This window comes from Pan paniscus, chromosome 4, assembly GCF_029289425.2.
Source record: "Pan paniscus chromosome 4, NHGRI_mPanPan1-v2.0_pri, whole genome shotgun sequence".
Taxonomy (NCBI): domain Eukaryota; kingdom Metazoa; phylum Chordata; class Mammalia; order Primates; family Hominidae; genus Pan; species Pan paniscus.
In genome coordinates, this window is record NC_073253.2 from 130,126,496 (window position 1) to 130,412,363 (window position 285,868).

Here is a 285,868-nt window from a genome sequence, read left to right on the forward strand (position 1 = left end):
TTTTTGAGGCTGGGCGCAGTGACTCACACCTGTATCCCAGCAATTTGGGAGGCCGAGGTGGGCAGATCACTTGAGGTCAGGAGTTCAAGACTAGCCTGGTCAACATGGTGAAACCCTGTCTCTACTAAAAATACAAAAATTAGTCGGCATGTTGGTGGGTGGCTGTAATCCCAGCTACTCAGGAGGCTGAGGCAGAAGAATCTGAGCCAAGATAACACCATTGCACTCCAGCCTGGGCGACAGAGTGAGACTATCTCAAAAATAAATAAATAAATAAATAAATAAATAAATAGTATTTTTGAGCCTTCAAGATACAGTTCCTGAATATTCTAATTTAAATTGTTATAATTGGATTACCTAATATTCTTTTCAAGACTCCTGATGTATTAACTTCATGTTATTGTCACTTTTCAAAAAAGGAATTTTTTTCAGGAGTTAAATAAAGTCAGTCTTTTATATCCAAGGGTTTCAAACCCACAGATTAAACCAACCACAGATCAAAAATAGAAAAAAAAAAAAAAAAAAAGGAAAAAAAATGTAAAAATTTAAAAATACAGTTTAACAGCTGTAAAACAGTTTTACTATAACATTTACATTGTGTTAGGTATTTTAAGTAATTTAAAGGTTACAGTATACAGGCGGTTAAAGTATACAGGAGGATGTGCATAGGTTATATGCATATAGCAAGCCATTTCATATAAGAGGCTTGAACATCCATGGATTTTGGTATAGAGGAGGGGTTTAAGGGGTGTCCTGCAATCAGTCCCCCTCTCATACCAAAGGATGACTGTATATTTCTTAAATGAAGAGACTTTCATTCTTTAAATATTATTGACTTACAGTTTAAAAATAAATAAATAAAAGCATACTATAGTTGTAAAAACAAATAATTTTAATAGTATATTCAGTGGCTGAAGTGATAGGGAGTATTAATCATTATTTCTTCAGTATAAAGTTATTCTTCCTGAAAAAGTAAGATATACCTGGGAAATATTCTTGGATCCTTCACACATCCACTTAATTTCTTGAAGGAAGAAAACAGACGAAAGACATGTAACAACAGAAACAAATAAACCACTTACTGTAAAATTCCAGGAATTGTGGGCTCATTCCCTCCCTCTAGTTTATTTATTTGCTCATCTTTATCACCTAATGGTAGTTTGTTTTCTTTGGTAGAGTATATGGCAGTCCCACATCGATGATAATTGGTGCTCCCTTCATCCAACTGGATCACTTTGAGATTCAGTTTTACATAATTTTAGCATTTTGTTTGTATATCAGTTGTGATGAGCCACTGATAAAATTTTGTTCTAAAATGAAACATATTACTTTGTTAGTACATTTTTTAGTGTCACACTGACTTTTAAAATTTGAATGATGTATAGACTTTGTTTTTTTAACGCAATGAGTATTTGCTCATGTTTTCTAAATTCCTTATAAAATAAAATTAATTCGAATTCAATCTGTACTTTCTTAAAATTATCTTTCCTTGAATGCTTTTTCTTTCTTCTGTTTCTCTAATTTTGTTTATGTTGGTGAGAGAAGTATTATACTCTCTATTTTTATTTAAAAAATTCTAGCAACTTATTACCCAAAATATTTATAATTCTGTTCCAAAAATGTCTTCCTGAAGAAGGCTCTTAAGTCTTTTATGTTCATTGTATTTAGCATAAGAGAAACATAGGTGAAATAATAGGTTCATTTACCAGTTGGGGTTTTGCCACAGTGACACTCTTACAAAATGGATATGTAGGCTGGGTGCGGTGGCTCATGCCTGTAATCCCAGCACTTTGGGAGGCCGAGGCAGGCAGATCACCTGGGGTCAGGAGTTCAGGACCAGTCTGACCAACACGGAGAGACCCAGTCTCTACTAAAAATACAAAATTAGCCAGGTGTGGTGGCACATGCCTGTAATCCCAGCTACTCGGGAGGCTGAGGCAGGCGAATCGCTTGAACCCGGGAGGCAGAGGTTGCAGTGAGCCAAGATGGCGCCATTGCACTCCAGCCTGGGCAACAAGAGCGAAACTCCGTCTCAAAAAAAAAAAAAAAAAAAAGGATATGTAGAATGAAAGAATAATAGCTAAGTTCTCCCTCACACTTTTTGGACACTTTACTGTTTGATATATTTCTTTTTTTTTTTTTTTTTTTTTTTGAGACAGAGTCTTGCTCTGTTGCCAGGCTGGATTTGCAGTGGCGTGATCTCGGCACACTGCAACCTCTGCCTCCCGGGTTCAAGCCATTCTCCTGCCTCAGCCTCCCAAGTAGCTGGGACTACAGGCGTGAGCCACCACACCCAGTTAATTTTTTTGTATTTTTAGTAGAGACGGGGTTTCACCATGTTGGCCAGGATGGTCTCGATTTCTTGACCTTGTGATCCACCCACCTTGGCCTCCCAAAGTGCTGGGATTACAGGCAGGAGCCACCACGCCCGGCCACTATTTGATATATTTCATGTCTCATTGGCTTTGTTGGTGTACGCAGTGCACATGTGACTGCTAATCTTTTGTTTTGTTTTGTTTTTGAGACAGAGTCTTGCTCTGTTGCCCAGGCTGGAGTGCAGTGGCACAATCTCAGCTCATTGCAACCTCCGCCTCCCAGGTTCAAGCAGTTCTCCTGCCTCAGCCTCCTGAGTAGCTGGGACTACAGGCACATGCCACAACACCCGTCTAATTTTTTGTATTTTTAGTAGAGATGGGGTTTCACCATGTTAGCCAGGATGGTCTCGATCTCCTGACCTCGTTATCTGCCCACCTCGGCCTCCCAAAGCGCTGGGATTACAGGGATGAGCCCACTGCCCCCGGCCTAATCTTTCTTTTGAGTCAGGCAGTTCCTATGTATAGAATTGGGTTTGTTTGTTTTAAAGGAGAACCAGCTATTGAATACTTAGGATTTATAAATCCCATTCAGCTAGCTGTGAAATCAGCTTCAAAGTAACAGCAGAATCTTAAGAAGCACAAATTAGAAAGGAAAACCGCCAAAGTTGTAACTCAGTTGTTTCTGACCTCTTTTTACTATTGGTGCCATGCTTTGATTTATAAAGCCATCAGCCAAAGTCCTTTAGTGACAGATTAGCATATTGTTTAAAATAGGAGGTTGTGGGGAAATTGTTGTCTAAATGAAGTCTAGTATAAATAGCTACACTTTATTTAGTAAAATGTGCCATTTTGCTGCTTTATAGATCATGCTAAGTTTTTTTTTTTTTTTTTTTTTGAGACAAAGTCTTGCTCTTTTGCCCAGGCTAGAGTGTAGTGGTGCAGTCTCGGTTCACTGCAACCTCCGCCTCCCAGGTTCAAGTGATTGTCCTGCTGTGGCCTCCGAGTAGCTGGGGTTACAGGTGCTCACCACCATGCCTGGTGAATTTGTATTTTGAATTTGAATACAAATTTTGAATTTGTATTTTTATGGTAGAGACGGGGTTTCACCATGTTGGCCAGGCTGGTCTCGAACTCCTGACCTCAGGTGATCCACCTGCCTCGGCCTCCCAAAGCGCTGGAATTATAGGCGTGAGCCACGGCGCCCGGCCAGATCATGCTAAGTTCTTAAAGCAGGCAAGAGTTCTGAGTGGCTAGCCCAATGTGGGCCATTCAAATACTCTTCCAGTCAGATTTGAGTCTAGAGCTGTCAGTTCTTCACATTTTGGTACATAGTTTTACCTACGAATGGGAATCTACTGACATTTTCTCATGCCTTCTGCTTCTGGCATACTGAAGCTTATCTTTTAAAACGGTACGTGTATGTATGTATATTTATGTGTGTTAAGTATCAGGAGTGAGAGAGTAAATGTATGTAGAGGGGTGAGGGAGAGTCTTAACTATTTAGTTTGGGTGTAACCATCAGAAAGCAAACTTACTGAAGTGAGATGCTTAACTTGGAGTATAGCAATGTCTTACATACTGGTTAATGAAACATCTGCTCTACTCTTAGGTCAGCTCTCTGGAGCTAAAGACAGCTACGTTTCCCTTACCAGGTAAAAATTCCCTGATATGTTGACTGTTAACAGATATTTGAAGGCCTTCTAAAAATATATATAAATTTATTATTTTTCTCAGGCAGGGGTCCAAGTAGGAATGCAAAGAGAAAGTGTAAAGGTATTCTTCACAAAGTCCCCACAGTATTGACTTTCCCCTTTAAAAGTGCCTTATGGTTTAGCTGCTATGTGTGTGTGAGTGCATACTGTCAAGTTACATGACTGGTGAGGAATTTACTTTTGATTATTTGTCTTGAACTTGTTCTCTTCCAAATATGGCAACAACTTACAGGAGTTCATGATTTTTTTCAAACTCAAGCCTTAAAGAAGAAATTCTAACTTTGCATTAACCATGTTCTTTTGGGAAGAAAAAAAAATAAGTATGAAGTAAAAAGGGAAGTTTAACCTTTTGGGGGAATTGGAACTCAACATTACTCTCACATGTTAGGATTACTTTAAAAGATAGAATTTCAGAATTTAAAAAACTAATCATTTTTAATATATAGAAATACCTAGTTGCCCATGTTTTGAATATTAGTCTCTCTTCACAACTTTGCATACTGTGTAATAAGGGATATGTGGGACGATTCAGTGTGAAAAACATGTTCTTTCTACAGAAAAAGCTTTTCATTTGAACTTGGTAGTGATTGGATTTTTAGCAGCCTGGCAACTTCAGGCACTTCTGTAGCAGCTTTGGATGTTAAAGTGTCCTTGGCCTTTATCCCTGAAATCCTAGGAGGCTCTCAAGTGCCTTCCAGCCATTCCCAGAAACCTTGAAGGCAGCATCTTTTCTCTGTGCCTTTGCCTAAGGGAGTCTTCCTGGAGCTGATACTCCCAAAAGTATACTGTTAACTTTGGAAAAGAGTCCTCCCTATCCCCAAACCAGCCCTCAGCCTGTGTCTGTGGCACAGGATTTGGAAAGCTTGGCAGGGCTGGATGCTTGGGAGCTTCAAAGAGAGCATAAATTCCTCTTGTAACTTTTTATTGGTTTAATTTTGCTCCTGAAAATGTGTCTGGGGTCAGGCACGGTGGCTCATGCCTGTAATCCCAGCACTTTGGGAGGCCGAGGAGGGTGGATCACCTGAGGTCAGGAGTTTGAGACCAGCCTGGCCAACATGGTGCAACTCTGTCTCTATCAAAACTAGAAGGCCAGGCACGGTAGCTCACTCCTGTAACTCTAGCACTTTGGGAGGCTGAGGCAGGCAGATCACAAGGTTAGGAGTTCGAGATCAGCCTGGCCAATATAGTGAAGCCTGTCTCTACTAAAAATAAAAAAAATTAGCCGGTGTAGTGGCATGTGCCTGTAGTCCCAGCTACTCGGGAGGCTGAGGCAGGAGAATCACTTGAACCTGGGAGGCAGAGGTTGCAGTGAGCCAAGATTGCGGCACTGCACTTCAGCCTGGGTGACAGAGCTAAACTCCATCTCAAAAAAAAAAAAATTAGCCAGCGTGGTGGTGTGCTCCTGTAATCCCAGCTACTCAGGAGGCTGAGGCATGAGAATTGCTCGAGCCCAGGAGGCAGAGGTTGCAGTGAGCCAAGATCACGCCAGTGCACTCCGGCCTGGACAACAGAGCAAGACTGTCTTAAAAAAAAGTATATCTGGGGGTGGTAATCATTCTATGATACACATTTAAGTTTGAGAAATACTGGTAATCTTCACTGTTGCTCTTGGATTTTGACTGCCTGTGAACTAAAGCTGTGGTCTCCAAAGTGGGGTACGTGACAGTAATTTATTGAAAAGCAGGAAGAGGCCGGATGCGTTGGCTCACACTTGTAATCCCAACACTTTGGGAGGCCGAAGTGGGTGGATCACTTGAGGTCAGGAGTGTCAGCCTGGCCAACATGGTGAAACCCAGTCTGTACTAAAAAAATACAAAAATTAGTAGGGCATGGTGGCATACGCCTATAATCCCAGCTACTTGGGAGGCTGAGGCAGGAGAATTGCATGAATCCAGGAGGTGGAGGTTACAGTGAGCCCAGATCGTGCCAATGCACTCCAGCTTCGGTGACAGAGTAACTCCATCTCAAAAAGAAAAGCAGGAAGAAAATTTTGAAGCTTCTGTGTTTTTTTTTTTTTTCTTTATTTTACTTTTAGAGACAGGGTCTTGCTCTGTTGCCCAGGCTGGAGTGCAGTGGCATGATCATAGCTCACAGTAGTCTCAAAACTCCTAATGCTCAAGTGATCCTCCCACTTCAGCCTCCTGAATAGGTAAGTAGGACTATACAGGTGTGTGCCACCATGCCTGGCTAATTTTTTATTTTTTGTAGCAGTGAGGTCTCGCTATGTTGCCCAGGCTAATCTTAGACTCCTGGCCTCAGGCAATCCTCCTTCCTCTACTGGGATTACAGGCATGAGCCACCGCACCTGGATTTTTTTTTCTTTCTTTATTTTTTTAAGTTGTAGAATATTTATAAAAAACTCACAACCCATATGTGTTAAGTAAATATTTTTAAATGAAAGATATATTTTTCTAAATAAAAATAACTTAGTGAGAAGACTATACTCATTTATTTATTTTTTACATCCTGATGTCTGGCTGGTCATTGAGAAGCTTTTTTTTTTTTTTTTTTTTTTGAGACAGAGTTTTGCTCTTACTGCCCAGGCTGGTGTGCAATGGCGTGATCTCAGCTTACTGCAAGCTCCGCCTCCCGGATTCTAGTGATTCTGCCTCAGCCTCCCAAGTAGCTGGGATTACAAGTGCCTGCCACCACACCTGGCTAAATTTTTGTAATTTTAGTAGAGACAAGGTTTTACCATGTTGGTCAGGCTGGTCTCGAACTCCTGACCTCAGATGATCCAACTGCCTTGCTCTCCCAAAGTGCTGGGATTACAGGCGTGAGCCACTGGGCCCGCCTGGCCTTATTTTTCTTTCTAAATCTCATCCTTTCTTTAAAATTTTACTTTGTGTAAGGTTATTGTTTTTGTTTTTGTTTTTGCTTTTTTTGAGATGGAGTCTCACTCTGTCATGCAGGCTGGAGTGCAGTGGCGCAATCTTGGCTCACCGCAACCTCCGCCTCTCGGGTTCAAGTGATCCTCCTGCCTCATCCTCCTGAGTAGCTGGGATTACAGGCACGTGCCACCATGCCTGGCTTATTTTTATATTTTTAGTAGAGACAGGGATTCACCATATTGGTCAGGCTGGTCTCGAACTCCTGACCTTGTGATCCGCCCACCTCGGCCTCCCAAAGTGCTGGGATTGCGGGCATGAGCCACCCCTCCCAGCCTCTTAAGTTTTTTATAATATGTTGCTATATAATATATTGTTACTGTATTGGTATAACAGTTCATATACATAATCAAGTATGTATATTGGGAGGGTACTTGAGCAACCTTGGGCTTGCTTAAATGCTTTATCTGTTTTTTCTTTTTTTTTGAGATGGAGTTTCACTCTTGTTGCCCAGGTTGGAGTGCAATGCCGCGATCTCAGCTCACTGCAACCTCCGCCTCCCAGGTTCAAGTGATTTTCCTGTCTCAGCCTCCCAAGTAGCTGGGACTATAGGCATGCGCCACCATGCCCGGCTAATTTTGTATTTTTGGTAGAGATGGGGGTCTCTCCATGTTGGTCAGGCTGGTCTAGAACTCCCGACCTCAGGTGATCCACCCGCCTTGACCTCCCAAAGTGCTGGGACTATAGGCGTGAGCCACTGTGCCTGGCCCCTTTATCTGTTTTTTCATATATAAAATTCAGATATAATATGTACATCTTAGGATTGTTACGAGGATGAGGTGAAATAATACATTTAAAGCATAAATATGCTTAAAGCACGTAAAAATAGTGCCTGGCATATGGTAAGCATTCAATAAATGTTGGCTGGCACTATTATTATAATGGGTGAATAGGGGTAGATTTTCTTATGCTCTCTGCTATACACTGAATGTTTGTACCCTCCCCCTACCCCCAAATTCATGATGTTGAAACCTAATTCCCAATTTGATAGTATTTGGAGGCCTTTGGGAGGTGATTATGTCATGAGGGCTAGTGGGATCAGTGCCCTTATAAAAGAGACCCCAGTGAACTCCCTTGCCCCTTCTGCCATGTGAAAACATAGCAAAAAAAAAAAAAAAAAAAAAGACAGCTGTCTGTGAACCAGAAAGTTGGCTCTCTACCAGACACCAAATTGGCCAGTACTTTGACCTTGGACTTTCCAGCTTCCAGAGATAAAATTTTGTCTTTTGTAAGCCATTCAGTCCGTTATTTTGTTATAGCAGCCAAAACAAACCAAGACCCTATCTTTCTTTTTATTATTGATATAAAGCTATATATTTAGCAGGGACAGTCAGCTGTTACTGGTAAGTTAAAATGTACAAAGCAAGATTCATTTTTTTCCTGTGTATATGAAAGTATCTAAGAACACTTGGGTTGGGTGTGGTTGCTCACACCTGTAATCCTAGCACTTTGCGAGGCAGTGGTGGGAGGATTGCTTGAGCCCAGGAGTTCAAGACCAGTCTGATCAATACAGGGAGACCCCGTCTGTATTTAAAAACAAAACAAAACAAAAACACTTGTACCCTCAATTGAAAGGTCTTTAGAGGCAGCCAAATTCCAGATATAGACAAATATTCCTTTTATTCACGTTTATATAATCACCATTTATCATTCAAAAGCCAAATTCACTGGTGATTTGCCTATGTGATATGGCCTACCTTGGGCCAGGCTGAAGCTTTTGGAGAAACTATGAAAAATGTTATATTGAGTTCAAATTGTATTTCAAGGATGTATACTTTTGAAGAAAAAATGTTGGGAGATAAGTGGAATAGTGTGATGTTTAAAAGTGCACTCCAGGCCGGATGCGGTGGCTCACGCCTGTAATCCCAGCACTTTGTGGGGCTGAGGCAGGCAGATCACCTGAGGTCAGTTTGAGACCAGCCTGGCCAACATGATGAAACGCCGTCTCTACCAAAAAACTACAAAAATTAGCCAGGCATGTCGGCAGGCACCTGTAATCCCAGCTACTCGGGAGGCTGAGAGGAGAATCAGTGAGCCGAGATCACGCCACCACATTCCAGCCTAAGTGAAAGAGCAAGACTTTATCTCAAACAAACAAATAAAAGTGTACTCCAGGCACAGTGGCTCATCCCTATAATTTCAGCACTTTGAGAGGCTCAGGTGGGGGGATCACTTGAGGCCAGGAGTTTGAGACTAGCCTTGGCAACATGGCATGACCTCGTCTCTACAAAAAAAAAAAAATTGTCTAAGTATGGTCTTGTTGCAGATGAAGTACTTACTGATAAATACCTATGCCCTTGAAAAAGCCTCTGCATTTGACAGTACATTATATATGTATTGTGTGTACTATAGCACCTCATTAAGACCAATCTGGCCAGGTACAGTGGCTCAAACCTGTAATCCCAGCACTTTGGGAGGCTAAGGCAGGAGGATCACTTGAGCCCAGGACTTCAAGACCAGCTTGGGCAACATGAGGAAACCCTGTCTCTACAAAACATACAAAAATTGGCCCGGCACACATCCATAGTCCCAGATACTTGGGAGGCTGAGGTTGGAGGATCTCCTGAGCCTGGGGAGGTTGAGGCTGCAGTGAGCCATGATCACACCACTGCATTCCAGCCTGGCAACAGAGCAAGACCCTGTCTCAAAAAAAAAAAAAAAACCAATCTGAGTTAATTTTCTAAAAACATCAGACCCACCATTCTTGTTGCACTTAACACCAAATTCCAATGATATGTTTGATTGTCCATTTCAATGATTTCAGTGGAATATGAGCGCCCTGAGATCACAGTCCATGTCCTATATTTTGTATCTTCAGTTTTGCATTTAATAAATACTTGTTGAATTGTTTATGGTCACACAGCTAGTAAGTGGCAGACCTGGCATTTAAATCCGTATCTATCTTCATTCCAAAGCCTGCCTGTCTGGTAACAATAAATACTATATAGAAGATGTGGTTTGTGGTACATACATGGTATTTTAGTTTTTTTCAGTTTGGCCTGCTTATATCAAGCAGCATTATTAGAATATGTCAATACTGCTTTTATTTTTCGTACTCTGCAGCTGAAGGGACTGGAAGGAGGATGCTGTTATTGTAGATGCTAACGCAAGTGTTAAATTTAAGGAGTAACTTTACCTTTTTTTTTTTTTGAGACAGAGTCTCACTGTCACCCAAGCTGGAGTGCAATGGCGCAGTCTCAGCTCACTTCAACCTCCACCTCCCAGGTTCAAGCAGTTCTCGTGTCTGCCTCCTAAGTAGCTGGGATTACAGGTGCGTGCCACCATGCCTGGCTAATTTTTTTTTTTTTTTGTATTTTTAGTAGAGACAGGGTTTCACCATGTTGGTCAAGCTGGTCTCAAACTCCTGACCTCAAGTGATCTGCCTGCCTCAGGCTCCCAAAGTGCTAGGATTGCAGGCATGAGCTACCACACCTAGCCTAGAGTAACTTAACCTTAAGAACAGGTAAGTGGCTGGGTGCGGTGGCTCACGCCTGTAATCCCAGAAACTTGGGAGGCCAAGGTGGGCGGATCATGAGGTCAGGAGATCGAGACCATCCTGGCCGAAATGGTGAAACTCCATCTCTACTAAAATACAAAGCACTAGCCTGGCGTGGTGGTGTGCACCTGTAGTCCCAGCTACTCGGGAGGCTGCGGCAGGGGAATCGCTTGAACCCGGGAGGCGGAGGTTGCAGTGAGTCAAGATCGTGCCACCCCACTACAGCCTGGCGACAGAGCAAGACTGCATCTCAAAAAAAAAAAAAAAAGAACAGGGAAGTGATGTGGCCTTAGCAGCACCCTATTTATTTATTCATTCATTTGTATATTTTTTGAGTCCAGGTCTTGCTCTGTTGTTCAGGCTGGAGTACAGTGTCATGGTCATGGCTCACTGTAGCCCCAAACTCTTGGGCTCAAGTGGTCCTCCCACCTTAGCCTCTCAAAATTCTGGGATTTCACACGTGAACCACCGTGCCTGGTTTATTATATTTTGGGGACAGAGTCTCACTCTGTCATTCAATCTGAAGTACAGTGATGTGATTACAGCTCACTGCAGCCTCAACCTCATGGGCTCAAACAATCTTCCCACCTCAGCATCCTAAGTAGTTGGGACCACAGGCGTGTGCCACCATGCCTGGCATTTTTTTTTTTTTTTTTTTCTGGTATTGGCAGGGTCTCCCTATGTTGTTGCCTAGGCTGATCTCCCACTCCTGGGCTCAAGCAGTCCTCCTGTTTCGGCCTCCCAAAGTGCTGGGATTATAGGCATAAGCCATTGCACCTGTCTGGGAAGCTCATCTGAGCCTTGGTATCCAGAGTTTTTATTGGAGCTAATTATGTAGACATGATTAATTAGCCATATGGCTGATCAGTTTTCAGTCCCTCAGGAGGTGGAGCTGATACCATGTGACCCAGCTCTTTCACACTAAATCACATTGTTAGACTATCTTGCATGACCCATGGCCCCAGGCAAACAAAAACACTATGAAGCATGACATTCCAAGGGTTTAGGGATTACTTCCAAGAAGCCAGCAGTAAAGGCCAGACTGTTCTTTGGCAAGGTTAAATTTTTTACACCTGCCCCTCTACATCGTAGAAGGGCCCGTTTCCTCATTTTTTTTGGATTATGTTATTTCTTCAATTCTCTCTTAGCTTTTCATCAGAGGTAAAAATAACGTTTGTAGTTTCCAGTTACTACACCTAGATTATGGTGTAGTAAGAAAAATCTCAGTGATTTCTTTTTTTTAAATTTTTCTGGGCTAGGTGTAGTGGCTCACGCCTGTCATCCCAGCACTTTGGGAGGCTGAAGTGGGCAGATCACCTGAGACCAGGAGTTCGAGACCAGGCTGGTCAACATGGTGAAACCCCCTCTCTACTAAAAATACAAAAAGCCAGGTGTGGTGGCTCGTGCCTGTAGTCCTAGCTACTTGGGAGGCTGAGATATGAGAATCACTTGAACCCGGGAGGTGGAGGTTGCAGGGAGCCAAAATCTCGCCACTGCACTCCAGCCTGGGTGACAGAATGAGACTGTCTCAAAAAAAAAAAAAAAAAGTTTATTTCTCATCTATGCTAAATTATCCTCATGTGTTGTAAGAGGAGAAGCTTTACTTCACATCTGTCTAACCCCAGAATCCAGGATCCAGACTGATGGCAACTCTAACATCACAGTCCTAATGGCAGAGAAGAATCTTAGAGAATCTTCCATTTGTCACTTTCATTGACTAGTGCAAGTCACATGGCTATGCCTGACTTTGGGGGAGGGGATGGCTGAAGAAGTACAGAGGAGCTGCATAGTGGAGATTAGTTATAATATTTATAATATATCCAAAAAAGAGCTTCTAGAGGCCTGAACTAAATGAGCACCTTATAGAGGCAAGTGGAATCACATGACTTTGTGCAATGTGAGTGTAAAAAACTAGGACAGTGGGTAGACATTAGTAGGAGGCTGATTGCTTTAATATGAAGTCAAATTTTAGAAGTTTATAGAATTTTAGAATTTTATAAGAGGAGCTGCCTAGAGTGGTAGCAAATTCCTATATAAAAAATGAATTGGTCACTATTTCTCTCATAGTGACTATTGTGAAGATAGTTTAGATTTTCTTGAAGCACTATTTTGCATGGTTATAACATTTGTCTGCTCCATTGAATCTAAAATAAGTTGGCTGCACACGGTGGCTCCTGCCTGTAATCCCAGCACTTTGGGAGGCCGAGGTGGGAGGATCACCTGAGGTCAGGAGTTCAAGACCAGCCTGGCCAACATGGTGAAACCCTGTCCCTACTAAAAATACAAAAATTAGCCGGGCATGGTAGCACATGCCTATAGTCCCAGCTACTCAGGAGGCTGAGGCAGGAGAATTGCTTGAACCCGGGAAGTGGAGGTTGCAGTGAGCCAAGATTGGGCCATAATCCAGTGACCCAGCCTGGGTGAAAGAGTGAGACTCCGTCTGAAAAAAAAGAAAAAAAGAAAGCTAAAGTCAACATATAGCATAAATGAGTAGATGTGTCAGAGGGTGAGTAAACCTGGAATGTCTCCTCTTCCTTGATCAAATACCCACTAGCTAGTGGTTCACCAAATGGCTGGTGCTATTTTACTAAGGTCATCAGCTGACGTAAGTGTGCAGTTTCATCTTGGTGGCTAGATCTCCCTCTAAAGAGAGCTGGCTGGAGATTTCTTGCTGATATTTCCTGGCTCATGGTGCTTCTGTGAAATATCTCCAGACTAAAGTGGCATTTAAAGCCCACTTCCAACCCTTCCTGGAGCATTCAGTGGGCAAAGGTTCCACCATTATAAATGTACTTGCTTTTGTCTTCCCTGTAGCCACCACAGCTTCTACTCCACCAATTCATGTCTGGCACTTTCAAATCCAAACTCGAAACTCAAATCCTTTGCAAGTCTTCCTCAGTTATTCCCTTTAGCTGTAATGATGAATATTTGTCCCCATAATTTTTTTTTTTTTGAGACAGTCTCACTGTTGCCCAGACTGGAGTGCAGTGGCCAATCTTGGCTCACCGCAACCTCCACCTCTGGGGTTCAAGTGATCCTCGTGCCTTAGCCTCCCGAGTAGCTGGGATTACAGATGTGCACCATCACACCTGGCTGATTTTTCTATTTTTAGCAGATACGAGGTTTCGTCATGTTGGCCAGGCTGTTCTGGAACTTCTGGCCTCAAGTAATCCACCTGCCTCGGCCTCCCAAAGTCCTGGGATTGCAGGCATGACCCAGGATTGCATGCCTGGCCTTATTCCCATGAATTCTTATTCAAGATTTTATTGGAATTATTTGGTTATTTTCAAGAACAATATAACTTTTATGAGCTTAAAATATTTTATGGAAAATGGTTAATATTTGAAAATAGAATAGTATAATGAACATCTAAATAGTGGTGAATATTTTCTTTTTTCTTTTTATCTTTTGAGACAGGGTCTCGCTTGGTCATCCAGGCTGGAGTGCAGTGGCGTGGCTCACTGTAATCCCTGCCTTCCAGGCTCAAGCGATCCTCCCGCCTCAGCCTACCAAGTAGCTAAGCTGAGTTATTTTTGAGACAGTCTCATTCTGTCACCCAGACTGGAGTGCAGTGGCACGATCTCAACTGACTGCAACCTCCGCCTCCCAGGTTCAAGCGATTCTCTTGCCTCAGCCTCCCGAGTAACTGGGATTTAGCGACATGCACCACCATGCGTAATTTTTTGTATTTTTAGTAGAGACAGGGTTTCACCATGTTGGCCAGGCTGGTCTTGAACTCCTGATTTCAGGGGATCCACCCGCCTTGGCTTCCCAAAGTGCTGGGATTATAGGCATGAGTCACTGTGCCTGGCCACTGATGGATATTTAAATAGTCCTATTACCTTATTTAATTTCACAGCTCTACAAGGAAGACATTGTCTTAATTTCATACATGTGGAAACTTTTGGTGGAGCAATGACTTGCCCAAAATACCATGGGAGGCAAGTGGCAGAAAGGCATTCAAACTCAGGGCTGTCTGACTTCCTTTGTTATTCTGGCTACCCCTCCATTGGGCCTGCAAATTACTTGACTTTTTTAGAATGAAAATTTCTTTTTCTTAAATGTTTTTATGTACAAATGCCATTTCAGACAAGAGTTTAGAGTTACAGATTTGGAATAGTGATTATATGGTATGGGAGTGCTCCACCTCAAGAGCAAAAAAACCTTGCTTAGAAAAAAAACTTGTTTTTAGATAGGCTACTTAATATGCCTTAAAATCTGTGTACATATTTTAACTTTTCTATATTGGTATTTTCCTTTTACATATAAATAACACTAGCATGATTAATCCTGTTTTTTAGCATTTTATTTTTTTGAGACAGGGTCTCACTCTGTTGCCCAGGCTGGAGTGCAGTGGCACAAACACAGCTTAAGGAAGCCTCAGTCTCCTTCCTCCTATCTCAGTCCTTCCTTCTATCTCAGCCTCCCTAGCAGCTGGCACTACAAGTACTCATCACCACACCCAGCTAATTGTTTTATTTTTTGTAGAGACAGAATCTCTCTATATTGTCCAGGCTGGTCTCAAACTCCTGGCCTCCTGCTTTGGCCTCCCAAAGTCCTGGGATTACAGGTGTGAATCACTCCACCTAGTTGGAATGATGTTTAGAATCATGTTATGAATCTCCGTCTGCCAAAAAAATCCTAGCTTCCCAACCAGGGAATTCCACCTGAGCTTTGTGTCCAGAGTTTTTTTTTGTTGTTGTTTGTTTGTTTGAGATGGAGTCTCGTTCTGTCCCAGGCTGGAGTGCAGTGGTGTGATCTCGGCTCACAGCAACCTCCACCTCCCGGGTTCAAGCGATCCTCCTGCCTCAGCCTTCCGAGTAGCTGGGATTACAGGTGCGCACCACCATGCCCAACTAATTTTCGTATTTTTAGTAGAGAAGGGGTTTCACCATGTTAGCCAGGCTTGTTTCGAACTCCTGACCTCGTGATCTGCCCGCCTTGGCCTCCCAAAGTGCTGGGATTACAGGCGTGAGCCACCGCACCCAGGCTGTCCAGAGTTTTTATTGGTGTAGGTTTGATCAACTGTTCACATGGCTTATCTGTCTCCAGTCCCTCAGTAGTTTGAATGAATGGGCTTGCTTGTTTCGTGTGTTGTGTCCTGGCTTGTGTGTTTGTCCAGAAAAGTTGTTTCTCCTCCTTTCTTTCCTACTGGCAGGGCAGTACCTGGCTCAGGGCTGTGCTTATGGTAGAACTCAGTTCTATGAATTGCCCATCCTCAAATAGCGTTCATTACATGGGGGAAAAGGGCAAGCATCCTCCTCTAGCCTCTTCCCACTGCTTAATAAAGTGTCTCCCTTTCAGTAGCTGCCCTAATTCTGGATCCTCTCCATTCTGACATCTGGAAATTCACAGGAGGAAGGAGTGAGGAAATGAATCCCTTCTAAGTGGGTTTGTGTGAGGTGACTGATATGTCAGATATCTCACAAGAAAAACATAATAGCGGTAGTTTGTTGTTCCATCCTTTCCTGTGATTATGGAATAATGAATGTGACGATTCCTGGGGCGTGGTGGCTCACGCCTGTAATCCGCGTGGATCATCAGGATGTCCCATAAAATAAAGCTTTTCATTATCACATGATCCTGGGCATGAAGAGTCCCAACTCCCCTGACTTTCATTTATTTGTCCTGTATCTAAGAAATGGGGTCAGCAGGAGTTCCAGCATCTCAGAATTGTGGTGAAAACCAATACAAGTAAGGAAGTTATTAATTCCCCATTTGGTGGGTTCCTCAACCCCAGCCACTGGGGACGGTCCACGCCGGATCACCAGCCCCTTAGGCCTAAGGCCACGACGCGCAAGCGCAGCCTGCCAGCCTGGCTCCCTCCCAAAGCTTGCGAGCAGGTTGGCGGCGGGAGATCGGGTCTCGCGATGCGAGTGTGCGTGTGCGTGCGCGGCCCTCGCGAGCTCGCGCACGCCGCCTCTAACACTACAGGGTGGTAGCGGCCTCTTCGTACTGCGTCCGGGGCAGGACCGTGCGCGGCGGCCGCGGCGGGTGCTGGGAGCCAGCGCCTGCCTCGCCGCCGCCCTCGCTGCCTGCCACTCCGTCTTGGCCCGTTGTCCGCACCGTGCAGAGGCGGCGGGCTGGGGAGGGAGCGGCGCCAGCGCGAGGTTCCCAGCCGCTGGGAAGCCCCTAGACGCGCCGAGGGGCCGGGCTACGAGCGGCTGAGGTAGGTAGGGGCGCGCGGGCTGGTCAGCCGGCCGGGAGCGGGGTAGGGCGGCGGCGAGAACGGGCGCCTCGCTGACCGGGGAGAAGAGGCCTCCTGCCAAGGGGCCCTAGTGTAGCCGGAGTGAGAGGAGGGGCCCCGGACGTAGCCTGCTCTTCCCCGGTGTGGAGCCATTATGGGGGGACATTCCTCCTGCGGCGGGGGGAGGGAGCCCCCTTTCTTTTCTTTGAGAGGTCAGAATCCGCAGTCCGCCCTTCCCCTTTAAATAAAAGCCTGCCGGCTCGAGATCGGCGTCGCGATGGAGTGCCCGTGGACTTCTACGCTTGCGGAACTCCGAGTGGACGGACAGCGGCTTATGAATTTTGCTTTTTAGAGGGTACACAACCCTTTCTCTAGGGTGGCGTGCATCTTCTGCAAACTTGTTATTGCCAATACGCTAATAGTCGCTTTCAGCACACAACAGGTAATACATTCTAAACGCCTCATGTCAAAATAAGGAGAGTCCTTATTTGTGCACCGTGGGGCACAGTTAAGGAGTAGGAAGAAGACAAAGGAGGCCGTTATTTATGTGCCGTTCTATTATCAAAACTTTCCGTGGTGGGGCAGGGTGCGTGGCTATTGGCCTCTGCTGAATGGACTTTCAGAGTGATTGAGGTGAGTTGCAAATCTTCATTTAGAATTATGAAACGTATATGATTATACATAATAGTCAAATAAGCTGAAATAAATCTCTGAGAATTACGTGATCTTTGATCTTTGGAGAACAGAACTTGGGTTTCTTGAAAGGAAGCTTTCTCCATGTTTAGAAAGCTTCAGGGATGCTTTGTGAAGTTACTAAAAATAGTTACATTTCTTTATGTTGGCAGTAATGACTGCCACATTCAAGAGAAGAGAAAGGAATTGTTCTATAAAGAACGGCTCATTTTAGGGGTTAAACTTTAGGAGTTAAACACAATAAAACAACTTCAAGGATGGTAAGTTTTAGCTTATGCTTTAAGTATTCGAATTTAGTCACAGTCCAAATATATAGAAGCTCTTAGTTGACTCCTGTACATTCAGGGAACTATTTATTGGTTGTTTTTGTTTGTTTGTTTGTTTTTGAAACGGAGTCTCACTCTGTCCCCCAGGCTGGAGTACAGTGGCGCGATCTCGGCTCACTGCAACCTCTGCCTCCCGGGTTCAAGCAATTCTCCTGCCTCAGCCTCCCAAGTAGCTGGGATTATAGGCATGCGCCACCACACCGGGCTGATTTTTGTATTTTTAGTAAAGATGGTGTTTAACCATGTTGACCAGGCTGGTCTCGAACTGCTGACCTCGTGATCCACCCGTCTCAACCTCCCAAAGTGCTGGGATTACAGGCGTGAGCCACTGCACCCGGCTTCAGTAACTATTTAAAAAGATGATCTTTAACCTTTGATAGTCTGCACAACCTGTTCTATAACTCTTGGCTTCTATTCAGTCCACGCCGTCTGGAAATGTAGTATTCATTCTATTTTTTTTTTTTTCCTGAGATGGAGTCTGTTTCCTAGGCTGGAGTACAGTGGCACGAACTCGGCTCACTGCAGCCTCCGCCTTTGGGTTCAAGCGATTCTCCTGCCTCAGCCTCTGGAGTAGCTGGAGTTACAGGCACCCGCCACCATGCCCGACTAATTTTTTGGATTTTTAGAGAGAGGGTTTCGCTGTGTTATCCAGGCCAGGCTACTCTGGAACTCCCGACCTCAACTGATCTGCCCACCTGGGCTTCCAAAAGTTCTGGGATTACAGGCGTGAGCCACCGCGCCGGACCATTCTGACTCTAAAGAAATGTGGCTTGGGACCGGTCGCAGTGGCTGTGGCCTGTAATCCCAGCACTTAGGGAAGCCAAGGCAGGCGGATCACGAGGTCAGGAGATCGAGACCATCCTGGCTAACACGGTGAAACCCGTCTCTACTAAAAATACGAAAAATTAGCCAGGCGTGGTGGCTGGCGCCTGTAGTCCCAGCTACTCGGGAGGCTGAGGCAGGAGAATGGCGAGAACCTGGGAGGCGTAGCTTGCAGTGAGCCAAGATCGGGCCACTGTTCTCCAGCCTGGGCGACAGAGCAAGACTCCATATCAAAACAAAACAAAACAAAACAAAAAAAACAAATGTCGCTTGCATACTTTCAATGAAAGAGTCTTTCCGCCCGGCGCGGTGGCTCACGCCTGTAATCCCAGCACTTTGGGAGGCCAAGGCAGGCGAATCACCTGAACTCGGGAGTTTGAGACCAGCCTGGCCAACATGGTGAAACCTCGTTTCTACTAAAAAAAAAAAGTATAAAAATTAGCCTAGCATACGTGCCTGTAATCCCAGCTACTCAGGAGGCTGAGGCAGGAGAATTGCTTGAACCCAGGAGGTGGAGGTTGCAGTGAGCCAAGATCGCGCCATTGCACTCCAGCCTGGGCAAGAGCAAAACTCCGTCTCAAAAAAAAAAAAAAAAAAAAAAGCCGGGCGTGGTGCCTCACGCCTGTAATCCCAACACTTTGGGAGCCGTGGCAGGCGGATCACCTGAGGTCAGGAGTTCGAGACCAGCCTGACCAACATGGTGAAACCTCGTCTCTACTGAAAATAAAAAAATTGGGCGTGGTGGCATGTGCCTGTAATCCCAGCTACTCAGGAGGCTGAGGCAGGAGAATCGCTTGAACCCGGGAGGCAGAGGTTGCGGTGAGTCAAGATTGCACCATTGCACTCCAGCCTGGGCAACAAGAGTGAAACTCCGTCTCAAAAAAAAAAAAAAAAAAAAAAAAAGAGGCTGGGCGCGGTGGCTCACGCCTGTAATCCCAGTACTTTGGGAGGCCGAGCGGGTGGATCACGAGGTCAGGAGTTCAACACCAGCCTGGCCAACATAATGAAACCCCATCTCTACTAAATATACAAAAATTAGCTGGGCGTGGTGGCACATGCCTGTAATCCCAGCTACTTCGGAGGCTGAGGCAGGAGAATCGCTTAAACCCGGGTTCCAGAGGTTGCAGTGAGCCAAGATCAAGTCACTGCACTCCAGCCTGGGCAACAGAGCTAGACTTCGTCTCAAAAAAAAAAAAAGGGAGTGTTTCAACAATAGTTAGCCCGGAAGTGGGAGGAGGAAGGCATTATGGAGTGCAGGGTTAAGCTCACATGCAAATACTTTTTATATAAACATAAATATGCTGCATGTAAATATATAGTGATGGTTATGCACACAAGCATCTAATAGTGCTGATTCCCAACTTAATAAAGTTGAAGTCTGAAAATAGGAAAGGATTGGTTTTAGTTCTGTTTGCGTTTTTAAAGTTAATTATTTACGAATAATTCTCATATTAAATTCCTTGTCCAGCTTGTTTATTAATTATTAAGTAGAATACTGTACTGATTTCTTGGCAGTAGCAGGGAAGGAATATATAGAACATACAGAAGCCCTGCACTTCAGAAATGTTTAAGTCAGTGTCTTTTTTTTTTTTTTTTTTTTAAGACAGAGTCTCACTCTGTTGCCCAGCCTGGAGTGCAGAGATGTGATCTTGGCTCACTGCAACCTCTCTCCCGGGTTCAAGCAATTCTGCTGCCTCAGCCTTCTGAGTAGCTGGGATTACAAGTGCATGCCTCCATGCCCAGCTAATTTTTGTATTTTTTGTAGTGACGGGGTTTCTCCCTGTTGGCCAGGCTGGTCTCGAACTCCTGACCTCAAGTGATCCACCCGCCTCAGCCTCCCAAAGTGCTGGGAGTACAGGCGTGAGCTACCACACCTGGCCAAGTCAGTGTCTCATTATCTTTCCATTGGAATAAATAGCTTTACTCTTGTCAATTTGTGCTTAGAATAGTGTTTTGCATGGAGTTGGCCCTCAATAAATGTGAGTTATGTCAGAACTAAATTTACATAATACAAACTAAAGGCATAAATTCTGGAGAATATTGAAGGAATGGAGAAATGGAGATATGTGGTTTTTTGTTTGTTTTCTTTGAGACGGAGTTTGCTCTTGTTGCCCAGGCTGGAGTGCAGTGGCATGATCTCGGCTCACTGCAACCTCCTCCTCCCAGGTTCAAGCGATTCTCCTGCCTCAGCGTCCTGAGTAGCTGGGATTACAGGCATGTACCACCACGCCCAACTAAATTTTATTTTTAGTAGAGACGGGGTTTCTCCATGTTGGTCAGGCTGGTCTCAAACTCCCGACCTCAGGTGATCCACCCGCCTTGGCCTCCCAAAGTGCTGGGATTACAGGCGTGAACCACCATGCCTGGCCAAGATGCATGCTTTTTAAAAATTGCAAGTGTTTTTTTTTTTTTTGAGTTGGAGTTTCGCTCTTGTCTCCCAGGCTGGAGTGCAATGGTGCAATCTTGGCTCATTGCAGCCTCCACCTTCTGGGTTCAAGCGACACTCCTGCCTCAGCCTCCCGAGTAGCTGGGATTACAGGCGTGCACCACTACGCCAGGCTAATTTTTTTTTGTATTTTTAGTAGAGACGGGGTTTTACCATTTTGGCCAGGCTAGTCTCAAACTCCTGACCTCAGGTGATCTGCCTGCCTCAGCCTCCTGAAGTGCTGGGATTAGAGGCATGAGTCACCATGCCCAGCCGCACGACTAATTTTTTAATGGTATGTTTTTTTCAGTGTGGATTGATATCTGAGTCAAGGATAGTGGCATTTTGCCTCTAAAAGCCTAACATAATGTAAGCTGAGACTGTATATCCTGAGTTCTCTGATAGATTATGAATGTTCATATATATATATATATACACACACACACACTACACACACACACATATTTTATACATACAGAAATACATATATATATATATATTTATTTATTTTGTTACCCTCCTGGTAAGTCACAGAACTTTTTTTTTTCCCCCACAAAATTTTTGTAAATTTTTGTATTTTTAGTAGAAACAGGGTTTTGCCATTTTGGCCAAGCTGGTCTTGAACTCCTGACCTTAGGTGATTTTCCCGCCTTGGCCTCTCACAGTGCTGGGATTGTAGGCGTGAGCCATCGTGGCCGTCCTGGTTGTCTTTACTAATTCTGGCATTTGCTTTTCTTCCATTTGGAAACCAAATCTATTTGACTTTGCAGTAAGAAAGAATTTGTGGATATTTGGTGAGGAAGAGGCTAAAAGGGTGAATAAAAACTTAAGTGAGAATATTTTAAGTTGGGTCTGTGTTTTCATTTTAGTATAATCAAGTGATTTCATGGTGAAGGGTGGATTCCGCGCCCCCCACCCCCCAGGGAATATTTGGCAATGTCTGGAGAAATTTTTCATTGTCAAATATTTAGGGGAAGGGAGAGAGGTGTTGCTACTGACATCTAGTGGGTAGAGGCCAGGGATGCTGCTAAACATTGTACAATGCAGTGGACAAACCACAACAAAATTATCTGACCCAAATGACAGTGCTGCTATTGAAAAACCATGGTATGCTACATTGTAAATTGTTGGTTCTGAAGTTGAATTATCAAAAGTCATATTTGGCTTAACCATTTCCTAATGTGTGACCCTGGCAGAATGCTTAAAGTCTGTAAAATAGGGCTAATAATATTGTATGTTCCTTATAGGCTTGTACTGAGGATTAAATCAGATAATGTGCAAAGAACCAAGCTTATTGCCTGGCACATAACAAAATCCTAAAAAATTGCTAACTTTCAGCCAATACTATATTTGGAACTCATCTTGAGAGTCTCATTTTTCTCATCTGAAATTAGAATTTGAGCTAGTGAAATGATAATTAATAATCTAGTCCTTTTTGTTTTGAGACAGAGTCTTGCTCTGTCACTCAGGCTGGAGTGCAGTGGCACGATCTCAGCTCACTGCAACCTCTGCCTCCCGAGTTCAACCAATTCTCCTGCCTCAGCTTCCTGAGTAGCTGGGACTACAGGCACGTGCCATCACACCCAGCTAATTTTTTGTATTTTTAGTAGAGACGGTGTTTCACTGTGTTAGCCAGGATGGTCTCAATCTCCTGACTTTGTGATCCGCCTGCCTTGGCCTCCCAAAGTGCTGGGATCACAGGCGTGAGCCACTGCGCCTGGCCAATAATCTAGTTCTTGTATCTGTAGGGAATGAGTGAAAAAATTATTCCACTTAATATTTGTGTTTAGCCCAGTCTTGTTTTATGTTCTCAAGTCTAAAAAGCTTTTGCCATAAACAAGTAGCTTCTCACTGTAGATATTTTTCCATCAAATTGAGACTTTAAGCCAGCTTGCCAATTGCTCTGTTGATTCTCAGCAAATGTTTCCTAATTTAACAGAATTTGATTCTGTGACTTCATGCTCATTTCTTTTTGCCTTTACAAACTAAAGTAAGTTGACAGTGGTTTTCGCTAACCTTATTACCTGTTTGCAGCCTCTAGGAGTAACTGTTTTCATAACTGAGGTTTTGGTGCACTCTCACATGTATGAAGGGTGCACACAAATATCTCCTAACAACTTGAGGCTGGACCTTAATATACATTTGTGACTCTTTATAAATCCGAATTGGAACCCCTGTCTTTATCTCTTTTACCTCATCACAACATAATACTGTAGTCTCTATAAAACTGTCATTTCCAGCCAGGCACGATGGCTCACGCCTATAATCCCAGTACTTTGGGAGGCCAAGGAAGGCGGATCACCTGAGGTTGGGAGTTCAAGACCAGCCTGACCAACATGGAGAAACCTCATTTCTATTAAAAATACAGTCCGGGCACGGTGGCTCACACCTGTAATCCCAGCACTCTGGGAGACCGAGGCAGGCAGATCACGAGGTCAGGAGATCAAGACCATCCTGGCTAACACGGTGAAACCCCATCTCTACTAAAAATACAAAATATTCGCCGGGCGTGGTGGCGGGTGCCTGTAGTCCCAGCTACTTGGGAGGCTGAGGCAGGAGAATGGTGTGAACCCGGGAGGCAGAGGTTGCAGTGAGCCGAGATCGCGCTACTGCACTCCAGCCTGGGTGACAGAGCAAGACTCAGTCTCAAAAAAAAATTAAAAATAAAATGAAAATACAAAATAAAAATAAAAAATTAGCCAGGCGTGGTGGCACATGCCTGTAATCCCAGCTACTCGGGAGGCTGAGGCAGGAGAATCGCTTGAACCCAGGAGGCGGAGGTTGCGGTGAGCCAAGATTGTGCCATTGCACTCCAACCTGGGCAACAAGTGCGAAACTCCACCTAAAAAAAAAGCAAAAAACTTGTCATTTCCTCTGTCTAAATGATATGGCTATTTACAGCTAGTTTGTTGTGGTAGTGGTTTTAATAAGTCCTTTATATAAAAAAAAAAATCACAGGGATGTCCTTACAGACAAAATAGAGACTTTGGACCTTCTTCTTCTTCTTTTTTTTTTTTTTTCTATTTCAAGAGCAGGAATCTTGCTATGCTGCCCAGGCTTGTTTCAAACTCCTGGGCTCAAGTGATCCTCCCACCTCAGCCTCCCTTATAGCTGATGCCAGCATGCCTGGCTGGACTGTTCTTTAATAAGTCACAGGGCTTGTGGTGTAAGGGAAGATGATCCACACTATATTTATGATCAAGGGAGAAAGCAATGTTGTACATTCAACTTTTTGTCTTGATAAATATACCTTACAAATAGGAGGTATTGGCTGGGTGCGGTGGCTCACGCCTGTAATCCCAACACTGTGGAAGGCCGAGGCGGGCAGATCACAAGGTCAGGAGTTCGAGACCAGCCTGACCAACATGGTGAAACCCTGTCTCTACAAAAGTACAAAAATTAGCCGAACATGGTGGCAGGCACCTGTAGTCCCAGCTATTCAGGAGGCTGAGGCAGGAGAATCACTTGAACCCAGGAGGCGGAAGTTGCAGTGAGCTGAGATCGAGTCACTGCACTCCAGCCTGGGTGACAGAGCAAGACTCCATCTCAAAAAAAATTTTTTTAAAAAAGGAGATACTTTATTATGGTTGTTATCCATATTTTTGTAGTATAAGTCTTAAGCATTTGTATAATGTTCACTCATTTTAGCTAATGGAAACCTTTGTTTACCTTTTGTATTGGTACTGCCTTCTGTTGGAATGGAGGATGTTTGAAGGGAGTCAGTACCTGGGGGCCAAGAGATTGTATTCTTTACACTTGATCTTAGCCAAAAGGCCAAGAAGCAGTAGAGATTGTGTTCATTGCTTGGCACATGCTGTCTTTTGTGAAGTGTAACATATACTCAGGGTTCTGTATAAATAATAAATTACAATAACGATGGAGTGTCCATCTTGTGGAAACTGTTGTCAGGCCAGAAGTATGCATGTGAGAAATACAATAAAAGGCCAACAGGAGGCATTCTAAGAACATCAGGCAAACTGAAAAAAAGAATTGTGTTAATAAGAGTTCTTGGCTTTACTATTATTCTTTTGAGGTTTAGTAATCTAGAAGAGAAAAGCCCACAGAATAGAACATTTGTTTTTGACTTACACACTTTTCTGGTTCCTAATTGGAGAACATTATAGCTATGAAATCAGTATTATAATAGAGTTATCTTGTATGATGTTTGTCCCATGATTAAATTGAGAAGAAGTGTCCTTGAATCTGCTGATGTGTGTTTGTTTATAAGTGGTCTGGAGTCCTGCCTGTCAGCCTAATTTTATGTAGCCTGCTTAGTTGTTGGAAGACAGACTGTTTTCTCACTGAATGCTGCATACAGGTATGTATTTGTGTATGTATATTTATATATATTTGTCTTTTATTTTTGGTAGAAAATGATGCATCCTGTTGCCAGCAGTAATCCAGCTTTCTGTGGGCCTGGCAAGCCTTCCTGCCTCAATGAAGATGCCATGAGAGCTGCTGATCAGTTTGACATATATTCCTCCCAGCAAAGCAAATACAGCCACACAGTCAACCACAAACCAATGGTTTGTCAGAGGCAAGACCCATTAAATGAAACACACTTGCAGAATACAAGTGGCAGAAGCATAGAAATAAAAGATGAACTAAAGAAAAAGAAGAATCTCAACCGATCTGGTAAGCGTGGCCGGCCTTCGGGAACCACCAAATCAGCAGGATACCGGACCAGCACAGGCAGACCCCTGGGAACCACCAAAGCAGCTGGATTTAAGACAAGTCCAGGCAGACCTTTGGGGACAACTAAAGCTGCGGGATACAAAGTCAGCCCAGGCAGACCTCCAGGTAGCATTAAAGCTCTATCCCGTCTTGCCGATCTTGGTTATGGCTGTGGCACTGCTGCTTTTCCTTACCCTATGATGCATGGCAGAGCAGTTCATGGGGTAGAGGAAACTAGCAGTGAAGTCAAACCACCCAATGAGTGAATGAGGCAGGAAAAGAGGGCCAGGTTTAGAAGGAAGATTGTGAATAATCCCAAAGCTTCTTGGTTTTATTTTGATATACATAATTGTATGGCCTGGGCTTTCCAAATTTGTTTTCCTGTTTGGTTTTTTTCCTGCTTTTGCTCAAAAACTGCCATATGCTGACAGATGCACTCAGGGCATGAGCAGCGGCATTGTGTTTGTACATAGGTTCAAGTGTAACACCTAACTAAATCATTTTTCCTTTTCCTTCAGAGTTATGGTCATGTCTCATGTTTCATTACTACTTTGGGGCTGTTCTAAATAGATGCTTTATGTGATAAACAACTGAAACCATTATACCTATTAGTTTGTGAAATAAGCCTACAGTATAATAAAGACACTAATGTATTTTTAACTGATGGAGCAAAAAAGCAAACTAATGAATCAGGATTACTTGAGGTAATGGCTGTGTGAGTTTTTGTAACATTTATTTTCACAAGATGGGACACAGATATTTGTGTGCTTTGGCATTTACATCCACTTCAAATGTTAAAAAACTTATTTTTAATGTTCTAGGTTTAAGCAGCTTGTAATTTATTGATCTACATGGCATTAATTGATTTAACCATTATACCTGAAATAATTCTTTAGTGTTTGCCTTTGAGCAGTGATAGGTTGGGTATTTTTTAATTGCCTAAGAGCATATATACCAAACACTACAAACAATTCATATTTACAGAAAATTTAAACTATTTTATAAAAACTGCACATTACATTTTTGGTGAAATATAGTGCATTCTGAGGATAGCATATTTCATATAATAGAAAAAGAAACATTCTCTAGGTTTGCATGTAGCTATAGTCACTATATTTTGCCTTTCATATAGAAAGTTTTAAAGTATTATGTTTAAAAACATTTATTGGCTGGGTGTGGTGGCTCACACCCAGCACTTTGGGAGGCCGAGGCAGGCGGATCACTTGAGGTCAGCAGTTCAAGACTAGCCTGGCCAACATGGTGAAACCCCATCTCTACTAAAAATATAAAAGTTAGCCAGGCGTGGTGGCGGGCGCCTGTAATCCAAGCTACTTGGGAGGCTGAGGCAGGAGAATTGCTTAAACCCAGGAGGCAGAGGTTGCAGTGAGCCAAGATTGTGCCACTGCACTCCAGCCTGGGTGACAGAGTAAGACTCCGTCTCAAATAAATAAATAAATAAATAAATAAAACCATTTATTGATGTTGCTCATTTATTTGGAACGTTTTTAGTTTTTCTCAGAAATTGTCCCATTGCATTAGCACTTACTGTGTTTTCAGGTTTATATCTACCAAAGGACACAAATTGAATGGTAGACTGTAAAACTGGTATAAACAGAATGCAGTTTCCTGACCATCAGAACCCAAATATTAAGAAGCATATAGGAATCCATCTATGCATGAAACATGTAAAAAATATGTTGGTTAGTTTAATTAAAAATCTTATTGTGGGTCCAGTGAGACCATCTCATCCAAAAGATTTTTTTTCCCCCAGTGATGTTTGCTTTAGAAGCAAGATAGAAAGGAAAAAAAGTATTAGGTAGATATGTATAGTAGGGACAGAGGGAAATCTTTCTTCTTTCCTTTCTGAAAGTAATACTTCTTGTTACACATTTTATTTATTGAGTTTGTTCTAAATAAAATATTATAAACTTCAGACTTGAAAAAATTCCACTTAACTTTAAAGTTACAATGTTTGTATTTGGGATTTTAAATGCCTTTGAGATTAAAATGTAGAATTGCAGGACCCAAAAACTTTTAAAATAATTAAAATTTTAAAAGAGCACATGTTGTGTTTTTTGGGCTTGCTATTAATGCAAACTCTGATTGCAAATGGATGTCATGTTTCATACCTTTTTTATCAGGAAAAAAGCAGCAAGCCTTCAGGTGTTCCAGTGATGCCTGACACAATGAGCTGGACTTTATGCTGCTCTTTACAGTAAGAGGTGTTGCATTGTATGTGGGGACTATGTGCACTGGCATCTAAGACAGTGACCTCAACAATATTAGCTTTGCACAAACCATAGAGAACGATGTTGGATGGTTACATAATCAGTTATAACATTCTGGCAGCTAAATTGCTACAAGAGCTTTTTCTTGCAAAAGCTTAAAATACAAGATTTTTAATAATTTACTCAGAACAGTATAACTTCTGACACACACAAATGCTTGCCTCTTTATTCATATGTTCATTACCTACTCTGTACATGTATCTGTCATTTAGCTGTTTCTCAAGATGATGTTCAGCAGTTGGCTGCTTAGAAATCTTTTTCAAGCCAGTTTCTAAAGATATTTGTTTAATGTTCTACCATAGAATAATGCACACCATTGTCAAAGATTTGATTATTGTGTTTTATAGTAAGTCCATTTGACATTTATTTCCCTTTCAGTTTATTTTCCTTCCTTATTTTGTTATACGTACCCTTCCCTTTCTCCCCTGCCTTTCGTACATTCATTCCTCTTCCTCTACCCTCCAGCACATCTACTTACTGGTGCTGTGCTGTGTGTCAGAAGATAAAACAGGTGTATTATTGTATAAGAAATTTTGTATACATGTTTATGAAATGGTGAGATCAACTAAAGGAGGCATGTTCATAACAGTGTTTATTATCAGCAGCTATGTCCCAGGAAAAAAAAATGGGAGGGGCAAATGGCTACAGTTGTAAATGGATAACATCATTTAGAAAGCCGAATTTACTGTTCATCTGAGCGGTTACCTGGAGTATTATATCTATGCACTGGTGAGCATCTCCTGATTCCACTTACTTTTCTCCCTGTGAACAGTTTACCGGTGCCATGCTGAAGAGAAAGACATCTAAGTGATAACATGAATGAAGTCTTAAAATTTAAAGTATTTTTACTGCTATATAAACTAAAGACTACATTGTGCATATTTTGTTAACACTGTCTCTTGTTATGATAAACACTGAAATAGCATGTTAAACAGTTGCCTATACTTTAATATAATCAGTTGGGGAAAACTGGCCTTTTCTCCCCCACTGTATGATTGTTTCTTGAAAGGTAAATTGCTAATTTTATACAGTGTAATTCTGTTCTTCACAAAATAGGTTTCATTATTCTATATTTAAACTGTTGGTCAGAAAATGATCTGCAATTCAAGTAAGTCTGCATTACTTTTTTCTTTAAAAAGTACTTTAACATGCCTTATTTATTATATTAGCAAATAAGGAGCTAATAACAGATGAAATTTTCATTTTTTGACAGATATAACCTTGCATAAGTAGTATTTAGGGTGATTTTGATACTATATTTAGAGTTTTGCATTGGATATTAAAAAATATATTGGCACAATGTATTGGAAGAAAATGAGTAGTATCTGGTTTAATTTTTAATATTTAGGGACATTTTAAAAAATCAATGTTTTAATTAGACTAAAAATTCTTTATATTTTTTATTTACTTTTTAAAGAAACATCTGTCAAAGTAATATTGATTCCAAACTGATGTTTGTGTGAATTTACATGTCTATTTTCATGAACTAAGAATAGAGTTTCTTTGAGTTGAGGAGAAAAAAATATATATGTGGGTCCATTTATTAGGTTAAAGTTGACCCATTCAGTGTAAAAATAACCATAGTGTGTGAGCTAAAGAAAAAAAAAAGTAAATTTCTCCTTTATATTCTAAGAAGCTTTAAAAGAACAATTCAGGGGATATTGATAACTGCTACTCTGTCGGTCATTGTCTCTATATGCAGTAAAATTTTATGGTCCCTTTATAGGAATATAAAGAATTCAAAACAGTTTTTCAAAAGATTTTTTTCCTTGGACATAAAAAATTTTGATGCTATTCTATTTTTGTTTTTATTACAGCTTAACTGTATGCTGTTAAACTCTAGGATGTATCTGAATCTTTCCTTTCTTCCCCCTTCCTCCAAATATATAAATCTATGCTCTCACATGTAATGTATTTAATTTTTGGAAAATTTAATGCTATATAGTAAATCAAGTGTGTGATTTAAAGTAATCAGATCACTTTGATTCTTTTAAGTTTTCAGAATTTCTTTTTTCCACAGGTAATTTTGGAGAAAATAATTACCAATTAACTGATAATAAGCACGCTGTCCTCTGCTGTAAAAAGTCTGAATAGATACTGTGTATGTTTTTATGTCCATGAACTTGAGCTACTCGTGTGCAATTATGTGTATGGGAATGGAGTAGTGTTCATGATTTGTATCTACATCATCATATGGATGTATATTTATTAATAAAGTCATTACTTTAAAACCAACTATGTTTACTATGTTTTTTAGTGTGGTACTTTTCAGGTACTTAAGTGTTAAATGGTAAACCTTTTTCATGACTGTAGATCTTGTGTTTTTCTTAGAATTTTTCTTTTTTTTTTCTTTTTTAAGACAGGGTCTCACTCTGTCACCCAGGCTGGAGTTCAGTGGCGTGATCATAGCTCACAGCAGCCTTAACCTTCTCGGCTCAAGCAGTCCTCCTACCTTCCCACCTCAGCCTCCCGAGTAGTTGGGACTACAGGTACCTGCCACCATGCCCAGCTAATTTTTTATTTTTTTTGGAGACGGAGTCTCACTCTGTCTCCTAGGCTGGAGTGCAGTGGCGCGATCTCCGCTCACTGCAAACTCCGCCTCCCAGGTTCACGCCATTCTCCTGCCTCAGCCTCCTGAGTAGCTTGGATTACAGGCGCCCGCCACCACGCCTTAATTTTTTAATTTTTGTAGAGATGGGGTACCCTATGTTGCCCAGGCTGGTCTCAAACTCCTGGTCTCTGGCCAGGCGTGGTGGCTCATCCTTGTAATCGCAGTACTTTGGGAGGCCAAGGCGGGTGGATCACGAGGTCAGGAGTTTGAGACCAGCCTGGCCAAGATGGTGAAACCCCATCTCTACTAAAAATACAAAAATTAGCTGAGCGTGGTGGCAGTTGCCTGTAATCCCAGCTACTTGGGAGGCTAAGGCACAGAATTGGTTGAACCCCGGAGGCAGAGGTTGCAGCAAGCCGAGATCACGCCACCGCACTCCAGCCTGCACGCAAACAAACTTAAAAAAAGATAAATCAGAATACAGCTGGAAATAAAAAAAGATGCATTAGACAAATAGTTCTACTAAAAGGCTAATATTTAAATTTAAACATTGATCCTTTTGGTTTTTTTTAAAAATTAGATATTAAACATGGCTCATTTTTAAATTTATTTTGAGATACAGTCTCTGTCACCCAGGCCAAAGAACAGTGGCACAATCATAGCTCACTGCAGCCTTGAACTTCTGGGCTCAAGTGATCCTCCCACCTCAGTCTCCAAAGTAGCTGGGACTACACCCAGCTTATTTTTTTTTTTAAGTTTTTTTTGTAGAGACAGGGTTTTGCTATGTTGCCCAGGCTGGACTTGAACTCTTGGCCTAAGACAATCGTCCTGCCTCAGCCTCCCATAGTGCTAGGATTACAGAAGCAACAGCTCATTTTGTTATTTATTTTTTGAGACAGTGTCTTGCTCTGTCACCCAGGCTGAAGTGCAATGGCAGGACCTTAGGTCACTGCAACCTCCAAATCCTGGGCTCAAACGATCCTCCCAACTCAGCCTCCTAAGTAGCTGGGACTACAGTCATGTGCTACCATGCCTGGCTAGTTTTTTTTTTTTTTTTTTTTTTTTTTTTTATCGTGTGCATGTGTATTTATATAGAGATGTGGCCTCACCAAGTTGCCCACACCTGTCTTGAACTCCTGGGTTCTTAGGTATCCTCCTGACTCGGTCCCCCAAAGGCCTGGGATTACAGGCGTGAGCCACTACACCTACCCTGCCTAGATTGTTAAAAGTCCTTTCACTCATAAATGGTCATGTGCTATTGATTAGGTGGGCTATTCCTGAAAAGATATACACCATCATAGTTACGGACAGTTTGCTTGGGCTCACAGGATTACTTATTGTTTATTAAATATATTTTAGTCCAATTTTTTCTAGTTCTTCATAGTTTCTGTAATATTTATTTGTCCATTGTAATTATATTTCCCCATATTCTCAAGCAGATCATTTGAAAAAGCTAACCAATTGAAGATCTGTAGGTTGAAGAGAAGGCAGTCTCCATTTATCACCTAGAATTTAATTTTAGACAGGGTCTCACTCTGTTGCCTAGGCTGGAGTACAGTGGTGTGATCACAGCTCACTGCAGCCTCAACCCTCTGGGCTCAGGCAATTCTCCCACCCCATCCTCTTGGGTAGCTGGGACTGCAGGTACACACCACTATGCCTGGCTAATGTTTCAAATATATATACGTGTGTGTATATATGTGTGTGTGTGTGTGTGTGTGTGTGTGTGTGTATATATATATATATGTATTTGTTTGTTTGAGATGGAGTCTCGCTCTGTCGCCCAGGCTAGAGTGCAGTGGCGCGATCTCAACCCTCTGCAACCTCCGCCTCCTAGGTTCAAACGATTATCCTGCCTCAGCCTCCCAAGTAGCTGGGATTACAGGTGCCTGCCACTGTTCCTGGCTAATTTTTGTATTATTAGTAGAGACGGTTTCACCGTGTTGGCCAGGCTGGCCTTGAACTCCTGACCTCATGAGCCACCACGCCTGGCCTATGTTTTATATTGTTTTGGAGAGACAGGTTTTGCCACGTTGCCCAGACTGGTCTTGAACTCCTGGACTCAAGCTATCTGTGCGCCTTGGCCTCTCAAAGTGCTGGGATTACAAGCATGAGCCACCATGCCTGGCCTAGTAGTAGTGTTTTTGTACTGGATTTGAGACAAATGTGGCCATGGAAGCTGATACATTTCATTTTATCTGCAGCCATTCTGTTGTGAGAACTTTGGGGCTTTGAAGTAGCTTCTTAGGGAAGTGACAGAAAAAAATCAGTCTTAAAATTTTCTGTCATTTGTCTTTCTTGTGAACTCTCTTAAAATTTTTTTTTCTCTGGAGATTTTTAGTCCATTCTGTTAGGTGTTTATTTCCATATGGGCTTGGCATGTTTTTAAGTACAGAATCTGCCCATTTTGTCTTTAATCTGCCTGGTGCTGGTTTGTGATCACTTAAGAAGCTGGTTTGTCACTGGCTAGGCACAGTGGCTCACGCCTGTAATCCCAGCACTCTGGGAGGCTGAGGCGGGTGGATCACGAGGTCAGGAAATCGCGACCATCCTGGTTAACAAGGTGAAACCCTGTCTCTACTAAAAATACAAAAAATTAGCCAGGCGTGGTGGTGGACGCTGGTAGTCCCAACTACTCAGGAGGCTGAGGCAGGAGAATGGCATGAACCCGGGAGGCGGAGCTTGCAGTGAGCCGAGATCGCGCCACTGCACTCCAGCCTGGGTGACAGAGCGAGACTCCGTCTCAAAAAAAAAAAAAAAAAAAAAAAAAAAAAAAAAAAAAGCTTGTTTGTGATTTACTGTCTATCGTTTGTTTCTTTCCTTGGGCTAGCTTTTGTAGAGTGGCAGTCACCCTATAAGTTGCTGCCTTATAGCTGCATGTGACCTACAGGTCCCACAGATACGTAAGTTCTTTTTCCTTGTCCTCTTTGCATTGTTTTTACTTAACTTATTTCTTGGTAATTTTGTTAATTTGCCTCAAATCACTTTCAGTTATCATAAAGGAAAAATTTTTTTGGACAGCTGTATAACTTTATTTGATATTTTGATGATTAGCAGTTCTCATCCACATTGACTGTGGATTTTTGAAAATGATAGGTACATAGGTAACCTAAGCATAGAGCTTGTTTGGTGAATCTTCATCCTCATTACGTTTTCTGGACAACCATATACAGATACGGTATGGGACATTCCTTATTCCTTTGGCCGAGACAGCTTTGTTGAGCCTGGTATCAATGCACACATCTGGAATTCCCATCTCCTCCAGATGTCTTGAGTGTCTGAGGGGCATGCTGCTTGAAGCCCACTCCATGCATGCACTTGTGAATGTTGATGGTATATTCTCAAGTCACCACCTCGATTGCAGAACAGCCCTTCTCACCACCCTTCTTTGTGGGAGCTATTCTGCCGGGCCCAAGTTGGAAAAGCAAGGAAAATATTTTTAAGTATTTTTGAATTTTTCTAATTTTATATTTATGTAACCCTTGGTTGCTACTAATGCTGTTTTTCATGTTATGGGAAATTTTAATCTTTATTAGATTAACATTGTGTTTCTGAATATCTTAAGTCTTCCATTTCACCTGCCTATTTATATCCTGTGTAACAGTTAGTCCTTACAGTAATTATAGTTGTAACAAAGAGACCCCAAAATTGCTGGATGTGGTGGTGCATGCCTGTAGTCCTAGCTACTTGGGAAGCTGAGGTGGGAGGACTCCTTGAGTCCAGGAGTTTGAGGCTTCAATGAGCTGGGATCATACCACTGCACTCCAGCCTGGACAACAGAGCAAGACCCCTTTTTTTTTTTTTTTTTTTGAGACAGAGTCTCACTCTGTCACCCAGGCTGGAGTGCAGTGGCGCAATCTCGGCTCACTGCAACCTCCGCCTCCCGGGTTCAAGTGATTCTCCTGCCTCAGCCTCCCGAGTACCTGGGACTACAGGCACCTGCCACCACACCCAGCTAATTTTTGTATTTTTAGTAGAGATGGGGTTTTGCTATGTTAGCCAGGCTGGTCTCAAACTCCTGACCTCAAGTGATCCACCTGCCTCAGCCTCCCTAAGTGCTGAGATTACAGGCATGAGCCACCGCGCCCAGCTGACCCCTTCTCTTAATTAAAAAAATGCTGTGGCTCTGATAAAATTAGCATATTTCTCATATATCTGTCCTATGCTTTCCATGCAGAATTTCAAGGACCTAAGCTCACAGTGATGTTGCCAATTTCAAAACATGGCTTCTGGCCGGGCGCTTCAGCCTGGGCAACAGAACGAGACTCTGTCTCAAAAAAACAAAAACAAAAACAAACAAACAAACAAAAAATGGCTTCTAAGATTAGTTGCCTTCATTTTACCCAGTCTGATGAGAGGAGTTATGGAAGTCCAAGCCCTATTAGGCAAATAAGGTGAAGCTACGTATAGCTGCAAGAGGTGTTGGGAAGCATAGTCCCTATTTGAACAACCAGGTCCAGTTATTAATGTGGAGGGAGAAAATGGATTTTAATGGCAATCTCTACCACATATCTGTAGGTAAAGGTTTGTAGGTGGAGACTGGGGTGGAATGAAGAAGCACACATACCTACAGATTACATGAAACCAAATTGAGGTTTTTGAAACTAAATTGTTACTAGTTACCTTTAAAAAATTGTTAATTCGCCAAAGATTTGAATATCGTATTTGAGCCAAGCACTATTCTGGGTACACTAGATTACTTCCTGGTTTATAGTCTAGTGAAAGGTCTGGACAAGTGAAGAGTTTATACAATATGAAAGGCCAGGTGCTTGTGGCTCACACCTGTAATTCCATCACTTTGGGAGGCCAAGGCAGGCAGACTGCTTGATCCCAAGAGTTCGAGACCAGCCTGGGTGACATGGCAAAACCCTATCTCAACAAAAATCAGCCAGGCCTGGTGGCTTGTGCCTGTAGTCTCAGTTACTCAAGAGGCTGAGATGGGAGGATTCCCTGACCCTGGGAGGTTGAGGCTGCAGTGAGCCCAGCTGTGATTGCACCAGTGCACTCCAGCCGGGGTAACAGAATAAGATTCTGTCTCAAAAAACATATACATGATGACTACTACTATTTCTGGAGTAAATGGGGGTGGGTGAGAGTGGGGGTTCCAACAATAACCAAAAAGAAATAACATTTAAGCTAAGAGGAGAGATTTGTATGTGGAGAGAAGAGACTGTTAAAGAAAGGAAACACAGGCAAAAGCCTGGAAAGCATGAATGACCTTTCAGCAAGTAAATGTGTATGGTAGGTGGTGGCAATGAACACGCGCTGGGAAGGGGAGATGAAACAGACTAGATCATAGAAGGGCCCTGAAAAGCAGTCTAAAGAGTTTCTGATTTCTTCTGAGGACAAATGACAAGCCATTGGAAAAATTTAAATAAGGTCATGACTTGCTCTTATTTATAGCTTAGGTTGGCTTGGAGGAGCAGAGGTCAGAGTCAGGCACAGTAGTAAAGTCTCATTTGGATGAGCTACTCAGATTAGGTTTGGGACAGTGAGGAAGAAAGAAGTGGACAAATTGTGAACTGAGATATATAGAAGTAATAAAACTTGGTGCCAGGAATAAACAAAAGAGGAGTCTAAGATGACGCCCAGTTTCTGACTTGAGTGGCAACATAGTATTAACTAGTCTATGGAGCAGTGTGTGTGCCTGCATGCATGTGCACAGAAGGTGAGGGGAGGTGGTTAGGAGTGTATCCAAGCCAAATATGACAGGTTAAGATGACCCCTGCCTATATAAAGACATGATATTTTTTCTAGTTTAGCCCAAAATCTGCCCTTTATAGGTGAAAGTGGACATTATTTTTATATCTGATGGAGGGTATGGGGCAAAAAGGAACTACTCTTATACATAGAGATACTGATATATTTTAAGTAGAAACCCATTTTAGTTAGTAATTTATTTATTTATTTATTTTTATTTTTTTTGAGACGGGAGTCTGGCTCTGTCGCCCAGGCTGGAGTGCAGTGGCGCCATCTCGGCTTGCTGCAAGCTCCGCCTTGCGGGTTCACGCCATTCTCTTGCCTCAGCCTCCCAAGTAGCTAGGACCACAGGCACCGGCCAACACGCCCAGCTAATTTTTTGTATTTTTAGTAGAGACGGGGTTTCACCGTGTTAGCCAGGATGGTCTCAATCTCCTGACCTTGTGATCCGCCGCCTCGGCCTCCCAAAGTGCTGGGATTACAGGCGTGAGCCACCGTGCCCGGCCTAATTAGTAATAATTTTCTATGTTTTCAGTTGACTTAACAATTCAACAAACCTTAATAGTTTCTGAGCATCTGCTCTACAATGTGGCAGCTCCGGTATCAAACAAGACGTAAGTCAGTATCCTCAAGGAACTCGTATTAGAAAACAAATGCCAGTCGGGCGCGGTGGCTCACGCCTGTAATCCCAGCATTATGGGAGGCCAAGGCGGGCGGATCACGAGGTCAGGAGATCGAGACCATCCTGGCTAACACGGTGAAACACCGTCTCTACTAGAAAATACAAAAAATTAGCTGGGCATGGTGGTGGGCGCCTGTAGTCCCAGCTACTCAGGGGGGCTGAGGCAGGAGAATGGCGTGAACCCAGGAGGCACAGCTTGCAGCGAGTGGAGATCGCACCACTGCACTCCAGCCTGGGCGACAGAGCGAGACTCCATCTCAAAAAAAAAAAAAAAGGAAGAAAGAGGAAACAAACGTCTTAAGATGTGTAAAACTTAAACCATGTAATGTCAATTTTTATTCATTCTGATATTTTAAACATGTTTTATATCATAAATTAGCTAATGATTTTAGTGCATAGCAAGTGAAACTACAGTCCATCCGCCTATTCCTAAGCGTTAGGTGAATTTTTAGACGATTTCACCAAAAAAGCTGGTTATTGTGTTTATTCTCTTTAAGCTCAGAAGTATCAGATTAAAAAATCATTCATAAATAGGCCAGGTGCGGTGGCTCATGTCTGTAATCCCAGCACTTTGGGAGGCTGAGGCGGGCGGATCACAAGGTCAAGAGATTGAGACCATTCTGGCCAACATGGTGAAACCCTGTCTCTACTAAAAATACAAAAATTAGCTGGGTGTGGTGGTGCTTGCCTGTAGTCCCAGCTACTCAGGAGGCTGAGGCAGGAGAATTGCTTGAACCTGGGAGGCAGAGGTTGCAGTGAGCCGAGATCGTGCCACTGCACTCCAGCCTGGCGACAGAGTGAGACTCTGTCTCAAAAGTCATTCATAAATGATGATGATGGTGGCTTTTATTTTCATTTTTATTTTTTTGAGACTGGGTCTCACTTTGTCACCTAGGCTGGAGTGCTGTGGTGCGATCTCGGCTCACTGCAACCTCCACCTCCTGAGCTCAAGCAATCTATCCACCTCAACCTCCTGAGTAGCTGGGACTACAGGTACACAACACCACACCTGGCTATTTTTTGTATATTTTGGAGAGACAGGGGTTTCGCCTCATTGCCCAGGATGGTGTCGAACTCCTGGACTCAAGTGATCTGCCTGGGTCCCCCAAAGTACTGGGATTACAGGCATGAACCACCTTGACCAGCTGATAGTGACTTTTAAATCATGTTGGGAGCTACTTAAATGGCTGGTGTGCTTCCTCTGTCACATAATAAAAACAAGTAACTGTTGGGCGCAGTGGCTCACGCCTGTAATCCCAGCACTTTGGGAAGCCGAGGTGGGAGGATCACTTGAGGTCAGGAATTCAACACCAGCCTGGCCAACATGGTGAAGCCCCTTCTCTACTAAAAATACAAAAAAATTAGCCAGGCATTGTGGCATGTGTCTGTAATCCCAGCTACTCAAGAGGCTGAGGCAGGAGAATTGTTTAAACCCGGGAGGTGGAGGTTGCAGTGAGCTGAGATTGCGCCACTGCACTCCAGCCTGGGCAACAGAGCAAGACTCCATCTCAAAAATAAAAAATAAAAATAAAAACAAATAACTGCAAAGTACTATTACATCCTCATTATGCCAGGTGCAGAATGAATGATGACTGAAGCAGATTATGATTTTTTCAGAGTAACTCACTGTAGGGCTGTCAGAAAAATGCCAAAAAGAGGGCTTTTTTTTTAAGTTGTGTTAAAAAAATTTGTTTTGGAAACTTCAAACATATACAAAAAGCAAAAATAGAGTATAATGACCTTCTATGTGTCCATCACCAAGCTTTAGCAATTAAAAAGTTAAGACCTTTCATGAGTATACCTGCTTTTGAAATAAAAGCCAGAAAAAAATTTAAAAAAAATTCAAAACCTATCTGTTTGCATGTATAGCCCCACCCACTCCTTGTCCCCCTCAGTTATTTTGAAGCAAATTCTCCAAGTCATATTTTATCCTAAAATATTTTAGTACATATATCTAAAAATAAAGCCTTATTTTTTTTTTTTTTTTGAGTTGGAGTCTCACTCTGTTACCCAGGCTGGAGTGCAATGGCATGATCTCAGCTCACTGCAACCTCTGTCTCCTGGGTCCAAGCAATTCTCCTGCCTCAGCCTCCCGAGTAGCTGGGATTACAGGTGCCAGTCACCACCCCTGGCTAATTTTTGTATTTTTAGTAGAGACAGGGTTTCACCATGTTGGCCAGGCTGGTCTCGAACTCCTGACCTCGTGATCTGCCTGCCTCAGCCTTCCAAAGTGTTGGGATTACAGGCGTGAGCCACCGCACCTGGCCTAAAGACTTTTTTCAAAGCATAAGCACAGTACCACTATTACAATTTAAAAAATCAACAATGTTCATAAGTATCAAGCATCTAGTGTTAAAATTGTCCTAACTGTTCCAGCATTTTAAAAATGTTTTTTAGTTGTTATTTATTTTTATTTTTATTTATTTATTTATCTTTTGAGAGGGAATCTCGCTCTGTTGCCCGGGCTGGCGTGCAGCGGCAGATCTCCACTTACGGCAACTTCCGCCTCCCGGGTTCAAGTGATTCTCCTGCCTCAGCCTCCCAAGTAGCTGGGACTACTGGGGTGAGCCACCACGCCCAGCTGATTTTTGTATTTTTAGTAGAGGCAGGGGTTTCACCATGTTCGCCAGGATGGTTTCGAACTCTTGACCTCATGATCTGCCCACCTCGGCCTCCCAAAGTGCTGGGATTACAGGTGTGAGCCACGGCGCCTGGCTATTTCTTTTTATTGAAGTATAATTTACATATCATAAATTTTACCCATTGTTAATTGTGTGTGTGTGTGTGTGTGTCTATCCAATTAATCTAGCACAATTTGGTGGAAAGACTATCCTTTCCATTTTTTTTTTTTTTTTGAGACGGAGTCTCGCACTGTCACCTGGGCTGGTGTGCAGTGGTGCGATCTCGGCTTGCTGCAACCTCTGCTTCCCAGGTTCATGCCATTCTTCTGCCTCAGGCTCCCAAATAGCTAGGATTACAGGCGCCCACCACCACACCCGGCTAATTTTTTGTATTTTTAGTAGAGATGGGGTTTCACTGTGTTAGCCAGGCTGGTCTCAAACTCCTGACCTCGTGATCTGCCTGCCTCGGCCTCCCAAAGTGATGGGATTACAGGCGTGAGCCACTGCACCGGCTATCCTTTCCATCTGGAATTGCTTTGTCATGTTTACTGAAGATCAGTTGACTGTAGATGTGTAGGTGTATATCTGGGCTAACTTGTCTAATTTGGTGATCTGTCTGCTGATACCTATGCCGATACCACAGTCTTGATTACTGTAGTTTAATTAAAGTTTTGAAATCACGTAATGTAAGTCTTCCTACTTTTTCAAAATCATTTTGGTTGTTTCATATAGATTTTAGGATCAGTTTGTCAATTTCTACAAATCTCTAGGATTTTTTTAGGAGTTGTATCTATAGATCAATTTGGACAGAATTGCCATCATAACAATATTGTCTTTCAATCCAGAACATAGTATGTCTCTCCATTGATTTTCATCTGTCTTGATTTCTTTCAGCAGTGTTTTTTATGTTTTAGTGTATAAAACTTAACTTCTTTTGTTGAATTGAGTCTTAGATATTTTATTATTTTTGATGCTACTGTGAATAGAATTATTTTTTTGATTTTTGGTAGCATATATAAATATAGTCTATTTTCTGCATATTGACCTTCTATCTGGCAACCTTCCAAAACTCACTTATTATCTCTGGTAGTTTTTTGTTGTTGTTTTTGTTAATTTTTAAATTATTAAAAAATTTTTTTGGCCGGGTGCAGTGACTCATGCCTGTAATCCTAGCACTTTGGGAGGCCAAGGCGGGTGGATCACCTGAGGTCGGGAGTTTGAGACCAGCCTGACCAATATGGAGAAACCCTGTCTCTACTAAAAATACAAAATCAGGCAGGCGTGCTGGCGCATGCCTGTAGTCCCAGCTACTCGGGAGGCTGAGGCAGGAGAATAGCTTGCACCCGGGAGGCAGAGGTTGCGGTGAGCCGAGGTTGCGCCATTGCACTCTAGCCTGGGCAACAAGAGTGAAACTCTGTCTCGAGGAAAAAGAAAAGAGAAAAAAAAATTGCCAGTACATAGTAGGTGTATATATTTATGGAATAAATGAGTTTCTTTTTGTTTTTGTTTTTTGAGACAGAGTCTTGCTCTGTTGCCGAGACTGGAGTGCAGTGGCAGGATCTCGGCTTACTGCAACTTCCACCCAACCGGGATTTTTTTTTTTTTTTTTTTTTAAGAATCGGAGTCTCACTCTGTTGCCCAGCCTAGAGTGCAGTGGCCTGATCTTGGCTCACTATAACCTCTGCCTCCCGGGTTCACGCAATTCTCCTGCTTCAGCCTCCCGTGTAGCAGGGACTACAGGCACATGCCGCCATGCCTGTCTAATTTCTATTGTATTTTAGTAGAGACAGGGTTTCATCATGTTGCCCAGGCTGGTCTCGTGAGCTCAGGCAATTCACCAGCCTCAGCATCCCAAAGTGCTAGGATTACAGGACTGAGTCACCGCACCCGGCCACCCCCTGGGTTTTAAGTGATTCTCCTGCCTCATCCTTCTGGGTAGCAGGGATTACAAGCATGGGCCACCATGCCCAGCTAATTATTGTATTTTTTAGTAGAGATGGGGTTTCACCATGTTGGTCAGGCTGGTCTCGAACTCCTGGCCTCAAGTGATCTGCTCACCTTGGCCTCCTAAACTGCTGGGATTACAGGCCTGAGCCACCGCGCCTGGCCCAGAGATGTTTGGATACAGGCATGCAATGTGAAATAAGCATATCAGGGAGATTGGAGTATCCATCCGCTCGAGAATTTATCCTTGATTTACAAGTAATCCAATTACATTCTCTTTTTTTTTTTTTTTTTTTGAGATGGAATTTCGCTCTTGTTACCCAGGCTGGAGTGCAATGGCGTGATCTCGGCTCACCACAACCTCCGCCTTCCGGTTTCAAGCGATTCTCCTGCCTCAGCCTCCTGAGTAGCTGGGATTACAGGCATGCAGCCACTATGCCCAGCTAATTTTGTATTTTTAGTAGAGACGGGGTTTTTCCATGTTGGTCAGGCTGGTCTTGAATTCCCGACCTCAGGTGATCAGTCCGCCTCGGCCTCCCAAAGTGCTGGGATTACAGGCATGAGCCACTGCGCCCGGCCGACTAGTTTTAAAAAAATTTTGTTAGCAGTGTGAACTCATAGATGTTAACATATGCAGTGTATTTCAGTCTATTGAAATTTTTCATTTTTATGCTCAAATCATCCCATCTTTGGCAAGTAGGAGCCAGTTTGGTTCCTCAGTCATTCTAAATGACCGTAGTGCCCTGGTATTCTTTTATTTATTTATTTATTTACTTATATATTTAAGTTTTGCATTTTGATATAAGATGTCCCAGACTCACAGAAAGGCCTTTTGAGATAGCAAGACAAATTTGGCGGATTTAATTTCAGCCAAAGGAAGAGAATAATGTCAGCTTTTCTTTCCTCACCCCCAGAAATTTGATAGAAACCACGACAATTGTGAAGGCAGTTTTCTCACTGAAAAGAAGTGCACATTGGTGGTGAGACAGTTAAATAAGGATTCTAACCTGTGGACTGCATTTGTTGTCATTAGAGGGGGTATATACAGTATTTATTCAAAGACGCTCAAGCCTGTAATCCCAGCCCTTTGGGAGGCCGAGGCGGGAGGACTGCTTGAGCCTAGGAGTTTGAAATCAATCTGGGTCAAACAGTGAGACCTCATCTCTAGAAAAAAATTTAAAAATGGGGTGGGAAGATCGCTTGAGCCCAAGGGGTTGCGGCTGCAATGAGCCATAACTGAGCAATTGCACCTGGGTGACAGCGAGACTGTGCCTAAAAAAAAAAAAAAATTGAAAGACAATTCTAACATCCAATTCTAACATCTGTAAGCGTATCTGTCCCAAACACAGAGCTAAAGTAAAAACACAGGAAGGGGCCGGGCGCAGTGGCTCATGCCTGTCATCCCAACACTTTGGGAGGCCAAGGCGGGTGGATCACCTGAGGTCAGGAGTTTGAGACCAGTCTGACCAACATGGTGAAACCCCGTCTCTACTAAAAATATAAAATTAGTCGGGCATGGTGGCGCATGCCTGTAATCCCAGCTACTTGGGAGGCTGAGATAGGAGAATAGCTTGAACCCGGGGAGGTGGAGATTGCAGTGAGCCGAGATCGCGCCATTGCACTCCAGCCTGGGCAACAAGAGCGAAACTCTTGTCTCAAAAAATAAAAAAATCAAACAAACACACATACAGGAAAGGAAAGGAGATAATAAAAAGGAAGGAGTAGTAACCACAAGGCATCCATGTTGGAGTATCCAGATCAGCTTCCTTTTCATTAGTCATAAATCCTCTTGGTGCTCTGTCCTGTTGGCTTTTCATGCACCTTCAAATCATGTATGGGGGTATGAGAAAGATAGTTTAAAAAGGAAAGGTTTGTTGTTCCACCGTTAGGGGTGAGGGAGGTACTTAGCGAAATGATGACTAGTAATAAGCTCTAGAACTGTGGGCTCTTTTATCCATGTCCATTGTTTCATATTCTTCTGGACCCACAAGATGGCACTTGAGGATCTACAACAGCAAAACCATACCAACGTATTTAGAATAAAAGAATCATCCACAGGGACAGATTAATGATGCATCTTTCTGGCCTAACAGTGTCTTTTTGATGGGCATAGAGATAAGGGGACTATGGCCACGCCATCAGAATTGTATTATTCAATTAATAATGCCTACCACTTTGAAATGCTTCCTGTGCCCCAGGGCACTGTGCTCATCACTTTACATCTCATTTCATCTATAAGACTCTATATAACGTCATCTCCACTTTACAGCTGAAGAAACTTAACTTTAAGTTACATAACCTGCTGACTGTGAACTATCACATGTGCTGAAGCTGGGATTCACCAAGCGGCCGAAAAGCCCAGGTTCCCCTTACCATTGCTATGTTAACCAATAGACTGATGTATTTTAAATCAGTTTCTATTTTTTCAACCTCATAAGTTTGAAAAGCTGCACTCTGCACTGATTTAGCACTGGTGACTGCTTAAAGCTTGCCTTAATTCCATTTTAGCAGGCCCCCCGCCAAAATACCCCAATTAGTGGTGTCATCCTCTCTATTCCAAGAATTTTCTCTTAAGACTCCCGCTCTGTGCGTTTGCTTGGGAATGCAGAGCCCTGTTCCTCATCTCCCCATCTATGCTTTCTTCATTCTAAGCCCTTTCCTATCTACTTAATGCTCGAGGTGGCTCCACCTCCACCATGAGCCAGAGCCAATGATGCTTACAGCCCCAACCATGCTTAAAAAGAGATTGCCCTGCAAGGTAAATCAGTTAAAACCAACCTCTCCTGCCCTGAGTGGATAGGTAGGGTTAGGGTTGCCAGATGTCACGAAGTTACAGGATGCTCAGTTTTAAGGTATATCCCTTATACTATAAGGGTTATAGTAAAAAATATTCATTATGTGAAATTCAAATATAACTGGGTATCAGGTATTCTATGTGGCAACCCTAGGTAGGGGAGCACAGGTTAGGCAAGAGATTAGAAGATTTGCAGCCTCCGAAGTTTCTGCACCTCGATGGGACACTAGAACAGGAAGGCTCCTGGGCCTTTCTGACTCTGGGAATGAAGCGTGGAAAACCCTCCTTAGGCGGGCGCAGTGCTTCAAGTAGCCAAGCTCTGACTTCCGAGGGAAGAAAGGAGGCCATGGGCCTCTGCCAGAGCCCTGCTCTGCACTCTGGGGTCAGCAGAGTTCAAAACGACCTGCAACGTCTGGCGCTTAGCTCCTAAAGAGGTCTCCAGTCCAGCGCCGACGGCCAGCGGCTAGAGGCCGTCCGCCCGACTCCAAGATGGCGCCCGCCACAGCTGCCAGGTGTTAAGATGGCGGCGCGGGGCCGCGCCCGCGCTCCCAGGCTCTCCTCCCCCAGCCTTCCTCCGCCTGGCAGCACGACTCGCGTAGCCGTGCGCCGATTGCCTTTCGGTCTGGGCAGTGGTCCCGGCTGCCTGTCGACGACCGCCCCGCGTCATGCGGCTCCTTGGCTGGTGGCAAGTATTGCTGTGGGTGCTGGGACTTCCCGTCCGCGGCGTGGAGGGTGAGTGTGGGCCGGGGGCGGTGCATGAGATGATGGGGCGAGCTGAGGTCCACCCGGGCGACGCTCTGGACCTGCGCGAAGGCTGGCGGTGCGCGCACTCGCCCCTTCTTGGCGTCTTCCCGGGCGCGTCTCCCCGACTTCTCTCCCCGCGCACCGCCCGCTGGTGGCCCGCGAAAGGGGGCCGGTGGGCTGAGGGCCGGTGGACGGGAGCCCGGGGGTGGTTGGGCCGCGTTCAGGCCGCCCTCAGCCCGTGGCTGGTAGCCAGGAGGGACAGTGCAGTAAGCGCTGCTGAGGCATACCCTCTGGTGATAAGCAATTTATTATTAATAACATTATATCAAATACCTACATTGTTGTGGCCGTATTAGGAGCCAGGAACTGTGCATCGTGCTTTATTTACATCATTATCCCATTTAATGCTCCCACAAACCCTGTCAGATCGGTTCCGTTTAGTGTCTCCATTTCACAGATGAAGATGCTCAGGCCCCGCCTAAGTTTGCGCTTCTGATACGTGGCAGAAGCCTGTCTCTCTGACGCCAAAGCCCAGTCTGGAGTCCACGCTGCTGGACCACTGTCTTAAGGAGGCCAGTCTTGCTCAGCTCCCTGCATGAAAAACAGACGAGAAACACGGGAGACTCCCGGTTACCCCCAACTTGCCGGTAGGGAAGGCAGCCACTCTAGAGGCATGGCGAGGGTGGAGAGTGGAGGCCTTACTTTCATGCTCCTTCACCCCACTCCTCATAGTCCTGTTAAAGTCCAGACCCTCGGTCTCGCTTGTCATTTAGACCTTAACAGGAATAGGCAGGTCTTTCTTTTCCCTGGGGTGTCCTGGATGGAGGCAGGACAGCAGAGAGTTGTGGAGAAGGGTGAGTCATAGTAACACAATTACCATGAATGAAAGCACTCACTGTGTACCAGATGCTGTGCTCAGTGCTTTACGAGCATCATCTTTTGGAATCTTTACTGTTTTGTTTTTGTTTTTTTAAGGGATGAGGGCTTGCTCTGTTGCCCAGGCGGGAGTGCAGTGGCCCATCATGGCTCGCTGCAGCCTTGAACTCCTGGGCTTAAGTGATCCTCCCACCTGTTTCCCAAAGTGCTGGGATTACAGATGTGAGCCACTGCTCCCGGTTTATGTAATTTTTATTTTTATTTTTTTTTGAGATGGAGTCTCGCTCTGTTGCCCAGGCTGGAGTGCAGTGGCGCGATCTTGGCTCACTGCAACCTCTGACTCCCGGGTTCAAGCGATTCTCGTGCCTCAGCCTCCTGAGTAGCTGGGATTACAGGTGCCTGCCACCACACTGGGCTAATTTTTGTATTTTTAGTAGAGATGATGGTCCACCATGTTGGCCACGCTGGTCTGGAACTCCTGACCTCAGGTGATCCACCCACCTCGGCCTCCCAGAGTGCTGGGAATACAGGCTTGAGCCACCGTGCCTGGCCTTAGTAATTTTTAAATGCATATGCAGTAGATGTTATCATGCTCATTTTATAGAAGTAACTTAAGACTCAGAGCCAATAAGTCCTTTGACAAGGTCATACAACCAGAAGTTGAGGAGCCTTGATTCAAGCCCATGTCTGCCTGACTTCAGAGCCCAACCTCTGCATTTTCACTATACTTAACTGCTAGCCTCACAGAGGGGATGGCATGGGTTGGATATCTTCTGTTTCAGCCCCTCCACCCTGCTCTGTGCCCTGTGTGGCTGTCCTGTGTGGAATAAATACCAACTGTCCTACCGTCTTGCTTCCATTGTGTTGGAATGAGGGGAGAGTGAGGTCAGGGTATTGATTCTCTCCGCTCCCTCCCTGAGAAGTTATTGCAGGCTGGCTTTGCCCCCGGTGGAAAGCATTGAATTCTAGAAAGCTGCCCTCTGTGTTACCCTTGATGTTTCAAGGTTCTGTGACTACTTCTCTCTCCAGACTCTTAAGGTCTATGAGTGGTAACTGGCTCCTCCTCTACTGTTACTGGCCTTGGAATTCCTTACCATTGCTTTTCATTTCTCTACACCCAGCCTACACATTAGTGGTCCCTTCATTAAACTCTCCTCAACTTGCCCAAGTTAAATGTGCTGTTTCCTGGCAGAACCCTGGCCGATTCAGGGTTCAGCTTGGGTCTTTGGTCATCATGGCCAGGCCATGAATGGGGTGAAGACAGAAGAAACTTCACCAGCTGATTTCTTCTCAGAGTAGCTGAAAATCTAAGGTTTTTTTTTTTTTTTTCCTGCAGAGGATGCCCCTGGCAGATTATGCTGGCCTCAGGTGCTGAGGCCTTGAGAGACTAAGCAACCTGGAGGTAGCAATGCTATCCAGGTGTCTAGGAATGGAAGCAAACTCCTGGCTTCAATACCCCTATGCCACTCTTCCCTAGGCAGTCAGCTAGCAAATTCTTACTGAGCACTCATCATATGCTAAACACTGTGCTGAGCACTGGGGATCCAGTGGTGAGTTAGAGCAGCAGGCCTTTGGGGAAGGCAGCCACTAAATAACTACAAATTACTAAGAAAATTGCAAGACTGAGAAATGCATCAAGGAGAGTCCCAGGGCGTTTTTGGGAACTGTAATGGGAGACCTCCCACCCTGGTCTGAGGGTCAGGGAATGTGTCCTTACAGAGGTGACATTTAGGGTGAGATCTGAATGAGGAGGATGAAGGATTTGGCAGGAGGAAGCTTCCCAGCAGAGAAACAGCCCTCGGGAAGGCTCTAAGGCAGGTGGGGATAGGAGGAGTGTAAATGATCAGGGACTAGAGGGATCTGATGGCCACAGGTGAGAGTGCAGACAGAGGCCACATTGGGGCCTGGTAGCTCTGCTACAGAATGCAGATGCATTCACAGGGTAGGGGAAGCCACTGAGAGTTTTAGCAGGGGAGTGACATGATCAGATATGCCTTTTATCTTTCAGTTTCACTTGTATTGCTGTGAAGGTCAGGGTCTGGAGGGGGGATAGCAGGCTGACCAGGGAGACCAGTTTAGGTGGCTACAGTAGTTGCCCAGACAAGAATTGGCTGTGGCCTTTGTTGAGAAGTGTTAGTTGGGATGGGGAAAGTAGATGGATTGTGAATGTGTTTAGCAGGTGAAATTTTTTTTTTTTTTTGAGAAGGAGTCTTGCTCTTGTCACCCAGGCTGGAGTGCAGTGGCACCATCTTGGCTCACTGCAGCCTCCACCTCCTGGGTTCAAATGATTCTCCTGCCTCAGCCTCCTGAGTAGCTGGGATTACAGGCATGTGCCACCATGCCTGGCTAATTTTTTTTTTTTTTGAGATGGAGTTTTGCTCTTGTTGCTCAGGCTGGAACAATGGTGCGATCTTGGCTCATTGCAACCTCTGCCTCCCGGGTTCAAGCGATTCTCCTGTCTCAGCTTCCTGAGTAGCTGGGATTACAGGCTCCCGTCACTACACCCCGGCTAATTTTTGGTATTTTTAGTAGAGATGGGGTTTCACCATGTTGGCCAGGCTGGTCTCGAACTCCTGACCTCAAGTGATCTGCCCGCCTTGGCCTCCCAAAGTGCTGGGATTACAGGCGTAAGCCACTGCGCCTGGCCTAATTTTTGTATTTTTTAGTAGAGATGGGGTTTCACCATGTTGGCCAGGCTGGTCTTGAATTCCTGACCTCAAGTAATCTGCCCGCCTTGGCCTCCCAAAGTGTTAGGATTACAGGTATGAACCAGCAAGCCCAGTGTGCAGGTTAATTAATAGAACTTAGTTATTGTGCCTTTCCATCTCTTTGAATTGTAAACACCACTCATCATCATCATGATCATCATCACCACAGCCATTTATGGAGTGTTTAACCTGTGGCAGGGACCATACACATCTTTTCTCATTTAATCTTCACAGTAGCCTCATAATTTTCTACATTTTGGTGGTATTGTCTCCATTTGCTAAATGAGCACACAGTATTGCCTATGGAAAATATGGATTGCTGTCCCTCCAACCCTTGACTGTTTTTGGTCCCTCCTCATTTGGCTTTCCTGCCAGAAGCCATTGTGAAAACACCTGCAGCTGGTAAAGAGCCTTCTGAGAAAAGCTGGAAGGGTGTGAAGGTGCTGACCTAGGCTAGGGCTCCCTGGCAGAATTGGCATGGTGCCCTCACACTTGTCCTTCAGACAACTTCTTTGCTGCCAGTGATGCAATAATTATCACTTTATGTATAGCTCAAACTGCGGTCTCTTAAAAGGCACATTACCAGTCGGGTGCAGTGGCTCACGCCTGTAATCCCAGCACACTGGGAGGCCGAGGTGGCGGGATCATTTGAGGCCAGAAGTTTGAGACCAGCCTGGCCAACATGGTGAAACCCCATCTCTACTAAAAATTAAAAAAGTAGCCAGGTGTGGTGGTGCGCATCTGTAATCCCAGCTATTTGGGAGGCTAAGGCAGGAGAATTGCTTGAACCCAGGAGATGGAGGCTGCAGTGAGCTGAGATCGTGCCACTGCACTCCAGCCCGGACAACAGAGCAAGACTCTGTCTCAAAGAAAATAAAAAACAAAGGCACATTACCAAGGGAGGGTTCAATGACTGTCACATAGTATGACATTTTTATCTTCGTGTGGAATAATTCAGTGTTTCTTTTCTTCCTAATTCCTAAATGAAAACGTTGGTACCTGAAGGAAGATTTTTTTGTTCCTAATCTGTACTGTGTACTTAAATATTTTTACAATGTGCAGGGGGATGGAGGGGACAACACTCTTGAACTTAAAATACCAGCTCCATGCACCACTTAACACTCCCTTTTGATTTTGTGCAGGGGCTATCTGAGGGTCATCAGAGAGAACCAGATTAAAATTTGTGCCCTGATTTTTTTATCCTGAGATTCTTCGTTTTGGCATTCTTCATTTACTTGTGGAACCTAGAATGTTGATTAGGTAGCAAGAGCAAATCTCTGAAGAGCTGTGGTGTTTGGGAGTAGGGTTGGACCCCAAAACTGGCATCCTTTCTTTTCCAGACTCTTAGCCTCTCTGGCTTCATTTCCTGCTTTGTCTTGTGGCTGACACAGAAAACATGTGTGTTTGTTTTTTCTTCTGATCATACAGGCAATACACACTCATTAACCAAAGGCTATAGAAATAAAAGGCTATAGAAATACCGCCAATGTGATCCCGCCCCTCCACCAATTTGGCAAAGCTCCCTTCCCAGGCACCCAGCCGCTTCTCTGGATTGTAGTCACAGAAGTGCTTGACCTTCTGCTAAAGACTCACTTTGCTGCCCAAGCCTTAAACTCTGTCCTATGTAACCTCCATTGCCACCTCTCCCTTCTTACCTGCCTTTTTTTTTTTTTTTTTTTGGATACTTTTTTTTTTGGATACAGAGCCTTGCTCTGTCACCCAGGCTGGAGTGCAGTGGCGTGATTCTCGGCTCACTGCAGCCTCTGCCTCCCAGGTTCAAGTGATTCTCCCGCCTCAGCCTCCCAAGTAGCTGGGATTACCGGTGCATGCTGCCACATCTGGCTAATTTTTGTATTTTTAGTACAGACGGGGTTTCAACATGTTGGCCAAGCTGGTCTTGAACTCCTGACCTCAAGGGATCCGCCCTCCTTGGCCTCCCAAAGTACTGGGATTACAGGTGTGAGCCATGCGCCCAGCCCCTTCTTACCTGCTTTCTCATCAGCTTTATGTATCCTCAAATTGCTCCTATGTTCCAAATACCAAAATAGAAACCTCCCTTAGTCTTCCTTGCCTGTAGCGAATCTACCCTACCTTCCTCGCCCCCTTTATAGCTAGATTTTTGGAAAGAATTGTGTATATTTATCCATGTAGTTACCATTTTGGTTTCTCTGTTTCTTTATGTGGATCCATATTTCCATCTGTTAACATTTTTCTTCTGCCTGAAGGAGTTCCTTGAAGATTTTTGTCATGTGGGTTTGCTGGTAATGAATTCTTTTAGCTTTTGTATGTCTGAAGAAGTGAAGAAGTATTTATTTCACTTTTTTTTTTTTTTTTGAGATGGAGTCTCGCTCTGTAGCCCAGGCTGGAGTGCAGTGGCACTATCTCAGGTCACTGCAACCTCCACCTCCTGGGTTCAAGCGATTCTCTTGCCTCGGCCTCCCGAGTAGCTGGAATTACAGGCGCCCGCTACCATGCCAGGCTACTTTTTTTTTTTTTGTATTTTTAGTAGATACAGGGTTTCACCATGTTGGCTAGGCTGTTCTGGAACTCCTGACCTCAAGTCATCCACCCGCCTCGGTCTCCCAAAGTGCTGGGATTACAGGCGTGAGCCACCATGCCCAGCCAAAATCATTTTTTTTTTTTTTGAGATGGAGTCGCACTCTTGCTTGCTTTGTTTCCAGTGAGAAACCTGTTGTTATCCTTTGTTCCTCTCTACATGATGTTTTGTTTTTTTTCCTCTGGCTGCTTTAAAGATTTTTTTCTTTGTCACTGGTTTTGAGCAATTTGATTGTGATGTGCTTTGTTGTAGTTCACTGAGTTTGGGTTTTGTTGAGCTTCTCGGATCTATGGATTTATAGTTTTCACCAAGTTTGGAAAGTTTTTGGCTATAATTTCTTCAAATATTTTTCTGTTCCTCCACTCTCTTCTCTTGCCAGTACTCCAGTTACTGTACATTAGACCACTTGAAATTGTCCTACGGCCCACTGATGCTCTTAATTTCTTTCCATTCTTTTTTTTTTCCTGTGTGTTTCATTTTGGATAGGTTCTATTGCTATCTTCAAGTTGACTATTTTCTTCTGTATTGTCTACTTTGCCATTATTCTCATACAGTGCAATTTTCATCTCAGACATTGTAGTTATTATAATTTACGTCTTTAAAAGTACGATTTGGGCTGGGCGCGGTGGCTCATGCCTGTAATCCCAGAATTTGGGAGGCTGAGGCGGGCAGATTACTTGAGGCCAGGAGTTTGAGACCAGCCTGACCAACATGGCAAAACCCCATCTCTAGCAAAAATACAAAATAATTAGGCTGGGCATGGTGGTTCACGCCTGTAATCCCAGCACTTTGGGAGGCCAAGGCGGGTGGATCACGAGGTCAGGAGTTCAAGACCAGCCTGGCCAACATGATGAAACCCCGTCTCTACTAAAAATACAAAAATTAGCTGGGCATGGTGGCACATGCCTGTAATCCCAGCTATTCGGGAGGCTGAGGCAGGAGAATTCCTTGAACCGGAACCCAGAAGGAGGAGGTAGCAGTGAGTGAGATCGTGCCACTGCACTCCAGCCTGTGCTACAGAGCAAGACTCTGTCTCAAAAAAAAACCAAAAAAACAAAGACAAAATAATTAGCCGGGTGCAGTGGCTCATGCCTGTAATCCTAGCTGCTTGGGATGCTGAGGTGGTAGAATCGCTTGAACCCGGGAGGTGGTTGTGCCACTGTACTCCAGCCTGGGTGACAGAGCGAGACCCTGTCTCAAAAAAAAAAAAAAAGAAAAGAAAAAGGCTAGGCCTGGTGGCTCGGTGGCTCACACCTGTAATCCCAGCACTTTGGGAGGCTGAGGCAGGCAGATCACTTGGGGCCAGGAGTTTGAGACCAGCCTGACCAATATGGCCAAACCCCATCTCTACTAAAAAAATACAAAAATTAGCTGGGTGTGGTGGTGGGTGCCTGTAATCCCAGCTACTCAGGAAGCTGAGGCAGGAGAATTGCTTGAACCTGGGAGGTGGAGGTTGCAGTGAGCGGAGATCGTGCCACTGCACTCAGCCTGGGCAATAAAGGGAGACTCCATCTCAAAAAAAAAAAAAAAGGAAAGAAAGCCAGGCGCGGTGGCTCATGCCTGCAATCCCAGCACTTTGGGATGCCGAGGCGGGAGGATCACCCGAGGTCAGGAGTTCGAGACCAGCCTGGCCAACATGGCGAAACCTCATCTCTACTAAAAAATACAAAAATTAGTCAGGTGTGGTGGCAGGCACCTATAATCCCAGCTACTTGGGAGGGTGAGGCAGGAGAATTGCTTGAACCCGGGAGGTGGAGGCTGCAGTGAGCTGAGATTGCGCCACTGCACTCCAACCTGGACGATAGAGCAAGACTCAGTTTCAAAAAGAAAAAAAAAAAAGGATGCAATTTGATCTTTTTTTTTCCCCGAGACAGAGTTTTGCTCTTGTTGCCCAGGCTGGAGTGCAATGGCACTATCTTGGCTCACCACAACCTCTGCCTCCTGAGTTCAAGCGATTCTCCTGCCTCAGCCTCCCGAAAAGCTGGGATTACAGGCATGCGCCACCACACCAGGCTAATTTTGTATTTTTAGTAGAGATGGGGTTTCTCCATGTTGGTCAGGCTGGTCTCGAACTCCCGACCTCAGGTGATCTACCCGCCTCAGCCTCCCAAAGTGCTGAGATTACAGGTGTGAGCCACCGAGCCCGGCCAATTTGATCGTTTTTATTTTTATTTAGTTATTTTTTTGAGACAGGGTCTCACTCTTTCGCCCAGGCTGGAGTGCGATGGCTTGATCTCGGCTCACTGCAACCTCTGCCTCCCAGGTCGATTTGATATTTTTAAATATCTTATATCTTGATATCTACTTTACTTTTTGAATGCAATACAGTTACAATTATTGTTTTAATATCCTTGTCTGCTAATTCTGACATAGGTGCAAGTTCTGGGTCAGTGTGGCTTGATTGATTATTCTCATTATGTGTCCTATTTTCCTGCTTCCTTATATGTCTGATAATTTTTTATTGGATGCCAGACATGAATTTTACTTTGTTGAATGCTGGATATTTTAGATTCCCTATACATATTCTTTTTTTTTTTTTTTTTCTGAGACGGATTTCTCTCTTGTTGCCCAGGCTGGAGTGCAGTGGCACGATCTCGGCTCATTGCAACCTCCACCTCCTGGGTTCAAGTGATTCTCCTGCCTCAGCCTACCGAGTAGCTAAAATTACAGGTGCCTGCCACCATGCATGGCTAATTTTTATATTTTAATAGAGACAGGGTTTCACCATGTTGGTCAGGCTGGTCTCAAACTTCTGACCTCAGGTGATCCACCCACCTCGGCCTTCCAAATTGCTAGGATTACAGGCGTGAGCCACTGCACCTGGCCCCGTATATATATTCTTGAACTTTGTTCTGGGGTACAATGAAGTTACTTGAGAACAACTTGATTCTTTCAGGTTTTGCTTTTAAGCAAGCAAGCTGTTATTTTCTTTAGGGTTAATAGTGTCCCACTACTGAGGCAGGTTCTTTTGTATACTCTACTCAATACCCTGTGAATTATGAAGTTTTTCAGTCTAGCTGGTAAGAAGAGGTACCATTCCCTGCTCTGTGTGAATGTTGGGTACTGTTCCTTCTCATCCTTTCTGGTAGTTCTTTCTCTGGCACTGGGTAGTTTACTCACATGCATGTGATGACCAGTACCCTGCTGTATACTTGGGGGGGCCTCTGCAGATCTCTGGAGTCCCCTCTCTAGGTAGCTTCTCTCATCTGCAGTATTCTGTCTTGCAAACTATGGCTTCTTGGTCTCCTTGGACTCTTAGCTCCATCTCTTCAACTGGGAGAGTCTGCTGGGCTCTGCCTGGATTTCCCCTCCCTGAGCCACAGTGGGAACGCCATCAAGGCAGTAAGTTGGAGCAGTTGTAGGGTTCTCTTCATTTGTCGCCTGTTTCTTGGATGTCACTATCCTCTGTTGCCTGATAACTGATTTCCTGAAACTGTTGTTTTATATATATTATCTGTTTATTTGGTTGTTTCAGTAGGTAAGGTAAATCTGGTTCTTGTTACTCCATCTTGGCCAGAAGCAGAATTCCCAGATAATGTTTTTGAATCTCTGAATGAATCCACAGAGCTCTATGCCCTAGTGTGTGGTAGATCAGTAGGGTAACTGTAGTTCATAATAGCCTATTGTATATTTTAAAATAGCTAGAAGAGAAGAATTTGAATGATTCTAGCCTGAAGAAAAGACAAATATTTAAGGTGATGGATATCCCAAATACATTGATCTGATCTTTACAAATTGCATGAATATATTGATTATCACATGTGCTTTGTGATTATCACATGTACATCTGTTATGCATCAGCAACAACAAAAAGCTCTACAGGGATATTCTTTGAAATCTTATACAAATGTGCGTACCTGAGGAAGCCCCCAGACTTTCCCAACTTTGAAGTCAGTTGGTCACTGACACTCCAGTGACATGCTGTTGGCACGCAGAGCTCATCACCCAGCTGGTGGTTTCCTAACCACATGGTGAGCTTTCGTGAGGGCTGCTGGCCTCACTGGTTTCTGCTGGTTGGTGCCTGGCACAAAGTCTGGCAGCTGGTGTTGAGTTGATGAGTTGGAGGGCAGGAGGCATTGCTACGGAGGTGAGTGGAGTTGGGTAAATAGATGTACGAGACTACCTGGGACTCTTCCCTTATCTGAGCATTATGCTCAAGACCCACCTTCTAGCTCCAAAGTAGGGGAAAGTTCTCTTCTTCCTCCTGCTGCTGCCTCTGCACTGCCGAGCCCATCTCCCAGCACTCCCAAGGGCAGCAGCCCAAGGGTGGCAGGCAGGAGAGCAGAGTCCAGCTGTCAGAGGCCACCTCAGGAAGGAGCTGCTGTGTGGCTTGAACAGTGTTCTTCAGGCAGCGTGGCTCAGCATCCCCGAGGTATCATGGCAGGGAGCCTACGGCTCGTTCTGGAGTAGCAGCCAGAAAACTTTGCTCCCAGACTTGGCTTTGCTGCTTACTATCTGTGTACCATCGGACACTGTGCTGAGCCTCTCTGTGCCTTGCCTCGTTACCTGTTCAGTGGTCTTGGTAACCCTTGTCTTGCCCATCTCACAGGACTGTTATAATGTGTGCAAAGATGCTTTGTTCTAGTAGAATCTTGCATAAAACCATGATCCTTTTCTTGGATATTATCAAACAAATGAAACTCTTATCAAAAAATGAAAGTGTTTATATTCTATTTTCCTAATTAGGTATCTGAACTGGAATGTTTTTGGTTATAATCCACATGGCAAGCAGCAAGTTTAGGGCAGAGCTGTGTGTTTTTCTATTATTTGACATTCATTATTTTGTTTGTTTGTTTGTTTTTTGAGATGGAGTCTTGCTCTGTCGCCCAGACTGGAGTGCAGTGGCGCAGTCTTGGCTCACTGCAACCTCCGCCTCCTAGGTTCCAGCAATCCTCTTGCCTCAGCCTCCCTAGTAGCTGGGATTACAGGTGCCTGCCACCATGCCCGGCTAATTTTTATATTTTTAATAGAGACAGGGTTTCACCATGTTGGCCAGGCTAGTCTTGAACTCCTGACCTCAAGTGATCCACCTGACTTGGGGCCTCCCAAGGTACTAGAATTACAGGCGTGAACCACCGTGCCCGGCCTTCTTTGACATTCATTAATTTATTAATAGTACCTGCTTGTGACCTTCTTCCTAACCTGGGAAATGGTGAGTAGCTCTCTGATAGTTTAATGAAAGGAGACCTTTTTGTCTCCAGAGGGGAAAATTTCGTGTTAGAGGGGAACTGTAATTCTTTGGGGTTCATTTGTTTTGAAGTCAAATATGACTCTGAATGTGCTGTCATGTTTTAGTTGCAGAGGAAAGTGGTCGCTTATGGTCAGAGGAGCAGCCTGCTCACCCTCTCCAGGTGGGGGCTGTGTACCTGGGTGAGGAGGAGCTCCTGCATGACCCGATGGGCCAGGACAGGGCAGCAGAAGAGGCCAATGCGGTGCTGGGGCTGGATACCCAAGGCAATCACATGGTGATGCTGTCTGTGATTCCTGGGGAAGCTGAGGACAAAGTGAGTTCAGAGCCTAGCGGCGGCACCTGTGGCGCTGGAGGAGCGGAGGACTCAAGGTGCAACGTCCGAGAGAGCCTTTTCTCTCTGGATGGCGCTGGAGCACACTTCCCTGACAGAGAAGAGGAGTATTACACAGAGCCAGAAGTGGCGGAATCTGACGCAGCCCCGACCGAGGACTCCAATAACACTGAAAGTCTGAAATCCCCAAAGGTGAACTGTGAGGAGAGAAACATTACAGGATTAGAAAATTTCACTCTGAAAATTTTAAATATGTCACAGGTAAGGAAAAATTATTTAGTGCTTTTCTCCTTTTCAGTACATTTATTTTATGATTAATACGCTATCAACTTTGAAATGGAAAATCATGATCTTGATCATATTGTAAGCGACATAGCATTTAATGGCTGCTTCAGTGAAAATCAACTTTGCCCTCTGTGATGTTTATAGGGAGGCGGGGAAATATAACTAGTGTTGATTATGCTTTTCAGATGGCCTAAACCTAGTTATCCTTGGGCCAGTCTCACCACCAAACCTCACGATAGAAATCCCAGTGGACAGATAGTTGCTTGGCACCAAAATCATAGCATTTTTCCTTTTGAGACAGAGTTTTGCTCTTGTCACCTAGGCTGGAGTGCAATGGCATGATCTCGGCTCACTGCAACCTCCGCCTCCTGAGTTCAAATGATTTTCCTGCCTCAGTCTCCCGTGTAGCTGGGATTACAGGCATGCACTACCATGCCTGGCTAATTTTGTATTTTTAGTAGAAATGGGTTTCACCATGTTGGCCAGGCTGGTCTCAAACTCCTGACTTCAGGTAATCCACCCGCCTCGGCCTCCCAAAGTGCTGGGATTACAGGTGTGAGCCACCGTGCCCGGCCATTTTTCTTCTTCCAAAGGAAGTATTTATTTATTACAGAGGCAATTTAAACATATCTGGATTACTAAAATTATAATTTACCATTATTTAGACTAGTAATGCCCCTGGAAAATATGTTATATTGATGAAAAGTTTCTCTTTCATCAATGACTGACAATTTCTGTGGGGTGGTTCAGAAAACAGAAGGGTAGGATGCATTCACACTGCTTATGTAAGAGAGGTAAATCCTGACTCTAAGAGCTGTGACTGTTGTCAGTGAGGGCACAGCACCTTTAGTGCACATAGCTCCTCCAAGGGCAGTGCTCGGCGCTGGCTTTGCATCCACTCCTGAGTGCCTGTAGATGCTGTGGTCTGTGGGACTCCCACAGGTGTCACTCACATGACTGGGACAGAGCAGTTTAAACAGTCTGAGTTATGGATTAAACAGGTGGTGGCAGGGATGGTGTACCCTTTTGCTTTTTTTGACACAGAGTCTCACTCTGTCACCCAGGCTGGAGTGCAATGGGATGATCTGGGTTCACTGCAACCTCTGCCTCCCGGGTTCAAGTGGTTCTCCTGCCTCAGCCTCCCGAGTAGCTGGGATTATGGCACATGCCACCACGCCTGGCTAATTTTTGTATTTTTAGTGGAAACGAGGTTTTACCACGTTGGCCAGGCTGGTCTCAAATTCCCGACCTCAGCTGATTTGCCCGCTTTGGCCTCCCAGAGTGTTGGGATTACAGATGTAAGATACTGTGGCTGGCTAGGACAGTGTACTCTTGAATTGATCTAACCTTTGGCCAAACATATCGATATGACTGCTTAGTTCAGACTTAGCTCTGCTGAGATGATAGTTTGGATTTGAGATCGTCGTCCTCTAATAATTCCATTTTAGATGGTTTGAGATGCACAATTCAAAGGTGGGGGCAATTGCCCAGACCCTGTGAGTACTTAGTACAGGCATACCTCAAAGATACTACAGGTTTGGTTCCAGACCACTGTGATAAAGCAAATATCGCAGTGTAGCAAATCACGTGAATATTTTGGTTTCCCAGTGCATACAGAAGTTATACTATATTGTAGTTTATTAAGTATGCAGTAGCATTATGTTTAAAAAATGTATATACCTTAATTTAAAAATACTTTATTGCTAAAAAATGCTAACGATCATCTGAGCCTTCAGTGAGTTGTAATCTTTTTGCTGGTAGAGGGTCTTGCCTTGATGTTGATGGCTGCTGACTGATCAGGATGGTAGTTACTGAGGGTTGGGGTGGCTCTGGCAATTTCTTTGAGACAGAGTATTGCTCTGTCACCCAGGCTGGAGTGTGGTGGTGAGACCATGGCTCACTGCAGCCTTGACCTCCCAGGCTCAAGTGATCCTCCCAGCTCAGCCTTCCAAGTAGCTGGGAATACAGGCATGTGCCACCATACCTGGCTAATTTTTTTCTTTTTTTTCTGTAGAGATGAGGTCTCACTATGTTGCATGGGCTGGTCTCAAACTCCTGGGCTCAAGTGATCCTACTGTCTTGGCCCCCAAAAGTGTTGTGAGTCGTGAACCACCATGCGTGGCCCACAGTTTCGTTTCGTTTTTCTTTTCTTTTCTCTTCTCTTTTCTTTTCTTTCTTTTTTTTTTGAGATGGAGTCTCACTCTGTCACCCAGGCGGGAGTGCAGTGGCGTGATCTCAGCTCACTGCAACCTCCATCTACCAGGTTCAAGCTATTCTCCCACTGCAGCCTCTCGCCGAATAACTGGGATTACAGGCGTGCTCCACATGCCCAGCTAATTTTTGTATTTTTAGTAGAGACAGCGTTTCACCATGTTGGTCAGGCTGGTCTTGAACTCCTGACCTCAAGTGATCTGCCCACCTTGGCCTTCCAAAGTGCTGGGATTACAGGCATGAGCCACCACACCTGGCCTGTGGCCCACAGTTTCTTAATTCCTTTCATGAAAGAATTCTCTGTAGCATGCAATGCTGTTTGATAGCATTTTACCCACAGTAGAACTTCTTTCAAAGTTGGAGTCAATCCTCTCAAACCCTGCTGCTGCATTATCAACTAAGTTTATGGAATATTCTAAATCCTTTGTCGTCATTTCAACAATGTTCACAGCATCTTCACCAGGCGTAGATGCCATCTCAAAAACCTACTTTCTTTGCTAATCCATAAAAATCAACTCCTCATCTCTTCAAGTTTTATCATGAGATTGTAGCAATTCAGTCCTATCTTCAGACTCCACTTCTAATCCTAGTTTTCTTGCTATTTCTACCACATCCGCAGTTCCATCCTCCATTGAGGTCTTGAATTCCTCAAAGTCATCCACGAGGGTTGGAGTCAGCTTATTCCAAACGCCTATTAATGTTGATATTTTGACCACCTGCCATGAATCACAGATATTTTTAAAGTCATCTAGAATGGTAAATCCTTTCCAGAAGGTTTTAAATTTATTTTGCCCAAATCCATCAGAGGAATTGCTATCTATGGCAACTATAGCCTTATGAAATGTATTTCTTAAATAATAAGAGTTAAAAGTTGAAATCCCTCCTTGATTCATGGGCTGCAGAATGGATGCTGTTTTAGCAGGCCTGAAAACAACATTCATCTCCTTGTGCATCTCCACCAGAACTCTTGGTTGACCAGGTGCATTGTCAACGAGTATAATATTTTGAAAGGAATCTTTTTTTTCTGAGCAGTAGGTCTCAACAGTGGGCCTAAAATACTCAGGAAACCATGCTGTAAACAGATGTACTGTCATCCAGGCTTTGTTGTTCCTTTTCTAGAGCACAGGCAAAATAAATTTAGCATAATTTTTAAAGGCCCCAGGATCTTCAGAATGGGCAGTGAGCAATGAGCATTGGCCCTGTGGTTGCTCATACCTGTAATCCCAGTACTTTCAGAGGCCAAGGTGGGTGGATTGCTTAAACCTAGGAGTTCCAGACCAGCCTGGGGAACATGGTGAAACCCTATCTCTACAAAAAATACAAAAACTTGCCAGGCATGGTGGTGGGCACCAGCTACTTGGGAGGCTGAGGCAGGAGGATTGCTTGAGCCCAGAGGCTGAGGCTGCCATGAGCCATGATTGCGCCACTGTACTCCAGCCTGGGTGACAGAGCAAGACCTTGTCAAATAAATAAATAAATAAATAATAAGATTTATTGTTAAATAAATAAATAAGACCCCAGCTACACTGGCCTCTAAAAAGAGTCCGCCTGTCCTTTGAAGCCAGGCATTGACATCTCTTGTCTAGCTATGAAAGTCCTAGAAGCCACCTTATTCCAATAGAAGGCTGTCTTATCTACATGAAAATTGATTTTTGAGTATAGCCACCTTCATCAATTCTCTTAGCTAGATGTTCTGGGTAAGTTGTTGCAGCTTCTTTTTTTTTTTCCCCATTAATCTTTGATGTTACTATGTTGTAGCTTCTCTATCAGCATTTGCTGCCTCACCTTGCACTTTTATGTTCTAGAGACAGCTTCTTTCTTAAACCTCATGAGCCAACCCCAGCTAATTTCAGACTTTTCCTCTGCAGTTTCCTCACCTCTCTCAGCCTTCGTAGATTGAAGAGAGTTAGGGCCTTGCTCTGGATTTAGGCTTTGGCTTAAATGTTGTGACTGGTTTGATCGTCTATCTATAGCATTAAGATTTTCTCCATATGAGCAGTAATGCTGTTTTGCTTTCTTATCATTTGCGTATTCACTGAGTAGCACTTATTTTTATTTTTAAGCATCAGAGGTCACCACACTGGATGGAGTAGCACATTAACTTCCTTTAAAAACTTTTCCTTTGCATTTATAATGTGGCTGTTTGGTGTAAGAGGCCTAGCTTTCAGCCTGTCTCCTATGTTGGCATTTGGCATGGCTTCCTCACTAAGTTTAATCAATCATTTTTGGCTTTGATTTAAAATGAGAGATGTACAACTCTTCCTTTCACTTAAACAGAGGCCACTGTAGGGTTATTAATTCACCTAATTTCAATATTGTTGTGTCTCAGGGAGAGGCCTGAGGAGAGGGAGAGAGATGGGGAATTGCTGGTCGGTGGAGCAGTCAGAACATAGACATTTATTGATAAAGTTCACTGTCTTCTATGGGTACAGTTGGTGGTGCCCCAAAACAATTACAATAGTAACATCAAAGATACTTATCATAGATCACCATAACAGATATAATAATAATGGAAAAGTTTGAAATATTGCAAGAATTACCAAAATGTGACACAGACACAAATTGAGCACATGCTGTTGGAAAAATGGTGCTGAAAAACTTGCTGGATGCCTAGTTGCCACAAACTTTCAATCTGCAAAAAATGCAATGTCTGCAAAGTGCAATGGAGTGAAATGCAGTAAAATGAAGTATGCCTGTATTTGAAATGATGAATTATGAAAAATATTAAAATAACTTGTAATATTAGGAAAGTGCAGAGGAAAGTTTAAAACTTTCTGCTTAATTCAGCAAGACTTAAAAAAAGTGAAAGTTTATAACTTGTCATTTGATCATACTTTTTTGCTGGTTCCTGGATTCATATGGTTCAAAATCCAAAAGGTTCTTGAGGGTTCCTTCTCTCGCTGCTCCTACCCACCCGTTCCTCTCCCTGGAGCAGCAGTGTGTCCTGTTTCTTGGGTATCCTTTCAGAAAAATGTACTTTTACTGCTAACTTTAATGCTTGTTTCTTTTACCACAGGACCTTATGGATTTTCTGAACCCAAACGGTAGTGACTGTACTCTAGTCCTGTTTTACACCCCGTGGTGCCGCTTTTCTGCCAGTTTGGCCCCTCACTTTAACTCTCTGCCCCGGGCATTTCCAGCTCTTCACTTTTTGGCACTGGATGCATCTCAGCACAGCAGGTATTTTCCATTGGTGGGGTTTACGTCCATCCTCCTGGCTGATGGTTGCAGTTATTTGGAGGTCCTAATTAGTTAAGTTAGAAGCAGAAGAGCGGGGGCATGAACTTTGTCCTGGGATTGAAGGCAAGGCAAGAGTGAATAGTGAGGATTATCATACTCCTGAGGGAGCTGGTGGCATCACTTTATGGAGGCCCCTTAAAGAAAGTGGGCTGTTCTCTGTGTGGTGGATTTAAAGGTGGCAGGTGGTAGCACCTGATGGCAGGGGAGGGGCCAGAAGACTTTTGAGGGCCATAGCCAGACTGAATCAGCACAATTGGTATCACAGTAGGATATTCCTTTGTGACTTTAAGGCGCAGGTTAAATCCCCATCCCAGGCAACCTAATTCCCAGCACCCCTGTTTTGTGTCTACTCAGGATTTCTTCCCTTCCTTTTCTTTTTCTTTCCTTCTTTTCCCTTTCCCTCTTTCCTTCTTTCTTTCCTGCGTACTTATTCTTGCAGTCATGTTCTGTAGTAGGCACTCGATCAAGTCATGAATTAATTTAGCTCTTTAACATGACATTTACCTTTGTTTTATATTTCTCGTGTATCATTCACTGGGTTTTTGTCCAGGCTGGCCTTGAACTCCTGGGCTCAAGCGATCGTCCTGACTTAACCTCCTGAGTAGTAGGACTACAGGCATGCGCCACCATGCCAGGCTGGTCTTTTTTTTTTTTTTTTTTTTTTTTTTTTTGAGGTGGACTCTCGCTCTGTCACCCAGGCTGGAGTGCAATGGTGTGATCTAGGCTCACTGCAACCTCTGCCTCCCAGGTTCAAGTGATTCTCCTGCCTCAGCCTCCTGAGTAGCTGGGATTACAAGCACCTGCCACCATGCCCGGCTAATTTTGTATTTTTAAACAGGGTTTCACCATGTTGGCCAGGCTGGTCTCGAACTCCTGACCTTGTGATCTGCCAGCCTCGGCCTCCCAAAGTGCTGGGATTACAGGCGTGAGCCACTGTGCCTGGCCCAGGTTTGTCTTTTTTAAATGTTTAGTAAAGTAAGTTACAGAAAACTTTGTTGAGATGGTATATGTTTCTCCTAAGTGCTGCGATTGTGCCTGAGTTATAAACTGTTCTTCTCTTCCAAATCAGATGCTCCTTAGTAGGTCAGCCTCAACAAGGAGGTTGTGTGTAAATAAATCTAGAATATCTGAAAAATGGTCAATTGGTGGTAAAATGAAGTTGAATAAACTTCCATTACTCTGTACTTGAGGCCAGGTGCAGTGGCTCACACCTGTAATCCCATCACTTTGAGAGGCCAAGGTAGAAGGATCGCTTGAGCCCAAGAGTTTGAGACCAGCCTGGACAACATGGCAGAACCCCATCTCTATAAAAAAAAATACAAAAAATTGACTGAGGATGGTGGCACATACCTGTGGTACCCCAGCTACTTGGGAGGCTGAGGTGGGAAGATTGCCTGAGCCAGGGGAGGTCAAGGTCACAGTGAGCCATGATCCTGTCACTGTACTCCAGCCTGGGCTACAGAGTGAGACCCTGTCTCAAAAAAAAAAAAAAAAAAAAATTGTATTCCACTGATTTTCATTGTGGGAATGTAACTGCCAATGTTTACCTGAAACTTTTATGAAGAAAGAAATGGCTCAACAAATTAGTAATTTTCATATAGGCTTCTAGGTGATATCTAAGTGACTGGGCCCAAGGGAGCAGACTGATTGGAAGGACAGATCACATCAGTGTCCAGCTTTGGTGGGGCCTCCACTGCCCCCAGGCATACTCAGTGCTCTTTGGTTCTGGGTCTCACACTGTCCCTCCTGCCTCTCCCGCAACTCCCTCCCTAACCTGCTTTCTTCTTTCCTTCCTTCAGCTCCATGTTGTATCTTAATTATGGAGACTAAGGCTCTTGCTGTTATTATATGGGCTGGGACATGTTTGCTTCTTATGTTAATATTTAAGTTACAGCATGTGTACAAAAGAAAAAAATCCTGGTTATACACTATTACTGTTTTACTAATGCGGAAAATTGAGGCTTAGCGAGGTTAAATAATCTGCCCAGAGTTTACATTGGTTCAGTGGCAGAACTGAGGCTTCAACCCAGAGTGTTTTGACTTGGGAGCTTATCACCACTAGTCTGTATTATGTAAAGGTGAAATAAGCCCGCACAGTTATATTCCTTCTAAACAAGTCATCCTGCCCTAATTGTGAACATCCTGGTGTGTTTGTTAGATCATATACTCCCTTGTGCCAGCTTACCAAACCAATTGCCTACTGTAAGTTGATCTTTTTTGAGGGACAGGGATGGGCATTCTGAAGAGTTGGAAATTTTTTCTGTCAAATAAATTGACACAGTGTGCTTTGTCCATGAATTAGAGTTTTCTGGTCTGGTTTGTTTAGACAGGAACTTAACTAGTGGAATAATTGTGCCATTGGTAGATCCATATTATAATTGAAAGCAACTCAGATTGCAGAAAAGGAGTGCCCCCCAGCCATGACCCATAAGCAAAGAGGTCAGAAACAAATGAAAAAGCCAAAAGTTTCAAGTATCAGAAATCTCCGTAGGTCACATGCAACTTCCTCATTTATTTCTGTCTATTCTGAGATGGTAATTGTTTGAGAAAGCCCTCTATTAATAATAAATTCAGGTTTTTTGACTTCTTTCTCTTGTAGCCTTTCTACCAGGTTTGGCACTGTAGCTGTTCCTAATATTTTATTATTTCAAGGAGCTAAACCAATGGCTAGATTTAATCATACAGATCGAACACTGGAAACACTGAAAATCTTCATTTTTAATCAGACAGGTATGTGGAAGTAATGTGCTGAGGAAGAAGATATTCTATTGCTGGGGGTCTGTGCCTTCTGTGGGTTCTGATCTGCTATAATCCTTAAGTGAAGGATTCAAGACTGACTTTGAGTTGTAAAACTTCTCTTCTAATGAACTGTTATAATCCTGTTAAATACTTCCCAATCAGTATGAAGCTTCACATGAATAGGTAATTTTAATTATTATAGATACCTTTTTTTCCCCCTTTTTTTTTTTTTTTTTTGAGTCTTGCTCTGTTGCCCAGGCTGGGGTGCAGTGGTGCGATCTTGGCTCACTGCAACCTCCACCTCCCGGGTTCACGCCATTCTTCTGCCTCAGCCTCCCGAGTAGCTGGGACTACAGGCGCCTGCCACCATACCCGGCTAATTTTTTGTATTTTTAGTAGAGACGGGGTTTCACCGTGTTAGCCGGGATGGCCTCGATCTCCTGACCTCGTGATTCACCCACTTCGGCCTCCCAAAGTGCTGGGATTACAGGCATGAGCCACCGCACCCGGCCTTTTTTTCCTTTTTTTTGAGGCAGAGTCTCACTCTGTTGCCCAGGCTGGAGTGCAGTGGCATGATCTCAGTTCACTGCAGCCTCCGCCTCCTAGGTTCAAGTGATTTGCGTGCCTCAGCCTCCTGAGTAGTTGGGATTACAGGCATGTGCCCAGCTAATTTTTGTATTTTTAGTAGAGACAGGGTTTCGCCTTATTGGCCAGGCTGGTCTCGATCTCCTGGCCTCAAGTGATCCACCCGCCTCGGCCTCCCAAAGTGCTGGGACTACAGGTGTGAGCCACTGTGCCCGGTCTATTATAGATACTTTATTGTTTGATTGACTGAGACGGAGTCTCGCTCCGTCACCCAGACTGGAGTGCAGTGGCATAATCTCAGTTCACTGCAACCTCTGCCTCCTGGGTTAAAACGATTCTCCTGCCTCAGCCTTTCTAGTAGCTGGGATTATAGGTGTGCACCACCACACCTGGCTAATTTTTGTATTTTTTAGTAGAGACAGGGTTTCGCCCTGTTGGCCAGGCTGGTCTTGCACTCCTAACCTCAAGTGATCTGCCTGCCTTGGCCTCCCAGTGTGCTCAGATTACAGGTGTGAGCCACCGTGCCTGGCCTATTATAGATACTTTAAAACAAGTTTTATTGAAATATAATTCAGATACCATACACTTTACTTATAACTTTTAACGCACATTTTTCACTTAATATTTACACAAAGATATGCGTAAGTCATGAGTGTACAGGGTGATGAATTTTCACAAAGTGAACACCCTGGGTAACCACTCTGATCAAGAAACAGAGCACTGGCTTATGCCTGTAAACCCAGGAGTTTGGGAAGCCTGTGCGGGCGGATCTCTTGAGGCCAGGAGTTTGAGACCAGCCTGGCCAACATGGCGAAATCCTGTCTCTACTAAAAATACAAAAACTAGCTGGGCATGGTGGTGGGTGCTTGTAGTCCCAGCTACTCGGGAGGCTGAGGCATGAAAATTGCTTGAGCCCAGGAGGCAGAGGCTGCAGTGAGCTGAGATCACAGTACGGCATTCCAGCCTGGTTGACAGAGTGAGACTCCATCTCAAAAAAAAGAAAAAAAAAGAGAAACAGAACATTACCAGCCTCTCTTCAGCACCACTGCTCCTGCCTTCCCCAAAGATAAAGATAACCACAGTCTTGACTCCTAATATCATAGACTGTGTTACTTGTTTTGGACTTCATATTAATGGAGACATGCAGGATGTTTTCTTTTGTGTCTGTTTTTTTCATCCAACAGTATGCTTGTGAGATGCACCTGCATTGTCATGTATGGTTATGTTTTGTTCTTTTTCTTTGCTGCTACTGTTCCATTTATTAATCCATTTGTAGATGCTATCTTAGTTCCTTAATATTTGCCAAAACATATGGCCTTATTTTTTATTGTTTGTAAAACATTGTAAAGCATTGTAAATTGAAAAAATTACCTCCATTGGAAAAGTTCATTCCTCTAAAGCCTCACTGTCTCAATTGTGAGCATCCCACTCTTCCCAAAGTATGCTCACTGGAAATAAATAAAAATTATAACACACATTGCATATATATTAAGTTGCATATAATCATTTTAGCTAACACTAAAGAAAAAAGAGCTGAGTTGGCTGATAGGAGTAAAAGTAGGATATTACAAGGTGGTTAGCTAGTCCAAGTCTTGTCATGGATCCCTGATTGTCATTTCGATTGATGTGTGGAGAGGGAGCCATTTTGTTCAGTGCTCTAAGAAAACCTAGAACACAAATCTGGGAGTCAGAGCATCTTTGGTAATCCCTGTTTCCGTTGGTGGCTTGTTGTTATAACAGTTCTTTCAGTAAATTATTAAAAGCATTTTGGGGCTGGGTGCGGTGGCTCACACCTGTGATCCCAACACTTTGGGAGGCTGAGGTGGGCGGATCAACTGAGGTCTGGAGTTCGAGACCAGCCTGGCCAACATGGTGAAACCTCGTCTCTACTAAAAATACAGAAAAATTAGCCAGGCATGGCGGTGTGTGCCTATAATCCCAGCTACTTGGGAGGGTGAGGCAAGAGAATCGCTCGAACCCAGGAGGCGGAGCTGAGATCGCACCACTGCACTCCAGCCTGGGAGACAGAGCAGGACTTCATCACAGAAAAAAAAAAAAAAAGCATTTCGAATTTAGCATTACTTAACCTGTGAAAACATTCTGTAGACACCTGAGAGGAGTTTTACTAGTTACTTACTGAACTTTGGTCTCAAAAGACACCAAAATACAACTCTCATAAACACATTGACTAAGAAACTTCTGATGAGTTCACAGAAATTCTAATGTTTTAGTTGTGAACAGCTGAATGGGTTCCTGATCCTTTGATGCAGTGGGTAGAAAGGCAACTTACAAATTACACTGATAGGCAAGTGAAATCCATCCCATATATTTATATATATACTAGTGGCAATGCTTATTTTAGGACTGCATGTCATTTTGCATACCATACATAATACTTGAGAAAAATCTGCGGTGGGTGCTTTTTCTGCCTGATTTGAAACCAGTGATTTTTCTTTCAGGTATAGAAGCCAAGAAGAATGTGGTGGTAACTCAAGCCGACCAAATAGGCCCTCTTCCCAGCACTTTGATAAAAAGTGTGGACTGGTTGCTTGTATTTTCCTTATTCTTTTTAATTAGTTTTATTATGTATGCTACCATTCGAACTGAGAGTATTCGGTGGCTAATTCCAGGACAAGAGCAGGAACATATGGAGTAGTGATGGTCTGAAAGAAGTTGGAAAGAGGAACTTCAATCCTTCGTTTCAGAAATTAGTGCTACAGTTTCATACATTTTCTCCAGTGATGTGTTGACTTGAAACTTCAGGCAGATTAAAAGAATCATTTGTTGAACAACTGAATGTATAAAAACATTATAAACTGGTGTTTTAACTAGTATTGCAATAAGCAAATGCAAAAATATTCAATAGATGCATTATTCTTGTTTTTACTGCATGAACGTAATCCAGTATTTGAAAAGTAATCCAGTTTGAAATGTGAAGACGTGTTCCGGTAGAATAGTGAGTAGAATGACATGCTTACTATACAGAAGGCAAAAATAGGACTCTCAGATAATAGTTTAAGGAAACCCTTGATTCCTTATATATGTTTAAGAAGGTTAGTTTTCTGTTTCTTTGCAGTTTTTCTTCTAGAGTCCATAGCAGGAAAGTATGTAACCAGAATTGGTTAGTGTGACCCCCTCAAGTAGCAAGTGATGGAAAATAAGAGTCAAATACCTTGATGTTTGTGATCTCTACTTTCACTCAAAAAATTTGAAGTGTTTTAAGTTGTTTCTGGGTAAGGGAGATGTTAGGAGAAAGGAAATGCTGTAACTAAAGCTCAATTATTATCAGTTCTATGCTAACGTATACATTTTAATCATAGTTATCTAAGCAGCATGCATTAATTGAACCTTAAAATGTTCCCAGCAGGCTGGGCGCAGTGGCTCACGCCTGTAATCCCAGCACTTTGGGAGGCCAAGGCGGGAGGATCACTTGAGGTTAGGACTTTTGAGACCAGCCTGGCCAACTTGGTGAAACCCTGTCTCTACTAAAAATACAAAAAATTAGCTGGGCGTGGTGGCGGGCACCTGTAATCCCAGCTACTTGGGAAGCTGAGGCATGAGAATCAGTTGAACCCGGGAGGCAGAGGTTGCAGTGAGCTGAGATCACGCCACTGCACTCCAGCCTGTGCAACCACAGCGAAACTCTATCTCAAAAACAAACAAAAAGAAGTATTGAAGTGTAAAACACTGTTCTTGCCCACAAGTTGATTCTAGTGTAGTTCAAGACACATTTAGTAAAGAGACAACATGTAATTTAAACAAACTTTTTTTTTTTTTTAGACAAAGTCTCACTCTGTCACTTAGGCTGGAGTGCAATGGTGCAATCTTGGCTCACTGCAACCTCTGCCTCCCGGGTTCAAGCGATTCTCCAGCCTCAGCCTCCTGAGTAGCTGGGACTATGGGCCTGTGCCATCACACCCGGCTAATTTTTCTGTTTTTAGTAGAGATGGGGTTTTGCCATGTTGGCCAGGCTGGTCTCAAACTCCTGACTTCAGGTGATCCACCCGCCTCAGCCTCCCAAAGTGTTGGGATTACAGGTGTGAGCCACTGCGCCTGGCCTAAACAAACTTTTTGAAAAGCTGTTTCTAAAAGATTCCTTAAATTGAGATATGACAGCTAATTACCTCATCATAAATTACTTTTATACTAATTGTTTCCAGGGTTTTAGAGTAGTTGAATGTTTATTTCATAAGGCACCCTAAATTCTATAGAAATAAAACCTCAGATGAGTCTCCTTCTTAGAGTGTTACAATGAATGGGAGTTTACAACTTTTATGTGTCATGTTTCCAACAGCTGTGTTTGGGGTGGTCACTGGCAGGAGGGGACCATATCTCAGAATGGCACATTATTTCTATTTTACACATGAGCAAATTGAGGCATAGAGAGTTAGATAACTTGCCCAGGTTACACAGATTGTAAGTTGATGAAGCTGGGATTTGAATCTTCACATGTGTGTACTTATAAATACAAATGTAAGGAAAACTCTAGTGAGTCCACCTCTTATATTGAGTTATTACTGTGTGAGTGCCAAGTACTGTTTTAGATGCTTTACATATACTATTTTGTTTAATATCCTTATTTTAAAGAATAAACTAGCTTGGTGCAGTAGCTCACGCCTGTAATCCCAGGACTTTGGGAAGCTGAGGCAGGTGGATTGCTTGAGTCTCAGGAGTTCGAGACCAGGCTGGTTAACATGGCGAAACCCCGTCTTTACTAAAAGTACAAAAAATTAGCTGGGCGTGGTGGTGCGTCCTGGTAGTCCCAGCTACTTGGGGCGCTGAGGTGGGAGAATCACCTGAGCCCAGGAGGTTGAGGCTGCAGTGAGCTGTAATCATGCCACTGCGCTCCAGCTTAGGCAATCAGAGTAAGACCCTGTCTCAAAGCAAAAGAAAAAACCTGAGGCTCTCAATAACTTGCTTTCGTTCATGCAGCTTCCAGTGGCTGGAACCAGGCTTTAAATTTACTCCAAAACCTTTATGTGGGATGGCACCCTGCCCTGCCTTTGCACCATGGCCCAGCTACATGGGGTTCCCCTGGAGGGAAATGTGGAGCAGAGCCATTCCCTGGAGAGGAGGTTCAAGTATAGACAGGATCAGCCTCAAAACACTGGTGCTGCCAGGTGCGGGGGCTCATGGCTGGAATCCTAGCACTTTGGGAGGCTCTAGTGGGAGGACTGCTTCAGTGAGTCGTGATTGTGTCACTGCACTGCAGCCGGGGTGACAGAGCGAGATCATGTCTCAAATCCCCAAAATGAGAAAAACAAAACAAAAACACCAGTAGTGTTGAGGGAGATCATGTCTCAAATCCCCAAAATCAGAAAAACAAAACAAAAACACCAGTAGTGTTGAGGGAAAGTGAAAAGGGGAAGGAAGTGATCAAAGACCAGCTAAACAGCCCAAGCTAAGCATGGTTCCACTACAGAGGATGTGGCCAGTAAATCTTTGCTAAGGGACTTAAATCCTATTAATTGGGGAGCTACATGTGTGGGCAGACAATTCACAGCCCCTGTGATGTGATCCACTGATATCATTTCCCTGGGCCCTAGCATCTGCCGTTCGCTGCTTTTTTGACTAGATCTGCATGATCAAAAATTTTTTTTTTTTTGAGATGGAGTTTCACTCTTGTCACCCAGGCTGGAGTGCAAGTGCAGTGGCCCGATCTTGACCTCTGCCTCCCAGGTTCAAGAGATTCTCCTGCCTCAGTTTCCTCAGTAGCTGGGACTACAGGCATGCGCCACCACGCGCGACTAATTTTTGTACTTTTTTGTAGCAACAGGGTTTCACCATGTTGCCCAGCCTAGTTTCAAACTTCTGGGCTCAAGTGATCTATCCGCCTCAGCCTCCCAAAGTGCTGGGATTACAGGCGTGAGCCACTTTGCCTGGCCAGTGACTATATCCGAGATGCCAGTTTCATACAGTGGTATTAAGGAAGGAAAATGATTAAATTTACTGAAAATAATGAAGGTTCACTTGTTTACTCACATCCACTGGTTCATTTTTTAGTTCTTACTTTAATGAGCAAATCTGAGTACTAGTTTTCATGATCATAAACAGTCAATGTAAATGTTGGAAATATAACTTTTAATTCTTTAGGACCAGCAACATTTGATAAGGGCCCCCAGTGTGATTCCTCCCGAGTTTTGCTTTTGAAATGGTTACATCTTTTTTTTTTTTTTTTTTGACAGAGTCTTGTTCTGTTGCCAGGCTGGAGTGCAGTGGTGCAATCTCAGCTCACTGCAGCCTCTGCCTCCCGGGTTCAAGCTATTCTCCTGCCTCAGTTTCCTCAGTAGCTGGGATTACAGGCACGCACCACCATGCCCGGCTGATTTTTGTATTTTTAGTAGAGACGGGGTTTCATCATTTTGGCCAGGCTGGTCTCGAACTCCTGGCCTCAATTGATCCACCCGCCTCACCCTCCCAAAGTGCTGGGATTACAGGTATGAGCCACCGCACCCGGCGAAATGGTTACATTTTGTCAAGTGGGCAAATGGGAAGAAGCCCGTGAATTTTGGGCTACTTTGAGGCAAAATGCTTTATTTTTTCTAGGTCCATATGGATGGACTGCTAACAACTGCTAAGTTGAAGTTAAATGGACTCTTGTTCTTAAAAAAATATATTTCGCCATATCCTCTGCAAAACTGCTTATTAATTTGCATAAACTTTTTTTTTTAATTTTTGAGGGGGGTGAGGGACAGGGTATTTTGCTGTCGATGGAATGCAGTGGCGTGATTTCGGCTCACTGCAGCCTCCCGGGCTCAAGCCATCCTCCCATCTCAGCCTCACGGATAGCTGGAACTACCAGCACGTGCCACCACGCGTGGCTAATTTTTGTATTTTTAATAGAGATGGGGTTTTGCCATGTTGCCCAGGCAGATCTCGAACATCTGGCCTCAAGTGATCCTCCTGCCTAGTCCTCCCAAAGTGCTGTGATTACAGGTGCGGGCCACCATGCCTGGCCTGCTTAAGCTATTCAGTTAAAAACAAACGAAAAAGAGGCCGGGCGAGGTGGCTCACACCTGTAATCCCAGCACTTTAGGAGGCCGAGGCGGGCGGATCACGACGTCAGGAGATTGAGGCCATCCTGGCTAACACTGTGAAACCCCGTCTCTACTAAACATACAAAAACAAAATTAGCCGGGCGTGGTGGCGGGTGCCTGTAGTCCCAGCTACTCGGGAGACTAAGGCAGGAGAATGGCGTGAACCCGGGAGGCGGAGCTTGCAGTGAGCCGAGATCGCACCACTGCACTCCAGCCTGGGCGACAGAGCGAGACTCCGTCTCAAAAAAAAAAAAAAAAAAAAGACACAAGTGAATATTCTTAATAGTATGTCAATTACATCTCAAAAAAGCCAAAAAAAAAAAAATGAAAGAATACCTCCCCAAAAATGATACAAGAAAAGATTCACCTAAATCTGTTCACAGCTGTCTGCAGAGCTCCTACTGTGTGCTGAGCCTGGGGGTAAACAGGGCACGGACACGTTTGGGAGGGGATTACAGGCCGGGTTTCCACACTTTTTGGTCCAGGCAAACCCAGACGAGCCAGCTGGCTCAAGAACTTGGCAGCTGCGCGATGACTGAACAGAGGCTGCGTTCGAACCCACGACTGCAAGACTTAGGAGCCCCCGATGGGAACTGCCGTGGTTCACTGCCCCAGCCCTGCCGCTCAACTGCCTCTCCCTGGCCTGCGACATCCTCCTGCCCGCATGGACTGCGCGCAGCGCCGCCAAGCGGGGAGCACAGCTCGGTGCTAGCGCCCGCGAAGCGGAGGAGGCCGGCGCCCGAGGCTGGGCGAAGTTCCTCCTAGCGCAGCGAGGACCGGAGGGCAAGGCCAGCGCACGCCGGGCGACCTGCGTCCCGGGCACAGACGCGACGGGCCCGCACGGGGCGGGGACCGCGCGCGGCTGCTGGGCCTACGGCTGTGGGGCGCGCAGAGTCCACCTGGCGGCCAAGGGCGCTGGCGACCGCTGAAGCTCCTGGGTGTGTTCGGGGTCCGGGCTGCGCCTGTGCCCGCGGGAAGGCTGGGCGCTGCCCACACACAGCCCCCGCTCCGGGCCAGCCCCGCAGGGAGACTACCAGGGCGGCGGTAGCTGGGCGGGGTCGGGTCGGGGGCCGCTGTGGGCGGCCGGCAGGCAGCGCGCGGGGCAGCCCTCGGCAGACGGCCAATGGCGGCGGTGCTCGGGGCGCGGGGGGCGACGTGGCGCTTGTTGGCGGCGCTGCGAGGCCAGAGGCTAGGGCTCGCGGCCATGGTGAGTGTACAGCGGCCGCGTGGGTGGGGGTCCGGGGTCGGGGGGCGGTGCGATGCCCGGCGGCGTCGGCTGAGGGACCAGCGGGACTGGGGCGAACCCGGCGTGGGCCGGGCCTTGGAGCTCGGGCGTCGGGTCACCGCGTCCTGGGACTGAGCACCTGCCCGGCGCGCCGCTCAGAGACCGGGGTGGCCGCAGCCTCCGCCACTTGCCCTTGACTTTACACTTCCGCCGAAGCCTACGAACTTGCCAACCGGAAACAAATGGGAACGAATTTTGTTCAGCAACTACAAAAGGCAGATGTGAAAAGTAGTTGCAGAGCAATTCGGTGCCCGCCGCCGCTCGCTGTGCTGAGGACGAACGGCGCTGCGGGCCCGACTCCCTATGGCGGCTCCCTGCTCGCGCTTCACTCCAAGGGGAACCCACAGAGGTTTTGGAGGAGTTATTAATAAATTGTCTTTTTTGGTGACATATTGGCTTTTCTTTCCTTTTCCAAGGGGCCGTCAGTTTTCCTGCTGTAGAAATTAGTATTTTGGAGTAAATGGAAAGTTTTAACATGCAGCACCACCTAGTGGAAAAGTGGTGCGTTAAACTCACCATCTAATTTTAAGTTGCATTTTAACCGCCCATTTCAGTTTGAAATGTTTTGTTTTGTTTTGTTTTTTCGATACGGAGTCTCGCTGTATCGCCGAGCCCGGAGTGCAGTGGCGCGATCTCGGCTCACTGCAACCTCCGTCTCCTGGGTTTACGCGATTCTCCTGCCTCACCCTCCCGAGTAGCTGCGATTACAGGCGCGTGCCATTTCGCCCAGGTAATTTTTTATATTTTTAGTAGAGAGGGGTTTTCGCCATGTTGGCCAGGCTGGTCTCGAACTCCTGACCTCAGGTGATCCACCTGCCTCGGCCTCCCAAAGTCCTGGGATTACAGGCGCGAGCCACTGCGCCTGGCCTGAAATCCTTTAATAGAAGAAATTTTTTTTTTTTTTTTTTTTTGAGACGGAGTCTCGCGCCGTCACCCAGGCTGGAGTGCAGTGGCGCGATCTCGGCTTACTGCAAGCTCCGCCTCCTGGGTTCAAGCCATTTTCCTGCCTCAGCCTCCCGAGTAGCTGGGACAACAGGCGCCCGTCGCCACGCCCGGCTAATTTTTTTGTATGTTTAGTAGAGGTGGGGTTTCACAGTGTTAGCCAGGATGGTCTCGATCTCCTGACCTCGTGATCCACCCTCCTCGGCCTCCCAAAGTGCTGTAATAGAAGAAATTTAAAATAGCTCGAAGACGGAGGAAGATAGGCACTCCGCCGTTTCTTGGCCACGAAGGGGAGAACACGAGTGCCTACTGTCACCTAGGCGTGTCTTCAGGCGTACTCTGCCCCAGGTGCTAGTGATCCAGTAAGATTAGGGTGTTCTGGGAAGGAATGAATCAACAGACATGATTTGAGCGCTGCCACATGCCAGGCTGAATGCTAGGTACCCTCATATTCAAGATCTGTAATCTAAGCCTTTCAAAAAATCTTGTCAGGTAGATATTATAATATCCCCACTACAGACAGAAGGATCCCGGAATTCAGAAAAGCGGAGTTTAGTATCCCACAGCTAAAAGTAACAAAGTTAGACCTTAGATCTAGTTTACTCTCTTCAAGTCCTAGCCTACCCCCCATCCCCTGAAAAAATTAAGCCCACCACCAAGGGTTCTGCTGTGAATGTGCCCTCATGGGGGCCTTTGATGTTATGTAGATGAAGTGGCTCCATTTCCCAGTTCTGGGCGTGGTTCTTGCTGCTGGGCAGGTGTCTGTTGTGGGCATAAAGTGCATACCACTGATCTTAGCGGGGATGTGGATGGTCCAGCACTCAGAAAAAACAGCTCAGAGTGTGTTCTACAGACTCCAGGTTCCTGCCTTATTACAGGCAGCATGTTTAATGGTTTTCTTTGCAGCTACTCAGTGTGGACACACATAATTCTGTTTCTTTTCCAAAATTCTCTGAGTTGACAAAATAAGTGTTTAATAAGAATTTCAGAATTCTTTCTTTTTTTTTGAGACGGAGTCTCGCTCTGTTGCCCAGACTGGAGTGCAGTGGTGCGGTCTTGGCGCACTGCAACCTTCGCCTCCTGTGTTCCAGCGATTCTCCTGCCTCAGCCTCCGGAGTAGCTGAGACTATAGGCGCGCGCCACCATGCTTGGCTAATTTTTGTATTTTTAGTAGAGACGGGTTTCACCATCTTGGCCAGGCTGGCCTCGAACTCCTGACCTTGTGATCTGCTCGCCTTGGCCTCCCAAAGTGCTGGGATTACAGGCATGAGCCACCACGCCTGGCCAAGAATTTTAGATTTCTTATGATAGATGTATGTGTAAGTTTTTCAGAACTGTCACTGAAAAACTGATGAATGAATCTCTTTTGATTTTTTTTTTTTTTTTTTGAGTCGGAGTTTCACTCTGTCGCCCAGGCTGGAGTGCAGTGGCACGATCTCGGCTCACTGCAACCTCCATCATCCGGGTTCAAATGATTCTCCTTCCTCAGCCTCCTGAGTAGCAGGGACTACAGGCACCTGCCACCACACCCGGCTAATTTTTTGTATTTTTAGTAGAGATGGGGTTTCACCATCTTGGCCAGGCTGGTCTTGAACTCCTGACCTCGTGATCCACCCACCTCTGCCTCCCAAAGTGCTGGGATTACAGGTGTGAGCCACCACGCCCAGCCTTTTTTTTTTTTTTTTTTTAAGAGACAGGGTCTCACTCTGTTGCCCAGGCTGGAATGCAGTGGTGATCATAGTTCACTGCAGCCTCAGTCACCTGGTCTCAAGTGATCCTCCCACCTCAGCCTCCCAAGTAGCTGGGACTATGGACATGGTCCACCACACCCGGCTATTTTTTAAAATTTTTTTGTAGAGACGAGGTCTCATTGTGTTGCCCAGGCTAGTCTTCAACTCCTGGCCTAAAATGATCCTCCCACCTCAGCTTCCCAAAGTGCTAGGATTACAGATGTGAGCCACTGTGCCCAGCCCTAGTAAATGGTTTTTTTTTTTTTTTTTTGAGACAGAGTCTCACTCTGTTGCCCAGGCTGGATGGCTGGGATTACAGGCGTGTGCCACCATGCCCAACTAATCTAGTAAGTGGTTTTTAATAACAAGCTTTTGCATATTTTTGTTTAATTAAAAAGTATTCTCTGCTGGGCACAGTGGCTCACGCCTGTAATCCCAGCACTTTGGGAGGCTGAGGTGGGCGGATCCCTTGAAGTCAGGAGTTTGCAACTAGCCTAGCCAACATGTGAAACCCTGTCTCTACTAAAAATACAAAATGTTAGCTGGGCGTGGTGGCATGCACCTGTAATCACAGCTACTCAGGAGGCTGAGGCAAAAGAGTTGCTTGAACCTGGGAGGCAGAGGTTGCAGTGAGCTGAGATCACACCACTGCACTCCAGCCTGGGTGACAGAGCAAGACTTGGTCTCAAAAAAAAAAAAAAAAAAAGGTACTCTCATTCTTTCCTTTTGTTAGTTGTGGGGAAGAATAGCCGACCTAGCAAAGAAGAAAAACTAGAAAACTGATTCATTAGTATTTTTTTCTTCATCTTCATAGAAAAAGTTGTCTAAAGGTAAAATCTTTTTCCTCTCTTAATATTAGTGATAAACGATTTTAGGATTTCTGAAGTGGGAGTGAGTTGCAGCTTAATGGCAGAGAATCCAGGGAATGCAGCTTAGCCCACAGTTGCCCTTTGATGAGGAGCCTTCACTAATGTTCATCTTTCTGGGTGACAGCCTCTCTCTCACCTGAGCCTACAGTAACTCTGCAAGTAGGTAAGGCAGGAAGTATTGCCTGGAATGAGAACCCTGCTTTCCTGACTTCTAGTCGAGTGTCCATCTCTTCTCTCTGGCCCTGATGTTTAAAGTTATTTCAGTTAAAAAACCAATAGCATGGGAAGTGTGGGCCTGTTAACCAACAGAACCTGGCTTTGTGAATGTCATCCCCAGGATGCGTAGAAACAGGCCAGACAGTGCACACAAGTGCTTTGGACTGGGCAGTACTCTGGCCAAACTATGGAGAGAGTTTGTCTGACTGGTGCTCTGAGAAAAGGGCTTCATAAACCCACCCCACTGAGGCCAGGGCTTTTTACCTGTAGTCCAGAGGATCTGTGGACCCCCAGAAGTTAGATAAAATCCTATGTAAATGTGCATTTGTTTTTCCCCATCTGGGGATTGGTTTTCATTAGATGTGACAGGAGATGGTAATTCCAAATAGTTAAAACCATCTTTCATTCCTTTGTTCTCAAAAGACAGACCAAAACAAGGCTGGCTCTGTACAAAATAAGCTGCCTCTATGGTATGTTCCCTCTGGCCCCCTTACTGCTGCCTCAAACGTCACAGTTCAGCTTCTCTGGCTTATTAGAGATACAGCAGAGAGTAGTGAAGGCTACTGAGGTGATGTAGGGCCATCCAAAGAGCAATAGACCAGGAGTTTGGAGCCTTGAATTTTAATTCTGGTCCTGCCAATAGACTTGCCACAAGTCCTAGAATTCTGCAGTGTCCAAGATGGCCAGTGGTAATAGTCAATCTTCGTTGTATCTGTAATGAACCACAGAAGGGCCGGGCGCAGTCACTCATGCCTGTAATTCCAGCACTTTGGGAGGTCCAGGCGGGCAGATCACTTGAGCTCAGGAATTCAAGGCCAGCCTGAGCAACATGGTGAAAATCCATCTCTACCAAAAATACAAAAAATTAGTTGGGTGTGGTGGTGTGCACCTGTAGTCCCAGCTGCTTGAGAGGCTGAGGTGGGAGGATCATTTGAGCCCAGGAGGCAGAGGTTGCAGTGAGCCGTGATTGCACCACTACGCTCCAGCCCGGGCGACAGAGCGAGACCCTGTCTCAAAACAACCAACCAACCAACCAGAGAAGCTGAATTGTGAAGTTTGAGGCAGCAGTAAGGGGGCCAGAGGTGACATGCCATGGAGGCAGCTTATTTTGCACAGAGCTAGCCTTGCTTTGGTCTCTCTTATGAGAACAAAGGATTGAAAGATGGTTAGAATTTGTTGCCTTTCAGACTTTTCTACATCTCTGCTTAAGGTAAGGAGCCATAAGTTTGAGTTTGAGTAAACTTGTACATTTTCAGATATGAAATGTGTTCTCTTCATAGTCATCAGGTACTCACAGGTTGACTGCAGAGGAGAGGAACCAAGCTATACTTGACCTTAAAGCAGCAGGATGGTCGGAATTAAGTGAGAGAGATGCCATCTACAAAGAATTCTCCTTCCACAATTTTAATCAGGTAATTGTTATAAATTCTTGCTAGGGCTGGGGTCTATTTTAGTCACCTTAGGCCATAACTCTTTCTGATTCTGCCAGTTGTCTGGTCCCATGTAGATCTAGGATTCAACTCTTCCCTTCTTTAAGAATTCAGTGATAGAGTGACATCCTTGTTGACAGTTGCTACCACCCACCTGGGTGGTGTTTAGCTCTGGGGGAAGAGGGTGGTTTGTGTTATTTGGAAAACAAATTCTGAAACCACTATTGCTTTGATATGGTGTTGGTTAGGATATGTAGTTTCTTTTGAAATTTCAAATAACATTAAAAGAGAATGTAAGCCTTTTATTATTGATTATTATTTTTTGAGTCAGGGTCTTGCTCTGTTGCCCAGGCTGGAGTGCAGTGGTATGATTGTGGCTTACTGCTGCCTCGACCTCCTGGGCTCAGGTGATCCTCCCACCTCAGCCTCCTGAGTAGCTGGGACTACAGGCATGTGCCATGCCCAGCTAATTTTTGCATTGTTTGGAGAGACAGGGTCTGGCTATGTTGCCCAGACTGGTCTCAAATTCCTGGCCTCAAGCGATCCTCCTGCCTTGGCCTCCCAATGTGCTGGGAATAGAGGTATGAGCCACTGTGCCCAGCCTGAGCTTTTTATACTTATCAGAAAGGGGCATGAATAAAACTGGTTGAGGAAGGTGTACCTGCTTGACTTATTTTCCCTGACTTTTTCTGGGCCGTTGGTAATTTTTCTTTCTTCCTGCAGTTAAATTTCTATCTCTCAGTCATCTCCCAGGCTGCACCCTTTTCCCTGATTGGCTTATTTTTCTCCAGCCCAGTAGCCAGATCCTGAACCTTTTCCTAAAACCTGACCTCCCCCTTGGAAATCAGCTTTAACAATGTAACTGTTGCATTAGGGACCCACCCTGTTTAGAGAGTCATCTCCCATGACTTAACCTTCAGTTATTACACCACTGCATTTGTAAAGGTAAACGCTTTTGACTATTTTGTGTGTTCAGTTAGTTTGGTAATCCTTTGGACAGATTTATTGTTTTTATTTATATTGGGTGTCGGCATCTAGAAGTCAGAGACCGTGTTTGCTTAAATAACTCTCTATTGTACCCAACACAGTTCTGGGTACAAACAGGCATTTGATAAATGCAGACATTGATTACAGTGTTTGCTAGTTTCTAGAAGTGTGTGTGAGGACCAGATTTGCACCAAAGAAACCTTCGGCATGTTTTCCTAGTAAATGTCATTGGCTCCACTGAGCTGCATGCCCGATTCTGTTCTCTATCCATCTGGCTGCCAGCCTCTGCTGTGAGTCTCCAACTCCTAAGGAAACCTGGACCAAGCAGACTCCCTGTCCCTGCTGCCCCACATGCTCAACAGCTCTTGTCAGGGGCTTAGCACGCTGTGGCTGATGGCAGGGAATCCCATTGGTACAGTAAGCCTGTGCATAAGCTCTAGGTAGCATTTTCCAAGCTTATTAAAATTCTTACATGTGTACAGCTTGACTTCTTTAAACCTGGCCTAATTTATTGGGCTTGAACATGTGGCTTAAAGTACTTGAATGGTGTTGCCTCAGGCCCTGCCCATGATTCAGTCCTCCAGCACCATTCTGACCTTGCGCTCAGGGTGACTTTCAGCAATGGTAGGGAAGCATACTGGATTGATTGTAACATTATTCACTGGGGCATTTAATTAAGTAGACTTTTTTTTCCCATTCACCCAACTTTTAGGAAAAAGAGGCAGATGACAAGAAAATCAGCTGATGTCAGGGAATGTATTCAGAGAACCAACACTGAGATTATATCCGGGGGTCAGTTTTCCCACTAGGCTCCTATGACTTCTGCGTGTACCATGGCCTGTAATGGTAACTGGTGTCCTGACAGTTGTCAGTGCCCTCCAGCGAAACACAACTAGGAACACACCTACAGTCGAACAGGTTGAGCTTATTGCTTATTGCAGTGAGGGAGAGTGCACATCAAAGGGCACTGTGGGGTGAGCCAGTATAGGATTTGGGCTGTGGTAGTGATTTGGGGACTTTACTCTGGATTAGATGCTGTCAGGAAATGGGCAACTCTGTCATTTGGTATTTTAATAAATCGTATCTATAGGGAGAGTAGATTAAAGCAGTGCCAAAGCTGAAATTGAAGAAGAAGCAATAGTCACTCGTTAGCTGGGAGAGGAGGATGTTTGATATTTTGTGGCTTGGACAATGTTCATGTTTTGTCTGTGTTCAGGTATTGCAGAGTGGTCTTGTTTTTGTCTTCATCCATCATGGTCACAGAGTGGCCTTCTCTGGTGTTGATGTTGATGTTCGAAAGGAGAGCACCAAGGACTGGTTGATAGTACCAGGCCAGCGCCCAGGTGTCAGGAGCTGCTTTTCTCTTGCTCACAACTAGTGAGTAGAGTAGTGACCCTCTGGCGCTGATAGGTCCTCATTCATCTTTCATTTAGGACAGAAAAGCCATTGTTTTTTATTGTAACAACAGCATAACATTAAAATAGGATGGTGTAAATAAAAAAAATTTCCAATCGCAACTACTTTTATTTTTCTCCGTTCTCTTCTGGTCTTTCTCCATGGGTATGTTTGTTTGCCAAGTATGCCAGAGCATGCCAGTTATACATGTGGTTACATTTAAAAATTTTTTTTTAATTTTATCATGAAATATTTATTAATTCAACAAAGATTTATTAAGCATTTTCTGTGTGCTAGGTACTACTCTAAGCTCATACAGCTCCCATCCCAGTGGGAAAATAAACAATAAACAGATGAATAGGAAATATAATTTCAGCTAGTGATGAGTACCCTGAAGAATAAAGTAGGGAATTGGAGTGGAGGGGGACAGAGGCACTCTTGGAGGTGGGGTGGTCTGGAAAGTCCTCTCTGGGGAGGGGATCTCTGAGGCCTGAATAATGTGAAGGAGCTCAGCACATGGTGATCCAAGGGAAGAGCTTTCCAGCTGGAGAACAGCAAGCACAGAGTTTCCAAAGCAGAATGATCTTGGCATGATTGAGCCAGAAGCAGAAGGCCAGTGTGGAGTGGAGCAGGCGAGGAGACGAGGGGAAGGGTCAGAGCATGGGAGACTTCTTGGCGTGGTGAGGAGTTTGGATTTTATTCTGTGAAGGAAAGCTAATGGAGGATTTCAGGCAGAGAAGTGTCATCCTGTGGCTGTGTTCTAAAAAATCACCCTGGCTGTTCTGCTCAGAATAGGCGGTAGGAAGGTCAGAGTGGAAGCAGGCAGACTCTGTAGAACACTGTTGCAGATATCTAGACCGGGGATGATGGGGGTCTTATGGAGGTATCAGTGGGGATGGAGAGAAATGTAGGGTTCCACATATTTTGAAAGTAGAATAATCAAGACTTGCTGAATGATTGGATGTGGGATAGGGGAGGGTCAAGGATGGCACCGAGGTTTTGGTTCAAGCTATAGTGTAAAGGGTAGTGCCACTGGAGCCATTTACTGAGCTGTGGAAGATGGGGTGCAAGGTGGGGGGCAGGGGTATGGAGGTGAGAATCCTGTTTTCACATGTCAGGTTTGAGGTACTTATTAGTCATCCAAATGGAGTTATTGGGTTAGGAGGTGGGTGTAAGAGGCTGGAGTTCAGGCTGAGACAGCAGCTTGTGAGTTGTCAGAGGGGATCATTGTGAGAGCATGGTCCGGTTAGGCAGGAGAGGACAGGATCAGATGGGCAGTGGAGGCACAGCGATGATATGTCCATTGTGGTCTAGATGCCAATAGGCCGTTACATTCATCCTGGGAAAAAGAGGGCCATTCTCTCCTGATTGCTTTTGTTTTTTAGTGAGATCATCAATTGAGAGCAAGTAGGGGTGGAAGGGAAGAGTGTTGGAGATCTGGGGAGATAAGAGAAGGAGTGGAATAGTCATTTTGGAGACTAAGATAGTGAAAAAACTTGAGAAACGTGGCTGGTTGCTAAGCAGTTCTCAGTGTCACTACAGATTTGGGGTCAAACATTTAAAGTGAACATTTTGTATGTTTTTTTTTCTGCTGTGTTCAGCTGCTGTGCACAAGCTGGAGTAGATGCAGAGTTGGGCTTAACAAGGACTGAACTTTTGCCAAATGAATGCAATGGAGGAACAGAGGGACAAGGGTAAAAAGGGAGGGACTGAAACACTGGCCCTTGGAGTCTCGGCCGGGTAGGGAAGTACAGTTGTGATGGGGAGGTGATAGTGATGAGCTGAGAGTGTCATTTGACATCATCTATTTTTTTTTTTTTTTTCAGATGGAGTTTCACTCTTGTCACCCAGTCTGGAGTACAATGGTGCGATCTTGGCTCACTGCAACCTCCACCTCCCAGGTTCAAGTGATTCTTCTGCCTCAGCCTCCAGAGTAGCTGGGATTACAGGCGCCCGCCATCATGCCCAGCTAATTTTTTGTATTTATAGTAGAGATGGGGTTTCGCCATGTTGGCCAGGCTGGTCTTGAATTCCTGACCTCAGGTGATCTGCCTGCCTCGGCCTACCAAAGTGCTGGGATTACAGGCATGAGCCACTGCACCCAGTCGACATCATCTTTTTGAAGGGAAATTGAGCAATGACTATCAACTTTTAAAACTCACATACCAGGGCCGGGCGCGGTGGCTCACACCTGTAATCCCAGCACTTTGGGAAGCCGAGGTAAGTGGATCACGAAGTCAGGAGTTTGAGACCAGCCTGACCAACATGGTGAAACCCTGTCTCTACCAAAAATACAAAAATTAACCAGGCATGGTGGCGTGCGCCTGTAATCCCAGCTACTCAGGAGGCTGAGGGAGGAGAATCGCTTGAACCTGGGAGGCGGAGGTTGCAGTGAGCCGAGATCACACCATTTCACTCCAGCCTGGGTGACAAAGTGAGACTGTGTCTCAAAAAAAAAAAAAAGGACACATCCATTGTCCTAACCTAGAAATTTATCTTCTAAATATTGTTCTGCATGTATGCAAATAGGATATATGGGGATGTCTATTAAAGCCTGATGGGCCTCTAATTTTTTTTTTTTTTTTTTTTTTGAGGCAGTGTCTAATTCTGTTGCCCAGGCTGGAGTGCAGTGGTGTGGTCGTGACTCACTGCAGCCTTGAACTCCCTGGGCTCAGACGATCATCCCACCTCAGCCTCCTGAGTAGCTGGTACTACAGGTGTGTGCCACCACGCCTGGCTAATTTTTGAATTTTTTTTTTGCAGAAAGGGGGTTTCTCCATGTTGCCCAGGCTGGTCTTGAACTCCTGGGCTCAAGTGATCCTCCTGCCTCAGCCTCTCAAAGTATTGGGGTTATAGGCATGAGCCACTGCACCAGGCCTCTAATTTTTTATTGTGAGCAGCCATTTCCATGAGCATATGCACACCATGGTGAGAACATATCTCCCTTGCTGCAACCCTGCCCTCAGTGGGGTTTAAGGGAGGCCTGTTGTGCTCCATATACTCATAGCAATGGCAGCACCTCTCCTGGCCTGAGCTCTACAGACTGGACAAAGCCACAGTCAGAACTAAAGACACCCTCTCCCTGAAAGAGTGTGACCCACACTTGGTGGTGTCATACTGAAAAAAAATTTGGGGGCCGGGCACGATGGCTCACACCTGTAATCCCAGAACTCTGGGAGGCCGAGTTGAGTGGGTTGCTTGAGCCAAGGAGTTCGAGGCTAGCCTGGGCAACACAAGGAGACTCCATCTCTACAAAAATAAAAATTAGCCAAGAGTGGTGGCATGCACCTGTGGTCTCAGTTACATGGGAGGGAGGCTAGGGTTGGAGAATCATTTGAACCCAGGAGGTAGAGGCTGCAGTGAGCTGTGATTGCACTACCGCACTCCAGGCTGAGCGAAAGTGTGAGACTATCTAAAAAAAAACAATCCTTGCTGAATATAGGGTTAAAAAATTCATTTTGTTTGTATTGCTCAATAGGTTATGAGCATTTTTCAGTTCTTTAGTCTTTTTATTTTTAATAAAATTTTCAGGAGTATGATTTTACTTGGTTGGGTGTCACAGTTAAATGATTTGCTAATGTAGTTTGTGTACAGTGGTATCACAAGTTTGCTTTAGTCTTCATTTCTTTTGCTGCTATGAAAAATGAACTATTTTGGAAATATTTCAGTGACCCTGGATGAAAAACCTATTTCTTGAAGCTTTGAGTTATTCCAGGTTTACTGTAAGAATAAATAGCCCGCAAAACACATTTGAACTTCTTTTCTCTCAGAGTTTTATTCTAAGGTATGGTTAGTTCCAAATAATCCAAATTCATTGGATAGCTCAGATGGATACAAATACTTGGAGATTATAAGTACGGAATTTTCAAGGGATTCTCCTAGCATAGGTGGATGAAGTAGCCATAGGCGTCAGTTGCTGTTAGCCTCCTGTTTCCACCCTTGGTGGTGGTACACGGGCTCTGCAGTGCGTCAATGGACAGTATGTTGGCGACAGACAGTGACTCTGAGCAGACAGAGCATGGCAATGGTGGGACTCGAGGCAGGGAGTTTCCACACTAGGAGTTCTTGGACCCAGACAGGGTGGGATTGGCATTTGTAAAGGAACTTTGCTTTTTTGTTGTTCCTGTAGACAGAAGGTGGGAGAGGTCTGCAAGTGACATATAAACTTAGGTGTTTGATAACTGCAGGATGTCTGCGTTGAAAGAACAAAATGTCAGGTAGAAATGTGGGTGTGAGAGTCCCATAAAGACAGATTTTGTTATGCATTGACATGTATGGGATGAACTGGAAGCTTACAAAATCCGAGGAGATTTTAAGTTTAAAAGTAGGTGCAGAAGGTGAGGCTTTGGAACCTAGGAAATAGCTACTACAGGTACCAGCAGGTGGAGCCCTCCAGGGCAGGAGCCCAGCCGGGCCAGGCGGCAACACCCCTTTCTGCCCCCCAGAAGGCTGTCCCTGTCTTTCACTTCTGAATACCTGGGGCTACCCTTGTTCAGCATGGAAATAAGCTCAGGATCAGGAACAGGTAAGCGGCAGTGGCTGGGCGCCTGGGTGAATGATAAATTTTGTGTGTAGGACATGAGGAGTTTCCAATGGTGATTCAGGAGGAAGGGACCAAGCTTTGTGAGAATCAGTGGTGGTTCTCTGCGGAGGAGCTCCTGGGCCCTGTCTGTGCTTTCTTCGGTGGGCCTGCCCAGCAGGGCATTCAGTCATATTGGATGGAATCATATGAGCTGGTTGATATTCAGGGCAAAGTCCAAGCTTTATTGGTTTTGTATCTTGTTCATCACCCTCACCTTTTGGTTGCTGTGCTGCTGCCACTGAAGCTTTCTGGAGCTGGAGCGGGAGGGAGGAGGAGTTCTTTGGGCGCCCAGGCTGGGTTGGTGGTGCTCTGCACATCCTAGCAGCAGTAGCACCATATGTGACTTTGGGGTTTGTAAAATGTTTCTTTTCCTGTGTCCACAGAGACTCCTGTGTAGAGCAGTTCAAAGTTACTTTTGCTGCCTTACTTTATAAAAATGTTTTATTGAGGAATTTGATAATAGGCTTATGGTGAACATTTTGAAACACTTAGTGAAGTCAAAGGCTTGATGATACCAGAAGAAAGACAACTGCTGATGAAAGTCTTAACAATCCTCCACAGAATATTGGTGGAGGTCTTGATAGCTCTCATTGTGAATGAATTAGTTGGGGTTTGATTGTTCTTTGTTGTGCACATCAAAGTTATGAGTGAGTAATGCATCTGTGCACTCTTTAAAGAGGATATTCTACCTGTGGAGGATAGGGAAGCACTCCCAAAGAGGATGCCTGTGGCCTGGGCACCATATAGGTTAGAAAATGTCATTTTGTGCTGGGCATGGTGGCTCACACCTGTAATCCCAGCACTTTGGGAGGCCAAAGCAGGCGGGTCACCAGAGGTCAGGAGTTCGACACCAGCCTGGCCAAAATGGCGAAACCCCTTCTCTACTAAAAATACAAAAATTAGCTGGGCGTGGTGGAAGGTGCCTGTAATACCAGCTACTTGGGAGGCTGAGGCAGGAGAATGGCTTGAACCCGGGAGGCGGAGGTTGCAGTGAGCAGAGATCACGGCACTGCACTCCAGCCTGGGCGACAGAGTACTCCATCTCAAAAAATAAAATAAAATAAAAATAAAAAAATGTCGTTTTGATTTGAAAGTATAAGCTAGTGTTTGTGTGTCCGGCACCAGGTAAAGTGAAAACTCGTATGGCTGTCACACACACTATTGCATTTAACATGTGCTCATGATTGGCTTTGTAACCACAGCAGACTAGAAACCTGAGAAAGTGTTCATAGTTTTCATTGGAATAGAATAGAGACACTCATATTTTAGCAAACTTTACCTAAAGTGTGAGAAGCTAGTAAAAATATCTGTGTAGTGTTTATGTTGGTGTTCCCTTTGGAGTTCTTCCTGAGCAGGACCATGCTGATGCTCCCAGGAGGTGGCTGGAATGTCAGTGTTGGCGTCCACCAGGGTAGGGAAATAAGAGCCTGAAATGTTATCATTTGGAGCTTTGTTGCTGCTGATTGTGTCGTACAGTAGGTCTAGACCTGGCGTGTATTTGTAAAAGCGCATGCAACAGATAGATGAGGAGAAATGTAAAACAGGTGTCAACAACGCAAATATGACACCACACTGCAATGTGAAAACACTATGGTCCTTACACCACCCTTTAATAAAAATGGACTTTTAACTGCATCATTTTCTCTTAGTCGTATAGTAAATCTTCTGTTTACAGAACTTAGCCTGAGTATTTTGTTAAAGTCAAGCAGCCAAGAAGTATAATTTCCTCAACAGTCTTTGTCTTGCCCTTTTACAGATGGAGTAAAATCAGGTGTGTAAAAAATAAAAAAGCAGTTTGAGCTGACGTGAAAGGTATTTCAGATTTATGCTTTGCAGATGATATTGGTATGATTAATGCATTCATTGCTTTTTTTATTGCTTTTCACAGATAATGTACATGATGCATGGAAAATGTTGTGGGTTTAAATCTGTGCAGGTTTAGACTGTGAATATCAACAGATGTTACCATATAAGTACCATAATTATTATAAAATAAAAAATTCGTCATGAAATGCAGTGACATAAATTTCATTTATGTAAATTGCTTTCATTAGTATAAAACCTTAGTGTAGCTGTTAGGGTCTGTGAAGCACTTTAGATGAGATTAACTTGGTATAAAGTGGTCACAAATGGGTTGCTTTAAATTTAACTGACAAGAAAATAACACTCAAAACTTAGGAAATTACTGAGGCATTTGCCTGCATTGCTGGTACCGCTTAAATAGCTTGACTATGAATTAATAACAATAGACTGCTGGCTCAATAATTGCAGAAAATAATTGAAAGGAGACCTTAAATAATAACTTAAAAGTATTTTGGTCTTGCTCATTTCTGTTCTGTTTCTGTTTTTCGTTGGTATGCCTGCCCACCGCTTCAGTACTGCCATTATCAACAGCTTTCGGGTTTGCACCGCAGTTTTGTCCATAGTTGTGGTGCTTTAGGGCCATGACACAGAACTTGCATTTAGATGTGTCACAATACAAATATTGGGTGCCTGATGGAGCAGCTGTAGCGGCTGAGCAGTGCTGCACTCACATTCCTGTGGCTGGGTAGCGGCCAGTTGCTTTCTGCCCTCAGGAGGGATTCGGTCCAGCGGTGTGGGCAGGTGGCTGAGGTTCTTCTTCCTGGCTTTGAGCTCTCCGTGTTTTGCTCTTTTTCTTACATCCTTTTAAACAAAACAAAGCAGTAATATTCTCTCCCCTGTGTTGCAGAGAATTACTATTATGTTGCGCTTTTGATCTAGGTTAGAGTGGGGCATTCTGACTCATTTACTGAATTTCGCAGAAAGACACTAAACAAGATTGAGATCATGGAATTACTTGTGGTCATACTGGGTCATGTCACAGTTACCAGATGCAAGACTCACATCCCTGGTTCCCACAGCAACATTTTTAGATCCTACTGTGACATAGAAAGGTTGTTTTTTTGATTTTGTTGTTTTAGGCAAGATCTTGTTTTCCAAGGACTACTTGCTGGATTAGTTTTCTCCCTTAAATGGGTTTTACCATACTTCCCAGAGGAAGGGAATATTCGCCAGCCGAAACAAACAAAGCTGTACTTGTTTGGGAGTAGCCCAGGTATCACTGTTGAGCAATCAAAGGTCATTTAATTGTATCATTAAAATCAATCCTATCAAAACAGCAAGTGCTGCTAATGACTCTGTTTGCTCGTGTGCTCTCTGCCAACAGGGCAGGATGGAGGCTTTTTTTTTTTTTTTTTGAGACGGAGTCTTGCTCTGTCGGTTAGGCTGGAGTGCAATGGTGTGATCTTGGCTCACTGCAACCTCCACCTCCTAGGTTCAAGCGATTCTCCCACCTCAGCCTCTCAAGTAGCTGGGATTAGAGGCACCTGCCACCAAGACTGGCTAATTTTTTGTATTTTTAGTAGAGATGGTGTTTCACCAACATGGCCAACATGGCCAGGCTGTACTTGAACTCCTGAGCTCAAGTGATCCGCCCGCCTTGGCCTCCCAAAGTGTTGGGATTACAGGCATTGAGCCCAGCTGCTGAGGCTTTTTGCTATATCATACATCAAACTGACTTCAAGTGCCCTGTCCTCGCCATCGCAGCCCTGTCGGTGGACATGCACCAGGTGTGTGGAGCAGCCCCAGGCTGGCTGGGCCAGGAGTCACATGGTGTGGTTCTGTCAGGATTTGTGAACCCAGCAGAGCTGTTGGGCTTATATCCACTGAGGGGCTAGTGCTGGTCTGGATCCAAGGGGCGGAAGGAGGAAGATGCAACAGAAGGACCTGGTTTCGTTTCTGCCCAGAAGATCTCCTAGTTTTGCTGGGGAGGTGGCACATCTGAATTGTACAAGGTGATTGATTTTTTTCAGCTTACCATGTTAGTCAGGTACTAGAATGTGAAGTGCTGTGCTAATAAGCCACAGGAGGTACACTCCAGGGTGGCTGCTGCCTGGAGAAGGGGAGTTTTGAGTTGGTTCTTGAAGATCTGGTATGTGGTTGTAAGGGAAGGCACTAAGGGAGGGGTTAGCAGGTGACATAGGTCTAGGACAGGGAGTAAGAGGACATACTTTGTCTGCAGTGTGTTGGGAAATGAGGGCCCTAAGATGGGTTCAGTGAGCTGGGCCACAGAGTACAGGGGGGTTCCTGTGGCGTACTCTCCTGGGGTAGCTTTCCCACCAGTTTAGGGTGTCTGAAAGCAAACTCTTGTCTCTCTAACTGTCCTTCAAATGGCTTGTTCCTCTCAGTAGCCACACCAGCATCCTCTCAAGCACCTAGACCTGAAATGGAAGAATTATCCTGGTGATTTGTTACCAAGAACTGGTCAGTCGTCCTGTAGTGCCTTTCATAGGACTGTGCTGCTGGCCTGGATACAGCTGCCTTCCCTCTAGAGTTCTGGTAGGAGCTTCCTGGCCACGTTACCTTTAGGCTCTTCCTGCTTCCACTGGTCTGTGTGCCACTTTGTCATGACCAAGTTGGTCTCTGCTCAGATAATCTCACTGCCTTCCGATTATATTTTATAGGGCATGCTTCATCTTCTCAGAGGTTTTCAAAGCTGCCCGCAGCCCAGCCCTAAGCCTACCTCGCATTACTCTGCAAGAAGCCTCTTTGCTCAGAGATTAGAACTGCAATGTTCATGAGAGGTCACCTACTCATCCCTTTCACTGAAGAAGTGGGGAAAACAAGGCTCAGACAGGGGGAGTACCTTGACCAAGGCCACAAAAATTAGTGGCCATGCAGGAATTGGAACCAAGGCCATTTTCATCTCAGTTCAGTGGTTTTTTTGTTTTTGTTTTGTTTTGTTTTTAGAGATGGGGTCTTGTTCTGTCACCCAGGTTGCAGCCTGGAACTCCTGGGCTCAAGCGATCCTCCTGCCTCAGTCTCTTGTGTAGCTGGGATTACAGGTGTGAGCCACCACACCCAGCTCCTCAGTTCAGTTCTTTTCTTCCTTTATTCAAACTGTTCTTCTCCTTTCCATGCCCCATCTCACACTATCCTGCCCCTTCTGTTCACATCCCACCGATTTCTAGAAAGTTTTTCTTGATTTTTATGCACTTAACAATAAACAGTTATCGAATGCTTACTGTAGGCTAGACACTGTGCCAGACACTGGGGTATAGCAGTTAACAAAGCCGATACTGTCCTTATCCTCACAGAGCATACAGTATAGTGGGGGAGGGAGAATGTAAACAAAGAAAAAAGTGAATGTATCATTACAAGTTATGCTAAGTGCCAGGAAGGAAAATCTTTTTTTTTTTTTTTTTTTGAGACGGAGTCTCGCTCTGTCACCCAGGCTGGAGTGCAGTGGCGTGATCTGGGCTCACTGCAAGCTCCGCCTCCTGGGTTCACGCTATTCTCCTGCCTCAGCCTCCTGAGTAGCTGGGATTACAGGTGCCCGCCACCACGCCCAGCTAATTTTTTGTATTTATTTATTTATTTATTTTAGTAGACACGGGGTTTCACCGTGTTAGCCAGGATGGTCTCGATCTCCTGACCTCGTGATCCACCCACCTCGGCCTCCCAAAGTGCTGGGATTACAGGCATGAGCCACCCGCTCGGCCCTAGGAAGGAAAATCTTAACAGCAAATGGTTAGTGAACACTTAAACTATGGGTCATGGCACTATGGGAAGGACTTTACATGTATTCATTCATTTAATCTTCACAGAACTCTGTGAAATAGATTTCCCAAATTTTACAGAGGAGGAAACTGAGACTTAGACTAAGTGACTTGCCCAAGGTCTCACAGCTAGTAAGTGTGGAGTCAGGATTGGATTCCAGGCAATCCATACTGTTAGTGGCTCAGATACTGCCTCTGCATCAGAAAGGAGTGCTGCGAGAGAGAATAATGGGAAGACCTAATTCTCTTTGAGGAGCATGGTTAGGGAAGGCCTTACCAAGGCCTTCCCTATAAGCTGATACATTAAAAAGACCAATCAGAGGATAAAGTAGAGGGGACAGAAGGTAAATCAAGGAGAGTAGTAAGGAGGCTGTTACATCCCTTCAGGTGAGAGATCATCACTGGGGTGGACATGGCATGAGATTGTGAACTGGGACAGTGACAGAGGAGAAGCGGAGAAGTATAGAGACTGGAGCTTCAGGAGTTTACATGAGCAGAAACCAGTGGTAGCACACATAATTTTTATAGAAAATGTAGATATAAAGAGAATACTCACATTTCTGTGACTAGCTAGGAGTGGTAATGGATGATAAGGAAGAACAGTGAAGGGTATTAAGAATGACTCCCAGGCTGGGCGCGGTGGCTCACGCCTGTAATCCTAGCACTTTGGGAGGCCAAGACAGGCAGATCATGAGATCAGGAGATTGAGACCATCCTGGCTAACGTGGTGAAACCCCGTCTCTACTAAAAATACAAAAAAGTTAGCCGGGCGTGGTGGCGGGCGCCTGTAGTCCCAGCTACTTGGGAGGCTGAGGCAGGAGAATGGTGTAAACCCGGGAGGCAGAGCTTGCAGTAAGCCAAGATTGTGCCACTCCAGCCTAGGCGACAGAGCGAGACTCCATCTCAAAAAAAAGAATGACTCCCAGATTTCGGGCCTGGAGGAAAGGAGGAAATAGGTGGCTGGAAGTAATATTTACTGAGCTGGGGAAGTGTGGGAGAGGAATGGGTTTGGGATGCAGGGATCAAGATTTCTGGTTTGGACACTGTTTAAGGAGTGCTGTGAGACATCCAAATGTCAACTTCCAGAAAATTTATGTCTGAATTAGAAAGCCAGAGGTGAGGTCTGGGTTGGAGATAATTGGAGAATCATAGGTATTTATGGAAAAAAGCCAAGGTAATAGATGAGATGACTCAAGAAGAAATTATAGTGTGAGAAGAGAGGATGGCTCAGGACTTGGTCCATTTAGGGGTGAGTTAGAAGAGGAGGAGCTGGCAAAGACAAGAAAGATTTGTTAGATAAATGGAAAAAGGCTGTTGGCTCATGCCTGTAATACCAGCATTTTGGGAGGCCAAGGCGGGAGAATTGCTTGAGGCCAGGAGTTTGAGGCTGCAGTGAGCTATGATTGTGCTACTGCACTGCAACCTGGGTAATAGGGCGAGACCTTGTCTCAAAAAAAAAAAAAAAAAAGGAAGAAAATCAGGTCAATGTCATGCCACAGAATGCAAAAGAAGATGGTGTTTCAAAAGGAGAGAAGTATGAATTCTGCTGAGACACCAAGTAAGATGAGTACCACAGGATGCCCATTGGAGGAAGCAGCATGGAGGACATCAGTGACCGTAGCAAAGATGGTTTCGGTGGGTGGGGCACAGGACAGCCTGGAGAGGAGGTGGAGATCTTATGCTTTATACAGACCTGGTAGTCTCAGACATTAGTCTGTTGTCTTTTCTTTCCATTTAGAATTCATTCCTAGACTTATACTTGTTTGTGGTGTTCTTTCAGGCTTATTTTTTAAATTAAAAACATCGTTTTTAGAGATGGGGTCTTCCTCTGTCATCTAGCCTTGAGTACAGTGGTGTGATCATAGCTTACTGCAGTCTCCAACTCCTGGGCTCAAGTGATCCGCCTGCCTCAGCCTCCCAAGTAGCTTGGACTACAGGCACATGCCACCATGCATGGCTAATTTTTAAAACATTTTTTGTAGAGACAAGGTCTCACTATGTTGCCTAAGTTGGTCTTGAAATCCTGACCTCAACAATCCTCCCACCCCAACCTCCCAAAGTATTGGGATTACAGGCATGAGCCATCGTTCCCAGCCCAGCCTTGTTTTGATATTAATTAAGCATCTTAGAGCTTTGATATAGGGCCTATCAATATTAGAGCTAGAAAGGATGGGGCAACTGAAGCCCAGGGGTAATGTAGTTTGCCCAGGGTGACAACCAACTAGTGGCAAAGTTAGGACAAGACTAAACGCAACTTAGATTATGACAGGGTCATGTAACTGTTTACTCGTGTCTCTCTCCAGCTAAGGTATAAGCAGCTTGAGGACAGAGACTTGGATAGTACCTGTGTACATCTCCCATAGTACCTAGCCCAGGGTTACCTAGTTGTATTTTGAATGCATGAGGGCCCCTGATTAGGTTCCCCATGGGTGATCCTAGTCAGTGCACTTAGTCCCAGGGGAACATAGTGTTTCATCTTTTTGTTCCCTACAGGATACATACAACCCTTTGTCACCAGGGACTTTTCCTCTCCCTCATCTCCTTACTCCTAGATATCGATGATTCCTAATGGTGACCAGCTTATCTGGCTGCTAAGTTGCTGTGTCTGAGAGATGAGAGAGGGTGCTCTGCATTGCCACAGCGTGCTTCCCAGAACAGCAGCATTGATTGTGCCTTTGTTCTGCATGCAGTACTGAGACATCAGAGAAGAAAATGGCTGCTCATGGTGTCTCTAGTCAGTTGCCTCCAACCATGAGAGAGACTAAGACTGACATTCAGTATTTTAGCACCACGGTTTCAGCCACCCACAACTACAGCCACAATCGGATGAGAATATTGATGTCCTGAGGGCCCGTGGCAGATACTCGACCAAATACCACACTGGGAGGCTGCCACAGGCCTGTTCGCTGGCTATCCATTAGGCATTCATTTCTGTTTCAAGACAATTCTTTACTCTCAAATTCTTTCTTTCCCTTTCCTTTTCTGTGACCACTGGTCCAGCGTTCTTGGCTGATTTTTCTTTTTCTTTTTGTTTTTTGAGACAGAGTCTTGCTCTGTTGCCCACGCTGGAGTGCAGTGGCATGATCGTGGCTCATTGCAACCTTCACCTCCCCCTCCCAGGTTCACGCCATTCTCCCGCCTCAGCCTACCGAGTAGCTGGGACTACAGGCACCCACCACCATGCCCGACTAATTTTTTTTTATTTTTAGTAAAGACGGGGTTTCACCTTGTTAGCCAGGATGGTCTCGATCTCCTGACCTCGTGATCTGCCTGCCTTGGCCTCCCAGCACTTTGGCCACCGCGCCCGGCCTTCTTTTTCTTTTTTTTAAATCATAACTTGGTGGTGTGCTATAAAGAAAAGCTAAAATATATTGACAGTAATTTGAGGAATTAATTTTAGAAATTTGGATATAAAAATGTTGCTTTAAGGTCATTCTGTACACAGGTAACTCTTAATATTGCATCATTTACCTGATATGCAGCCAAATCAGTTTTCTTTGTGACAGATTAGAGGGTTACAAAGTATTTTATGAACTAATGAGTGTTTGAGTGTCTATTGGGTATAGTAGCTCATTGTTAGGTGACCTATGAAATAACGTAGGTTGTTTCATTGAAGCTTCCCAGAAGCCTCCTAAGGTTAGGTGTTCGTATTCCCATTTTGCTAATGGTGGAAAAGTCAGGGAAGTTAAAGAGCTTGCTCAAACTTCCAGAGGAAGTGGGCAATGGGACCATCATTCCAAAGCCAGATATCCCACCCTAAGGTGACTGCTCTTCTCTTAACACAAGTCTGTATTTTGAAGGATTGTAGAATAACAAAGGATATGGATTGCAGTTTTGTTGAGGAATGTCTTAGAGCTTTGAATGGGCAACTCTGCTATTCAGAATTGAATCTGTTTCTTCTGTTTAGGAAGAAATGTTTATTTTGGAGTGCTTAAAGGAGGCTGTATGTTATTTGCATGTTTTGAAGAAAAAGATTGCCGGCTACTGAAAGGAATTTGACTTGTAAATTGCTACATGGTTCCCTATGCCCTACCCTGAAAGCATTAGTTTATAATACTGGATTGATCAATGATCAGTTCTAAGTCTGTTACAGATTGGAGGTGAGCATCTATCTAGAGGGGAAAGTCACTTCCAGATAGGTCTGCAGAGAGCAGCTGAAAACTTTATTTGGAGAAGTGGAACTCTGCATACAGAAGATAAACATCGAAGCCACTAACCGTATAGCTGTGGATACAGATGTATAGAAGAGAGGGCCATTTTAATTCTGAGTTTCTTTAAACAATTTTTTTTTGTTTCTTTTTATTATTTTTTAAGAGATGGGGTCTCTGTTGCTTAGATTGGAGTGCAGCGACGTGATCATAGCTCACTGTAGCCTCAAATTACTGGGCTCAAGCGATCCTCCTACCTCCGCCTCCTGAGTAGCTGGGACTACAGATGCATGCCACATTGCCTGGCTAATTTTTTTTTTTTATTTGAGTTGTAGTCTTGCTCTGTCACCCAGGCTGGAATGCAGTGGTGCGATCTCAGCTCACTGCAACCTCTGCCTCCTGGGTTCAAGCAATTCTCCTGCTTCAGCCTCTCAAGTAGCTGGGATTACAGGGATGCGCCACCACGCTCAGCTAATTTTTGTATTTTTAGTAGCGACATGGATTCACCATGTTGGCCAGGTTGGTCTTGAACTCCTGACCTCAAGTGATCCCCCCTGCCTTCTCAGGCAGGGATTATAGATGTGAGCCACCATGCCCACCCCTGGCAAATTTTTAATTTTACTTTTTTTTGTGGAGATGGGATCTCACTATGTTGCCCAGGCTGGTCTTGAATTCCTGGCCTCAAGTGATCCTCCCATCTTGGCCTCCCAAAGTGCTGTGATTACAGGCGAGAGTCACCACACCTGGCCAATTCGGAGTTTCTTAAAGTGTGATTCTGTTATGTAAGCTTGTGGGTGAGTCTCTTCCATTTTTCTATGTGTTTAAAACTGCGAGCTTTAAATAGAAGGGTTTAACATTTATAGGTTACTCATACTCCACAGAGATCCACATCCACCAGGCCTCTCATTCTAATAGGAATGATACCCTCCTGCTAACATTTGAGTGGCATGTTCAGCTGGTAAATAAATTTTTTTTTATGATTGCATAATATGTTTTATAATTTGGAAAACAGAAAAGTATAAAGAAGAAAAATATACCTGTAATCTTTCTGCTCACTTAAAAACACTGTGAATGTGCATTTGTGTGAATGTTTATGTATGTATATATATTTGGGATCATATTATAGATATTTTTGGTCAGTTGCTTCTTTCATTTCATGTATAGTGAATATTTTCACATCAGTAAAATATTTTACCTCATGATTTTTTGTTTTGTTTTTTGAGACAGGGTCTCACCGTGTCACCTATGCTGGATTCAGTTGTGCCATCTTGGCTCACTGCAGCCTCTATCTTCTGGGCTCAGATGATCCTCCTACCTCAGCCTCCTGAGTAGCTGGGACTACAGGCATGCACCACCACACTTGGCTAATTTTTGTATTTTTTGTAGAGACTGGGTTTTGCCATATTGCGCAGGCTGGTCTTGAACTCCTGGGTTCAAGCAGTCCACCCACCTCAGCCTCCCAAAGTTCTGGGACTGTAGGCATGAGCCACTGCAGCTAGCTTACCACACGATTTTGAATGGTGGGAGATATATAAATTATTCCATTGAACAAAAAAGCCATATTTAATTTAGCCAATCCCTTTCTACGGTAACCATCCTCACAGAAGAGGCTTTGTGAGCCCACCTTTTCTAAGTGCTCCGTATTAATGCTGTCAGTTGGACACAAAAGTGTCAGGGAGCTGTACTGGGTAGTTCTTGCTAAATATACTCAGGATCTCCATGCCCATTGAGATCAGGAATAGATCCAGTCACCTGGTAAAAAAGTAAATAGAAATCATCACCTAGATAGAATTGATCCATTGAAGCTGAAAAATCAAGCCCTTCAAGTTACTTGAGACAGCCAGAAGGAAAATGTTATGTTATAGGGCTTTGTAGCCACCATTCTCACAGCTTAGTGCAATGGTGTAGGAAATATTTTCACAGAAATATTTCTCTTTTAGAGAGTTTTTTCGGATAAAGAAGGCTTGTTTAATTCAGGAAGAGTTATTTCATAGGAAATTAAATCTTTGTAAATCCTCTATCACATTTCCACACTTGCTAGTTCTGTGGCAAATGATGGCTTTCGAGTGGTTCAGGAAGGGTTTCCTGAAAGCAAACAATTCCATGTTTTATACATATTTGTGTTTTTATTTTTGAATTGGATAAGTAAGGGACATGTACTTTCCCCTTTGTATTTGTCTCTGGGTGATATTGCTGGTTCTCAAACTCAGAATGGTAATTAATTACTTATAATGATTTTTAAAAAAAAATTTCACTTGGTGAAAATGTTTTCTTGGGCCCGATGAATGACCCCAAAGAACTTTTACAACACAACCAGTAATGTTGGGCAGGCGCTGGAGAGTGGCTGCTGCTTAGAGATCAGTAATTGTTACATCATGGTTTGGTATGCTCAGTGGTGTCTAATCAGGTCGTGTGCTTGGGAACCATGAAATAATTCTCTTTTCAAGTCTTAGTGCATCATTTTTTCTGACATTGATCAAAGATTGGAAAACTAGTATTATATTTGTAGCCACGGTATTCATAACTGTCTTACATTCTTAATCTTTCGGCTTTTTGGTTGAAATACATCTACGCCTCTTAAATATTGAAGGCATAATATCCTTTAACCTACAACTGCAGAGTTAAAATGAATTTTATGTGAAATATTTAGTTGTGGACCACATCTTCAGCTTTTTATATGCCACAGTGGTCTTGTTTTTTTCCCTTCCATTGTCTGATAGTGAGGTCATTTTCAGTCCTCTGAGAAATTCTATTCCCAGCCAGATGCGGCTCATATATTAAAAGTAGCACCTGTGGCTAATATCACAGCAGCTTACCATAAATTTACATGGTAACTAGGATTATATCTGTCAAGACTGTTAAAAAACATCTAGATTTAATTTGATTTCCAGTATTGTAGAAGCTATCCAACATTTTGCTTCATAACTATATTTTAAAAGTTAAAAATCACTCCATTGTTAAGTTTTATAGCACTCCTAGTGCCCATTAAGTTGATTTGTTCAATGGAGGTCAGAGTAAAGCAACTTGGCTACATTAAGATCGGAAACCAACCCATTTGTGACAAATTTAGTCCTTTCGTGTGAATCTTCTCAATGTTTCTGCACTGATTGGATTCAGGTGTAGCTTATGTCAGTAGCATTTAATCTCAAAAGAATGAGCAATCTGATTGGGTTGTTGTAAATTATGAAGCATTTTGCTTTTGCTGGTTTAAATGTAACTGTTGACTCTGCTGCCCGTGCCTGACTGTGCCACTGCATCTGCCTAAACACGAGTGGTTTGGGTTTGAAGACATCTTAGAAAATTGGGGTACATGCCCTCATCCCTTTCCCTCTTTTATGTGACCTTCCTAAACTCCTTTATTCCCCATTATCCTTTGAGTCATCTCCCACATGTTACGATTTGCACACCTGCAGTTATAAAATTATTTTGGGGTGTCATTATATCATGTTGTTCACCAACTTGCCAGCATTTATGAATACAATAATGATTCACTGTAAATCAAAATAATTTACAAGTTACAGAGAATCTGCTCCTACAAATAAGAATTGAATGATGAATTTCTTTGGTGTCCTCTCATTTGACAAAGAAACTGATAACATATTTCTTTGTATTTGTAAAATTTAGCTAGCAGTCCAGAATGGAATTAAAAGTATAAGTTCAACTTTCTGGAAATTTTGTGTTTTAAAACATGTTAAAAAATATAAACCAGTTAAGAAATAAGCAAAGTCTGTTTCCTCATTAATAGTTGCAATTGCCTTGGCAGTCATCTTGCTCCTGAATGAGACAGTTGTCATGTTAAGTGTTGGCGCTGAGGCTAGGGCAGCGTGTGTAGCCCTGAGTGGAAATGCCCGCTTTAAGCTGGAACTCAGTGTGGAGTTTCTTTCTGCTCTGTTGATCTTTCTGGAGGGAAGTTCTAAGCTTCTTTGGCCTGGGTCTCACTAAGGAAGTGGAACGGCAGCCAAGAATTATTATGCTGAAAGTGTTGTGGTGATAGAAAAAAGATGATTAGAAGTGAGGCTAAAATTATAATTTAATATGTTACCAAGTGTAATTAGTCACTTAACAGTATAAGAAAATACCATTAATAACTGATGTGGAACCTTGTAAAATATTTCTTGGCGAATTTTGATGTCTTTTTTGTGTACTTAGGATCAGTTGAGCCCTGTGGGTAACTTGGGTGCCCTGTTTGTGACCCTGGCTTGCTGTGCAGGTTCCCCTTGGACATCCCTGGAGAGGAAGAGTAAGAAGGAGATGGCTGTGCCCAGCCCCGGCCTCTCACACAGCCTTCTGGATTGTTTTACCTCTGCTCCTTCACTCCTTAATAGCTCTCCGTGGTTAACCTTTCTGTCCTCCTCAGTCGCACTGGACGCTCCTTGAGGAACGGGAGCTGTGACCAGGGCCAGAGCCCAGGAAGGTGCTGGGTACAGAGCAGCAGATTGGTAACTGTGTATATCACATGCTTTCAGGAGCAGACTGTTGGGAAGATTCTGGGATTTCCAGACATGTTAAAGGTTTCAGATCCTGTGTGGAGAGCAGAAACGTAAGAAACTGATAACTTGTTTTGCTGACCATGATCCTTTTTCTCTTCAGGTCATCCATTGCAGTATGATTTTGTTTCTAAAAGTATCAGTTAATGTTCTGAAGGGGACAGGATTCATGACATGCTGGTGATAAGGCTGCTTGCCAGGTAGCTACCTTTAAGATCCCCGAATTTAGCCTAAAAGGGCCCAGGAGCTGCATCTGTCCAATGGCCAAAGACAGAACCTTAGAAGGTTGATTTTGAGAATAGAAGACCTGCTTATTTTCAGGGAGAAGCATTATTTCTCTCTTCAACTCAGAGACGAGTTAAATCCTAAAATGATCATTGAAGTGCACATTGCCAGATTTTGTCACTCATTAGTGCCCTATTACCTTAGGTATAGGAAAAATGGCTATAATTTAAAACCAAATGAGCCAATTTTATAGCACTAAATAGGTATAAACTAATTCTGCGTGCATTGACTTAAAAGGCAATGTTTAGCTTGGTTCTTTCATAATTAACATTCCTTGTTGAAAAATGAAAACTGTGGTATTGACTTTATTTTTATTTAGAATTTTGTTTTAAGCTATGTAAAATAGTATTGCATATTTTTTCAGATTTCAGATTATAATACATAAGTAAAGCATTTATTTCTTCTAATGAAATCCTTATTTAGCAAATTTTGGCTATTATAATAATATGGTTACTATTGGATGAACAGATATATCCATTTTATGTGAAAATATTTTTTTCATTCCATCTACAGATATTTCTTTTTAAAATACATGCAACTTTTCCCTTACTAAAAAAGATGAATTTTATTTGAGAAATCAGTTACTTTGGTATTCTGAGACTAGGTTATAAATCTAATATTGCAGTGTTTTAGGACTATAATTAAGAATAGATTCTGCTGGTAAATGTTGGAAAGAGGCAAAGAAGAAAGTTACAATACATTGCCTATTTACCAATTAACCATTACCTGCCAAAAGCACATCAGACTCACACAGCGGACATCCGCTAATCCAGTGGTTAGCTGTTCCGGGCTCTAATGCACACTGTTTTACACGTTAACGGTTTTGAAGTTCCAGGCCAAAGCTGACCTTTCACATGTGCTCCGTTCACAGTAGGAATCTCCACTCACTGCTTCCTGTCAGAATGGATTATGGTGACACAGCCCAGGGCCCACTTTGGCTGCAATTAAGTTTTTGATCAGAATTATTTCGTTCACAAACAATCACATTTGTTAAAATGTTACATCTGCCCTGAGAACCACTGGCAGACTCTCAGTTTATCAGTGTGATGCAAGCGTAAGTCTTCATTTGTTTTTCATAAAATGGCAAACCATCTTATACATATTATTTAATTTTATTTTTTTCTTTTGTTGGTTTCTGCCTTTCATTTCATTGGGTTTGGAAGGAAACTGTGTCTTGAAATTAGTCTGAAGCCGCTTGAAGACTTTGGGAATTTGAATGGAATTGCTTTTGGTGCAGAACAAAATTATCCAGTTGGGAGCCAAGACTGAAATATTATTTCCAAAAATTGTTAGTGGTGGTTCTGTTTCTCACACGAGGAAACGTTTTAGCCTTGTGAGTGTGGGGCTTGAAGCTCTGCTTCTTGGTCTGCAGTGCCTGTAGCTGCCATGCCTACGATGTCGCTGCCTTTTGGTATTTATCATAAGGCATGTCTCCAGATCCGTCATTGTTGCCATCGACTTTGGTGCCAGAAGTGAAACCAGTCCTGCTTCAGTAGACTTGCCTCTCATGCCTCTTTGCCTTCCTTTTAGAAGTCATTTTCTCACTAAGGAACAGCAGCAGAGACACTGAAGGAACCTTTTCTCTGAATGACCATTTTTTGTTTATAAAATGATGTGGGTATTGGTGGAACTTCTGAGTTTTATAGCTGATTTTCACCATATGACGAGGGTGTCCTCTCACCCTTTTGTGACCTTCCTATTCTGGAGAAGAGTCTGTGTGCTTGGGAGCTTTATGTGTTGGGTGGGGTACTTTGGGAACACAGGATTAGAGTTTGGATTAGAGTTTGACTTAGAATGGAAATTAACCTTTGACTTAATTGTGTGTGAGAGTGGAGAAGGGGGAGGGGATAGAGTTAGGAGGCTGTGAAGTTAGGAATGCTTGAATGCTGTCTGAAAGGTTTAGAACTTTTAATTACTTTAAAAAATATATACTTAGAATACTGTTAAAGGAATTTTTACCAGGTTTTAAAATATTGCATTAAAACTCAAACTATTTCCTATTTGTTTTGACGTAACCAAACTCATTTATTACTAACTCATAAAGTTACAAGGGGCAAAAGAAAGGTGTTGTACAAAAAACCATTTTAGCTATAATTTTTTAAGCTTTTAAATAAAGTAGGGCCTAGCTGCACATTTAAAATCCAAAGACTTTACTTAAATGGGATAATGTAAGTACTGGTTATATTAATATAGCCTTCATATTGTCAGATTTGTGAGCACGCATAAATCTGTTTTCTTAAATCTATTATTATAATTGTTTTTTACTCTTTTAAAAATCATGTTTGGAATATACCTGACTATACTTACTATTTAAAGGAAATATATTTAAAGAAAATATTGAATAGTATTATATTTTGAAAGAAAACCCCAACATGTAACCTTCCAAAAATAGACATTCCTAAGGTACTGTCATCATTCAGTACCGTCCTGTCTTCTTAAAAAGTGGTACACAGACAGAAGGTGCAGAATTTGTATCTTATTACAAGCTCATGTTAATGTAGTCATCTTTTATTTTCAGGTTTTGATGTTTTGTTGTTTTTTTTTTTTTTGAGATTCTGAAGTGTTTAGAAGTTTGTATTTATAACTTTTTAAGCCCATGTAATGCATATGGGGCATCTGCTGGGCCATAGGAGGAATCTTCACTTTTGGAGGGTGTTTTTAGGGAAATCGGAAGCAGTCAGGAGAAAGAATGGTGCATAGTGCCCCTGTCTGTTCAAAAAAACCGGAGGCTCCTAAAATCCTGTGTAGCATCTACCATGTACAGACAACCTCCATTCTTAAAACTTTAAATGCATCTAAGGAAGGGACAGCCTTCTGCCTGCATTGAGCAACAGCTTCACATGAGACACCCAAGAAGGTTCAAAAATACTCTTTCTGGAAAGGCTGATACAGACATCTGTGACTTGGGGTCTGCCTCACAGTATATGAAACTGAAAGATAGATTGGACACTTAACTACCTTAAAGTTTTACTAGAGCTTGTAAAGACACTTCTGAGGTCCCAAATAGGTCCTTTATGCCAGACAGAGCCCTCTAGATTCTTTCCCAACCACCATGAAAAACCAGCCCTCTCTTCCTAAACAATGTAGTTGCTGGCATAAAGAGACCCCCACTCTGTAATATGAAAAAAAATTTTTTTTTTAATCACCAGGAACATGGCGCTTTTTTCCTTATGTTGGCCATCAGGTCACACAGCGGGAAGAACTCCACATATCATTGGTCCACCCACTTCTTCCCATTATGGGAAGGCTGAGGCTGAGAGGGAGAAGTAACTCTCCCAGGCGAAAGAGCTAGACCTGCACCCAGGTACACCTTCCTTTCTCTATCTGTGGACTTCTGGTGTCACAGGACTATTTGAGTAATTTTCCATTATATTCTGCATGGCCCAGAGAGATTTAAAGTTAAAGCAGAGTACCACTCTTGTAAATAAAATGAAATCAAACTCTAACAATTGTAAGGCATGATTTTCCAAGCCTCCAGGGTTTAGGGCAAGTAACTGCTGCCGTCCCTGCCGGCTCCAACCCTGTTGGTCTCCTGAGGCCTGGTTCTCTGGGTTGTACATTTCTTTTAGAACCACCCCAGTTTATTTCTGACCTTGTGCCCACACCCCATAGTCATGGTGCAGCATTTTTTTTTTTTTTTTTAATAACCCTGGATGTGCAGGTGGTCATATTTCCTAAGGTTTCAATAAAGAATGTATCTCAGAACACCAGGGTAGGAATGGCTCTCAAGTTTGCACTGGGTGCTTGAGGTAAGATTAGGCCGACCCAGAGGGTAGTGGAGACTTTGACCTTATCATGAAACTCTTTAAATATCATAATTTTGAAAACATAAGATATGAGTTATTTCAGAGCAGTACTCTGTTCTCTAGGCACTAAAGATAGAAGTGAATGAAGCTCTTTTATCCTGACTTCTCAGCCTCCTCACAATTCCTTGGTGAGTGGCCCTCTTTTGGACAAGTGCAGGGGCTGAGTGTGGAGATTGAGTGTCATGTCCACAGACACATGTGACAGGAAGAAGTATTTTGAGCATAAGAACTTGGTTCCTGGCCGGGCATGGTGGCTCACGCCTGTAATCCCAGCACTTTGGAAGGCCGAGGAGGGTGGATCATGAGGTTGAGACCATCCTGGCCAACACGGTGAAATCCCGTCTCTACTAAAAGTACAAAAATTGCGTGGTGGCGCATGCCTGTAATCCCAGCTACTCGGGAGGCTGAGGCAGGAGAATCGCTTGAACCAGGGAGTTGGAGGTTGCAGTGAGCCAAGATCACGCCACTGCACTCGAGCCTGGGCAATAGAGCGAGAGTCCATCTCAAAAAAAAAAAAAAAAAAGAACTTGGTTCCTGAGAAGTTTACTTTGAGGATCTTTCCACAGCACACACTGCCTGCACCTTGGAGGATTTGATGATGATATCCTTGCCATTTCAGTTTTGGTAGGTAGATTATTTGTTCTGACAGGTTTAATTGTCATTATTTTGGCACACTAGACTGTTAATACCTGAATTAATTGGTTGCTTTAATAGGTGTTCAGCTAAAAGAGGACTTTATCATATTATCTAATGTTTCCACTGGGAGTTGAAAAAAGGGATTTTAAAAAACCTTTTCATTTATTCCATAAATCCCCAAGTATAGAATTGCTCTTCTGATTTTGCCCCTGAAACTGCAATGTATATTGATAGAGAGTTCAAAGATCTTTATATTCAGAAGGCCTGGCTTTTAAAAGATATATTTGGTATACATGTCTCTCTTCTACATAAAACCATAAAATGGTTTCTAAAAGAGACAGTTACTCGCTGTATGTGAGACTGTGAAGCTTCTAAAAATAAGTAAAGAAAACCATGGTGCCACATGGAGAATGAGTAGGATGTTTTAATAGTATATAGTGATTCAGGATACACAATTAAATGATTATTATAACAATTTTGGAAAAAAGGGCACAGGGAAAAAAACTATGTAATAATTTTTTCTTTTTCTAAAACCTGTTATACTTTATCTCTTATAATTAAATTTAAAAAATAAGATTATAGGGGCTGGGTGTGGTGGCTCACGCCTGTAATCCCAGCACTTTGGGAGGCTGGGGCGGGTGGATCACGAGGTCAGGAGATTGAGACCATCCTGGCTAACACCGTGAAAGCCCGTCTCTACTAAAAAAGTACCAAAAAAAAAAAAAAAGTTAGCCGGGCGTGATGGCAGGTGCCTGTAGTCCCAGCTACTTGGGGGGCTGAGGCAGGAGAATGGCGTGAACCTGGGAGGCGGAGCTTGCAGTGAGCAAAGATCGCGCCACTGCACTCCAGCCTGGGCAACAGAGCAAGGCTCTGTCTCAAAAAAAAAAAAAAAAAAAAAAAAAGATTGTAGGAAACTTATTTTTGCTAAAATTTACTTTTAAGTAAAAGAAAAAAAAAAGGAAAAAGTATAATCTGACATCAGGGATTTGTACCTAAACATGCACACATGGAGGCTTTGGAGCTGGACATAGGGGACTTGAATTTGCATCCCAGCCTCACTTTTTATGAGGTGCGTGACTCTGGGCAAGGGATTTAACCCCTCAGAGCCTCAGTTCTCTTCTCTGTAAAATAGGAATGATAAACTGTTCACAGGTCTGCAGTAAGTACCTGGTCCAGAGCAGTTATTTTATAAATGCTCATTATATTTTCCCCTCCTCTTCTTCGTCCCTAGAACTGAATGATGAGAATCAGTGGTCAGAGTAATGGCGCTGAGATACACTCAGATCCGTAGTCAGCAAGAATCAAGTTATGTTCAGAAGGTACTACTTGATCAGAAAAGAGGCTATTCAGTTATTGCCATTGAGATGATGAAAATAAAAAAGTAATTTATGATTAATACCAAAATAGAAGGTAATCAGAGATATCCTGTTCCTTGTGTATACTAGATGATAATATTATTATTAGTTTTAAATTTGAACATTACTGTGTATGTGAGGGCACTGTGCTGTGTGATATGGTTCATATCATCTCATCTTACCTAGATGGGAAATGCAGCCCAGCCAAGTCATATAGCCTGCTCAAGGTCTGGGTTGAGAGCCCAGGTTTTGGATTCCTGGTCTGATGCCCTTTCCATCATATTGCATTGTTTCTGATACAGTAAATGTATTTTTAAAATGTCTTATTCCTTTGCAAATCAAATAAATAAAGTAACTATCATTTATTAATTTCCTTATTGATGGACATTTAGAGTCTTTCTCATGGTTTTTATTACGGTCAGTTCTGTAACAAGCATCCTGTGTCTCCTTGTGCATAAGTGTAAGAGTTTCCATACGGCATAAATCTAGAAATGGAATTGCTGGGATAACTTCTGGTACATGGATTAATAAAAATGAAAAACCAGGATTGTGAGAAGGTCTGGGCTTGATGACATTCACATTATAGCCCAGGGACAGGCTCTTTGTCATCAGAAAACCCCTTCCATTCATGAGGCCATAGAGATCCATGGTGACCAAAGCACTTGTGACTTCGGAGCAGTGTGATCTGATTTTGAAGTGGTTTTGAAAACTGGGGACGGTATACATAAGGTGCAAAGATCACGGAAACATGAATTAGCAAGTGGGGCCTCAGTCTAGGTTATGAGTGCTTTAGGACAAAAAAGAATCACTTTTAAGGAAAAGTCACTGTTGATAGCCCTCAGGATGCCACCAGTATTGCAGATTTGTAATCTATTACTTTAAACTTTTACAAATGCTCATGGTGTAAAGTTCAGACCCAAGTTACTGAATGTCTGTTGCCTGAAAAGGATACTTCAAAATTATATTTTCCCTTTAATTTCCTGAATCAAAAGGCTCCAGGTTGTGACAGAAATGTCACTACTTGCTGTTTCCATTCCTGTACAGAGACCCACAAGAGACTGGAAAATGGTGTTGGTCAAGTTGTCTTAGGTTCTGTGCCTTCCGGGACCGGTAGGAATGCAGTGTGGACTGCAGTGGATCTGGGGTTGGGGAGCAAATGCCTGGCCTGCTAGTACTGTCTCATCCACTTGTGTTTTAGTAATCTCATTGCTTTTAGTGGAGGGATTCTATTTTACACTGATCTTTATGAGCAAAGATAATTATATATATTTGCCTGGGTAAGCAAATTGATAAACTTGTAACAAAGTGTATCAGACCATTTCTTTGGCAGGACCTACTAGAACAGTTTGTGAAGCAGAGCTGCTTTCAATGGAGCATGAAAAGCTTTGAAAATTCTCAGCAACAGCAGAAAGCAATATTTGAAACCACCCTTAAAAAATTGTTTTCCTCTTCCCCAACCAAGTTTATAAAAATTTGGTCAGACAGGCGTTTTGTTTTGATTTAAAATATTTTCAGTGAATTGTTATCTGCCGAATGCACATGTGTTCCTGCACTTTTTCTTTCACGATTGAAACTTTAAACCCTTCCCTTAAGTTCCCCTAAAAACCCCCTGTGCCTAGTAAGGTTTTGCATATGTGAGGAGGGTGAAGGTATTTGGACCTTGGAGAAACCTTGCAATTTGAAATCTGCCTGTGCAGTTGTACACCAGAAATGAACATGGTCAATGCCATATTGTGCTCTTTGTCTTTTTCTTCTACCAAGATTCCTCACCCCCTAAGAGACGTTGGTTAATATAGGCATTTCGGTTTGGTTAATCTGATCATGAGTGCCTGTGAGCATGGCATGAGGCATGATTGAAGCAGTTACAAAAATTTGGCTCAGAGTAAGCCCTATAATTTGTTTTAAAGAATTACCTCTTCAGTGACATTAAAAAAAAACAACAACCCAAAAACAACAACCAAAAGACTGTGGTTTATAACACCACACCTGGTCCAGATTGTACTGGATGAATCCATATTTGCTTCGCCGTAAATGATTTTGAGGGTGGAATTCTTGGATTGTTTTCTATCTTATAAACCCTTGACATTGTACTGGTACCTGTATGCTCACAAACCTCCTGACATGGGAAAGACCGGCTCAGCCTCCCACTGAAATGTAGGTTGGCTGCATTTATTCTGCATGTTCCTAGAATGAGGAAATGATATGACAATAAACAGAAATGCCCTTGCTGAAGAGAGAAGGGAAGCTGGTGTTTATCTGGTCAGGTGGTTTAGATTAGCTGTGATGCAGCTCTGTATTATGTTACTTTAAATCATTGTGTCCCAACAGGACATAAATTATGAAGATTGTTACAGTATGTTTCATCCTATGTAAGATCAACAAATTGGAATAATTTTTTATAGGAAAATCACAGTGCTTTTGCCAAGGCTATTGAAGCCTTTAATTTGACTTGAGTATGTCTCAAATATTATTGCTTAATATATAAAGTATGATTTGCATAAGGTATGAAATAATACACTTTTAAAAACAAAAGGGAAGAATTTCCCTGTAGCAGTTGCATCAAATGGCAGTGTACTCCTGCTCCAGCAGTGTGCTTTTTTTGCCCTGATGGTTTAGAGCCAGTTGCATGACTTTCCTCTGATGGGATTGCAAATGAGCTGAGCAGTCTTTGCAGAGATGGAGCTTTGCTGTGTGCTGCGTGCCTGTCAACCCTACCTGCACAGAGAAGGTGATTGCTCCGTGGCAGAACAGAATGGGAGCCTGCTCTGAGGAGGAGAAAACAAATGATCTTGTTTATATACACTCAGGAAAACAAACCATTTTTCTTTCTTTCAGGATATTGTGAATTACATATATAAAAAAAGCCAACCTCTCCAGAAATTTCCTAGATCAACAGCTGAAGTTAAGATAATTTATATAGAAATGCGGAAAAATTTGACTTAAGAATTTATTATTTTAAATGTTTTCTCTCTTCATTGTTATTTTCTGAGTTACTAGCATAATTTGTGAATTTTTGACACAGAGACTTAAAATTTTTCATTTATATTCAAGATGCAGCTAAGTTTGGCTACACAGAACAAATTTTCTAGATTTTAAAAAAGTGGCATAAAATTACTTTATGTATGATTCAAGCAAATTGGAACCGCTTCAGTGTCCCAAAGAAGCACATTTTCTGTGCAAAGCACTCTGTGCATTTTTGTGAGACCTCCTCACACCCAATAGTGATGTTAAGAATTAATAGAGCCTCAGATTTACAGAGTAGTAGAGGCAAGAGAGGTTTAGGATTTGCTGAAGGCCATAGAATGAGACATAGCTAGGATTAGCATTTTTCAGGATATAAGGATACCACCCACCAGACTTTGTCTTCGATACCAAAAATAGGGTTTAAGTGCTAAGCTTACTTTACTTTCTTTGTGGCTATAAGCCCTGGTATTTTTCTTTAACAAATAATTAAAATTATTATTAAATAAATAAATATACTTAAATAAGATTGTTTAAAACAAAAACAAAAAATCCCTACTTTCCGTCTATAAGGGTAGGAATGTTTCTCTCCTTAAGCCTACCCTTATAGGTTGGGTAGGCTTAAGGAGAGAAAAATAACAGGTTAAGGATAAATCCTGAATACATTTGTGGTTTCTTTCAGCTCGATGTCTGAAGATTCTCACAGGTTCAGGGACTATTCCAAGTTTGCAACCTGTGTGTGGATTTTGAAACAAATACAGACAACTTATGAGACGGTTTCTTTGCTGGGCTTCTTGCTTGACACAGTTTTCTGAAACATGGCTCTGGCAGGCTTTTTTCTTCCATGGACACATTGCTGCCGTTTATCACTGAAGTTCCTCTGTGGAGTTACCAGGAGCTAGTATTTGGATGATGTACTTTTCTTGCAGAAAATATTAGCAAATGTTGCAGAAACTGTGCTTTAAAAACTTTTAAAAGGGGAATGGATTCCCAGTTTAAAAATAAGCAAAAGAAAGGATAAACATGATTTCATTGATGGTGTGCAACTGCTTTAGACCATCAGATATTTTGTGATGTGAAATGGGATGATACTCTATTTTACAAAATGTGTACTGCTTATAGAAAATGTATTTACTGTACCACTAAGCCAAACTTAGGTGTTGCTTTGTTTCCTTAAAATATTTTTTGAGTCGCTGTGGCTGCCCCACAGATGATGGGGGAGTGGGCATTCTTTCTGCCCAGAGCACTTGTTCTCTTCCTCCACCCTTTTGGTTGTTATTGTAGCATCTTGACTTTCAGCTTAACACATCCCAATTTGAGCAGAAGCCCTTTTGCCTTCTCTCTCTTTAAAACTAGATCCATAGAAATTATTTTTATTACAGTAATAGGGCAAGATAGTTTTATGTCATATATAAACTGGAATTATGTAGTGTTAGTAGTAGTTATGTCTCCTGAAAGGAACCAGTTGATTATAAAGAAGAAAAGTTAGGGAGTAGACTGTCATTTTGCATGCTATTCAAAAAAAAAATTTTTTTTTTTTTTTTTTGAGACGGAGTTTTGCTCTTGTTGCCCAGGCTGGAGTGCCATAGTGCGATAATGGCTCATTGCAATCCCCGCCTCCTGGGTTCAAGCGATTCTCCTGCCTCAGCCTCCCGAGTAGCTGGGATTACAGGCATGTGCCACCACACTTGGCTAATTTTGTGTTTTTAGTAGAGATGGGGTTTACTCCATGTTGGTCAGGCTGGTCTCAAACCCCGGACCTCAAGTAATCCGCCTGCCTTGGTCTCCCAAAGTGCTGGGATTACAGCCATCGCACCCGGCCTCAATTTTTTTTTTTTTTTTTTTTTTGAGACGGAGTCTCGCTCTGTCGCCCAGGCTGGAGTGCAGTGGCACGGTCTTGGCTCACTGCAAGCTCCACCTCCCGGGTTCATGCCATTCTCCTGCCTCAGCCTCCCGAGTAGGTGGCACTACAGGTGCCCGCCACCACACCTGGCTAATTTTTTGTATTTTTAGTAGAGACAGGGTTTCACCATGTTAGCCAGGATTGTCTTGATCTCCTGACCTCGTGATCCACCCACCTCGGCCTCCCAAAGTGCTGAGATTACAGATGTGAGCCACCGCGCTTGGCCCCCGGCCTCAATTTTTAAAAATATATTTGGCCAGGTACTTTGTGTATCTTAGTGGTTCGGAAGCACAAAGTTGAAGCCTATGGCCTTTTTTTAATATAAAGTAGAATTTTTTATAATTTTATAATGATGACAGTACCAATCTTTTGGAGCTTAAATTCAATTTTTAAAAGGATTGCTAAAACAAAACTAACTAAACTTTGGTAATCTTTGCAATACCTCTCACCTCATAAGACTCTGAAAGCCAACAAATAAGGATTATCAGCAGATTAGGGAAGAAAACCTCCAACAGGACTTTTCTGAGGCAGCTGATTGGCAATAATGAACAGCCCCAGTGAATTGCAAAGCATCACAAGTTATTTTGACACCAGGGAACTCTGGTAAGGGGCTTCTCTTGGGGTGGTTTTAAAACCAGTGCTTCTGTTTGCTTTAGGAGAAAAGAATGGGTAGAAAACTGGTGAAATGTGCTAATTCAAAACTGAAAGATTGTGAGAAATTTAAGAAAGAGCTAATCAGACTGGGCAATTGGTCTGCCCAATAGTAGCTGATGAAGATATGGCGAAATGAATTTAAACTTAGGTGCAGAGGAATTCGGAAAAAAGTAGTGTCTCTTCAGGGAAAAGATACTCATAGCTAGTGATCACCTTGGCCAGAATGTCTTTTTGGTGTACATCAGCTGTGTGAACTCTATCTAGTTAGAGAACTTTCACTAAAAATGAAACAGAAATGAAGGGCCCTTTGGTAAAATCGTGTGTAGAGTTTTTTTTGTGGATGTAAACCCTGCCACCTGGAGAAGAGTGGATTTATATTAATATACTCCTATCTAAGAGGAGTTTTCCTAGCCTGGGAATTCAGTAGAAATTTACTGATGTATTGTAAGTCCTAATTCTGCAAAAGAAAGTTGTTTTGCACCTTGCTTTTTCATTTAACAGGATATGTTGAAGATGGTACCATGTCATTAGCTAAAGAGTTGCCATATTTTTTCAATTGGCTGTGTGGGCTATTATGGCAATTGCCAAGAATAGTGACTTGAAGCTTTTTTTTTTTTTTAAAGGCTCTAAAATGCTACAGTATGAAAACAGCTTTTGAAAGCAGTGTTTAGAAGTGAGCATGCTATCTCACAGGTGTTGACCTGTTCAGTGACATTTAAAAAATGTACTTATTACCATGAGCTAAGGGGGACTCATTTCGTCTGGGGCCTGGAAGAACAGGCAGCTTTTTCAGTAGCTTGTGGATGTTGTCTTCAGTGCCTGGAGAAGCCAGTTTTAATTTCATAGTTGGATATTCTTGGCCTGAGTTATTGGAAATGTTGAGCTCTGTGGCGGATCAAGTAGATGGCAGGTAGACTAGTGGCTTAGGATTGGTGGGAGTTGTGTCTGCCCCCAGACACACAAGGGACTGCACAGGGAATGGTCCTCAAGCAGGCCTTTAGCCCCACTTCCTCAGGGAGACATGAGTCACCTGCTTGGCTGAGATGCTCGCTGACAGATTGCCAGTTCCGCAAGGAAATCTTCCCGTGCCGACACCCACTCAGAGAAACAGTGCTAAAGATGTTTCTGGTTTTCTGAGCCTTGTAAAGGTGAATTTCTTTGGCCTTCAAATTGGTCTTCTGCTAGGTTTGGAAAGGAATTCTTCCTTTCCAGGCCACAGACACTATAATATCAAAGTGTTATTGATGATGATAATAATCACTAGCATTAACTGAGTTCTTAATAGAGTGCCAGGCATACTGTAAAGTATATTACATGAATTAGCTCTTTTTACATATGGGGAAACTGAAACTCGTTTCAAAAGTTAAGTAACTTTTCTGAGGTCATATAGCTAGTGAATAGCAGAGCTAGGAACTGAACTTAGTTGACCAGTGTGCTAAAAATATGTCTGACAGTCCAGAGAAAAAAAGCATGGATTAAATACATCTTTGGTTGGATCTGTTCCTCACAGTTTAGTTGAGAATATTCTTGTGTTGCCTACAATTAAAATCTGACATTTCCTTTGCGGCGGCTAGAACAGTTAACAGTGTTCCACGTGAAAGTCTTGGTAAGACATGTAATCATGTTCTGTGGCAAAGAACGCCTTTACTTGGTGCACTAGACAGTGTTTATGTGATTGATAAGTCACCAACACCAGGGGAAGGTCCTGTCCTGTGACATGTGCGTGCTTGGCAATGATCTTGCCTTGCATTTTGCTTAATAATTTTCATTATTTTTAATTAAAGTTGAAGAAGTGCAGACTCTAGCTGAAATTAAGGTAGGTTGTGTTGCCGGAATCTGGTAATTACTTTAATTGATCACAAGATAGTTTCCTTGATCACCAATTAGAGTAAATTGCTGATCATGTTTCAAGACGTGAAGAAATGCCCAAACTGATTTATGTAATAGTGTTTTCATTTGTAATCAGACATAAATATCATTTCCTTCCATAGCAATTGTGTTTTATAAAAGAAGGGTTATAGGCCTACAAACATAATGGTGATTCATAAACAATAGACATCTAATTCATTGAATTAGTAAAGGAAGTATTTAGAGGCTTAATGGAGATTGTACTGGGGAAATTACTTTGGAGTAGCTGGTGCTCATTTTCTTAGTGGGAGATATGTTCTTTTTTAGTGCATAATTAAAATAGTCTATAATCAAAATATAAAAGGCATCTGATTTAAAGAATGTATATCAAAGAGACTTGCTCTGAGTAACGAAAGATTTGTATTGTAAATATGTGCTAGAAGTCTTAGAACTTTAATAAATCATACATGTTATTTGACTGAAGCTGTATTTTAAATTCAGGGTGCTGTTAAACATTTCACAGATTGATGCACGATTTTTGTCTTGGTTTTGTGCATCTGATAGTCTTTCATAGTTTCATGGAATAAAATGAAACAAAAGGAACTTTAAGAAAAATTAAAGTTCCCAAAGAATACTTGATTTGGGGTTCATGGAAAAATCTTTAATTGCTGATGGTTTGGAGATTTCCAAATGACAAACTTCATTGGCCCAATTTACTGTGATTGTATTGCTTACATTCCTTAAAATGGTAGAGTAACTTAAAAAGTCATACTTCATCATACATTCATTGACTTGTTCATAAAATGTTTGTAATTTGCAATAGAGGAAAGACTGAAACTATTATCAGCCATTATATGTTATTTGTTGGCCATATGTTTGTTTGAAATGGCTGTGGCTCAACAGAACATGGCTCATAGACAAACTATGCTGTAAATTGGCACTAAAAACCCACCTAAACAGGTAGGCATATGTTAAGAAGTTAACATGAGCCAAAATATTTTAATATGAACCAGGTTATGTACGTTAAAGGATTCCAGCTCCCTTTACAGTGGGAACTTCATTTGCATGTTGTTCGTTTTTTCCCAAACTAATTTTTAAAAAATAGATCAGGTATACACATGGTACAAATTCAAAAGGTACCAAAGAATGTAGGAAGTCTTCCTGTTTGTGATTCTCAACCATCCAGTTCCCACTCTCCACTCTCCTCATCATTCACCATTGCTCCCATCATTCTTATATATCCTTCCAGAGATATTAATGCATACACAAGCATATAATTTCTTTTCTTTCCTTTTTATATGCTTCATGAACTATTGTTATGCATATTTTTTTTTCATTTAGTAATGTATCTTAGAGGTACTTCCATGTCAGAGGATAAATGGTTTCCTTGTTCTGCTTAATGGCTGCATAGTATTCCAGTGTGTAAATGTACCATAATCTTTCTAATCAGTTCCCTGTTGATGGAGATTTTGCTGTTTCAAGTCTATAGCTATTACAGGCAATGCTGCAATGACCTTTCTTGTAATTTATGAGTATGTCTGCAGCACAAATTCCTAGAAGTAGAATTGTTTGGTCTAAAGGCATGGACATTTTCAGTTTTGACAGATAATGTCAGATTGCCTTCCATGATGATGATATCAACTTATATTCACCAGCAGCATGTGAGAATACCTTTTCTTCTATATCCTCACCAACAGAATATTAGCAAATATTTTGATCTTTTTCAAGCTAATAGGTTTAACTTAGTTTTTAATTTGTATTTACCATGATTGAGATTGAGCAGTTTTTATGTTTCAGAACCATTTGAATTTCTTTTCTGTTATCTATTATGTCCTTTGCTCATTTAAAAAATGGTGGTTGGTCTCATTAATATGTAGGAGCTTTTTATATGCTAAGGAAGTATATACTGCAAATATAATTTGTTGTTTATCTTTTGCTTTTGTTTGTTGGATTTTATTACCATACAGAAAAAATTTTTTTTGCCTGTCTTCTTCCTGCAGTACAGAAAAAAATTTTTAGTGTAGTAAGATTTATCTATTTCTTAGTAGTAGTTTTTTAAAGTTTTTGGGAAATAGAATTTATAAATTTCTTGTTAAGTTACTCTTAGATTGTTTTTCGGTGCCATTTTAAATGATATCTTTTCTTCGGTATATTTTCTAATTGGTTATTGTTTGTATGAGAAGCTGTTGACTTTTTTTTTTTGGTCTTATTCTTGACTTTAATGGGAATTCTAGCATTTCCCTATAAAGAATGATGCTAACAAAAATGATGCTGCCTTTGGACTGAGAATATATTCTATCGTATTAAGGAAGGGTGCATCTATTCCTATCTATCAGCATTCCAGAGAATGTTGTCAGTACTATTTCTACTTTTTGGAATTGATTGAGATTTTCTTTGTGGACTAATATATGTTTAATTTCTGTGAATATTTGATGAGCGCTTTAAAAGTGTTATTCTCAGTTTTTAGAGTTTAAAGTATAGCAATTAGCTCTACCTTTAAAATTATGTTTGTTTGTTTAATCTGTCATGGGTTAAGAGATGTAAGTTAGGCTAAGTGCAGTGGTGCATGCCTGTAATCCTGCCACTTACAGGTTTAGAGGCTGAGATGGGAAGATTACTTGAGGCCAGGAGTTCAAGACCAGGCTGGGCAACATAACAAGACCCCATTTCTACAAAAATTTAAAAAAATTAGCCAGGCATAATGGCACTTGCCTGTAGTCCTAGCTACTTGGGAGGCTGAGATAGGATGGATCCTGTGAGCCCAGGAGTTCAAGGTTGCAGTAAGCTATATTCGTGCCACTGCATTCCAACCTGGGAGATAGAGCGAGACCCTGTCTCTTAAAAAAAAGAAAAAAAGTTAATTAAAGTCTCCAACTATAAATGTTTCTATTTATTCCTATATTTCCTACATGGGCTTATTCAATGCCATGTTATTATTTGTAGTGTAGATATTTGTAATTATTTAATCTTCATTGGTGGATGCAAATTTATAAATGCAAATTACCTGCTTCAGGACTTTTAATGTTTTGCCCTAAATTAGCCTGTTCAATATAATTTATTAACAAGTTTGTTTTTTTGCATTTGCCTATGTGCTTTTATTTTTAATGATTGAATTTTGCTTTGTGATCCAGCGTGAAAGTTTTCTCTTTATTTTGATTGGTTGGATTTATGTTCTTTACATTTATTGATTGCACAGATGAGTTTAGTCTTATAAAACATGGCAGAACCAAAATACTTTTTTCTTCCTTATTTTAAATTATGATATGGACTGTGTTTTCTTTGTTTCGTTTTAATTATGTTTTTCTTTACTTAACTGGGAATGTTTATATTTTTATTTTGATTCTTGTGGATACTATTATAACTATATATAGGTATATAACTTGATAGTACCTTATGGATAATATATCGTATATATATATAATACCTATATATAGTATTATATACATATATATGTACTATTATACCTATGTATAGTATCTACAAGATCCTATAAAATTATATACCTATAATTTTACATAGAAAATATAGTCTTCTATTTCTGGCTGGGCATTGTGGCTCACACCTGTAATCGCGGCACTTTGGAAGGCCGAGGCGGGCGGATCACTTGAGGTCAGGAGTTCAAGACCAGCTGGGCCAACATGGCGAAATCCTGTCTCTACTAAAAATACAAAAACAAAAATTAGCCGGGTGTGGTGGCACATGCCTATAGTCCTAGCTACTCGGGAGGCTGAGGCAGGAGAATTGCTTGAACCTGGGAGGCAGAGGTTGCAGTGAGCTGAGATTGTGCCACTGCACTCCAGCCTGGGCGACAGAGTGAGACTCCATCTTAATAACAACAACAAAAAAAGAAAATATAGTCCTCTATTTCTTTATATAGCATTTATGGTCCCCCCTCAAAGCAATATTGAAATAATATTTTCTCCTACTTTTTGTTCACTGTTTAATTTTAGTTTATATTATTTTTCAGTCCTAGTGCTTATGTTTAATTAATTAATTAATCAGATACAGAGTCTTGCTCTGTCACCCAGGTTGGCGTGCAGTGGAGTATGATCATAGCTCACTGCAGCCTCAGATTCCTGGGCTCGACGGATCCCCCAACCTCAACCTCCCGAGTAGCTAGGACTACAGGTGCATGCCACCATGCCCAGCTAATTTTTAAAATTTTTTTTGTAGAGATAGGGTCTCACTATGTTTCCCAAGCTGGTCTTGAGCTTCTAGCCTCAAGCAATTCTTCGACTTTGGATTCCCAAAGCGCTGGGATTACAGGCATGAACCATTGTGCCCAGCCTTAGTACTTAAGTTTTACACATTTAAGTATACTTATGTCTCTAACTTGATCTTTCATCTTTCAAAGATTTTGTTTACTTTTATATACCTTCTTCATCTTGTCCTTTCTCTTTTGAACTCCTTTAATAGTTTATAACATTTGCATTCCATTCTGTAACTGTAATTCCCACAGTTGTTTTAAATGTATTCCTAGAACTGAATGAATATATTGCTTACTGCTAATACCTTTGGTATAGTTTCTCCATTCATCTCTTAGTTACTTATAGTTCATCCTTTAATAGTTTCCTCAAGAAGGATGAGTGATAATTATTCCCTGACTTATTGTATTTCTAAAATGTCTGTCTTTTGCATTTATTTTTGAAAAGTAGCTTAGCTGGGTATAAAATTCCTGGTTTTCAACTTCCATTTCTTAAAGTTTTTGTAGGTATTGCCCCTCTGACTTCTAATGTTGAATGTTGGTATGTGAATGTTTGAAGTCAGCAGAATCTTTTTTTTTTTTTGAGACAGGGTTTTGCTCTGTCACCCAGGCTGGAGTGCAGTGGTGCGATCTTGGCTCACTGCAACCTCTGCCTCCTGGGTTCCAGTGATTCTCCTGCCTCAGCCTCCTGAGTAGCTGGGAGTACAGGTGCGCACTGCCACATCCAGCTAATTTTTGTATTTTTAGTAGAGATGGGGTTTCTCCATGTTGGCCAGGCTGGTCTCTAACTCCTGACCTCAAGTGATGCGCCTGCCTCGGCTTCCCAAAGTGCTGGGATTACAGGTGTGAGCCACTGCGTCTGGCCAGATTGTTTTCATCCTTATTGATGAATTGATCTTTTTGATTAGATGCCAAAAGGATTTTTTAATCTTCCGAGTTTAACTTTGCTACAGTACATATATATATATATGATTGAATTCTTACAATTTATAGATTTAAACCCTTTATTTTTGGAAAACTTATTTTTTTTTTTTAATTTTTATCCCCAAGTATTCTGAGTCATAGAAAGTTTTCTTAAATTACACTCTAATTTTGGGGGTTTCGTATTTTTGTTCAGTTAAGTAGCAACAATGGTTTTTTTGTCTTTTTTTTTTTTGAGACGGAGTCTTGCTCTGTCGTCAGGCTGGAGTGCAGTGGTGCAATCTTGGCTCACTGCAACCTCTGCCTCCTGGGTTCAAGTGATTCTCCTGCCTCAACCTCCTGAGTAGCTGGGACTACAGGCACACGCCACCATGCCCAGCCAATTTTTGTATTTTTAGTAGAAATGGGGTTTCACCATGTTGGCCAGGATGGTCTCGATCTCTTGACCTCAGGTGATCTGCCTGCCTCTGCCTCCAAAAGTGCTGGGATAACAGGCATGAGCCACCACGCCCGGCCAACAATGATCTTTATGTTAGATCTCCTTTGTTTGTCCTTACATTTATTCTTTTCTAGTTCTTCTAAACTCTTGTTGATTTCTATTTCATTTTGCCCATTTTCTGGATCCTGTCCTCTTGGGTCTCTTACTGGGTTGTTAGTGGTGTCTATTCTGCTTCTGGCTGTTTCTAGCTTTCCTGTCTTTTAGTTAGCTCAAAGCCTTTGAGCTGGAATCCCGTAAGCAAGTAGCTAAGACTGTAAAAAGAAATCTTTGAAAGAAGGAGCAGATGCTTTTCACCATCTGCTAAGTCAGCTGTTTGGCATTGTATCTTCTTCATTGTATTCCAGATAATCAAACTTTCGTTTGAGTTTTGCCTTTTTTCTCTCTTATTCAGTCATCTAAATTCCTTGGAGTAGTTCTTTGAGTGTATATTTTGAAAGAAGTTTTTAATTTGTGGATTTAAAATACATATTTTGGGGATTGGTTGGTTCTGTTATATGGAAGAAGGATTATGGAACTGTCTTTTTGCTTCCAGAGCAGATTATTATTTTCCCCAGGGAAGAATTAAGAATAAATCCTGTGTAAATGGTTTATCAGGCTTTGTAGTATTTTATTAAATGCAAATATTATGTGACAGTTGAAGGGAAATATGCAAAGCTGAGAAAAATACAAATTTGAGGGTGTTTTGATGTGTCATAAAAGTTTTTTAATTGTATGTAGATATGGTAGATGTTTTTTCTTTGATCAGTATGCCTCTTAGGCTGTGGCTGTGTTTCCTTTCAAGCCTTATATCTGTGATGGAATAGATTTTGCTACTATACTGATGGCATGCCAGTGGTCAAAGATTTGAGGACCACTTCTGTGTTCCGATCATCCACTTGATCCACTTGGCTAATGGGAAATGGCAAGGAATTGTAGGCATCACTTTAGACATTTTAGAATGACATGGTTCAAAGAAATTGTGGCCACAGGGTGTAAGAACTTGGGCAGTGACTGTGCACTCATAATTTCTTGCCATTAAGCTGCTTTCCCCAGTCAGTGTGCATCAGGATGTTACCCCACAATGTATTATCTGTTCGTTTGCTCTACATGTGCGAGTCTCTATTCATGACAACTGGAAAAAGGAAAGAGCCATTCTTCTGGAAGACAGCAACTAGAATCTTAGATTCTCAAGCCCATGGAGAGCTTTTCACCACTCATTGTGTTTTGTAAGGTTTACCTTGTGTAGTTTGGTCAGAAGCAGTAGTGACAGCAGTATGTGCCATTACCGATCTCTTATTCTGTACCAAGTGCTGTGCTAAGTACCTTTGTATACCTTATCTCATTGTTTATTAGAATGTAATCACATGACTTTTAAAATTATTATCTCCATTTTACTGATAAGAAAACTGAGAGGGCCAGGCATGGTGGCTCACGCCTATATTCCCAGCACTTTGGGAGGCTGAGGCAGGTGGATCATGAGGTCAGGAGTTCAAGACCAGCCTGGCCAAGATAGTGAAACCCTGTCTCTGCTAAAACTACAAAAATTAGCCAGGCGTGGTGGCAGATGCCTGTAATCCCAGCTGCTCAGGATGCTGAGGAGAATCGCTTCAATCCGGGATGCAAAGGCTGCCGTGAGCCGAGATCATCCCACTGCACTCCAGCCTGGGCAGCAGAGTGAGACTCTGTCTCAGAAAGAAAAAAGAAAACTGAGACTGATAGTTAAATTGCATGATAATTAAGTGGTAGAATCAGGATTTGAATCCAGGACTCCCTGGCTCAAAAGGCCATGCCCTTAACAATTGCATTGCTGTCTATCAGTGATGTTGATTAGCATTGTACATCTTCTAATGCTAAACAAGAATAAGGCATTATAGGCAGAGTAGAATTTCTCCTTATACATAGTTTAATGTGGGTTAACTCTATGTTTGAATAATTAGAACAGACTTTCATGGCTGGGCATGGTGGCATGCGCCTGTAGTCCCAGCTACTTGGGAGGCTGAGGCAGGAGGATCCCTTGAGTGATCCCTTGAGCTCAGGAGGTTGAGGCTACAGTGATCTATGATTGTGCCTGTGAACAGCCCCTGCATTCCACCAGCCTGGGCAACATAGTGAGACCCTGTCTCTATAAAAATAAAAAACAGGCTTTTGTCCCTTCCCTTCACATAATCTAGACAATCAGATTATGAGATGAGAAGGGCTGGGAAAGTGAATATTGTTTTTCCACAGATAATTCCATACGTGGTCAAATGGATTTTGCTTGAACTTTCTCCCTTTTCCTATAGGGAAAACCTTCAGGCCTCAAATGTCAACATGGAAATCTTTATCCCAAATAAAATTGGCTCCGAGAGAGGTACCATAGTGAATGATATAGAATTGTTTAAAATGGCATCTTCTGTATTTCTCACTGTTAACTAGGAAATACACACTTAGGTCATTTGGTGATCCCAAAAACATAGCTTGACTAACATCATATTGGTTTTTCTGGATAGGGGTAATGAAGTTAAATATTTGTTTACGTGTGTGTAATGGGTATTGCCCTGTGAATGCCACTCTAACTTTGTAATTCATGTGCCATTACCCTAAGAGTCTTACCAAGTATTTGTGCATTCTGGAACAATAGAGACAGACTCTCCTATTGTTTGCAGTTACCTTCATAAAAAATTGAAAACAAACAAAAAAATGAGTTTTTTCCTTCTTCTTAAGACAAGTTTGCCTTCTGCTTAATGAAATTGTTTCCACTCCCCGTGTGGTATAAAGACAGAGCCCCGTCAGTCCACACTTAGTCGTGTGACTGGTTTGCAGCCCTCTGCTCATTTCCTGGCTTGCCTTCTGCCCTGAGGTGGGTGCACTGTCACCTTGAAATGGCAGTGCAGGGCAGTAGCAGGAAGAACCCAAGCAGGCAAGCTGGGCTTCTGTTTCACTCTAGGTGCCAATAGTCTTTGATTTGTTCCTGTCCTGCCTGGGAGGTGAGATGAAGAAGTTGTTCATTTCTGCTGGTGCTTTTGCTTAAGACACCCTCAGGAGACCTTTTTCCATAGTCTTGTGGGTTGCCTTAGTTAGCAACCCAATCACTAAAAACAAAAGGAACAGAGCTGCAAGAAAAGTGGCTCCTAATATTTGGAGCCAGGTAGTGAGACCCAGAGCACTGGGTTGAAGGGAAATTATTCCCGTGCTATTTTGTAGAGTCTTGTCCTGAGGACGATTAAATAGTCCAGACGGGTCACTAGGTGAGACCAATTTCCTGGTTTGTTTACTCGAGCCTGATAGTTTTTCACCATCCAGCAGTAGGTCACAGTCCTGCTGCACTGTGACCCCAGAGGCCTGCAGAGAGCAGTCCTTTCATAGTTGATTTCCACAGGCTTCCCTAAGGATCCTTGCCTGTCTTTATGTGGTTGGATTGCTCTGTTGTGTCTCTCAGGCTTAGGGTAGAGGACAATGTCAGTAATTACTCTTGACTTCATCTTATGCAGGCATTTGGCTTTATGTCCCGAGTTGCCCTACAAGCAGAGAAGATGAATCATCACCCAGAATGGTTCAATGTATACAACAAGGTAACTAAACTGCCTTATTTGGGAATCACCTTAATTATGGAGTTTAAGAAACTTCTTTCTTCCTTGTCATCTTGTGCAGCTAAATGTCATTGTACTTAAGAAAGTCTTATCCTTTCTCTCAGAATCCCTGTGTATTATTGCAAATTAGTAACACATTTTCAGGTCTGCTCCTAAGAACAGTGAATAAGCTCTTTATTTTCATGCTTGTCTTTCTACTGAAGCTAATATGAGAAAGTTGGGCCAAATGAGGCTCCTGAATTAAACCGGAGTATCAGCCATGCAGATATGTTTCAAAACTTAAGGTAAATTATTGAAAGAAATGGTAGCAAATCAGATAGATATGGCCTCATTTATCTCGTTGAAATATTTTTACTCAAGAACTGTGCTTTGAAAACTATTAAATTTTGTATCCTGCGTAGGAACTGACCTTATTTAAGACAAAGGACAGACTAAAAAGTTTTGAGGGAACACAGTGAGAAGAACCTTGTTCCTCCCAAAGTGTCCTTGCCTTTATGGTCATGCCATTTGAAATGTCTTATCATCTAGATTTCTATGAAGTCTTCTCTGTGAAAATCTTTGAAAAAAGAGAATTTCACAATACTCACGTGACTTAATAGAATAACTCAGAGCACCTTGGTACCAGGCTAAACTTTTCTTTGCTATTTGCTTCTCTTTGCTCGTAATTTTGCTTTTACTTTATAATCAATTCATCAAGAAACAGCATTCCATCCATCCTTTACTCCCATTTCCCTAATTTAGAAATGTGCTTTTTTTTTTTTTTTTTGAGTTGGAGTCTGGCTCTGTTGCCCAGGCTGGAGTGCAGTGCTGCGATCTCAGCTCACTGCAGCCTCCACCTCCCGAGTTCAAGCGATTCTGCTGCCTCAGCCTCCCGAGTAGCTGGGATCACAGGCGTGCAGGGTAACTTTTATATTTTTAGTAGATACGGGGTTTCACCATGTTGGCCAGGGTGGTCTCAAACTCCTGAACTCAGGTGATCCGGCCTCCCAAAGTGCTGAGATTACAGGTGTGAGCCACCATGCCCAGCCAAAATGTGCTTTTTAAACGTTGCTGCTAAGATATTACATTTGATAGCTTGGTTTTTCTCAGTGGCCTGAAAATAGTTGATGTAATTAAAGTAATGAGAGTTCAATTGGAACCTCAGTCTCTCTTTTTATTTAAAGAAACAAGATTTGAGATTCTGGCAGCTGCATTGCCTCTTCATGGAAGAGAACTTTTTATTTCAAGGTGGCTGTTGAGCCAGGCCTAATGTAGACTATGCCCCTGGAGTTCGCTGGGTTTTGGAAATGTTTTGCTTATTCATAATGTAGTATTTTGTAAATCATTTAATCCCCCTAATTCTCAAATATGAATATTGAATAATAGACTGATTTCTGAACTGCCAAAGGAAAATAACCATGATTTGCTGCTCAGAGTTTTAAAAACTGCTTTTCTTTTTCTTAGGTCCAGATAACTCTCACCTCACATGACTGTGGTGAACTGACCAAAAAAGATGTGAAGCTGGCCAAGTTTATTGAAAAAGCAGCTGCTTCTGTGTGATTTCTTCCAAAATACATGTAAAATCTTGTACACATCTTAGCTGCAATGTATGTTGAAGGAAATTTATGTGAACAAATAGAGTTGTTCTTTTTTTTTTTTTTTAAGACAGAGTGTTGCTGTGTCGCCCAGGCCAGAGTGCAGTGGCATGATCTCGGCTCACTGTAACCTCCGCCTCCCAGGTTCAGGCGATTCTCCTGCCTCAGCCTCCTGAGTAGCTGGGATTACAAGCATGTGTCACCACGCCTGGCTAATTTTTGTATTTTTAGTATAGACAGGGTTTTACCACGTTGGTCAGGCTGGTCTCGAACTCCTGACCTCGTGATCCGCCCGCCTCAGCCTCCCAAAGTGCTGGGATTACAGGCATGAGCCACCGTGCCTGGCTGTTGAATTGTTCTTAAGGCATCATATCTAGAAGCAAAGAAAAAAGAAAAATAACAATTTAAGTTGTGTAAATTGTTTGCCTTTATATATTACATTTGGTAAAATCAGTGCTTAAATACGCAATGATTTAAACTGGAACCTGAGGTATTTTTCATGCTATCTAATCATATACCTAAGATAAACCAACCCAGTTACTTATATTAATAATATTCAGAAAGAGAAGTGGCTTTTTTTTTTTTTTGAGACGGAGTCTTGCTCTGTCACCAGGCTGGAGTGCAGTGGTGGGATCTCGGCTCACTGCAACCTCTGCCTCCCAGGTTCAAACGATTCTCCTGCCACAGCCTCCCGAGTAGCTGGGACTATAGGCACGTGCCACCGCGCCTAGCTAATTTTTGTATTTTTAGTAGAGATGGGGTTTCATTATGTTAGCCAGGATGGTCTCGATCTACTGACCTCGTGATCCACCTGCCTCCACCTCTGAAAGTGTTGGGATCACAGCCATGAGCCACTGCGCTTGGCCAGAAGTGGCATTCTTAAATTCAAGAAATTGGGATGGGGAGTATTCACACATTTTATAACCCAGAAATTCAAGCAATTTTGGTGACTACAAATGCATTGTGTTGGAGAATAGTTGTAAGGTGGAAAAAGAATTAGGAACTCGACAGATAGTGAGTTTTAACTTTAAATAACAATTCTTCTTTTGTTTTGTTTTGTTTGAGACGGGGTCTCGCTCTGCTGCCCAGGCTGGAGTGCAGTGGCAGGATCACGGTTCATTGCAGCCTTAACCTCCTGGGCTCAAGCAGTTCTCCCTCCTCAGCCTCCAGAGTAGCTGGGACTATAGGCAAGTGCCACCACGCCTGACTAATTTTTAAATTTTTTGTAGAGATGGGGTCTCCCATCTTGCCCAGGCTGGCCTTGAACTCTTGGGCTCAAGCAAGCCTCCCACCTCTGCCTCCCAAAGTCCAAGGATTACAGGTGTGAGCCATTGCCCCCGGCCAGTATAACAGTTTGTGTGTGTGTGTGTGTGTGTGTGTGTGTGTTTTTGACACGGGGTCTCATTCTGTTGCCCAGGCAGGAGTGTAGTGGTGCGACCATGGCTCACTGTAGTCTTGACTTCTCAGGCTCAAGTGATCCTCTCACCTCAGCCTCCTGAGTAGCTGCGGTTACAGGCATGCATCACCACACCTGGCTTATTTTTAAAACTTTTTTGTGGAGACAGGGTCTTACTATGTTGCCATGGCTGGTCTAGAACTTCTGGGCTCGAGTGATCCTCCTGCCTTGGCCTCCCAAAATGTTGGGATTACAGGTGTGAGCCACTGTGTCATAACAATTATTTTAAAATTTTTATTTATTTATTTTTAATAATTATACAAGATGGAGTCTCACTATGTTGCCCAGGCTGGTCTTGAATGCCTGGGCTCAAATGATCTTCCTGCCTTGACCCCCCAAAGTGCTGGGATTACAGGCGTGAGCCACTGCGCCTGGCCTATAACAATTCTTATGAAGCTAAAGTTGATTTGGATTTTAGCTGCCGTTACTACTTAAATAATTAATTAGATTAAACAAGTCACAAAAATTGGATGAGCTATCTTGGTGTGTTTTCTTTACTTTTCTCTTTCAACAGAGAGTTGAAGGAGAGGACAAGTGTCTTGTCTGTGGCTTCCAGGAATGTGTGGCAATACAAGATTTACTGTTACAGCAGCCAACTCACCAAGTCATTATTTGACTTACTGAGTTAAGGAGGAACTAAGGGTCATTTTCCCCCCATCATTTGCATGTTTTGACTCCTGAACTGAGGGTCTACGGCCACTGAAGCTAGAAGCTAGAAGGGTGTTACTCAGTAGTGAGCTCTACTTACTCCATGTGTCACTGACAGATGTAAAAAGGAATATCAAGTAATCTATTATTTAAAAATTGTAATGAGTGTTTTTTGAAGGAATTCAGGAATATACTACTAACGAGATTATGATGCAGATATATCCATCCATGAAGCATTTGTTAGTCCCTTGAAGCATCATGGTAGTGGAATTTAACATGGATCATCTTTGTAAACCCACCTCTCTTTAGGGGCCAGAGAAATCACTGTTTGTTACAACAAGCAAACCTTTCCCTCTCCATGTCACCCTTGCCCCAAACCTGAGAAACATATGGGAACATGGCACAGAGGCTGAGCTCTCTGAAGCCAGTTCCTGGCTGGTTTTGCTGGCCAGGGAGAGGCAGGCGTGGTCAGTTGCCCTGTGGACATGTGGTGTGCAGGGAGAGAAGAAGGAAAAGAGCCACTCAGGCTCTCTGGCTGCCAGGGGATCCAGACTCTTAGCACTAGAACTTCTGTTTCTTAGAATTCTTCCTAAGGAAAAGACAAAACTGTGTTTTTATAAGCTGTTTCCTATAGTGTAGATTTGGGACTTTTATACATTTTATTACCAAATATTTTTAGTTAAGTGCTTCAATTTTCAACATTAATTCTTTAAAATTTTCTTTTGAGAATCATCACCTGGATTTACATGAATTTTTTAAGCATGAAAAAATTTAAACATATTCAAAAGTACATGAATATTACATTGAAGCCTTATATACAGATCACCCAGATATAAAAATTACGAAGATTTTGTCCCAGTTGCTTCATTTTCCCTGTTTCCTTCTTTGCTAAAGTATTTAAAAGCAAATCCCAGATAGCTTATCATTTCACCCCTATATCCTTCAGTAAGTTTCTATGGAAAATATGGCCATTTTCTTGTATAAACCACAGTACCTCTGTTTTTTTTTTTGAGATAGAGTCTCACACTGTCGCCCAGGCTGGAGTGCAATGGCGTGATCTTGGCTCACTGCAACCTCTGCCTCCCAGGTTCAGGCGATTCTCCTGCCTCAGCCCCCCGGGTAGCTGGGATTACAGGTGTGTGCCACCATGCCCAGCTAATTTTTTTTTGTATCTTCAGTAGAGATGGGGTTTCACCATGTTGGCCAGGATGGTCTCGAGCTCCTGACCTCGTGATCGCCCGCTTAGGCCTCCCAAAGTGCTGGGATTATAGGCATAAGCCACAGCGCCTGGCCCACAGTACCATTTTTATACCTAACAAAGTGATTCCTTGGTGCACTTAATACCTAGGCAAAATCAAATTGTCCTGAAGGTCATGAATGTCCTTGGACAGTAATCTGGTTCTAATCGAGGATCTATATGAAGCCCACCAATCGCATCTGGTTGTTGTGTCTCTTTAGTCTGTCAGTCTGGAGCAAGCTCCCCTCTCTTCCTCATTTCCCCATGTTATTTATTTATTGTAAAAACTGGGTCAGTTGTGCTGTAGAAGATTCTGCTTTCTGGATTTGTTTGTTTCTTCCTGTGGTGTCATTTAACTTGTTTTACTATACCCTAAACAGAACCCTTTTCCTCTGTTTTGAGCAGAAGTCTGAGAGGCTAAACTGGATGGCTGTGTTAACATATGTCACGTGTAGCACAGTGGAGAAAGCAGGATATGGCTCATAATGACAGTGGTGAAGACCTGCGAATGAAGTTGCTAGTTATCACCTACATTAGGGTTTGACATAGGTCTATGTTATGGGTCGCTGCATCTGCTGGAACTCACAGACTTTACTATAGAGAATCAAAGATCCCGTATCCGAAGTCTATGGAAATGCTCATGGTGGTAAATTCCAACAGAATGAAACACCAAACTTGCTTCAAGTAACTCACGTTTCAACTTGAAAGAGATATTGTCAAAATTGGAGGCCCCCAGATTCCTGTCTGTTCCAAATCTTTGCATGATGACAGTGGTTTCTCTGATGTGGTAAGCTTTGGCTTTCTTCTATTTTCTTTCTAAAAGATCACTGGAGTAGAGAGGAGTTAAACAGACATGACCTTTGACCTCTTGCATGACCTCCACAGATAGCAAACCGGGCCGACATATGGTTGACGATGTCCTTTTCTACAATGAAGTTAATGAAAGTTCTGAAAATAATGATTACTTTCTGACATTGATAGGATTTAGGAAACCTCTGGATAAATAGCTTAAGCATGGCTGTTTATGTTTTTGCTATAGACAAAAAGCAACAGCATGTACATTGTATTTGGACACCAGCCTGCTTCCGTTAATATATTGAACTATTGGACCACTAGGATTAGTAGGGAGCGGTCTGTACACTTTCTGATTCAGCATTCAGAAACATTCTAGGTGGACTCTGTAGCTTTCAGTTTTGTAAAATTATCAGAAAAACATCGGGAGGGTTTGGCCATCATATGTGAGCTTTGTGTTTCAATGCCAGTTACTCAGGATTAGTAAATTAATGACTGTCCAGAGGACTTCAGGGTCACCAAGCTGCTGCACCTGCCATTGGCTGACTCTCCCTGGCTATCTGTGGCTGAGATGGTGCTGCTTAGGTCATGCAGAGCATGAGCTGCTGCTGAAAGGGCACAGGAGATGGCCCTTGGGCTTCTCATCCCAGGATGCCTGCCCTGCCCACCAATCCATGAGAAGATATGTATGATTTCAGTAGGCCCTGAATCAGCTTGTCACCTCTGGTTTCCTGTTTGCTTTCCACTCACTCAGCTGGAGTTTCATTTCCAGACTAAAGTCTTCATCATTGGCTTCAGAAACAGCATTCATCTGTGGCTGTGCTGATGTAGTACACCAAGAACAACTGGGCTCTTCTCTGTCACTTTCAGTGGGCTACCTTCCCTCACCTCTCCAAGCAGCATGAAAGAATTCTTTACATTTTTAATCTCTTTTTTGTTTTTCCCTGAAAGTATGCTTTGGTGCTTAAAGAGAGAAGTCACAAAAGTATACTACTGAGTTTCCTGGAGATGAAATCCTGTTGTCCCTAGCTACATGAATGAGCACAGGGATCCCTGATGCCATTATTTTGTATATTCATACGGCACACACTTACTGAGGGCCTTCTGTGTGCCCTAGGGGATTGAGCACAGTGACATATCAGGGCAGGTAGAAACAGATGGAGAGCTGATGCGGGCTCTCTTAGAGCAGCTGCCCCAGGAGGTCCCTGTGGATGGATGTTGGGCAGGAGCCCTGAGACGTTAGGGGCATATAACTAAAGGACATAGCAGGAGTTATAGGAGGAGCTGATCCCTGAGGGAAACAATGAAGAGGGAGAAGATGGGGCTAAAGTTTGAATTGTGGGGACATTAATCACAGTGATTCTTAAAACTTTGCTGTTGATGATTTTCAATGGAGAAAATGAGTACGTAAGATGTTATTTCCCAGTTCAGTATATTGGTTGCCCACAAAGTATTTTCCTACCATGAATGGTCATATATACTTGTTGTAGAATACCAGGGACAGCAGAGATGGTGGGGTGGTTACTTCCTTTTCTTACAGCCCAAGAACTTTGGTGTCCAGGAAATTGACCAATTTAGCCACTGAGCATTTAATACAACACAGGGCTACCCAGATCCCACTGTCCTGATTTGCCCTGAAAGCCAAAGGAGTTAGGAGAAGGTGAGTGGAGAGAATATATTAATCCTGAGAGTTGAACAGAGCAAAAATCCCTATTACTTTTGTACTTAAAACATCTCTGCCACATGTGCTCACTCTTTATATTCTGTTTAGGTGGTTTATATGTGCACATCCCATCCTATGCCTGCAGTTAGCCAACGCAGGGTTTATATTGCCTCCTTTCTTTTTTTCTTTTTCTTTTTTTTTTAAGAGATGGGATCTCATTCTATCATGCAGACTGGAGTGCAGTGGTGTGATCACAGCTCATTGTAACCTCCAACTCCTGGACTCAAGTGATCCTCCTACCTTGGCCTCTCTGGTAGCTGGGACTACAGGTGCATGCCACCACACCCACCTAATTTTTTTTATTTTTATTTTTTGTAGAGACAGTCTCACTATCTTGCTCAGGCTAGTCTTGAACTCCTGGGCTCAAGTTATCTTGCTGCCTCAGCCTCCCATGGGTAATTTTTATTTCCTTTTTTTTTTTTTGGAGATGGAGTTTCGCTCTTGTCGCCCAGGCTGGAGTGCAATGGCACGATCTCGGCTCACTGCAGTCTCTACCTCCTGGGTTCAAGTGATTCTCCATCCTCAGCCTCCTGAATAGCTGAGATTACAGGCAACTGCCACCATGCGTGGCTAATTTTTGTATTTTTTTTTAGTAAGAGATGGGGTTTCACCATGTTGGCCAGACTAGTCTTAAACTCCTGACCTCAAGCGACCTGCCTGCCTTGGCCTCCCAAAGTGCTGGGATTACAGGCATGAGCCGCTATGCCTCGTCGCTGATTTTTATTTCTTATTTTTTTTTAGAGATGGGGGTCTCACTATGTTGCTCAGGCTGATCTCAAACTCCTGGCCTCAAGTGATCCTCCCACCTTAGCCTCCCAAGTTGCTGGAATTATAAGTGTGAGCCACTATCCCTACCTCACTATTACCTTCTTTGCTTCTCTTGTTTTCTTTTGTTCTAAGTCAAACCCATCACAATCTTTTCTTGTCCTTCCAGGTGTTTTCCAGTGCTGTGCCCTGGATGTGCTCTCTTTCTCTTAGAGCCCAGAGAACTTGCTTTTCCCCCTTATATATGACCCTTAACTTTTTCTAACACATTATTAAGGGCCTGTGTCTATCAGCTGGGGGCACTTCTTGAAGGGAGGGCCTTTGTGTGGTCTGTTTCTGGTGACTTCCAGCTTTAACCCAGAGCCTCATGATTGCTGGGTGCCCATAGCCTTTTTGCTGAATGGAGGCACTCAGTCTCCTTGGGAAGAGAGAATCCATGATAGACCCACTTGGGAGCTCCCCACTTCAGGGGCCTACACACTGGTAATGCAACAGAATGCCCAAGAGTGACCTCATAAAGCAAGGATTCCCTTTGTGGCCCCTTCTCTGCTGCCTCTCAGAATCCAGATGCTAAGGAAAATCCCTAAGCAGAGATTTTCTGTTGGATGCTAAAAGCAAGGAATAAAAGTTGAAAATTTGGAAAATGTCTCAACACCGTCACCAGCGCCACTCGAGAGTCATTTCTAGTTCACCAGTTGATACTACATCGGTGGGATTTTGCCCAACATTCAAGAAATTTAAGTAAATATTATCTATTTCCATTGCCTGTTAAGAAATGTGCTAGTAGAAGTGTGAGGACAGGGTGTCAGTGTTCTCTCAGCCTCTTCCCTCAGATACTCGTCTGCTTACCAAAATAAGTTGCATGTCCTTGACAATCTGGTTTCTATGATTGGTGAGGCTGGCATGCTATTACCTTTATGTGCCCTGTAGACTTGAATGACCAGTTTGACCAGTTTGACTGTTAGATAATCTGAAGGCTTTTCTCTTTTTTAATAATAGACCCCATCTCAAATCAGATAATGAAAATTACATATCTTGATATATTAGAAAAGTATATACATTCTGGCTGGGCGCGGTGGCTCACACCTGTAATCCCTGCACTTTGGGAGGCTGGGGCGGATCACTTGAGGTCAGGAGTTTGAGACCAGCCTGGCCAACGTGGCGAAACCCCATCTCTACTAAAAATACACAGATTAGCCCGGAGTGATGGTGTGCACCTGTTGTCCCAGCTACTCGGGATGCTGAGGCAGGAGAATCCCTTTAACCTGGGGGGCGGAGGTTGCAGTGAGCCAAGATTGCACCACTGCACTCCAACCTGGGTGACAGAATGAGACTCTGTCTCAGAAAAAAAAAAAAAGAAAAGGAAAAAGAAAAATATACATTCTATTTTTTTTAACTTATGAGAATGTGTTCATTTCATTTGTAACATATAATGGGAAACAGTAATACGTACTCTTTGAGAAAAATTGCAAAGCACAGATAAATGGAAATAAACAGGAAAAAGAATCACCTATAACCTCACCATCCATAGACAGACACTGTTAAAATTTTGGCATGTTTCCTGCTGATTTTTTCTACTGCTGATTTTTGCACAGGTGAGATAATTTTGAACAGAATTTTGTATCTTTGGTTTTTGTGTTTTGCTGCACACAAAAACAAAAGATATAAAAATGGATCATAAACATTTTTCTAAATCCTAAAAAATGCATAGACATATTTTAGTGCCTGTATTTCACAAGATGGACATACCATAATTTACTTACACAGTCCTTTTTGTTAGATGTTTAAATTGTTTTCAAGCTTCTCAGTGCTGGAAAAAATACTGAGATAGACATGTTTAGTTGAAGTTATTTCATTTCAGGTTATATTATCTTGGGTCAGAGAATGAATGGTTCTCAGGCTTTTCAAAAGAGCTGGTCAGTTTTTATGCCTCTGGCAGTTTTTGAGAGTGCTCAATCATACTACACTGTTGCCAGCATTAGATCTTATCACATTTAAGTCATTGCTAATTTTATAAACAAAAACAATGGTTTTACTTTGCATCTCCCTGATTAGTATTGCTGTAGAACATATTTGGAGAAGTTTGTTTGTCTTTGGTATTTATTTCATGAATAGATTGTGTGCCCATTTTCTCTTGGGGTATTCAGTTTTTTATTACTGATGTGAGCATGTGTATGGGTGATTATTTGATGATTATCAGTTTTGCTTAGTAGACTGGCAATATTTAGTCTTGCTGTCACTGTGTTCCCAGTGCCTACTAGATTGCTTGATATGTAGTTGCCACTCAATAAAGATTTGTTGAGTAAATGAAGATGACACTTTGTTTTGCTGGAGAAGGAGTGGTGACCATTCTTTTTCAGAGGTCCAGGGAGAGGGAGCTAAGTAACTGAGTGGGGACAGAGTATCCATGATCATCATATATATGTCAGTGGTCATTTATTCAACATCTCATTGCTATTTAAAAGTATATGTAAATTTATATTCACACAAGGGAGAAAGAAGAGCCTTGTCCCTACAAAAAGGTATGCATTTTATGGGGATCTAGCTCTGTTGTGCTGTAACCATACTTCACATTCAACTTTTTGACAGGAGGAACGATGATGAATGTCGGGCATTTGTGAAGAGAGTCATAATGAGCCGTTTCTTTAAGATAATTATGATTAGCACTGTCACATCGAATGCGTTTTTTATGGCCTTGTGGACCAGTTATGACATAAGGTACCGCTTGTTCAGACTTCTTGAGGTAAGCAGACAAAATGGGTCCATTTTCTTCTTTTTTTAAAACATGCTTTATTTCTGGAAACATTACAAGATTTTTTTTTTTTTTTTCCGAGACAGAATCTCATTCTGTCAGGCTGGAGTGCAGTGGCGTGATCTCAGCTCACTGCAACCTCCATCTCCACCTCCCGGGTTCAAGCGATTCCTCTGCCTTAGCCTCCTGAATAGCTGGGATTATAGGCACCCGCCACCACGCCCAGCTAATTTTGTATTTTTAGTAGAGACGGGGTTTCACCTTCTTGGCCAGGATGGTCTTGATCTCTTGACCTCGTGATCCACCCGCCTCAGCCTCCCAAAGTGCTGGGATTACAGGCGTTAGCCACCATGCCCAGCCCATTATAAGATTTTAAAGGTATTTTGCTTCAAGAAATTTTCTGTAGAATTCTAAAAATACTCTAAAATCTGGGAAGAGGGTGGCAAGAGCAGCAGTGGTGACATGGTGGATTTTTTTTTTTTTTTTTTTGAGACAGAGTCTCGCCCTGTTGCCCAACCTGCAGTGCAATGGTGCTATCTTGGCTCACTGCAACCTCTGCCTCCCAGGTACAAGTGATTCTCCTGCCTCAGCCGACTGAGTAGCTGGGATCACAGGCACACACCATCATGCTTGGGTAATTTTTGTGTTTTTAGTAGAGATAGGGTCTTGCCATGTTGGCCAGGATGGTCTTGAACTCCTGACCTCAAGTGATCTGCCTGTGTCGGGCTCCCAAAGTGCTGGCATTACGGGCATGAGCCATCGCGCCTGGCCAGTGACATGGTTTTTAAGTCTCCTTGAATCTCCTCTCAAAAACCGAGCAAGCCTGGGCAACAAAATGGGACTCCTATCTCTCTCTCTTTTTTTTTGTTTTGAGACGAAGTCTCGCTCTGTCACCCAGGCTGGAGTGCAGTGGTGCAATCTCGGCTCACTGCAAGCTCCACCTCCTGGGTTCACGCCATTCTCCTGCCTCAGCCTCCCGAGTAGCTGGGATTACAGGCGCCCACCACAACGCCCGGCTAATTTTTTGTATGTTTAGTAGAGATGGGGTTTCACCGTGTTAGCCAGGATGGTCTCAATCTCCTGACCTCGTGATCCACCCTCCTCGGCCTCCCAGAGTGCTGGTATTACAGACGTTAGCCACTGTGCCCGGCCCCTCCCATCTCTATTAAAAAAAAATGTTGGGCATGGTGGTGCATACCTTGAGTCCCAGCTACTCTAGAGGTTTAGGTGGGAGAATTGCTTGAGCCTGGGAGTTCGAGGCTGCAGTGAGCTGTGATTGCACCACTGCACTCTGGCCTGGGCAACAGAGTGAGACCTTGTCCTAAACAACCAGCCAAAAAAACCAGAGCAACTAGGTAGCAAAGCCAAGAACCCACAGGCAGCATTTACAACAAAACTGGTTAGTTTCCTTACTACAAGCCATAAGAACTGAATAGTATGTCTCTGTGGGGGAAGAAACAGAGGGAAGCCATTATTTATTTATTAGAAAGTGTGATGGGCTGATGTGAGAACAGCATTTGATATCAGGAACGGTATTGTCTAATCCAATACTGGGCTAGATCAAGAGGTTCCTGGTAATTTTTGAAGGGGCTAGAGGAGCAAATGGTATGAACTTTCAAAGCTGACCAGCTAGAGGTCTTTTTAAAGACAGGAACCCACAGTTGGGATAAATACTGGAAATGGAATAAAAATTGAGCAGGTTAGAGACATAGAGATGAAGGAAGAGAAGGTTCAGATAAAATTGGAGGAGGAACCAGGATACCTCAAAAATCAAGCTACTGCGTTTTTAAACACAACACAAAAGCAGAAGAATGAGCTCAGTGAGGTTAGAACCACACCATCTTCTAAAAGCTCAAGAAAACAAATTTTATGTAAAACAGCACAATAGAAAAAGATTGATGCTGCTATAGTTGTGTTTTTAGAAAAAAAAGGGTTGAGATAAAGTCTCATACAAAATTACTGTAAGAAAAAAGAGAATGAGGTAGAGAATAATCCCCTTATACAGGCTGAGCATCCCGAATTTGAAAATCTGGAACCTGGAATGCTCCAAAATACAAAATATTCTGAGCACTGACGTGACACTCAAAGGAAATGCTTACTGGAGCATTTTGGATTTTGGATTTTCAGATGTGGGTTGCTCAACTGGTAAAGAAAATGCAAATATTCCAAAATCCAAAAACTTTGAAATCCAAAACACTTCTGTTCCCAAGCATTTCAGATAAGAGATACTTAACCCGTAGATAATGAAAGCCCACCACAAAGACATGCCCACAAAACAGGGAGAGACTGTAGCATATGACTTTAAAACAAGCCAGATGTTTAAGAAAGTGATACAAGATAGGAAAGAACAGAAATGAAAAGACAAAACTCAGGAAAGAACTAGAAATAAAAATTTCAAAAATAAAGACTAAAATAGACTAAGCAATTAATTGCAACAGATAATAGCTTAAGAGAAGTATAGGATTAAATGTAGGAAATTTTTTAAATCAATAAGAAATGAAGACATGAAAAGGTTTCAAGAGAAAATGATGAACATCGAAGATGGGGAAAAAAAATCCAGTGTAATGACAATAGGAGCCCCTGAATTTGAAATAAAACAGACACAAAGCAAAGGAACAGAACAAATGCTAAAGTGTATAATCCAAGAAAAGTTACCTGAAACAAAAGATTTGGAACTATACGTTGAAAGAGCACACATTGCATACCTGAGAATATGGAGTTTGAACAATAAACACCAAAACATATTCTAGTAAAATTATTGGATTTTAAAGGAAAGAGGGGGTGAAGGAAACTAAGTATCAATGCAATGTGGCTTATAGGAAGATAAGTACTTATAATCAAACTTTGCTATGGTAATATGTTGTGCCAAAAGAAAATAGAGTTACATATTTAAGATACTTCAGCAAAGAAAATGTAAACCAAGAATTTTAGATCAGAAAAATTGACTTTCAAGTATAAAGGACATAGACAAATTCATCAGTATTCAAAAACTTGGGGAATATTGTTTCCAAGAGCCCTTCCTTAGTAATTTACTAAAGAATAGGTTTCAGCCAACCAAAATGATTAGAGAAGCATCAACATTAGGACTGAAGATGAGCATTAAATATGTAGTTATTTGTAGAACTAATATTAATTGTGGTTTAGCAGAGAGAATATAGTATATAATGAATGCATCCTCTGACAGTGAAGATAGAGTATGACTAAAAAATGGGAGACAATGGGGAAAGCCAAGATAAAAAGTTTCAAAATCATTTTCAGTAATCAACTTAGTGGCAACAGTATTAGTAGTGTTATTCTGAGACTTGTATGTGTGTAATACAGGATAAGACAATTGAGTAATTATGGGACAGTTTATTTCTGTCATCTCCTGTGTTCTTAAGAACCAGGATACTCATGGAGGAGAGAACCCAGGACTTCTTTGAGAAATAACCAATTCCAGGTCTAGGGCAGGAGGTACACAAGATGAAACACGATTATCTTGTCATAGACATTAGCAAGGAAGCTATCAAAGACTACTGGGGTCATGTCAAAAGTCTCAGGAGACTATGTGAAGAGTCCTACTGGCCAAAGATGGGACAGTTTGAGCTCCAATAAGAAGAATAATTGCCATGTATTGAAACTCATTAAATAATCTGTGAGGTTTTACTACTGGCCAAAGATGGGACAGTTTGGGCTCCAATAAGAATAATAATTGCAATGTATTGAAATTCACCAAATAATCTATGAGGTTTTAATGATACCCCAAAACAAACTGTCCACTTTTGGAGGATGATAAGGAGCTAATCCTTTATCTTGATAATTAGTAAATTAAGGGAAAGAGTCAAGCATTACTGACCTTATGTGAACTGCAATACTGAGTAAGCATATAGTAGGTGAGGGGAAACATCTTTTTATAGATGTGTCCCCCTTAATAAATGAAAAAGAAATGATAGAATATCACAGTTTTTCAATGCCCAAAGAAGTTATTGATCTAGGCACTGAGCATCAATGAAAAGAGAGACAACCAGAAATTATGTGCCGTCTATAAAAGAACAGCACCTCTAATCTTGCCAAAGAGATCAGGAAATAGGGAGGCCAGAGGGATATGCTGAACTGTACCATGAGCATGCACTCAGCAAAATCCAGACTGGGAGATTTTACAAGTCAAACTCCCCAGGTTCTTTAACAGATAAATTGTAAGGAAAGAAAAAGGAATGGGAGACTTAAAAGATACACCAAAAGTTTAAAAATTTATAAAATGGCAAGACGACTTATTAGTTCTAGGGATGGATACATGAATTTCTATCTATAAAGAAATGCAAGGTATTAATTACTATAAAAATTTGGATAGTGGTTAATTTTGGGTGGAGGGAGGGAGTTGTAATTGGGATGTGGGGCATGTGAGGGGCTTCTGGGATGGCAGAGTTCTATTTCTTGACCTAGGTGGTAGTTACAGGGATATTGGCCTTGAAATAATTTATTACGCTATATATTTGTTCATGTGGTTCTATATGTGTGTTTATTTTGCAATAAAAAGGTTAAAAATATACTCTTCTTATCTTTAGGATAAATAACACATTTCCTTCTTGGGGGTGAAAAGGTTAGCATAAACATAGTGTGGTATCAGAGACAGTCGAGGTGGTGGGATACCACAATTAATGCTTAAAATGTGTCAGATCCACTTGGCACCACTTCTGTGAACATGTTGATATGGCAGTGAATTCCACACCATAAATCCAGAGATTGGTTATGGACTGTGGAACATCATGTTAGGTATAGGACTTGGCAGGGGTCAGGGAAAGAGACAAATTGAGGAGCCTAAACCCTCTGTTTGCCTCCCTGATGCCATAAGGGTCACTAAGCATGTATCCTGGTTTAGGGACCTGGTTTGCAAGCCTAGGGGATGTTCTGTGATGGGCAGACTTTGGAGTTATACAGATTTGGGTTCAAGCCCCAGCTTCCTACCTTATTACTAACTGAGAATTTGGACAAATTACTTAAGCTCTCTGTGGTTTGTCTGCAACATTTGTAAAATGATATAATTAATATACAACTTACAGGGTGGTGGTACAGCCATTGAAAATAACATGTATGAAAGCCCCTGGTTAACTGTGAAACTGAGAAATTATTAACACTTCTGGGAACTCCACTGAAGGTGCCGGGAAAGATGTGAGAGAGCCCTGATCTCTCACCTCTGGCTAACCTTGAGGCTCTGTGCAAGCAGGAAATGAAGGCTGAGGCAGAGTGGTAAGTTGCTAGAGCATTGAACATGTGGAAATGCTGTAGGAAAGCTTATAAAAAAAGACAAACAAACAAACAAACAAAAAACCCAGGCAACATAGTGAGACCCTGTCTCTGTGGGGAAAAACAAACAAACAAACAAACAAACAAAAAAACAGGCATGGTGCCATGTGTCTATAGTCCCAGCTGCTCAGAAGGCTGAGGTAAGAGGATTGCTTGAGCTCAGGAGGTCAAGGCTGTAGTGAGCCATGATTGCACCACTGCACTCCCAGCTGGATGACAGAGTGAGACGTTGTCTCTTAAAAAAGACAACAAATAAATGCTGGTGAGGATGTGTGGAGAAAGGGGAACTCATACATTGTTGGCAGGAATGTAAATTAGTACAGCTGTTACGGACAACATTATGGAGGTTCCTCAGAAAATTAGAACTACCATATGATTCAACAATCCCACTACTAAGTATATAGCCAAAGAAAATGAAATCTGTATATTGAAGAGATATCTGCAATCCCATGTTTATTGTAACACTGTTCTAAATAGCCAAGATATGGAATCAACCTAAGTGTTCATCAGTGGATGAATGGATTTTAAAATGTGCTATATATACACAATAGAATACTATTCATATGTAACAAAGAACAAAATCCTGTCATTTGCAGCAATGTGGATGAACTTAGAAGACATTATGTTAAGTGAAATAAGCCAAGCACAGAAGAACAAATACTACATGATCTCACTCATGTGGAATCTAAAAAAGTTGACTCATAGAGGTAGTATATTAGTTAGTTTTTGCATTGCTATAAAGAAATACCTGAGGCTGGGTAATTTATAAATAAAAGAGGTTTTATTTTGGCTCATGGTTCTGCAGGCTGTACAGGAAGCATAGTACCAGCATCTGCTTCTGGTGATGCTGGCACCAGATGCTTGGGAGGATTGCTTGAGCCTGAGTGATGGTCTGTGATCACACCTCTGCACTCCAGCCTGGGTGACAGAGCAAGACCCCATACCAAAACAACAAAAACAAAACCCCACCCCACCCCACCCCCAAAAAAACCCAAGGTCTGTTCTATTGCCTCTGCAACCAAGGAGCAGGGTTTCACATTGGGAATGTAAGCTGGTGCAAGGGGTGGGCTCCCGGGGCCTTGGGGAGCTCCACCCCAGTGGCTTTGCACAGTGCACTCCCTGTGTCTGCTCTCATGGGTTGGAGTTGAGTACTTGCAGCTTTTCTAGGCTTAGGATGTAAGCTGCTCATGGCTCTATCATTCTTGGGTCTGGAGAGCAGTGGGTCCCTTCCCAGAGCTCCACTAGGCAGTGCCCTAGTGGAGACTGTGTGGGGGCTCTAGCCCCAAATTTCCTCTTTGCACTGCTTTAGTAAAGGTTCTCTGTGAGGACTCTGGCCCTATAGCAGGCTTCTGCCTGGACACCTGGGCTTTCTTGTACATCTTCTGAAATCTAGGGGAAAGCTGCTAAACCTCCGTCACTCTTGCATTCCCTAAACCCACAGACTTAACACCATGTGGAAGCCACCAAGGCTTGCAGCAGCTTGTGCTCTCCAAAGTCATGGCCCCAGCAATATGGGTTCCAGAGCAGACCTTATTTGAGCTAAGACTGGAGCTGGAGAAGCCAGGATGTGGGGAGCAGTGTCCCAAGGCTGCTCAGGGCAGCAGGGCCCTGGGCCTGGCCCCAGAAATCATTCAGTCCTCTTAGGCCCCTGGGCCTGTTATGAGAGGGGCTGCCTTGATCTCTGAAATGCCTTCAGGGCCTTTTCCCCATTGTCTTGGTTATTAGCACTTAGCTCCCTTTCAGTCATGCTAATCTCTCTAGCAAGTCATTGCTTCATAGCCTGCTTGAAGTTCTCTCCTGATAGGGCTTTCTCTGTCTCTGGCAAATGGCGAGTCTGCAAATTGTCCAGACTTTTATACTGTGCTTCCCTTTTAAATATAAGTTCCAACTTTAACCTCTCCTTTCCTCCCATATCTGATCATAGGCTGTTAGAAGCAGCCAGGACACATCTTGAACATTTTGCTGCTTAGAAATTTCTTCCGCTAGATTCCCTAAGTCATCACTCTTATGTTCAGCTTTCCACAAAGCCCTAGGATATGGAAACAATGCAACCAAGTTCTTTGCTAAGGGATAACAAGGGTGACCTTTATTGTAGTTCTCAATAGACTCCACATTTCCATCTGAGACCTCATCAGCCTGGGCTTCACTGTCCATATCTTTATCAGCATTTTGGTCACAACCATTTAACCAGTCTCTAAGAGGTTCCAAACTTTTCCTTGTCTTCCTGACTTCTGAGACTTCCAAGCTCTTCCATTCTCCCTGTTACTTAGTTCCAAAGCTGCTTCCACATTTTCAGGTACCTTTATATCGTACCACACTTCTGGTACCATTTTCCCATATTAGTTTTTGTGTTGCTGTAAAGAAATACCTGAGGCTGAGTAATTTATAAAGAAAAGAGGTTATGTTTTGGCTCATGGTTCTGCAGACCATAAAAGAAGTATGGTGCCAGCATCTGCTTTTGGTGAGGGTCCCAGGAAGCTTACATGGTAGAGGGCAAAGGGGAGCCAGCATGTCACATGGTGAGAGAGAGAGCAAGAGAGAGAGGGGGGAACTGCCACACACTATTAAACAACCAGATCTCATGTAAACTCAGAGTGAGAACTCACTTATCACCAATGGAATGGTGCTAAACCATTCATAAGGGATCTGCTCCCACGATCCAGTCAACTCCTGCTGGGCCCCATCTCCAACATTGGGAACCACATTTCAACATGAGATTGGGAGGAGACGAACATCCAAACCGTATTATATCAATAGTGGTTGCTAAAGGCTGGGAAGAGCAGGGGGGGAAGGAGAGGAGCAGAGGTTGGTTAATGAGGTACAAAGTTACAGTTAGATAGGAGGAATTAATTTTGGTGTTCTGTGCAATAGGGTGATGATATTTAGCAATATGCGTTGTATACTTCAAAATAGCTAGAAGAGAGGACTTTGAATGTTCTTATCACAAAGAAATGGCATGTTTGAGGTGATGAATATGCTGATTACCCTGATTTGACATTACACATTGTATATATGTCTTGAAACATCATACTGTACCCCATAAATACATACAATTATTATGTCAATTAAAAACAAAATAAACGTTAAAAAAACACAATCTATAAAAAAACTGATTGCAAACATTATACTTAATGATGAGAAACTTGATGCCTTCCTATGAAGATCAGGAACAAGAAAAGGATGCCTACTTTCACCACTCCTATTTAACATCATACTGGAAGTCATGGCTAATGCAATAAAACAAGAAAAAGAAATAAACATGTAAGGACTGGAAAGGAAGAAATAAAACTGTCTTTGTTCACATATATCTTTTAAAAGTTAGGAAAGTTTTGTTATATTTTCTTTTTTTTTTTTTGAGACAGAGTCTTGCTCTGTTGCCCAGGTTGGAGTGCAGTGGGGCCATCTTGGCTCACTGCAAGCTCCGCCTACCAGGTTCACGCCATCCTCCTGCCTCAGCCTCCTGAGTAGCTGGGACTACAGGTGCATGGTGCCATGCCCGGCTAATTTATTTTTGTATTTTAGTAGAGATGGGGTTTCACCGTGTTAGCCAGGATGGTCTCGATCTCCTGACCTTGTGATCTGCCCGCCTCGGCCTCCCAAAGTGCTGGGATTACAGGCATGAGCCACCGTGCCCAGCCAGTTTTGTTATATTTTCACTGCCTTGTCCACTCCCCTCCCCAGCATGGTGATGATCCTGAAGACAGCAGCTCACATTCCTAATGTAGAACCCTGGTCCTTGGTTCCAGAGCAGACTTTATTTGTTTGTTTGTTGAGATGGGGTCTTGCTCTGTTACCCAGGCTGGAGTGCAGAGGCGTGATCACAGATCGTTGCATCCTCAGCTGCTTGGGCTCAAGCAATCCTCCCACCTCAGCCTCCTGAGTAGCTGGGACCATAGGCATGCACCATCATGCCCAGCTAATTTTTGTATGTTTTGTAGAGATGGGGTCTCGCTATGCTGCCCAGGCTGGTCTCAGACTCCTGGGCTCAAGTGATCCACTCACCTTGGATCTCCCAACAGTCATGAGCCACCGTGCACTAACCCAGACCTTGTTCTTAAAGAATTGTATTGGTCCATTTTGACCTGAGAGCCAGGTGAAGGACTGATGGAAGTTGACTGCTTTTGTTTCACCTAGCTTGGAATTTTCTCAAAGCAGAAAGGTGGCTATAGAGAGGGAATTTCTTACAAACATTAAAAGGCATGTGAACAGTCTATTGCTGCCTGGGGCAAAAAAAGTTAAAGCAAACAACGGACATACTGAAGTGTAGGAAGAAAGGCCTAGAAGGGAGATTCTTTGGATAAGTAGGACATTGAGAAGCTCCGGTGTATATGGAGAAATTTAGAAAGCATTCATGCCCAAGGCAGGACGAATGTTTCAAAAAGACCTAAGGTCTCAAGATTTCACCTTTAGCTGATCTTTAGGCTCAGTAAAAACTGGAAGTTAGGGGTAATGTAGAGTTGTAAATGGCTTTGCTAAGCACTGAAAGAGTACCCCAACACAGAGCCAATCTAAAAAATCTAGGAGAACTTTTCTTCCTCCCTCCCTCCCTCCCACCCTCATTTCCCACCCTTCCCTCCCTCCTTTCCTACCCTTCCCTCCTTTTCTTCTTTCTTTTTGAGACAAAGTCTTACTCTGTTGTCTGGGCTAGAGTGAAGTGACATGATCATAGCTCACTGCAGCATTAAACTCCTGGACTCAAGGGATCCTCCTGTCTCAGCCTGCTGAGTAGCTAGGACTACAGACATATATCACCATGCCCAGCTAATTTTTTAATTTTTTGTAGAGATGGGGTCTCACTATGTTGCCTAGGCTGGCCTTGAACTCCTGGCCTCAAGAGATCCTCCTGCCTGGGCCTCCCGAAGCACTGGGGTTACAGGCATGAGCCACCATGCCTAGCCTATCTTCTTCCTTTCCTTTTTCTTTCCTCTCCTTTATTCTCCTTTCTCTTTTTTTCTTTCCCTCCTCCCTCCCTCCCTCCTCTCTTCCTTCCTTCCCTCCCTCCTTCCCTCCTTCCCTCCTTCCTTTCCTCCTTTCTTTTTTTCTTTCTTTCTTTTTTTTTTTTTTTGAGATGGAGTCTTGCTCTGTCACCAGGCTGGAGTGCTGTGGTGTGATCTTGGCTCACTGCAACCTCCAGCTCCCTGGTTCAAGTGATTCTCCTGCCTCAGCCTCCCGAGTAGCTGGGATTACAGGCATGCACCACCACACCCAGCTAATTTTTGTATTTTTAGTAGACATGGGGTTTCACCATGTTGGCCAGGATGGTCTCAATCTCCTGACCTCATGATCCTCCCTCCTCAGCCTCCCAAAGTGCTGAGATTACAGGTGTGAGCCACCACGCCTGGCCCCTTTCCTCCTTTCTTCATCAGACAGTCTCACTCTGTTGCCTGGGCTTGGGTGCAGTGACATGATTATAGCTCAATCAGCCTTAAACCCTTGGACTCAAAAGATCCCCACGTATCAGCCTCCTGAGTAGCTAGGACTACATGCATACACCACCATGTCCAGGTAATTAAAAAATGTTTTTTTGTAGATACGGTATCTCACTATGTTGCTCTCAAACTCCTGGCCTCAAGAGATTCTCCTGCCTTGGCCTCCCAAAGCACTGCGATTCAGGCATGAGTTACAATGCCTGGCCTTTCTCTCTCTCTCTTGCTCTCTTTTTCTTATTTCTTTTTATTTTTCCTTTTTCTTTCTTCCTCTTTCCTCCCTTCCTTCTTTTGTTTCTTCTTTCCCTCTTCTTCCCTTCATTTTTCCCCCAAACCCTCTCTCTCTCTCCCTTTTTTCCTTCTTTCTTTTTGCTTGAGACATTTAAGAAAATCTCTGTTGGCCGGGCACAGTGGCTCATGTCTGTAGTCACAGCACTTTGGGAGGCCCAGGCAGGCAGATCACTTGAGGTCACGAGTTCGAGACCAGCCTGGCCAACATGGTGAAACCCTGTCTCTAATAAAAATACAAAAAAATTAGCCAGGCATGGTGCCTGTAATCCCAGCTACTCGGGAGGCTGAGGTAGGAGAATTGCTTGAAGCTGGGAGGCAGAGGTTGCAGTGAGTTGAGATTGTGCCACTGCACTCTAGCCTGGGTGACAGAGTGAGACTCTGTCTCAAAAAATAAATAGAAAGGAAATCCCTGTCAAAACACTAGTTGACCAGAAAGTGAAGAAATAGAGACTTCAGAGATCACACACAACAAAGAATATAGTTCTTTGCAAAAATAGTTTAGAAAAGTCACTAAACAAGTAAATACAACTCACATAAAGCAACAAAAACAAACCATGAGGAGGGGGAAGAATTTGATTTCCAAACTTACCACGTTGCAATATTTAAAACATTTGGTTTTCAACAAAATATTATAAAGCAATCAAAGAAACAAAAATGTATGACTTATACAATGAACAGAAACTCTTCCTGAGGAAACCCAGTCATTGAAATTACTAGACAAAGGCTTTAAAAACAAATGCTCAAAGAGGCCAGGTGCAGTGGCTTCTGCCTGTAATCCCGGCAATTTGAGAGGCTGAGGTGGGTGGATCACTTGAGGTCAGGAGTTGAAGACCAGCCTGGCCAATGTGGTGAAATGTTGCCTCTACTGAAAATACAAAAATTAGCCAGGCTTGGTGGCAGGGCCTGTAATCCCAGCTATTTGGGAGACTGAGGCAGGAGAATTGCCTGAACCCGGGAGACGGAGGATCTAGGGGGATTCAGTAACAGATTTGAGTAAATAGAAGAAAGAATTGGTGAACTTGAAGACAGGTCAGTTGAACTTGTTCACTTTGAGAAGCAGAAAGAAAAAATGATGATAAATGAACAGAGCCTATGAGAACTGTGGGACACCATAAAACATACTAATATACACATAATAGGGGTTCCAGAAGGAGAGGAGAAAATGAGGCAGAAATAATATTTAAAGAAATAATGGCCCCAAATACCCAAATTTGATGAGAGACATGAATATATACATCCAAAAATTCCAATGAATTCCAAGAAGGAGAAACATAAAAAGAGCCACACTAAGACACGTAATCAAACTGTCAAAAGCCAGAAATAAAGTGAGAATCTTGAAAACAGCAAGGGATAAGCAAGTTGTTACATACAAGAAACCTCAATAAGATTAACAGCCGATTTATCCTCAGAAACTATGGAGGCCAAAACACAGTGAAAAGCCATGTTTAAAATATAAAAGAAAAAATACTGTCAATGAGAAATACTGTATTCAGCAAAATTATCCTTCAAAAATGAAGGGGAAATAAAGACTTCCAGATAAACAAAAATGAGAGGGTTTGTTGCTAGTAAACCTGCCCTCAAAAAAATGATAAAAGTTGTTTTGTAGGTGGAAATGAACAAGACAGTAACTTGAACTCATACAAAGAAATAAAGAACTTGGGTAAGGCAACTGCATCAGTAAATACAAAAGCTAGTGTTATTGTATATTTTGGTTTGTAACTCTTTTTAAAAATATATGGTTTAAAATACCAATGTTATAGTTAATGGGCACACATGTTTGAAGGAGTAGTTTATAATCACAAAAACATGAAGGGAGAGAGATGAAGCTGTATAGAGCAGAATTGTTATATACTATTGAAGCTAAGGTTGTGTTAATTAAAAATAGATTGTTATAAATTTAAGAGGTTAATTATAATCCAAAGGGTAAACACTAAGGGAACAACCAAAAAAACTGTACAGAAAAGGAAATGAGAAAGGAATCAAAATGGCACAGTACAAAAAAATCAGGTATATATGCAAAAAGGCAGTAATGGAGGAATTGAGGAACAAAAATATATGACATATAGAAAACAAATAGCAAAACAGCAGAAGTGTGTCCTTTATCTGTAATTACTTTAAATATAAATGGATTAAACTCTCCAATTAAAAGGCAGAGATGAACAGATTTTTTAAATCCCATTCATATGTTGTCTACAGGAGACTCACTTTGGATTCAAAGGTACAAGTAGTCATGACCAGCCTGGCCAACATGGTGAAACCCCATCTCTACTAAAAATACAAAAATTAGCCAGGTGTGGTGGTGCATGCCTGTAGTCCCAGCTACCCAGGAGGCTAAGGCATGAGAATTGCTAGAACTCGGTGGCGGAGCTTGCAGTGAGCTGAAATTGCACCACTACACTGCAATCTGGGTGACAGAGTGAGACTCTGTCTCAAACAAATGAAGAAACAAACCAAAGATACAAATAGGTTGAAAGTGAAAGGATGGAAAAAGATATCCCAAACAAATAGAAACCAAAAGATAGCTGGGGTGGCTATACTAATATCAGACAAAATAGATAGTAAGGCAGAAACTAAGAGAAAAGGAAGGACATTATATTGACAAAGGGATCAATTCATCAGGAAGATAAAACAATTTTTCTCTAGTACACAAGGATCATTCTCCAGGATAGATTATATATTAGACCATACAACAAATCTCAATAAATTAAAATATTGAAATCAAAGCAATCCTAAGCAAAAAGAAAAAGTCTGGAAGCATCACATTATCCAACTTCAAATTATACCACAAGGTTATAGTAACCGTAACAGCATGGTACTGGTATAAAAGTAGATGCATAGATGCAGTGGAAAAGAATAGAGAACCCAGAAATAAGGCCAAATACTTACCAACCAACCCATATTCAAAGCATACAAAAACATAAATTGGGGAAAGGACACCCTATTCAATAAATGGTGTGGGGAGAACTGGTTAGCCACATGTAGAAGAATGAAACTGGATCCCTGTCTCTCACCATATACAAAAATTAACTCGATGGAATAAAGACTTACATCTAACACCTGAAACCACAAAAATTCTAGAAGGCAACCTGGGAAAAACTCTTCTGGACATTGGCCTAGGCAAACAGTTTATGATTGAGACCCCAAAAGCAAATGCAACAAAATTGTATAAATGGGACCCGATTCAACTAAAAAGCTTTTGCAAAGGAAATAATCAGAGTAAGTAGACAACATACACAATGGGAGAAAATATTTGCAAATTATGCATCTGACAAAGGAATAATATCCAAAATCTACAAGGAACTCAAAGAAATTAGAAAAATCCCATTAAAAAATGGGCAAAGGCTATAAATAGACTTTTATCAAAAGAAGATACACAAATGGCCAAGAAACATTTGAAAAAATGCTCCATATGACACTAATCAGCATGGAAATGTAAATTAAAACCACAATGACATACCACCTTACCCCAGCCAGAATAGCCATTATTAAGAAGTCAAAAAGCAACATAGATGTTGGTGTGGTTGTGGTGAAAAGGAAATGCTTATACATTGCTGGTAGGAAGCTAAATTAGGACAACCTCTATGGAAAACAGTATGGAGATTTCTCCAAGAACTAAAGGTGTATCTACCATTCAATCCAGCAATCCCACTACTGACTATCTCCCAAAGGAAAAAAAAAATCACTATATCAGACATCTGCATGCATTTTTTTTTTTTTTTGAGATGGAATCTGGCTCTGTTGCCCAGACTGGAGTGCAGTGAGAGGCACGATCTCAGCTCCCTGAAACCTCTGCTCTCAGGTTCGAGTGATTCTCCTGCCTCAGCTTCCCGAGTAGCTGTGATTACAGGCATACGCCACCACGCCTGGCTAATTTTTGTATTTTTAGTGGAGATGGGGTTTTGCCATGTTGGCCAGGCTGGTCTTGAACTCCTGGCCTTGAGTGATCTGCCCACCTCAGCCTCCCAAAGTGCTGGGATTACAGTCATGAGTCACTGTGCTAGGTCTGCATGCATATGTTTATTGCAGTGCAATTCACAGTTGTAAAGAATTGGTTTCAACCTAAGTGCCCATCAACCAATGAGTGGATAAAGAAAATGTGATATATATACACGATGAAATACTACTCAGCCATTAAAAAAGAACAAAAGAATGTCTTTTGCAGCAACTTGGATGGAATTGGAGGGTATTATTCTAAGTGCAGTAACTCAGGATTCAAAAACCAAATACTGCATATTCTCACTTATAAGTGGGAGCTAAACTATGGGTATGCAAAGGCAAACAGAGTGGTATAATGGACATTGTGGGGAGACAGTGAACTCAGAAGGGGGAGGTTGGGAGGAGGGTGAGGGACAAAAAACTACCTATTGGGTTCAATGCACACCTACATGGGTGATGGGTGCATCCAAGTAGTGTACATTGCACCTAATAGGTAGTCTAAAGTCCCAGACTTCCCTGCTACACAATTCACCCATGTAACCAAAAACCATGTGTACCCCTAAAAGTATTGAAATAGGCTAGGGGCAGTGGCTCACATCTGCAATCCCAGCACTTTGGAAGGCCAAGATGGGAGGATCACTTAAGTCCAGGAATTTGAGATTAGCCTGGACAACATAATGGGACCCCCATCTATTAAAAAAAAAAAAGAGTGGTGATGTATGCCTGTAGTCCTAGCTGCTTGGGAGGCTGATGTGGGAGGATCACTTGAGCCCAGGAAGTCAAGAGTGCAGTGAGCCATGACTGTATCACTGTACTCCAGACTACGTGATAGAGCAAGATCTTGTCTCAAACAAGCTGACAAAATCCCCCCAAACAAAAAACAATTGAAATTTAAAAAAAATTTAAAAAGAAACACACACACACACACACAAGAAACACACACACACAGCCATATATATATACATATATAATGAATTCTACCAGTCACTTAAATATATATATACATAAAATTAGACAAAGTATCTTCACTGACAGCAATGAAACGGAACTACAGAGGAAAACTACATTTTTCAAATATGTGTAAATTAAACAGCATACTCTTTTTTTTTTTTTTCTGAGATGGAGTTTGGCTCTTGTTGCCCAGGCTGGAGTGCAATGGCGCAATCTCAGCTCACTGCAACCTCCGACTCCTGGGTTCAAGTGATCCTCCTGCCTCAGCTTTCTGAGTAGCTGGGATTATAGGCATGTGCCACCACACCCAGCTAATTTTGTATTTTTAGTAGAGACAGGGTTTCTCCATGTTGGTCAGGCTGGTCTCGAACTCCTGACCTCAGGTGATCCACTCACCTCGGCCTCCCAAAGTGCTGGAATTACAGGCGTGAGTCACTGCGCCTGGCCTTAAACAGCATACCCTTTTTTTTTTGAGATGAAGTCTTGCTCTGTCTCCCATGCTGGAGTGCAATGGCACAACCTCAGCTCACTGCAACCTCTGCCTCCCGGGTTCAAGCAATTCTCCTGCCCCAGCCTCCTGAGTAGCTAGGATTACAGGTGCATGCCACCGCGCCCAGCTAATTTTTGTATTCTTTAGTGGAGACGGGGTTTTGCCATGTTGGCCAGGCTGGTCTCGAACTCCTGACCTCAGGTGATCCACCCGCCTCAGCCTCCCAAAGTGCTGGGATTATAGGCGTGAGCCACCATGCCCAGCCAATAGCATACTCTTAACTAATGGGTCAGAGAAGAAATCACAAGCGAAATTAGAAAATATAAGATGAAAATAAAAAACATAACAAAACTCATAGGATGCAGTGAAAGCAGTGCTCAGAGGGAAATTTATACCTATAAATGCTTGACATTAGAAAAGAAGAAAGGTCTCAAATCAGTAACCTAACTTTATGCCTTAAGGAACGAGAAAAAGAAGAGCAGATAAAGCTAGCAGAAGGAAGGAAATAACAAAATACTAGAACGAGATAAACAAAATAGAGGGTAGAGAAACAATAGAGAAAATGAACAAAATCAAAAGTTGGTTCTTTAAAAAGATCAACAAATTGACAAGCCTTTAGCTAGATTGACTAAGAAAATAAGACTCAAATTACTAATGTCAGAAATGAAATTTGGGACATTTCTACTGATCTTATAGAAGCAAAAAGGGTTATAGGAGAATACTATAAGCAATTATATGCCAACAAGTTAAATAATCTAGATGAAATGGACAGCACACAATTGACTTAAGAAGAAATAGAAAACTGACCCATCAGAACAGATAACAAAAGATTGAATCAGTAATCAAAAACCTCCCAACAAAGAAAATCTCAGGACCAGGTAGTTTCACATGTGAATTCTACCAGTCATTTAAGGAAAGATTAACACCAATTCTTCCCAAACTCTACCAAGAAATAGAAGAGGGAAGACTTCTGAGCTCATCCATGAGACCAGCACAAAACATCATAAGTAAAGAAAACTATAGACAGATATTCTTTAAGAATATAGATACAAAAATTGTCATTGAGAGAGTAACAAACTGGAGCCAGAAGCATACTTAGCAGGATTATATACCACGATCAAGTGGGATTTATCTCAAGAAAGCAAGGGTGATTCAAAATACAAAAATCAATCAATGTAATACACCAGTAGAGTGAAGGAAAAAAATTCACCTTAGTTGATGTAGAAAAAGCATTTGATGAAATCCAGCATTCTTTCATTATATAAAAAAAATTAAACTACAAATAGAAAGGAAATTCCTTAACTTGATAAAGGGCATTTATGAAAAAACCCACAGTTAACTTCAGACTTAATTGAGAAAGACGAAAAGTCTTCCCCCTAAAATTAGGAACAAGACTAATATGACTGCTTTCACCACTATTTAACATTGTACTGAAAGTTCTAGCCAGAGTCATCAGGTGAGAAAAAGAAATAAAAGGCATCTAAATTGAAAAGAAAGATGTAAAGCTATGGACATGCCTCAGATATTGTGGATTAAGTTCCAGACCACCAGAATAAAGTGAGTCACATGAATTTTTTTGTTTCCTGGTACATATAAAAGTTAAGTTTACATTATACTGTAGTCTGTTAAGTGTGCAATAGCATTAGATCTTAAAAAAGTATATACTTTAATTTAAAAATACTTTATTGCTAAAAAATGCCAACAATCATCTGAGCCTTCAGCAAGACATAATCTTTTTGCTGGTGGAGGGTCTTGCCTTGATGTTGATGGCTGCTAACTGATCAGGGTGATGGTTGCTGAAGGCTGGAGTGTCTGTGGCAATTTCTTAAAATAAGACAACAAGGAAGTTTGCCACATCAATTGACTCTTCCTTTCATGAAAGATTTTTCTATAGCAAGTAATGCTGTTTGTTAACATATTACCCACAGTAGAACTTCTTTCAAAGTTGAAGCCAATCCTCTCAAACTCTGCCACTGCTTTTATCAACGAAGTTTACGGAATATTCTAAATCCTTTCTTGTCATTTCAACAACTTTCACAGCATCTTCGCCAGCCGTAGATTCCATCTCAAGAATCCAGATTCTTTGCTCACCCATGAAAAGCAACTCCTCATCTCTTCAAGTTTTATCATGAGATTGCAGCAGTTTAGTCACATCTTCAAGCTCCACTTCTAATTCTAGTTCACTTGCTATTTCCACAACATCTGCAATTACTTCCTCCAGTGAAGTCTTGAACCCCTCAAAGTCATCCACGAGGGTTGGAATCAACCTCTTCCAAATTCCTGTTCATGTTGATATTTTGATCTCTTCCTGTGAGTCCTGAATGTTCTTAATGGCATCTAGGATGGTGAATTCTTTCCAGAAGGTTTTCAATTTACTTTACCCAAACCCATCCAAAGAATCACTATGTCAGCTATAGCCTTATGAAATATATTTCTTTTTTTTTTTTTTTTTTTTTTGAGACGGAGTCTCGCTCTGTCGCCCAGGCTGGAGTGCAGTGGCGCGATCTTGGCTCACTGCAAGCTCCGCCTCCCGGGTTCACGCCATTCTCGTGCCTCAGCCTCCCGAGTAGCTGGGACTACAGGCGCCCGCTACCACGCCTGGCTAATTTTTTTGTATTTTTTTTATTAGAGACGGGGTTTCACTGTGTTAGCCAGGATGGTCTCGATCTCCTGACCTCGTGATCCGCCCGCCTCGGCCTCCCAAAGTGCTGGGATTACAGGCGTGAGCCACCACGCCCGGCCTGAAATGTATTTCTTAAATAATAAGAGTTAAAAGTTGAAATGACTCCTTGATCAGAATGGATGTTTTATTAGCAGGCCTGAAAACAACTTCTTCATCTTTTTATACATCTCTACCAGAACTCTTAGGTGACCAGGTGCATTGTCAATGGGCAGTAACATTTTGAAAGGAATCTTTTTTTCTGAGCAATAGGTCTCAACAGTGAGCTTAAAATATTCCATAAACCATGCTGTAAACCGATATGCTGTCATCCGGGCTTTGTTATTCCATTTCTAGAGCACAGGCAGAGTAGATTTAGCATCATTCTTAAGGGCTCTAGGATTTTTGGAATGGTCAATGAGCACTGGCTTCAACTTAAAGTCACCAGCTGCATTACCCCCTAACAAGACAGTCAGCCTGTCCTTTGAAGTTTTGAAGCCAGGCCTTACTTTTCCCCTGTAGCTATGAAAGTCCTAGATGGCTTCTTCTTCAGATATAAGTCTTTTTTATCTACTTTGCACATTGAAAATCTGTGGTTGAGTGTAGCCACTTTCATCAATTCTCTTAGCTAGATCTTCTGGATAAGGCGTTGCAGCTTCTCTATCAGCACTTGTACTTTTATGTTGTGGAGATAAGTTATTTTCTCAAACCTCAAGAACCAACCTCTGCTAGCTTTCAGCTTTTCTTCGGCAGCCTCCTTCTCTCTCTCAGACTTCAAACAATTGAAGAGAGTTAGGGCCTTGCTCTGGATTAGGCCTTGGTTTTAAGGAATGTTGTGGCTGGTTTGATCTGTACAGACCGCCAAAACTTTCTCCATATGAGCAATAGGGCTGTTTTGCTTTCTTATCATGTATGTGTTTACTGGAATAACTTTTAATTTTCTTCAAGAACTTTTCCTTTCTATTCCCAACTTGGCTAACTTTTTGGTGCAAGAGGTCTAGGTTTTCAACATGCTTTCCTCACTAAGATTAATTATTTCTAGCTTTTGATTTGAAGTGAGAGACTTGCAACCCTTCATTTCACTTGAACACTTACAGATCATTGTAGGGTTATTAACTGACCTAACTTCAATATTGTTACATCTCAAGGAATAAGGAGGCCCCAGGAGAGAGAGAGAGATGGAGGAATGGCTGGTCAGTGGAGCAGTCCGAACATGCACATTCATTGAGTTTGCTGTCTTATATGGATCCAGTTTATGCCATCCCAAGCAATTAAAATAGCGTGAACCCTGAAAATCTGAGACAGGTCTCAGCAAATTTAGAAAGTTTATTTTGCCAGGGTTGAGGATGCATGACTGTGACACAGCCTCAGGAGGTCCTGACGACTTGTGCCCAAGGTGGTCAGAACACAGTTTGGTTTTATACGTTTCAGGGAGACGTGACACATCATTCAACATACGTAAGATGAACATTGGCTCGGTCTGGAAAGGCGGGACAGCTCAAGCAGGGAGGACTTTCAGGTCCTAGGTAGATAAGAGACAAATGGTTGCATTCTTTTGAGTTTCTAATTAGCCTCTCCAAAGGTGGCAATCAGATGTGCATTTATCTCAGTGAGCAGAGGGGTGACTTTGAATAGAATGAGAGGTAGGTTTGCCCTAAGCAGTTCTCAGCTTGACTTCTCCCTTTAGCTTAGTAATTTCAGTGCCCAAGATATTTTCCTTTCACAATAGTAACATCAAAGATCACTGATCACAGATCATCATAATAGATATAATAATAATGAAAAAGTTGGAAATACTGTGAGAATTACCAAAATATGACACAGAAACATGAAATAAGCACACACCATTGGAAAAATGACACCAATAGACTTGCTTGATGTAGGGTTGCCACGAAAGTTAAATTTGTGAAAAACCTGCAGGATCTGCACAGTGCAATAAAGTGAAGTGCAATAAAACAAGGGATGCCTGTATCTCTATTTGTAGATGACTTGATCTTATATATAGGAAATCCTAAAAGAATCCGTATACTCACATACACACAAGAGGTATTAAACAAATTCAGCAAAGTTGCAAGATACAAGATTAACAACAAAATCAATTATATTTCTCTTTTTCTCTGTACTGTATTAGCTGAAAAAAATCAATTGTATTTCTATGCACTATCAATTAACAATCTGAAAAAGAAATTAAGAAAATTATCTTTACAAGAGCATCCAAAAGAATAAAATACCTAGGAAAAAATTTAAGGTGATGAGAGATGAGTACTGAAAACTATAAAACATTGCTGAAAGAAATTAAAGAAGACTTGAATAAATGAAAAGACATCCTGTGTTCATGGAAGAGAAGATTTAATCTTGTTAAAATGGCAATACTTTTCAAAGCAATCTACAGATACAATGCAATTTCTGTCAAAATTCCAATAGTGTTTTTTATTGCTACAGAAATGGAAAAGGAGATCTTCAAATTCATATGGATATGTAAAAGGCCCCAAATAGCTAAAACAATATTGAAAACGAGGAACAAAGTTGGAGGACTTGCACTTTCTGACTTCAAAACTTACTACAAAGATATAGTAATCAAAACAGCATGGTACTAGCAATAGGATAGACATATAGACCAAGGGAATAGAACTGAGAATCTAGAAATGAATTCAAATATCTATGGTCAATTGATTTTTTGATAACGGGGTCAAGACCATTCAATGGGGAAAGAGTAGTAGTCTTTTCAACAAATAGTATTTGGACAACTTGGTATTCACATGCAAAAGACTGAAGTTTGACACCTACCTCACACCATGCACAAAAACAAACTCAAAATGAATCAACAACCTAAATATAAGAACTAAAACTTTTAGAAGAAAACATAGGGGTAAATCTTCATGACCTTGGATTTGGTAATGGATTCTTACACATGACATTAAAAGTACAGACAACAAAAGAAAAAACAGACAAATTGGGCTTCATTAAATTAAAACATTCATGCATCTAAGGACACTATCAAGAAGGTGAAAAGAGGCTGAGTATGATGGTTTATGCTTGTAGTTTCAGCACTTTGAGAGGCCGAGGTGGGAGGATTGCTTGAGCCCAGTTTGAGTTTGGACCAACCTGATGGAACCTTGTCTACAAAAAATACAAAAATTAGCCAGGTGTGGTGGCATGTGCCTATGGTCCCAGCTACTTGGGAGGCTGAGGTGTGAGGATCGCTTGAGCCTGGGAGGTTGAGGCTGCAGTGAGCCATGGTCGTGCCACTACACTCCAGCCTGGATGACAGAGCAAGACCCTGTTTTGGAAAAAAAAAAAAGTGAAAAGACAATCCATAGAATGAGAGAAAATATTTGCAAATTATATATCTGGTAAAGAATTGATATCTAGAATATATAAAGAACTTCTACAATTCAACAACAGCATCAACAAAACAAGCAACCCAATCTAAAAATGGGCAAAAGACTTACATAGACATTTCTCCAAAGTAGATATTACAAATGGCCAATAAGCACATGAAAAGATGTTTGACATCACTAGTCATTAGGGAAATGCAAATGAAAACCACAATGAGATACAATTTCACACCTATTAGAATAGTTATTATTAAAAAACAACAAAAAATGGGGCCGGGTGCAGTAGCTCACACCTGTAATCCTAGCACTTTGGAAGGCCGAAGTGGGTGGATCAGTTGAGATCAGGAGTTCGAGACCAGCTTGGCCAACATGGTGAAACCTCATTTCTACTGAAAATACAAAAATTAGCCAGGTGTGTTGGTGGGCACCAGTAATCCCAGCTACTTGGGGGGCTGAGGCAGGAGAATCACTTGAACCTGGGAGGCAGAGGTTGCAGTGAGACTCAGATCATGCCACTGCACTCCAGCCTGGGCAACAGAGCAAGACTCCATCTCAAAAAACAAACAACAACAACAAATGGACACTAACAAGTGTCGGTGAAGATGTAGAGAAATTAGAACTGCATTGCTTGTGGGAGTGTAACAATGGTACAACTACTGTGGAAAACAGTTTGGCAGTTCCTAAGAAAGTTAAACATAGTATTCCATGATCTGGCAATTCCACTTCTGGGTATATACCCAAAAGATTGTAAAGTGGGGACTCAAACAGATACTTGTATTGTGCATACATGTTCATAGCCACATTATTCACAATAGGCAAAAGGTGGAAGCAGCCTAAATGCCCATCAACAGATGAATAAACAAAATATGGTAGATGCATACAATGCTATATTATTCATCTTTAAAAAGGAATAGAATTCTATTTTTAAATCAGAAACCAACACATGCTAGAAATAGAATTCTGCATTCTATTCCACGTGCTACAACATGGAATGAACCTTGGAAACATTCCATGAAGTGAAAAAAGCCAGACACAAAGGGACAAATACTGTATGGTTTCACCCATATGAGATACCTAGAATAGGCAAATTCATACCATCAGAGAGTAGACTAGAGATTACCTAGGGTTGCAGGAGAGGGGAATGAGAACTTATTGTTTATTGGGTACAGAGTTTCCATTTGGGATGATGAAATCCTTCTGGAAATAGTAGTGATAGTTGTACAATATTGTGAATGTGCTTAGTGCCACTGAATTGTACACCTTAAAATGGTTAAAAATGATAGTATCAACAAAATAGTTAAAAAGAAAGTATCAATAAAGTCAAAGTAAGATCACAGAAAATAATTATAAAATAAAGAACTTTCTTCATGAGATGATCAAGATAAATAGAAGCCCTAAATTAGGAATTAAAAAGGGAAGTACAGATACAGTAGATATCAGAAGTCTAACAATTTTATGCCAATAAATTTGAAAACCTAGCTGAAATAGATAATTTTCTAAAAAAAATTATAAAAATGATTCTCAATAAGCAAAAACTTGAAATAAACATTATATATCCTTTAATGGCTATAAAGCATTGTCTTAGCTTAAAATTTCTACTACCCAAAACAAACTAACCTGGACTATATGGTTTACCTACATGGAAGGTACAATTATAAACATATAAAACTGTCCAGGCGCAGTGGCTCACACCTGTAATCCCAGCACTTTGGGAGGCCAATGCAGGCAGACCACTTGAGATCAGGAGTTCGAGATCAGCCTGGCCAACATGGTGAAACTCCATCTCTACTAAAAATACAAAAATTAGCCAGGCGTGGTGGCAGGCGCCTGTAATCCCAGCTACCTGGGAAGCTAAGGCAGGAGAGTCGCTTGAACCTGGGAGGCGGAGGTTGCAGTGAGCTGAGATTGTGCCACTGCACTCCAGCCTGGGTAACAGATTGAGACTCTGTCTCAAAAAAAACTATAAAAAAGGTGAAAAGTCAATGTGATAAGTCGGTGTGGGAGAAGATATTTGTAACACATATAACAGGCAAAGCATTAGGATTCAAAATGTATAAAGATGTCTTCCTGATCAATAAGAAAAAGACAAAACAATCCAGCAGAAAATTTGGCAAAAGATTAGAAACAGGCAATTCATAATTTAAACATATAAAAATGCCCAACTTTATTAATAGAGAAATGAAAATTTAAAAATAGGATACTATTTCATATTTGTCACATTGATGAAGTCTGATAGTCAAAGTGTTAGCAAAGATGTAGAACAAGAGGAACATTGCTGATATTAAAGTAGATTGGTTCAATAACTTCAGAAAACAATTTGCCAATATATAGTGAAGTTAAGATGTTCATATCCTACAACGCAGTAATTCCACTCCTAGGTATATATCTGAGAGATACTTTAGACATGTGTACAATAAAACACACAAGAATTGTTGTGAGATATCTTAAAAATGTAAATTAGTTCAGATCACTTCCTTCCTCAAAATCCTCCGAGGCTGAGATTAAAATTCAAAGTCCTCACCAGGCCTACAAGGCATGACAGTTTGCTTGTCTAACCACCTCTGCTGCTCTGCTCTCTCTCTTTCTGTTCTAGCCATGCTGACTTTGCTGTTCCTTGAACAGCCTCTCCCTAGGGCTCTTGGACTCACCATTTCTTCACTTCCTCAAAGTGTTCCCCCAGTTTTTATTTTGTCTCAATTCCTGGCTTCAGCGAGACCTCTGTTGACCACCTTTTCTTTCCCTCCCTCCCTACCTCCCTCCCTTCCTTCCTTTCTTTCTTCCTTCCTCTCTGCCTTTCTTTCTTTCCTTCCTCCTTCCCTCCCTTCCTTCATCCCTCTCTCTCTTTTTCCTTCCTTCCTTCCTTCCTTCCTTCCTTCTTTCCTTCCAATACATATTAGATGTACATATTTTGGGCTACTTGATACATTCATATAATCAAATCAGGATAATTGCCTTAAATATTTATCTTTTTCCTGTGCTAGGAACATTTGAATTATTCTCTTCTAGTTATCTTGAAATGCACAATAGATTGATGTTAACTATAGTCACTTCAATGATCTATTGAACATTAGGTCTTATTTCTTCTCGGTGTGTATTTGTAACCATTAACCAACCTCTCTTCATCCCCTGCCCTTCCTGGCCTCTGGTAACCACTAGTCTACTCTCTATCTTCATGAGATCCACTTTTTTAGCTCCCACATATGAGTGAGAACATGTGATATTTGTCCTTCTGTGTTTGGTTGCTTCCATCTTTTCTAAAATAGCTGCTAGGACTTCCTCTTCTCCTCCAACCTGGCGAGTCCCTTTATCTTCTTTGGCTGGTTTATTTTCCTTCCTGCCTGACATTATATTCTATATACATTTGTTCCAGCATTTATTTCTGTCTCTCCTACTAGACTGTAAGCTTCCCGGGGGCTGGACATTTTCTGCCTTACTCATTGTTGCATTTCCCAGTGCCTAAAATGATGTTTGCTTGTTACAGGGTGGGTGCTCAGTCACAGCTCTTTCAGTGAATGAATGGATTTGCATGATAGTCAAGATAAGTCCATTTTGATGGGAAGGAAACACTTAGATGACGCAAAGAGTACTTCTTGGTAAAAACAAAGCCATTAGAGTTGTAGATGCATGAAAAGAATTTGAAGAAGATTCGTTCATAAAGTGTAAAAGAATATTCTTCAGAAACAGATTGAATATGTATGATTAAGTTAATAGATTAAACATAAGTAGATATCTGAGTATTTCATCTATATTCCTAAAAGTTTGTATATTCATGTTGGTCAGAAAACTCTTGGTACCTTCCCTTGGGAAACCTTATATTCAGGTTGAGTTGCAGTATGCTAGAGCCTATACAGTCATTCTGTCTGCCAGGCAGTCATTCCCAAGTACCCAGGGTCAGACCCAGCCCCAGGTGTAGGGCCACGGGGTAGGGAGGACAGAGAAGGGGAAGGGAATCAGGCACACTGAGCGTCTGCTGTGTGCCAGAAACTCTGCCTGGGTTTCTGTCTCACGTGGGTGACTTAGGAGCACCCCTTCCGGGGCTCACGCAGGGAGCAGGCCAGAGCTCTAGGGCTGTGCAGCTCGATCTGACTTCTCCAACCCTTGCTACCCCTGTAGTTCTCGGAGATCTTCTTTGTGTCCATCTGCACATCTGAGTTGTCCATGAAGGTCTATGTGGACCCCATCAACTACTGGAAGAACGGCTACAACCTGCTGGATGTGATCATTATCATCATTATGTTTTTACCCTATGCCCTCCGCCAGCTTATGGGCAAACAGTTCACTTACCTGTATATCGCTGATGGCATGCAGTCCCTGCGCATCCTCAAGCTTATCGGCTATAGCCAGGGCATCCGGGTGAGTGCACTGGGGGTGTCATGGTGCTGGGAGGGCAGGCCGTAGGCCCATTTGACCCCAAGACACTAAGGAAATAATGACTCTACTACCATCTTCCAGTTGTTGAGTCCAGCGTGTGTGGCAGGTTGATCTTTACCAATATTATCTCATTTAATCTTAAAATAATTCTCAGAATGGTATTATTAGCTCCATTTTACAGATGAAGAAATTGAAGCCCAAGGTCACCCAGCGGTGCAATGTCAGAGCTGAGATTTGAAAGGCGTGCCTGACTCCAGAGGCCACGTCTGAATTTTTCCTCTCTCTCATGCTGCGAAGTGCCTGATTTTCTTATGCTACCCATCCTTTGAACTACATGCCCAGGACGCCTTGGCTTTTTGGTGGCCCAGGCCACTAGCTGCTTTCCCCAAACAGCTGAGTCTGCTCTCTTGCTGGAAATAGTCTCTGTGCTTCGTTAAGGTGGCTCTGGAAGGGCTACTCCTGCTGAGAAGTCTTTCTGGGTTGCTGAAAACCATGACCAACACTCCCTTGACTCAGAGGCTTCAGAAAGAACCTCAGGGCTGCCCCCCTGCCTTGAATCGTGCCCTCAGGCACTTGTCCTGTGCACAGTAGGTTCACCTAGCTCTGCACTCAGTGTCCGTGCTTCTCCAGGTGGGGGCTGGTCTGGGTTCCAGTGTTCAGTCGGGGTGTGTCGTCCTGTCCTGCCAGGGGCTGCCCCTCGCCTGGGCTTGGGTGGCTGGCTGTCTAGGGCCTGGCCCCACACTCTGGGAGCCCCAGGCCTGTGTAGAAAAGAGAAGGGGAACGTTAGAGGTCTCCCCTGCCGCATACACACCTTTGTTTGTTTCTTGCTGTCATGTAAACAAGCACCTGCCTGTGTGTGTCCCCTCTCAAACAACGCAGTCCAGCCCTCCCTCTCCTTCTCTTCATGGCGAACCTTCTGGGGAAAGGTGTCTGTACTTCCAGTCCCACTTCCCTGTCCATCATTTATGCCCTAGCTGTTTTCCCTACACTCCAGAATATCTACCCTCTCTGAAGTTGCCAGCAACCTTCTTGTCTCCAAATCCAGTGGCCAGTTCCCTTGGCATCCTTGTCACTGCTTTCTCTTGGTTTTCCTCCAGCCTGACTTGTCAGGAGCGTTGATCCTTTGCCTGGCTCATACACACTGTTTTCTCGGGATGGTCCCTGAGTTCTCCTCCTCTGCTCCCTCTGCACATTCTCTCTGGGTGATCTTTTCCACTTTCCAGGACCCTCCACCTGCCTACCCCTCTCTCTTTGACCTTTAGACCCAGCTGCCCCCTGGGCATCTCACAGGCTTCTCAAATTTGATGTGTCTAAACTGAAGTTGTCACTCACCCCCATCCCCAACCTCAAATCCCAAACCCTGGCTTCCCCTCAGTATTTCTTTTTTTTTTCTTTTTTTAAAAATTATTCTTTAAGTTCTAGGGTACATGTGCACAACGTGCAGGTTTGTTACATATGTATACATGTGCCATGTTGGTGTGCTGCACCCATTAACTTGTCATTTACATTAGGTATATCTCCTAATACTATCCCTCCCCGCTGCCCCTCCACGACAGGCCCTGGTGTGTGATGTTCCCCTTCCTGGGTCCAAGTCTTCTCATTGTTCAATTCCCACCTATAAGTGAGAACATGCAGTGTTTGGTTTTCTGTCCTTGTGATAGTTTGCTGAGAATGATCGTTTCCATCTTCATCCATGTCCCTACAAACGACATGAACTCATCCTTTTTTATGGCTGCATAGTATTCCGTGGTGTATATGTGCCACATTTTCTTAATCCAGCCTATCATTGATGGGCATTCGGGTTGGTTCCAAGTCTTTGCTATTGTGAATAGTGCCACAATAAACATACATGTGCATGTGTCTTAATAGCAGCATGATTTATAATCCTTTGGGTATATACCCAGTAATGGGATGGCTGGGTCAAATGGTATTTCTAGTTATAGATCCTTGAGGAATCACCACACTGTCTTCCACAATGGTTGAACTACTTTACAGTCCCACCAACAGTGTAAAAGTGTTCCTATTTCTCCACATCCTCTCCAGCACCTGTTGTTTCCTGACTTTTTAATAATCGCCATTCTAACTGGTATGAGATGGTATCTCATTATGGTTTTGATTTGCATTTCTCTGATGGCCAGTGATGATGAGCATTTTTTCATGTATCTATTGGCTGTGTAAATGTCTTCTTTTGAGAGTGTCTGTTCATATCCTTCACCCACTTTTTGATGGGGTTGTTTGATTTTTTCTTGTAAATTTAAGTTCTTTGTAGATTCTGGATATTAGCCCTTTGTCAGATGAGTAGGTTGCAAAAATTTTCTCCCATTCTGTAGGTTGCCTGTTCACTCTGATGGTGGTTTCTTTTGCTGTGCAGAAGCTCTTTAGTTTAATTAGATCCCATTTGTCAATTTTGGCTTTTGTTGCCCTTGCTTTTGGTGTTTTAGTCATGAAGTCCTTGCCATGCCTGTGTCCTGAATGGTATTGCCTAGGTTTTCTTCTAGGGTTTTTATGGTTTTAGGTCTAGCATTTAAGTCTTTAATCCATCTTGAATTAATTTTTGTATAAGGTGTAAGGAAGGGATCCAGTTTCAGCTTTCTACATATGGCTAGCCAGTTTTCCCAGCACCACTTATTAAATAGGGAATCCTTTCCCCATTTCTTGTTTTTGTCAGGTTTGTCAAAGATCAGATGGTTGTAGTTGTGTGGTATTATTTCTGAGGGCTCTGTTTTGTTCCATTGGTCTATATCTCTGTTTTGGTACCAGTACCATGCTGTTTTGGTTACTTCAGCCTTGTAGTTTGAAGTCAGGTAGCGTGATGCCTCCAGCTTTGTTTTTTTTGCTTAGGATTGTCTTGGCAATGCGGGCTCCTTTTTGGTTCCATATGAACTTTAAAGTAGTTTTTTCCAATTCTGTGAAGAAAGTCATTGGTAGCTTGATGGGGATGGCATTGAATCTATAAATTACCTTGGGCAGTATGGCCATTTTCACGATATTGATTCTTCCTATCCATGAGCATGGAACATTCTTCCATTTGTTTGTATCCTCTTTTATTTCACTGGGCAGTGGTTTGTAGTTCTCCTTGAAGAAGTCCTTCACATCCCTTGTAAGTTGGATTTCTAGGTATTTTATTCTCTTTGAAGCAATTGTGAATGGGAGTTCACTCATGATTTGGCTGTCTGTTTGTGTGTTATTGGTGTATAGGAATGCTTGTGATTTTTGCACATTGATTTTGTATCCTGAGACTTTGCTGAAGTTGCTTATCAGCTCAAGGAGATTTTGGGCTGAGACGATGGGGTTTTCTAAATATACAATCATGTCATCTGCAAACAGGGACAATTTGACTTCCTCTTTTCCTAATTGAATACCCTTTATTTCTTTCTCCTGCCTGATTGCCCTGGCCAGAACTTCCAACACTATGTTGAATAGGAGTGGTGAGAGAGGGCATCCATGTCTTGTGCCAGTTTTCAAAGGGAATGCTTCCAGTTTTTGCGCATTCACTATGGTATCGGCTGTGGATTTGTCACAAATAGCTCTTATTATTTTGAGATACGTCCCATCAATACCTAATTTATTGAGAGTTTTTAGCATGAAGGGCTGTTGAATTTTGTCAAAGGCCTTTTCTGCATCTATTGAGATAATCACGTGGTTTTTGTCTTTGGTTCTGTTTATATGATGGATTACGTTTATTGATTTGCGTATGTTGCATCCCATAGGATGCAGCCTTGCATCCCAGGGATGAAGCCTACTTGATCATGGTGGATAAGCTTTTTGATGTGCTGCTGGATTTGGTTTGCCAGTATTTTATTGAGGATTTTTGCATTGATGTTCATCAGGGATATTGGTCTAAAATTCTCTTTTTTTGTTGTCTTTGCCAGGCTTTGGTATCAGGATGATGCTGGCCTCATAAAATGAGTTAGGGAGGATTCCCTCTTTTTCTATCAATTGGAATAGTTTCAGAAGGAATGGTACCAGCTCCTCCTTGTACCTCTGGTAGAATTTGGCTGTGAATCCATCTGGTCCTGGAGTGTTTTTGGTTGGTAGGCTATTAATTACTGCCTCAATTTCAGAGCCTGTTATTGGTCTATTCAGGGATTCAACTTCTTCCTGGTTTAGTCTTGGGAGGGTGTAGGTGTCCAGGAATTTATCCCTTTCTTCTAGATTTTCTAGTTTATTTGTGTAGAGGTGTTCATAGTATTATCGGATGGTAGTTTGTATTTCTGTGGGATTGGTGGTGATAACCCCTTTATCATTTTTTATTGTGTCTATTTGATTCTTCTCTCTTTTCTTCTTTATTAGTCTTGCTAGCGGTCTATCAATTTTGTTGATCTTTTCAAAAAACCAGCTCCTGGATTCATTGATTTTTTTGAAGGGTTTTTTTTTGTCTCTCTATCTCCTTCAGTTCTGCTCTGATCTTAGTTATTTCTTGCCTTCTGCTAGCTTTTGAATGTGTTTGCTCTTGCTTCTCTAGTTTTTTAAATTGTGATGTTAGGGTGTCAATTTTAGATCTTTCCTGCTTTCTCTTGTGGGCATTTAGAGCTATAAATTTCCCTCTACACACTACTTTAAATGTGTCCCAGAGATTCTGGTATGCTGTGTCTTTGTTCTCCTTGTTTTCAAAGAACATCTTTATTTCTGCATTCATTTTGTTATGTAGTCATTCAGGAGCAGGTTGTTCAGTTTCCATGTAGTTGAGCGGTTTTGAGTGAGTTTCTTAATCCTGAGTTCTAGTTTGATTGCACTATGGTCTGAGAGACAGTTTGTTATAATTTCTGTTCTTTTACATTTGCTGAGGAGTGCTTTACTTCCAACTGTGTGGTCAATTTTGGAATAAGTGCGATGTGGTGCTGAGAAGAATGTATATTCTGTTGATTTTTGGTGGAGAGTTCTATAGATGTCTATTAGATCTGCTTGGCGCAGAGCTGAGTTCAATTCCTGGATATCCTTGTTAACTTTCTGTCTCATTGATCTGTCTAATATTGACAGTGGGGTGTTAAATATTGACAGTGGGGTGTTAAAGTCTTCCATTATTATTGTGTGGGAGTCTAAGTCTCTTTGTAGGTCTCTAAGGACTTGCTTTATGAATCTGGGTGCTCCTGTATTGGGTGCATATATATTTAGGATAGTTAGCTCTTCATGTTGAATTGATCCCTTTACCATTATGTAATGGCCTTCTTTGTCTCTTTTGATCTTTGTTGGTTTAAAGTCTGTTTTATCAGAGACTAGGATTGCAACACCTGCCTTTTTTTGTTTTCCATTTGCTTGGTAGATTTTCCTCCATCCCTTTATTTTGAGCCTATGTGTGTCTCTGCACATGAGATGGGTCTCCTGAATACAGCACACTGATGGGTCTTGACTCTTTATCCAATTTGCCAGTCTGTGTCTTTTAATTGGAGCATTTAGCCCATTTACATTTAAAGTTAATATTGTTATGTGTGAATTTGATCCTGTCATTATGATGTTAGCTGGTTATTTTGCTCGTTAGTTGATGCAGTTTCTTCCTAGCCTTGATGGTCTTTACAATTTGGCATGTTTTTGCAGTGGCTGTTACTGGTTGTTCCTTTCCATGTTTAGTGCTTCCTTCAGGAGCTCTTTTAGGGGAGGCCTGGTGGTGACAAAATCTCTCAGCATTTGCTTGTCTGTAAAGTATTTTATTTCTCCTTCACTTATGAAGCTTAGTTTGGCTGGATATGAAATTCTGGGTTGAAAATTCTTTTCTTTCAGAATGTTGAATATTGGCCCCCACTCTCTTCTGGCTTGTAGAATTTCTGCCAAGAGATCAGCTGTTAGTCTGATGGGCTTCCCTTTGTGGTTAACTCGACCTTTCTCTCTGGCTGCCCTTAATATTTTTTCCTTCATTTCAACTTTGGTGAATCTGACAATTATGAGTCTTGGAGTTGCTCTTCTCGAGGAGTATCTTTGTGGTGTTCTCTGTATTTCCTGAATTTGAGTGTTGGCCTGCCTTGCTAGGTTGGGGAAGTTCCCCTGGATAATATCCTGCAGAGTGTTTTCCAACTTGGTTCCATTCTCCCCGTCACTTTCAGGTACACCAATCAGACATAGGTTTGGTCTTGTCACATAGTCCCATATTTCTTGGAGGCTTTGTTCATTTTACTCTTTTTTCTCTAAACTTCTCGCTTCATTTCATTCATTTGATCTTCAATCACTGATACCCTTTCTTCCAGTTGATTGAATAGGCTACTGAAGCTTGTGCATGCATCGCGTAGTTCTCATACCATGGTTTTCAGCTCCATCAGGTCATTTAAGGCCTTCTCTGCACTGGTTATTCTAGTTAGCCATTTGTCTAATCTTTTTTCAAGGTTTTTAGCTTCTTTGTGATGGGTTCGAACATCCTCCTTTAGCTTGGAGAAGTTTGATCGTCTGAAGCCTTCTTCTCTCAACTCATCAAAGTCATTCTCCATCCAGCTTTGTTCCATTGCTGGTGAGGAGCTGCATTCCTTTGGAGGGGGACAGGTGCTCTGATTTTTAGAATTTTCAGTTTTTCTGCTCTGGTTTCTCCCCATCTTTGTGGTTTTATCTACCTTTGGTCTTTGATGATGGTGACTTACAGATGGGGTTTTGGTGTGGATGTCCTTTCTGTTTGTTGGTTTTCCTTCTAACAGTCAGGACCCTCAGCTGCAGATCTGTTGGAGTTTGCTGGAGGTCCACTCCAGACCCTGTTTGCCTGGGTATCAGCAGTGGAGGCTGCAAAACAGCGAATATTGCATAACAGCAAAGGTTGCTGCCTGATTGTTTCTCTGGAAGCTTCATCTCAGAGGGGCACCCGGCCATGTTAGGTGTCAGTCTGCCCCTACTGGGGGGTGCCTCCCAGTTAGGCTACTCGGGGATCAGGGACCCACTTGAGGAGGCAGTCTGTCCGTTCTGAGATCTCAAACTCCGTGCTGGGAGAACCACTGCTCTCTTCAAAGCTGTCAGACAGGGAAATTTAAGTCTGCAGAAGTTTCTGCTGCCTTTTGTCCAGCTATGCCCTGCCCTCAGAGGTGGAGTCTACAGAGGCAGGCAGGCCTCCTTGAGCTGCTGTGGGCTCCACTCAGTTTGAGCTTCCCAGCCGCTTTGTTTACCTACTCAAGCCTCAGCAATGGCAGGCGCCCATCCCGCAGCCTCGCTGCTGCCTTGCAGTTCAATCTCAGACTGCTGTGCTAGCAATAAGCAAGTCTCCGTGAGCGTGGGACCCTCTTAGCCAGGTGCGGGATATTAATCTCCTGGTGAGCCATTTGCTAAGACCGTTGGAAAAGTGCAGTATTAGGTGGGAGTGACCCGATTTTCCAGGTGCCGTCTGTCACAGCTTCCCTTGGCTAGGAAAGGGAATTTCCTGATTCCTTGCGCTTCCTGGGTGAGGCAATGCCTCGCCCTGCTTCGTCTCTCACTCAGTGGGCTCCACCCACTGTTCTGCACCCACTGTCCGACAAGCCCCAGTGAGATGAACCCAGTACCTCAGTTGGAAACGCAGAAATCACCCATCTTCTGCGTCACTCACACTGGGAGCTATAGACTGGAGTTGTTCTTATTCAGCCATCATCTCCTCCAGTATTTCATCTTTTGGTAAAGAGGGGTCCCCCACCCGCATTCAGTTGCCAAGTCATAAATTTGACTGTCAGCTTAGACTCCTCTCTCAAGCTTTGTTGTGTGGCCTCCTCAGTGGTTATTGACTTGTCCACATCTCTTCATCCCTGTCACCATCAGCCTCACCTGGATTCCTGCATTGGTGTCCCACACTACTGGGAGCCCTGGAACAGAAATGCCCCCGTGGGGTGGGGAGGATCTTGAAAGTGCACATCCAATCATAGCATCCTAGGTTTCAAGCCTGAGGGTGGCTCCCCATTTTTCAGGCTACAGACAGACCTTGCAGTGTGTCCTAAGAGGAAGGGAGTATGTAAGGTGCTGGGCACTGGAGTCAGCAGGGATGAGAGGAAGGCAGGTGGACGGGAAAGAAGACTGGAGGCCCGAGGTGTTCATGGTCAGATGGGCACCCCAGAGTGAGGGCGGGATCTGGCAGTGGGAAGTGTAATCTGGTTTTTCCAGGTGTTGGGCACCAAGGGAGCAGGGGCCAGGAGTGGCACCAGGGTCACTAGAGAGGGAAGTCCAGGGGTGAAGAGGCCTGGCATCTTCCATAAAGATGTGGAAGGCCCCCAGGCTGACAGCAGGGTTGCCTGGAGAAGGAGGTACTGAGTCTGGAGGCAGAGACTTCAAGACATGAGGGAGAGGAGGAAGCTGGAAGTTTGGCCCTGCCCAAAAGCAGGGTCTGTGCCTGTGAAAACAGGGGATCCCAGGATAAGGTAGATGGTGGCCCCCTGAATCTGAGGGCTGTCGGGGATAGGCAGCCTTCTTGGAGAGGGGAACTGGGTTGTGATGTCCTCTGCTGAGAGAAGACTTTCAGGTGAGGCCAGGAGAGAGGAACTGTGGAATGAGGGTGCCAGAGACCAGTGGGAATCATGCGAGGAACAGGGCGGAGGGCAGGGGGCTGAGGAAAAGGAGACCCAGGACCACACAGGGAGGAGGGAAGCAGAAAGGACTGGTGGCAGGGAGGGCTTCCATCTTGGAAGAAAGGGGCATTGACCCAGACTGGCACCTCAAGGCTGGGGGCACTGGCTGCTGGCTTAGTGCACCGTCTTGGCTGTATTGTGGCAGCCTGATTAGAAGGCAAAGGCTCCTGCTGGCCAAGGGCTGTATCCCAGAGCAAGCCGGCCTGCTTGGGGACTGCTCAGCCTTTGGCCCTTGCAGGCATGCACAGAGACCCTGGGCATGCAGAGGCAACAGGCACACACGCATGCACCGCAGGTTTGGCCTCATGGTTTTTCTGTCATTAAGCAGGGCCTTGCATCCTAGAGTGATTCCCTGGGGATCACCAGCCACCCTGAGCTGTGGCTCTCCTGTAGCCTTGGGATGTCATGGGACCGTAGATCCCCAGAGGCACAGAAGTGACCCTGGATAACATGCTCTCTGAATGTTGGCTGGCCTGCTGGCCATGGGGAGCTGGACCTGCCCATGGTCGGGACTTGCACCTCTGGGCTAATTTCTATTAATTGAAGTCTAAAGGAGCCCTTAAATAAAGAGCTACAATCTCAGAGCCCAGAGATGGCGCTCTGGCGCATTCTTGGCTCCTGACCCCTGATTAATTAAAATGACACTCTGCCTTCTACCTATGACAATGAACCTGCACCATGAGGAAATGTTGTTTTGCACAGAGATGCACAAATGTTCATCTGCATTTCAGCCTGGAAGCAACCTTCAGATGCTGGGCTGTGATGTGAGCATTAGTCCCCCTTCCTCCCTGCCTCCTCCTCCTGGGGCCAGATCATCTTCCACACATCCAATGGGCTGTGTAGGAGGGGTCCCTCCAAGCACTGGGCCTGGGCACTTGCCTTGCCTGGAGCTCCTTTCCACATCCAGAATGCCCCAGGGCTGTGGCTTGATCCAGAGCCCGGGAGAGCTGAACTGGGTACAGGGAATTGCCCCCCCCAAAAGAATTTGGGAATTCAAAATCACACATCCAGTGGGGGCCAGACCATGGGCCTCAGAACTTCCTCAGGAGGGAGCTACTGGCCTAAGGGGAACTGGGCAGCCCTCTCCTAGGACTGGATTTCCGCACCTTCCTGGATTGCGCCCTAAGAGGGCCTGCGTGGATTGTGCTTAAAGAACTTGGCCAAGTCTAGCTGTCATGGGTCCTTTATGGGGCTCCCAGGAGAGCGTGTCTGTTCCTCCACTGCTGCTCTAAAGGTTGCTCAGCTTGGACCTCAGGTGGCACCAGCTTGTGGGCTGGCCTGGAGGTGGGAGGCCCAACCAGGCCTCTCCGCAACCCTTCTGGACAGGCTTTGGATTCTACCACCCAGTGTTCCTCCCTTCCCACTCAAAACCTGATCTGCAGACCATATCTCATCACAGCTTTTCTCATGAGGATTTACTGCTTTCATCTTAGTCCTTGGGAAAGAAGTTCTGCCTCTGTTTAGTGGGGAGGAAGGCATTAAGAAAAAAAAAATATCGGCTGGGCGCCATGGCTCACACCTGTAATCCCAGCACTTTGGGAGGCCAAGGCGGGCAGATCATGAGGCCGGGAGATCGAGACCATCCTGGCTAACACGTGAAACCTCATCTCTACTAAAAATACAAAAAAAAAATTAGCCGGGCACAGTGGCGGGCACCTGTAGTCCCAGCTACTTGGGAGGCTGAGGCAGGAGAATGGCATGAACCTGGGAGGCGGAGCTTGCAGTGAGCCGAGACCGCGCCACTGCACTCCAGCCTGGGTGACAGAGCGACTCCGTCTCGAAAAAAAAAAAAATAATAATAATAATAAAAAAAAAATCTCAGCTGTTTTGCAATTAATCCAAAAACATTTATTTTCTTTTCCCAAGGAGAGATGGGAGGCATCTGGTGTGCATTCACCCCTGCAGGCAGCGCCAAACCGTTCCGCATGGAGGGCAGCCCAGGGCTCTTGGACTGTCTCTGTTTCCCAGGTTACCCCAAACTGTCCAAACTGTACTGCCTTGTTTCTTAGCTCTAAGGACCTCCTTTCCTAGTACTAAGCCAGTAAACAGTCTCTGTGCTCAGGGTCATTAGTGGTTGAAGGTGGTGGCATGGGGCAAAGGCTTTGAGAGTTGGTCCCAGCTCTGCCATTGTATTGGAGTGTGACCCTGGCCAAGACAATTTGCTTCTTTGAGCCTCTGACGGCTCATTTTGAAATGGGAAGAATGATAACACCTACCTACCTTGAGGTTATGTCTGTGAAACATCTAGGTAGGTGAACATGCATTGAGTGACTACTGCATGCAAGACTCCAGAGCAGGAAGAATGAATGATAAGGAGTCATACATGGTGCTCCCCAGAAATGGGCAATGTAGTGGGGAGATAAGACAAATGCCCACTTCATATGGGGCAAGACTGAGGTTACAAGACAGGGACCTACCTGTGAAGACGGGGTCGACAAGGACCAGGGAGCCACATTCCTCTTGGCCTTCTGTATACTCACTACCAGAGTCGTTCCCCTACTCCTCCTGGGCCCGGGGCAGAGAGCATTCAGGGCTGGCCCTCAGCTGAGAAGCAAGAGCAGGACGCCCTGAGATGACCACACAGCCAGGTTGGGGTTCAAGTGGAGTGGTCACCTCAGACCTGAGAGAATTGACTGAGGGTGGATGTCAGACACTGGTAAAGCACTGTTAAATTGATCCAGCCCTCAATCTGGGCACAGTTCTGATTCACTTCATTAATTCATTAGTTTATTCAACCAACCAACCAACCAACCAACCAACCAACCAACCAACCAACCAACCCACCCACCCTTATTGAGCATCTACCTTGTGCCAGGCATGGCAACAGTTGCTGGGGACAGCTGTGAACTGGGCAGAATGGACCTCTGTCCCTGGAGCCCACCCAGCTTGGTGGTACCCTCGCCTACCACAGTGTCCCTGCCTTGCAGACGCTGATCACCGCCGTGGGGCAGACAGTCTACACCGTGGCCTCTGTGCTCCTCCTGCTCTTCCTCCTCATGTACATCTTCGCTATCTTGGGCTTCTGCCTGTTTGGATCTCCAGACAAGGGTGACCATGATAACTGGGGGAACCTGGCTGCGGCTTTTTTCACCCTCTTCAGCTTGGCCACGGTACTGTGTTTGGGAACAGTGGTGAGGGCAGGGGCCTTAGGAAGGGACAGCCTAGGTGGTGCAAGCGTGTGGACATGTGGGGCCTCACATGGGGCTTTCCTCATGTCCAGGTACTCAGCTGGGCCTAGGGAAGCTGGGGTCTGTTCCCCATCACAAGCCAGCACCCTGCACGGGGCTCCATCGCTGTCTCTAGGCCTGTGATTCCTTATAGTGCTTCCACATGTCTCACAGGGTGATCAAACTTTGCAGAGTTCTCAAATGATAATTCATTTGGATTAAGTTTAATTTATAAATGAAACCCATGTCATATAGCCTTTGGGGAATTGGCTGTCACAAATCCACCTAGAAGAAGCATGCAAAACCCAAATCTAGAAATCTAGATTCTGTTGGACTCTGGAAAGAGTGGGGTCTTTTTAAAGGTGGGCCTGGCAGAGAGGCAGTGTCTTTCTGGGAAGGTTGGGAGGCCTTGAGAAAAGAGACCTCGAGGCATGTTGGTCAATAGCACCCCCACCCAGGGGTGCTCTGCATTCCCAGACCATCACGTATGTGCTGGAGCCAGTGGACTGGGAGGTGTTGAGGGGATGACGTGGAAGCGGAGCCACCCTTCTCCTCAGTGGGCCTGGGACTCCTCTAGCATAGGTGAAAAGGAGGCCTGTGCCACTGGGTCCGGGCCCTCAGCATACTCTTCCCTGCCTGAGCAGGTTGATGGCTGGACAGACCTGCAGAAGCAGTTGGACAATCGGGAATTTGCTTTGAGCCGGGCATTCACCATCATCTTCATCTTGCTCGCCTCTTTCATCTTCCTCAACATGTTCGTGGGTGTGATGATCATGCACACAGAGGTGAGGCCACACCTGTGAGGATCGGAGGTCAGGGCAGGTGTGGCAGATGGAGCTGTAGGGCAAGTCTCCAGGGAGGACCCGGAGCTGTGTAGCTGTGTCTTCCCAATGAAGTGGAGTAGAGGTGGCCAGATGGACCTGTCCCTCACCCGGCCCAACTCTCTTCCCTGAGCCAGTGCATTTGCCTTGCCTGCTGATGGTGGTCAACAGGACGGTGGGGCTTAAGAAGCCTCTGCAGCTACAGTTGGCAGCTTGAGTGGGGGCTGGCCCTGTGTGGGGAAAAGTGCTCCTGCTGAGGGCCTGAGCAGCGGTGCAAGACTGGGGAAGAGGAAAGACTGGGTCTGGGCATGTAGCGAGAGCCCGTGGTTGACCTCCATCGTCTGACTCTCTAGGACTCCATCAGAAAGTTTGAGCGAGAGCTGATGTTGAAGCAGCAGGAGATGCTCATGGGAGAGAAGCAGGTGATTCTGCAGCGGCAGCAGGAGGAGATCAGCAGGCTGATGCACATACAGGTGAGTGGCCCCTGCAGGCAGGTGGACAGATGGGTGGATGGATCGTCAGGCTGATGAGATGGCCAGGAGGAGGGGCCGTGGTGCCCGTGTAGAGAGCAGGTGGCCTCAGGCATCTGCAGCGGTGCCTGTGTAGAGAGCAGGTGGCCTCAGGCATCTGCAGCCTTAGGTAAGACAGCCGCCTTCCTCCGATGTTTTATAGAATCAGCCTTTATTCTCGGCATTTTTGTGTTTCTCTGGACCTCTCGGAGTGTTGAGTACTGTGATTATAATGTCTCCCTCTGTTGTGGGCAGAACTCCACTGCTGGGCCCTTTGGGGTCAGGCAATCTGTGCTGAGGCTTCTTCTTGAGGACTCACTGGATGCCAGGCAGCCATGGCCCCAGGCCACTGAGTGGACGAGGATGCAGAGGCTCTGACAGAGTGCCAGACAACCTTGGTTCTCTCACATTCCTAAACCCAGAACAAGAATGGGCAAACCAGGCTGGAGATTTTCTGTCAAGCATGATGCAACCATGAGGGACCCGGGTGAATTTTCCCCCTGAGCCTGAGTGCTCTAAGCCTCCCATGCTGAGCTTTGGGTGCTCTGCTGGGCCTCCCTCCCTTGGTGGGTGTGTCCCTCCTTGTCCTCTTCTCTGGGGTGGAGACATGTGCCTGTCTTCACCATGCCCAAGGTTCGTCCAGGGTTGGGAGAGCCTGCGCTGAGCCTCAGTTGGACTTCATGTGCTGCCTGTCCTCAATGGTGGCCGCCTCACCCCAGAGTCCAGGTTCAGAAGGGGTCAGGATGAAGTTGTGACAAGGCTGAAGCTTCCTTCCAGGACCAGGGTCAGGCCGCTGCCTGGGGCCCATCCTGGAGAGTCTCCATGTCTCTGTGCAGCTCGGCTGTCACCTCCTCATCACTGCTCTCTCGTTATGCTTTCCTCTCTAGAAAAATGCTGACTGCACAAGTTTCAGTGAGCTGGTGGAGAACTTTAAGAAGACCTTGAGCCACACTGACCCAATGGTCTTGGATGATTTTGGCACTAGCTTACCCTTCATCGATATCTACTTTTCCACTCTGGACTACCAGGACACAACTGTCCACAAGTCAGTTCCAGCCCCAGCCTTCCCTGGTCCCTAGGGCTTCCTCGAGGTTGGGCTGTGTCAGGTGCCCTGGGAGAGTGAAGGGGATGATGACTGAAGTGCTGATGGGCAGTGGGTGGGTGGAACATGGCTTTCTTGGGGTTACAGGATTCCATGTATACACAGGGGCTGGGCTGCTGTGTGGACGGGCCATGGCTGGGGGGAATCTGCCCCTCCTGCCCCTCCCCAACCCACCTTGACTTGTATGTAAATGCCAGCTCCTTAAAGTCTCCAGGCCTCTCCTCACTAACCCCTTTTCAGAGTGCAGAGGAAAGACCACTGGGTAGCCTCAGCTTCTGGCCTCGTTGTGCCACTACCTTCCTGTGTGGCCTTGGGCAATTCTCTGCCCCTTTCCCATCTGTCACATGAGGGGCTACTGGGCTGATTCAATGAAAACAGTGTATGTGAAGCTCTGAGTGTGGCCTGGCCCAGGGCTTGTGCTCAGTGTGAGTCAGCTGGGATTATGAGCAGCCATTACTGAGCAGGAAGGATGTAAAAACCTGGCTGTGGGCATCAGGAGCTACGGTGGGCTGTGGGCACTAGGGAGCTACAGTGGACTCTTCAGTGAGGACAGATATAATTAGCCTGGCTTCTCAATGAAAGCTGCTTGGAGGGCTTTAGAGATGGGAGAAACCAAAAAGGAAGGCATTGTTGGGGAATGCCCACTTTTGGCCCAACAGGGGTCAGTCACTCTCTGGGCACCTCCACACAGTTACTTCTCTCAGGACCTAAGAATTTATTTCCACCTGACACATGAAGTAAAATACTTTGCTCCAGGGGGCCCCAGGCAGAGTGGCAGATCCAAGATTCCAACCCAGCCTGATCTGGCTCTGAAGTCCTTGCTCTTCTTTGACCCTACACCTGTGCAGGTGCAAACGTGTGGTCAGTGGGGCCAGGGGGTCCTGGAGCCTGCCCCTGACCTCAGATCTTATCTCCTCCTGCTCCATTTTTCAGGCTTCAAGAGCTGTACTATGAGATCGTGCATGTGCTGAGCCTAATGCTGGAAGACTTGCCCCAGGAGAAGCCCCAGTCCTTGGAAAAGGTGGATGAGAAGTAGCTGGGCATGGGGCACCCATGTGCCGAGAGCCTTGCAGACCATGACAGGTCCCTATTAAACACAGGCTTTCTGAGTTGTCCTCTCCAGAGTTGCTGTGATTATGGCATTTCCCCACCTTTTAGAGTTGGGCCTGGACGGGTGCTCATGAAGTGTGATTCCCCAGAGCCAACCCCCCGTCCCCCACCACAGGACATGCAGACCTAGGGAATGGGGAGAGGGAAGCTCAAGACTTGTCCTGGCCAGAGGCCAGATCCAGGGCCCATGCTGGCTCTAGGCTCCCTGGACCTAGCAGCAAGGACCTGGGGAAGCTGCCTGAGGACCACAGACCAAGAGGGCCTCCAGCTACCCCCCAAAGCACATGGCCCCCTTGAGCTGGTGGGGCCCTGTTGATCTGGGTGCGGGTGTTCTCATACTGACAGAGTCACAGCTCTCTCTGTGGACCCACTGCTGCAGAGACCCTTCTTTGGAAGGCTACTCTGATTTCCCCTAGGGGTGCTGCTAAGACTGGCAGGATTCTGTTGTGTGGGGCTGGAGCTCAATCTGGGGGAGTAGCCTGCTGGCAATGCCAGGGCACCTTGCACAGAGCCCAGGGCAGGTGGCATCATCAGCACTGTGGGCTGCTGCCTTATATGGTTAGGTAGGACTCTTCACTTAAAAGGTGGCATTTTCTCTGTCATTCCTAGCCAAATGACTACCAGGGCCATCAAGGTCCTGGCACCACTCTGGCTTAGCCATGATGGAACCATCTGAAGGCCCCAGCAGGGTAGCGCAGCACAGGTGACACTCCTTGCTTCAGACTGGCCAGCCCAGAGGCCTGGCAGTGCCCACTCTACACCATTGCTGGAGAGTATGCCCGAGGCCTGTCACCTTGGCAGTGCCACCTCACACAGAGGGGGAGGTGTGTTCTGGGACTGGGACCTATAGCTGGGTGCAGAAAGGCCCCATACCCACACTGGGGATTCAGGTTAGCAGAAAATGCATGGGGTAGAGTGGAGAGTGGCTACACAAACAGTCAGGCCTGGGTGGTGGCACCCCTGAAGCCACAGGACAGGGGCCGTAGGAACCTGTCCTCCTGGTTTCATCTATACATCCTACTGCTATCTACTGAGCTATGCTGGGTGCTGGGGCTTCTATGATGAGAAACCCATGGTCTCTCCCTGGCTGTCTTGGTGCTCACAGTTTTGTAGGGAAGACAGTCATCCAGCCACTGAGGAAGTGACAATCATTGAATTCAGGGTGGGGGGACTGCGTAGAGAGAATCAGGGCCACATTGAGCATCATGAAAACAGTGTGAAAGAAGGATGGCTCTTCAGGGTGAGACCTGTTGAGGTGCTGTGGGGGAATCCTCTGAGGGCAGGAAATGCCTGGCCGCTTCCGGCAAGGAGAGAGCTTTGTGTCCATGCCCTGAAGCTGGGCTGGGGTAGATAGGGTGTTTGTGCCCCTCATGACAGGGGGAGTTGCTCTGGGTCTGACATGTCCAGGGATGACGCCAGGCTTGGGGCTTCCAGGGGTGCTCTTGTGGGTGCAGCCCCATTAGTAGGGCAGGCAGGCCCCAGGCAATGGCTCCAGTTCAGGGCCGGGGCAAAGCAGACATTGCCAGCTGCTCACACAGGGTGTGCCAACATAGCCATGGGAACGCTAAAACATATCCAGCTACTCTCATCAGGAATCCTTGGAACTGCTCTAGGCATCTGAGAGTGAAAAAAAGATTTAAAAATTGGCCTCAGTGGGGCAAGGTAGAAAGTGCCATGGTTTTGGAGTTGGGACACCTGTGTTCCCTGTTAGGGAGACCTTGGGTAAAGTGTCTGGTCTTTCAAGCCTCACCTATTTCCTGTGAGAAATGCGATGATAAAATGACTGGGTGCAAGGATCAAATCTCTGTAAGGTGTGAGAAAAGAGGTAGTCAACTCATGGTTCACCCTTCCCCACTGTCAGCCCTGCACCTCTGCTGGGGGCACGTGTAGTGGGCTGTGCTGGTCAGGGGCTGAGAAGGATGAGGCGAGCTTGACGCTGGTGGTGGTGGGGAAAGTATGGAGCTGAGAGCAGGATGCAGAGGTCAGGAACTACACAGGGGTATGAATGGGTCCCAGGATGGAGCTGGTTCAGAATAGGCAGATGGCACGTCAGATCTGGAAGGCCTGGATCCCATGCCTAGGAAGGCAGACTTTGGGCACAGCCACCAGGGTGTGGTGTGGGAGGGTGCATTAGTCCATTTTGTGTTGCTATAAAAGAATACTGGAGGCTGGGCAATTTAAAAGAAAAGAGGTTTATTTGGCTCATGGTTCTGCAGGCTGTCCAGGAGGCATGGCAGCACCTGCTTCTGGTGAGGCCTCAAGAAGCTTCTACTCATGGTGGAAGGCAAAGCAGAGCCCGTGTGTGTCATGTGGTGAGAGAAGGAGCAAGAGAGAGGGGAGGAGGGCTACTAGACTCTTTTAAACAACCAGCTCCCGAGTGAACTAACAGAGTGAGCTCTCACTCATCACGAAGTGGGGGCACCAAGCCGTTCACAAGGGAGCCGCCCCCGTGATCCAACACCTCCCACTAGTCTCCACCTCCAACATTGGGAGTCACATTTCAACATGAGATTTGGAGGGGACACACATCCAAATTGTATCAAAAGGCAAGCTGACTTTAAGGGCACAAGAAGAAGGCTTTCAGAGAGCAGAGAGCTGGTGGGGGCAGAGGTGACGTGTACAGGGCCGGCCCAGCACTGCTGGCAGAGCAAGCTGATGGATATTTGGCACAAAGTCCCAAAGCAGCATTTCTGTTTGGCTCTATTCGCCTGCAGAGCAAACACGGCAGATTGGAATTCCCACTTGGGCTCTCACCAACTCAAACAGGCTTGGCCAAGACCTTTAATTGATTTGCTTGGGGCAGAAGTGGCTCTGCTTACCCACGCCTGGCTGTGGAAAGCAGGACCCTCCTCACCCTCCCCCGACCCTGGGATCTAGTAGGGTTGACCCTAAATGGCTCCTTCATCTCCAGCCTGCCAGTCTGATGGTTTGGGGGCCACAGTGGGATACAGGGGACTCGGGCCCGAGTCTCCTCCTGGTCATGCCCAAGCCCTCCCCCAGTTCTTGTGGGATGGATCTGGAATTCAAGGCTGGAGGTGTTTGGAAGGTGGCTGGATTTTCTTTTTTTAAAACTGCTTTCTGATTCCACCAGCAGGAAGCAGGCCCTGTATTGTGGAGATCGAGGCAGTGATTGAGAATGTGAACGCCCCTGTCCATTCCAACAGCCCCTAGAAATCTGATACTGGGACTCTGGAGACTGTGCCCCTTGAGGCTTTCTTCAAATGCTTTAGCACACCTCCTAGAGCAAACTGGCCTTCAACAGGTCAGGTCTGGCTCTCTGGGCATCTCTGCCTGTGTCAGGCTTTGTCCCTGGCCCCAGATGGGTCTGCTGTGTTGTCCTACAGGCCCTCAAGAGAGACGATGGTTCTGAATTCCTGACTAGGCTACTCAGAAAGGAGAGGAGGTTGTTCTGATTATAGTCACAGGGGTCGGAAAGAGGGGAAGGAGATAAATGTGACGGTGCAAAAATCTATCAACACACGGGCATCCCCACTCTTCCCCATACTGTGCTACAAAGAATTTTGTCTGTGCTTGGTCGGCCACAGGCTACACCTGCCCCAAGTTCTATGTTTGACTTTATTGTAGGCTTTGTGTGATGTGGCATTAGGAGAATGGTGGAGAGCCAGGCCTGCAGAGCTGGAGGGAAAGGGGAGTATTTTTGCTTTCTCAGCCAGCTCCTGCATTCTCCTCCATGCTGGTCAATGGGCAAAACAGAGGGAAAGTTAAAAGACCAGCGAGGTTGGATGAAAACACAACAGGGAGCCGGGAAAATGGAGGGAAGAAGGAAGCAAAATCTGAGGGCTGAGAGTCTGGGAATTGTGGACAGCAGCTATGATATAGCTGGTGGGTATGTCCTGGAGATAGGATAAAGGAGGGGGTTAAGGTTAAGTGTCCTTGTGGGTTAACAGTGGGATCCCTATGGGTGTTCTTTGAGAGAGGCAAATGATGATTGGAATTATCTAAAAATTATTTTTGGTTGCTCTACCTTTTAAAAATGAAGCCCTATGGATAGATTAGACCATGTGGAGTCTGGGTTATATTCAGGTTATATAAAAGATCACCCTGCATAATAGAGACCTACTGGGTTAACAGTGGGAAATGCTAAGAGGGCTTTCCATGGACTGAGCCCTTAGCTGGGATCAGGGGCCTCCAGGTGAAGCATACCAGAGGGTGGTGGCACCAGGTATGACTGTCTTCTTGCAAGATGAAACTAAAGTATCAGAAGGGAAGTGTGGAAGAAACCAGAAGGTGATGAAGAGCCTGTTTCAAAACTCTTGGGAAACTACAGAGTGACTGGGACCTGTGTGAACTGGTGATGGGACCATGGTGGTGTTCTCGCAGCAGCGGAACCTCGCTGCCCTCCAACTTGGCATTTGGGGACCACTGCCCCTGACTTCCTCTCTCTCCAGTGCTACTTCGATGCCTGGGATCAGGGCCTGAGATAAAAAGAACTCTTCAAAACTTGACGTTGGAGCTGGGCATGGTGGCTCACACCTGTAATCCCAGCTGCTCAGGAGGCTGAGCTGGGAGGAGTTTGGGGCCAGGAGTTTGGGGCCAGGAGTTTGAAACCAGCCAGGGCAACATAGTGAGACCCCGTCTCTAAAATGTAAAAAAAGAAAAAGAAAAAAGAAAACTTGATGCTGGCCCAGAGAAGGAGGGATCCAAACAGAGGTCAGGCCAGAGCTTCAACGGCATAGCCTGTTCTCCTTACTGACTGTGGAAATACTGCCTTCTGTTTTGCCAGTATTTCTGTTTATAAGATTTTTTCACATGTATGACTTCAATCACATAACAACACTTATTCCCATTAAACAGGTGGCAAAACTAAGGTTCAAAGAGGTGATGTAACCTACCCAAGGTTGTACAACTAAGGGGGAAGAATCAGGATTCACAACCAAGTGTGTCTGGCTCTTTAGCCACTGCTATGGTGCCACACAACAATCTTCCAAGGAATTGTTGTCCCCTTTTATAGGCAGGCAAGCCAGCACTCAGACTCACTGGGCCAAGGTTATCATTAAAGGGCAGAGTCAGTATTTGAACACAGGCCCCTCTGCTCTACTGCCTCATAGCAACCTTATTCTTTCTTACTGAAGCAGCTATTTTTTCAACTTTAAGAACCAAGCCATGATTCCCTTCTGAGAGGGGCCTAACTCTGAGAAGGGGGTGGTGATTGCACAGACGTGTCTCGGTTGGCCAGTGAGTTCACTGGCACCTTCTCGCTGCTTGGTCCAGGCTCTGAAGTCTGCTGGCCCTGGGAGCCCCGGGAGCCGTGAGATTGGGAGGACGGCAGGAAGAAATCAGTGTGTGCAGAAAGGGTGGTGACTGCGGCGTCTAATCAGGAAATTACAGCCTGGGCAGAGAGAGAGGTTTGGCTTGACATCGCCTTCCCCTGGGCTTCAGTACAGCAGGCCCACATGGTGGAGGCTTGGCTGCATATGGGATGTGCTAAGCAGGCGTGAGCAGGTCACAGCAGGCAGGATGCACCAGCCTGGTCGGTGTCCGGCTGCCCACAAGGCTGGCCCTCTAGGGTGGCGACTTGCAGGCAGTTTCCTCTGCCTGCCCTTGCACCCACTCATAACTCGATCAGCAGGAGTGGCAGCTGTGGGCACCTGGAAGGGGTGCCTTGAGAGACTCTTGGCTGGAGTTTTTTATCTGACCCTTGAAAAGGCAAGTGGAAAAGGAGAGAAAACATTATCAGGTGGAAAAAGCTAGCTGCAGAACTATACATATGCGACACCATCTGCATTAAAATGAAAAAGAAAAGGGAGAAATAAATAAAACACCACACATAAAGTGGCAGTGAGAGGTTTTTTTTTTCTCTTTTAGGTGGCAAAGATGATAGACAAAACCTAGGATCGGGCCGGGCGCGGTGGCTCAGGCCTGTAATCCCAGCACTTTGGGAGGCTGAGGTGGGCGGATCACGAGGTCAGGAGTTCAAGACCAGCCTGGCCAATATGGTGAAACCCCGTCTCTACTAAAAAAAAAATACAAAAATTAGCTGGGCATGGTGGCACGCGCCTGTAGTCCCAGCTACTCGGGAGGCTGAGGCAGAAGAATTGCTTGAACCCGGGAGGCGGAGGTTGCAGTGCACCGAGATTGCACCACTACACTCCAGCCTGGGCAACAGAGTGAGACTCTGTCTCCAAAAACAAAAACGAACAAACAAAAAACCTAGGATAGGCCTGGGTGTGGAGAATGGACACCCTTGTCCACTTTTGGCAATGCAAGTAAGTGTGGCCTTTTCATAAGACAATGTGGATTAGATTTTATATGTGTGCTTCTAGGACCCAATCATTCTACTTCTTGAAATTATCCCAAGGAGCTAAATAAATGTCAAATGCACAGAGACGCATGGATAAGGATGTTTACTGTGGCTTGTTATAATAGGAATATAAGGAATCACCTAAATGCTCATTGGTGAGGAACTGGCTATATTATTATGAATCCATATTTGTGGCCATTAAAAGTAATGATTTCTTGATAAGAAAAGATGTTCTTGATATTTTATTGAGTGAAAAACGTGGCTTTCTAGAGCAGCATGGGATCTGGCATCCTTTATGTAATAGTGAGTGAGCATATAGAATGAGCATATAGACATTATGTCTGATGAAGGACATCTGCAAGGATAATCATAAAAATATTCATAGTGGTTTGGGGGATCTCGACTTTTGTCCTCACACTTTTTTGAACTTTTTGAATTTTAAGAATGAGTGTGTATTTTATGATCAGGAAAAACAACAGTTTTTACCTTGAAAACATTGTATGTGTGTCCCTGTGGTAGGTGGAAGGGCATTCTCTGCAGAAGGAACCAAATGCACAAAGGAAAGATGGCAGGAGCTCCGTGAGAGTTAAGGGAGTGCCGAGGTCAGTGTGGCTGCAGCCTGTGCTGTGGGGTGAGGGGTGGGGGGACTGGAGGCTAGGGCAGTAGACTGGAGCCAGATCCTGAGGGGCTCACATGCTCAGCGGGGCAGTTTGGCCTTTAAGGGATGGGAATCGTGGTAAGCAAAGCAGTGACCTGGCTGGATTTCATTCCCACTGCCTCTGAGGGTGGCTGTATCCCCCTCACTTGGCATCTAAGGCTCCTCTATTCTCTCTATTCTGTCTCTCCTTCCTCTTCCCATGCCTCCCAGGGATCCTCTTTGCCTGGCTCAGTCTCACCTCTACTCCTGCATACCCATCCCAGTTCTGCCTGTCTTTTAAGGCTGAGTACCAGGCTCCCTCTAACAGGAAGCTTTCCCAGATTGCTCCCATTAGCCTTGATTTCTCCTTTCTCATGCTGTCACCCTTGACCTTTTGTATCCTACTTTGTATCAGACCTTAATTCCTCTACCCATAGATATTTATTTTCCTAGCACCAGCTGGGGAGGGCTGTGGACTGCAGGGTCGTCCCTGACACCTGGATGCCAGTGATCAGCCTGCCTGAGATATGCCAGCTTTAGAATCCTGATGGAGGGAGGGAGGAGGAGGGCAGCAAAGAGACCCAGCAGTTATTTTATGCCTATCTGTCACAGGCACAGTGCCAAACACCATATGTAACTTTTCACATTTTCCCCACTTTACAGATGAGGAAACAAGCTCAGAGAAGTTCTGTGGCAGTGAATGAGTGGTGGTGCTGTGAGTTAAACCCAGGCTCTGCCTAACTCCAAAGTTTGTGCTCTTAACCTCCATGATCTTGTCTCTGGCCCTCATTTCCCCACCACACCCGGAGGTAGGCTGGGCTGGGTGGGCTGAGGCAGAGTCTTCCTAGGCCTTGCTGGCCAGAGCAGGAGGCTGGTGAAAGCCCAGGACTTAAGGGACTTCAGAGGGGGACGTGGTTCCCTCTCACCCAAGGGGGAGCTCTTGACCTGCTGGAGGATCTGGGGCAGTGTAGCATCCCTGCTGGGGGCTTGGAAGTGCCACTACCCCTAAGGAAGCAAAGCAAGAGGCTTCCCTGGGGAACCTGTCTGGAGGGGAGGGAGGTTGGACATGTTGATCAAGAAAGAGCATCTTCACTCAGAAATCCTCCAGCAATACGAGGTCAGTGAGATGAAAATGAGTAATTTTGTGCTTCTGAAGCAACAACCCACTTGACAGCAATATTTAATGGTCATATCCCGGGTCTTTTCAAACCCTGACAGGAAATCCCAAGAGGTAGGCAGGTGGGGCCAATGCCCGCTTGACAGAGGGTTACTGGGGTTCTGTGAGGTGACGTCATGCCCTGGGAAGAGCCCAGCTCACGGGCTAGGATTTGGGCTTCTGGACTCCCCGAGGGGATCGTGCCCTCCTCCAGGCCCCTCCACCAGCCTGGGCTCAGTGGATATCCCTGCCTGGAGGGGCTGGGTGAGTCTCTGTGAGCCTGGGGGGCTGGGTGGGCTTCAGTAGCCCCACTGTGGGCTCTGGACTGTGGGAGAGTTGAGAGGCCTTGGTGGAGTTAATGCCAAGCTTGGGAGAAGCCAGGGGTTCACCATGAATTGTGTGTGCCTGTACTCATTCCGGCCTTGGTGACAATAGGAATGCCAGCTTGGGGATGGAGGAAGGATCCTTGGCCACACCGTGCCTGGGGTGGGGTCTTTTGTGTAAGGGTATCCTTTATTGAGTTGCATTTACCCAGCGGGAGAGAGGTGTGTGTGTGTGTGTGTGTGCGCCTGTGTGGGCATGTGTGTGCACAAAGAGGCTGGAGTCTGGGTGGTGATGCGCATCCATCCCAGTGTGTCCTGGAAAGTTCCCAGATAGGCCACAGGAGGGTACAGTTTGGGGAAACCCTTGCTGGGCCCCGCCACAGCCTGGCAGGCGGTGAAGTGGCCAGCCACTTTGTGGCTACGATGCCTTAGAGAGTTTGCCAAGCACTTTCTGTGAAGTCATTGGGATGTTAAACCCTTGGTTCAATTAAATGGGTTAATAAGCATTGTCTGATTTTGATGAGGAATAATAATATAATGTGATAATAGCAATAATGGTGCTATTAGCTGCGATTATTACACGTGCTGCACTGTCCCAGGCATGGAGGGGGGGCAGCTTGCATTCCCGCATGCTCAGGCCGCATTTTCCACTCATAAAACCCCATTCTTCAAAGTCTTTCCAGCCCAACTCCCGATATCCATTTTCAGGACAAATTACCAACACTTAAAAAAAATTGGTCCATTTTGCGTGAAAGCCAAGTTCAAATTACTGTTACTTTCCCCTTTATGTTGGAAACTTAAAAAAGGATAGGGGTGGGAGCTGAGGGGGACACAGGGGACAGATAGAGGAGGCGAGGCAGAGGAGGGGGAAAGAGAGAGAACGGTGTATGGATGAAGAAGAAAAAAGCGAGCCTTCTTGTTTCAGTAAAAATGTATTTCTGGAATGATGTTTCAGTTTACTCAGGCAGAAAAATTAGAAATGGTGTGCTTATTAAACAGGCTAAGTAAGCATGACTATTTTTAGTAGTGTAGTAAAACCTTGGTAATTTGGACCTCTTTAATAAAGATTCCATGATCATGGTGGCTGGCAGGCACACACTGTGTGTGTGTGTGTTGTGTGTGTGTCAGGGCAAGGTAGGGATGCAGATCGGTTGCTGAGTTGGAGGCTGGGGAGCGGGGAGGGTGCAAGAAGGGACGGAAGGAAAAGGGAAGGACTCCCTCTTAGGAGAACCTGCTTCAAACACTGAACTCTTTTGCTTAGTAATCAAAGATCATTATAAATTCTTCTCACTGAACACTTTTATTGGCACCTACTAGTATGACATCTGTTCAAAGAAGAATGTATTTGAAAACAAAAGTTTCATTTCTGTAAAAATCTGTAAAGGTTTACTTGATAGCTGTCATACTGGCCTCCCTCAAATGAGGCTGCATCCCAGGTAGGTGATGACTGGCACCTCAGTGGGAGGACAGGGGCAGTGGGCGGAAGGCTATTCCCTGTCCTGCGGGTCACAGGTTTTGTATTTTTAAAATAATCATTATTTTATTTCATCATTGCAAAACTGATACATTGTCAGTGCAAAAAGACCTTGAAAGGAACAAATTTAAAAAATGCTCATTTTCCCCGTCAGAGGTAGGTGTTATTAACACTTTGTACATATCCATAAATTTCTCTGTGCATATATAAGAACAAAAATGGCACTGTGCTTAAGACTGTTTTGTTACTTGCCTTGTTTAGCTTTTTTGACAGAGAAGCTCGGTTAAGAAAAAGGACAATAGTGAATCTATATTTAATTTTATGCTAAACTTACAAAGAAAAGTCATGCATCCCGGGTTGCTCTTTCCTGGCCACATAGTAGACGCTAGATAAAGGAAGTGTCCTTAATGGGGTCCCACTGCTATGCTGCATAGAAAGATGAAGAGTCAGGATGAGGGCCATGCAAGGGGTCAGCTATTGTTGGGGCCTCCAAGGGGCTGCTGGTTGAAGAGGATTCTAGGGAAAGGTTTGCCAAACAGTGAACACAGCCCCTGGGAGTCCTGGGAACCAGCCTCTAAATGCCTCTCTGGGTAACGAAGGGCATAAACACAGATATACTTTTTGAATAAAATTGAGGTAAAAATATACATAACATAAAATTTACCACTTTAACCTTTTAAGCTGTACAGTTCAATGGCATTAAGTACATTCACATTGTTATGCAACCATCACCACCATCCATCTCCAGAGCTTTTTCATCCTTCCTGAGACTCTGTACCCATTAAACAGTAGCTCCCCTTTTCCCATCCCTCAGCCCTTGGCAGCCACCATTCTATTTTCTGTCTATGAATTCACCTCTTCTAGGAACTTCATGTAAGTGTAATCACAATCTTTGTCCTTTCGTGACTGGCTTATTTCACTTATCACAATGTATTCAAGGTTCATCCATGTTGTAGTTGTGTCAGAATTTACTTTTTAAGGCTGAATAATATTCCACCATATGTATACACCACATTTTGTTTATCCATTCATCTGCTGATGGGCACTGGGGTTGCTACCACTTTTTGGCTATTGCGATAAACATGTTTTAGCTACTGCTGTGAACGTGGGTATGCAAATATCTCTCTCAGCCTCTGCTTTCATTGATTTTTGAGTATATACCCAGAAGAGAACTTACTGATCATATGGTAATTCCATGTTTAATTTTTTTGAGGAATCATCATACTGTTATTTTTTTGTTGTTGCTGTTTGTTTGTTTGTTTTTGACAGACTCTCACTCTGTTGCCCAGGCTGGAGTGCAGTGGCATGATCTTGGCTCACTGCAACCTCCAACTCCTGGGTTCAAGCGATTCTCCTGCCTCAGCCTCCTGAGTAGCTGGGACTACAGGCATGTGCCACCATGCCCAGCTAATTTTTTTGTATTTTTAGTAGAGACAGAGTTTCACCATGTTGGTCAGGCTGGTCTCAAACTCCTGACCTCAAATGATCTGCCCACCCTGGCCTCCCAAAGTGTTGGGATTACAGGCGTGAGCCACCGCGCCTGGTCCATCGTACTGTTTTCTGTAGTGGCTGTTCCATTTTACATTCCCAGAAGCAATGCACAAGGGTCCCAATTTCTCCGCATCCTTGCCAACACTTGTTATTTTCTTTTTTGATAATAGTCATCCTGATGGGTGTGAGGCGCTATCTCATTGTGGTTTTGATTTGCATTTTCCTAATAACTAGCAATGTTGAGCCTCTTTTCATGTGCTTATTGGTCATTTGTATATCTTGTTTGGAGAAATGTCTATTCAAGCCCTTTGCCCATTTTTGAATTTGTTTTTTTTATTGTTCAGAAACACTTTTAAAAGCGGTGCCAAGAGCTGCCTGTGCTGAAAAGGAGTGAGCGAGTGAGTGGCAGAAGGAAAGACGCAAGAGAGAGGACACAAAGGAGTGCAGAGAGGGGGAAAGGGTCAAGATTTGTTTTGTGGAATGTGGGGGTGAGGGAGGGCCTTCCCTCAATTCTTTTTTTTTTTTTCTTTTTTAGACGGCGTCTTGCACTGTCGCCCAGGCTGGAGTGCAGTGGCACTATCTTGGCTCACTGCAAGCTCCGCATCCCGGGTTCACGCCATTCTCCTGCCTCAGCCTGCTGAGTAGCTGGGACTACAGGCACCTGTGACCACACCCAGCTAATATTTTTTTTTTTGTATTTTTAGTAGAGACGGAGTTTCACTGTGTTAGCCAGAATGGTCTCGATCTCCTGACCTTGTGATCCACCCGCCTCAGCCTCCTAAAGTGCCTCAATTCTTTTATTCAACAAATATTTATTGAGCATCTACTATGTGCAGACACTTCTGAGGGGTTGCTGTCTATACCTGTTTGACTCAGTTCACCATGCTGGCTGTCTGACTACACTGATCCTGTTCAGCTGCCAGGGCCAGCCTCTGGGAGGCAGTGCTTATAGTCACAGCCCATTGACTCTGCAGTCAGGCTAGGGATTGAGTCCCTAAAGTGGTGTGGTACAGCTTAGGACAGGTTACATGACCTCTCTGAGCTCCCCATTTCCCATTTATAAAATGAAGCTAATAAGAGAAATGAAACATGTCAAGTGCAGTGGGGGACAGCACAGAGTGAGACATATGCCTCAGCCAGCCACAGCAGCTTTCATCCCCTGTGAGGGCCAGCCTGCCCTCTGCCTCCTCCCTGCTCCACAAGCAGCTTCCTGCACCCTGACCTGCTCCTCAGCAGTGGTCTGATTCATGGAATTGCAGCCCCTCCAGCCAGGGCTCCAGTGGCCCTCTCTCGTGAGTGCTCTGCAGCTGCTTGACAGGTAGAGGTAGACACCTGCCCTGGGCAGTACCAGCCAGTCAGGAGGCAGGACCCAGGAACCTGCAAAAGCAACGTGGGAGTGTGAAGAGTGGGGTTCCCCTGATGGGAGAGGCAAGGAGGCAGGGACCAGCAGGGGCTGGGGGTGGTGGCCTCAGGGTTGGGGGGGTCTCCCCATCTCGGAAACAGGAAGCTTGTAATCCGGACTGACATGGGAGCTTCGATTTTGTGATTGAGAATTCAGGGCCCTTTCTTCACCAAAAAGCTGCTCTGTGCCTCTGTCTGCCCCTACCCCAGGGCTTCCTCTGTCCCTGATACTTGTACCCTTTGCTGCTGTCACATAGCCCAGAGCTTAGGAGGGCAAATCCTAGGGCCTGGGGCCTTTTCTGTCTCAGTCCTGGAGCCCAGCTGAGTCTAGCTTCTTGAAGAGAATTCTAATTTTTTATTTCCTTTCCCTCCTGAATACAAATGTGATTCATGTAAGGGTAATGTACAGCACAGTGGGTGCGAGCGCAGGCCCTGGTCAGAGGGTCTGAGTTCAGGTGCTGGCTCTACCCCTCATTAGCTGCCTGTGCCATGTTGGGCAAGTTACTGATTCCCTTTGAGCTTCAGTTTCTTCCCGTGAAAAATAAGGATAACAAATCCCTCCCTCATGAAATTGCTCTGAGGAGCTTGCTGGGGCCTGGCGCTCAGGAAGAGCCTGCTGTTAGCTACTCATAACATGATACGCAAACAAAAAGAAGTGTCCAGGCATCCTTGCCCCATGGTGCTGGGCGCCCCCAGAAGAGCATGCTGGGGTGAGTACCCCTGCTTCGCCCCCTGCCCCGCGTCCTGTCCCTGCTCATCTCTTAGGGTATTGACTGGGCTCTGCCTCTCCCCAGAGGCCAGGTAGGTGGCAGGAATTGGGTCTGGTTCCTCTCCCAGGGCCTGGCCCACAAAAGATTGGTGGGGAGATTGTACCACAGGACAATAGGCTGGGTGATCGAGGGCCCAGAATCTAGGATAGTTCCTGGGGTGGGGTGGGGGTGTGGCCAGGAGGACTGTCAATCATGACTCATATTCAGGACACCCTGCAGAGGTGGGGACGGAAAGCTGAGCTGGGAAAATCCCAAATGACGTCTAAGTGACCTGTTGAGAAATTTTGACAGGTAAGTCCTATTAATGCAGAAAGCGGGGAATAGGACCTCAAGAGGAGAACCAGGGCATTTCACTTTAATAAAAGAATAGCAATACCAGCCTCACAGGGCTGTGTGCAGGTAAAGGGGCTCATGAATGAGGAGTGTACACTTAGCTTGGGGCTCGGGGCCTTGTGTTGGTTCAGTCAGCATTGGAGCTTGGTACTGAACATAGGGATGGAGCCACCTCCCCAGAAGGGCCTTGCCTGACCACCTGGTTTAAAGTGAGACCCCCTTTACTCTCACAGTACCCTGTTGTTTTTCAGCCTAGGTTGTAATTACACACGTCTGTTTACTTGTCCAGCAGAGCGGGGGCTGCGTCTGTTTCCACTGCTCCATCCTAGCACTGACAGCAGGGGCACAGTCAATGTTGAATGAATGGCGGTCTCCTCCCTGTCTTCTTCAGGCAGAGCTGGCTAGGAATTCTGCCTTTTTTTTTTTTTTTTTTCCCAGAGGATTGCGCTTTCAGAGCCCCCTACAGTCCCTAGCCCCCTTCAGAGATGACCCTGCAGCTGGAGCAGCGGGGAAGGTCTGCATGCTGTAGTCTCTGCCAGCCACAGATGGGTGGGCACAGCTGGGAGGGGCCTGCGGCTGGGTCTTTGACTCACCTGCTTGGCCACAGTCCTTGATGGATGACGGGGTCATTCTGGGACTACTTCTGCCCTTCGACCCATCTGCAGCTGTTTGGCCTGTGGCCCCAGAGATACACTGCATCTCCACCTGAGCCCTGTGTGGCTCCCCTTGCACCTGGTGCTAGACCTGACTTTCGGGACAGGCTTCCTTTTTGCTCTTCACTTTCCTCCAGCCCGCCTCCTTCTAGGTCTCCCCTGACTCCTGCCCTCAGCTGAGACCAGGGCCCTCTGGCCTTGGCAGATGCGTGAGGCTGAGGGAGGCCCTGAGTCCAGATGTGGTTGTGTTTATGTTCCCAGAGAGTGAGGGGTCGGAGCTCTGGACTGGAGCCGCTGGGGGAGGGGTGGTCTGGCTCCAACACCCTGCCCTATTCCACCCCCACCCCCACTAGCCTGTGTATCTGGCCCTGTCCATCTCAGAGCTCCACACTCCAGGTCTCACAGCATCAGGCTGACCATCCTCCAGGGAGGACCTCTCTTCATTCCTCATCTGAAGGTGAGAAAACCAGTGGAAAGATGCCTGGCTTTGGAATTAAAAAACCTACTGGCTCAGTGTGACCTTGGCCCAGCTACAGAGCCTTGGTTCCATCTGTAAAATAGGGACAACACTCCTGACCTCAAAGGCTGTGTTGACCTGGCTTGAGAATGTGTGCACAGGGCTCTCCAGCTGTCAGCTCGTGACTAGGCCTGTGGCTGTGCCCTACTCCTAGCTAGGGCTTGCCTGGGTCCAGGGCAGTGCCAACCCCCATCATAAGGTGATTCTAAAGCAGAATATCAACCCCTCCTTCCTCCCCCACTGCAGCTGCAAACATTTTGTTTTGCCATTAGAAATGACTTACTTAAGGGAAGCAGAATTTTACAGGCAGTTTACAGGCTGGTCTTGTTCAGTAGTTTCCAAAAGCCAGGGGAGTGCGGAGGCGGCCAGCAGTCCCCACAAGTTGGGATGGATTGGAAGTGAGAAGTGAGTCCTGTGTGACGGACACTTTCTCCTGCACAGCCGCACGCCCCTCGGTGGGCTCTCGGCACGTTGCGGGCATTAGGGAGAAAGGCAGCGGGAGGCCCTCGCTATACTCTGATAGATCCAGCCCCCTCAGTCCTCCTGGAATAGCCTGGCCCTGGCTCCGAGGAGAGAAGAGGGGCTGTTGCTGGGCCCACAGAAGAAAAGGCAACCCCAGGCATAAAGAGGCTCTCAGCAGCCCCTGCCCGAACGCTCCTGGCAGGCAAGGGCCCCATAGCACCCTGGGGCCTCGAGGGTCACCGCAGACCCGGCCTGGGAAGAACCCGTAGAGTCCCGCAGCCGCGGAGGGAGGGGGTTCTCGCTAAGGCGTCCCGCGGACAACGCCGAGAGGCACAGCCTAGCGGGTGCGCACCGGACAGGCTCGCAACGCAGGACGGTGCCCTCATGGGAGCCAGGCTGAGCAGGTCAAGAATGGTGGTGGGGAAGCGGGGTAGGCAGACCTCGGCGGGGGCTGCCTCGGCGCTCTGCTCCTACCCAAGGGGCCCGGTTCCCTTTCTACCCACAGTTCCCTTTCTATCCGCCTCCCTCCTCAGCCCAATGAAGCAGTCGGGGCTCAGCAGTGCTTAGCACGCTCGGACTATGGTTTTAATAGACGTACATGGACAAGTCGATATAGACAGATTTATAATTCTATACAGTCAGTCCAACATACACAGGGACGCTGTAAACAGGGGCGCGGGCCGGAGAGCGGGTGTGCAAAGTGGGCGCAGGGCCCTGGGGCCGCGCCCCTTGCTCTACCGGCTCGACTCTTGCACGGCAGGCGGTGAGGAGGGGGCTGTTCGCCCAGACAGAGGGCCACCTCCTAGCTCGGGAGCAGAGCAGAGGGCCTGGGCCTGCAGCTAAGCTCAAGGCTGGGGTGTTCTGAGATGGACCTCCCCCACCTCCCGCCAGGTCCGCACTGCCCGCTGTCGCTCCGTGGCCTTAATATAGGGCTCCGGGGCGCAGGGCCAGCGAGGCTCTACCAGGCGCGCCGGGGCCGTGTGCGGCTCCACTGAGTGCCCGATCCTGGGCTGGGGGCACTGTCCCCCCAAACCCAACGCCCGCTCCAACACGGATCCGACTCGAGCTAAGGCGCTCTCGGCCGGGCCCAGCTCGGAGAGGGCAACTTGGTTTGTACGGGGTCGGGAAATCCTAGGCAAGTCCAGGCCCCGCACATCCAGTCCGCAGGCCCGGCCGCTCAGTCCGGATCCAGCGCGGCGGGGACGCGGGCTACGAGGTCGTCCTCCCTCGGCCGCTGGGCCTCGGCGCTCGCTTACCGCGCCGCGTGCCCTCCGCGGAGTGGGCCTCCGGGGCCCGTGGGAACACACACACACCACCCGCGCCATCCCGAGAGAAATTGCAACTCATCCATTTTTTCGCGGCACTTTTCTCCGACGTCTTTTTGCTTTTTTTTTTTTTTTTTTTGTCTTTTTGGAGGGAAGAGTGGGGTCCGGAAAAGCAAACACAAAACCAACCCGGAGTGGGAAGTGGGAGGAGGGGGCTGCGCAGGTGTGAGGTCCGCGGCGCGGTGAGCTGGGGCTTGCGAGCCGGGGCCCCGCGTGCGTCCTCCGCGCCCGCGCCCTTCCCCGCTCCAGCAGCCGGCCCGCGTGGTGCGGCGGGGCGGTCAGCTGTTGTACTGGCAGGCGTTGAGGCCCGAGGCCGGGCCCTGCAGGCCGCCGTAGCCAAACGACGAGTGCTGTTTGGACTTGAGCCGCAGGCTGGCTAGGCTCGAGTTGCACGTGTCCCGGTAGACGCTGTAGGGCGAGGCGGGAGTGCCGTACGGGCAAGCGCCCGGCGACATGGCCGAGTTGAGCGAGGAGCCGGTGAGGTTGTTGATGTTGTTGAGGCCCGAGTTGGGCATGCCAGGCACGGCGCCTGGGCCCATGCTGGACGGCATGGTCATGGAGGAGATGGAGCTGGGTGCCGAGAACATGGACTGCGACGACAGCGGGCTCATGGAGTTGAAGAAGGTGAAGCTCTTGGTGGAGAGCGGCGCTGGCGCCAGGCTCTTGGCGGCCCAGTTGTTGTAGGAGTAGCCGGCGGCGTACACGTCCTCGTAGGGCTGCACTAGGCCGCTGAACTGCGGCACGTAGCCACCCTTGCACAGGTCCAGCTGCTGGTTACGCTCGCGCTTACGCCACTTGGCTCGCCGGTTCTTGAACCAGACCTGGGGGAGGGGACGGGAGAAGGGTCAGGGCCGCTGCGGGCCGGGAGGGACCCCACCCCCTTCCCCACCGCCTGGAGCCCTCCGTCGGCCCGCTGCCCTCCGAACGTCGTTTCTCTCCTTCGACCGATATTTCCGCTCCTGCATTCTCTCCACAATGGTTCCTTTCCTGTCCCCAGAAAATACTAATTTCTTTTTCCGATCTTTATCCTCTCCCGAAATTATATCCGTTTTCTTCTCCGAATACGGATTCTCGTTTATTTTAACAGATATTCGTTTTCTTTCTTCCTCTCTCAACCAGTTCACCTCTGCCTTCTCCCCCAAACGGGTTCGCTCTATCTACTAAATATTTCAGTCTTTTTATTCTCCCTCAAATACAAAAGGTATTTTTCCTCCCTGAGACATAGGACTTTCCGACTCCCCCAATTCTTCGATCTATTTCATCGCTCAAATAGTTTGTTATCATCTTTATCGGCAATATTTGATGTTTTCTTTTTGGCTCCAAATGTTTATTTTCATTCAGTCCACCCCACTGTCTGAACCTCTTTCTTCTCCCTCAGTCTGTTTTCTTGTTTATCCCCCATTTTTGATCCTTTTGAATCGTCCTCAAATATTAGGCTTTTGAATCCTTTCCAAATATCTGACCTGCACTGTTCCCCTTAAACAGTTGATTATTTTCTCAAATACCTGATCTTTTTGCTTCCTATTTAATTTCTTTCCTGCCGCCTAAATATATGCCAAATATGTTTCTCCACAAATATTTAATTTTTTTCTATTCTTACTAGTTTCTTCCAATCTTCCTGCCCTTCCTTTTCTCCCCCCAAATTTGGTAAGAACCTCCTAGTCCTCCCCCATCCTTACCTATCTGCCTACCGCATGCCCTCTGCCCTCTCGGATTTTCCTCCAGTTCTGAGTGGAGTTTCCTGAGCTAGTTTGCCAGATCCCTGCTTCTCAGCTTTCCCTAGTCCCCAGCACTGACACTACCTGATTCCACCCCCACCCACCCCTACCACCATAAACCTGGGCAGGATTAGTGAGTTCAGGATTACTGAGTGCTGTGTCTTCATTCCAAGTCCCACTGGGCTGGCCAGCCTGCCTAGGGAGGGGTGAGGGCTGGGGTTATGGTAAGGAGTCTGTGGGCCAGCTGGGATTTTGGTCGACTTGGGAGGTGCTCCCAATATCTGATTAAATATTTGCGCCCCCAGGGAAGAAATGATTCTCTTGCTACCCTGGCAGGAAAGCCTTGCTTTTACTGGAAACCAAACGGGTGAGAAGAGGGAGAATGCAGGCTGGTCTTGGGTCTGAGATGGCATATCCTAAAAGGGACTGGGAAGGACATTTGGCTCCCGGAGCCACCCCCCACCTCACCTGACGGGAGACCTTCCGGAAAGGGCAGAAGGCAAAGGGTCCTATTGATGGCTGGGGAGGGTGGAGAATATCTTGAGCTTTTAGAGAATCTGCTTATGAGATGGGACCACTGCTCCAGGAAGTTTTGAGAGCCCCAAACCCAGGCACCTTTCAGGCTTCTCCGAGGCAGCCAGACAGGACCTGCCTTTCCCTTTCGTTTTCGGGATAAGGCCAACAGCTCCCGAGGTCCCCAGCGGCAGGGAATCCACTGCCCAGTCTCTGGCCCAGGGTATCCTGCTAACATCTGAGTGGGTCCTGGGCCCCATAGGGCATGGGGGAGTCCCCTGGGGGCACAGGTCTTTGGGCTGGGGTTGCCTTAGTCCGAGGATCAGGTAGGATGAGGGTCAAAGGGGTTGAAGGTCCGAGGCGCCTGGAGGCCTGGCAGACGCTAGTGGGCCAGGGCCTAAGGTGGGGATCTCCGGTGGAGGGAGGGAGCAGGTCTGAATGGTAGGAGAGTGAAGGTCTGCTTGTGGGTCTAAGCTTTGGAGGGCTGCAGCAGAGGCGGCCCGGGAGCCCTCTGCGCGGGTGCCCTTAGGCGCGCACCCCTTGCTCACCCGCACGCGCGGCTCGGTGAGGTTGGTCCACACGGCGATCTCCTCCCTCATGCTCATGTCGGGGTAGCGGTTCCTCTGGAACGTGGCCTCTAGCTCTTGCAACTGCTGGCTTGTGAAGTGCGTACGTTGCCGCCGCTGCTTCTTCTTCTTGGCTGGGTCGTCTGCGCCGCCGCAGCCCGTGCCTCCCGCACCACTGTCCTCGGGCCCCTTGGGTTCCCCGCCGCGCTCCTTCTCTGCAGTAGGCAGGACGGGGAGCGGGTCACCTGGGCTTACGCCCCGTTGCACCCCGTCCCGGCTCCACCGAACCGCTCGCCACCAGCGCTGGCGGTCTTCCCTCCCTCCCTCCCTCTAGGGTTCCTGGGAACTGTCCCCACTGGAAAGCGCCCGCCGGGTGCTGGTCGTCAGTAGGCACCTCTAGTCTGGTGTGCCGCGGAGAAGAGCCCAAGAATCGGAGCTAGAGCCGCGGGCCTGCGTTCCTGGCTGGGCAGGGCCTGCACCCTTAGCTCGGCTCAGATTCTGGCCCTGCTGCTGATGTTCCCAGCAAATGTATGCTTTTTGTTTGTTTGTTTTGCGAGCTCTTAGGGGGTCTAAATCTGAGGGGGTCTCTGCTTTTCTGAACTAGGATCAGATCTTTCCAGCCTAAAGTCCCTCCACTTTCTTCTCCTCAGGGGTGTATGGGAGCCCCACTGGGCAGGCACAACACAGCCGGGTTCTCGGCCTTGCTTCCAGGCCTCCAGTCCCAAAGCCTAGAAAACCCCACCAACTGCAGCCCAGACAGACAGACTCTGTCTAAGTGACCTCGGGCTTTAGTCTGTCTCTCTTTGAAGCTACACAAAACACACGCAGTCATAGAAACATTAATACATAAAGAAAAAGAGTTTAAAAACAAAACACAGAAGCCCAGAAAAGCTCACAGCTCTATGCCTAAAGACACTGAAAGGGCCACAAATTCTCAAAATCAGACAGGAAGAAACACAGAGCAAATGTAAATTAAGAAGCCAGAAAGCTCCATACAAACACACCCCTAACTAAATACAGAGCTGTAAGTGTATAAACTCCAGGTTGACAGAAGCATTTATTTCTCTGGGATTTAAAAAAATAATGTACCGTTGTAGATAGATTTTTAACTCCTTCCCAATAAGGCCCTTGTAGAGATAATTTTTAAATCCCAGAGAAACACATTATAGTTAGATAATTTAAATTCCCCAAATAACACCACTGTAAATGGATTTTGAGAAAATTCCGGAGAAACGCGCCATTTTGGATTGACTTTTTAAAATCTCCGGAAGAATAATGTTGCATGTAGATATTTTAAATTCCAGACCTACACTTCGTACGTTAATTCTTTCAGAATCGAAAGATACAGTTAAAATTAATTCATCCTCATAGATTTGGTTCAAAAAATCAATCTACGATTATATATCTCTCTAGGTTTTAAAAATAAAACCAACCAAAGACCGCGCTTAAAACTTTTGAAAACAAAAGTATAGTTCAGCGTTGATTATGTTTTAACCAAGCAAACAACTTCTCAGAAAAATCACTTAGGGATGCAAAAGAGAAACAGATACTAAGAAAGTGGAGAGAAACATTCAGCTGTGTATTAAGAAATGAACGCAGAAGAGGCGCCCACACCGGGGAGCTCGGAGCCCCTCGGGAACTCGGCCGGCTGCGCTGGGCAGCGGATTCGCTGCCCCACTGCCCGCGCCGGCCACCCGCGGGCCCAGTTCGCTGCTGGAAAAAAGCTCCAGCTCGGACAAAAAAGGCAGCGCGGAGGGAGACGCGCAGGAGCCGGGGCGGGGGCCAGAGCCGGGCTGCTCCGGGCTTCGGCCGCGCACGTGGGCCGGATCCCTTGATCGGTGTTCCGGCTGGCCTTGCTGGGAGTCCGGCCGCGCCTGTTGGCCCGCTCGCCCTCACCGTCCTCTGTGTCTCCCTTCTACTTGATGACCCCTCTCCCCCCGTTTACCCTTCCCGCCCGCCCCTTCTCTTTGGTCTCTTTCATTCTGTCGCCTACTGTCACGGTGTTAACCTCCCTTTCTGTCTCTCTGAGTGCGTTCTCTCGCCCGTCACCCCTATTCCTTTCTCGGTCTCCTCCTCTCCCTTCGTCCGAGCCGCTCCTTAGCGCCCAGTTGCGCAAATCAAATTTTTTCCCGTTCTATTTACTCCTGATCAAGAGGGGCTGTCAGTCCAACCCTCCAGCTGTAGGCTCGTGCATCTGCCAGTCTCTTGGCGCGTGGGGACCGCGTGGAAGTGCCTTCGCGTGTGCGTAAGTTTCCGCGTTCACCGTCAGGTCGAGAACGGGAAAAAGAAAGCTCCTGACGCTTCTGGGGCGGAGAGGGAGCTTGGTTGCGCGGCGCGGGCGTCAGGCCCTGCTCCCAGCTCCCCGTGCTCCGCGCCCGGGTAGGCTCTGTGCGCGCCGCGCGGGGAACGGCGCTTACCTGGCAGCTCCGTGTCAGACGACTCGCTGGCGGAGTTCTCGAGCGGCTCGCGGGGGTCGGCGGGCCGGGCCAGGTGGAAGGCGGGCCCCATGTCATGGGGTGGCGGCGGCGGCGGCCGGAGCCCCTCCGGCAGCCGCTCCAGGCTCATGCCCCCCTTGAAGGCGTCCATGGAGGTGGGGACCGCGGCGGGCGCTCCAGGGGCCGGGGCTGGGCGCGCCCCGCCGCCCTGGCTGCGACCTGCGGGGACAAGAGCGCAGCGCCTAAGCGGCTGCCCTCCAGGGCTGCCGGCGCCTGCAGCGACGCCGTGCCCGCCCCATGGACCGCCCGGGGCTGCGGCGCCGGGCTGGCAGAGGCGGCGGCAGCTTCTCGCGACCGGGCGCCTGGCTCAGCGCTCCGCGCTGCGCTCCTGCCGCTCGGGCCTCAGCAGCCCGGCCGGCCCCGGCTCCGGCTCCGGCTCGCGATCCGGGGCCGGTTTCTAAGGCTCCGGACGGCGCCGGCAGAGTCTGTCTTAAAGCGACAGCGCGCACAGCCAGGTTCCAGCAGTCCCTGCGCCAGGGGTGCTGGGTGGGGTGGGCCTGGGTGGGAGGGGGCTGGGGAGGGAGCGAGCGAGCGAGGGAGCGCGGGCGGAATCCAGCCCCAAGCCGCCCGCGCCGCCGCGCCCTCTCTGCCGCCCTCCCTCCCTCCCTGCCTCGCCCGCGCCCTCCCCCTCCGCAGCCACCTTCCCGCCGCCTCCCCGCCCCCCGCGGCCTCGCCGCGCCTCTCCCTCCTTCCCCGGTGACACACCGAGTTCTCCCTCGGCCTCACAAAAGAAACGCATCTGGCCTGCAAGTCCCGGGCGGCTCGTGCACACCTCAGGCCTCAAATGACTTGTTTCGCCTAGAATCAACTCCCGTCTCGGCCGCCTCGAAGTCCCCAGCCCTGGCGAGAACAGCCCAGGATGAGTGAATGTTTGCCGAACAGGATCGCACCGAGCGGGCGCCTTCGAGCCAGCGCCGGGGCGGGGGCAGAGCCCGGGGCCCGTTCCGGCAGCTCCCAGCGGTGTCCTCGTCGAGGGGCCGCCTGCCCCTCCTTCTCCAGCCTCTTCTCCCGGGAACTCAGCCCGGCTGAGTGACAGCAGCCTGCGCTCTAATGGGCCCCCGGATGCTGCCTCCTAATTAGCTTGGACCTTCTCCCCTAAGGCTGCTTCTCAGGCCTCCCTCTCTGCACCGCAGTCAATTTTCCGGGATTGGGATAGAAATGATGGCTTCTAATCAGACGAAACGTTTCTGCTGGCTCTAGGCGTTTGGAGAATGCAGAAGGAAGACCCCAAGGATCCCAGCCAGACCCCACAGCCTCTTGTACCTCTCCCCTTGTTTTACACCTTACGCCTTGGCCAAATGGGCCAGGCCTGGCCTTGGCAGGCATGGGGTTGGCCTTGGCAGCCTTTGCCCTCCTTCAGGGTAGCTTTGTCCCAGCCTGGGGCCTGCGTCCTGGCTTCCCAGGGCTTCAGGCACAGGCCTGGTAAGCCAGGTGACTGCTGTCTCCCAACCCTGGGCCAGCAGCCCAGGAAGCCCTCAGTCTTCCAGTTTCTCTCCCACACAGTGGTAGCTGAGCTGCAGCTCCAATGGGCCTTCACTGGGCACAGGCAAAGACATTACTCTCCCACTCCTAAGAGTGATTCCCTCCTCGAGTCCTTGCACGTAGGTGAAGTTTGTCGAAGGATTTTGCTCAACAATTGTTAGCTGGCCCCGAGACCTCAGCGTCTTGAGCAAACAGGCCACAGCTGGGGCGGCAAGGCGCCGCCCTGACCTGCTCCTCTGGCCATAGGCGGACCCCAGACTGCCCTCTGCCCCTCACCTGTGATCAGCTCCACCAGACACAGCAACCCAAGGGAGCTGCGCCAGGATTGTCTGCCTGGGAAAGAAGCAGGGAGGTGTCCAGTGTCCTCACCCCAAAACCCAGTGCCTCCTCAACTCCTGGGTGGGTGGCACTGACTGCGCAGGTATCAGCGTCTGGGGCACTCTGCAGGTTCTGCCTTTGAGTCCTCGCCTTACCCCTTCCCATCACAGGGAGACACCCAGGGTCAGCTGAGCTCCTTGTGGGGGCTGCTGGGGCCAGGGTCAGGCATGCAGGGTGGAACCAGGCCTGCCTTCCATTCCCTCCACGTTAGTCCAAAGCACCCCCACCCCCACCCCCATCCCCATCCCCATCCCCCGCTCTGGGCTGTGGAGAGACAGCACAGCTCCTTAGGGCCTGGCACTTTCTCACTGTGGGTCTGTGACCACAGGATGCAGGGTCTGAGGCCAGAGGGAGGACACTTCTCAGGGGTTTGGATTGGGGAGGCTCAGTGACTCCTGCCTTCTTCCAAGCTGAGATCTCCCTCCATGAAATGAGTCTTGGCTACGGGGAGGGGAACATGGGGAAGCACAGTTGCCCAGCATTTGCCCTCAGCCCCACCTTTGCCATGTTTCTTGGCCACCTTTACCACGAGTCTCCTGCAGTAGAAGATCCCTCCTTTCAAGGAGATATTCAGGTGTTGCAGCATGCTAGGGAGTGTCCCTTCACACACCATTCTCTTTTTAGCTGTCTTACCAAAAAGAACAGCCTGAATGCAGACAGCATGGGGGCACGCACACACACACACATCCTGTACATCCATGCGGAGATGCTGTACACACACATGTATTCACTGCACTATGGAAGTGCTGAGTTTAGGCATATATGTGCTACTTGGCATGAACGCGGGCTGGCAGGGGATAGGAGGTGTGTTCTAACCCTGCCACATGTCAGGCCAAGGTGGGAAGCACAGTGCGTCTCTGGGTAGAGACTTAGAAATGAATGGTCTGTCTGTGGGCCTCTAGAGGAGGTTAGGACTCACAGCCTTCTCACTTGCCTTCTCACTTCCCAGAGGGACCAAAGTGACTCTTTGGGCCATCCCCCAATGGGGACTATTCTGTGAGCAGCACTCACTGCTTAGTCTGAGGGGTGCGTTTCCTCACTGTTAGTGCATTTAATGCAGTTATTGAGCACCTGCTGTGTGCCCCTCTGGGCCCAAACCTCTGGCAGGGCTCCAGGCAGGCACAATAGTCCCTTTATTTGGTGATCTTGATGCCTGCTGTGTAGAAGGAAAAGCCCTCAGACCATTTCAGGTGAAGCCCCATATCCTCAGGGGACCTGAGACCCAAAGAGGAGCTGGGGCTAGTGGGGCCTGCTGGCAGAATCTGTTCTGCTGGGCCTGGGCAGCACTGAGTGATCAAGGAGTGAGGAGGCAATTGATTGTGAGGAGGCTGTGGCCTGATCTTGGGCGTTGGCTGGGGAAGGGACCTGGACATGCTCTCAGTTCTTCCCCAGCTACACTCACTGGCCATTGTCCCAGTCAAGATAGGGGCTTCTTGCACACTCATAGACACGTCACACACACAGGACAGAAAACAGCACTCTTTCAGGAGTAAGCAGAGGCTTTGTGTTCCCCCAGCTGTGCTATGTGACCTGTGTTTCCCTCAAGGTTAAGGCTTGATCTGCACTGTGCCTCAGTTCCCATGTCCAATACCGGACTCTGCCTGCTGCTTCAGCATCCAGCTCACTTGCTGATGGGACACGAAGAGAGGAGGGAAGGGGGCTTAGTGGAGCTGGAACCATGTGCCCTGTTCCCCACCCCTCCGTGACCACACAAAACCAGCAATGATTCTCTGATTTTCAAGAATTTTGGAGTTTAGGGTCTTGGCTGGGCTGAGCAGAAGAGCTTGGGCTGTTGTGGGGTTGAAGTAGTCACCATGAGGACCCTTCCTGAAGCCTGGCTCACTAAAAACACCCTGTGCCCAAGAATGGTTTAGTAATGTAATTTGGGAAGGGTGGTTGGAAGGCTCTCATTGGGGGGCATCCTTCTACCCACCCACGGGGGCACCCTGCCCTAATCCTTGCTCCCAGAATCAAGGTATTTTAGGAAAAAGGAAGGAATGTGCCATGGCCTGCCACCAGGGTTATCCATGACTCTCTGGGACATTCCAGCCCTAAGCCTCTTAGTCCGTGGAGAAGTTCAAACTTGAAAACCCTGTTTTGGGAGTGCAGGTTTGGACCACCTACCTCTTTCTGCCTGATCTAACACCCCCTCCCCAATAAAAGCTCCCGTTTCTTTGAATACAGCAATTACTGGGTAAGTGGGGAGGAGGGTACTCAGGTAGGGGCTGGAAAGACCTCACTGGCTCCTTTAGGCTTCCTGGGACCCAAGTCTGAGGCTTCCTGCCAAATGGGGATCCCCAGCCTGTCCCGGGTAGAGCCAGGATGTATTTGAGCAGGACTGCCGCCAGTGAGGCACAGATGGGAGTATGGAACTCAGGACTCTGTGCCGTGGGCCGCTCAGTCAGCGGCTGGTAGGACCCATGGCTCTACCCGGCCCATCTCTCACCTAAGTCCATGGACGCTGTCTGGTTCCTGAGAATGGCTGAGCTGTGGGGAAGAAGACTAGGAAGGAGGTAGCAGCTGGTCGCACAACTGGGGAGCAGAGGGGCAACTTATGGATGCACCATAGCCTCCTCCTCCCAGCGGCTGCTTTCATGGGAGAAGAGCACCCTGAGCCTGTCTGGAGGCCTCTGCATCCTAGAGTCCAGACAGCCTCGTCTCCACGCCCCAGCCCACCTCTTTTCCTTTCCCTGGAAGAGATGCGGGAGGCCGAAAGCAGCCCCGGGAAAGGGCACGGGGACAGCAAGTCTCCTGTGCTGCCCCTGCTGCCTGTAGCTTTTGCCCTGACTACCGTAGACGTGAACCCTAGACCTGAATCCTCCCCCAGTGGACAGCAACCTGGGATTTCCTCCCTCTGGCCCTGGTGGCTTTCAGAGGTCACAGGGATGTCAAGAGAATTTGTGTTTTTCAGAATTTAGTTTTTCAGAAAAGTGGACTAAATATTTGTAGATTCAGGGAATTCCTAAATCGGAAAAGCTTGGGACCCGGATTCCAGCCTGGGGTTCCCATTACTGCCATCCCGGCTTTGGGGCCCTGCCTTTGCCGCGGGAGAATAGGCTCCAATTTACGAAGCTGGTCAATTTCAGAAATCCGAGACCCGGTTCTTGAGAAGCGGCTGCGTGCTCCGGGACCCTGCGTCAACAACCAAACCCGGGAGAAGCCGCGGGAATGTCTTTATTGGACGTTACGAAGGGAATTGGGGTTTCTCTCCTGGGAAGAAAAAGCCCGACCTGTGCCGGCGAGAGCAGGCTGCCTTGGGCTGGGGGCACCTCCGAGCGCTGCGGCGGGACGTCGGGGTCCGGGGCGAAGAGAGCCAGGGCGCGGACCGACGTCTGCTGCTTTTCTGCGGCATTGCTGCCCGAACGAACGAACGAACGAATGAAGCGGTTTCGTTTAGGAAAAATACCCTCTTGACGCGAAGCCACGGCTGAAGTCCCGGGCCACGCAGAGGGGCCAGCAATTCCATGGGTGGTGGGGCCCTCCATCCCTGGACGCAGCGGGGAGCAGCGGGCGGCCCTCTCTCCTGCCCACTTCTCCTGGGGGTGGGGGGGCCCTGTGTCCCCCGACGCTGCGAGGGGCTGCCACGGGCTTCTCAGGTTGTGCCCTTCGCGGGGCCGTGGCCCGTGCCCCCGAGGCTGCTACCCTCTTGAGGTGCCCGGAGCCAAAGCAGAGGGTTGATCCCGCCGGTTGGGTGAGGTAGTACCCGGTGACGGCGGCTATGACTGTGCCCTGGGCGCAGGAACGAGCTCCTCGCGCTGCCTCGAAGGCTCCTGACCTTCCGCGCCTTGTGCTGTCCCGCGCCGCCGGGTGGACCCACACACGCCAGGAGCAAACTGCGCAGGACTCGGCCGCCACCTCCCTGCGCCCCTCCACCGCGGAGACCCTGCGCCCCTAGCCCAGCGTCTCTTACCCCACCTGGGCAGCGCTGCGTCTGCGGCTCGTCGGCTCCGGGCTCGCCCGCCGCGGACTCTGGCTCAGGTTTCGGCTCCGGCTGGGGCCCCGGATCCAGCTCTGGCTCTGGCACTGCACGGTTCTTCGGCCCCTGCTGGTTCGCTACATCCCAGCGCGCGAGGCCGGGGCTTCCTCGGCTCGGCCCGCTCCTCCCGCCGCCGCCGCCCGTCGCCCGCGGGGAAGGCGGGGACACCGGCCGGGAGGCGGGAAGGGTAGGGGGAGGGGAAGCTAGGCGTTCGCCGGGACCTGCGGGGAGAGGGGCGGCGCGCAGTCCCGCCGGCTAGGGGTCCTGGCCTCCCTCGGGGCGTAGGCTGGGGTCCGCGCGGCTGGCGGCCGGGCCTCGAGGCCGGGGAGCGCGCCCTGGGACCTCCGTGGAGGGGCCCTGCCGCATGCGGACGAAGTCGCAGCGGGTCCCAGCCTGGCCCTGGGGCACTTTCTCTCCCTGGGCCCAGTTTCCCACCTGACTCGTGAGGGGCTGGCCCTACTTCCGTTTAGACGGGGGCTGGTGGTCGAGTTTGGGGTTTTGAGATTGGACCTTTCTTCTTTCTGCTCAGCCTGCGGGAGGGAGCTGGTCTTGCGTGTTGGCAGGGAGAGTCCGCTGCCCAGAGCGTGGCAGCCAGGGAGGTTTGAGGACAGACCCCAGGGTTTCTGTGTTTGGGGGTGGGGGGCGTTAGGGTGGGGCAACCGCCCGACCTGCCCTGGTTGGGGGAATTGCCTTCTTCCCTCTCCTCAGGGGCTGGGGTGGTGAGGAAAGGGCACACCAACCCCTCAGGACAGACACTTCTGGGGCCCCTTGTCCAACCCCTATGCCTGCACATCCCCCAGCGACCATCCTGCTGCGGGCCTGCGAACGGTGACGCCTCCACCCCTGTGGCCCCGCAGGCCGTTCCTGGCTGGCTGCCACTGGGAGACCGGCTGGACGCAAGGGAACTGGGAGCCTGTCCTTTGCCCACCCTCAGGCCACAGGGCTCCCCAGCGTTGCCCCGTGGCCAGATAACCCTGTGCGCGAAGCCTCATGGTGGAAACCAGTTGGCCGAACCTACTCCTGGTACCCCGAAGTGCCCAGCCTGAGCCTGCTTGCTGTTGGGATTATGGGATGGGACCACAGGGCAGGTCGGGCTGTGGCCTGCCTTTCTCAGGGACTGGAGCGGCTAAGCCTGCCCGCCGACGGCCACGGGCTCCAGAGCGACCGTTTCCGGCGCAAGGTGCCGGGAGATGGCAGCGCGGCAGCCGGGCCTGAATCTTTCATGAGATGCAGTCAGCAGCGGCGCCTCCCTGCCTGGTTCTCGCCGACAGCTGCTGCGGGAGAGGCCTCGACCCGCGCCACCTCGGCGTCCTGCTAGTCCGTGCCTCCAGGGCCGCTTGGCCTGGGAACGCAGAGACCCACGACCCCCTCCCCAACCTCCGAAGCGGGAAGCCGGCCCGACCCAAGCTCACAGAGGCCTCGGTGTTCAGGCCCTGCCAGGTGGCCCCTGCACCCTGTCGTGCTGTTCCAGGGACTCCATACCCTCCTCTCAACCCTCGACAGCAGGAACCCCTCTCCAGTGGTGTGTGCCGGGCTCTGTGCACCCAGGGTCGCAAGTTAAGATAACGAGTCCCCGATGCCGGCACTAGCGGACCTGCGCCTGGAGAAAGTGCAGTCTACCAACTTGGACCCTGTGCTGTGGGGTGTTTAGCCCCCTACGTCTACCCCCTCCCATTGACTGCTTTATGTGTAAAATGGCTTGTTGGCGGGTCCAGCCCTAGAGCTGCTAAGCTGAGAAGTTTCTAATCTTGTCTCTGGAATCTTCCTTCCACTCCAAGCACCAGGGGCATCTTTGGGCATAAATGCAACCGCTGGACCTTACTATGGAGGGCTGCACAGGCACTCCTGGGGTGGCTTTTACTCTGGCGTCTGTAGCAGGAAATCACACCTTCCCCCCTCCCTGCACGCTAGCAATTTTCCAAATTTTGTTCCCATCTCTTGTGAGATTTTCTGCATGCTCTTGTTCCCAGGCAGGGCCTGTGGTGCCAAAAAATGCTGCCTCTGGCACCTGATGGCCTGAGCCAGAATCTTGTCAGTGGCTTTTACTAGTTGTGTGGCTTTGGCAAATAACATAACCTCTCCTAGTCTCAGCTTCCCCATCTGTGAAATGTGAGAATAAGTATTTCTGCTTCTTGGGAAACGGATGGGATAGTGAAGGTGAGGGGTTTGGTCCTGAGTCCTGTGGACAGAGGGGCTGAATGCTAATGGTGATAGCTGCCAGGCTGCTCTTTAAGAGAGTTTGCTTCTGTTTTTGTTTCTTCTTTCCCCACGGTGGTCATGTTGGTTGAGTCTAGGAGGAACAGATCCCTTTTCTGATTTAGTTTATCTGCCCTCATCCCCTGCTTAGGTGCTAGGAAGTTTGGTCCAGGAAAGCTGGGCAGGCTGGTGCGTGGGGCACAACCAGGGCCTGGAAGTCAGGAAGTTCTTAGTGAAACTTGGGGGGTACAAAACACACTTTTTATAATCTTATTTTCCCTCCTCTAAAAATATATGTATATATTTTTTGCAATTTCCCTTTAGTTTTGACATCTTGGGGAGCATATATTCCCACTGGCACAGTGGAATCAGGAATCAGAGAGAGAGGAGGTTTGGGGCAGGATTCACCAGGAACAGAAGTAGCAGTCCCTGTTCCTGAGTATCACTTTAGCTTTCAGCTTCCAGGTGCCCCATCAAAAAAGATCAGCAGAATTGGCTGAATTTTCTTTGTCTTTCAGTCCAAACTGCTGTGCTTCCTCTAATACAAATTTTTCTCCCTAGTGCAAAACGCTTTGATAAATTTGTCACATGGATTCATGCTGAACATAATGGGCAAATGTCTGCAGCCACTATTATATAGAAGGCCATAATAATCCTTCAGGCAGTGTTTTTTTTTTCTTCTTCAAATCTTAACACCAAGTAAAAGTAGGGGGAGTATTCTTTTCCTTCATAGCTCTTATTGCAACAGTATTGAAATTAAATATTTGTGTAATGATAGATTAAAACCTGTTGCCCCTACCAGTTGTAAGCTTCTTGAGAACAGGGGTGAGCCTCTCTTGGCAACAACTATAGGACCCTCCCCAGGGTGGGCAAGGGATTTGGTTATGCTGATTGGCTGGGTCCAGCTTACATGCCCACTCCTGCGCCAATCACTTTGTGGGGGAAGAGTGGCTCAGGCCTTTGGTTGGCCAGGGTCAGAGCCTCCACCCCAGAATCACCATGTCCTCCAAGAATCCTGGCATCTATCTGGAACAAGTTCTCTGAGCTGGTGGAGGGAAAGGGTTGGTTTCCAAAGAAGCCCCTGCCCTGTGAAGTTTCTCAGGGGCCTGTTGATGGTATGGGTAGCAAGTCCACTCCAACGTGATGGGGAGGGATTGGCTCTGTTGGAAGAGTCTGAAGTCTGTCAGAATTGTTCCTGCACTCATCTGTGGGGAGAGGTGAAGCACTGCCAGAAAGTCAGAGGGGAAGCTCAGAGTCTTGACTACCTGTAGGAATGGATCCGCAGAGCAAGGGAGGGAATGTATTTGTACTCCCCTTTTCATCTGTGAGAGGGAGGAAGTTTGAGGCTTTAAAAGTAGAGAGGACCCCCTAGGATCAAGTAAGATATTAATGTATTTGAGCATTATTCTATTGCACTGTGCAATTATTGGTAGTCAAAGCAAAATGAGAAGCTATTTGGGCATTTGGGCATCTCAAGTATTTTTTTAATTGCAGTCCTGTCAGCATCTGCATGGAATACTGGACAGAACCGTGGCCTGAGACCCTTCTAGAATGGCCTCTCAGGTCGGAAAAAATGTAGAGAGCACCTATTTTGTGCCTGTGATTGCAGAGATACAGAGATACAGAGATGGAGGAGTTGGCTGTAACAGTTTTTCTACCACCTGGGGACCCCTCCCTAGGAAAATATAGTGTGCAAAGGCTCTGAGGTGAGATAAACTGTGGTATGCTTGATAATAAAGGAAGAATGTGTGGCTTCATAATAGCACTGGAACAGATGAGAAGGCAGGGCATAGGGTAAGAGGAAGTTGGAGAATCAAGTGGGAACCAGATCCCACAGGGCTCCATAGTCCTTGATAGGAGGGTGGGATGTTATCCTGAAGGCAAAAAGGAGCAGATGAAGGGTTTGAACAGTGACCTGGCTAGATGTGTATCTTAAAAGCCCACTCTGCCTGGAGAGAGAATGATGGATTTGAGGTGAGTTGGAAGCAGATCATTGCAGCATCATTTGCTGAGCTGCCCAGCTGCTCCATCTATCCCTTTGTTTCTCCATCAGTCCATCAGCCTTTGTCCACTCATCTGCCATGAATGCAGAAGGCCACAGCTTGGCACGGGAAATATGGAGGTGAGACATTATGGCCCCTGCCTTTCTGGAGCTGCCCCCTCGAAGGCCTCAGTTTACCCATCTGTAGTCCTAGTGAGTCTCTCTCATGATCACAAGCTCTGCAGCCAGTGCCTCAGTCTCCCTCCAGATATCTGACTGCTGCACAGGACACAGGGTGCTCAGGGCCCGAAGGGGCACAGCCTCTATCACAGATAGACAATTTGGGGAGCCAGTACAGTGAACAACCCTGTCGGAAGCTTTTAAAGTAATTGCCCTTGCCTGTGCTGGCTGACTGGCTGATGGCAGCCTATTAGCCCTGAGTTGGAAATTCTGAATTGTTTCATGACAATTGAACACATGATTGGAGGCTGGGAAGGAGTTGCCCATGAAATATTTATGTTTCCTCAGTATTGTGGGCTGCTACCCTTTAGCCTGGGAACCCTGGATGTACGGGGCCAGTGGCTTCAAAGTGACTGCCATTGTTCCTGGGGGTCCTTGGGCCACCTCCATGTGAGGAGATGGGAGTGCATTTTGTGCAGTTGTAAGGGTGGTTGGGGGCCAGCACTGCTATAGCCTCACTCCATGCTGTGCATCCTGGCACTCCAGTCTCACTCCAGTACCAGAGAGGGAACAGAACCTGGGGACTTGAGATGCTCTATGTTTATGCCTGGCCCCAATTCTCCCTGTACTCAAGGCCTCAAGGCTCCTGGGAGTCAGCCTGCGTGCGAGTGTCAGTTCTGCCCCCTTAGTATTATGAGCCTTGTTTTCTTAGCCGTTCAATGAGGGATGCAGGGTTCTTGCCTCGCAGGGTTGTGAGGGACAGAGATGCCTATATGTGGAGGGCCTGGCCCTCAGCCACAGCTCGTGAGACCATCCCCAGCAGCCCTTGGTAGATCCTAGGGTCAGGCTGGGGCTGGCTATGGGAGCCCCTACTGGATCCCCAGGGCTTTGTGGTCTCTTTTCCTCTGCTGATTATTTGAAGTACTCTGTATTTTCCCCTTCTCTGCAAATCCTAAATAAATAGGAGGGTGTGTGCCAGCCTGGCAGGCATTTCTGGTGGGTGAGGTGCACTGGAGTCTTGGTAAGAGATCCCATATGCCCAGCCCAGGCCTCTGCTCATGAGATTGAGGCTCTGCCATGGCAGAGGAAACTGGTGGGTGGTTCCTGCCTGGCTGCCTGACCTTGGAAGCTGCTCAGGGGCAGCAGGAGAAGGACCCCTGCTGTCTGAGCCTTTGGCTTGCCAGCCTACCAGCCAGCCCAGTGAGGGGCCCACTTTTCTTACCCTGGAAGGTGGTATTTATTCATCTTGCAGATGAGAAAATGGAGGCCATACTTCAGTCGTTCATTCAATAGGCAATTATTAAGTACCCACTCTATGTGCTGGCATTGGGTGGGGTGCTGGGGACTCAGGGGTGATGGACAATGCTGGTGCAATCCCTCACAGGGGATCAGATCCAAAGATGAATGCATCTTTAGAAGTGGTGCAGTTTTGGAGCCATGGGAGCACAGAACAAGGAGAGCAAAACTAACCTGGTGGTCACGGCAGACTTCCTGGAGGAAGTGACCTACTGGCTGAGCACTGAAGGTAGCAGGGGTTTACCCTGAAGCTGGGATGGGGGCAGGGCCATGATGAAGCTAGTGAAGGGCGGGTGCATCTGGATGTTCTTATCCACCTGGGGCTAGGTGCACAACACCCTGTGCGCCCTCCTGCCCCTGCTGCCATGAGGAGCCTAAAGAGGCACCAAGAAGGGTTTCCATGGCTCTAAGGTGCTGGATTCCTTGCTGATTGTCCTCTCTGGGCTTTATTTTCTCACCTAAAAAACAAGAAGTGAGGTTAGTTAAGGCAACAGGGCACATTTTTCAGATGAAACTTTAGTAAGACTCCTAAATAGAGGAATGAAATGATGCCCTGGTTGCTGTCTGCTGTCCCCTCTAGCCCCTTCTGATGCAACAGACACCCCCGAGGAGCTCCAGAACTCCCTGGGCCACAGTTTGCAAACTGTAGGAGCCCCTTTAGAGGCTTTCCAGCCCAGCCTCCAAGGGTCCTGGACCCTGGAGATAGCCAAGGCAGCCTCCCTCTTTATCCCTCAGGGACCTGTTTCTTGTTCCTTTTAAATATCCTGTTAGCCATTTGTGATTGAAGTCAGCAAGCATCTATTGAATACCTACTGGATGCATGCAGAGGGGCTAACACTTTCTGAGCACCAGCTGTGTGCTAGGTCTGAAGTGGGCTCATTTTATCAGGCTATTTCCCCATCACAACTGGCTGTCAGCTCATTTTACACATGAGGAACTCAAATTGGTTGAGGCTCCGTGACATGGCTAAAGCCCCAAATAATAGTAATAATAACACCAGCTCGCATGGATTAGGCCCCCAGGTGTGTGTCAGGCCTTTGCAAACATCTTCCTGTACATTAGCTCCTTTTGTTCTCAAAGCGAATCTGTAGAGCAGGGACTGTTTCCATCTTCAAGGATCAAAGAAGTCAAGTTGCAGGGAGGTGAAAGCGCTGCCTGGTGTCTGGGTTGTGTCTGGGGCTGCTCCCTCTCTCCTGCCCTTTGCCGGAGAGTCTGAGGCAGCTGCAGCCATGGCCTCCAGGATAATGGGCTCCCCTCTGTGTTCCTACTGTGTATGCAGGGAAACTGAGGCCCAGAGACTCACTCTCCCTAGAATATGTCTGCTCTCTGGGGCTCCATCTGGCACCGACCTCCATCTTTCTTCATCCTTGCCCTGACTATGAAATGAGAACCTGGCATCTCCCCAGAGACCTTGCCTTACTGGGGACTGTCTGTCTGTCTAGCAGCATTAATCAGGGCACATTGACCTCAACTGGTTGGGCAGAACCATCCTGGTGAGTCCAGGACACAGGGTGGGGTCAGCCCCTCCCATGGAGGCTGGAGCTGGGGGTGCACCTGTCTCCCCCTCCCTTGCCTCCTGTTGGATTCTAGCTCACCCTCAGCCCTCCATCTCAAGCCTTGAGTCTTCAAAGGCCCCCCCACCCCCCCTCCAAAACTCCTCAAATGCCTGCACTTAGGTGTGACTGTCTGAGTGACACGGTCTGGATGCTATTCTTGCCCCAGGGGAATGCATGGTACTGAGGAACAATGGTGGCATTTCAGGCAGGGTGAAGGGACGCTGAACTTTTGGTGAATAGAGAGACTCCTACTTTGGTATACCTGCAGTGGGGCCTTGGGGCCACAGAGGATGGGGGCTCCCCCTGGGCCTTGGAGGGGAAACTTGTCTGTGCACAGAGCCCAGATCTTTGCCGCATAGACAAACACGAAGTGAGGGGACGAGTCTTGACAAATGTTTGCCAAGTCCCCGGCTGGCTTGGGAGTCAGGAGTGAGCTTGTTTGGCAGAACAAAGGGGAAAGCAGCCTCCAAGGGGCCATAAATAGCAAGGAAAAGGGAGTGGCCTGGGCCTGAAGGCTCCATGAGACCTTGTCTCCAGGCTTGTGTCCTCTGCCAAAGCTGCCATCATCCTCTCCCACATGCTTTGGGCCAGCTGGCCAGAGCTTGGACATGTTGGTGGCAACCTTCTTGCCCCACAAGCTCCATCTCCCTGGGAGTCCCTGGGTGCTGGGTCACCTGAGGTGCCTGGCAGGCTAGGAGGTCGGTGTGACCTGTACATCCCAAGGTCCCTCTTCCTGTAGGAACCAGGAAGTTTGGCTAAAGTCAACAGTGGTAAAGTTTCCTAAGAGGCAGAGCTGGTCTAGCTCTGGGACCTGGGAGCTTGTGACACCTGGATATACTCAGGCTGGGAGGGGCCCAATACTCCTGTCCCCAGAACTGGGGGGCTCAAAGGAACCTTGTTCTTTCTGCCCATATTCCAGACAAATATGGCCACCTACTTTTTTAAAGCAAGACGGCAGGACAGGAGGCGGAGGGTGGCAAGACCAGACACTTTGCCTATTTGGGCCTCAGTTTCTTCACTGTAATATGGGATCATCACCCTTGGCCAGCCAGCTCTGATCCTCCACCTTCTCACCGCCTGTAACTGTGAGCATCAGGTGAGGTACCGCATCAGAGAAGGCTTCCTAGAGGAGGTACATTTGCACTGGGGCTCGAGACCCTGGCAAGACTTCCTTCAGAGCAGGTGGGAGGGTGTTTAGGAGAATGCACAGATAGGCAAGCATGTGGAGCTGGGGAAGATGGGCAGTGTTTGGGGACCTGCAGGTTCAGTTGAGTTCAGGGTGGCAGAGCCCAGAGTGATCATGGGGGTGTGATGAGGTGCCTTTCCCACCCCCTGGGGACCATCTCAGGCAAGGATGTCTAAGCTGGGAAATGGCCTGAGCAGGGCTCTGCTGTAGGAAGGTAGGGAGGGAGCAAGAGGCGGCTGAGCTGGTCTGGGTGAGAGGCCAGTGGAGGGCTACAAAAGGCCCCTGCCTTTTTCCTTTGAGCTGGGAAGGAGGTCTCCTGGCAGGGGGTGGGAAGGCCGTCTCCTGGCAGGGGGTGGGAAGGCCAAATTCCTGAGTTCACTCTGATGATCTGGCCTACTTAGCAAGGCTGGGCCTCCTTTTTTTCTGAGTGGAGGTGGCCCAGACCCCCAGGCTCTGGCCCCTGGACCCCCAGCTGGGATGTGGCCTGAGCTCTCCATGCCTCAGTCTGTGTCTCCATGCTTCCCTCTGGCTCCCCATGCCCTGTGTCCAGTATTCTTCAAGGCGCCCCCTCCATGGGCCCTCAGGAAGAGGAGGGCTGACCAGGAGACTTGGTAGAGAAAGTCCGAGTGCTTTCCCCATCCTGGGCTCTGTCACAGGCCCACCCAGAATTACTGTGGAACTATCACCAGATGTCCAGGCTTCCCTGGCTGTGTACCTTGCTTTAGAGGTGAGCTTGGGGCCTCAGTGCCTAAGACAGGAAGGACTCACCCCCAGGTCAGGTACTTTCTTTCATTCCAGCAGCCTTGTGGGGTTCCCACCTGGCCAAGGGTCCATCTGGGCCTCTAGCATGGCAATGGAGAAACCCTCTTTAGCCACCCACACCCTAGCCTACAAGCAGGGGAAGAGGGGCTGCCAGTGTGTGTGGGAACTGCTTTATGGGAAGGCTGGTGACTGGCCCTCCCTCCTGGAGGACAGAGGAATGCAGGCTGGGGCCTTTGTGGAGCTTGTTGGTGGGTTCTGGGTCCATACATCTGAGTTCCCTGCTTCCTGCTCACACTTCTGTTTTGCCTTCCACTCTCTGGTGGGCCTGGGATGGGTGGAGAGTGGAAAGAGAGAAGAAAAGGTCCCCACTTCCCCAGCCACCTTCATTTAGGTATGGACCTTTTCACCAGCGTGTGTCTGAGGCTAGATCTCTTGAGTTCATTCTCTGTTCTCCATTTTGATTTGATTTTTTTTGTTTTATTGTATGTACTTAGGAAAAGGCCATCTCAAAGCCTTTTGGGAGGAAGTGGGTCTAAATATGTAAACATAATTAAATCATAAACACAAACCACTTAAAAAAAGACATTTTGGAGAAATGTGAATAGTTTAAAAATGGGGCAGATGCTCAGCTTCCTGACAGGTACCTGAGTTTTTATAGCAGTTTTATTTGTGATGGCCCAAAGCTGGAAACAACTAAAATGTCCTACAATAGATGAATGGTTAAACAAACTGGTACATCCGTACTATGGAACACTACCCAGAAATAAAATGGAATGAACAGTTGATTCCTTTTGGCCAAGTCTCAAGGGCATTATGTTGAGTGAAAAAAAGCCAATCTCAAAAGGGCACATACTGTCCGACTTCATTTATGTAACACCCTCAAAATGATGGACATTTCAATATGGAAAACAGATTGGGCCAGGAGCTGGGACTGGTGGGAAGAGAGGGGGTGAGTGTGTCTGTCAGGAGAGCAGTGGGGAGATCTTGGTGTTGATGGGGTGATTCAGTGTCTGGATTTCGGTGGTGATCTCATGAGTTTACATATGTGATAAAATGACATGGAACTATATGCACACTTTATACCGATCAATTTCCTGGTTTGGCTATTGTGCTGATAAGATGTAGCCACTAGGAAAAACTGGGTGAATCTATATTATTTCAGGTAAGGAAATATGGGGCAACTCCCGTGAATTTATATTATTTCAAAATAAAACGTTTAAAAATGTAAATAATTAGGCAGTTTGAGGTTCTGCTTGTGGGGCGACGGGCATGCCCTCATGGCACACCAGGAGCTGTCTCGGGACCTGGGAAGGGCAGGAGGGCGAGGGGCTAGGGCGATGGAAGGGGGAGATCAAGAGTGGCGCGGCAGGGGGAGAGCGCCCTGAGCCTCGCTGGAGCCCATCCCGGCATGGCTGCTGGAACCGACAGGCCGATCGCGGGCCGCGAGCACATCTCACAGAGCCTGGGCACAGAGGGCCCGAACTGTGCCCAGCGAGGAGGACGCGTGTGGGTTTTGCCTGCAAGGGTTCTGACCACTTGGGGACAGCGAGGGCGCGTAGAGGCGCGGAGCTCACTACGCGCCGCCTCACTCTTCCGCGCGAGGTGCCGGGTGGCCCAGCAGCAGGTGCTCGCGCGCAGGTCCAGAGCGGCGCGTTGCAGAGCCCGCTGTGCCACCGGAGAACCGTGGAGCAGCCAGGGCCGCACTCGGGCGTCTGTCCCCAGTCTCATGGTTGCCAGCAGAGCTGGCGCAGGGGCGCGCAGGCGGTGAGAGCAATGATCCAGCCACCTGGGGCAGCTGTGATTTACCCCAACCTTGGAGTCCACACGGCTGATACCTCAGGCAAAACATTCCCGCCCGCTCTCTGGCCTCCTCGCCAGCCACCCTGGAACGCTCCCCTCTGCTGTGATCCAAACGCAGTTTCCCCAAAGCGATCTACATTGATGTGGCTGCCTTGTCCCACAACTTTACCAATCCCAGACTCCAGATCAACACCTTCAACATGAGACTGAGCTTGCCCAGCCTACATTCAAGGTTCTTGGTAATTGGATGCCGGTCCACCATTTGTGTGCACCCTCTGCTGCCCTTTCCCAGACATCTCTGCCTCCTCTCCATGGGACTCACCAAGGACCCAGTATCAGCCTAACTAACTGCAGGGAATGGCTTTCTCCTCCTCTTCCTTCTCTTCCTTTTGGCAAACTCCTATTCACCTGTTCAGGCCCTGCCCAGATACCTCTCTTCTGAGAAGCCTTCTCCGGCCTCCCTCCCTGACCATGATTATATCTACTCTCCTGTTCTCTTGCCATGATCCTGGAGTTTTGAATTTAGCATGTCCTGTCTTTGTAGGCTTATTTTTGGTCACAGGCTTTTTGGGAGTCAGGACTATGACTTTCTCCATCTCTGAAGCACTCTCCTTTCCCCCAAGCACAATGACATGTTAGGAGCCCAGTATGGTTTGTCACATATGTAGGGCAGGGGTTAGGGCCACCATCATTCAGATGAGGCTGGTATGAAGGTTTCAGGCTTCCAGGGCCCAGCCAGTTTGTGAAAACAAGTGGTGAGTTCTGGCCTCTTGGCTACTTTGTCGAGTCATCCAATGTAATGCTCCTATTGGCTGAGTTCCTTCTGTGTGTCCCATCGTGCAAGGTTAGGTACTGTTGCATGGGCCATTTTACAGATGAGAAAACCTAAGGCCCAGAGGGAGTTACTGCCTCAGGCAGCAAGGGGAGGAATTGCGATTCAGACCTAGGTTGGCTGATGCAAGAGCTTCCTGCCCTGGTGCTTTCAGCCTTTTCACAATCCTGGCAAGTTCAGGGGAGTGGGGATGGCAGAGTCCTAGCTCCAACCTGGCTGTGACCCCAAACCCTGCTTGGGGAGGGAGCCCTGAAACGCTCTTTCCAACTTCAGTGGGCTTTGGGACAAGGGCTCCAGAGTGTACCGATGAGGGCTGCTAAGTGGTCTCAGGAGAACCTCAGTCCCAGCCCCAGCCCTGGTTTTGTTTCCATGTGGCTTTGGCTCAGTCAGGGCTTCCAGGAGGGCTTGGATCTGCAGATTTATTGCCGTGCTCAGGAATTTCTTGTCCACCTCAGATATGGGTGTCTGGGGGATGGCCGCCTGGACTGGGAGTAAAACTGGGGTTATCTTGATCTCCAGATGAGGTTGTATCTGCTTGTGGAGTTGCTGGGGAAGGCTCTTTGCCTTCGATCTTGCTCATGCTCTCCTTCCGGCCCCTGATAAAGAGTCCCAAACACAGGGCCGTAAAGGTGGTCATAAAAATGGAGAAGAAATGCTGGCGCAGCTGGCTTATCAAAGCGTATCGCGACGCCCGCCAGGTCTCCCTACTTCAAGTTTATTTCTCCTCCTCTGCTTTCTCTCAGAAGGTGTCTCGTAAACAGCTAAGAGGGTCATTTATAAATGTCTTCTGCCTTCATTCTCAGCACAGGCACTGCTGCCTTGCTGTCTTCCTGCTTCCAGGTATGTGGATGATAAAGAGATGGTCCAGGCATGGAGCATGGTGACCTTTTTCTCCCGTCTTCCAGGTGCCAGCTGAGATGAGACGTGGAAGCTGGAGGGGTCCGGCATCCCAGAGAGGGGTGAGGCTCCCAAACGTGAGTGACAACGACCCTGGTCTTGCCGGCATCCTCCCATCATATTGGTGGGGGGTGGGGGGTGGGCTGACCTCTGAGGGGGCACCTTGCCATGGGCTGGCCTCTGTAGTTAACCCACATCACAGAATCAATCCTATGGCATCAGAGCTGAACAGACTTTAGAGATTGCCTTGTGCAAGTCTCTCATTATTCTAGTGATGCCCAGGGGTGGTGGGGGACACTTTCCTGAAGTGGAACCAGAGGCAGAACTCGAATCTCTTGCCTCCTGACTGGGTGCAAGAAGCACAGCCTTATAACCATAACAGCAATAATCCCTCCTGCGTGTTTCAGGATGTGGAAGGCTTTGATGGTTCCCATTTTGTCTGATCTTTGCAGTGACTCCTTGGGCAAAACATGTGATTCCCATTTTACAGATAAGAGGAGCTGATGCTCATAGGTGCTGGGTGCCTGGGGCCAGCTTGCCTGGAGCCTCTCTTGACAGCTGTGTTCACTCTTTGGCCCTTCCATTCTTGACAGAGTTTTTTTGTGGAGTTTCTTCTCATTCATTTTCAAGAGCAGCTCATGAGACGTAATCTAAACACAGCTTTTGACTCCCTAGTCCTCCTACCCTAACCTCCTGAACTATCAAACCCACAGCTTCATGGTCATGAGACGAAGCAGAGTGGGGTATTTCCCTGGGTCTTGGTCCCACTTCCTGGGGGTTGTTTGGGATCCTAGCAGGTGAGAGGCTCGTGACTGGGTTTGGCAAAGCTCCCCAAATGGTGAGAAGCACTGGGGACTCAGAGTCCTGGGCGAGAGGGCCCCAGATTTTGAAGATGGGTGGGTGGGGTGGTCAGAATGGGTGTGGGGTGGGGTGGTCAGAATGGGTGTGGGGTGGGGGTCCCTGGCTGTGGGAGCATGAGCCTTGCCTGAGTCCCTGTCTCTCTGGCAGCGCCCAGTGCTTGGCATGCAGCAGGCACTCAGGAAATGCAAATTGTACAAATTAGCTCAGCCTCGGTGGCCATGGTAACTGCACCTGCCTTGACCACAGAGTGGCTTCCCCCCCTTTTTTTTACAGCGCTTTTTGTTAAAAGGTATCTATGTATTACACCATATCTATTTAGAACCTCCCCCCTTGCCCCACCAGAGTCAGGTAAGATTGTTTACACATTGGCTGCTCTTCAGCCCCCCAGGACTTGGTTTTGCTCTGGGCACATCCATCTCTTGCACGAGGTGGGAACTCATTCTGCATTTCTGCACTTCCAGAGCTGATACCTTCATGCAGGCCGATTTCGCTTGTGAATAGGCCTCCAAAAATAAGTTCTCTGTGATTTAGAAGACTAGGTTCTCCCTTCATTCAGGAGCAAACAGAGGCTTCATGTGGTCTGGTGACTTCACTGGGGTTGCACAGAGAGCTGGCGGCAGATCCAAGGTTATGATCCTGGCCTCAGTGTCTCTTTTTGCCCCTTGTTTCTTATTCTTTCCCAGAATAACTTGCTGAGTGGTTAGGGGATGTGCAGGCTGCTGTGGTGGCGACCCCTGTGAGGCCAGGTGGGGGAAGCCCTTGTGTCTGCCTGGTGCCTGTAATATATTTGAATTATCTCCGCAGATGAGCCCTGATTTAGCAAACAGTCTCGAGTAAACCTAGCTTGAAGACAAATACAATTGACACTGGGCTTGAGTGGTTCAAAGGTTATTGGCACAAAGCTGTCGGCTTTGTTTAGCCAAGGGGCTGTATTTATGATGGGTGATACGCAGTGCCATCCATAACTTGCCGGCAAGAGGGGCTGACGTCGGACCAGAGACAGCTTATTTACACTGAGCCTGGAGTTTAGTTTCTCTGCTGGGACATGCAAAGGCAATTCGATTCTTGGCCAAGTTGCTTTATGGGTTGCTGGCTTAGGTCTGTTGTCATAATTTGGGTCATCAGTTAACCTTGCTGGGGAGGGATAGCACCCCTCAAGGGGATCATTTCCTGGGTGTGTGTACAGCAGGGTGAACCGGGGGAAAGGTGGAGATGTAGGAGAGGTCTTTGGGGCTATTCAAAGGATGTGATCAATGGGTTTCACATTGACCCCTAATTTAAGCCTCACATACACTGGAGTAGCAGCACGTCTGAGTCCCTGGGGCCTGGGACTTGATTCCTCCCTGTATTTCTTGGATGCTTTGGCTAGTTTAGGGGAAAGGAACCGTGGGGCAGACTTGCACTGAAGAGATTCATGTGGTTGCAGTGCTAGACAGGCAGGCTTTATAGACACTGGATTCCTTGGGAGAGAAATTATCCCAGGAACGAGCAAACTGTGGCTGTAAGGAGCCACGGCCAGTGCAGGCAGAGGTGTGTGAGGTTGCTATCAAAAGCTAGCCTGTGGTTTGGCTTTTTGGGGAGCAGCAGGCAATCTGTATCAGGGCCTTACAATATGCTTCTCTTGGTGACCCATTTATTCCATTGGCTAGAATCTATCCTGAGGAAATCGTCGTAGATGGGGACAAAGATTCATGCACCTGGATGTTCACTGCAGTGTTATTTATAATAGCAAAAAAAGGAACAAGTTAAATGTTCAACAGTAGGAAATTTTTATTACATTAATTATGGCATCTCAATAAAATGGAATACTATAAATTGACTCAATTAATGTATATAAAGAATGTTTTATGATTTACAAAAATGATGCTAAGTAGGAGAAAGAAATATTTTATAAATTGTCTGTAAAGTATGTTTTCTGTTGTATAAAACACAGCAGAATGTAAGTGAGTTAGCTCAGATGGTGGGATTCTGAGTGTTTAATTCCCTGACCTCTTCATGGAATATATTTTCAGTTTCTACTATATTACTTTTCAGCCTCAGGAAATATTATTGAATAAATAAACAAGAATCAAAGTTTACACTTCTTTGGTGGTCCCTACCCTTCTCCAGACCTCAGTTTCCCTGGGCCTAAGAGGAGATGCTGGGCCACTCTTGTTCTGCCCTGGCTTGAGTCCTGGGCTAGGAGGAATGATCCTCTGAGCCAGTGCTGGCAATGTGCCTGTGATCACCATGTCCTGGGTCTAATGGTCTACCTAATTTTAGTGCATGCTGGGGCAGCTGCCTAAGTGTGGCCCCAGCTGCCAGGCAGACGGTCAGGGCAGTGTTGGCAGCATTGGCAACCTCTCTGCCAGGCTGGTGAGGTCAGAGCACAGCTTGGGACCCAGCTGGGTAAGTCACAGAGCCGTGGAGGAATTCTCCAGTGTCCATGACACAGAACATCACAGCCTGCATTTGGAAAGAAATCCACTAGCCTGGATCCTTGGATTGAGCAGACGGGAAGGGGGTGCCTTTGGGGAGTGAGGGAGAGGAAAGGCCTGCATGCTTTAAGTGCTCAGTGTCATTTTCCTGGAATTCCAGAAGTCACTCTGCTATCAGGGTTCCCAATTTATGGCTTGAACTTGTCTCTGAGCCCAATTCCATTTGTCAACTGGGGACTTGCAGGGAGACATGAACGTTTCCCTGAAAGGTCTTGGCTGAGGGCATCTTCTGATAGTGGGCAGCTGTGGGCACTGTGTCCTTCGCCAGAATAGTTGGAGTGTAAGGTCTTCAGGGGTGTGAGCTTGAGAACATCTCTACCAGGAAGATGGTTGAAGGGCAAATGGAGAGCAGGGCTCGGTTGGTGAGGGAAGATGGGGATGCTCTGGCCTCCTCCCTTGGTCTCCTGCCTTCAGCTTTGTGTCACTTGCTTTGCAAGTCAAGCCACCTTTCTAAACCCAGCTCTTATTTGTCACCCTCACCCTCACCCCCGTCTTGGCTCTACGGAGGCCATTAATAAAGCCAAGACCCCTGAGTGTGGTGTTCAAGATCTTTGCCTAACTTGACCTCAATCTATTTTCCTGCTTTTTTGCTCACATACTCCCTACCTTAGCTAAACCATAGCCTGTGCCTTCTCTATTCTTGAACACACCATACATTCTCATTTCCCTTAGGCTGAAATTTTCTTCTGTGACTCTACCTCAGTTTAGTCACTGTTTATTTATGGAACACCTACTATGGGACTGGGCAAGACTCACCAGACAAACTCCTATTCAACCCTCAACACCCAAATGTCTTTTGGTCTGACATGCCCTCATCAGCATGACCTCCTAGGTCATCCCATCTCTACTGATGATGATGTTTTATATCTCATATTCTTGGAGTGTTTTGTCTGCTTTTCCCACTGGGCCTTGGTAACTTTCCTCTGGGCTCCTGGCGCAAGGCATAATTTTCTCTAAATAGCTGTTGGGTGTCGTCATACGGAGAAGAGTCATTAGTGAATGCCGACAAAGCAAGTGAAAGGATCTATTCCCTGGAGTTGTAAGGACATGGGATAATGATAGTAAATAGTGTCAGTTTACACTTACCAAGCACGTACCATGTGCCAGGCACTGTACCAGGTGCTTTCCATGCATTAACACATCTAGTCCTCCTCGACCCAAGAGATCGGTGTGGTTACCCCCTCATGTTACCGAAAAGGAAACTGAGGCACAGGCAAGTTAAGACACTTGTTCAGTCTCATGTAGCCAGTAAGCAGATGAGCTGGGATTTGAACCTATGCAGCCAGGCTCTCAAACTTGCACAATATTTCTTCTTTCCTACTAGGCACAGCAGAGATATTTGGCCTCTGGGAAGTGAAGGGCACCCCCGTACCTGGTGGGTTCTGGTGCCGATGGTTGTTGGCAACCTTGCACAGGTGCATGGTGTAGGGGTGGTCGGGGATGCCCTCAGGGGGTCAGGGCTTTCCTGGATCTATCCTAGTGATGTACTCAGGCATATTTTTACATCTCCTTCCCTTACCCCCACTGCCTGCCATGCAGGGGTTGGCAGTCCCCTCTCCTTTGCCTCTCCATTTGCCTCTGCATTTATTTTACTTGCAGTTATGATGCACTTACTGCCCAGGCACTGGGGATGTAGTGGTCCCTGCCTCAGTGGAGCATGGTCTCGTCAGCTGGCATGGCTTTCACATTATTTTAATCCTACATTGCAGGTCTGGCACAGATCCCAGGTGGTGCCCACCCCTGCTTGCATTTATCTCAAGCTCTGGGGTGGCCTGGGGCATTTCTGAGGACCCCATGCCTTCCCCCACCTTCTATCTGTCCAGGGCTCTGTTGTGCAGTGTCTGGAGAACATCTTTAATGCTATGGAGGAGGTTGAAGCTCGGGGCAGTGATTCTTTAATGAGCTGACTGAGTAGTTGAGAGCACTTCAGGAGGAGAGGGGCCTGTCTGTTTCTGAGACCCATCATGGACCATATCTGTGCTTAGTTTTCAGTGTCTGCTTCCCTACTGGGGCCAGAGTGGAGATGCCTTAAGATGAAGGAGATGAGGATGACCATGAGTTCAGTATTTGTTTGCTGGGGCTGCCATAACAAAGTACTAAAAACTGGGTGCTTAAAACAACACAAATGTATTCTCTCACTTCCTGGAGGCTAAAAGTCCAAAATCAGGGCTGGCTCTTTTCTGGGGGCTCTGCGGGGGCATCGTTCCATCCCCCTCTCCTGGCTTCTGGTGATGGCCGGCAACCCTTGGCTTTCCTTGGCTTGTGGACGCGTCACGCCAGTCCGTGCCTGCATCATGTGGCATCCTTCTTGTGTCTTTGTCCAAATTTCCCTTTTCTCATAAGGACACCAGTCATATTGGATTAAGGGCTCACTTTACCCCAGGATGACCTCATCTTAACAAATTATATCTGGAATGACCCTATTTTCAAATAAGTTCACATTCTGAGGTTCAGACTTCAACATGTCTTTTTGGGGACACAGTTCAACCTATGACAGACTCCCTGAGAGAAATGCCTGGGCGCTGCTTTGTGGGATTGCTGGACTTGTGGCTCAGTTGTCCTTTCTCTTGAGGGAAGCCCAGGAAAGCAAGCGTGGATGTCCGGCCCACCCAGGCTTCAGCGGAAGGGTTTCCCGGCCTGGCCTCACAGCTCTGGGAGGGCCTTGGGAGAGACATGCATGATCAAAGATGGCTGAGGGGGCCGGGGAGCAGCTAAGTCTCTGAGTGCCTCTTCTGCCTCTCCTCTTAGAAATGCAAATGGCATCTGTGCAGGAATCCTTTTAAGGGATGAAAGCAGTTTTTAAAAAGACATTAATCTCCTCACTCACTTCCTTCTGATGGTTGGAGATGAGTGACAAGCCTCGTAATTGAAGATGGTGGGGCTGATAATTCGACAGTAGCCTCGGGAGGGATGTCTTGGGCTGTGAATCACTGCACTACACAGACCTGATTGTCTCCCTGATGGTACCTCCCAGGCCCTCACAGCCTCTTGCTGGCATACGAAGATGCACACACATGTGAAGGCTTGAGTTGCCTGGTTGTTAGGGTGCAGGATGCAGCTTCCTGGCCCAGGGAATTTTTTGGGGAGCAGCTGCTACAGTGAGCAGGCACCTTTGTGCTTGGGCACCTGCTAGGTGTGGCGATGAGAGTGTATGTGCATAGTAGGTGTTTGATGTCTGTTGAATGGGAGCATGCAAGGCTCAGGGTAGGGCCTCAGATGCTTAGACAAGCTACACGTGGCCTCCCCGACACCCCAGGGCTCTTCTTGTCCTCCCTCACAGCAGTCTTCCTAGCACTCTCAGAAGGACCAGCCTCTCTCAGCTCATGGGGACCCACTGCCCAGGATGCTGCTGGTGAGTGTTGGTTCCTGGGGGATACTTGACCTTTCTGTTGCAAACGCTTACACCCACGCTTGTGCAAGTACACTCAGATCCCCTGCTCTCGGCCGAACCTGGGGGTTGTGTGAGGATGCAGGCAGCAGTGAGTGCAGAGGAAGCCAAGGAGGGACTTATGGACCTCAGGGAGCCCCTGATGGGCCCATCATTGGCCCTGATGACTGAGGTCGGGTCGATGTTGCTAGCACCTCGGATAGGTCCAGCCCTAAGCTGGGCTGGGTCTGAGCAGAGTGGAGATGAGTGAGAAGCCTTTCTACTCCACGTTTTCCCACAGCATTTCCGATAGAGCGTGTTGAGGGGGTCCCAGAAAGTGCAGCTCTCAGATGGGCTGTGTCCTAGAGACAGTGTGCTGAGAGGCTGGGGAAGTGATTTGGGGCTGTACTCTGTGTGTGTGTGTGTGTGTGTGTGTGTGTGTAAGGGGTATTCACTAATTCATTTACTCATTCATTCATTCATGTATTCATTCTAAGGTGCCAGTCACCATGTTTAATTCTGGGGTTTCAAGGTGGGGACAAAACTGACATGGTCCCACCCTGTGGGAGCTCACAGCCTATAGAGGGAGACAGACATCAATCCAGCAATCTCACCAATAGACACAAAAGTACTGATACTGCGTGGGGACAGCACTCTCTGCTGAGTTTTGCCACAGGTTTGTGACTTCCCCCTTCATGCCAGGGTATTCACACGTTTCACTTATCTGGAGACCCCTTTGCTGAAGTGAACACTTGTCTGTACACAGCAGAACAGCTAGCTGGGTGTTTCTGACCCCCATTCACTTGCCCTTTAAACCGCCTCCCAAAGTCCCCAGTGGCCCCAAGGTTCTGGGAGTACAGTTTGGACATCATGGCATTGGGGGGATAGCAAAAAAGCCTTGCAGCTTTCAGAACAGCAGCAGCAGGGCAGTGAGAAGCTGACATTGCTGTTGCAGGATGATGCACCCAGCAGAGTGGTCTGAGAGGGGCTGTGGCAGTAAAGGAAGGCTGTGTCATCCAAACAGAGGGATGAGTGGGTCTGGGACCAGTCTGGGGCCCAAGTGGGAGACTGAGCAGCTAATGGGAGCAGGCTCTGCTATGGAGAGTGGGCCTGCCCAGGGGCCCCTGTGGAAGAGGTGGGGGCCAGGGCTACCTGTGAGCTTGTGCCGGTCTCAGCATGGACTCTTGGCCCATACTTAGAAAGCAGGCTGTGTCAGTCACAGAGCTGAGCTCCTTAAGCAACGTCCAAGGGCAGGCCCTTCCATGAAGAAGCCTGGGAAAGGGGAGGGCAGGGTGGCTGAAGTCTCTGGGGCAGTGTTAGTTTTCTATTACCGCTGAAGCACATTACCACATACTAAGGGACTTTAAGTCAACATGCATTTATTATCTTACAATTCTGTAAGTCAAAAACTGGACATGGTCTCCCTGGGTTAAGATCAAGGCCTCGGTCAGGCTGTGTTCCATCTGGAGACTCTAGGGAAGAATCTGTTTTCTTGACCTTTCTAGCTTCTAGAGGCTGCTTGCATTCCCTGGCTCGTGACCTCCTCCTCCATCTTCAAAGCCAGCCGCACTGCATTTCTTGGACACCCCCTTCCATCGTTGCTTTTCCCTCTGACCAGAGCTGGGGAATACTCTCCACTTTTAGGGACCCGTGTGATTACACTGGGCCCTCCCAGGTAATGCATGATAATTTCCCCATCTCAAGACCCCCAAACTTAATCACATCTGCAAAGACCCCTTTTGCCATGTAAGGTGCATCATTGCAGGTTCTGGGGATTGGGTCGTGGGCATCTTTGCTTGGGGTGGGTGGGAAGCCTTCTGCCCTGGAATCTTGGCAGCCAGGGACAAAGAAGCTTGTGACTCTTATTTGACTTTGAAGGTAGGCAGTCCCCCAAGACTCAAACCTACAGAAACCATGCCCCCTAGCTAGAACTGGGTGTGGAGGACCCTTCTCCATGGGTCATTTCTGGTGGGGACCCCTTGACTGTGAGGCCTGCCCCTCCTCTACCTGTCCCAGCCCTGGGGCAGGGCTCCTTCTCAGGCTTTCTCAGCAGCATGCCTCAGCTCGGGACTGCACTCCTGGTGGGGGAGGGAGCTGCGATGACGTGGGGCACACCGAGTATCCCCGTGGGAGACCGTGGCTTCTGGGGACCCAGACAGGGGACCCCTTCTTTCTTTTCTTTTTCCTTTTATTTTCCTCTTCTCTTCTCTTTCTACAGAGTCTTGCTCTGTCACCCAGGCTGGAGTGCAGTGGCGTGATCTCAACTCACTGCAACCACTGCCTCTGGGGTTCAAGTGATTCTCCTACCTCAGCCTCCTGAGTAGCTGGGATTATAGGCACCTGCCACCACACCTGGCTAACTTTTTGTATTTTTGGTAGAGATGGAGTTTCACCATGTTGGCCAGGCTGGTCTCGAACTCCTGACCTCAAGTGATCCACCCACCTCAGGCTCCCAAAGTGTTGGGATTACAGGCGTGAGTCGCCACACCTGGCCAGGACCCATTTCTGAGTGAGGAGCTGGGACTGAGCAAATGGGAAGCACAGGTACCCCAGGGTGCGTTTCCTCCCTGTGCCACCCCCAGATGCTGGCAGGCTCCCTCTGACCTCTGTGTACCTTCTTCTCCAGGAAGGCCCCTCAGGGTGGGTGCTGACCTTCTCTAGGAGCCCTCACTCGGGGGTCTGGGATGTTGACCCATGACATGGCTATGGGGTTGCAGAGACTCCTCCAATGCAGAGGACAGTCTGGGGGAGCACCCTGGACTGAGTGGCCTTCCCCGCAGTGCCACGGAAGCCACACTGGAGCCTGAATTGAAGGAAACACCAGTACTACCAATCCTGTCTTTATTTAACATTTTGGTATTTTATTCATCATAGATTTTTGCATTAATTTTGATTTTTAGAAATACTGTGTGGAAATATTGTTTATCTTGATTCCTGAGTTTTTTGGCTCCCTTAGCTTTTGTGTTTCACTTGCTCACCCTAGTCCTGGTCCTGCCTCCTGGGACAGAGCAGGGAATCTCTATACCCCAGAGCTGACTCTGGCCTCTGGTCCTCTCTCCAGAGGAAGAAGGCGAGAGTGAGCTGGGTGTTCAGGAGAGGACGGGCTGGTGACATGGCCGTCTTGGTTTTTTATGGGATCTGCTGCAGTGACCTGGCAGGCATGAGCATGGGCTGGGTTGAGTAGGCCCCGGGGGCAGGGGCTTTTCCTGCATCTTCCAGCCCAGCTCCAGGTGAATCCTCTCACCCTTTGTGGGGTCGGAGGCCCTGCCTTGGAGCATCTGGCTGCCCGGGACTAAAGACACCTCCCTGCTGGGGTAGGGAGAGGCCAAGGGGCATGGCTGTGGAGTCTGAGGATAGGAGAGGAGGCTATCTGAGCTGGGGACCCCGGCAGCCAGCCCCAGCAGCTGCGTGTGTATCCGGGTGGCTGGGGGCCGTGTCGTGCTGGGTGTCTGACTGCAAGCCGTGTTGGCAGGGCCTGGGCTCCTGGGCCTGATGCTCAGCACTCTGTCAGCACTCAGCAAATAATAAATAATAATAATATCTCCAGCATGTTTGGGAGCTTGAGGAGGGAGGGAACACAGAAAACATGTGTTCTGTCTCATGGTGGGTGCCGGGAAGCTGAAGTCTGCTCTGCGCCTCTCTTTGCCTGGAATTTGGGGGGAGGCACACCCCCTCCTCCTAGCTGCAGCTTGGGACACAGGGATGGCAAGCCAGGAGCCAGCGCTTGTGCTGGGAACGCGGGGCTTGGAGAGGGTTGCCTGGGGAGGTGCCCTTGAGCTGTCCTTTAGAAAGAGCCTGGACTGTCCTCAGATGTCCTCTGGGATTTGGATAGTTGGACTTGGACTGAGATCCTGGCTCTGCTCCTTCAGACAAGTCACTTGGCCTCTCTGAGCTCCTCAGTTTTCTTACTTACGAAAATGGGAGGTTACAGCAACTGTTAGAGTGGGTGCAAATGGTTGGCACTGCTGGCGGCGTCGCTTGGGCATCAGCGTCGCTGGTTCTTCATGTGAGGCCTGAGCTTGATCCCGTGGAAAAAGACCATGAGGAGCAGGACTGTGTAGGTGGCTGACACTAGCACCAGGTCTGGTAGGCGGGGTCAAGGGCAGCGGGTGTGTGGTTCTGCACATCCTTGGTCTGCTACAAGTTGCTCCAATGCAGCTGACACCCATTACTGTTGTTGATTGACTGCGGGACCCAGGAGCTTTCAGAGGGCAGGGGATGGAGGTTGAGTGCTTGATGTCAAAGCCCTCTGGGGACTTGATGGCTCAGTGGGAGTCTCCTGGGTGACTCCTGCACCTGGGGGCTCAGCACCACATCTTGGGCTGCAGCTCCCAGGCTGGGGACCAGATGGGAATGCTGTTGGGCTGACACAGCAAAGGCTTGGGAAGTGCCCCAGCACAGCCCTCATGACCCCATCTCTCCCTAGCCTGCTTCCTCAAGATGTCAGGGAGGGACTGGAGTAGTAGTAGCACAGGTGCCACTTTCTATCCAGTGAGGCTGAGTTTTCCCCACCTGCTCAGCCATGAAGAGCCCCAGGCAGCTCCTAGAGGGCACCTTACCGTGCCCCTGAATCTGGCTCTGTGGCTGCTCTCTGGGTGAGCGAGACCCGGGGAGCAGATGTGCAGAGGTCCTTGAGAGGTGGCCCCTCTTGAGTGCAGAGGCCGTGGGGCCTGTGCAGCCTCCCTGTGAGAGGACTGTCTCCCACAGCCCCCTTTCCAGGGCCCTGTAGCTCCCCTTCTCTCCACTCCTGGGTCTCCAAGTGGGCGTTGCCCCTACTTACCGAGAGCCTCCTGCCTCCTGCCCTGAGGGGCCAGCTCCTCCCGGGTGGGCCAGCGAGGCCTAGATGGTCCCCTTTGCCTGGCTCAGGGAGGTGCCACAGGGGATGGGCCACTTGTCAAATGCTGTTGTTTAATTTTCTTCACGCAGACTCTGCTTGTTCTAACACCCTGCAATGACTCGGCTGTTAACCTAGCACCAGGGACTATAATTATCAGGGGTTGAGAGACAAGAATCTCCTGGTGGTGCAGCAGCTGCAGGCAGGAGCTGCAGCTTGATCTGCCCCCGGAGAGGAGCTGCTCCAGCCTGACTCGTGTCTGAGGAGCCGCTGGGGTTCACACCCTTCACCCCCACATTTGTCTGCAGCTCCACAGGGATTGTGCACTCCTAGGGTCGTGTTCAACCTCTGTTGGTGGGGCAGACATGGGATGTGATTCGTATAGAGTGTGGCTGGCATTGTTCCTGAGCAACTGGGAAGGACAGGCCCCTCTTGTAGTTTTGCAGATGTGCAGAGGCTTCCGCTGTGAAGGGAAGGGCAGCCCTGACTGCATGGGTGCCCAGGAGGGGGGTTGCAGGGTGCCCACAGCCCGTGAGGGCGCTTTGCTCAGCATGGGTGCAGACTCTTGCATTGAGTCAGGAATCATTTCCCTGGAGTCTAGTAGGACAGACCAGACTCAACAGCCAGGATTTTGGCTACGAAGTTGGGGTCAACTGGTCACATGCTGTGAGTGCTTAAAAAACACCAGTGAAGGCCACCTCCAGATGTATGAACAGACATTCAGTGTCTTGGTTGGTCTAGGGTACTGGGTGCTCTCCTGGGGCTGGTCTCCACTATAAGAGGCACAGGCAGCCTGGTGCTGTGAGGATTGGGCACCTCGTCATGTTGGGGCAGGGGGCGGGGCGGGTGTGCTCTCAGAGCTGGGGATGGTCTGGGAGGGGTTGCTTACCTGGGTTCAGGTATGGGAAGGACACGTGTGAAGAGGTGGGAGCAGCTGGGCTCAGCTTTGAGGGGGAAGGTTTGGGCTCAGCTGCTGACTGTTGGATGACCCAGAATGGAGAGGGTTGGGTTGTTGGGAACTGACCCCTGGTCATTGGGGATTTTAGCAGGCAGAGGTAGGGTAGCTGCTGTTGACATGTGGAGAGATGATTCCTACCTGAGGAGGGGCTCGGGCAAGATCTCTTACCCTGACTGAAGAGTCTCTAGCTCCGAGGCTAGCCCTGGCTCTGCCACTGACTGGCATCTGCCCTCTGCGTAGGTCTCTCCCCTCTCTGTGTCTCTGTGTTCCCGCCTGGGGCAGGATCTAAGGGTCTGATTCCTCCTGGATTTTTCTTGTGGATCGTATGAGTGGACATGGGGAGCGGGGTGCAGATGGGGGCTCTGGGAGCCTTCTGTACCTATAGGATGCAGCCATAGAATGCAGGCACACTGAGCCAGGGTGCTGCAGAGGTGGGGAGGTCGGCATTTGTGGATGGAGCACTTTCTCCTAGGACTTCTGGTTCTCCAGTGAGGCCCTGAGGGCATAGGAATGTGACCATCCCATGCATGTCTGTGCTCTTGGGGCTGGTGTTGGGACCTGGGAATATGGGAGCCATCTGAGGTTGCAGGGCTGGGGGAGGTGAGGCCCTCACTGGAGTCTCCTGGCTCAGCTCCCTTGAGCACTGGCATTGGCTGAGCACACAGTAGGCCTTTCCTCGGTCAGCACATTCAGTGGGGTCTGCCAGAAGCACAGCTCCAGCTGCCAATGGAGTGAGTCTATTTTCTGTGAGCCAAAGATGGGCTTCCCAAAGGTCTGCTGGCCTTCTGGGCTTGCTCCGGGGCAAAGGGTTGGGGTCTGGGGAGGAAGGAGAAATTGGAGCTCACAGGGAGCATCAAAGGGCTGGTGCAAGGTTTATTGGGGCCTTTACTGCCCTAGTTTTCATTATTTACACCCTGTTGGTTCTAGGAGCTCCCGTTAAACGTGTAATAAATATAAAAATATTTTACAGGCCAGTGAAAATTCCACAGCAAAAATAACTCTATAAAGAGGGATTTCGCCCTGCTCTGCCCGCTGCCGAATTCTGTGTGGCATTCCTCTGAGCCTGTTGGCTGGCAGCAGGGCAATGAGGTGGCAGCGTTCCCTCATCATGGCGGGGGGCATGGGCTGGGTGTTTAATTAGCCCCTTTACCAGCCTGTGAACGAGTCGCTCCTCGTAGGCTGAGCCTGCCAGCTCTCCCAGGTGGCAGTGTGTGGGAGTGGGCTGCCGTTGGGCCTGGGTCTCAGGTTGGGCTGTGGAGGTCTGTGAACCAGTAGCACGGAGGAAGGGCAGAGGCTGGAGCTGCTCTCCTGGCACCTCCTGGCCCTTGCTGGGCAGCCTGAGGTGTGGCCAAGGAGGTGGGAAGGAAGGGTGGCGTTGAAAGACATTGCAGAGTAGTGATTTGGAGCAAGGGCTCCAGGGTCATACTGCCCGGGTTCCAGTCCCGCCTCTACCACTTAGCTGTGTAACCTTGGGTAGATGCCTTGCTCTTTCTGTGCCTGATTCCTCCTTTGTGAAATCGCATCTCACTTGATTGTTATGAAGCTGCTCCAACCTAGGATGATCCTCCAGCCTTTGGATTCTGGGTCCTTCTCCCATAGGCTTTGGCCCATCCTGTTGGCATCCCCCAGACCCCTAAACTACTACCATTTGGAGCTGGACGATTCTAAGAGACTCTCATACATAACTGGTCTCACCCCTGCTTTCTGTGCCTTTCCTGCTTCTGCTCATCCTGACTCTCTAGGGAAGCCAAGTCGGGACTGGGGAGGACTGGGAATGGAGTGGCAAAGTGTGGAGGCAGCATCTTCATCCCTCGTGGGCAAGGTGGGGGAGGGCTGCAGAGTGCCATCCTGCCTATGGCCACCCCATGCAGACTGGCAGCTTCAGCACAAGCCCTTCAGTGGAGGAATGGGGGTGCTGGTGCAGGGAGGCTGATGTGAAAGCCAGCATCCACCGGCCTCGGCATGTGCCAGGCTCTGTGCTTTCCATACACCAACCCCAGGAGGGGTGCCGGTGTGACTCCCATCTTAGAGATGGGACTGCTGCTGCCACGGAGGCCTAGCAGGGAAGTGGTGGGAATGGAGGAAGCCAGGGTGGTCTCACCACTGGGCCACCCTGCCCACCTCCAGGTGGGGTGGAGGCTGGTGTGTGCTGGCAGTGCAGCGTCAGGGCTGCTCCCAGTGCTCTGTCCTCCCTGGCGTGGCCAGGCCTCCCCGACCCCTCCTCCCCGGCATGGCCAAGCCTCCCTGACCCCTCCTCCCCGGCATGGCCAGACCTCCCTGACCCCTCCTTGTTGGCATGGCCAGGCCTCCCAGACCCCTCCTCTCTGAGTGCTCAGTCTCTCCTTTGCTTTGCTTTCCTGAAGAAAGTGCCTTGGGAAGCCAGCCGTGAAAGGGATGTTGTTACAGAAATTTCCTTAAATCTGCTGTGAATCTATAGAGATGGTAAATCATTCCTAAATGTTAGTACTTAATTTTAGTCACAGATTTAGCCTCCTGTTAATAAAAAGGAACCCCAGAATGAAAGTCAAAATGTGTGTTTTGATCAGGGTGCTCTACTGCATTACCTTTTCCTCCCTTAGAGGTGGGGGTGACAGAGGGACCATGTCACGGATGAGGAAACAGAGATGTGGAGGAGGTTATTTGATCACTAGCATCGCAGTGGCAGGAATAATGGTTTGCCACAGTCTCCAGTGGATGGAGTGCATTCGTTTTGGTTCTGGGGCTGCCTTGGCTCTCTGAGTGGCCTGGACCACAGGCAACAGGTTGCCAGCCCAAAGAGTTCCCCTCCCTGCCGGCATGGCCAGCAGTGTGGATGCTGACGTTTGGGGCAGTAAGAAGTACTAGCTGTGTGGCCCTGGTAAGTCTCTGCCTCTTGGGCTTGGTGTGCCCACCACAGCCTGGAGGATCTGATGTGGGTGCCCACCAGGCCCCGACTGCTGTGACAGACAGCACAGGTGCAGTTATGGGACCTCAGCAGGCCTGGGAATGCAGAGAGGGCCTCAAGGCTGCCGGGTTTGGCGGGTACATCAAAAGCGGCATGGGCGAGGGCCTCCAGTAGGGCTTAGGGGCTGAGGGGTCTAAGCCCCCTAAACGTGGGGGTTCTCCCTTCTTTCTCCAGGGTCCCTGCCATTAGTCCAGAAGCCTCTTGCTCAGATTTGCAGTCCAGGCCTGCTGCTGTTCATCCTTGAGGCTGGCAGGTGTGCAGGCCCAGCGTGTTTTAGGGGCTGCAGGGCAGGGAAGGGCAGGGCATATGACTGACTCTATGTCTTCCTGTCCTCCTGGCCTGATCTGCTTCTTCATGGCAGGGCAGGGGTCAGGCTGGAAGAGCCTCCCCCTTGGCAGGCCCTTCTTTGGCTCTTCTGGCCCTCTGAGCTCTTTCCCTTCTGCCAGCACATGCCTTTGGAGCCATCGACCTTGGTATAAAAAACTGTGCTTCTGGCCAGGCACAGTGGCTCACACCTGTAATCCCAGCACTTTGGGAGGCCGAGGCGGGCGAATCACTTGAGGTCAGGAGTTTGAGACTAGCCTGGCCAACATGGTGAAACCCCATCTCTACTAAAAATACAAAAATGAGCCAGGTATGGTGGCAGGCGCCTGTAATCCCAGCTACTTGGGAGGTTGAGGCAGGAGAATGGCTTGAACCCGGGAGGTGGAGGTTGCAGTCAGCTGAGATCGTGCCACTGCACTCCAGCCTGGGGCACAAGCGCGAGACTTCATCTCAAAAAAAGAAAAGAAAAGAAAACAACAACAACAACAAACCCCTCCCCCCCAAAAAAAAACCACCAACAACAAAATAACTGTTTCTATTGCTGTGTGCAAACCAGGGCAGATCCTTGAAGGCTGGGATCTCTGTCTTTCCCTCTAGACATGCGGGCTGGGATTAGGGGGCATTACAGAGCATTGGGATGAAATTGTCCAAATGGAACACCCAGTCCATAGTAACAACAGCCTTTGCCCAACTCCTCTGCCTAGAGCCAGCACACCTCGGCAGAGAGCCCCAGGAGAGGTAGCCGGGTCTCTCTGAGGCTTGCTGCTTAACTTCTTTAGGAGCTGACCACAGGTTTTTCCAGTTGTGGTTTAGGAGGGTCATGGTCCTCCCGAGGGGGCTGGGGGTCTAGGGGATCAGCTTAGGGTGAGAGCCAGCCTCATTGAGTTGTGTGCTCTGCCTCACCCTGCTCAGGCTGTCAGGGGAAATGGCCATGCTGGGCATTGGGACCTCAGCTTTTTAGAGGGGGCTTCCTGTGGCTCAGCCCCCTGTCCAGTGGAGACAGTGACCACATTTTCTTCCCCAACAGTCCAGTTCCCCATTGCTGTTCCTAGGACAAGGTTTTGCACCCTCATCCTAGAGGATGCTGGAGTGAGGCTGTGGGCCTGCAGAGTGGAGATTTCCAGGCCAAAGCCAGTGGCTTACTCTGCCCAGATGATCTGGCCCTGGCTGTGGAGAGAACGGCAGTGTGAGTTGTGGTAGCCCCCTTCTGGGGCCATGCCCGCCATGCAGAGAAGGCCTGCGTGGGGCAAGAGCGTCACAGGAGCTGGCTGGGCTTCTTCACTTTGCTGGAAGGCCACCATTGTTGTAAGGTGTTACAGACGGAGAGTCAGAATTTCACACAAGTCATGGCTGCTGAATACCTGCCCACCTCCTTTGTCTCTTGTGGGGGCTGCATAGGCGCTCTCGGCTCTGCGTGTTGCTTGCAGAGCCTCTCTGCTTTGAAGATGCAGACTTAGCCTCCCTGGCCCCGGCAGGCAGTCTTTAATCCCTCCTTTGTGTCGTCACTGGTTGGGGTGAGAGTTCATGAAGGAAGAGAGTACGCGGGCTATGTAATTAAGTCGCATGCTTGGCACAGAGACCTGGTTTTAATGCACGTATCTCATTTGCTGGCTTTTCCAGGCCATTGTCCCTAGCCCGGGCCCATGGACTAATTACAAGGTGTGGGGCTCTGTGGTGGTTCTGTGGGCCCTGGCTGGTAGTGCTGAGTTGTGCCTGCTCTGAGGCTCTGTGCTGGCTGTGCTGCAAGGGGACATTGTCCACCTGCTGGAGGTGGCCTCAATGATAGCTCTGCTGTGACTGGGTCATCACTGGGGGAGATGTCTGAATCCTCCCAAGCACTGTCAAGTTGGGCTGGCTTCTGAGATGGGCTGCAGCAACCCGTGGAGAAGAAAAAAAGGCAGAATGGGGAACAGAGCTCCCACCAGGGCTCTGCGGTAGGTGTGAGGAAGTGCATTCCAGGAGGTGGACTCTCTCCGTTGGTCGTGGTGTGGTCGTGGTGCAAGAGCACTTCTGTGGAGCTGTTGCTGTCAAACACACCTGCTGAGCCTCTCTGTTTGGGGCTTTGTGGTCCTGCCCCTGCTCCTGGTCTTTGGACTGTGGAGGGGACTCTGTTGTTCCTCAGAGGCAGATACAGATGTTGCATGTGGGACTTGCCATCAACAGCATATCATGGATGAAGAGCCCACTATGTCCAATCCCCAGTTGTGGTGCATTACAGTAATGAAGTGTGGATCCCCAGCTCTACAGAGGGGCGTGGGTGTGCCACCCACATTCATCACATGCAGGGAGCCCCACTGCCGTGAGCATACCGTACAACAAGAGCAGCTCTGGGGGGGCCTGACTTTGGTTCCCAGTGAGTATGTTTGTCACCACGTGCATTGCACTACACGTCGCCTGCCGTTTTACTTGCCTTAGATTTAGAATAGATTTGAGGGGATGGTTTCCATGACTTATTTATTCAGAAACAGTATCCACCACGTTTTGAATAATTTTTTAAAAATTTTTCTCAGAGTTTTCCCCAGGAAACAGGAGGTATTCAGGGTTATTTGGCTCCCGAGTGTGCCTGGAGTGGAGGAAGCTAGGAAATGCTGCGTGGAAGTGCCAATAACAGCTTTGCCATCAGCGTTTCCTCTCCAGAAAAGTGGTGGGGTAAATAATAGCTAACATTACTGAGAGCCAGACTGTGCCAGGCTCTCCTGGGCCCTTGATGTGTGTTATTTTAATCATTGGTCAACGTCTTGAGGTAGGGATTATTAGGAAACCTATGTATAGGTGAGGAAACTGAGGCAGGGAGACGGTGATGTGTCTCATATCACACAGCGAGGAGGTGATGGTCCCGGATTGGGAAGGGGGCTGTCAGCTGCCAGACCCTCTCCTGTCTCCACCAGGAAGGGCTGACCAGCATCTTCACTTGCGGCCCCTGGTTCCCCAGAGCCACAGAGGGAGTGTGCAGGGGCAGACTCTGGCCACGTTGGCCAGGATAGGTGTTGTGGCTCCAGAGAGGGAAGCCCAAGCAGAGTCCTCTCTACTCTGAATCCACCTGACCACCAGGCCCAGCTTTCCTTCCCCGTCCCCTGTCTACCTGCCTCCAGCAATATCAGGTGCAGCAGGACTCCAAGAAAGCCTTGAGAGTGGAGACTAACTCTGTTTTAAAACCATGAGCCCCCAGGCTCAATCCAACAAGGAGCAGTTGGACCCTACAATGTGCAGAAGGTATTCCTGCCTGTGAAATGGCTGGTGAGCTGTCCCCATGCCAGATGACAGGCACTGGCGGTGTTGTGGGGAGGCCCTATGACCTGTCAGTCACACAGTGGGCTGCTGTGTGTGTCTCAGAGAAGAGCTGCCACAGACACAGGGCAGGCCCCACCAGAGAGCCGTGTGAGTTCTGGGTCCCGCATGGGTGAGCACCTCTGCTGAAGCAGGCAGACTCTGTCTGGGATCTGTGGTCTGCGTGGGAACCCTGGCCTCACTGAGCCAGGCACAAGGTCTTTTTCCGGCCATCTGCCCCACAGGACCCAGCCCAGGGCTGCTGTGGGGCCTCAGTAAATGCTTATTCCACATACTTATTTTGGAGTTCAATGAAAAACAAATAGTGGACAATCCCTGCTCTTGCACAGTGGCTAAGTTCTCAGTGGACTTTGATGGGCAGACCCTCTTCATCCTCACAGTGGCCCAGCAAGAGCACCCCACCTCACATGTTCTTGCCAGCCTACCCTGTCCCTCTGGCCTCTGTACCTTTGCACATGTGGTTCCTTCTGCCTGGCCTGCCTAATACCTACTTGGCCTTCAGCTGCTTGCAACAGGATGTCTCTCCTCCAGGGGCTTTCTCTGATCCCCACAAGCCTGGGGTTGGTGGAGTGGTCTCAAGGAAGCAATGATCGCACTGTGCAAAATGGGCAAACAGGCAGTTCCACCTCCCTCAGAGACGAGGACTGTCTTGTCCTTACTGTCATGTCCCTAGCGTGTCATATGATAATAATGAGTGACAACAATAATAATGATGACAATAAGCACTCAGCCTGTGCCAGGCACCGTGCACAGCATTTTTCCGATGTTTACCTATTTACTTCTCATATCAGCCCTGTGAGGCAGCTACTCTTCTTATTGCCATCTGGCATGTAGGACACAGGCATAAAATGTCTAGCTCGGGCAGTCTGTCGGGGCTGCTCTTAACGCTAGGCCAGACCACATCTCCGGGGTGCTCCGGAGTATGTGATCTGTATCTAGTCATTTTGTCTTTTTTGTCTCCCTCTTCACATGAGGGCCAAAGGTAAAGGGTGAGGGGTTTGGCTAAGGGCATGTGACTGGTAGGAACAGCAGGGGTCTCCAGACCACGTTAGGCCACAAGCTCTTTGAAGGCAGGGACTTGGACCAGTTTGTCCTTCTGTGTGTCACTGGCTTTTGGCTTGGAGCCCGGGGCATAGAAGGTGCTCATTCCCCGTGAATGACATCCAGGAGTTTTTGATTTCCTGGCAGTGACATCCCTAAATCTCACACCAGGAACCCCTGCAAAGAGGTGTTTGGGTTGATGGCTGTCAGAGGTGGCCTTGGCAGGCAGGGACAGCAGTCTGGGGGTGTGAGGCAGAGGGAGGACCACCATGGGATACACCCATGATCCTGTCTCTGGCCTCCTGGAGGTGACTCTGCCCCTCAGATGGGGCCCTGAGTTCACCTTGGTCTGAGAGCAGTCCCGTCTGGGAACACCTGCAGGGATCTGGGGCTGGAGACTTCCTTGCAGTCCCCTACAGGAAAGGAGGTGCCTGTCTCAGAAGGTTAGGCTTTGTTTTCCGTGCAGCCTGGAGTGAGCTCCTCTTCAGCTGGGAGGCCCCTCCCATTGTGAGCAAACATGGGCTCTGTAGGAGGTAGCATGGTGGTATGGCCTTTTGTTGGGCACACCTGGCTCAAACATCTTGCGGGCTGGGAGTGACTCTGTCAGTCCCTCCTCTCTGCATAGCAGCACGGAGTCGTTCCGAACATTCTCGTTTGGGCTCTGACAGCTGTGTCAGCTGCTGGCCTCACTCACAGGCAAAAGGCACGTCGAAAGTAAGGTTTAAACCTGTTACTTGCTGCCGCCTTCCTGCCTGGCTGGGTCCTGCTGCCCTGGCCCCAGCTGCACGTCTGTCCTCTGCCTGCCTTAGTGCCAACATCCAAGGCCCAGCTCACCATGTGTTTCCCCATAGCCCCTAGACATAAAATAACACCCCGTACTACACGCACTTTCCTCCAGAACCCTTTATAAATAGTCGTTAAAGAATTAGAATCACTGGGTTAAGTCAGTAATACCAGATGCCCTGGGTGGCAGGGAGAGGCACACTGACCACAGCGAGCTTGGACCACCTCATCATTTGTGCCAAGGTCAGCAGCAAGCCAGAAAAAGGGCAGATCAAAGGTTGCTGTCATTGGCCCTTGAGCCTAGAATTGAGAAATCCATAACTGAGCTGTTCAATGAAATTATTTTCAATAATTCTCTGTTGTGCTAATAAGTCACGTCGTCTTCTGAAAACTCAAGTCTTGTTCACCTTAGGCTTATTATTAAAATAATAATTGGAGGTATTGTCTCCTCTTTGTAAACTAGCAGCACAATGGCTGTTAAATAGAAAAGAGAACTGTAATTTATTTTAAGATTCAGGGATTTTGTATTTGCAAATAGGCAGCAATTATGAAATGAATACTGTAATTATAACCACTCTGGAAAGATGAATGAGGTGGTAAGTAGCTGAGATGTGTTTTCTGGTTAGAAAATATATTATCTCAGTTCTGAGCAAAATCTGCTGGGCTTCCTGTCCCTGGGTTTTTGGGCGCTGAATCAGAGAGTGATTAAAAGCCTGGGAAAGCTCCCTCTCCCCCTGATTTGCTGAGGGAGCAATGCTGCCCTTTCTCAGATGAGCGGGGTGTTCTCTCAGAAGTCAGGACGGGTGAGGGGCTCAGCAGGAAGACTTATAGCCAAAGCCAGAGAGGGGAAGTTGTTCACTCTGCTCTCTTCTTTTGTCACCAGTGACAGGGCTGTGTGGCCTGTCCCCGGCCGTGTTGAGCTGGCTGAGCTGTGTCCTCGAGCTGTGCAGAGCTTCCCCTCACTTGGTGTCTCCCCTGGGCTCTGCCAGATCAGACCCCTTGCTGGAGATTCATGCCCTGGAAAGCATGACCCTTCCTCCTTATTTCCCTTTTGGGGAATAATCTGGAACCCATGATTAGATCCCTCAAAATCAATTATCTTTATCTGGTGATGTGTTTTTCCAAGAAACACTTCTAATGTTTGACTTTCTGCAGGGCATCCTTAGAAACATCTCAAGACTTGCTGGATGTTTGAAGGTCTCTCTGGATTCCTGGCAGGTGGTCTGATGCTCGAAGGTTTCCCACAGCTGGATGGGAGGGAATTCAGGTATGCTGAACATTGACATCTGACTTGTCTGGAGGAACTCAGAGACAGAAAATAGGACCTAGTGTTACAATTCACAGGTCTCTTTACTCAGCGTGGACCCAACCTCAGGATCCTGTGGCTCTTTGAATAGATATCTCAGTTGGAGCCAAGGTTTAAATATTTGAGAAAAATGAGACTCAACACAAGTGTGAAGTGAAAAGGACATTGCTACCTTGATTAAGAAACAAATCAGCAAAAGTAAAATTCCTTAGTAGACAGTCAGCTCCTTGAGTTGAGGATGCATCTGCTCTGTTCATTGCTGCTTCCCCAGCTCCTGGAACAGTATCTGGCTCAGAGAGTTGGTGGATAAATAGGAAAAAACCTCAATAATAACTGGGTTTGCTTGAAATCTTTCCTGTTGGAATGATAAATGCATCCTGGATTTGTGGTTAGGGCCCAAGCTCTCCTGGAAAACCCTTCTTCTTTGGAGAAAGCAAAAGGACCTGTGCTCCCCAGGTAGACCTCCCAGTTCTGTTGCCTGGGAGGTTGCGGAAGCAATCCTGCTGATTTTTCAGGGTGCTGATTTAGTGAGGATCATGTTGTGGGTTGTTCTTCCATACTTCCCAGTCTCTTTGAGTAGTATTGGCCTCAGTGGCCTAATGTGAACATTAGCTGGGGTTTCTGCCTTAGTCATGTATGTCTAAATGTGTCTGTATTTGTTTATGTACACAAATAGCAAAGATCAATATATTCTGAAAATTTAAAGCATCCTTTTTTTTTTTTTTTTTTTGAGAGACGGAGTCTTGCTCTGTTGCCCAGGCTGGAGTGCAGTGACGTGATCTCGGCTCACTGAAGCATACATTTTGAGAGTACCGTAACAGGGTATGTTGTACTGTTTGCTCATCTGAGATCATGTCAAATATGCAACTAAGTGCATGTCGGTCATTTTCAGGGGTGCAAATGGAGTTTGTGTGTTTTCCACGGATGTGTTAAGCCAGAGCACTGGATGCAAGGCAGCCGGGTCTCTTGAATACAGAATAGGACTGTGTGTGTGTGTGTATTTGAACCCTTCTTGGTCCATGGAACTTGTGCTCTGAGGCTGCAAATCAGTATGTCTGTATTTCCTCTTTAAATTGGACTTCTAGAGAAGAATTCCTATCTGGGGGTTAAATAACTGACTTGGCATTGATTGGGACAGACCTGGTCTTCTGTGGGTGTGGCTGACCCTAGGCGTGGACATGGGAGTCTCTGAGAGGCTTTGGATGAGCCTCCTCCACCCTCACACTGACCAGCTGCTGACCCTGGGTTCTTAGGGTCTCACTGCCCCATGAGTTCTGGTAGCAGAGATCAAGGTCCCCAAGCTTTTTCCTTCTTTGCAGTTCTCACTCTGGGCTGGCGTGAGTGCTCCCAGTGAGGGGCCTGTAGACCCATGGCTCTCTCCTCTCCAGGGCAGATGTACTGCCAGAGCAGAGGAGTGGTTCCTGAACACCCAAGCTGTGGCTGGGCTGAATGGTGAAAATAAACACACACACATCCTCTCAGTCACCCGGCTCTTTTCTTCTCCATGGGAGTGCTCAGGGTTTCAGCATCACTAATATGCCTATTGTGGGCCCGATAAATGGGAAAGAGGCATTAACAGGCTGCAAGGCCTCACGGTGACAGAAGCTGCCTGCAGAATGCACTGCGGGTTCGGACTGGGGTGAGTCACCACCAGCCTGGGAAATGCACTGGTGATGATGGATGGCCGGGGTGCTCGGATGCGCCCCTGACAGTATTTGCACAAACAGGGAACTCAAACGAATGGGTTTTTTGAAGAGCTTATATAAGTCAGTTGGCAATGCACAGATACCCAGCTGTGTGGCATGACAGGACAGGGCTTTGCGTTCCTGTTCAGAAACAGGTGACTTTCAGAACCAGTTTGCCTGTGTCAGGACTTGAAATGGTTTGCTCTGCGCTTCTGTTGTCATAACCCCCCTTTTCTCTTTGCCTTTCTTTTTATAAAAACTTTCTTTGCAAAGGGATTCTCATAACTGGAACAGTAGGGCTACTGTTGCTTCCAGCAGCTGCCCAAGGGGTTTGCTTTTCTTTGGGACTCTGACTTCCTTGAAAGATACATCAGGGAGGGAGCGGCAGGTGTGTGTGGCTGGGCGCTCTGAGAGGTGGTGGGGGGAAGGGGCAGGAGTTGGGGGGGCATTGCTGGAAACAAACTTTACCACATTCCTGGGGTCATCTCTGGTGTCTATCCTGGCTGTGGGGTGTAGAATGGACACAGAATAACCTCACATCCACATAGCACTTTGCCAGTCCCTGGCAAGTAGGAGGCATCTCATTTGCTCCTTCCATCAGCCCTGCTGCAAGGTAGGCAGGGCAGGGGTTGTTGTCATTTATAAAGATAACAGAGTCAGACAGGAGTTGGTCCTTGCAAGGTCCCCCAGCAGGCCAGAGCGGGGCAGACCTGGAACACTGATACAATGTATTTCAGTCCCATTCCTTGCTGCCACGGTCCCAGCCTGCTCTAGCCCTCTGTCCTACTGGCTTCCTGGAGGTGCAAGGGGCTGGTACGTAGGGCCTTCTGAAATGTGGAGCCTATAGTTTGAGACCACATCGAAGTGTGGACCACACCCCATTGTTGAAGCTAGGGCACCAGTCCCTTACTCCCCTGGTGCTGTGGGACAAGCTGGTACTGATCCAAACCTGCTCGCATTGCACCATTGATTCTTTCGATCACTATTGAGATTAAGAAAATCATTAGCTACAGAGGCAGCCTCTTGTCCAAGATTTTGTTCTAGATTTATCATTTATTTATAAGAAAAAAGTTTTTACTTATTATAAAGTAGTACATGGTTATTGTGGAAAGGCAGAAAATATGAAGAAAAAATATTCTAATGATCTCACCACCTTTGTATGTAAAACAAAGTGGGATCATGCTAATTATTTTTTTTTTTTTAGATGGAGTCTCGCTCTATCACCCAGGCAGTGGCGCGATCTTGGCTCACTGCAGCCTCTGCCTCCCAGGTTCAAGCAATTCTTCTGCCTCAGCTTCCCGAGTAGCTGGGATTACAGGCACATGCCATTATTCTCAGCTAATTTTTGTGTTTTTAGTAGAGACGGGGTTTCACCATGTTGGCCAGGCTGCTCTTGAACTCCTGACCTCAGGTGATCCGCCTTTGAACTCCTGACCTCAGATGATTTCACCAGCCTCAGCCTCCCAAAGTGCTGGCATTACAGGTGTGAGGCACTGTGCCCAGCAAATTAGGTAACATTTTTATAACTCCAATTTTTCGTCTTATTTTATTGTGAATGCCTGTGACTGTCACTGAATAGTCCTAAACAACATCATCTCTAGGGCTGCAGACTATCTTCTCATTGGTTGGAACCTAGGCTGCTTGTAACTTCTGTTTTCCTCAATACTGGCAGTGAACAACCTCATGGCCAAATCTGCTCACATTTATTCTTTAACAAATATCTGTTGGGTGTGAGGCATGTTTTCCATGGGATAAATTCCTGCAGGTGGATTTGGTGGGCTAAATCATGTGTTTTTAAAGTTACTAAATTCATGGTAAAAAGTTTCAACAGTACAGAAGGGAATATAGTGAGAACTTGAAGACTTCTCCATCCTCTACTCTCTAAAATAACCACTGCTAATTTCTTAGGTATCCTTCCAGAAGTTGTGCATGTGTGCACGCATGCATGTATGTGTGTACCTTTTAAGGACAAATTGATTCATAACTTTCATAACAGTATGAACAATGATTTTTCTATTTAATAAGGTGTCCTGGGCAACTTCCCACATTAGCATGGCAGCTTCATGACATAGCTGTACCAGTCTCTTATCAATGGACTCTTTTAAAAAAAATTACAAAGCATTTTTTTTTTTGAGATGGAATCTCACTCGGTGTAGTGGTACGATCTTGGCTCACGGCAACCTCCGCCTCCTGGGTTTAAAGGATTCTCTTGCCTCAGCCTTCCGAGTAGCTGGGACTACAGGTGCACGCCACCATGCCTGGCTAATTTGTGTATTTTTAGTAGAGATGGGGTTTCGCCATGTTGGTCAGGCTGGTCTCGAACTGCTGACCTCAGGTGATTCGCTCACCTTGGCCTCCCAAAGTGCCGGGATTACAGGTGTGAGCCACCGTGCCTGGCCACGAAGCATTTTTTTAAAAATGCTTCAGTGAACGTCCTTATGTCTTGGTGTAGTTGCACAGCAGAACTGGAGAAATGCTAGGAGCAGAATTGTTGAGTTGGAGAGTTATGTCCATTTACAGTTTTTATAGCCATTGCTAAATCAGTGTGCATGTTTTATACTCTCATATATGTCAGCAAATTATTTTACAGGAAGGCTATATCTACCCCCTTACCAGCAGAGTCTAAGAATGTCTTTTTCCCCACATCTTTCACTACCACCATGGATTATAAATTTTAAAATGTCTATTTATTAGGTAAAAAAGAAGGAATTTGGTTTTTGGATATTAATTTGCATTTCTTCTGTTATTAGCATGAGGTCCTCCCTGCAGCTGAGATAGTGCTTCCTAGCAAACACCTTGCAGTGAGCTTGGTCCCAAGTCTTCTGACTAGCCTCGTCTCCCCTGGGAGATTGCGTTGTGTAACCCAAGGAAGTGTCCCCACTTCTGATACTTGCCTGTGGTTTGCTTTTGCTTCTGGAATATGATTCTGGTAAGAGCCTGCTGACTTTCTGGTAAGGGACCTCCTGGCATTGTCTTTTTATTCAGTGTTATCATCCTTTCAACTTGGTGGCTGCTCCACTTACCCCCACACCCTCCTGACTTCTCAGTCCTCTGGTGCCTGAGGTCATAAGATGTAGTTAGCTCTGGCTGTGTTTGAAGGAGGGTGGAGATGGAGCTGCCCTGCCAGAAGGCAAGCCTTCGACCTCTTTCTGAAAAGTAGATGAGGACTTGTTGAGTCCTTACCATGCACCATGCACTATGCTAGCTACTTCACATATATCTCTCCAGGAATCCTCCCAGCGGGCCTGGAATAAGGGCCACATTACCCCAGCTTGCACAGGTTCAGAGTGGTTGAGGAACTTTTCCAGAGTCACAGAGCCAGCTGGTGGCAGAGCTCAGAGCTAGTTGATTTCAAGGCCTGTTCTCCTTCCACCGTTTTATGCTGCTGAAGACAGGCAGACCCTCAACTCACACCTCTTAGGAGTCTGGAAACCCACCACCAGAGAAGATCTGTTAATCAAGATTGAAAGGGTGCTTCACACCTGGTGCAGCCTGCAAGGACACCTTCAGGGCACCAGAGAACATCCCCACTTAACAGCAATGGTGACTATCATCCCAGCCTCACTAGGTCCAGGCTAGCTAGGTCTCTCTGCAGTTCCCAGCCAAGGATCCCAAAATGAGCCTCTGGGGCACAATCATATCATACCAGGGAGAGTCCTGTTTCCCATGGGGCAGATCCTGCAGGGCCAGACGTGCCCACCAGCAAGCGTGGCCAAGGCTTCTAGCTCAGGAAGCAGGCAGAGGACCTACTCACGGGCTTTCAGCTTTCTGGAATGGTCCCTCCCTAGCCTGGGGTTGATGGGGCCACACCTCCTCATGTGTCCTCTGGGTGACATTTTATTTTTTAAAATGAAAACATGTTGGAATTAGTTATTTTAGCATTTATTTTCTTAAATTTCTAAAACTTTATTTTTTTCTGCTGATACTCACTGTAAAAAGTCCAAATAATATAGTGCCTAATATAGTTAAGTGCTCAATAAATATTTGGAGAACAATGTATTAGTCTGTTTTCACACTGCTATAAAGAAATACCTGAGACTGGGTAACTTATAAAGAAAAGAGGCTACATTGGCTCATGGTTATGCAAGCTGACAGGAAGCATGGTGCTGGCCATTTGCTCGGCTTCTGAGGAGGGCTCAGGAAACTTACAATCATGGCGGAAGGGGAAAGGGAAGCAGGCTCATCTTCCATGGTCAGAGCAGGAGGAAGAGAGAGATGGGGGAGGTGCCATACACTTTTACACAAGTCATCTACCTCTATTTTCTACTTCCCAGAGAAAAGCAATTTCAATCCTTCTAGCTGATTTTTAAGAGTATTTACTTTTATAACTCTATAAAACATGTTTGTATTGTTTCTTTTAAATTGTTCAGTTTTGAGGCTGGGCACAGTGGCTCATGCCTGTAATCCCAGCACTTTGGGAGGCCGAGGTGGGCGGATCACCTAAGGTCAGGAGTTTGAGACCAGCCTGACCAACATGGTGAAATTCCGTCTCTACTAAAAATACACACACAAAAAAAATTGTTCAGTTTTGAGCATTATCTATTGACTTCTCACTGTGGGAGATTAGCCTCTGGCTTTCTTTTATACTCCTCACCCACATGCTCCATCCCATGCCCTCATGATACTCCCCTGTGCTCCCCAAAGGGTTCTGTGTTTTGATAAATCAGTTATTTGGGCTATGTCATATTAGACTATGAGCATTTTCTTTTGGCTACACAATGTTTTGTTCCCCCACAGTTAATAATTATTGTTATGTGCTTAGTTTTCTGTGTATTTGTCATTATTTTGTTTGTACACTGTTCTCTGGTTGTATAAATCTCCTCTCAATGTATTTAGATGCATTAGGTATTTACTAGGTTAATGTTTCTGAGAAAAATCTCTCCTGGAACATTCAGACTTGCTCTGGTCTGGGCTGGTTGCCCTCTCTGCTGGGTGTACATATGTATTCCTGAGATGTTCCTTCACCATTATCCTGGGAATTAGTTTTATTTATCTTCCAAGTAGGATTTCCTGTCTCTTGAATCCCATGCTTTCCTGCTTGGTTTACTCCCTCATTTGTCAGAGCATACTCCCTGTGGATTCCCAAGAAAGAGTGTGTTGCGGGTAATGTTTTTAAAGGCACTTACATGTTATAAACTCTTTACTTTCCTATCACACTTAATTTGATAGTTTGGCTGGGTATAGAATTCCAATTTGGAAGTAATTTTCCTTAAGAATTTTGAAGGTTTTCTCCATTACCTACTAGCTTTTGATGTGGGTGTTGAAAATTCTCATGCCATTTTGATTCCTGATCTTTTGTGTGAAACCTGTCATTATTTTCTCTCTAGAGGCTTTTAGGACCTTTTTTTTTTTGGACCCATATTAGTCCGTTTTCACCCTGCTATAAAGAACTGCCAGAGACTAGTAATTTATAAAGAAAGAAGGTTTAATTGACTCACAGTTCCACATGGCTGGGGAGGCCTCAGGAAACTTACAATCATGGCAGAAGGCGAAGGAGAAGCAAGTACCTTCTTCACTAGGTGGTAGAAGAGAGGAGAGCTCGTGATGGAGGATCTGCCAAACACTTATAAAACCATCAGAACTCACTATTACAAGAACAGCATGGGGGAAACCACCCCCATGATCCAGTCACCTCCCATCAGGTCCCTCCCTTGACGTGTGGGGATTACAATTCGAGATGAGATTTGGGTGAGGATACAGAGCCAAATCATATCAGTTCCCAATGTTCTGAAACTGACATTTGGTATGATTTTGATATAATTCTATTTTGTTTCATTGCTAGGCAGTCAGTGGGCTATTCAGTTGGGAAACTCATGTCCTTTAGTTTTAGGAAATCTACTAGAATTATGTATCTATCTATCTTCCTATCCTTTCTATTTTCTGCCTCCCTTTTTGAACTCTTATGTGGCAGATTGTAAAAACAACCTGTTCCTTGTCTCCATGCCCATTGCCATGTAACTTTGTGGCCTCTCCTACTCTGACTCTGGGCTCAGCCATATGTCTTGCTTTGGGCCAAGGGGATGTTGGTAATCAATATAAGTAGAGGACTGAAAGCCACTGAAAGTGACTGAGCTTGCTTGCTCTTGCCTACCCCCATTGCCATGAGAAGAACGTGCCCAGGTTAGTCCACTGGTTCCAGGAAGGTATGAGAGACAGGTGGAGCAGCCAACATAAGCAGACATCTGGATACATGAGCAATAAATGCTTGTTGTTGTAAGCCACTGTGATATTGTTGTTATTAAGAATTTTTGTGGCAATAATTGATATATCTGATTGTTTGGATATTGGACTTCTTAGCTTAGTCCTCTAATTTTCGTTTTACTGTTCTTTCTGGGAGAGTCTTTCAACACTATCTTTTATCCTTCTTACTGAGTTTTTCATTTCTGCTATCATATTTTTAATTTCCAAGAACTCTTTTTGGTTCTCTGAATGATGTTGCCTTGTAGCATCCTATCCTGTTTCATGGAAGCAAGATCATTTCTCATTGCATTCACTATTATTCTTTAAAGTTTTGTCTTCTTGCATTGAATCTTTCCTCCAAATAGCTTTGTTATTCTGTTTTCTTTGTTCTCTGTCTTTCATATTAGATAATTTCTTCTAATGTCTCGTATTTCTTGCCTGTCCATTCATATTCACTAACAAACTGGTTGGAACACTGTGTTTGTGTTGTTCACAGAACAGCAATCTTTTTTGGGGAACTTCTAACTCTTTTTTCTAGGACTGGCTGGAGGACTCAGAGAAGCCCCCTCCCATTCTGCAGATTTAAGGACATTCACCTGGCTGCCAGCCTTATGTGAATCTGATGGGGGAAAAAGTCAAGGGGGCCTTGACATTCAGAATGTAAACTTTCACTCACTTCCTCTGTTTTCAGTATGGTACTTTACCTCTCATCTGTCCTTGGTGTCCCCCAAACCAGAGTCCTTTGGTTTAACTCTTTCCAGAAAATCCTCCAGTCTTCTATCAGCAGGGAGGGGGGCAGTCACTTGGCTGCAGGGAGTTGGAGAGGGTACCTATACCTCTAAAGGCTGATGATAAGGGCTTTCAGCCGGCCCTCCTGCTCTCAACCCCTCCTCCCACAGGTCTCTGGTGCCTCTAATTCCTAAGGCTTTGTATAATTCTATGGCAAATGTCAGGTGGCTTTTTGGCTTTCTTCACTGCTGACTTAGGATTTAGTTTACTTAGGTCTGTTAAGTCAGTTCCCCTCATCCATCTGCTTTCCAGTTTCCAACATTTTGTTGCTATGGTTTTCTCTTATGTTCTTCCTATCCTTGTGGATTTAGGCCTTTTGGGGGTACATAGTGCTTTACTTTAATGGGATGTCTTTATCACTTCTTTGATAGTACATGGTCATTATAAAAATCAAAACCATCCAGAGCAAGTGAACTTCCCTCATAATATGCCCTCTCCATAGCTACTCTTAAGTATTTATCCTTCTAGATAGTTTTGCCTTTGTGAATTATATGCATGTGTATGCTGAAATAAATACTCACATATATAAACACACACACTTTGCAAATATACATGAGATCACATTATACTACACTGTTCTGTAACCAGTCTTTTCCCCCAACACCAAGTCTTGGACGTCTTTCAATGGTATTTAAGGAGCTACGACTTTCTTTTGAATAAGGAGCAGAATGTTCTATCATACCATAACTTACATGCCTAGTCTCTTATTAATGAACATTTAGGATACTTTCGACTTTTTGCTACTCTGAATATGAGTGTACCCACATCTTTGCAAACCTGTCCTTTTGTCTCCTTAGGCATTTTCTTGAAGTGGGATTGCTGGATAGGCATGCATGACTAGGATAGTGTCAGATTGCTGTCGAGAGAGGTGGGCCAGCGTGTACTCCATTCCTCGGCGAGTGAGAGGGCTTTTCTCCTTTCCTGCTCCTGCCTTTACCGCTCTTTTTAGTTGTTGCCAGTTAGTTGGGTGAAATGGTATCTGATGGTGCTTTGACTCGCCTTTCTTTGAATAACAGGGCTAAGCCTTTTTCTGTGTGTCCGTGGCCAGTGTGACGCCCCTATGAACTGTTGGCTTTCTGTGCAGCTTTTTCTCTTTCAGAAGGGAGGCCTCAGACCCCACTTCATCCCTGGCTTTGCTGCCTGGGTGTCATGGGCCTCTGGGGTCCAGAGGCTGTGTGGATAGTGGGTGGAGGCATGGGGTGAGGGTGGGGTAGTCCAGAGAGCAGTGTGTGCCACCCTCCCAGATTTCTCTGATTCCTTGGAGCAAAGTCGCTTAATTGGGAGTCAGCACAGCCTTCTCCCCCATTAGCACTGGCCTGCAGTGACAGGCCCCGAGGGCAGTGTGGCCCTCTTAGGTGGCTCCATACATGGCTCCATCAGTGCCTGAAGCCTGGTTGGTAGTTCTGGCATTGGCCTGAGTTTTGGCATTCACAAGGGTTTGCATGCCATGAAGGCAGTTGCCTTAAAAAAAAAAAAAAAAAACTTTGCAAAATTGTGAAATATAACACATACAGAAAATGTTCAGTTTAACAAATTATTATAAAGTAAACACCATGTAACCACCACCCTGGGAGACAGTTGACTTTTAATAATACCGTGGCAAGTGGAGCTGGCACTTTGCCCTTGACCGTTGGGCCGATGTTACCCTCTAGCCCACCCCAGGGTCTCTGGCTGGGGAGGGGCATCCCTGAGTCATGGGAGGACCACTCAGCTGTGGGGGCTGTAGGTAGGGGGCTGGGGTCTGGTCCGTGGGGAAGGGGCATTGAGTCTGTGACTTGTGCTTTACCTCTCAGCCCTACTTCCCTGACTTGTGCCCTGATAGACTCAGGGAATAGTCAGACCTAAGGAATTTGGGTGGAACCTGAAGGAGCAGGAGAAGCCCAGAAATCCAGAGCAGGAAGCTCTGGGGCAGGCCAGGTTGGTTGGTTTGGGTTTGGGTCAGACACAAGGCATTGACCCCCAGAGGCAAGGCCATGTTGTGTGAGCACAGCCTCCTCCTCCTCTAGGAGTGTCCTCTGTGCAGAAGATTTTCCTAGTGGGTTGGACGGGGCTGTGGGCAGCTGAGGGGAGACTGGACCTGCCTGTGCTGTGTGCTCCTGACTCTGGGCTGGGGCCCAGCTGGAGAACCTTCCTGTCTCATGGTTCACCTCCCTTTCCTGCACCAGCCCCGTGGTGCATCCCCAGAGGGGATGTCTTCCCCCAGTGACCAGCCCCGGGGAGGGAATGTCCCAGGGCATTGAGGGGCATCCCCTACACACAGTGGACAGGCCTCAGCCCTCACACTGCTCGCCCACCTCCACTTCCTGCCCCGTCAGTGGCTCCTTCACTTGTTCAGCCCCCACACACAGCTTGCTGCTGTCAACCAGGCATGGGGTAGCGGTGAGGAGCAGGGCAGAGTCCAATGCCTGCCCTCAGGGAGCTCACAGTCCAGTAGAAAGTTCTCTGAGGATGGGATGGGCTCTCTGGTACTGGGTGGTGCAGTGAGGGGGATGGAGGGATGAGCAGGGTGGCATGCGGGGCTGGGCACGGAGTAGTGTGGTCAGGGAGGCATCCTGCATGAAAGCAGACCCGAAGCACGAAGACTGCGGGCTAGGCCAAGGGGCTGGGAAGAGTGACTGTGGCAGGGGAAGAGCATGTGCAGAGGCCTCATGATGGGGGGGTGCAGGGAAGGTCAGCGTGGCTGGAGAAGAGAGTGAAAGGAGGAGGAGTGAGAGCTGGGTGGGGCAGGTGAGAGGGGCTGGAGCTGCAGCCCCCATGAGCTACCCAGGGGACTGTACCTGGAGGGGGCTTTGGTTTTAGGCACATTGGGTCAGATTTGCATTTGAAGATCACCGTGGACACTGTGTGGAAGAAGGGTCTAGAAGGGGGAACTGGTTCAGTCACTCTTGCTGGGATCCTGGTGAGAGCAGTGGCAGGGGCATGAAGAGAACCAGGGTAGGAGGGGCAGGACTTGCCAATGGGATGGATGCTAAAGGAGAGGGAGGAGGAGGGGCTTGCATGAGGGCAGAGCCACTCCAGAGTTGGAGGTGTTGGTGGAGGAGCTGGTCTGGAAGGGAGAAAAATGAGTTCCATTTGGATGAGCCACGTTTGAGGTTCATCCAGTAGGAGGTGAGGAGTGGGCCTTTGGGTGGGGCTCAGTAGAGAGGTCTGGACAGAGCAGTGGGAGTCACCATCGTGGGAGTCACCCCTATCTGCTTGCCTACCTCTGGCTCTTCCCCCTAAGCTGTTGCTCTTGAGTCACCTGGACCAGCCCCACCTGGGCAAAGGGTGGTCCTGCCCAGGAGGCTGCCACGGCTCACCTGTGTCTACCTGTGGGGTGTGTGCACATGTGTGTAGTAGATGCTCTTGCATAGCTCCAGCTGAAGTTAGGTTGAAGGGGCTGGAGGTAGAGTAGGCAAGAGCAAGCAGAAGCAAGGAGGGACTTGCCCCGGAAAGATGAATTTTGCTGCATGGGGTTAGGCTCACCTCATGGATGCTGGCAGATCCTGGGCACTGGCTGAGGGGAGGAGGGTTGTCCCAGCCCCTAGGCTCTGCCCCATGACTGGATTGTTTGACAAACTCACTTCTCTCAGGGATGGTGTTCTGACCATCAGCCTGAGGGCTGCCTCATTAGACCAGTATCCCTCGGGGGACTAGAACTTTGGAGTACAAGCTGAAATTCAAGGCACACCAAACCCAATTTAAGCTATTTAGGTGTGGGTGGTGTTCTAGGACCTTACAGGGTATGGGGCAGCCTAACTCTCCCCCTTTTCGGCCCCTGTTCCTGCCAGTCTGTGGACAATGTGGACTTGTGGACTTGGCTTTAGCTTTTGGCAGAGAGGGAGGCTCAATGCATCCATTTGCTGTTCAGAGGAACAAAAATTGGCCATGTTAAGCCATATTCTGTTGAGTCCCTTGGATACGGCTTTGGGCTAAGATTTTAGATGCCTTTTTCCTTTAACCCCCAGCAGTGCCTGGCTAGGAGAGTCCACTCTGACAGTGAGGACCCAGCATGCAAGGGGAGTTGTAGAGGGATCAGTCATCTTGGTCCAGAACCTTATGCTGGGGCACCAGCCACAGTGCCTGAATTGGCCAGGAGCATGGTGCAGGCCAGGTGAGAGAGCATGGCTGTCTCAGGATCCTCGCTCCAGGGTCAGGTTTGCTTAGCAATCAATCATTGCTTCCAGCTGGTAGCATCAGGCAAGGCTTCATGAGGGAGTTGGCCTATGGGCTAAGGCTTAGAATATGAGGAAGTGATTTGGTCCTGCAAAGTTGGGGTGGAGAAGACTTCCAGGGGGATAGTCTTGAGCAACTTTAAGAAGACAGGAAAGTGGGGACTTGTAGAAGGGACCAGGGGATGTTCAGATGATGTGCAGAAGTGAAATAGGAGACTCAGTCTGAAAAAGCAGGTAGGGGCTGGGTGTTGGAGGGATAGAAGAACTCCTTCTGGGGATGGAGAACTCTTAACAGTATTGAGAAGTGAGGTGTGTTGCTAGTTTTTTTTTTGCTTTTATTATTATTTTTAATTGACATAATAATTATACATATTTATGGGGTACAGTATGATATTTTGATATACACATACAATAAGTAACAAATCAGGGCAATTAGCATATTCATCACATCAAACGTGTATCATTTCTTTGCATTGGGAACAAAGTCTCCTCTTCTAGCTATTGGTAAATATGCAATAAATTGTTATTAATTATAGTCACCTTATGGTGCTTAGAACATGGGAACTTATTCCTCCTGTCTAGCTGTAATTTTGTATCTATTCATCAACCTCTATCTCCTGCTCCCCCACCTCCCAGCCTCTAATAACCACTATTCTACTCTCTACTTCTAGGGAATCAGTGTTTTTAGCTTCTCCATATGAATGCAAACATGTGGTATTTGTCTTTCCTAGCCTGGCTTATTTCACTTAACATAATGTCCTCCAAGCTTATCCATGTCGCTTTGAATGACAGGATTTCATTCTCTTTTATGACTGGAAAGTATTCCATTGTGGATATATATCACATTTTCCCTGTGTTCATTGATGGACACTTAGGTTGATTCCATATCTTGGTTATTGTGAATAATGCTGCAATAAACATGGAGATGTAAGTATGTCTTTGATACACTGATCTTTCTCCCTTTGGATATATTCCCAGAAGAGGGATTGTTGGAGCATACGGTCGTTCTATTTTTAGTTTTTTGAGGAATTGCCATACTGTCGTCCATAATGGCTGTACTAATTTATATTCCCACCAACAATGTATAAGAATTCCCCCTTCTCCACGTCCTTGCCAACACTTGTTATCTTTTGTCTTTTGGATAATAGCCATTCTAATTGGGGTGAGTTGATATCTCATCGTGGTTTTGATTTGTATTTCCCTGATGGTTAGTGATGTTGAGCAGTTTTTCATATACCTGTTGGACATATGTAGAAGACCTGAAAAGCACAGTCAATAAAAGTAAAAATACACAAATAGGATTATATAAAACTAAAAAGCTTCTGCACCACAAAGGAAGCAATCAACAAAGTAAAGGGACAATCAGAAGAATGGAAGAAAATATTTGCAATCTATTTGATATGGTTTGGCTGTGTCCCCACCCAAATATCATCTCGAATTGTAGTTCCCATAATCCCCATGTGTAGTGGGAGGGACCTGGTGGGAGGTAATTGAATCATGGGGGTGGTTACCTTCATGCTTTTCTCCTGATAGTGAGTTCTCACGAGATCTGATGTTTTTATAAGGGGCTTTTTCCCCTTTGCTCGGCACTTCTCCTTGATGCTGCCATGTGAAGAAGGATGTGTTTGCTTCCCCTTCTGCCATGATTGTAAGTTTCCTGAGGCCTCTCCAGCCATGCTGAACTGTGAGTCAATTAAACTTCTTTCCTTTATAAATTACCCAGTCTTGGGTATGTCTCTGTTAGCAGCATGAGAAGAGACTAATACGCTATTCATCTGACAAAGGATTAATATCCAGAATATACAAGGAACTCAAAGAACCAACTAATCCAATTAAAAACTGGCAAAATACCAGAACAGACATCTCTCAAAAGAGGACAGACAAATGGCCAACAGGTGTGTTGTTATAGTTGCTGTCAATGTTAAAAAAAAGTTGAAGAAAGATGATAAGGTCCCATAAGTGAGATGGTTTGGATGGGGGAGAGGTGGCTGTGGGGAGTCAGGCAGAGATGTCCTGGTGTTGAGGACAGTGGTATGGAGGGCCACCCAGCACCTGGTGACCCCTGCGTTCTCGGTAGTTGCAGGTGGAACTGAATTGTGCTAGCTGTTAAGTACTCAGTGACTTCAAATGAGCCAGCAGAGTGTTGAAGGCCATAGGGTCTCCTGAGAAGAAAGGAGGAGGCCTCCCTGTCTGTCCACCGTGCTCAGGCTGGGGTTGGAGCTGTCACAGTATACTTCATTTACTTTGGTATCATTTGACATTCTTACAAAAATACATACTACTAATTAAAATGATAAGTGTTTTGCTCTAATTCAAAACAAAAAAGAAGACAGGGTGTCTGAAGTACCTGGGTGGTGATGGGCTGTGTGGGGCTGAGCTCCAAGAAACAGCTTTGAATTGTAGTGGATCAGGACTATCTGGTTGCAGTGGGCAATGAGATGTCTTCAGAAAACTGCAGCACCCAGTCAACGCCTGGTTGGAAAAGGTATGTCAGGTTATAATACAAGACAAACTGTCATCACAGATTAAAACACATCTGCCATCCAACGGTAACAGTCATTTCTTGGAACATTTGCTAATCTTTTAAAATTCTACCAATGTGAAATAAATCAGCTGCTTGAGACTGGCTTGCTTTAAGGTTGTTTATTCATTCATATATTCATTTAGCTAATATCTATTGATATTAACCTCTGCAAAACATACATCAGAAGGCAATGGATAGAAGGCAGGTCCTGAGAAGATGAGAGTCAGAAACAGTGCACTTTTCACCCCTATGTGTTTTCAGATCCTGTAGTTCCTGGGGGTATAAAAAGCAGCTTGAAATGCTGGTTTATTATTATGTTTATTATTGTCAGATTAATGTGAAAAGCACTAAAAAGTGCAATTATAAAGGAAAGTCATAGGCATGTGGCATTTTGTGGGGCTCCCACAGGCTACATGTTTGGATTCATGCATATAGAGGAGGAGGTAGGAGGTGGGAACAAAGATGTGAGGTGGGAGGGACAGGGGAAGAGACCAGCATGTATTGTCCTAGGGCAGTGGGTTTCATTGATGCCATTGTAAAATCCTGTGCTGGTTAAGCCTGAAGGTTGAGGGCCCACCCCCAAGATTCACACCTAGAAGCCTGGACTGGAGCCCCACAGTTTTACCCAGCCACCCACCCCAGGTGGTTCTCAGGAGTAGTAGGATCCATGGAGAAGTCAGCCCAGTCTTGCATTTTCTGAAGATGCCAAGTGGGGAATGGGTCCTGTCTGTTTCAATCACAGTGGATCCTTGCCCTTGGGAGGATAGAGATTTCCTGCTGCTTTGTATGTCCCCACTGCCAAATACCAGAGGCCTGGGAATTAAAGACAGTCTTGTGAGGCCCAGACAGCAGCCATGGACATGGTCATGGTGCAGGCTATGCAGGGTCATGGTGAAGCCTGTGCAGGCTTCCTGGAGGAGGAGGCCTTGAAGGGTTGGGAAAACCCTGTGAGCAGGAAGGCGCAAGGCTCTATTCTGAGTTCCAGATGGGCCCCATGCTGCTGCCTTTGGAATCTGCTTTGGGGTGCACAGGATCTGTGTTACCCATTCTAGACCTTGACCAAAGCGCCCAGTGGAAGGTCTGATACCCCATAACAGAATAAGTGCTGACAGGAGAGTTGGAGGGGGTTTGAGCAATACTTTTTCCAACCATCTCCCTTAACAAATGGGTAAACCAGAGTGCAGACAGGAGATGGCCTATGGAAACCTGAAGATGGGCTGTGCAGTCAGACAGAATGGGACCCCCTCCACCTCTGCCATCCCAGCTGGATGACCGTAAACAGATCACGTGGCCTCTCTGTGCCTCATTCTGCTCATCTGTAAGATGGGGAGAATAATGCCCACAACTTAGGGTTGTTATGAGGATTTCACATGACTTTTCTTGGAGCCTGGCACCCAGCAGGCACTACTGTTGTGGATGTCCAGGCTGCACCTGGGTCAGTGGTGGCCAGACTGGGACAGGCTCCCTGACCTGCAGCCCAGAGTTCTGGTCTGTGCCTACTGTCATGGAGGCCCTCTGATGCTCTGCAGCCTGGTCAGGGCCTTGCTCCTGTGGTGACGGCTGGGATTGGGATATGGGGCAGTGAGCAGTCTCTGTTTGCTAGCTTTGTATATTGCTTAATAAGGAAAACACGGCTTGTCCTGGCAAACAGTGGATCCAGCCATATATGGGGAAAAGGAGTAACTTGGATACAGTCAGGGATGCAATTCTGAGCTCTTCTTATTTAAAACAAAATCAAAGGCAATATGGAGTTGCCACGTTTGCGTGTCCAGTTTGATTATGGAGGAATTTCTGTTTATAAATGGGTAACATCTAGCAGTGTGAGCTTTAGAAATAGCTGTGAACTACTTGGGTAGCAAATCCTTTCTCCACTTGAAAGAACGTGGCCTAGAGGAAGGGTCCCAGTGGATGGAGAGAAAGTGACAGTTTTGCAGCTGTGTCGAGTGGATTGAGGCCTTCTCTTACCTGGCTGGCCCCAGGCTGAGCACCAGGCCCTGTGGGCTGGGACAGGCCAGAGCTGGCAGCTGCTAATCAATTCCAAATGGGGGGCCTCCTGCCTCTCTGCAGTGGGCGCAGCTGACCATACACCCTCTCCTTCCTCACCCCGGTCTGCTTTGTCGTGTCTGCATCACTCCCATTCACTAGCCGTCACGTACTCATTGGCTCACTAATTAATTCAAGCACCTACTGAGCGCTCACTGTGAAAAGGACTCCCCTGAGTTCCTTCATCTCCTCTCTCCTCCTGCCTGGGGCCCTCACTGCCTCGGGCTGCTCCTTGTCCTGGGCTCTGTCCTTGGTCCTTTTCTTTTCTCCCTCTTCTCATGCTTCCATCTTGGCTGCAGTTTCTTCTTTTTTTAAAAAATTTTAACTAGTTTAAATTTATTTATTTATTTATTTATTTTATTTCAATAGGTTTTTGGGGAACAGGTGGTGTTTGGTTACATGAATAAGTTCTTTAGTGGTGATTTCTGAGATTTTGGTGCACCCATCACCCGAGCAGTGTACACTGTACCCTGTGTGTAGCTTTTTTTTTTTTTTTTTTTTAAGATGCATTTTCACTCTTGTTGCCCAGACCTGAGTGCGCTGGCACAATCTCGGCTCATTGCAACCTCCACCTCCCGGGTTCAAGCGATTTTCCTGCCTCAGCCTCCTGAGTAGCTGGGATTACAGGTATGCGCCACCATGCCTGGCTAATTTTGTACTTTCAGTAGAGACGGAGTTTCTCCATGTTGGTCAGGCTGGTCTCTAACTCCCGACCTCTGGTGATCCACCTGCTTTGGCCTCCCAAAGTGCTGGGATTACAGGTGTGAACCACTGTGCCCAGGCCCCAATGTGTAGTATTTTATCCTTCACCCCACTCCCACCCTTTCCCTCAAGTCCCTAAAGTCCATTGTATCATTCTTATGCCTTTGCATCCTCATAGCTTAGCTCCCACTTAGGAATGAGAACATACAATGTTTGGTTTCTCATTCCCCAGTTACTTCACTTAGAATAATGGTCTCCAGTTCCATCCAGGTTGCTGCAAATGCCATTATTTTGTTCCTTTTTAAGGCTGAGTAGTATTCCATGGTGTGTGTGTGTGTGTGTGTGTGTGTGTGTGTGTGTGTGTGTATATCACATTTTCTTTATCCACTTGTTGATTGATGGGCATTTGGGCTGCTTCCATATTTTTGCAATTGTGAATTGTGCTGCTATAAACATGTGTATCTTTTTTGTATAATGACTTCTTTTCCTCTGGGTAGACACCCAGGAGTGGTATTGCTGGATCAAATGATAGATCTACTTTTAGTTTTTTAAGGAATCTCCACACTGTTTCCCATAATGGTTGTATTAGTTTACATTCCCACCAACAGTGTAAAAGTGTTTTCTTTTCCCCACATCCCCACCAACATCTATTATTTTTTGGTTTTTTGATTATGGCTATTCTTGCAGGAGTCAGATGGTATCGCATTGTTGTTTTGATTTGCATTTCCCTGATCATTAGTGATGTTGAGCATTTTTTCATATGTTTGTTGTTGGCTTCAACTTCTAGCATAGCAATTAAGAAGGGCCAATCTGCCTGGGTCCATTTCTGGCTCTCTCGTGCCCTAGCTGTGTGACCTTAAGCAAGTTGTTTAACCTCTCTGTGACTCAGTTTCCTCACCCGTAAACCTTTAAGGTGGTTATGAGCACTGACTGAGTTAATCTACACGAAGCTCCTAGATCAGTGCCCAACAGGCAGCCAGCACTCAGAAAGCCCAGGCCACTGTTGCTCTTTGCTGATCATTCCCTGTTCGCTTGCTAGACAAGAGCTCTCTCCTGAGCTCCAGAGACAGACTACCAGCTACCTGCTGGGCATCCTTTCTTTACTCAGTCAGTTCAGGCTGAGTGCCTACTGTGTACTCTCATGGGCATGGCATTCAGCTCAGGGATAGGACGTTGAGGGACACACAGTCCAGGGGATAAGATGTCTGAGGACACGTGACCCAGCAGGACAGGGTGTGTCCTGCCCAGTAGTGGATGCTCCCAAGGCCCATGCTCATGCTGCAGTCTTTGTCCACACACCTTTCCCCAGGTCCGCTGCCCCTCCCATGGAAAGCTCCCTTTTGGGGCCAATTAGGCTAAGGGCATGGGGAAGAAAAAGGAAGTCCTGGGTTTCCAGCCCAGGCAGAGGATGCTGCCACCCCTTCTGCTTCTGAAGTATTTCTTGATTGTTTGTCCATGGCCCCTGCCTGGGTCTGGCCTCCTGCTGCTCACCCACCCATGTGGTCTCCCTGCCAAGCCTCTTCTCTTCCTCTCACTCATGCCCTGCCTTTACCCGGCCAAAGTCAGGCCAGCCTTTGTAAATCTCTTCGGAGCTTTCTAGCACCTGCCTCCAGGGTTAAGTGAGGGTCTTCCTGTAGCCTCACCCTCCTCTACCTGGGGCTGGTGTGTGCTCTGGATCCCTGGCAGGTTTGGAAGGGGCCCTGCTCTCCTGGGAGATGAGGTGTTGAGACCTGCTGTGGGTGGTTGTCCTCTGGTTGCCCCATGTCACTGCCTGGGGATGGCCCTAAACACCAGACCTGTGACTGTTGACATCGCCTCCCTCATGTTTGCTGAGAGCCCAGCCCCATGGAGTGCTGGGGTAACTGTGTGCTGCTTAGCTGGGGGCAGGCCTGGCAGGTGCACAGGTTGCCACAAGAGTGTGGGGCTGAGTGACACACTGTGGTCCAGTCCTGGAATTCTTCAGTTAAAGCAGAATTGGTAAATAATGATCCCTTCAAGCTTCTGGCCGTTCCCCAGGTCTGCTACCTCTCCCATGCTCTGTCTTGTCTTTGCCTCTGCTCTGGCCAGAACAGGCTCAGCCGCTTCTTGGCAGGGACCTCTTCTCGGACTCGTCCTATGGTTGTTTCTTCCCCGCATTCCTAAATGGAATGTGCCTGTTCCCCAGATTGGACCTTCAGACCTTCCTGAAACTGTCTCCATCTCCCTGGCCCAGGAAACCACTCTGACCCCAGCCAGCCGAAGGCAAAAGTGAGCGCTGGCCCCTCCCCTCCCTCACTGGGAGTCCTTGCTTTACACTACTTCTGGAGGGCAGGGCTCTTCCCTTCTTTCTCTTCTCAGGGATGAACAAGCTCAGAGCTGGCACACAACAGGTTGTTGGCCCCCGAGCCTTCTTCCCCATGTGACTGCCTCCTAGGCTTTCATTTTAACTTTTGTTTGAACACAGATTTCTGTTGCTTAGGCCTGATTAGAGAAGGCCTGAGAATCCCTGGCTAGTGAATCTGACCTCCTAAACTCCCTTGCCAGATTCTTCTATGTCCTGGGTTCCTTCTTCATTTCTCCCTGACCTCCACTGTAGTCCCTTAGTGCCACAGGCCAGGTGACCCCTGTCCTTTGTCAGTGGTGGATCCCAAGCCGAAGCCTGGATTCAGGTGACCTGAAGATGTCAGGCATGGCCAGTGCAGCAGGTGTGTCCTATGTGTGTCTCAGCCAGAGTGTGGATCGTGGCCTGAGGGGCTGCCTGGGAGTTGGCTTGGCTCCTAAGTCACTGCATCTTCACCCAGTTGCTGAGCCCTCAGTGCTTACCTGTTCACCTGAGGGTAGGGGGGTCTTCCTGAGATGTTGGGGCACAGCCATAGTACCCACCCTTGCCTCCTCACTCTGGAGAGGACCGGCAACCAGGGTGGGATTCCCAAGCCCCCCTCCCTCCATCCTAGAGCGTGGAGGTCATCCCCTGTGGCGTGTGCAGCCTCTTTTCTGGATTGGGTCCCCAGGGCTCAGTGGAGGCCACTCTGTGTCCCCCACCTGTCACAGTGTGGGCAATGTTGAGCCTTTCCATTGTTTTCCAAGCATTGTGCTCAGACTTGCTCTCCCGGGCCCTTCCTACTCAGGATTCCATCTTGCTGCTGCTCTCGTGGCATTTGCTGATGGGGCTATGGTCCTCCCAGCTCTCTGCCCCATCCTTAGACAGTAGTGGTTGAGAGCACAGGGTTTGGAGTTATGGAGTCTGGATTTGAATCCCAATTTCCAGTTGTGTGACCTTGGGTATGCAACTTGACTTCTTAAAGCCCAAGTTTCCTCATCTGTTAAGTAGGGATACTGACTAACAAATCGTTCATGAAGAGTACTGTGCTTGACACAGAGCGGGTGCTCAGTAACAGGCATCTGGGATAATGATGGGGATGGTGGTTCCCTTGCCCCACCCATCTCCCCTTTGGGGCCTGCCACCCAGGTTGCCTTTTATGTGTTCAGAGCATCTGGTGAGAGGGCGCTCCTTTTGGGAGCCAAGTTCAGAATGTAAAATCAGTGTAAGGTGGTAATGGGGTCCAGGAGGGATCAGAGGAATCTATTAGGAGGAGCCTGGGGTGATTTAGAGTCAGGTGTCCAGGCGCCTATGGGCAGCTCAGGTGTTTCTCGTACCAGTGGGCAGAACTACTGAGGTAGGTGGAGACCTCCCCAGATATGTGAGAACCAGAGTTGACTTTTATTTTTTAGCCATTCAAAAACCACTGTTTTTCAAATCAGCAAGAACAAAACAAATAATCCCATTAAAATGTGGGCAAATGGTATGAATGCACATTTCTCAAAAGAAGATGTACAAATGGCCAAAAAACATGAAAATATGCTCCACATCACTAACCATCAGGGAAATGCAAATTAAAGTCACAGTGAGATACCACCTTACCCCAGCCAGAATGGCTATTATTAAAAAGTCAAAAGGCAATAGATGCTAGCGTGGATGTGGTGAAAAGGGAATGCTTACGCACTGCCGGCGGGAATGTAAATTAGTACAGCCTCTGTGGAAAACAGTATAGAGGTTTCTCAAAGAACTAAAAGTAGATCTACCATTCAATCCAGCAATCCTACTACTAGGTATCTACCCAAAGGAAAATAAGTCATTATATTGAAAAAACACCTGTGTATGTATGTTTATTGCAGCACAATTCACAATTGCAAAGATACGGAATTAACCTAAGTACCCATCAACCAATGAGTGGATAAAGAAAATGCGATATATATGCACCATGGAATACTACTCAGCCATGAAAAAGAAGAAAATAATGTCTTTTGCAGCAACTTGGATGGAACTGGAGGCCATTATTGTAAATGAAGTAACTCAGAATGAAAAATCAAATACTGTATGTTCTTACTTATAAGTAGGAGCTAATCTATGGGTACACAAAGTCATAGAGAGTGATATAATAGACACTGAAGCTTCAGAAGGGGAGAAGGTTGGGGGAGTGAGGGATAAAAAACTACGTGCTGGGTACAGTGTACACTACCTGGGTGGCAAGTGCACTAAAATCTCAGACTTTACCACTATATAATTCACTATATAACCAAAAACCACGTGTACTCCTAAAGCTGTTGAAATAAGATAATAATAATATGAAATGACTTTCCATGTTCTTGCTAATAAAAAAAAAAAACTCCTCTGCTTTTTGGACCTACTCTGTACCAGACACTTACTAACTCTGAATTTATAATGGTAAACTAAAAAGACACAACCAAAGGGAAACTATTCCTTGCTGTAGATTTTTCCTGGGTTAGGGAAGTAAAGTGAGAGTTAATATTGTTTTTAAAAAATGATATCTGCTTACTTAAAATTTCTCAGACTATACATAAAAGTACAAAAGAAGGAAAAAAATATAAGGAATTTAAACAAAATGGAAATTCCACTACCAGAAATGTTGACATTTTGCTGAAACTCCAATGAACAAGCACCTGTATATAGTGTATTATGCTGTTTGCAATTTTTTTCCCTACACAACCTATATGGTAGATTGTCCATATTCATTAAGATCATATTTTTATAGGTATTTTATACCTTGAACATATTTTTCTGATTAGGAAGGTAGTGCACAGCCATTGTAAAATGTTCAGATATACAGTATCTTTCCCCTTCTCCAAGGATAACACGTTCCAAGGCCCCCAGTGGATGCCTGATACTGTGGATGGAACCAAACCCTATATACATTGTGTTTTTTCCTATATATACATATCTATGATAGTTCAGTTTATAGATGAGGCACAGTAAGAGATTAACACCGATAACTAATAATAAAATAGAACAATTATAACAATAAGCCAGCATCACTACTCTTGTGTATTGGAGACCTTGTGAAGTAAAACAGAGGTTGCTTGAACACAAGCACTGCGCCACCACAGCAGTTGATCTATGTGACTCCTAAGTGACTAGCAGGCAGGTAGCATCTACAGCATGGATTTGCTGGACAAAGGAACAGTTCACTTCCTGGGTGGGAAGGAGCAGGATGTCTCAAGGTTTTATCATGCTACTCAGAGTAGTGTGCAATTTAAAACTTACGAATTGTTGTTTTCTTTTTTTTGAGACAGGGTCTCGCTCTGTTGCCCAGGCTGGAGCGCAGTGGCACTGTGATCTCGGCCCCTGCCACCTCCACCACCTGGGTTCAAGGGATTCTCGTGCTTTGGCCTCCTGAGTAGCTGGGATTACAGACGGGAGCCACCATGCCTGGCTAATTTTTGTATTTTTAGTAGAGATGGGGTTTCGCCGTGTTTCCCAGGCTAGTCTCAAACACCTGGCCTCAAGTGATCTGCCTGCCTCACACTCCCAAAGTGCTGGGATTACAATCACGAATTGTTTATTTCTGGAATTTTCCATTTAATGTTTCCAGAGTATGGCTGACTGTGGATAATGGAAACCGCAGAAAGTAAAACTGCTGATAAGGAGGGGCTACCGTGGATGTGTAGAATGGGAACAGTGACCATCTCTATCATCTCAGCCTCAGAAGTAGAATGGCTCATTTGCAGAGTTACAGTGTTCCACGAATATCATAACTTACTCGGCTAGCCTTCCCTTCATGTCTGTTTAGGTTGTTGTTTCCAATTTTCTTTATTATAAACACACTTCAGTGAATATCTTTGTCACAATATCTCTTTGCAGGGGCAGAGGGTTGCATGTTTATCATTCTGCTACATAGTACCAACTTGGCTCCTACACAGGGTACCCACTACAAAGAATGCCTGTTTCTGACCAATCTGGGCTTTGTTAATCTTTCTATTCTTTGCCAGTGTGGTAGTAGAAAATGATATCTTGTGTCTGTTTCCGTTTATCTGATGGTTGGTAACCATTGGTATTTCTTATTTTATGAATTACTTGTTCATGTCTGTTGTCAGGCCCTGAGCCGGGCTCTTCCCACTCCCCCTGAGTGATCCCTCTCCCCACCTTCCAGGGCATGTGGGAGAGGAGCCTTAAAGAATACCAGTTGGGGCCAGGCATGGCAGCTCACTCCTGTAATCCCAGCACTTTGGGAGACTGAGGCCAGGAGTTCAAGACCAGCCTGGGCAACATAGTGACACTTCATCTCTCCAAAAAAAAAAAAAAAAGGAAGAAAAAAAAGGAATACTGGCTGGAAGGTAATTGGCCCTCACTTCAGATCACTGAACTCTGAGCCCAGGAGGAACAGAGGCTTGCCCCAAACCACAGGTATGGTTAGAGGAGAGCCAGGTCTGTGACTCTTAGCCCACTGACCTCACATCCCCAAACCAGGGTCAACGCAGAGCTGACCTCTTGGCATGGTGATAGGATTATGTGTGCTCAGTCTCAGAGCTGTTACACAAGATTCCACTGCAGACACGGCTGACTGGCGGTCTCCCTTGTAGAAATAAGCAGGTCAGGCAGGTGCCCAGGTGAGCTCTTGCCCCACTGCTGAGCAGATGGGAATTGTGTGATTCCTTTGGGTCTTAGAGTTGTAGAATACACTGGTCCTTAAAGATCACAAAGTCCAATGCTGCCACATTTAGTTGAAGAAGCTGATGCTCCAAGATGGGAGAGAACTTTCCCAAAGTCCCCTGCCACGTGGACAGCAATGTCAACTTTCCTACATGCTGTAATGAGCTTGGGCGCACTCTAAGATCCATACCCTGCAATGAAGCCTGTTGAGTAAGCACTGCAGCCAGGACAGCTCTTGGCTGCCACGGACAGTGGTACAGAGGTGTTAGGTAACGCCAAAGCCTAATCTCCTGGAACTCTGGGGTGGCCCTGAGGATAGGCCTTGCTAAACTGCTGTGGGAAGGTGTTGGGGGGGTGGTATACTCTGGCTCCTTCTCTGGGCCTTTCCTGTTCTATGGTCTTCATGGTTGACACCATGGGTGTTTTCCAAGAGCATGATAAGGATTACTGTCGAGATTGGCACCTCCTGACTGCACTTTCAGTGCCCCAAGTACTGCCCACAGGCTGGTTCCCATGAGAGAAGCAGCCCAGCGTCCCATTATTTGCATAATCACCTTGGCCAGTGAAGCTGTGTGTGTGTGTATGTATGTATGTGTGTGTGTGTGTGTGTGCATGTACATGCACACCTATATACATGTGCATAGAGCTGTTGGTCTTTGGGACCCCAGCCTACTCTCTGGGCCAAATTGTAAAATCACTTGGCCGGGTCTGTGGGTGCAGCTTTCCATCATTAGCCTGTCTTTGCTGTAGGCCTCGCTTTGGTGCATCTCCCTTGTTTCCACAGATGGAAATTCTGGCTGATCTTGAAGGCTCAGCTCAAATCTTCATCTGGCTCTTTTTCGAAGTCTTCTCTACCTGGCCTCGTCCAAAGCTCAGGTGCCCTCCCTCTTCTGAATGCTGATCTCTTTCTTATGTGTCGTTCACATGGTCCTTAAGCACAGGATGCCTTTGAACGCCCTTCTCCTGAACTTTCCCTTACACCTTATATTGTTATAATGTTCCATGAGATGGAATTTGTTGATGCAATGAGGCGGTGAACTCAGATTTCCCATATTTGTGTGTTCTCAGCAGTGTGTGTTACATAGTAGGCCCTCATGAAATGTTGGTGGCCTGGTTGATTTGGAGTTAGCCAACACATAAACACGAACTGAAATGCTTTCAGGTCCAAGTGGGCTTTAGGTTCCTGCCTGCACATGCTGGCCCCCTTTCAAAGGGGTGAAGAGAGAGCCGCAGCGATGATGGGAGAGAGGGGATCACTGAGGACTAGGGATTAACAGGGTAACACAGAGCTGGTGTTAAAAACCTGGCAGTGCAGGTTTTTGTTCTCCTGTGTAGTGGGAAAAAGGTGCACAGGCAGTGAAGAGGGAGAGGGGCACTCCCAGGCAGAGCAAGGTTAGGATAACTTGGCTGCTCCCTTCACCTGGAAGCCCTCCTGGAGAAGGAGCAGTGAGGGTTTCCAGCTAGGCAATGGCATGTAATTTATTCTCAAGGACTCTCTTTGGGCTCAAATCTTCCTCTTTTCCGGTCCTGTGAGCCCTCAGAAGATTGTACCAGGTGTAGGGGATACTTAAGCTGGATCCTAGACGGACGCTAATTGCTAATGCTGACCCAGGGTCTGTTTTTGAGAGAGAAGCATATTGTGCCTGCTGTTCATTGCTTGCTTGTTCACTCTGTGTTGAGGCTGGTGATGTGATCTGATCTGCTAAAAAGCTCTAATGGGGCTTACCTTCTTACAAGGCTGGAGCAGTTGGTGACTGTCTCTGGCATGGAGGAGAGGTCTAACGTTGTGGTTTCTGCCATCCAGGATAACACCCGGGATCCTAAGGCTAGCATGCTGTGACCTCCTTCCCCAGGCTCCCCAGGCTGCTCTGGGTTCTCTGTTTTGTAGAACTTCTTATGGCCCTGCTGAACCTCTTGCATTTTCCAGACTCACTGCCTGTCTCACACTGCTATGCTTTTGCTGATGCTGAGTCCTCTGATTGGACCCACCCTGTCTTCTTCACCTGTCATCATGGGACTATGCCCCAGTTATCCTATTAGACTCCTGAGTAGACTCCTGTAGGAGAAAGAGCATGGGCTTTGGAGTCAGCTAGATGTGGGTTCAAATCCTGACTTGACCACTTGTTTACAATGCAATTAAGAGCATTGACCTTACAGAGCTGTTGGGAGGGCTAAACCGAGGGAGACTGTGGATGTCGCCTGCTCAGGGTGTGCCTGCAGCTTCTTCTCTCCTTTCTTAGCTTCTACCACCATTCTTAGTGCTAGGCCCAGAGACGCCTTATTCCTCTGCTTATTTTTCTCAGTGGAGCCCTTTCACCCCACAAATGTTTATTGAACAACGACAGTGTGCCAGGTACTGGACACTGGGAATAATTTTTGTTTAGGTGTCTGCTAGCAAGGAGTTGTGGAGGAACATGGTGCTGTGAGAGCCCTAGTGGGTGGAGAGATCTCAGCTTGTCAGGGATCAGGGAAGGCTCCCTGGAGAAAGTGGCATTTGAACTGAGCTCTGGAGGATCTGTGGGAGGTAATTTGGAGAAAGTGGGAGGGAAGAGCACTTCATGCAGAGGCAGCAGCAGGGTGAGTGGCACCCAGTCAGCCTGAGCCATGGCAAAGTCTTGACCTGAGAGGGCCAGGAGGCATTCAGTGCCAAAGCAGGACAAGATCACATGTGCATTTGAAAAAGTGGACAATGGATGGACAAGGGCCAGAGAGGAAGCTGGAAGACCAGTGAGGAGGGGCACTTGTCCCAGGGAGGGACTTGGCAGGTTGGGATGGAGGCTGCGGAGAGAACTTTGGGGGTTCAGGAGGCCAAGGTGACAAGGCGTGGTGATGGGTGGGATGTGGCAGTCAGGGAGAGGGAGGAAAACGACGACTCCCAGGTTTCCAGCTGATGTGACTGGATGGGTGGGTGGAGAGCTGTGGGAAGATCAGCCCTCAGCTCATCTCCCTGCAGATCTGTGAGGGGTGGGCCCTCAGACTCTCGTCCTTCCCTTGAGTGCCCAGGAGGATTCTGGAAGATGTATTCCTGGTTGATGTTGGAAGACTAACCCTGGGTCCCCTGTCGGTCTGCAGACTTGACTGTGGGTCAGACTTGACCTCGGGGTCGTGTTGGGGGGCTGGCCTCTGGCCTATCTGGAGGAGGCCCAGCTTCCCTCCAGGGGTCCATGCGGGGGCTGGTGTGCTGGCCTTCTTGGTCTCAGGCAGAGCTGCCTGTGTGTGGGGCTCTCACCGCCTCACCGAGGCAGACGTGGGTCGGCCTTCCTACCGGCTGTGTTGTATCCAGCAGGAAACATTTGGAATATGTGAGTGTAAGTGGCCGCAGGAGAGAAATCTACAATTTCTCCCATTATCGGGAAAGAGCTAGACTACCAGAGGCTACCAGATGTTCTGTGTCTTATAATGTATGTTTTATGGCAAATGAAAATATATATAAAATCTGTACCCAGAGAGCTCCCTGCTCACTTAAAGGGGACTGGATTCTTCTTTTATTCTTACCCTCTTCAAATTTTAGGCAAGAATTCCCTTCTGGGCAATGAACTTATCTGCCAAGTTGGGGCCCAGAGGGAACCCTTATGGGGGGACTCATAAACCCCGTCTTTTGAGGAAATCTTGGGGCTGAGGCCACATTCAGCCCCACATGTTTACACAATAGTTTCTCTCAGCTCCGAGGGGCCATTAGAGTTAATTGGGTGAATAATCTGTGTTTAAAAAGTCCCTAAATACATATTTGCATAATCCACACTTTGCCCAAGCCTGTGAAAACCTATTTGTGGGATCTGGAGTGGGTCCTGGGCTTAGAGTCTTCCCCTTGTGCTTCCAGAGCAGCTTCTCCTCTTGGTGACTGTCCTTTGGTAGGGAGGAGGACAGGCAGGCTCATCTTCTGGCTGATGCTATGGCAGTGCCTGTGTTAGACACCTTAGCTATTTTTTTTTTTTTTTCGGAGACAGAGTCTCACTGTCACCCAGGCTAGAGTGCAGTGGCGCAATCTCGGCTCACTGCAACCTCCACTTTCCGGGTTCAAGAGATTCTCCTGCCTCAGCTTCCCGAGTAGTTGGGACTACAGGCACATGCCACTATGCCTGGCTAATTTTTTTGTATTTTTAGTAGAGACGAAGTTTCACCGTGTTAGCCAGGATGGTCTCGATCTCCTGACCTCATGATCCGCCTGCCTCGGACTCCCAAAGTGCTGGGATTACAGGCATGAGCCACCGTGCCCGGCCCACCTTAGCTATTCTTGAGCCTTTCACAGATATGTTTTGTGGCTCGCTGGTCCTGGGAGATACTATGTGGGAAAAGGGTTCCATAGTCTAATATGTTTGGAAAATACCGTATCTTATCTACTGTCTTGGAGAATCCTCATGCACATTATTATATCAAAGGCTGTGAGAAGTCCTTCAGTAAAGAAACTGATTTAACTTTCTCTTATCTAGCTTCCTTCAAATATATTTGAATCTAAGCATGCCCCTCCTGTATGCCTGATGACCATCTACAGAACTATAGCAATCTGTAGAAAACATGTTGGGACACCAACAATGCCACTTCCTTTTTCACAGGGGACACTTTGTGTTTTGGCCACCTGCCCAAACAGTGCCTGGGAGGACTCTGGAAGACTTGTTCTTGGTTGAGTTGGAAAATTAGCCCCAGTCTCCTGTATTTGTGTTTGCTGCCCTTAAGTGAGGCCATAGCATAGAGTCAGGTAGGATGGGCAGGCACAATTCCCCACAGCGCTTTTCACACCACTACAGCCCAGTCTTGGTTCTTGGAGCAGGAAAGGGACAAGGCATTTGAACTAGACACACATGGATGGTTGCATGAAGCCCCAGAATTCCTGGTCAGGGAGTTCTTACAGACCCTGGTCCTGGGCTTCATTGGTTGTTGGAATCCCCTCTGCAACATAGTATCTGTGGGTCCATGCCACAGGGGTCCACTGGCCTGAAGTTATGGCACTAGGACGAAGGCATCTGAAGGCGGCCTCAGGCCAGAGCCTGCTGGGAGCAAAAGCCGAGCTCTCCCAGTCATGTTGAGCTGCTACTTTGAGTAGTCCTGCACATCAGTCTTCACCAGGTTCTCAACATTGACTGACTGCACATGAGAATCAGCTGGAGAGATAAAAAAATCCCGATGCTCAGACAGCACCCCAGACGTATTCAATCAGAATGGGGTGGGGATGGGAAGCTCAGGCATGAGTAGTTTGTCAAGCTTCCCAGGTGATTGCAATGCACAGCCATGGTGAGCAGTTGCACCAGAGCCACGTTGGGAGAGCAGGTGTTGTAGGAAGTGGAGGTGAGCAGGAATTCATGGCTCTACCCTGGGCCCAAGCACAACTGCATCTATTTGCTCTTGAGAAGCAAACAAACCCGTGGTCCTGCTTGGGCAACCCTTGGCAGGGTTGTGGCAAACCCCTTGGGTAAGGAAGTGGGAGCATTCTGCTGTGTTCAGATCAGAGATGAGGAGGATTGCCAACAATTCTTGAGCATCTACTGTGTGCCAGGCACTGTGCCACACATGGCCTCATTTAACCCTCACATTCCCTCACGAGCTAAGATTTCCATTAGAGGTGTCGAAACTAAGGCACAGAGAGGTTATGGAATGTACCCAAAGTCACAGCGATATTCTTAAGTGATAGAGCAGTGAATTGAATCCGGGATGTCAGAGGTGAAGAGCTCTCCATGTGGTACTGGTGAAGGGCTTGTTGTTCATTTGGGCAGAGTCATTTCTGGGAGGATATGGCTGGGGTCAGCAGAAGAGGTTTCTATGTGTGTGTGTTCACTGAATTTCAGGGTTGGAAGTGTTTTTCTGTGGGCTGAGGGGAAGGAGATGGGACTAAGGAGAAACAGAATCAGTCGGGTATTGGAGCCAGCTCTCACATGCAGATTATGCATATTTCTTCCCATCTCGGAGTTCAGTGACATCTCGTTGGAAGCTTGAAACCAGCCAAGTGGGAGTATTTACACCACAGAAATTGGCAAACACTACAAATCAGGTGTTTATTTATTTTCTCAGAAAGCTGGCTGTTAAACATTTACCAGCACGCCACTGGAGGGAACCCAAATCCTAGGCCCAGCTCCTTTGGATTAAGGAAAGGGGGAGAAGATTGGGCCCAGAAAGAGAAAATTGAACAAGAAGCTGTTTGTACAATGGAGTAAATAGTTGCATCAAGGGAAATGAAACAAGAGAGGGGAATGAGCTTCTGTGACTTGGGGCAAGACAAGAGGAGCATGATTAGTGCTCAGTAAATGTTTATTTGTCTTAAAATTGGGATTATTGAAAAAACAGCAGATTTAGCCGCAGTAGAGACTGGGATAGAGATGAGGAAAAGGCAGGGGCCATTTGTTAAAGATCTGCAGACTGCCATGGAAGTTTTGCCACACCATGGCTAGGAGATGAGCTCAGAGAATCAAGTTGCAGCTTGCAGGTCTGTGGCCAGAAAGCGATGTGTAAGTCCATTTCCTGAGGCTGCCTCATGGAGGTGGGAGTGGACAGAGGCTCCAGCAGTGAGAGGGTTAAACCAGAATAACAAGGGGGTGATTTATCTCAGCCCCAACATTCCCTTGCTCATGGCTCTGACTAGCCCTGCTAATGCTCCCGGGTTGCAAATTTACCTATTTGTCAAGTCCCTCTCCACAGCCTGGCTCTCTCTGGCTGCTTGTGTGGTTTATTAAAGAGGTCTTTGCTACCTGTTATCTCAAACAGCCTCCTTTATCCAAAACAGAATAATAGAGATATCTCCCTCCAGGGACGCAGGATGCAAATGCCCGAGGACAGGTTGCCAATTTGCTGCGTGTATTAGGGGAAGGAAGCTGTCAAGGGAAACGGCCGGGATCCAGGCTCTTCTAACAAGCTCATTTCTGGGTTGAGGGGAGACCTGGGCTGCTCGAGTTTAGATTACGTGGGCACGCGCCTCCGCTTTCCTATGGACAGCTGTCAGCAGCAATTGAAACAAAATTGGCTTTCTTCCTTTTCCCCTTCCCCCGCTCGTCCTCAGTAGCAAGGCCCTGCCAATAACTGTCAAGAAGCCATCCAGCTGCCGAGGTCGCCTTGCCCGCACCGCAGCGTGCCCTGCTCTGCAGTGGGTTGGGCCCTGGTTTACAGTCTGTGGAAGTATGTCCTGGCTGGCGCAACCTTGTTTGCTGGGGGCTGAGGGGAGAGGGGTTGTTTCCTCCTCCCCTAGAGAGAGTTTAATCAAAGAGGGAATTCTGTCCTAGTGGCACCTGGGAAAGATGTTCCTCCTGGCCCTCATCATAGGGGGATGCGAGGGCCTCCTTCCTGCCAGGAATCTTCCCACGACAGACTTTGGTTTGACTCTTGTTCACCTTACAAAAGAGCACTGCCCTGGCTCTGGGGCCGGTGACCTGCCTCCAGGATGGCTGGGCAGCGAGAGGACTCAGGCACAGAGAGAAGGGTCTGACATACCCACCAGACGATCACTTTATCTCCTCTGCTCCTCACAGAAACCTTGTGCAGCCCGACCCCACTAATTTCAGAAAAGGAAGTTGCGACCCAGGGGCCTACTGGAAGCTGGTTAAATGCCAGGCTCACAACTTGAACCCAAGACAGGACTGTTTCATTTCCTGCAGAAGATCAAGCCCTCTCTGGCCACCCTTGAGGGTCCTGCGGGGTCTCCTGACCGTAGGAAGGTGGTCTTGGTTGGGTATGCACGTGGGACCTTCTGGGTCTCTAAGAGCTCTCCTGACCCACAGGTTCCCTGCTCCCCACCATGTCCTCAACTCCACTCCGCTCCTGATGCTACCTCAAGACTGAGGTCCCCAGGCAGGGCAGCGAGTGCCCAGAAGTGTTCCATGAGTGTGGCAGGGGTTTGTCCTGGAGCTGGGCAGAGGTGACCTCAGAGCTTGGAGACACCTGCTGGGGCTCATGCTGCAGCTGGGGGGCCAGGCCTGGGCCAAGGAGGGCAGAGCCATGTGGGAGACTAGCTTAGCTCAGGGTCTTCCTTGACTGGGAGCCAGACAATGCTTTGGACTCTTTAAAATGAGCCTCAGAGTGGGGTTCAAGGCCCTGTGGGGCAGGCTGAGCATCTGTCTTTGTCAGGGAGGCCCCTCTGAGCCAGGAGCACCACAGGGTTGGCTGTTGCTTTTGAAGGTTTGATTTCTCTCCAGTCCTCTTACTGCACCTTGTTTTTGGCAGATGCTCAATGAATTCTTATTGCTAGACTGCCTTACTCCTTCCTCTTCCCTGGTGGTGGTCTCACCTGCTTGGGGCCTCTTTGAGCCACCTACCAACAATGATGGCAGGTCCAGCACTGCACATGCCTAGCCTCCACTTCCGTCACAGGTGTCCTAATTTTCTTGCTCACCTGTGGCAGCCTCTTCTCTCCCAGCTCCTCTCCCCGACGCTGATGGCTTAGCCAGCCCAACCCACCTCCCCTGTTAACATCCCCATTTTACAGATGAGAAAACCAATCCTCAGAAAGGTTAAGATCAGAGCAGGATTTAAGCTCAGGCAGTCTGACCTCAAACAGGAGTATTTCTCCTTCTGGCAGGGCTACATGTTGGGGGTGACAGAGGTTTGGGCTTAGGGGTGAGGACTCTGTCAGCCTGAAGGTCCTGCCAACCTTGAGAGTCTTCATCATTTGGCTGTTCTGGGTGTCAACTCCTCTGTGAAGAGAGTCCAGGATGCTCCCATGTAACCCACAGCTCAGAGTGCCTGGCAGGGAGAGGATAGGCTGGAGAAGGAAGGCCTGCCAAGCAGGAGTAAGGGGGCCCCCATTCTCTGAGGCTGGCTTTGCTGCTCTGGCCCGGCCCCATAGGGCTGCTGTGCTGGGGCTGCCCATTGATGATGCTCCAATGCGGGAGGCCAGGCAGGGGCTCTGCATTGGGCTGGCCAGCCATAAGTAGGCCAACCTGACATGGTCCATCTGCACTCCATGGCAGGGTAGCTGTCTGACCACCAGCCCAGAGGCAGTCGATAGGGAGGCCAGAGGCCTCGGAGTCCAGCTGAGGTTCGCAAGGCCACGTGCATCTACCCAGAGTTCCTTCCATGGGCAGTGCATACTCCCTGGAATGCACCATCAGAAAGGCAGCTTCTAGGGTGAGGGAAAACCAGCCCAGGAAGGAAAGATGGAATACTGGTGGGGCCCCACACCCAGATGCCATCAGTGTGCTTGGGGTTATACCACAACTTGAAATGGACCTGGGGTAAGTACGTCACTGCTTCTCTCTGAGCCCCAGTTTTCTCATCTGGTGACTGACATGTAAGCAACTGCCAACGCTTATTGAATAAAGAACAAATCTGTAAAGTGAGAGTTACCGTAGTTCCTATGTCAGAGGCTTGGGGGGAATTGAATGAGATGAAGGATGGAAAGCACCTGGTATGCAGTAAGTGCTCAGTAAGTGCAGGTGGCCCTTCTTTCTGTAGATGGGGCTGTAGTCCCCTTTCCCCTTTCACAATGCGTCTTGCTTGTTCTAGCTTCCTCTCTATCGCCTGGGCCTCTGTGGCTCACTCTAGAATACAGACTGTAATTTCTCTGGAGGAGATTCCCTAGAGCAAAACTCAGGGACGTCTTTAAATAGACGTGAGAATGCCAGTGCTGGAGAGGCCCGCAGAGGCAGCATGGAATGGGCGTAGACTGAGGAGCCAGACAGACCCAAGTCTCATCTCAGCTCTGTCAGCTGCCAGCTTTGTGGCCTTGGGGTGCCCACCTCCCCTCTCTGAGCAGGCTCAACAGTTCCTGCTCCTTGGGGCTCTTGTAAAGTTGAAGTGAGTCTTTGTCAAGTGAAAAGCTGTGAGTATATTTGTTAACATATGTACAACCGTATTGGGAAAAGCTGCATCATTTATGATCTTTTCCAGTCTTCTTATTTTGCTGAGGGGGCATCTGGGACCCTGGAAGGGATGGGGCTGGCCTGTGGTCCCACAAGAAAGGAGCGAGAGAGACATGGGGCTTGGATTGTGAGGCAGCCTTTTCTTCCCACGTGCTCTCCCTGCCTCTACTTTCTGCAAGCACCAGGAGGTAGAAGACAAAGGTATATCCACAGCTATTAGCACCCCCAGGGTCTGATGTCCGGCCCTTGCCAGTGGCCACTGCATCCTCTTTGTCTGAACGACCTAGTCTTTGAGCCAGGGCCTACATCGAGGTCCTTCCAGACACCCTAGAGGCAAATGCAAACCTCTCCCTCATCCTGCTGCTTTCTTTAGGGCTGAGAAAGCCTGGGCCAGCAGATGCCCTGTCAGAGCCTAGGGAACCACGCTTGGCTTGGGCAGACGGCATCTCGGAAGGGCTTGTGTATTTAGGGAAAACCAGCCCCAAATAACTCCCAGATTCAGTCCTGAGCTATGCAGGTGAAGGCAGGTAGGAAATTACAGCCACTTGAGGCTTTCTCTCCCAGCGACTTGATTAAAGCTGAGGAGTGTTAGAGCTGAAATAGCTGGGAAAAGTGCCCTTTGATATGTTCATTTGGTTTTAATTTCGGGGGACACAGGGCAGCACCAGCTTATTTTATTTCTGCTTCCTTTTAGCAGCTTTCACTTGGCTCCTATCCCCCCATTTCCACCCCCTCCCCTGCTGGAATTTGTGAATTTCAAGGTCAGCTGAAAGTCAAGCTTTACCATGTTGGTGATGAAATGCAAGCAGATGTGGCTGGTTTGGCGGATGGTGGCCACACCCTGAGAACTGTGCTCAGTCCTGTGGGTGATGCCTGGCAAAATTAACAAAGTCTGATCGCTTACAACCCTGGGTTTCCATCTCGGAGATTCAGATTTCAAAGCAAGTGCCAATCAGCATGTTAGTTTATCTAGGGGAGTTGAGAAGTGATGCTGGCTGGGGAAGGTGTGGCTGCCTCATCTTGGCGTGCCAGCTACTGAGAGCAGTCGGAATGGGTGCCCGCACTTGGGTTTGGCCTCTGTCATGTGGTGTTGGCTTTGCTGGGGATGTCGTCTGCTGGTCCTTCTTGCTAGGGAGAGGGACTGGTGGATTTTCCAATGCTAGTTTCATATCACATGCCCATCGAGTTGCCCTCTTCTCCTTTGCAGCGGGTTAAGCCATTGGTGAATGCTTGCCATGTACGAGCGCTGTGTTGGCAGTGACCTCAGGGAGAAGGTCAATTTTCAGCTCGGCTTCCTGGCATCACCCACACCCCTCTGTGACTCAGAAAGTGGCCCAGCCGGCTGCCTCCAGCACTCTGGTAGACCTGTTGGGTGGTGCAGGGGGAGAGCTTTCTGATGCCCCAGTTTCTTCTGGCACTTCATCAGATGCCTCCCCTTGGGCTTTGTACAAGGTCTCACAATGCCCCCTGACTTGGGTCTTGGTTCTGCTGATGCACTGTGGCAGTTTTGTCTAAGGTACATGTGGGAATCCACCCTCCTGGCAATGTGCTGGGATTGACTTACTAGGAAAGCAGGGAGACCCAGCAGCCTTAGGTTTCTTTCTCTGTGTTCACCAGTTCTTCCCAGTCCAGCATCCTGTACTCTCTGCCTTCCAAAACCTAAGCACAGGGCAGAGCAGATGCCTGCTTGGCCCAAGAAGGGGATGAGCTTGGGAGCCCACGCTGTGTTGGAAACCCAGCTCTTTCTCTAGTCAGCTCTGGGCCCTTGGCCAACTCCCTTCGCCTCTCTAAGCCTCAGTTTCTTTGTCTGTAAGAGGGGATGATGGTGCCCACCTCACTGAGTTGCTGTGAGGATTAAAGGAAACGGTGCATGTAAAGGGTCTGGCACAGTGCCTGGCGCATGGTGCTCAGTAATGTTCGCTAATATAGCTATCGTCCAAATCCTGGGAGAGCAGTCTGAGAAACAGTGTGGGCAGGGACCTACCCAGCTCCCCTGTGGCCTTCGGGGTTTCATAACTGCAGAGCCCAATTACCTGGTGTGCCCCTCAGCTGAGGAGCTCAGCCTCCTCCTCAGGGTCCTTGCCCCAGCTCATCAGGGAGCAGAGACAGATGTGGCTGGGGAGTGAGACTGAAATCACCCTCTCCACCCTGCCTTTTTGAGTGGCAGTGTGCTACAGAGAAGTGACATTTTAAAAAATGTTCCTTAAATTGAGGAGTTGTCCAAAATGGAGCTGGTTTTCACAGCACAGTCATTTTTGGATAAGAAAGCCTAAAATGAGAAATTTCTGAATGCAGAACAAAGCAGAAGAGCCTGCCACAACAGCACATATGAGTCAGCCCGAATCCCCTCACAAACAGCCTGCCTTGTTAAAATCAGTCCCTTGGTGCGGGGGGGATTAGCGCTCTGCAAACTTCCCATCCCAGGCCTGCCTGCATTTTTACTTTCCCTGCTGCACGGTTCTTGCTGATCTTCTTCCTTACACACCCAGGGGATTTCCCCACACATAATGGGGGCCACTCCCATTGCTAAAATGATGGAGAGTTTTTTCTTTGCTCTGGCAGGAAAAGAGTAACTTCTGCTGGAAATACAGAGAGGCAGAGACATTAGCTGCAACAACTCCCCCTGCTTTGTTCCCTGGGTGTTTTGGGAAGGACCTCAAAGAGCTGACTGAGGGTGCCTTGGTGGGGAGGGTCAGGTCCCTCTAGGTAACTGTGTAGGACTCCCAAGGGTCATTTTTGTTCTTCCTCATCCTCCAGGAAGTGCTACCTGCTTTACTTACTCTGTAGCATTTTTTTTTTTTTTTTTGAGATGGAGTCTCGCTCTGTCGCCCAGGCTGGAGTGCAGCGGCGCGATCTTGGCTCACTGCAAGCTCCGCCTCCCGGGTTCACGCCATTCTCCTGCCTCAGCCTCCTGAGTAGCTGGGACTACAGGCGCCCGCCACCATGCCCAGCTAATTTTTTGTATTTTTAGTAGAGATGGGGTTTCACCGTGCTAGCCAGGATGGTCTCGATCTCCTGACCTCGTGATCTGCCTGCCTTAGCCTCCCAATTCTTTAGGAATTTGTGAGAGTTGATGGGCAGAGTTGGAGCTGCCACTCTGGGGCTCAGAGTATCAGGGCCCTCCTATTGCATAACTGTGGGGACACTTTGCCTGTGGCACCCCTGGGTGTGTGCAGTCTGAGGAGCTGGTTGGGGTTGGAGGAGACATCTATAGGATCTGCTGTCTGCCCACTGTCCAGGTCACCACCTGCTGGTATGGCTCATGGGCTCCAAGAAGTATGTCTAAGATAGAGCAGGGAGGCCACACCCAGGAGCAGGTTCCTGTCCCTCCACCCTAGTCCAGCCCCGTGCCCGCCTCTGCCCCTGCCCCATGGTGCTTTGGGCTAGCTGGAATAAGTCTGGCCAGCCAGCTGGCCTGAGTTCTGGAGCCCAAGACCTTGCTCGCCCTGTTGGCTGGGCCTCCTCAAGCTTGGGCCGCTCATTATTTCTCCACTGGCGGGGGAGTGGGAAGACCAATTATCAGGGCCTCACCGCCGCGCACTGCCTTTGGATGCATTTTCTCAAATGGCGAAACCCTCTTTGGGGAGAGGCAATTTGTTGGGGAGCTCAGGGCAGTGTAATTTATGGGCCCCCTCTTGCCTGGCTAGGAGTGAGGTGGCTGTGGCTTAATTTAATTAGCTGGATTGAAGCCGAGCAGATCACCAGAATGGGCCTGGAATTCTGGTTTGAAAGGCATATTTCGCTTCAGAGCAAAGCATGGCTGAAGAGGAAAAGGTCTAAAGTTACTTCATTCATTTGGATCCTTTGGTTAGAGATGTCTTCCAGCTTGAAATATAAACCCACTTATTTTTCTTAAGAATCCAGCCCACCAGCTACAGTATTCTGTTCATGCATTTAATAGCAATAATTGAACAGAGCTCAAATTATAACCTAATGCTCTCCGAGTCAGATCCAACTGTGTCACATTTTTCCTATGGGGAAGTGAGTATATTTGGCAGGGCAGAGAGAAGCCGCCAGGCTCATGCACTGCAATGTCCTGTTGATTGAGTTTTAGTGGGTGCAGCCACGAGGCTGGGGACCTTGAGGGGCTGTGAGAAGGGGGCCAGACAGCAGGTGCTCCCTAGCTGTGAACCATAGCTCTCAGCTGGGCATGGCTGTCTGGATTGTGAAAGGACACTCAGGGCAAGAGTGAAAGCTAGAGTTGGAAATGGCCACCAAGTGCTAATATTTTGATAGCAGTAACAGTCATAATGATCATTAGGGCAGCCCCCTTAATTTACAGTTGAGCTTCTGAGAGGCTGTAAGATGGCTTATGACAGGCCCTGGATCCAGATTTTTAGGCTTCTCAGACAACAGAGGGAAGGCTCCAGGGCTGCCATTCATAGACAGACTCTGGAGGGGACCGGGAGACCTCTGCCATCAGCCAGCTGATCTTAGGTAAGCTTCTCTGAGGCTCAGTTTTCACATCTGTAAAACTGGGATTCTGCTCCCCTGTTTCCCCCCCCCCAGAGTTGGTTTGTGACACCAGAGAGAGAATTAATGCAGGGGAGAGGGCCCCCCGCAGATTGCTGCCAGGGTGTCAGGATCATCAGCCCAGGGGACACTCACCTGTGAGGGGAAGCTGCTGGCCTCAACCCCAGCATCATTTTGAGCTTCTCAAAATGGCCAGCGTGATCAGGATCACCAGAACTGGGGCTTCTGACTCGGGGTAGCCTAGATTTGAGTTCTGGGGCTTTCCCCAGATATGACCATTGTGTGGATCTTGTGTGGCAGAGCTGAGCATATTGTGTTTCTGAGCTGTTCCCCAGTGGTTCTTGTTCTCCCCAGCTCGTGGAGGCAAACCTTCAGGTGAGTCACCTGTGAGAGGCATTGCGCTATGTGAAGGGAGGACAAGCACTTTTCCAGCCAATGTGCCCCAAATAGGAATTCATTCCCGGGGCCTTATGTAAGCTCACCCTCTCTCTCTTTTCTTTTCTTTCTCTCTTCCTTTTTCTTTCTGGAGCTCCAAGCAAAATTGCCAGGAAATCCATGCTAGGTTTGGTGATGGTGCTGGGGCTTCCATGTGGGGTGCTGGTGACGGTGTCAGGGCTTGTGGTGGCAGGTGCTGGGCACACAGTGGACACCATCATCCTCACAGGGCTGGGCTTGGAAGCTCAGGGTGTTTGCCCAACGCCATCAGAGAAGCTGGGTCTAGTCTATTGTTAGCAGATAAAGCAATGACAAAGGCAGCGAAAGTGTTCTGGGGGGTCATTTTGATCTGTCTCCCCCAAGGGGATTGCTTGGTTATCCTTTTGTTATTTAACAAAGCAAATGGGGCCTCTGCTCTTCAATCACAAACTGTAATGTTGACTACTTCAAAAAAGCAGAGGGAATATTATTCCAATATTTATCTTAGCACAAAACTAACATTTCAGGGCCTGTACCCATAATTCAAATGTTGATGGGGAACACATTGTGTGAATGTGGTGCAAATATAAACAAGGGGAAATTGCTTATATTTAATAGGGAAACATGAAGTAAACATTTTTGAATAAAATGGCAAAGACTTGGTTCTACTAGTTGCAGTTTCTCAGTTGAACATATTTAACTGGCACTGCTTAGGAGTTATCACGTGGTCTGAGGGTTCAGCAAGGGTTAAGGTTAAGTTCTTATCATCAAGATGCCTCTCTGAGCCCAAGTCCTTGATTTCACGTCCCTGACGTGCTGGGCACTGGCTGGTCTAGAAGCTAGTCTGTGGCTCTGGGAAATTCAGTGTGGTTCCTTTCTCTCTCTCTCTTTTTTCATATTTTCTTCTACTCAAATGCTCATTAGTGGCAGGAGCCCCTATAAAGGCACATGGGAAGGGAAAAGAGGCCCCTTGTTAAGGGCATTTGCCTTCCAGCTGCTTTATAAGAGGCTCACCCAACCCAAAGTCTATGTGACTCCCTGAGGGATCCCCCCCTTGGAAAAGGGAGGTGTGGGCCCCCGTGGTCTAGCCCTAGGAATTCGTATGCAGTGTAAACCTCCACTGCTGGTGGCATCTTGCCTCATGCGAGGAGGGCCTGCAGGCCTTATGTAAACACTCAGGTGCCTGTCTGTACAAATGTGGGGCCTCGACACCGGCAGGCTCTGTTTCTGTTACTACTTCAGGGTGTGGACGTGTGGGCACTCGCAGTTCTTTCTGGCGTCCTCCAGCCTGTGTATCTCCCATTGGGGAAGTGGTTCTGGGAGTGTTACTTGCACCGCCCACAGCCCCATTCCGCTGGCATGATTTGTTGGGTGATGAGCCTATGGTGGGTGGAGATGGGGTCTCTGTGATGCTGCAGGCTGATTCCTGGGACTTCAGTTTCAGTTCCTAAATGTGTCTTTCTTGTAAGGAGATGGCCCTTGTGACTTCTCCAAGTGGAAAAAGGACACTTTAGGTTTGTCCCCATGGCTCTGTTCATGATCACCATCCTGTTTCCCAAACTTTCATTTCCTCATTGGCTCTGTTTAGTTTTTTGTTTTGTTTTGTTTTGTTTGAGACGGAGTCTCGCTCTCTCGCCCAGGCAGGAGTGCAGTGGCGTGATCTCGGCTCACTGCAAGCTCCGCCTCCCGGGTTCACGCCATTCTCCTCCTACCTCAGCCTCCTGAGTAGCTGGGACTACAGGCGCCCGCCACCACGCCCGGCTAATTTTTTGTATTTTTTTTTTTAGCAGAGATGGGGTTTCACCGTGTTAGCCAGAATGGTCTCAATCTGCTGACCTCGTGATCTGCCCGCCTCAGCCTCCCAAAGTGTTGGGATTACAGGCATGAGCCACCGCGCCTGGCCGGCTCTGTTTAGTATTTTCAAGGGCTTCCAGAGATAAAGGAACCGCATAAGCCTTGATGTCTCCTTTTCCAGGGGACAGAGATAAAGCAATACTCACTGAGAGGAAGTTCATGGGGTGGGAGGGGCCTGAAATCTCATTGGTTCAATTCAGGAAACACTGACCAGGCACCAGCTGTGTGCCCAGAGCTGTGTGATGTGCTGGGGTGGGGGCAGGGGCAGGGGCAGTGGTGGGCCCAGCATAGAAAGAGGAGAAGTTAGGTCAGCTGTGGTTTCTAAGATGTCACATGAGGAGGACAGAAGTTAGGATCTTACTTTGAAAATGCAGAGGCCATTTGTTGTAGGGGCTCTACGCTGGGGGCCAGTGGTAATAATAATTAAGCTGAAAAATGAAAAAAATATAAAGCTAACACAGTGCTTAGAAACATGCCAGAAAGGGTTCCAGGTGCTTCGTGGTATTAACTCACTTAACCCTCACAAAAAACCTGTGAGGTCAATAGTATTAGACACATTTTACTGATGTCGGGGGTAACCTCTTGTTCAGGGTCACACAGTTAGGCCAGTAGAGCTGGGTTCTGACCCCAGGCAGTCCGACTCGAGGGGTATGGGCCTTTAACCACTGTATTAGTGTAAAGAAGACCCCAGTACTGAACCTATTCCTTCTGCAGCCTTTTCCCTGGGAACTTGGTGTTGTGCTGAAGACTCTGAACTGGATGTTTTCCTTATGTGCCTAGGGATGAGCATGATAGTGTTTGGGGCTGAGAGAAGAGAGCAGGTTGGGATATGATCTGCCACTCTCCAAACCCGGGGCTGAGCAGGCTTTCATCTCAGGCAGGGTCTGGGATACAGAGCCGTGGGCCGCACAGCTGCTGCCTGCTGTCTAAGGAAAGTGTGGCACCCGCTCTTCCCAGCCAAGGCCAAAAGCCTCGTCCTAAGGTGGGAGGCAGAGCTGGGGCAAGAGTTAAGTGACTGAACTGAGGCCACTCTGTGCCCTCCTCCTGTCTTTTGCAGGAGCCACTCTGCAGGAAGTAGGTGCCATTGAACCCTTCTCCCAAGCTAATTCTGCTAATTCTGCTCTCCTTCAGCAAGCTTTCAGAGTCGGGTTCTGATTTTGCACCCCTGCTGTGACCATTTTGTATTCCTATCTTAAATGCTGGCAGACAATCTGGCTGACTTGTGTCCGAGAAGCAGTTGGCCATGCTGGGATTGTGACCCCAGTGTGTGGTGTATTACCCCAGTGAGGAGTAGATGGACCCGGCCTGGGACAGGAAGGAGGAGAGAGGCTACAGGGGTGTGTGATGGAGGAAGACGTGGTGGTGATGGAATGAGACACCAGTTTTGAGCATTTTCTAATTTGAGGCATCACCCAGAAAACCTCCAGATCATAGGAAGAGTGTGGTTTGGGGACATTTGGTTAAAGCAGATTGATTCCTCCTCGTTGGGGAACGTACATGTTGGGGTGTGGCTGTTGGGAGAGTTCTAGTGGGGCAGGGAGATGGAGTCCTGGCGAGAACTGCCGCCTGGAGAGCTTGGGAAACGAGGCTTGCTGGGAGAAGGCAGTTGTTGAATCTGAAGAATAAAGCAACACACAAGGACATCAGTGTGTCTGGAAATGTGATAAATGTAGAGCTGTATATGTAACATCATTTGCCTTTTTTTCTTACAACTTAATTATATTCTTCCTCTTCTCAACAGGGTTTTGGTCTTCTCTAGGAATAGCACAGGGACATGTCACATGTCTGGTAGCCATCTGGTACCCAGGGAATGACTTGAGGGGACCCCTGTGTGATTTCTGAGCCAGGAGGCAATAGAGAAGGAAAAAGGAGTATCTGGCAAAAGCTCCCATTATTTGTTTCCGTCGGTTGCCAGTTGGTGCTGATGATGGATGTAGTGGGTGCCCTTGTGTGTGATGTGACACCCGTGTCTCAGCTGTGGAGGTGGAAAGGTCAGCTTGGGTGATGTGGTGACTGGCCTTCAAGGCTTGAAAAATCACCCGGACAGAGGACAGGCAGAGGCAGCTCATTTTAGGTGTCCTTCAAGAGAAATAAAAACAATGCTTGGCTTATCCATAGAATCATTTCCTGATGCCATGGAAACAGAGGGCAGGGCATGTGGTGGCGAGACCTCCTCTCGGGGAGGTGTTAGGGCAGGGCTAAGGGGTAGCCCTGTCCCCTCTATCCCCTGTGTCTCCTCTGTCTCCTTTGTCTCTGTCCTGCACTCAGCCTCTGTACTGCCAATCCCCTTCAAGGCCCCAGCAAAGGGCAGAGCATACCGGGCAGTGTTGCATTAGCACCTTGATTTCTCACTTTGTCTCTGAGCTGCTGGGCCAAGCGCCCGTTGTCTCTGCTTCCTGGCTCTTTTCTCCTTCTGGACTGGCCCTCCCAGGGCCAGAGTGATGATGGGACCTGTGATGGCTCCAGGCTTTTCAGGGCCACCCTCTGTCACCTGGCCTTCTCCTCACCAAGGCAGGGTTTTCTGGATTGTGGTTTGTGTACTACCAGTAGTACCCCCAATGACTCTGGGAGGTCCTATGGGGAACTTTTTTTGAAGTTAATAGTTATGGTTGTGTTTGATGCCTATTAGAAAATGTTAACCAACACGTGAGACCGTGTTTTCTCAGGTATTGGAACCAAGGATGAGACCCCAGGTCTGTAGAGGCAGCAGAGGACGCTGGCAAGAGCAGGGCTCGGGGGCCAGACTGCCTGCTTCAAATCCTGGCTCTGCCACTTATGGATTGTGAGGCCTTGGGCTTACTTCCTCTTCTTGTCTAACTTGGGGATAATAATAGCTCCTACCTCCTAGGGCTCTTGTGAGAATTGAGTTAATGCATGTGAGGCATTTACAAAGTGCTTGGCATATAATCAGGACTCAGTTGGTGTTAGCTGTTGTTATTACTGTCATTAAAAGTATTTAAAGAAAAACATTGAACAAATCATAGCGCAGGCTGGGCGTGGTGGCTCATGCCTGTAATCCCAGCAGTTTGGAAGGGTGAGGCAGCCAGATAACTTGAGGCCAGGAGTTCAAGACCAGCCTGGCCAACATGGTGAAAGCCCATCTCTACTAAAAATACAAAAATTAGTCAGGTGTGGTGGTGGACACCTGTTATCCCAGCTACTTGGGAGGCTGAGGCAAGAGAATCATCTGAATCCAGAAGGCGGAGGTTGCAGCAAGCTGAGATTGCACCACTGCACTCCAGCCTCGGCGACAGGGTGAGACTCTGTCTCAAAAAGAAAAAAAAGCATAGTGCACGTGGCCAAGCCCACAGTCAATGTTCTTTCTGCGTAGACAATCCGGGTGTACATATGACCCCAGTGTGACCCCTGCCACTTGCTGTCTATGTATCCTTGGGAAAGATAATCTTAGCTGGCTCCTCAGTTTTGTCTCTAATGGGGAATGTAATGCTTAACTTGTGGAGTTGCAAGGTTAACTGAGGCCCAGCTGGGATAGTAACTGGCACATAGGAGGCACTCAGTGGTAGCTATTGTGATGTTATTGGCATTGTTGGTACTGCCACAACCACCCTGTGAGCTCCTGAGGGATGGGACCACGTGTAGTCATCCTTGGTGCTAAACAGGCCCAGAACGGATTTGTTTGGAGCCGAGAGGCCCACCTTTGCAAGGGAATTGGTGCCTTCCAAGAAGGTACAAGGCAGATGGGGGATCCTGCCTAGGGAGGTCAGGTTGCTTTAGGGAGAGACACCTGAGGTGGGGCCAGGAGAAAGATGGTGTTGGGACTTCAGGCTGCCTGGAGCCTGGAACCCCTGTTCTGAGGAACGTGTGAAAAGAGAGGGGCAAAGTGGGTATTTGAGTCTGCGTTACCCTGCTTAACCCTAGTGGGCCACAAAGACTCCAGCCTGCCCTCCCAGGGCCTAGTGATGTGATTTGTGAATTGAGGTTAATGTCTGCAGGGCCTGAAGGGTGCCCTTGCCACCATGCCCTGGGCCCCACAGCTGAGCTCTTTGTTCCCAGTGGGAACTGGGCTGACACCCACAGGTAGAATCCTCTGTGAGGCTGGCAGCTTGGCTAGCCAGGCCTGCTTTTGGAGAAGACAACTGAAAGGAGAAAGGAGAGGCTTCTGGAAGCCTCATGTGGGAAAACCTACCAGGTCTTACCCTACCCTGATGGAGTTGGGGCAGCGGGGGCACAGGGTTGTTGGGGATGCTTGCAGGGGCAGCAGCACTACCGTGTCCTAGGGCCGGTGGGCATGGGGCTCTAATGTCCTGAGAGGATTAGGAGGGCTCTTTCAAGCATCCTGGAGCCCTCTTGCAGGCGAAGAAAGTGAGGGTTCTGAGCTCTGGCCTCATGTCCCTTGATGGAAGAGGTCTTCATTTGGCTGCGTGCAGAGGATTAGAATGGGGAGTGAGGCCATGGTTTTGTAGTCGTGGGCTCTGGAGGTCTGTTGAGGCCATGGCTGCTTTTCTGGTATTTTTGCCCTTGTATTTTGCTTTTGTGGAAGAGCTTCATTTTAGACCCCAGGCTCTTTCTCTGTTGTCTTCAGTTGGTGTGTCCTCAGTTTTATTCTATAGCTATGTGTGGGGATAGGCAGAGAGTGGCCATTTCTACAGGGGAATAATAGTAATCGAAAGATATTCTTGCAGCTGGGCACAGTGGCTCACGCCTGTAATCCCAACACTTTGGGAGGCCGAGGTGAGCTGATCACTTGAGGTCAGGAGTTCGAGACCAGCCTGATCAACATGGTGAAACCCTGTCTCTACTAAAAGTACAAAATTAGCCAGGTATGGTGGCACATGCCTGTAATCCCAGCTACTTGGGAGGCTGAGGCAGAAGAATTGCTTGAACCTGGGAGATGGAGGTTGCAGTGAGAAGAGATCACACCATTGCACCCCAGCCTGGGCAACAAGAGCAAAGCTCTGTCTCAAAAAAAAAAAAAAAAAAAAAAAAAAAAATATATATATATATATATATATATATATACACACACACACACACATGCCATTTACTGTGCATGTCTCTGTGCTTTGCATGTATTGCCTATAAGCCCCAGGAGGTAGGTGTTATCTCCATTTTACATATAAGGAAATTGAGTTTCAGAAACCCTCAGTGACTATTATTACTACTTGTTGTGATTGTTTAAAGGAAAATGTTACACAACTTAGTAAATGGACTAAAACTCAGGACTTCCGGCCTCTGAAGTCCATGCTCTTAATCTCTTCTAGTAGCCTTTATTTTCTCTTGTTTTTCATCATACCGTGGTACAAAAAGGTAAGAGAGGATTTCATTGCCTGCCTCTCCTGGACCTCATGGCCTGTAGAGTGAGGATGGTGCATTGAGATGAGGCACTGACTCCTCCACCCTGGTCAGCGGCCATGGGCCCTTTGCTGTCCTTATAGACAATGCAAAGTGTGTCCAACTGCTTGGGGCTCTGCTGAGGTTTGTGTGAGAAGCATTTGTGATTCTGGAAAACTTTCCCTTTCCCAGGATGACCCCAGTGATGATGATGCTCTACCGAGGAGCTTGGCTTGGGTCTGTCCAGAAGGGCTGCTGCTGTGGCCATGGGCACACAGAGCCCTGTCCCTGGCCCAGCAGGTGTGTGGCCTGTCTCTGACTCCCTGCAGCACCTCCCCTGCACCCCAGACATCCTGTGTGTCTGTCCTTTTGATGCCAACTTTGGGGTGCCATGCAGCCATCAAGTCAGAAGGCGGTTGTGCTGTCACAGGGTGACAAGGAGATTTTCGTTCTTCCTCT

At 46.4% G+C, this 285,868-nt stretch overlaps 5 protein-coding genes across 9 annotated transcripts; 4 read left to right on the forward strand and 1 right to left on the reverse strand.

Moving 5' to 3' along the window:
• The first annotated feature begins 16,294 nt into the window (after window positions 1-16,294).
• C4H5orf24 (chromosome 4 C5orf24 homolog) lies at window positions 16,295-30,061 on the forward strand. Of its 2 annotated transcripts, XM_003829267.4 has the most exons (3): window positions 16,295-16,580; window positions 25,235-25,664; window positions 27,680-30,061. In XM_003829267.4, exons 2-3 carry the CDS (start codon window positions 25,238-25,240, stop codon window positions 27,718-27,720), a joined length of 468 nt encoding a protein of 155 aa, XP_003829315.1. In that variant the 5' UTR covers window positions 16,295-16,580; window positions 25,235-25,237; the 3' UTR covers window positions 27,721-30,061. The 2 variants fall into 2 exon arrangements, with proteins under 2 accessions (XP_003829315.1, XP_008952890.1); XM_008954642.4 differs by having other exon boundaries at window positions 16,299-16,580; window positions 25,235-30,061.
• A 14,291-nt stretch (window positions 30,062-44,352) lies between these two features.
• On the forward strand, window positions 44,353-72,891 carry TXNDC15 (thioredoxin domain containing 15). Of its 2 annotated transcripts, none has more exons than XM_008954640.4 (5): window positions 44,353-44,850; window positions 56,299-56,786; window positions 62,038-62,201; window positions 64,861-64,991; window positions 68,045-72,891. In XM_008954640.4, the coding sequence occupies exons 1-5, from the start codon at window positions 44,784-44,786 to the stop codon at window positions 68,239-68,241; spliced, it is 1,047 nt and encodes a 348-aa protein (XP_008952888.2). In that variant the 5' UTR covers window positions 44,353-44,783; the 3' UTR covers window positions 68,242-72,891. The 2 variants fall into 2 exon arrangements, with proteins under 2 accessions (XP_008952888.2, XP_057158329.1); XM_057302346.2 differs by having other exon boundaries at window positions 44,787-44,803.
• A 133-nt stretch (window positions 72,892-73,024) lies between these two features.
• On the forward strand, window positions 73,025-133,805 carry PCBD2 (pterin-4 alpha-carbinolamine dehydratase 2). Of its 3 annotated transcripts, none has more exons than XM_034960529.3 (5): window positions 73,025-73,829; window positions 78,945-79,076; window positions 122,794-122,874; window positions 124,336-124,478; window positions 133,677-133,805. In XM_034960529.3, exons 1-4 carry the CDS (start codon window positions 73,746-73,748, stop codon window positions 124,429-124,431), a joined length of 393 nt encoding a protein of 130 aa, XP_034816420.1. In that variant the 5' UTR covers window positions 73,025-73,745; the 3' UTR covers window positions 124,432-124,478; window positions 133,677-133,805. The 3 variants fall into 3 exon arrangements, with proteins under 3 accessions (XP_034816420.1, XP_034816421.1, XP_034816419.1); XM_034960530.3 differs by lacking the exon at window positions 133,677-133,805 and adding an exon at window positions 128,213-133,398; XM_034960528.3 differs by lacking the exon at window positions 133,677-133,805 and having other exon boundaries at window positions 124,336-126,391.
• CATSPER3 (cation channel sperm associated 3) lies at window positions 131,610-182,298 on the forward strand. Its single transcript, XM_003829264.5, has 8 exons — window positions 131,610-131,828; window positions 133,677-133,830; window positions 160,327-160,566; window positions 172,010-172,192; window positions 172,894-173,034; window positions 173,424-173,543; window positions 174,467-174,624; window positions 175,615-182,298. Exons 1-8 carry the CDS (start codon window positions 131,731-131,733, stop codon window positions 175,715-175,717), a joined length of 1,197 nt encoding a protein of 398 aa, XP_003829312.1. The 5' UTR covers window positions 131,610-131,730; the 3' UTR covers window positions 175,718-182,298.
• A 10,384-nt stretch (window positions 182,299-192,682) lies between these two features.
• On the reverse strand, window positions 192,683-198,319 carry PITX1 (paired like homeodomain 1). The gene is made up of 3 exons (XM_057302347.2): window positions 197,810-198,319; window positions 195,375-195,607; window positions 192,683-193,416 (listed from the first exon to the last, which is right to left on the reverse strand). Exons 1-3 carry the CDS (start codon window positions 197,976-197,978, stop codon window positions 192,874-192,876), a joined length of 945 nt encoding a protein of 314 aa, XP_057158330.1. The 5' UTR covers window positions 197,979-198,319; the 3' UTR covers window positions 192,683-192,873.
• Window positions 198,320-285,868: the final 87,549 nt, after the last annotated feature.

Bases quoted from the DNA above. Each gene is read 5' to 3' on its own strand.
- PITX1 (XM_057302347.2), bottom strand. From the start codon at position 197,978: ATGGACGCCTTCAAGGGGGGCATGAGCCTGGAGCGGCTGCCGGAGGGG. The intron at 195,608-197,809 runs GTAAGCGCCGTT...TGCCTACTGCAG, and splicing joins GTCTGACACGGAGCTGCCAG to AGAAGGAGCGCGGCGGGGAA. The intron at 193,417-195,374 runs GTGAGCAAGGGG...CCCCTCCCCCAG, and splicing joins TCACCGAGCCGCGCGTGCGG to GTCTGGTTCAAGAACCGGCG.
- PCBD2 (XM_034960529.3), top strand. From the start codon at position 73,746: ATGGCGGCGGTGCTCGGGGCGCGGGGGGCGACGTGGCGCTTGTTGGCG. The intron at 79,077-122,793 runs GTAATTGTTATA...CATCTTATGCAG, and splicing joins CCTTCCACAATTTTAATCAG to GCATTTGGCTTTATGTCCCG. The intron at 122,875-124,335 runs GTAACTAAACTG...TCTTTTTCTTAG, and splicing joins GGTTCAATGTATACAACAAG to GTCCAGATAACTCTCACCTC.
- CATSPER3 (XM_003829264.5), top strand. From the start codon at position 131,731: ATGTCTCAACACCGTCACCAGCGCCACTCGAGAGTCATTTCTAGTTCA. The intron at 172,193-172,893 runs GTACTGTGTTTG...CTGCCTGAGCAG, and splicing joins CCCTCTTCAGCTTGGCCACG to GTTGATGGCTGGACAGACCT. The intron at 174,625-175,614 runs GTCAGTTCCAGC...TCCATTTTTCAG, and splicing joins CAGGACACAACTGTCCACAA to GCTTCAAGAGCTGTACTATG.
- TXNDC15 (XM_008954640.4), top strand. From the start codon at position 44,784: ATGCGGCTCCTTGGCTGGTGGCAAGTATTGCTGTGGGTGCTGGGACTT. The intron at 44,851-56,298 runs GTGAGTGTGGGC...GTCATGTTTTAG, and splicing joins TCCCGTCCGCGGCGTGGAGG to TTGCAGAGGAAAGTGGTCGC. The intron at 64,992-68,044 runs GTATGTGGAAGT...TTTTTCTTTCAG, and splicing joins CTTCATTTTTAATCAGACAG to GTATAGAAGCCAAGAAGAAT.
- C4H5orf24 (XM_008954642.4), top strand. From the start codon at position 25,238: ATGATGCATCCTGTTGCCAGCAGTAATCCAGCTTTCTGTGGGCCTGGC.